General features: G+C 43.7%; 4 protein-coding genes across 4 annotated transcripts in view; 2 read left to right on the forward strand and 2 right to left on the reverse strand.

The window, feature by feature from the left end:
* The window catches only part of emc2 (ER membrane protein complex subunit 2), a 25,752-nt gene extending 2,861 nt beyond the window's left edge, over positions 1-22,891 (reverse strand). Inside the window, exons 1-10 of the mRNA XM_083760775.1 lie at positions 22,833-22,891; positions 22,019-22,132; positions 18,395-18,459; positions 17,198-17,283; positions 15,253-15,310; positions 10,314-10,399; positions 9,966-10,025; positions 6,151-6,232; positions 5,775-5,885; positions 3,812-3,916 (exon numbers count right to left, since the gene is read on the reverse strand). Coding sequence (XP_083616901.1) covers positions 3,812-3,916; positions 5,775-5,885; positions 6,151-6,232; positions 9,966-10,025; positions 10,314-10,399; positions 15,253-15,310; positions 17,198-17,283; positions 18,395-18,459; positions 22,019-22,132; positions 22,833-22,872 — 807 coding nt within the window. The 5' untranslated portion in view covers positions 22,873-22,891. The remainder of the gene's footprint in view (positions 1-3,811; positions 3,917-5,774; positions 5,886-6,150; positions 6,233-9,965; positions 10,026-10,313; positions 10,400-15,252; positions 15,311-17,197; positions 17,284-18,394; positions 18,460-22,018; positions 22,133-22,832) is intronic.
* Positions 22,892-31,302: 8,411 nt separating this feature from the next.
* eif3ea (eukaryotic translation initiation factor 3, subunit E, a) lies at positions 31,303-85,112 on the forward strand. Its single transcript, XM_083760526.1, has 13 exons — positions 31,303-31,431; positions 32,663-32,780; positions 33,104-33,221; positions 37,406-37,448; positions 38,813-38,917; positions 47,973-48,098; positions 51,914-52,038; positions 56,661-56,787; positions 59,575-59,676; positions 76,406-76,515; positions 82,992-83,094; positions 83,564-83,707; positions 84,904-85,112. Exons 1-13 carry the CDS (start codon positions 31,342-31,344, stop codon positions 84,937-84,939), a joined length of 1,347 nt encoding a protein of 448 aa, XP_083616652.1. The 5' UTR covers positions 31,303-31,341; the 3' UTR covers positions 84,940-85,112.
* LOC310855978 (ATP-dependent zinc metalloprotease YME1L1-like) lies at positions 65,645-67,882 on the reverse strand (the record flags this gene model as incomplete). The annotated part of the gene is made up of 1 exon (XM_083761194.1): positions 65,645-67,882. One exon carries the CDS (start codon positions 67,880-67,882, stop codon positions 65,645-65,647), a length of 2,238 nt encoding a protein of 745 aa, XP_083617320.1.
* Positions 85,113-87,826: 2,714 nt separating the features above from the next.
* rspo2 (R-spondin 2) lies at positions 87,827-154,820 on the forward strand. The gene is made up of 6 exons (XM_083760527.1): positions 87,827-88,397; positions 88,648-88,956; positions 117,736-117,924; positions 128,762-128,905; positions 130,040-130,228; positions 153,108-154,820. Exons 2-6 carry the CDS (start codon positions 88,854-88,856, stop codon positions 153,227-153,229), a joined length of 747 nt encoding a protein of 248 aa, XP_083616653.1. The 5' UTR covers positions 87,827-88,397; positions 88,648-88,853; the 3' UTR covers positions 153,230-154,820.
* The last annotated feature ends 87,286 nt before the right edge of the window (positions 154,821-242,106 follow it).

Consider the following 242,106-nt stretch of genomic DNA (forward strand, 5'->3'; position numbering starts at 1 on the left):
GCAGAGCAAGGATCGTGGGCCCCTTTCAATTAAATCATTATGAAAACACCATTACCCTGACTCAAACACAGGCAGGGGATAATGTTTCAGCGGCATGGCACTGCTGGCTCTGGACGGAGGAGCACATTCTGCATGTCCTCTGAGGTGAGAGATGAGCCCCTTGAGAGAAGAGTATACACACACACACACGCGCGCACGCTTGCACAGACAGCAGCAGGCGTCCGCACGCGCACTTACACAGCAGTACCACACGCATGCACGCATGCATGGACGCACGCACGCACACACGCACACACAAAATGGCTGAAATGATTCCAGCCTGCTGCCCACACTGAGACCATCCTCACTTCTTTTCCAAAACCGCACATCTACATTCTACAAGCTTGCGGAATAACAAAGAAAAGTAGAGGACTCCTTAATCCTGTGTTCAAGGTAAAGCAATGGTTTTCATAGGCATTTATTCACTGTTAAACCAAGCTCCTGCTTGAGCTTACACAGGCACGCATGCATGCACACATACACGCACACACCTAGGATATGCAGCCACTGACTATTAACCTCGCCTGTGCTGTATTTCCATGGCAAAACCTTTTCCCTATTTTTTTTGCCAAACTGCATCTTAGAGAGGGCATTTGGCTAAGGTGGACCATTAGCCAAGTAATTTCCGAGTGTGACTCATCCATCCAGATTTAGCGGTGCGAGTGGGCATGTTCGTGCATGCATGCGACGACGTGCGTGTGTACGTGGGTCCGCGTGTGTGTCTGCGTCTGGGTGTGTGAGTCCGTGTGTGAGTTACGATGATCAGTGTGTTACGCAGTGCTGGCTAATGTGCCATTACGCCAAGCCTTGCTAGTCAATTATCTCCTCGGCCTGAGGTATGACCGCTGCATTAACTCACACCCGCTCTGCAACAGACGGACAGCTCCGGGTCTATTTAGGCTCTGATAACAGATGCATGACGACGTGGGAGCCGGTCGGCCGTGACGGGAGAAGCTAATCAGGGAATCTGGTCACCGGCGTTAGGAGCTATAGGACAGTAGGGCCGCTTTACAGTCCCCATCACCAATTACACGTACTGTACATGTCCAGGCTCCTTTACACGCTAACGGGGGCACCCCAATGTGGCAATTACATTACAGCCCCCCTCCCTTTTTCTTCAACAGGACCCTGTTAGTCTTGACCTCTCGCTGACGTCTGCTCCCAATTGCACTCACCTGCCTACCTTTTCTCACACCGCGGTATGACAATCACCAGGTACGAGGGCTTAATAAAAGTGGACGACTGACACGAGCTACGCTTTAAAGGGCCCATCAATCAGCCAGCACAAGCTCCGCAGCAGCCTGCAGCTGTCTGAAAGAGGCCCACACCGTCGCTGCCTTTCAAAGGACAAGCAGGCCAATTTACAAGAGGTAGGGAGAGCGGGACAAACACCAAAAACTATTGAAGGCGACCTTGCACCTTGTCATTTTGAGACTTCTTTCACACGCAGGGCAAATACACAATACAATATACAATCTACAGTACAGCATGTTCACGTGTGCTTTACACACACACGCACGCACGCATGCACACACACACAGGCACGCAAGCATGCCCCGAGAGCAGAGGTGAGGTTCCAGTACAACCCCTGCTATTAACAGACAACTTAAACAAACACAAAGGGTTTGGGAGCGGTGCAGAAGCACAGGGGCGGGCCCGCAGGTCACATCCTGTTGCCTGGTAGATAGAGGCGTGACGGGCTGAACGTGTCATCGTCGTCAATCGGGGGCTATTTTACACAAACAAAAAATCACTCCAGACGCTTTTTTTTTCTCCACACACGCCTCAGAAAAAGGAGAATGTGTGGCAAAGAAAGGCGGGAACGAACGGTGTCCACCCTGGTCTCTCCAGGAGGGGAAGAGAGCACAGAGTGCGGTGAGACGCAGGCTTTAATGGCTCAGCGGGGAGCCCCCTCTCTCAACGGAGCCCGCACATGCCGAGTAAGGAACCGCTTAATATGCGTTTAACTGTCAATGCCCAAGTAAGCAATGCATATTGCCCTTATGGCGGTAAAGATTTCTGTTAAATAGGCATTTATGCTCGAGTTGCCGTGGCAACACCATAAACTGTTTTAGTGATACCATCTGAGCTGTGCCTCACTTTTTCCCTCCTACGTGCTCATTTATACACACACTCACATCTCCCCTTCCTCTCTTTACCTTTTCACCCCTTCTCTACCCTCTCTTTCTCTCCATTCGTTTAATCCCTCCATCTCAACCAGATCTTAGACGCGTCTTTTGCTCCGCTCTAGTCGTGTGCAGTTCCTTCGCTGGGAGTATCGGAACAGACAGCCCTGAAGTTCTGACTTCAGAACTCAGAGAAGCTCATGTGTGAACCCAAAACTCAATGCGGGCCTTGTGGGCTTAAGTCAACACATTAGCAGTAAATGAACCCAAACAAACTTTGAGAGTCTTGGATCTCGTCTCTGTAGATGAATGGCGGAGACACTGGGGTTCTTCTTACAGGGCTGCCAGTCAAAGGCATCCATCAGGCACAAGTTGGGCATCAGGGGACACTTTGCGGTGGAGATTCCTTGTCATGGCATAAGTCATAGGCGGTGGGTAATAGCAGCTACGGCAGGCTAAGCTTTCCCTACATTTTCCACACAAGATCTGTCTAGCCTATATTGCAGATATTGGTAACGTCGATGCAATAAACCTTGAATTCAACTTGTGCTCGGTTGGCCATTTTAATCAATGATATATTTGAGCTGGCTAAGACGTTTCACACATGCCTGTGGCTCTCCCAGAATAGCCTACGATGGTATTATCGCAGCCAGAGTCAGTGGTATTTCAACTTGCATTTCATTAATGCAAAACAGAAATAGTGAAATTACATGACGGCTCAAAACTCAAATCGAGAAAATAACAGGGAAAAACATCTGCAGATGGCATACAAATACCACCATTTTCTGATGTTATTCTATCCCTTATACTGACTAGTACAATTGATATTTTTCATATTGGTCATTAATGTGGTCCACACACCCGAGTTCCACCGCAGTTTAGAACGGGAACGTTCTAAACATCTCTGCATTAGGGCTGACCCAAAAAAGAAATTCATTAATCGACGTTCGTTCGATTATTCTATACGAAAATAAAGCGGCCCCATGCTTGCGCCGCAGTGCCTCGCAACGTGTCCTCTTTCCCCCGTGTTAACAACAAGGAAGTCAACTGAACAAATGCAGCTGCAGTCCCAGGAACAATAAATCAAAACGTGTGGTTGCATTTTAAAATACCGTATTTGAATAAAGGTTGTACACGAGAGTGAAAATAACTGCTGGGAAAATCCCTAATTGAGAGTGTAGGCAAGCGCACCACAGTAGTATATTCTCAACTATAAATTTGGTAACTGATGTATGCTTTTTAAAACATTTTATGAATTGGCATGGATTTGGGATTTATTTGCGGTGGTTAAAAAAAAAAGAATGTTTAAATATGTTCATGAATTGGCATGGATTTGTTTGCTGTGGTTAAAAAAAAATTGTTAAAATATGTTTCAAACATTGTGGATTTGTGAAGCAAGAAGATTATGTTATTGAGTCATAAGGCTTTGTTTGCTGAAGTTGAGAAGAATGTATTATGTATTATGTTATTGACCACTAATATAAGCCTTTGTTTGCTACATAGCTTATTGTTTTATATAATTGAGTTGGCCTAACAAAATTATGTCATCACAGTAACACTAAACTATAGGGACCAAATGAGAACAAGAAGGTAAAATGCAGGTGAGGTACACTTGTAAATCACCTCCAAAGCATGTAATGACTCACCTTATAGGCTTTGTTTATTTGATTGGAGGCCCAGGCAGCATACTTAATGTTGTCCTTCTTCACCTTGGCACCGACTTTAGGACTGGCAGCAATATGGCTCGCAGACTAGAGGAGAGGAGAGGAGAGAAGAGGAGAGAGGCTGCTACATCAAAACTTGGTGAAAGTGCAATAAAAGCGTAATTGAGATGAATGTTCAACCACCCAACCAATCTACCACTCCACCAGTCATTGCGGTATAGGATTGAGAAGGAGAAGAGAGAAAGAAAAAAAAAGTTTGGCCTGATGACACAGGAGAAATTGTTTATGAGGAGGAAAAAGTGAGTGTTTTAAGGCCCCATACGTAAAAACCTCCCTTCGTCAGTGTGAAGCTTCACTTAATATTCCTTAACTTCTCCAACACCAGCGATTCGAGGGTGATGAAAGGACCTCGCCATGTCTTCGAAAAAGCCCGCGTGCAGCTTTCGGGAGCGCCATGTGAATCATGCGCTCCGCCTGCCCTCGACAGCTCCCCTCGGGAACCACAAATCCCATGTCTTTCCCATGTTCCTGCCATCATCTCCACACTGCAAAACCCCAGAGCGCTTACCCCGGCCGGCACTTCAAAGGCCTCCCTGCCGACGTGCTGAAATTTTAACTACACACCAATCAACCTGGCCCTGTTTTTCTATAAAACAGTTTGGCTTCTGGATTATTACTTTTTTTGGTAAGCATTTTCTTCTTTTTCTGAAAACTTGAGGAAAACCTCAGTATGTCAACCAAGACGATGGGCTGTCCCTGAACACAAACTGCACGTGCCATTGTGAAGGGGAATCCCTGCAAGTGTTGTAGCTACTAGCTAACCCGCATCCCAACTGTGGTCAGTGATGCCAGGTGGCTGTTAGACAGCAAGGAGCTGAGCATACAGTACAGTAATAGCTCTCTGTCTGAAGAGCTGGGAACATCACTGCCGGCCGTCAGGAGGACACCTCGGAAGGGTTTCCTGCCCCACCGCTGAACTCCCGCACCTGCGGAAGCTCTTGACCGCTGAGACTAGCTGACAAATCTGCAATAATGTACTCACACGCAGCTGTGAGTGATGGAGATCAAACCTCCACCTGAATGCTTCCATTAGGGAGTCGAGTGTCAGCGGACGACTTGTCAGGAAACGCCACGGCGCCTGCACTGTGTCCCAAAGAACTTTGAGAGGGAACAGAGCTGAAATGTCTATTTGACCCCGCCCAGATCCTCCTGCACGACACAGAAGACACAGGGCCCTCTCCTGCTATGAGGTGTTTGGACTACCTGAGGAACCCCAGTGCACGACGGGGCGGGCGGAGGAAACACTGGGGCTCTCTGTGTTGGACCCACTTCCCCTCGGGCCGTCTCTCCGCCACACCCTTCATTCCCCGCCTCGCTCCGTTTGTGTTCTTATGTCAGGACTCACTTACATATGATGCATTGGCGCTAATGGACAACATCCTGTTTAAACAAACACACAGATGAAAGGACCGTCGCCGGGCGCTGACGAGAGGGAAAAAGGGAAAAAGGATCGAAAACGACAACCGGCTGGTTCGCTCGTTGCTGAAAGTAGGCTCGCGGCACTAGAGTCCCTTTCTCTGTCTCGCACCCTTTTGCTCCGTGCTCTACTTTATTTATTTTACTCATAAACATAGAAAAGGTCCCTACCAAAGGGGTATTATTACTAGAAAATACAGAGTTCCAAGGGGCAGACTTTTCCGAGACTGGGGATCACCGCCTGAGTCAGCAGTGAGTTGACCTGTCTGCGAGCCCCTTCTCTTCACTCTCTCTGTCTCACACACAGTCCTACTGTATAGGCTCAGTCCACACACACTCAGTAGCAGGCCTCAACATTGACAAACCACAGAACGAAGGGGAAAAAAGGCTCCACTGTGGTGTCACCACTTTCTCTCTCTAATCCCCCCCCCCCCCCTCTCTCTCTCTTTTCATGCGAGGCGATACTCACCATGTACAGACCAAACAACGCCCTCATGTTTCTGTTGTTCAGCCTCAACGCCTGGGCGAAATACTTCCTGGACAGGTCCAGGTTCTCCAGCCCCCCCTGGGTGTACTTCACCTGCGTGACACACAAGCATCAAACACACGGCAGAGTGAACACGGTATACCGAGGGGACCACAGCATGGCATCCTGAGAGTACGCATGACAAGTCGTGTAAACCTTTCCCCCGCCCGTGAGCTGGCGTTCAGTGACGTCAAGCACGGGGTCATTGCTCCTGGGTCAAAGCAAGGGGAACTGTCCACACAGAGGTATCACTTATTCCATCGTAACCCCCCCCCCCATCCCGTCCCGCCTGATGACAGACGTGCAGACAGGCACCTACCTCAGCATACTGCTCACAGTACAGATGATTGTGAGGATTGGACATCATCAGCTCCTCCAGGCAAAACGCGGCTTTTCCATAGCTGCAGAAATCACGAGAAAGAACACTGTGTGAATTGATATGTGTGTGTGTGTGTGACGTGGATGTGTCATCTTTGAGCTACAGCATGGTATAAAAGCAATTGTGTTCCAACTGTGAAGCAGAAGGTCAACGTGCAAGAATAATGATGTAGGTTACAATTTTGAGCGGTGAGCTATGGCATTTGTGGTATCGGTTTGTAAATGGGCCTACAGATCTGTGACGATCCGCTGTGTAACATTAAGCACATTTACAGGCTTATGGTAAGGTTCCACGGTTCAGACAGTTGGCATGAGGAAACGGCCCATGGAGCATGGTGAATGCCTCTCCTTTGGGGACGTTGGGGAGGGAGTCGGGACAGCCCAGGAGCAGACAGTCAGGATCAATCTTGTCTGTCTGTGTGTTGTTCAGCCTTTAATGTGTAGTTAACTACCTTCCTGAGGTCAGCACTACAGCAAGAGCTGGCACACTTTGCCCAATACTCAATGATGAGATCACTTCTCAGCAGACTGCTGAGCTGTTGACCTCACGCTAATCCACTGCCACTCAGCTTCTAATACACGCTTTCCCCATCGGGGTACCAGTCCAAGATACATCACTAAGTAACACGATGTCATGGACTTCTGTATACCTAACAAACTGAGCATGCAGGAAGACACAGGCTGATGCAGCAAAGCCGGACCCGCACAACTGAGGAAGTCACTTTCTACCAAAAGGTCTAAGCACATCGTTGAGAGCGTTCCCCACAACAGCGGTTTTCAAACTTTTTGTCCACAGAATGCCAAAGGAAAAGTCAAATCTCAAGGCACACCTGTATTATAAATAATCTCTATAGCACGTGGTATCACTCGTGGTATCACTGTAAAATGTATTTGTTTTTACTAATCCAAATATAAAGCGTTAACCACTTTGGCTCCGTTTCCTATGTTCACAAAACTCTTTTTTTTGAGGGGCGCTAGCCAAATATGACGTAAATTTGTAGCAACACAAACATTAAATGCCATTGACAATTAAAGTAATTGTAGACGAGCAAATGGGCTAACCAATCACATAAATTCAGTTGTTCATGAGATGATGTATGATGATAAGAGCGCCCCTCACTTCACACGGGTGCCAGGTTAATAAGGGCATTTCATTTGACCTCTATATTCACAAATGTGCATTACGTATTGATATATACCGGTAGTAGTAAATTAAAATAACTATTCATAGCGTTTTGTATAGTTGCATATTGTCCAATAATAATGCGTGGTTGTCACACCTGGACCAGTTTGGGAGCCACTGCTATGCAACCAAACCTCCCACCACTTTAGTCAGCAGCACTTTTGTAAGTTTAAGCGATTATGTCTCAAACATTGCAGCTGTGCGAGACCGTACGTGATCCTGCACTAACTTTATCAGTAAAAGAAAAACCAAAAGCGGCGCTTGTGGCAGCAGGCTTCTGAACTACAGTAGATAGGGATGCTAATCTGTAGTAATTTCACTGGCTGCGAGGGAAGGGGAGGAAATGCTATGACGCAAGCGGGATGTTTTCGCGAGTGGACCAAATACAGCCTTGACATGATATGAGAGTGACTTTTAACCTTTTTTTAAGACATTGATGGCATTGGAAGGTGAATGAGAGAGAGAGAGAGAGAGAGAGAGAGAGAGAGAGAGAGAGAGAGAGAGAATTAAAAGAGAGGGTGGGTGGACGGGGCGACGGAGATCAGGGCATTCGGTTGGGAGCTGCTTACAATTACCACTTCCTCCCCATAAAGACTTTCAGATGTGCTTGTGTGATGGCCCCAGCCCAGCAGCCAAAGAGTCCTTCACCAGGACCAGAACCCTACCTACCACCAAGCCCCTCTTATATAACCCCACTAATCTCTGGGCATCCTCCTTGCATCTACTACAGTGGGTCTCAAAACAAATTGGACCCTTCTTAACATTTAATTTCAAGGTTTTCCCCACACTTCCCCTATTATTATTAGTAGTAGTAGTAGCATCATTAGTATTAGATGTATGTATGTATGTATGTATGTATGTATTTGGTTAAAATGGGTAGGGTTTAAAAAAAGGCAAGAGCTTGCTCTGGTGCACTGGCCTAAAAGTGGGTCCTTAAAAACTGCTAAAACTTCTGAAATGTATGTATGTATGTATGCATGTATGTATGTATGATTTGTTTTTCTTAAGTGTGAATAGACGATATCTTGAACCATTTTAAAACATTTTCCCACAGACCACTAGTGGCCCATGGACCACTGGTTGAGAAACAGTGGTCTATCCAACACCAATGCCAATGCTAGCTAGCTGATGTTCACGTCAGACAGCAAACAATCACTTTTGTTTCTTTTGGAGTCCAGTGAAGCCGTCAGTAGCGGCTTTCCTTATTTCAATAACCACATTCGGACAATTTGAGGCAGAAATGGCTTCAAAATGGGCAAACGTGCATATGAACAGAATTATGACTATTTATTCTGCAATCTTGAATGACCAGTCCAATTTACTGGAATAGACACATAAACCCAAGTTCGTGAATAAACGATTTCAGACCCATGCGTCTCAGCGAGTCGACACAATGACGAAAGAGAGACAAAAACAATCTCCGGGATGACTAAACACCGCTGGCGTGAGGATTATTTTAAAAGTGTCGACTTAGAGGCTATTAATTACAGTCATATTGTGTTAGCACCGATGCCTGCCGCAGCTCCAACAATGGCTGCCCAGAAAAAGAGCGGTTTGTTTATTTTTAGCTCCCAGGGCGCTGCGCAGGCAGGGAGGAGAGTTTATTTCTCCTCTCTCTCCATCAGCCTCTATTTTCTCTAAGGGGGTGGGTGGGGGGGGAGGAGAAAAAGTGCCACCACCTTCTCCTGGGAATTCTTCAGGAGCCTCTCTCTCTCCGTTTCCCTCTCGAACATGGAAAAAAAAAAGGTGATAATGCCATGCTCTCCGGAAGAGGAGGAGGAGGGGAAAGGGAGTTTGCAACCCAAAATAAAGAAAAGAAAGAAAAGGAATTGACACGCCTGTAGATAAGGCGCTGTGGGAGTGAATGGTGTGATATTAGAAGCACAGACTAAGCTGGGAGATAATCCGCTCACCCCTGGATTTCCTCTGGCTACTACAGCAATAAAGCCTTTCAGACAAAAGCGAGAAATATCCAATAAGTAGCCTTCTCTCCGCTCTAAACATTCCTGCTGCTACTGCCCCTGTACTGTGGTGACCATAGAGCAAGCATGCACGTGCGTGCGTGCGCACACACACACACACACACACACACACACACAGAACCACGGCTGCGCTAAAGATGCCGCTCTACTGAGCTCTAAGCTCCAGACAATTAAGGGGAGATAAAAAGGTGACACAAACAAACTTATTATTATTTTCTTTCTTACAATGTTCTCATCTGGCTGACGATTCTCCCAGGCAACAGAGATATCAGTGGGAGGGGGAAAGTCTTTTCTCTCTACCCCGTAGGAGACGGAGGCTTAGGGCCGAAATCCTATTATAACTACTCTCTATGTAACAAACATGGACAGGGCTCCATTCAGAAACCTGGCGGAGTTAGGGCACTGCACCACCTTCCATTGTGGCCAGCAAAACAGCCCTCTGGAGATCAAGCCATCAGCCTGATTCAGGCCCGTTAAAACTGACGGATACCTCTGAGAATATGGTGATGCCTTTTTTTTTTTTTTATCTTTTAAAATCTGTCATCGGCAAATAGGATGATGTGTGACTTAAATAGTACAAAGTGTGATTACTCATGCTCGTTGATGTACAGTTCTGACAGCTCGTGCCAAGCTTCCTGGTCCCCAACAAACCTGCAAAAGACAAAAGCACAGTTTGGCTTTTGAACACAGTACAAAATGCATGGTATAGTAGTTAAAAGTGCTATTATATTAGTTTAAAACATCAGACAAAAGAAAAGATATTGGCATAACTGATGGTACTCTGTGCTATAACTGATTACCACTGAAGGTGGGAAAGAATGAATGCTGGCTTTTGGGACAGGTTGTCCCGGCTCAATTGAATGCAAACCCTCTTTTAATTAAAATAGCCATGGGAGGCGATGAGGAGGAGGTTCCCAAAGCCCCATGTAAAACACTCACTGCTCCAGATACTCGTTGAGCTCTCGGATGGCTTCGGCGCTCTTCCCCTGGGCCTTCAGAATGGAGATCTTGCGCTTCCTCGCCGCCTGCGGAGCAGTATCAACAGAGGATTAGTCTCAGCTCCTCAAGTGTTTGTCTTGTTTGGGGGGTGGGGGTGGGGTGGTGAGAGGGTAGGGGCTACTGGATTTGCGGAGGGTTCAGGTGGAATTTGGAAATGTGGAGGATGCTGGAGGACTTTCACAGCCACTGGCCTGGCCTTCCCCCCCCTTGACCAGGCATGGGTACGAAACCGCAAAAACATTTATAAAAACATAACGGGATTAATCTGCACTTTTGCTGATGAGCTCAAACGTGAACGCCGTCAGTGACATCCAGTTTATTGTTATTGACTTTGGGGGGCTTAAATGCGTACATGACGACGAGCACGTCATTATAGATCGTTAATGGTCACTTCCAGCAGGAGCGCCGCAAAGAGATGGACACGTATGAGTCAGTGTAGGGGAGTCGCTCGCAAGCGAGCTAAGATAAAGTGGTGAGTCATCGCTCATCTAAGTGGGGAAAATAACGTACTACACCAAACCCCTATGCCTGCCTGCCTGCCTGCCTGCCCGGCATGTATGTTAAGTAGCACACAAGCCCAACTTACATCAGCTTAAAATGGCTTTCCGTTTCGTTTTGATGTCGAAGTGACCTTAAAGTGGATTAGATTCTCATCAATCTGAAGCAGAAAGTATTACGCCTGCTCCTTCGACTTTTCCAGGCTTTTCCTCATTTGTCTTTTTTTCAGGCTTCTCTCCCCCCGGTAGGGAGTGAAGAACCTAGGAGAGGATGCGGCTGCTCCATTAGCACAGTGCACTGCCCCTGCCACAGCCCATCTTATTTATGGACTGGCACTTGATTGAGTGGGGCTTCCTCTCTCCCACACTCATAACCAAAGCCACCGAGGGCTGCGCCATGAGTCACGTCTGGGGGGCTGTAAATCCGGGACTCCTCTGACACCGCCGTCACAAGAAATCCACTTATCCATCACGCTGGGACAGCGACCTGCAGCAGCACTGCGGCCTGGCCACATCACAACACTGAGGAGGGGGGGTTGGGGGGCAATGCAACACGTACGCACTTTACTGGGAAACTACTTGCGCAAGCGGATGAAGCAAACATTATGCTAATGCTAACGGGATTTCTAACATTAACCCATTTTGGGCGGGAACCCCTTTTGGTGTTTTTAAACACCGAGTGTCACGCTACGAGCTTGTAGGTCTGCTATTTTTGAAAAAATCGTGAAAATATTTATTTCAGAAAACTGGAGGATTTAGAAGATTTTTTTTAAATGTTGAGGTCAGGCCTAAATGGGTTAACAATTACCACGCTGTGCCTTATTCCAAAATAAACAGAATCTGTAGTTAAGAAACTGGTGTGGTGTCGCGTATATATTCTGGTGTCAGGGTGGGCTACAACACACGCAATGCAACAGATGCCATTTCAGAAGACATTCAAAATGTTATGAATCTCACAAAGCACTGGGGAGCAGCAGGAGGTCAAACCGTTATTTCCTCTTTTCTCTCGCCTGCTTATGAAAACATAAGGTCTCCTTCAGAAGATCGCACCGTTTTACATGGGAGCGTATCCCGCCGGGACTTGACGCTGTATGAGATTCTGGAATTTATACTCAGTATTTTTCTAAATTACAAGCATGTGGGGTTCTTTCCTCATCCAATACCAAAACGGGGGAGGTAAAAGGTTTAGACAAGCACTGCAGCAGTGTTCAATGGAAGTCTTGTGCACACCCCCACCCACCTCTCTCTCCCGACCATTTTTTTTTGTTCCAGATAAAGAACCACTTGGGGCTCAAAGGAACATATGGAAGTTGGTAGCCTGGAGAGTCATACGGCACTTTATTAAACGAGGAGCAATTCCAAACCGCTCCTCTCGCACTCTCCCTCCCCTCTCTCTCTCTCCTCCTTTCTCTAACTAATGATCCAGAAAAACCTGGCAGTGGGTCTGATCCCTCTGTTGTCATGATTCTTTTTTAATTAGCGTTCAGAGGAGCCCTCAAGAGTGAGGACTGGATTATTTACATCACCCCTGGCTCTCTGCTGCGACCTACCGCAACCTGGCTTTAAAGCACGACCCATCGTAACCAGGCCCATGACCGAGACACCTAGCACACTGGGACCTACCGCAACCTGGCTTTAAAGTTTAAAGCACGACCCATCGTAACCAGGCCCACGACCGAGACACCTAGCACACTGGGACCTACCGCAACCTGGCTTTAAAGTTTAAAGCACGACCCATCGTAACCAGGCCCACGACCGAGACACCTAGCACACTGGGACCTACCGCAACCTGGCTTTAAAGTTTAAAGCACGACCCATCGTAACCAGGCCCACGACCGAGAGAGAGAGTCAAGACCACGGTAAAGAGACAAAGAGATGCAGAGATAGAAGTGGACAGAGAGAGAGAGAGAGAGAGAGAGAGAGAGAGAGAGAAGATTTTTTTCAGATGTCTTTGGTGTTTTGGAATCATTGCCATATTACTCAATATGCTCACCACTGCATGATGCATGAAACAATCTAATATAGCAGTCTACAGAGGATCTAGTGTTGCGATGAAATCCGAGTGCACTTGACCTCTGCAAACACTATCTTGTCCTGAAACTGCAACAGGCTATAATTGTAGGTCAACCTCAGGATTCTATGCACGACCTCAATGGCTTCTTCTAGAAATACTTGCTTTTTATATAAACCAATTAGGATGAAATGAGGGGGTTAGAATGATGCACACTGGGTGATGGAGTCAGAAGCATGCTAAATAAATAATCTGCTACCCCCTTGTATGCAAATGTTGTGGACACCACATAATCCACAATACTCAAAAATAAGTCATAAACTGGGGGGAAAAAATGCGTTTACGCAAGCAGATGAGAATTTAGCCAGATCATTGCTGTAGGTATTGGAACATAGTGAGAGATGGAAGGGCTAAGAGTTCGAAACATTTTTTGGACACCGCCATGGCAGAGAAACCTTGAGCAATTTTTGTTGATTCAACAATTTTGGTTAATGGGTACCACATCTATTCCACAGCCTGCAATTACAACAGCTCAGTTTCCAATCTCTGCTCCGCATGCTGGGATGCCTCGCAAGTCCTCCCCGTGGTCGGCCAATTTTCCGCCATTTCTCAGGCCCATCCTCACCCCGCAATCTGAAGAACATGGTGGAGAACATGCTGGGGTGGAGATAGGCCTCACTCAAGTCTCAGACAGGTGACCTAGATGATGTCACCCTCTGCCTAGTGCCACACCCTCTCTGCCTTGCCACATCCATGCAGGCCAGGATGGGGATTGTGGGAAAAGTAAAAAGTTGTTGAGTTGACACCGCAGGGATAGAGGACCCATTTGTCTATTTTTGTTCCGTTCCCACCCCTGAGGTTTGACTGACAGGCCCCATGGTCTCATCATGGGCAACAGTGGTAGGTAGCGTTCAACAGGAAATGGACCCGTCCCTTTTCCGTGACATCCCATAGGATTTGTGCCATGGGCTGGGTGGTGCCCTTCATTCCCATAGGGTGGAGGATCAAATACCATATGATTTGTGCCATGGGCTGGGTGGTGCCCTTCATTCCCATAGGGTGGAGGATCAAATACCATATGATTTGTGCCATGGGCTGGGTGGTGCCCTTCATTCCCATAGGGTGGAGGATCAAATACCATAGGATTCTTCACTGCCGATTCAATTTAACGAATTAAATTAACTTGGTTTTTGAGTTTCATTGGATTGGTTGTATCGGGCTTAAATTAATCGGGCTTAAATGTGATCAATTACCACCCCATGGGTGTGATTACTGTGTCACTTAAGGACCTTTGGAGAAAATAAAATCCACTAATGAACACCTGAGGGACTCTGCTATCAAGCACATGAAAAATAAATAATAATACAAAAATAAAAACTATATCCCTTGTTTTAAAGACTGAATGACGAATAGGACTGGTCAGTTCAAACAGCAACCAGGAGGCAAAAACTAAACAGATGCACACAAGACAAAGTGAAGGTGAGAGTGAGACCTTGTGGGAAATTGCGGGGCAGCAGCTGTTGCTCCCAAGAGGGCAAGCAACTGAAGCAAGATAAAGACTGTGTGTTTGGGGGTGGGGGGGGGGGGGCGGGGTCTTTCACGCTGCATCATAGTGAAATAAATCTGTGTTTATTGATTTTGTCATCAGAGAACAATGCCTATCCCTATAGTAGCATTTTGCCAACAAGAGAAAATGTTTAGTCTAAAATGTTTAGCATAGCAAGTCCATGTGTAAAACTAGATCAACTTAAAATAAATAGCTTCATGGTTTCTTTTGAAAAACACTTTAAAAACATGTATTTTCTTGCGAGGCCACATGTCCTTATGGAAACAATTAACAGCAGGTACTGTACGTTATGTTTCTGGGTCGGTAGCGTGTGCTTGCATAGACATGCTTCTGGAAGACATCAAATAGAAGTCGAGAAGCGATAGGGCAGTTTCTATGTAGAAGGGCCACATCCACAAGGCTGTTTCACCTGCTTAATGCAAAGTAGGCTTTGCACCTCAAGTCAGTAATAGAGGAGGCAGGACAGGAGCATGGCCCTGCTCATTTAGAAAGGGTGCGGGTGGGGGTATGAATCACGGTCTTCAAAGGCCAGACTCTTATTTATGCTTTAGCTCCACCAAACATGTCTACCGCTCACTAAATCCATGAATCACCCCCCCCTCCCCTGAACACTTGTCAGTGGTGTGGGTGAGAGACTGATCAGCAGTGTGGTTGAGGTCAGAGAAGGCCAAGGGGAGTTTAACTTAGCAAACTCACACCGCTAACACCAAAGTGCCTCAGCAGATTTAGAGCCCCCTCCAAAAAACCTTGAGACCACAAAGTGAAACAAAGTAGGAACCTAAGAACTTCTCCTCTCCTCCTTACCGTATTGGTGGGGTCGTCCTGTAGGATTGCGTCATAGTACTTGTTGGCCTCGTCGTACCTTCAGAGACAGACAAAAAAGGGGGGTGGGGAAGTTAAGAAAGAAAACAGAGTTTGTTTTGTTTTTTTTAACGACTCACACGATCTCATGAGTCGGGTAAAATTAGGTGGTGGGGAAATCAAACGAGAGTTCAAGGCAATCAAGTTTCTGTATACAGCGTGGCAGGTTTCTGTGATTACATTACGGAGAGGCCATACGGAAATCAGCAGTGATGTGAAGGATGGAATAAACAGTCGTTAAAGTCAGCGTTGCCGGTCAAACAGTCGAACTATAAGAGAGGGGCTTATATCACTTCACAGTGAGTCATGAAATCAATACAAACAAAGCACCCCGATTCGGAGATTGTACTTCCATTTGATTGCATCCAATTTGATTCACCTTTTAAACAAATCAAATTGCTGCTTTTACATCTATCCAGCACCGCAGCTCAAGTTGTTGGTTCAGTTGCCTTTATACTCTTGGTCGATATGGAACCACCGCCCCCACATATGAACCTGATAAGCAGCTACATCCAACGTGCGCCCCGGCCCAAACTGTGTGGGAGAGCCCACATGGATTCTGTTTAAAGAGGAACGTTATGAGCTGTAAATATCAAATCATACGGTAAAGAAATATGGGAAATAAGAGGCATGTGCACTTCACTTGTCATGTCAAATCAGGAGCTGATGGATGATTTTTTTTTATTGGGGGGGTCGGGGGGGGCAATCTGCAACGCTGACACTTTAGCAGCCAAAGCCAGGGTTCCATGATCAAAACCTGTCCCGCCCACAACCTACAACAGACAGAAGCAACTCTGGTTCCGATTAGCGCTGAACAGCCCCACTTCCAGCACCACTCCGTCCCTCACTTCCACTTTATTACTCAGCCACACTCTGGGAGATTTCAGATGGCACCAGGCAACCACTCAATGAGCCACTTTGATTTGCTTTATTTACTTAGGGACCATGGTAGATGTGCATGCATGCGTTTGTCTGTGTGTGTGTGTGTGTGTGTGTGTGTGTGTGTGTGTGTGTGTGTGTGTGTGTGTGTGTGTGTGTGTCGGTGTGTCTGAGCGTGTGTCTGTGTGTGTGTGTGTGTGTGTGTGTGTGTGTGTGTGTGTGTGTGTGTGTGTGTGTGTGTGTGAGCGCTAGAGTGGGAGGAATAGGCCAGCTTTAGTTGTTTGAAGCTTCGTCATTCAAGTGTAGCTTTGCCTGCTGCCAATTAGGTCCCAGCATGCCGTTTATTTAATCTGACGGTGCCGGAGCAATCGCTCTCAATTATCGCATAAACTCTGACATAACCGATAAACCAGTCAACGTGATCAGGCAGAGGAACGTGAGAGAGGTGGTAAACAGATTAAATTACCCTGACTTCAGCTTGGTAAAGTTAAAAAATACCCGCTGTTTTTCCTTTCTCTGCCTTTCTTTTTTATGAAGTTGAAAATAAAATGGTCCAGAGAGAGAGAGATGTTGATATTGCGGTGACATGTCAATGTTTACAGGGCACACAAGACCTACTCAGACAAAAATAAAACACAACAGGAGAAAGATTGAGAGTAATAAAGCCAGAGACAGAGAGAGAGAGAGATAGAAACCAGAGCAGATTGAGGGACCCCCAGAATAACAGTGGGATTCAACCACTTCCTTCCCGGGAATCCCTCTCCCAGGCTAAAGGGCCACAGGGCTACCCAGCATTGAACTCTTCCTCGCTCCTCTCCCCTCGTCTCCAGGAACGGTGGGTGAGCCAACATAAACACACTCCACCGCACATGCACACAGACACACAGACCACCATACCACTTAGGATCTACAAGCAGTCCCTCCCCCTATACCCCCCGAAGTCCAATACGTTACATATTGAGCTGCCGTTGTTTTTTTGTGCGCTTTTTTTGTCATTACCATTGCTTACCTTTCCAAAGCCTCTAGCCGCATGCCCGATAATCGCTTCACTCTGTGGCTATCTTGAAACTGCTTCCTCAGTTCCTGTAGACAGGTCTGTAAGGATGTGGGCAGAGAAAAGAGCAGTTATGGTTGGCAGTAACTTACCTGGCGTTATGATCCATTAATAACACTTCTCTCTGAGGGAGAGACCCTTAGCAATTAACACAAACAAATCACATACTGTATAGATTCCCAAACAAGGGAGTTGCAAACAAAAACTAAGGCTAAAATTGGATCATCAAGTCAGCACAAAACAGCAAAAGAAAGGGAAAATAACAAAAAACTAAACCGGCAGTGTTTTCCGTTCATGGGACGCATCATAAAAAAAGTCAACAACGCTGTACTATGCAAAGGATGTAAAAATCGGCAGTTACCACGTTACGCATGTGGGCACCCACAATTCCACCCATACTACTATAAAAAGGCGAGGGAGGATGCTTTCTCCTGCAAGTGTTTTTTATTTTTTTTCCATTTCCCCTCTTCAACAAGGAACTGGAGGCTGTTGTTATACACACTCGTGAGAGAAGTGAGGAATGGTTTATCGTCACATTCAGTGTTATCCTGAACGAGATGGAAAGTCTGCACTGTGGTCCGAATCTTTCGCCCTATCCAGCAGCTTATGTCTGGCTCTCCTGTTTTCTCTGGTATGGCAGAAAGGCTGGCAGCCAGGCAAAAAGACATTTAACTCTAATGTCATCTGTACTCAGTGACCCCATGATTTCAGTTAGGGGAATTATCAAACACGTGATAAACCACGCAGAATTACAATTTCAATTTTCACAGTGCTTTTTTTCTATGTAGACCTGACCATTTTCAGACGGACAAACATTCCTAAATGTGATGTCAAAAACATCCCATAAAACTCTGGGATGGCAAATGAATCCCTGGGGGGGAAAAAGGCAGTTGAACTTCATAAACGAGGGCCAAGCTAAGCTAACACTTGAGGCGTGCTTCAACAGTCATTTTGTACACCCTCTTATTCCAACACTCAGCAGATTGTTTTTCCAAAGTACAGACAGAGTAATACTTTTTGGCCAAATAAAAATCATATTCGCACATTTGGCACGATGGGCTGCAAAGTAGCAATGGACCAATGGTTACGAGAAAGTGAGCGATGGCTTTTCGGGCTGTAGGGTGTGGGAGGCAGATGTTAGCAGGAACTCACCAAAGCCAAATCATCCCGACTGCAGTCCAGCGCAGCAATCATCACCTGCTCATAAATAATCCATACTGGGCAAAACAGACAGAGACAAAGAGGTTTTAGAGAGAGACACTTTAATACCCTTCCCACTCAAGAGCTGGTATAGCACTGAAAAATGATAAATTGACTTGTACTGTCTTAAGCCGTGACTCAAACATCAGCACAGCATGTTAGCTTCTCCCACACTGAACTCACAAGTGATTTATTGAAACGGCAGCTACACTACACATCTACCATACGTCAGGAGTGTACTCTTCAACGATACATACATATTTCTTAGGCTATACATTATTTATGTTTCGCTTGAGATAAGCATTATCTGGCTAGAAAATATGCTTAGAACTTGATAATATGATAACTAGAACTCTATAAAGGAACATGCTTAGATTGGACTATTGTGAGGGCTGTGCCAGAGTATTTGAAGAAATGTTGAAGTGTGTCGTCATCAACTTAAAAGAAATCTGTCAAGAGACATTTGGTTGAAAATGGTGATATGTTTAAAACACTATGGGTTCAATGGAACCAAAAACCAGAGCAAATTGCGAATTGCAGCATTGCAGATTTTTCCAGTCCATTGCACAGGTTAGCGGCTGTGTAAACAGTTACGCTATTTTACATACCAGAGCAAGCTTGGTCAGCTAATTATGGATGGTGGTTTTAATAAAAAATGAATGTTGCAACTGATGTCAAAATATATGTCTGAAGTTATTTAAGTGGCATGATCTTACCAGTACTGGAAAATAACCGAACAATGTGAATGATCCTAATAATTCTATATTGACACATGATATTTTTAAATGTTTTTTTTTCAAGTACTACTTCTACTTTAAACTAGATCCCATGGACAGTCATGCAAGTGTGGCTCCTGACAGTGAGAAAGAACAAATTGAGCAAATTGACAAAGAGAGATATAGCTACAGTAACAGTGTTGATTTAATTGTGTAATTAAAGTTAAAGCCCCTTTAGGTAGAATGTCATAATATTATGAAGACATAATATATTTTGTTCATATTCACCACAATAAACCTTTGCAATAAATCTTTCCTACACAGAGCTAATACTAGCCATATCTTCGTCTGAAAGTGTTTTCAAACCGTGTTTGGAATTAACAGTGCATATTCACTTCTGAAATGTGCATCTGAGGAGTGAGGAATTACATGGGTAAGAAGGTCAGTGTCTCGTTACTTTGGCACAAAATTGTGATATTGATTTGTGAATTTTGTTACCCAGTTGTAGCTGGTCATATCAGATTCTGGCCATAACCGATTTCTCAATATATATTTATGTCTGCATCATGATGCATATTTTGACTTTTTTGTGTCACAACACATTATAGAGAAATTTGTCTAGCCTAACATTAAAAAAGAAAACTCCCAACACGTCTTTGCAGCGTGTTTTTGGTTTGTTTTCAGTTGTGTAGCAAGCCATAGTGAGACCCTCCATTGAACATCTGCATCGCTCCTGTAACTCCTGTTTCACGTTGTGGTTAGCAGTAAAAGATTCAATGTTTACTAAAATGTTTATTCACAATATAACAAATCACTAATAGCTTTGGCTGCTGAAGACAATTAATGAGATTAATACTAAATGTCAGAAGTCCATTTCAACAAGCACGCCACGGCCACACACACCTCTGCCAAATGGACACCCAATACTAATTGAAAAAGAACAATAAAATCCCACTCCAAAAACAAACTGATAGCCTCTGCTAAAACAAACAAATGCCTGGAGTTTTCTTTTGCCTTTTTATGATTCCAGCTCTTGTTTTGATAATTGCAATCTTGTTTCACAGCCAATTTAAGAGCTGGTTTCAATAAAAAACCATGGTGTGTTACTGTGTTAAATGTTTATCCTCCAGTTTAAGGACTGTATGAATCATAATGTCTGGGGGAAAAGGAGTTTCACTGCGTAATTCAGCAGTACTATAAAGGAAACCTAAACCTTTGATATGTTTATGGTAGGTAAACTGAATCTAAATTGCTACAAAAAATTAGAATTGAGTCAGAAGTATTCTGCAAAACAGGCAAAGGGCTTTATAGGGTACTTTATGACTTTCAATCCGGTGGTTTTGCTGTCTTAACCAATAGATAAAAAAAAAAAATTATCCGCACAGTGTGTTTATTTTTATTCCTTTTCAAACCATCAGATTTATGAACACTGATAAGGGGCTTACGTTGTTTCAAATGACTGTTTATTTATTTATGGTGAAACTGCATTTGCACTGTACAGGTGGTAACCAAACCCAGAGAAATTATGTTGCACTCAAAACCACATTTGAAACTGTGGAAAACGGGAGTCAATGAAAGCAGGAGATTAACCTCATAAGCCCTATTTTATACTTTATTGTCATAAGGTGTTGTGCAAGGATAAATAGTCATCCTACAAGCTCACAACAATGATTCACAAAGCGACAAGTTGTGAGTTTGTAGATTGCCTATTTTCACTATTAAAGTCTTTGGATCATTTATTCAATCCCTTTTGTCTGTCTTCTCAAGAAGTGGTTGTATTTGACACCCCCTGGGGAATATACTAAAAATCTAATAAAACGAATTTGAAAACATTTGCGAAAAGGTTTCCATGCCCAAAATAAGAACGTATGAGTTGGTGTGGTTAAAGAGGCTTTACAAACGTTAAGTTATGAATTTTGCCTAGCGCTGTGTAAACCTATATGAAAACATTTCAGGAGTAATAACATGAGTCAGACTGAAGAGATGCCTACTCACACATACATGGATACACACACGTATAATCATCCACTCCACTTGCACCTTGTCTTTGTTTCCATTCCTTGTTTTCCAAGTTCCAACCATGATCATTTTACCTCGCGTCACGTAATTATATGTTATGTTATGTCCATGTCTGAATTACGTTTGCAAACGCTGTGTTTCTTTCTATCCATGTCTTTGACAGAAAAACATAACAAAAGGGACTCTATGTTACTTACGAATTATTTGTAATAAAATAATAATAATAACCCAGAGGCTCCGTCTTAAGAAAAACAAGTTAATGACAGATAAAAATCCAATGTGCTTTTATTTAAGTAGGGCAACCACGAACTGAAAAGCCAAGCACCGTTACTGGGGTTTATCCAACAAAAAGAACAGCAAGATCGAATGCATCTGGGCCCACAGTGGATAACATTGGCCTGTTCTTCTAAGCTTTCCAAAAAGAATATTCAGTGCTGCTGAACTTATTAGATTAGATTGTGAACATAAGTGAGGGCTATGTTGTTCTTCATTAATATGATGATGTGCCATCATATTTTCATCAAAGAGACAGCGAGAAGCCTAACTCGTGGACCAGCGACCAAACCAAATAGAATGTTTTCCATGGCATTTAGAGGGGCTTGTGCGGTATCTACATCAGGTTTGTGAAGAAAACGCACCTCTTCATAATTTCCTGTATTTTTTAACATTTTGTCTGTATTGGCAGTGATGTACTGTGCATGTCGGTGGAACAGAATGTAACAAAACAGAGAGCAAGTATGAATCTGGGTATTCAGACTTTTGAAACTATCATTTTCTGTGGTCATTTGAAATGGCAGCTATCTGACAATCTGACAGGTTGATATCCTTTAGCCACACTTACTGTCATCCCCAAGTTTAGATCCATGTTCACCGATCAGCTCCTCGCCAACTTCCACAATCTGCTCACTATTTCTGCAGTTATCTTCTCTCCACTTCCGCAGCTTGTCTCTCATCTCTGTCAACAAAACAATTAAGCGATAAGAGCAGCTTATTATTAGTATTATTGGGTTAATGTGTGTTGCAGTAGGCTAATCGACATTCTATTCTTTATCTTCCATGTGTTTGAGCAATGCTTTCGTGTCTAGACCTTTTCACTGCATTATTTAAACAATCTCATGATGAGATGCAGAGATGAGATGTGATGCGAGTGATTTGAAAGTTCCATTGAAAAACAAATGAACAGAACGTGTCAGTGTAGTTTTCAAGCCAACGTTTAGCGGGTTGGCTGGATCGTAACGTTAGATGTATAAAGAAAATTATTACAGTTCCGAGGTCTTTCTTTGACGAGACCAGACGGCGCTGCAAAAAGCCAAGGTCCCATTTATATTGCTAAAACTAACGCGATCGCGTTATAATCTCACATGTCGACAGAAGTCAGATGGGTATTTTTTCGGTCGGACACACAGAATCAACCTAAATATTCACATTTAAAACTCGGTAGTTGATGATAAGGTAACGTTAGCTTAGCCTTATCCCCCCACTAGCTAAAGCTTTGCTAGCTTGTCTAGCTAATAATGTCAGTCAGAGATGTTTAGCCATGGCATTTCACACAAGTCAAACACCCGGACGACATTCAGTTAGACGCGGATTTTCGGTGACATAAATGAGAAAAGCACGCTGTGCTGTCAGTTATTTTAAGGGTTTTTTTTGTTTACCTTCCCAGCCCACATCGTACATTTCTGATACCGACGCCATCTTTCTTTCTCATTGACAACACACACACAGGCGATACGTCATCGTCGACGATGTAACTCTGTGGGTGTGGCCTGTTAGACAAGTCATCTTAAAGGCACTGGCAGGATGGTAGACAGAATCAGAATTTGCTTTATAATTATTACAGTTTAACAGGTAAAAAAAAAGTTGGTGCCCCAATAAAACAAAGAAAAGGAAGAAGAGGGGGTGAGGTAATCATGAGATCAAGGTAGGAAAATAAATACATTTTTGAGGGCTTTTACCACAAATAGAACAGGTAAAGGGTTTTCTTCTGTGTGATTCTGTGAATTTTAGATATTTACAAGCTTTTGCCACAAGTTCACAACTGGTGCAAACTAAAAGGTGTCTTAGCTTATTTTCAAGCTTGCTACAACTTTACAGCTATAAAAGTGTTTTTGTACGTCTCTAAATGTTCTGATGAATTGAAAAGGGTAGACCCTATTGTAAACAAGTGTAAAGGGTCCATTTGGTTCCAAACTATCATTTAGCTGGGTACCCCCTGGAACTCCCTCAAGGACCCCTGGGGGTCCCCGGACCCCACTTTGGGAACCACTGCCATAGACACATACAAAACAGAGTACAAAAAAATCACGGCACTTCATCTTTCACATTGTTGTTACTGTTGCAGCTACCAGTACCCATTCTGGGCAGGAAGTTAGGAACCCCTTTTGGTGTTCTAACCCTTCTGGACGGGAACCCCTCTTGGGGTTCTGTACAGTATGTACAGTATTCAAAAATGTTAATATTTTGATGCTGCTATATAAATATTTGAGGTTTTTCAGAAAACTTAGGTCAGGATTTAGAAGCGTTTTTAGAATCGGCCTCAGTCCAAAATGGGTTAATGACTTTTATCAATTTGAATGTTACAAGTCTAGATCATATGCTGTGCAGTGTCAAGGTCAGTGAACAGATGTGAGGCACTGAAGCTATATGGTTCCAGCAGCATATACGATGAATCATAATAAATCTGTCATAGCCTATACCCATAGCGCTCTCCATGGACATAATGGTCTGTAGGCTGCCCCTTCAGGGAAACCATTTACAAGGCCAGATGCTGTCACTCTGATGCTCCATAACATTCTCAAATCATTGCCTGCGAAAGGATCGATTAGGACAGTCAACTGACCCTAGAATATTTCAACTGTCCTCCAATATTAACGTGATGAAATGTGCTTCCCATTTTCTTCCCGTTTTGCCTCAGAGCATTTAACAGATTTAATCTCCCCTCTGTGTTTATTATAAGCTTCTCTCTCACTACATTACCCACTTGTTGAGGTGTGACATCGGTCATTGCGCTGTAGCCCAGAGCCATCTAATAGAAGAGTTGCGATGTTGAAGGCCGGGGGCAGAAAACAGCCCGGTCATGTGGTTCATGTATTTGCGCGAGCCCATAGACTCCAATGCATTTTGTAAACTTCCCGGTTGTCCCCATTGGTTGTCCCCATTCAATAGAAGTCTACAGTATGTAGAAGAGCATTGGACTGGTCCCATGAAGTGAACGGAGTTTGCGTAACTCTGTCTTACTCTATGGCTCTGCTGTAGCCTAACTAGTGTATTTTTATATACTTTGTTTATTGAAGACTTTATAGCTGAATCATTAGTGCTTTAACATTATCACTGTAACTATGCAGCTACTTTTTTGTTTAGTTTACTATTTACTATTGTTGTCACAGTTCAACATGGCTGTGATTTTGTGGATTACACATGATCATTGTTGGGCAAGTGCAAGGGGATTCTAAAATGTCATTGTCAAATAAAAACACTTTGTGTTGTTTTGTTTAATATACTTTCAGCTGAAGGATCGCATAGACTTGTAATTTTCAAGTCTGCACATGGCAGTCGGTTGATATGTGGTTGGGGATTTTTCTGGAAACCCAAATACTAAAGGAGCCATGTAAGAACAAGTGAACACTGTCCTTTGGGGTAAAGGGCATAACTCAACTGTCCCTGCCAGGGTGCTAGTGAAAGGCTACAGGCCCAGATCATGACCTGAATTAAAGAACAGACAGTGGGGCCTGACTCATAGGATGATATGGCATAATTGTAAAAGCCCTCTGTGCACAGCTTAAAGTATTTGTCTATACTATAGGATTACGCGGTGTGAGATGACCAGGACGTACTGAAGAAAAAAAAAACTTTTGGACATAAGGTGCCTGTTTACCTTGGACATTTCTCTCTCGCAAAGAAATGTCACAATAAGGGAGATCAATTGTAACCATCTGAAAAGCCAAATTGTACTACTTGACTGGTGCTTACGTAGGTTTCCGTGCTCTGGAAGCCCCACATGTGGCACATGGGACAAGCATATATTTTCCCTTTCAGTGTGCATGCATTAAAAAAGAAATATTCCAGTAGAAACACTTCACAGACATATTTTGATTTGTGACAGAAGCAATCAGTGTTGGCAATCTCTAAAATGAACAGTTATGAACTGAAAATTGAGGTAAGGTTGAGGTGCTTTCTGTGGTTTTGAAACAGCTCCTGTTCCATCTGAATTTCTTTCTCGTTGGTGTCGCACTGTGAGTTGCGGAAAATGAAGACAGATGCAATTAGCAACAATGTTTGGACTCAGCCCTTTGGAGCCAGCAGTGCTGTGTTTACTTTGAAATCTGATTAGGTCCCCTGTCCGACCAAGTTGCATTCACCTCTCTGTGAATCACTCTCTACACATGACTCCAGCACACTTTGCCTCTGATGGTCTCCCTCCATTGCACCTTTGACCTCACCCATATCCTGAGGGAGAGGCCCTGAGCGGGAAATTATGGCACCACAATTAGGCTTCCTCACTCTCTCTCCTCTCTCCTCTCTCCCTGGGTTTCAGTGCCAAGAACAATATTCAGCCCCATGTCAGACCAGCTCCGTGCTGGTAATTGACGTTACTCACCCAGTACGAAGCTTAGGATGTATAGCTCCCAAGACACCTTGTGTAGCAATGCGATTGCTCATTGTGGAGTGGAGTATTACCACATGCACTATATTATGTGTTGCTGGATTGGTTTTAATAGCCAATCCTTCTTGCTCATTAAATTCAATTCAAACATGGGTTTAACATCACCACGCGCACGATTATTTCCAAAAGACTTTAGCACACTGTGTGTGTTCAGCCACATCTGAACGATGTGTCAAGACAATTAGATGCATGTTCCATCATGAGACGGGGTGGGAATTTACAAACCAACAACCCCATCTGTGCAACCTTTGAAGTTACAATAAATTGATTTTTGTACACATAAAAGTATATTCTGCCTGGTCTTGGTTACATTAACAGAGGAAAAACAAAATCAACATGAAGTAAGTATGTTTTTATTTTGTTATTTGTCTTTGAGTATACTCTAAATTAGCTGACGGAGCAGGGCTACTACAGAATTAGTTTGACCCTTAAACCTGTGTTCATGAGTACACTTTGCCAATAATGCAATATCTCTGGAGGCCTGTAAACCAAATATTACAGATTTTGCTCCCTGGAAACCACAAGACACATTATTTTCCCCTCGGTTTGAAATTACACACATTAGAGGTGCAATGACTGGTGAGGGTCATTGATTCCCTAGCATTTGTGCTATTTTTCCAGCCTGAAATGCAGAGCACTTCTACATCCCCTCAGGGGGGCTTACTTGAGGTTTGCCGTTGAGGAGAAGTCGTGGCCCTTGCTCACTCTCCTTAATTGCTTTCTCCCAATTGTTCTGAGGGTTTTCTTCTGAGGCCTCATCTAAGTTACACAAATACATGCAACAGCCGTTATTCCAGAATCTAGACGAATAATCAAATCCCATACCCTCTACAATGAAAGCCCATAGCTAAACAACATGATCTGGAGTTATCAGGTTTCACTCGTCTTTTCTTCTTCTTTTTTCTTTTTCAGAAGAATTTTCATGACCACAAATTTGGAGATAGCAACACATTCCCTGTAATGTAATGTTTTCAGAGAAAATTGCAGAGGAAAAGTGAAGTTATGCATATCATGGAGAGTGAGTCTGGGAAAGGGTTTGTGAAGGAAGATGAGGGGGGTCAAATATTGTTCAGCTGCCCTTTTGTGCCTCAGGAGATATTGTATATATAAGTGTATAATCCACGATTATGGCATAACAAACTTTTACATGCTAACAGCCAGTGTGTTTGTTTTGTAAGCATGTGGCATATGGCCATGCGAGGACATGCTAAAGTTAGAAGAGTACATGATAATGCACTCTGTGTAAAGTTGACATGTGCTGTACAGATGTTCTGCCATGCTTGGTGCCACTGGCTGTTTGCTGGGAGTTTGTATCTCTTTTTGGCCCCTATAGGCTTGGTGGATAAACTTGGTCCCATCGAGTATGACAGTGCTGAAGTCAGCATTGGGCAAAGGCTCAGGAATGTAGGCTACTGATTTATAACCTGACACACACTAGGAGCGAGGTAATGTATATCAAAAAAAGTCTACAAAAAAAGTCTATTCTTAAATTACCATTCACTGAGGGATGCTTAGATGCAGCAGAAGCATACATCTTCTGATCTTATTGATTTATTTTTTGATAGATAATAGAGAGGGGCCGGTGGTTGGTGTCTTTGGCAGTGTCATCTCCTCTCCCTGTCTTGGATTCATCTGTTGACCGAGAAAGTGTTCTCTTTCGGGGAAGTGAAGTTCTGAGGTTTTCCATGGAATCTTTGACCCATCACTTTAGCGTTTAGCCCTTGAAGGAGTATTTTCTACAAGACTGACAGATGATTAATAACTGTTTTGCATGCTGAAATGTGTTCATGTTTCTGACAACATCCCTATATTGGATGGCGATAAACAGAACCTTAGATCATGTGTGGTCAAAAGCAAGTCTCTTGCTACAAAAGCACACATTTTGATTTACAGCAACAGACATGATATATGACTGTTTATACTGTAGTTACTTTGTTTTCTGAGCTTTTCATAAGCCCCCATCATGGAACTCTTCAGTAATTATAATTATGATATGATGTGAACGGGGAACTAAAGCTTAATTTATATTGTTACTTGCTGAAAATAACAGATTTAAGATGAATTTGAATTTAAGCTATAGTCCCTCTAGCTTGATTGGGTTGACCACAGAAGCATCTTGGCACCTATTTGACACTGCCCAGACATTGTTATTTTTTGAGACCACTGTGTATTGTATCCCTACCAAGTTTGAGTTTGACAAACAGCAATGGAAGTGAATTTAGATTTAGGTTCACATGGGGAATATACTAGTGCCATTTCACAGACCAATGTTGTGCTTACCCTACCAGCATATTTTCATTTTGGTTTGTGATAATCAGTTCTCCGCAACCCAGCTCCCACATTTCATTACCTACTTTTGACTACCGCTCACTATCAAATTTATTACGTCTTGAATTTCCGCACTTTGAATTATTATTTTTGAAGGTTTATTATACTGCTTATGTATTATCTGATTAATGTACCTAATACACAACATATCATTACAGTGCCCAGAATCCCGTTATATTTTTACTATATGACTTGGCCAATTTGCAACTCAGTTTTGATTTGTGGGGATGGATGAGCGTGCAATTGAATAATTTCATCCACCCTTTTATAAAACATGAGTTGAGTATAGTTTAGGACTACATAATGTTCAGTTCTCTGGTTATGAAACAATCAGAAAGACCAATAGGATGGGTGCTGGATCCATCTTAAATACCCTACATAAATCCATGTGACATAACACCCCTGTTGCTCAGTTACATTGTAGAAAACACATGCATTTGAATTATTGCTACACAGACTTCTATATAGATACTGTACATACTAACAAAAGGTATAAAGAGAATCACTGCATATATACAATTCAGGAGGAAACCGTAGATACTGAATCCCTTTATTCTAATGTCCCCTTTGATGGGATACTGCCTGTTGCCAAATGCTTCTTGGTTCAAAGACTATAGTACCTGTATCTTGGATCGTATTAAGGATGTCACACCAACATTTTGCAGCGTACCCTAACCTGAACATGCTTGTGAGAGCAGACCTTCCTTGTCCATCACCTTCACATTATTTCCTTTGCTCTGTCCCCTCTGAAAATGATGTGGTCATTGCCAACAATTTCAGAGCATATATACCTATTATCTATGCCATTTCTCACATAAGACCTCAAGAACGTTAAAAACTTGAATCGCTGAACACTGCAGTAGTACAGTACTATCAGGAACTATGTAACATCTAGTCCTCCTGTACACTTTGCCAAGGCGAAACACAACACTTCAACTGCAGAAATTTGGGAATTGAGTTAATAAAACCTCTACACAGTGGGGGAGTTATAAACTCTATGCTCCTAAAACATGAACTCTTCATGCAGTGGGCACTTGGATGAGGATTTGGATCTTAGACCATTCCTGTGAATGAATTCCCTGGGTCATGTCTCTAGTACACTGCTGTCTTATACTTTATTTAATGCGTTCTTTATTTTGGAGTGTTCATTTTTGCATATGGTGATACATTTTCCCTATTTCAAAATACCAGGAACTTTTATAAATAGACAGAGGCGCCTAATGGGTATATAATGATCCTTTTGGAGTACAAACTATTGAGAAATATGATTTTCTTTATGTACCCTTTGTAGCCCCTATATACTGTACGTAAATGTACTGTATGTAAAATATGAAATACATTGTTTGCTACAATTTGATTAATGGCAATGTAAAATGTGTGCTATATGTTACACGTTATGGAATCCTGTATGTAACAGAAGTCTGAGTAAGAGCTGTGTCTTCAAATGTCCCTTACTTAGTACTTACGTACTTACTTACGCCTACTACCCCTTCTGGTTTCCAGGTCATCTTCATGGTGCAAAACGTCACAACAGCAGAAAACAAAATATATTTTAATTGGAGCTATTCAACTTCACAGGATTATCTTCTTAGGCATAATCTGATCATTACTAAAAAACATATAAGGATGGTTGTACACAAATTTGATGACTCACATACTGTATTCGTATTCCTTCAAAGAAGATTATGTCACATGTACTTTCTAAGGGGGGGTATTTATCTATTCTATAACAAAATTCTGAATCATAGCTGTTGTTCTGGAGTGAATTGATGAGAGTGTAGAAACAACACACTCGAACAAAGTAAGAAAAAAACATAGGGTTGAAAGAGAATAAACTTGTGCAATTTAGTAGTCAAGACTCATACATATAAGTTTGAATTGTTATTTGGTGTTTATCCAATTTGAAAAATACTAAGATCTGTTGCCTCATATAAGTATTTTACTGCCTTGTGAGTACTTGGGAGGCTCTTTGTTTATCGTTTTGAACAGAACTCACAAAGGTGGCTTCAGAAGAAGGGTCTGTATATTTTTCTCCGTCCTTCTTGTTTTTTTTTAAAAAGAGTGCTGACATTAAGCCAGAGCTGGCTGTCCCAGAAGCACCTAGTAAAACAGCATTGGCCACGGTGTATGCTGTCTATTTATGACTCATTTCTACCTGCTGTCAGAGGGGAGGGAGAAGGAGAGAAAGAGGGGGAGAAATAAGCTCCACAGTAACAAGGACAGAATTGTGTGAGGATTAGTGCCGTGTGGTTGTCAAGCAAACAAGGTAACAGTGAAACCTATTAAAGAAGATGGGCCATTTTGTATAGCTGATATTGGCTCTTCTCTTCTGGGTATATATGGTCAGCACATGGAGCAGCTGCTGAATTGAAATGAGGGGCGCTCTTGTTATCGTACATCAATTTATGTTAGCGGACATTTGCTGCTACTGTGCTAGCCCCTCCTATGCCCAACTTTGTGTGTTTGTGTGTACGCCATAGCGATGATTTGATTGGCTGAGCAGTATGTATAGGATAAAAAGTGAGGACAGAAAATTGAAGACCGAAAAGTGAGGAAGCAAATTGTGATTGCCCGGAATAAGATGATGTATGACGATGTGTGATGATTAAGAGCGCCCCTCACTTCACACGGATGTGATTTTTTTAATAACTTATTTGCCTCACATATTAGGAGGGCAGTATGAGTCACCAGAAAATAATTTGGGCGTTTTGATGAATCTATCATGGTTAAAATGGAGTTTGAAGATACAATGCATGGGTTTGTATAGAAGGGGGCAGCTAAAATTAATATCAAATATCTAAATACTGAATGGAGCAACTTCAACTTTCTGGGGTGTTAAAGCCTGAGTAGACGATAACATAATATAACATAACATAATAAAAATCGACATGCCATTTTAATGTATCAATATTATTATTCATCTCATTATCTGTGAATTGGTAGGCTGTAATTGTAGCTCTGTAACGTCATTTTGTCCTGAAATAATATCATATTGCTGTGAATATATCTGTTTGAGAACACTGTAATAACAATCCTGAAACATCCGCATCTTTTGGCACCCCTTTCTGTTTCTTCTTGGAGGATGCTGAGGCTGTCGCTGATTGGTTGGTCACGGTCACTATGGACACCGCGGCTCCGCTCCATCCGCTTCCTATTGCTATCTCGCGGTAAAGATGGCGGATTACGATCTCACTACCAAAATTGCCCATTTTTTGGACCGGCATCTTGTATTCCCCTTGCTGGAATTTCTTTCTGTCAAAGAGGTTTGTTGGATTTATTCTTAAGCAGACGATACGTACGTTCGACAAACGTAGGTGGCATTTTAAAGTTCTAAATAAACGCCACGTGCGCGGTTGTAGTAGTGCAGCCTGGAGCTGTTTTTAGCTGATTATTATGAGCAGCATTCGTTTCAGCACACGGAGTATGGCCCGGGTACAGTTTCATGGGCAGTGTTACCTTTATGCACTTTAGTGTTTCCTAGGACAGTAACGTGCCCGCCCAAGTGGAGCACTCAGAGTCTTAAAACATACGCAATACCGACAGTTGCTATGCTAACAGCATTGCTAATATCTAAGCTTAGCTAATACTCTTGTAGATAGCCGCGCTTGGACAAGCTGCGCGACACAATTTATAGATGGTCATGGTCGACTAGTGTCTCCCAGTTACAAGCAGTGAAATAAATTATACCGTTACATAATCGAATAATTAACTTGCTAGTTGACTTGAGCTATTGCTAACGCTAACATAATATGATACATAATATCAACAAAGAGTTAGAGTTGCCTATTAGCCTAGGCTAGTAATTTAAAGCTAGCTAACTAACAAGCTGCCATGCATCAGCATCATTCACTGATCAGGACAGGTTCACTAATCTAACAGCTAAACAATATATTAATTAAACCTTTCAAACATGCCGTGTTGAATGTCGTGCAAACGATCCAACAGCAACACAGATAATGTTGATGTGAGTTTTACAGTCGCAACACACTGAGCAGGACACAATAATTCAATTATAATTTCATTCTTATTTTGCCGTTCCACCCTAATTTGTATTCATGTTATTCAGATAGGTGTAATACTAGATGGACTTTAGCAGTTCATAACAATAAGTTAACTTTACTGAGAGATAATTAACAGATAATAATAACTAGTAACATGATAAAAAACTATCATGGTAGCTATTTAAATGGTTTTGATTGATTTATTAACAGTTTGCAGAATTACAGTACATTCAAGTACAACTCAATACAAAAACCGTTAACTGTGAGTGGACGACACCATAAAGCATTACACTTGTTTACAATAGGGCCCACCACGGTCACGTTATTAATAGTAATAGAAATAATAATAGTAAGTGTTAATAAATAATAAAGTAATAGTAATACCAATTATATTAGAAACCTTTACTGAAAAATAGCAGATCTACAAGCTCGCTATGAGCTTGTATGTCTGCTATTTTTCCTCATTTGCTTTCTGTTATGCCTCTCTTTATAGATCTACGATGAACAGGAGCTGCTTCATGGAAAGCTGGACCTGCTCAGTGAGACAAACATGGTGGACTTCGCAATGGACGTGCACAAGAACCTCTTCCCCGATAAGGAGATCCCCCAGAGTATGTGACTGTTCATACCGTCTGTACTGCTATACACTAGAACACTCGTAATATTAGCGAGCTGCCGAGAACTATGTTGCCCCTATATGCCCCTGATTCTGATTCCCCTCACAACACACACGCACACAGCCACACACACACACACACACACATCGATACCACCATCACCTCCATATTACGGTGACGACTGTTACTGGTGTCATTGTAACTTGTTGTTGTTGCTATACACAGCATATCTATTAGTTATATATTTTCGTTATTGATCATGAACTTGATTTATGGTGCCAGTGTATAGAAACGCTACCCCCCCTGTCATTATTCAGCTCTGCGGGAGAAGAGGATATCCGTAGTGGCTCAATTAAAGCAGCTCCAGTCAGAGACGGAACCCATCGTGAAGATGTTTGAGGACCCAGAGACCACTAAGCAGATGCAGTCCACCAGGTTAGTCTGTGTGAGCTACTGCAGTGTTCAGTGTGATTTCACCCTGCAATTCTTAACCAAAAGCACAGTGACATAGAGCATAGAGAGTGTGTTTTTTGCCAAACATATCCGCAAAAGAGGTTTTATGCAAGACATGGTAGTGAGGTTGCGGACCGCGGTTGACATTTATTAGTGGTCGTGTTCTTGTGATTCCAGGATGAGTAAAAACAAAGTGTTATTTAATACAGTAGATGGCACAACAACACCACGAGGGAATTTTGTATTTGAACTTTTGAAGAAGTGATGGGAATGCATCAAATGAAAGAATTCTCTCATTCTTTTAAGGGTCTCGTTGAGCAAACTCAGCAAACACAGGGAGTTAAGAGACAGACACAAGATCCTGTGGTTAACTTTATTAAAGCTATTTTGTCGTCTGCAGTGAAAATATTTTGGGTCCAATTCAGTCTATCCTTTCTTTTTGCCTCTTGGCGAGAGTGAGTGCAGTTAATCAAAAGCATTTTTTGTTTTTATCCATTTTCCAGTTTGGTCTTCTCTCGTTATTTCTTTTGTTGAAATATAGACATTTGTTTATTAAAGCCAACATTTCACAGGGGTTATAATTGAACGGTAATGTGAGAGTTGAAGGCTGTGCTTAGATCTTAGCTATTTGTATGTTTTTGTGTCAATTTGCAGTTTTGGTAAATGTCTTTTTTGGACATCATTTTGCTGTTTCTGTCTTTTGTTATTCTTATATTATTTTTGATAACCGTTGGATTTGTAAAACAATGGGAAAGTTGTCTGGGGAAACTGAAGAATTCTGTCTTAAGCCAAAAGACAAGCAAAAGACATATTTAGCTATTGTGGCCTAGATTTACACAGAGGATCATGTTACTGAAGATGACAAAACTGTCCTTAGATAATATTTAAATCCATTAGTTCTGTCTTCTTGGGTTAATACAGCCATGAAATGCAAACGATAATACAGTATTGAAAAGCCTGTTGTACTTAAAGCTCTTATTCAACAGAGTTTGCCAATTATCTCATACCAGACTTTTTTCAGACAGCTGAAGCCAGAAATGTAATAGGCCAAACCTAATCATCATGGTCAATCTCATTATGGCTTAATCTTTAAACAGTCAGTCATTATTAGACACACTTGCAGGATTACAGTCACCATTAGGCTCTAAGCTATGTTCTCATTTGTTTGGATTTGTTGAGGCAATGAAAACCACTTTTGGGGTTTATGTTTGTGCAAACTGCCTCTGTTTCCTTGACTTGTTTTAGTGCAACCAGAGGCAGTAATACAGTGCAAACGTAGGGTAGTTACTGGTTGTACCAGCATATTTTTTTATGCTTTTTTTTAAAGCCGATCATAACATTCATGACATTAACCACATAAACCCTAATATATTTATTTCAGTTGACTGAGGTCCCCCAGGGGTCTATACTTTATCCTCGACTTTTTCCCTATAGTCTACACAATATCTCTCCACCAAAAATAAGTAATCTATAAGCTTAAAGCTTATAACGTGTTGCAATGATGCAACAAGCTGTGAGTTTGTAGATCAGCTATTTTCACTTTCAGCAAACCCATTATGACATACCCAGAATAGGGAGGCTAGGGTTCATTCATGTGGTAAAAAAAAAGGATACTGCTGTCAAGGATGCTTTGTTTCCCACCACTAGATACAGGTGTGAACTCAATTCTGCATAATATACATTTTATTTCTATATAAAAAGCATTAAATGGCATTGTTTTGACAAGCTGGTAAGAGTATATGTTTATTACCTCTGACAGTAACTAAATACTTAGTTAGTAGTCCATATTTTGTTGAAACCTGCATTCGGTATCCACCTTTCTTTTTTTTCTTTGTCATGGGCGGAGCTCAGCAGACATGTTTGAGGGGTGACAAAGATGGTAACAGGTTGTCGATCACACACAATTCACAGCATAAAACGGATTGTGTACGTGAATTAACCGCAGTATGTTTTATTTTCTAATTTTCTAAGTAGTCAGCCAAAGGGCCGTATTTGGCCCCTGGGCCGTGTAATGTCCAGGCCTGCCTTATCCCATTTTGAGCGGGAACCCCCTTTGGTTTTAGCATGATGTTATGCTTTAGCTATTGAAAAATAGCAGATCTACAAGCTCATAGCCATTCTTCTGTGCGTTAGAATCTGATCTCAGGTCAGAATGGTTTAAAGGATGGTATGGCCAATGGCCATACAGTGATACATCAGGTCCTATGTTCCCGCCAGACACCGCAGGCTAACATTTCCGTCACAGGGAACATGGTAACCTTGGAGCTCATACTGTCCTTCATTAGTCTCTAGGCAGGGGGTAGCAAGAAGATGGCAGATAGATGCCTACCACGGATTGTGCCACTTGTGTGCATACGTGTGCACAAATGCACTCCCTTTTGGGGCAGCCGTGGCTCAGGAGGGAGAGCAGTAGCTTGGAAATCAGAAGGTTCTCGGGTTTTATCCCAGGTTCCCCTTGGGTTAGTGTCGAATTGTCCTTGAGCAAGACACTTAACCCCTAACTGTTGCCGACGAGCAGGTTAATTGGTGCCTTGCATGGTTACCTCTGCCATTGGTGTGTGAATGTTAAATGGTGCCTTTTATATAAATGGTAAGTGGTGCATTTATAATATATATAGCGCTTTTATGTGCTTTACATAGATTGTGCATTACATTCACCCATTCACACACACGCATTCATACATCGATGGTGGAGGAAACCATTCAAGCCACCAACCTGCACATCTGGAGCACTGGGATATATCATAGAGTTCTAAATAAAAGGATCGAGGGCGGACTGCCCCACCCCCTGCTATTCATTTAGATGGAAGTAGCTCAGTGGCGTTTTGAAGCACCCGGAAGAATGGTATACTTCCGCATTTTTTCGATTTGGTGCCCAAATTGCGGAAGTGCGCACAGGGTTTCCTCATCATAATTCCACCGGTTCGCCTGCAGTCCCACTCCTGACCAGTAGGGCCGAGCGCTTCAACATTGGAGAGCCTCCCTGGGGACTTGGGCTATATGCACACAGAATAACTCTTCCTACTAACGGGCCGCTTCCCTACTTCCTTCAGAGGTGTTACCGATGATACTAATTAAGGCTCTGTTTGCAGTGGTTCTGAAACGTTTGAATTTCAAGGACCCCCATATCTCTGGGAGCGTACAAATGGAACCAAATGGAACCAAATGGATTTGTGCACTGTCCATGTTACACACCCGTACGGGGCCATTTGGAACTCACTCAAGGACACTGGTGTAGCAGAGTGTTCCCAGTGAGCCAACACTCACAATAGCAGCACCCTGACCCTGACCCTGTTTGACCAGAATGGAACAGAGCCTTCATTAGTAACAGAGCTTTCATCAGTATCAACGGTAACACCTATGAATGGGCCCAAGTTCTTTCCAAAATGGCGTGTGTCCATATAGCCCATTAGGGGTTCAGTGTCTTGCTCAAGGACGCTTCAAAACTAACTTTGGGGGAGCACGGGATCGAACCGGGAACCTCACGGTTTTCCCATCCGTCCGTTCTAACATGAATGCAGAATGTACCGTTTACCTTTTTGTCTGTGCGAGTCCCTGTCTGGATCACATCTCCGACCTCTACTATTAGGCCTAGGATAATCACATTTGCTGTAGGTTACATCTAGGAAAGGCACTGTGTTTCTATGTACCAAACGTAGGGTCAATGTGACCTTAAAATCAGAACCACTGCTTCGTCGACTGGGGAACTATATATTTCCCAGCAATACAACATTCCTTGTTTATTGACTTTATTATTTTCATTTTGAGATGAATTGTTTGAGATCAGTTCTGCTTTTTGCCACTTCAAAAGAAATACAAATATATAAATATTATATCTGTAACAGAACAACTGGATGGAACAATGTGGGCATAATTTACCATAGCCTCAAAATCTGTATACAGAATTTAGGACTGATTTGGTTCATGTCTGCATGAGATGTTGTAATTTGTTAGACACGGAGGTATAATGGCCAAAGCAAATGTTACAAACAGCCCATCAACCTGATTTAAAAATGAAATGGATTTATTTGCCTACAGCTTGTGACGTACACCAGACATGGAAAAATACACCTGAGTGACTCTCCGGAGAAAGGGATGTCAGCCAACTGGCGACTCCTGTTAAACGGCTTCTAACCACGGCGCTGTCTTGCTTTCTTTTTTTTCAGGGATGGACGAGCGCTCTTTGATTATCTAGCGGAGAAACACAACGTAAGTTTTCATTACTGTGTTTCCCATGACTGCTGTGTGAACTCATGACTGTTTAGGGGTGCAGTGTGGGAGGGGAAGCTGAAGCAAGGGAGATGCAAAATTACTTCCCAAAAACCTTAACTCATTTTCGGGGTTTGTATGGCTTGCAAAAATTCTGTGGACATTTACATTCTGTGGTGAATTGTTAAGAATAAACGGAACGGTTCGGGACTCGTGGATGTAGCCGCAAGAATGCCGGAGGTTCTATATTTGGCACGTTGTTTGGCTTCTTCCCCTCCCCTCTGTCGGTCCCCTCCCACTCCGGTATCCCGCTGACCTGCACCCTGTCCTCAGTGCAACTCCCAGGCTCAGGCTCAGGCACGGCCCAGGCTCGACGGGGCCCCTCGGCCGGGTGTGGGAAAGGCTTGGAGCACCCGCTGTCTGTCTGTCAGAGGCATTGAATGGCCTCAGTTCACACTGACGTCAGAACAACAACTGCTCTGAGGTGCTGGACAGCAGGAAGGATGTTCAAATATAAGCATATAATGTAGAACCCAAATTATATCCTTGTTAGACACACTTCAGTTCATATGACCACTATGTTGTGAACTGACCACTATGTTGTATTTTTCACACAACAAGTGGAATGTGTTTGTTTTCTAGAAGTTTTTATGTGCTTGACTGCCCATTTCTTTTTATAAACAGCCTCTGTATGACCGTGTCACAGTTTAACCACATTCAACCTGTCATCCCTGTTTTGGTTCATTATAGGGGAAATTGTCAAATTGTGAATATAGCAGATCTATCTACAAGCTCACAATGCATTGTGACGTGATGTGAGCTTGTAAATTGGCTATGTCCTCTTTTCATCTTACAGTATGAGGCATAACCACTTAAACCCTACATACTACACTGACCAGGGTATCCTGGGGGTCTGTACTTGGCCCCCTCCTTTTTATCCCTGTACACCAAATGTTTTGGCTGAAAAACTCGATGCGACACATTGTGAGCTTGTAGATATAGATTTGTTTGCCTATTACATGCGCAGAATCAGGACGCTAGGCGTTAAGTGGTTAAATCTGATACTGAAAGAAGGGGTTTTATGCACATCCCCACAGTTTTCTTTAAACTCAGTGTTGGACCCAAAAAGAATCAAGTGGAAAAAAAGGGAATGTCCACTCTGCACATGATAGACTGCTATGATAGACTCCTTTTCTATTATTTTAACCAAACAATGTTTCACCCATGCAGGGCTTCATCAAGTTCAATCTGATAATACTGTAAAGAAATGTTTTTATTGTTCTTTTGTATGATTTATGGCAGAAACTGTTGTCCGTCGAATGTACGTGTTAATGGTTGATCATTGTTTTGTGTTTCCGTTGAAGTTCCGTCAGGAGTACTTGGACACCCTGTATCGATATGCCAAGTTCCAATATGAGTGTGGAAACTATTCTGGAGCTGCTGAATACCTCTACTTCTTCCGAGTCTTGGTGAGTTCTCAACCGTTGTCAGACGCCCACACACTAAAGCCCCATTGATACTCCACACCACTGGTACTCAAAGTGGGGTCTGGGGACCGCCAGGGGTCCTTGAGGGGTCTGCAATTCTGAGATCTTAGTTTGTACTCTCTCTGAGTTAGGGTTTTATAAGATTCGAGTCCCAGAGATGTTTTTTAATCAAATGGGGGTACTTAACATGAATATTAAACCTTGAAATAAAACAGTTTGAGAAACTCTTCTCCACACACACATCATCACGACTGTGTCGCTCACCGGAAATCTGTCATTTCTGGCGAGAAGTTAAGCTAAATATTAAAGAAAAGTCTAATAATGTGGAACTCGGTATCCAAAAGGAAACACTGGCTCCAATGTGGAACAGCCTGTGGTGTCAGTATGATGTATGACTCCAATTTTGGGTGAGGTTTCAGCCCGATCAGAGCCCCATTGACTTTATTTTTAAAAGTATTATTATTGTTACTTGTGCAAGTTGTGCAAGCAGAGCGCATGTAACTACAGTATGTATGTATGTCGGTGTTCTCTCTTGTTTACATTTGACCACCATTCTTGGTGACGTAACTATGGTACGTTTCAAGGTTGATATAATGATTTAGAACAGCAGTTGTATTAGACATTAGTTAGTAGCACTCAAAGTAGAATTACAATACAAAGCGGTGATGCCAGTGGTGAGCGCACCTCATGGCGCGCTCTGCTTGTGCACAAGTAGGCCATACATGGCCTACTTGTGTGCAAGGCGCAAGTTCGCATTTCGACAGAGTGCATTTCAATTTATTTTTTGCGCTCAAAATAAAATAAGCCATGTGTCTTTGAGATTGACAGGTGTTGTGGCGGGGTGGCCTTGTGGACCACCTCCAGGTAAAACACTTGGCGTGTGAGTGACTCAACATGCATGTGTGGTGTGTCAGCAAACTGTTCAGAATTAAGTTAGTGAATAAATGTAGTCGGTCAAACCAGTGGAATATGTGTGTGTGTGTATGTGTGCGTGTGCGTCAGTGGAATTGCTGTGTGCGTGCGTGCGTGTCTCCCCACTGAGCAAACTCATGGGCTAATGACAGGATTGTCATTTGAAGGTCATATGAAGTTAACTAGTTAAATGTTATCACACACTTTTTTCTTTACAGACCTCTTCAAGATGTCTACTTGCCTTTTTTACATTCATTTAACAATGTGGTTTTGCTACTGCACGGTTCTCTCTGAGCTACTGCCCCCAACCATCCCCACGATGAAATATTGAAATGGCACACCACTTCTTTTATTGTGTTTGCCAGATTACTTTAATTTCTCTAAAGGCCAGCGCTTGCGCAGAGGAGGAAAAGAACACTTATCGGTAATTGAATGTGAAAAGCTTACGTCATTCCCTCTTCAATTCCCTGCACGTCGTCTGTATTAGGGGAAGGCTGCTGTTCAAGGACTCTAGTAGGATCTTTTACTGGGCCAAGTGTTCAGCAGCAGACTTCATAATGTGTCTTTAGTCCTCTCGCTGGGCGGGCCTCAGACGAGAGCTTATTGATTTGAGCATTGTAGCCAGATCGTGATTCCTGGGATTTGGTGTATTTCAGTTATGCATAGCATCCCCTTTGAACCTCAAGAGGGCTACATGTAACCTATTATGCTTTATCGTCCCAGCTTGTTATCGAGAGAATTTGTGGCAATTTTGCAAGGGGGAAATTATTTCAAATTCACTTGATTGAAGGCTATATTTTTTTTCTTTCCCACCCACGCTACACTCTGCGTGTGAACCAACGTGAAAATAATAACAAAAGGGTGACAAAGTCAGAGGTATGCACAGAGCTAGATTAAATAATTTCCAACAGTTGAAATATTTTGGAAATCAGATAATACCAAAGTAGGTTTTGCGGGGGAAGATAATTACAGTTCACAGAGAGTACTGGCAGTATCTTCGTTACACATGCGTACTTCTTATTTCCTCTATAAACAAAGGACTCATTGCCTGGGCTCTGGTGTTAGTGGCGTCTATCCCACTGCCCTCAGAATTGAGTGAAAGATGAACTACACAGTGAACAGGCGAGGTGCAGCAGCATTCTGAGGGAGCCGTACCTCCTCAGAGGGCGGCAAAGCCCTTCAGGGACCTTGGTCGCAAACTGAGTGAGGGGAGAGGGGAGTTTGGGTCACAATGGAGTGTTGTAACTTGTAACATTAGCTAGCCCCAAGTCTTGGGAATGGTCAGCCTGTGACCTCTTTGCTCCACAGAAGTTTCCACCACAATGTTACAGATGTCTTTGTTAGTTTCTTGGGGACTGGTGAGTCCTGGTTTTGTTTGCTTTTTTGTGTCACTCCCACTTAGACCCTAGTACTTGGTTAACTGCGGTCCCCTGCCTAGGGCTCTATACTAGGTCTGCAAGTATTTCCTTCTACACCAAATGTCTTTTGCCAAAAATAGCCTATTTACAAGCTTGTAATGTGTTGTGACATTCTGTGACCTGTTGAGCTAGTGCAGGGGTTTTCAACTGATTTTGACCCAGGGACCACCATCCTGACTAAGAGCAACCTGGGGACCACCACTATTGTGCATGGCGGGTCTATGATGGACCCCACACAATAGTGGTGGGGGGTTCATGCACCACAGGGAGCTGGAGAAAATAGCTATAATATCAATATAATAATAATATCTAATAAAATACAGTGATTTTGTTTGAATATGATGGAATATGATTAAGGATTACTGTGATTATGGTAAGTTCACATTTCATATCACACACACCATACAGTAAGAACCCCTGTAAGTTATTAAAAGTAAAGTAAACTTATTTTTGAGTGGTGCAACCACTCCTACATCCAGCAATGTCCGTGTACCTAGGTATGTAGGTACCTGTATGTGTACCTGTATGTATAAGTGAGCACGAGTATGTTACTTATTTATACCAGTAGGGGGCACCAGAGTACAGAGAAGAAATTGGAACGATACAGAGAAGAATTTGGAACGATACAAATTGGAACAATACAGAGAACCAATAGACGGGAGTTGCACCACTCGGTTCACACTGGTGTGATTTTTTTAAATGCATGGCCAGGGACTACCTGCAATACCTCCGCGGACCACCTGTGGTCCGCAGACCACCGGTTGAAAACCCCTGAGCTAGTAGATATGCAAATATATATTTTTTAAATGCCCCAGAATAGGGGTTTATGGGTATTCATTTTATGAAATTTCACCCTTTTATATTCATTCTGGAAGCAGGGACTCAGCTCCTGCTGTGGTGTCATATAGTAGCCAGTGTTAACAAGTTCATCCCAACAGCATGTATGTCCTGTATTGACCGGCCTGGTTCTAACCAGGCTACCCAGCCAGTGGTTTCCAAGTGTCACTCACTTGTCTTATTGTTTTTGTTTGTCCTTGGTTCTGCACGAGCTTTGTGGTGAAGTATAAGGGCTTGCGCCAAAGCCAATCCTGAAAGAATGGGCAAGAATCGAATCAACATTTTGTCCATTCGTTAGTGAAAAAACGATATATATCAAGACCATCCATCTTCTGTTCCGATTCTAATTGGCATTTGATACTCGACTGTACTGCCTCTTGTCTAGTGGATGTCAGTGACTCTGGCGAGTCATGCACACTGATGGTGCTGGAGTGTCCTCTACTGAAAGGTTTGGCAGGGACTCTGAACCATGATGAGCCCTCTCTGCTATAAACAAGGCTCTTAACCCAAAGCAGTTGGGTACTTCATTTGATGGCTTGTCTCAGTGATGTTACTCGCCTCTACAGAAAGAAAGGCTCATCCCAGAGACGAGATGAGTTAGAAATGAAAAACAAAGAAACAAAAAATTCAAAAGAAAGGAATCATGCCCCCACATCCCAACAACAGTTGTTTATGGCTCCGCAATTCTGTCTAAATACACCAAAATTGCTCTAATTGAGTTATGATGTTCTTGGTCCAGCAATGACTTTTCTTCCCCCCGCCCCCCCCTTTTCGTTTGCCCCTCAAATCATTAGACCCTTCATTTTATGTTCCAGCCAGAACAGGCTCTGTAACTAGATATCTGTTGCTTACGGTTGACAATGCAAGAGGCTTTTTAGAAAGAGAGAGTGTGTGTTTGGGGGGAAATGGATTTCATCAGTGGCAGTCTTTATACTGCTCTCCCCTCATCTCTTTTCTGTGTTTCTGTGGACCTCCCATCCACATAGGCCCCCCATCTTCCTCCCCCTTATGGGAGGTGAGGCTCCGTAAGTCATTTAACGTGGGAAACCCAGTCAATTAAATGAAGGAAGCCAGCCTTGCAAAATCCAGGCCTCAGGTCCTGTTACAGTGTGGCCTAGCGCGAAAAGAGCAAGTTATTCATATCATCGCTTAATGCAGGGATTGGATGTTGAGAATAAAGATTGAGTGTCCCGACAGATCCGCAGCACAGTAAATTTATTGTTGCTGGTCAGTCAGCGAAAATGTGCCCATTTCGCAAACCAATGGAAACTCAAGGTAACTGCTGGAAAAACCCAGGTATTGAAACTTTTCTAGCGTGGCCACCAGTGAATGCCGAGCAGTGTGTGTAGAAAGCTGCCATAATGACCTGGAGGTCAGCCAAACGTAGCAGTCAGGAACTTCCAAGAGAGAGGGAGAAAAAAACAAACAAAACAAAACACTTGGAGAGATGAAACATTGACCTTTTCTATTGGCACTCATGCTGCCAATTTCTTCTCCCACGGCTACAGTAATCATCTTTATTATGACTTCTGTTCTGTATTTAAAACGTTAGCCAGAACAGTCTTAAGGTGCGTTCCATGATCAAAGGCCTCAGTTTTTCTGACTGTATGGACTGGACAAGTACATCCCTGGGTGTTCTCCTGTGCTGGTGGATTGTACAGCCACTGGAATTCTTGTCAGTGATTTTCCTGTTAACACATTTATCGCCAAAGTTTTCGATAAGATCACCCGATCGTGAACGTAGCTCAGTTTCATGAAAGTCTGCCTTAACTCATTCGGCACCACAGCGCCATCTGGTGGCTGAACGCCACATGCATTTTCAACGGCGAGCACCATTAGTTTGAAAGCCGGACGCTGAGAGTCAGGAAGTAAATCTGCTATGTAACATGTCCCACGATTGTCATTTATTCCACCCAAAACATACTTTTTGTAAGCTAAGATCATAACATTTAGAGTGAGGAGCCGCAAATCAGGCTTGTTTTGGGTCTAAAAAGAAGAATCCGAGATATTAGCGTTCTATGAATCTGCGTCCCCATAGACGGCATTTTCTTTATTTGTGTTATGAAAGCACACAGGACAAAATTGATCACTGTAATCAATTGATAATATAAAAGGCGTGAAAGGGCAATTTCGGTGCCGAGTGCCATTAGAAAACAGACGTGAAAAGGCGATTTCTGCGATAATGTCCGATAAATTAATTTAAATAGTGCGATCGTTTGTCATAAAGTTTGCGATCGTAAACAAGGAAGAAGAACGGAGCCACCTGGACGCTGCCATGATTTCCATAGGATTGCATTGGCACTCAATTACCCAGCAGCCCTGAGAAGCGAGTTTTCTTCCGGTCATGTGATCTAAACGTGTGACGTATCACGTGACGTGACGATTGTCAGCGGAAAACCTTGTATGTCTTAATTTTCCCCCTCCTACCTGCCATCCTGTCCTATAACTAACTGTAGTTCATTCACATATCTGAGTCTAAATTCCCCCTGTCTGAGGAGGGGAAAGAGTATACTCTAATACTCTTCTTTCCCAATTACTGGGATTCCAACGGAAACCTGATCTTTTTTTGGTGTTTCCCCTAGTTGTGGATCTGTCATGTCTCACAGTCCACTCCACTGGCTGTCCGATGGAGAAAGGGGGTGTGTGGTTTGCGTCTAGGTTTCTCTGGCCGCACACCAGACACCCGCCCTGACTTCCTGCTTGACTCATGTCACTGCGTCTGGTGTTTGGTGTTATCATGGGCTACTGTTGGCCAGAGTTTCCCATGAGCCTGAGGGTGTAGCCCGGCGTCCACTATGCAATGATTGCCATGCCGAAGTTCAGAGGAATTTCTCAACCTGAGTTTGATTACCTGATTATTTTTGTGTTTGTTTTAAGCCTTTTATTATAATCAGAAACGGTAGCCTACAACCTTTGTGAGGGAGAATATCCGTGCCGAGGTTGTTGGGGTCAGTTCATATTTCAACCTAATTATGTTATCATAATAAGAGTTGTCTTGAGACTTTTGTAACATAATTCCACAGGGGTAATGATTGGAGATTATTACAATCACCATGTTATTTGGAAATTGTTTGAAAGTTTCCAGGGCTGGCTTAACTTTTTTTACTTCAGCATATAGCATTTTATTTGAAAGAAAACCTCAATTGACGTTCTCTTACATGCATTATACTGTATCAGGCTATTTATTTTTTAAAGGTATATTCAGTGATTTCACTTCATTCAAATATCACTTCTTTTTTTGTTTTGTTGTGATAATCCTCCTTACTATAGTGTGTGCTGACCATATAAGGAGTTCCTCCCTGTCACCATGTAACCCCTGGGGTCAAAAATCGTAGGTTTCATTTTTAGCTAGGTAGATAGATATGGGCCTAACGCCAATCATGATCGAGCGCGGGCGAGCCTTGGTGTTGCGTGCTATTGGCCTGTTGCGTGTCCCCCCACTGTATTGTGTGCATGTGCACATCTTGTTACCGGGGCAAACCGGGGAGTTTTCCAAATCACCTATGGCTATGGTCATCTTTGGTTAGTGAGGGCGACCTTTAATTAATTAATTGACAGCCAGCAAACGATGTATTCCCCCCCCCCCCCCACACGATCAAGCAGGTAAATTGTGTAAGATATAAAATCTCACCCGTGTGAAGTTATAACTTATCACATACATCACATTCTGTGCTCAGCCAATCAGCTGAGCACATTCCGTGCTCATACAGACACACAAAGCTGTGCATAGCCGCTCAAAAATCAGGCCGTACTGAATAGCCTCCACCTCTATCTGACTCTCTCTCTCTCTCTCTGTGTGAGTCAGTCTCTGAGTCGGTCTCTTTCTCAGTCTCTTACCTCCCTCTCCCCTTCTAGCCTCGTTGATCAAAGCCCCCAGACATGTGTTCCCCAAACCCGTAGTAGCAGCAGCAGTGGTACACTTCATTATAGACCCCTCAGAGTGTTTTCACAAGGGATTTGTCCTGAGGTCAATGCAAAGTCAAAGGAACAGGGGATGCCAACCCCCCCCCCCCACACACACACACACACACACACACACACACACACACGCACACCACCCATCCCCTTGAGATGCTAGGTGTGCCTGCATGTGCCTGCCCTCCCCATCCATACCCTTCAGCTTGATTGTTGTTCTTCCAGATTGGTAGCGTAGCTCATTTTTCACTTAATTGCAGTTGATGAAACAATTTCAATTTCGTTTTTGTTCCAGGTATGGCGGGTAGCAGAAACCAAAGGTTTAATCTAGAGGCGTGGCTGGCCACAACAGTGATACACATCTAAACACAGACCAGTCAGCTCTTTTATACTGATTAGAGGGTATATCTGACCCGTGCACAAGTGTGGTATTACAATGTCACAGACAGCCCCGACCCTTGGCCTCATGACCCTGTCTCAATAACATTTGAACCCTGAAGCTCGCTGAAAAGTGTTCGTGACCAAATGGGCAGCTTGACCTGCCTCGAGTTGGGTTAAATGATCGTTAATCCACTTGAAAAAGGACAAATTGCCTGTGAAATAAAAGGTTCATCAAATGTTCCCATTTGCACATTTTTAAGATGTTAGAATTGGCTTCCTTAAGTAAACAAGGCACCGACCTAATATTTCAGCTGTCTAATTGTATAGAAAGCAGTTACACACATGCTTCAAATATGGCTCCATTTACTGTGGTGATCTGAAAGTACCGTTCAGCATGGCCATCTGCAATGCAGTGGTTGTTGTATCTCAAAGTACAGCAAATTAGGTTTTTAATAAAAAGCTAAACAGTCTTTCATGATCCATTTCTCTTTTTCTGTCATGCCCCATTCCCGCCGGATGACATAATTTAATTCATTTATCTAGTATAAATAAGAAAAGTGACTGCACCAAACGGCAGTGCCACGGAAGCCAAGCAAGTGGTAGCAAACAGCCTGCGCTCACTGTCCAAGGATGCAGATGTTATTGAACACTCTCAGTCAGCCCACTTGAAGAAGAAACTTTTAATCAGGGTTCTGGTCTGCCAAGTAATGTGGAAAAATGTTGTTTCATGTGTTCTGCCTATAAGCCCCCAGTAAGGCTATCATCCAACGTTGAAGCTGCCACTACCTACTAGGCATGTAACGATTCACTCAACTCACGATACGATTCGTATCACGATATGACGTTCACGATACGATTTTCACAATAAAAAAATAAAAATTAAAGAAGAATTCGTTTTTTTAATTTTATATAATTTATCTTCCCCCCTGAGATTTGACAGTGCAGAAACATAATTGCCTTCCTTGATGAGCATCAACGACCATCATCACCTGGGCACAGTCACAGACACACACAGCTCCCCTCTACAGTGCTCTACTACTGAAAGTGACTATAATTTCTCTCCAAAAGCACTTGAATATGATGGAATATGACTAAAGCTCACATTTCACATCACACACTAGCCCCCCTTAAAAAAAAGAAAAAAAAAAAGTTTATCTTTTTATTTTATTTTTTATATTTCAATAAATCGATTCATATCGTCGGGATTAATATCGATATATATCGATATACGATATATCGTTACATGCCTACTGGCGAATGGGGGCTATAATGCTCCGGTTCGGTCTCTATCCTTTTATCACTTTATGGTTCTACCTGCTGTTTATTTTTTAACAGGTTTTAACCCAATTATGGGTGGGAACCCCTTTTGGCATTATGTTATGCTTTAGCTATTGAAAAATAGCAGATCTACAAGCTCATAGCGCGCCACCGAGTGGCGCGCTACGAGCTTGTAGGTCTGCTATTTTTGAAGAACGACTGAAACACAGCTTTTTCAGAAAACTGTCAGGATGTAGAAGACATTTTTAGAATCTGATCTGAGGTCAAAGTGTTACCATGTCTCTGTCCCCCTGCAGGTCCCGGCCACGGACAGGAATGCCCTGAGCTCTCTGTGGGGCAAGCTGGCCTCTGAGATCCTGATGCAGAACTGGGACGCTGCCATGGAAGACCTCACTCGCCTGAGAGAGACTATCGATAACAACGTAAATGCCCCACCTCTCAGAATTTGATAGCTCATTTAGATTGCCTTACATAGAGTCTACATATTGACCGCTTTACTTTTCAGTGCAGCTGCCCTGTGTTTTTTTTTGTTTTGTTCTTTTTTACCACATTCCGCCTAAAGCACAAGCACTGATCTGACTACTTAATAACTATTTTAGATTTTCAGCCCCGACTGGTGGCAGGCTCAAATTATATCAATGTGCTTCCTTCCATCACTCGTTGTTCCCAAACAAGATATTTAGAGTAATTCTGGATGGGTTGCCAGGGAATTTGCGTCACCACCGTGTCTCTCCTCTCTGGAATAATCCTTATGCTTTCTTTCTGTGCTGTAAAGAAAATCACACACGTGTGAACTGAGTGGTGCAATTCCCCCCCCCCCCCCCCCCCCCTCTCTCTCTCTCTCTCTATCTCTCTCTCTCATTAGAGTCACTACCTCTCTCACTCTCTCTCATTAGAGTCACTACCCCTCTCACTGTTTCTGGCGCCCCCTACTGCTATTTTTAAGTCACATACTCATGCTCACACGGACACACAAACAAGTACGAGACAGACACACACACAGACACACACACAAACACGTACGAGGACATTGCAAGCTGGTTGTAGGAGTGGTTGCACCACTCAAAAAGGAGTCCATGTTGCAGAACTGGTGATTTAATTGTCCCCACCAGGCCGAAGGCATGTGGGGAGAGTATGTTTTGCACTCCGTCCGTCTGTGTGTCCGTCCGTGTGTCCGTCCCTCCGTCCGTGTGTCCGTGAGCAGCTAATCTCGGCCACCGTTAACCCGGTCCATGCCACATTTTGCACACACACTCCCTGGATGCCAACGATGAACCTCTGCCCCAAACTTTCCAGAACGGCCTGTTATAGCGCCACCAGGAGGCCGCTTTGTGCAAAACAAGTTTTTGCACAGTACACCTACAGATTTTGTCCAAACATCACGCAAATTGGTACACAGTCTCTCTAGAGCCATTCAACGAAACCGGTCTTTCAGATTTCTCAGACTCCATCCTGATTGGTTAAGATTGGCTTCCAAAGTTCACAGGAGTGCTCAGTTTCAAACAAAATGCTGCAAATCATGAACACATCGCGTGATTTCCGTGAAATTGTGCACCCACATTCCCACTAGGCCGAGGACGAAATGCCACATGAACAATTTCAACTCAGACTCAAGGTGGCGCTATAACTGGCCGAAAAGTGTTTTTACCTCTAACTGCACGGATCTGTGGATAACTTTGTATGCCAACCCCCTAGAGGCCAAGGAAAAACCTTTGCCTGGAATTTTTCACATCTGCTCTTTATAGCGCCACCAGGAGGCCGACATATGTAAAACACATTTTCTATTATTACTCCTTCAGATTTTATCCAAATTTCACGCAAATCGGTATACACTATCTCCATAGTCATGTGATCAACACGGAGCGCCACCATTTCCCATCTTCCATCCTGATTGGCTAAGATTGGCTTCCAAAGCTCACACGATTCGTCCATTTCGAAAAAAGGCCACAAATCACAAACACAGTGTGCAATTTCCGTTAAATTATACACGCACATTTTCACTAGGCCGAGGACGACATGCCACAATTTTTTCCTCAAAATCAGCCTCACGGTGGCGCTATAACAGGCCAATTCCTGTTTTTAGCTATAACTGCATCGATCTGTATACAACTTATGTATGCACACATGGAAAAACATTGTACCTGCATCCCTCCAACACGAACCTCTGGCCCAAATCTTCCTCAACAGCCTGTTATAGCGCCACCATGAGGCCACAACCTGACCTGCCCTGGTGGAGACCTGTGCCGATTGGCACTTTGTCTAGTTTAAAATATATTTTTTCAAAAGGACAAACGTGATCAGCCAGGGTTCTAATTCTTTATCCAATCGCCGTAGTGAACAAACAAAGTAATATCTCTCTTCCTCTCAATAATGCGACCGCTTCCCTGCACACCAGAACCGAAAGTAAACACAAGATATCCCATAATACTCCTCGTCCGAGCCTCAGCCCGCCAACACAGTTAAAGGAACAATCCCCCTGTATATACCGTAGGGTTACAACCTGTCATGTCCATGCTTCCCAGAGAAAGAACCCTACTGATTTGGGTGATCCCATGGCCTTTCCTCTAGCCCCGCCTTTAGGCCAAAATTTCCACTTGCACACAGTTGCTCAAAATCTAATGAGCAGATTACCCTGAAACTTGTAGATTGTATTCATGCTCCCCGGGGGATGAATCATAATAATTTGAGAGAGATCCCATGGCCTTTCCTATATATCCCCACCTTAATAATCTTTCTCCCAGGTCCGTACTGTATATATACGTACCCCGCCGCTAGAGGACATTATTTGCTAGGTCCGTATATATACAGAGCCCAACGTATACTCTGTGTATATAATGGTTGAGCCCCACGGCAGCATTTAACATTGATCCGGTTGCTAAGGCAACGCCTCCGTCACCAGCTATGGGACGTTAAATCTGATCTCTGTTTTCCTCGGTTACGAGCAGGATTTTCAAACCTCCATAAGTCGGAATTCAGCAGAGTTGTCCATGGTGGATCTTGTATCAGCCATACAAATTTCGATTGTAATCTGTGACTATGTACTGCGTCGCTCCCGACATGTAAATGCTTCTGGCAAGAGGTAAACAGTGTGTGGTTGTGCTAATGATACTCAAGTGTGTGTACTGAGTGTATTATACTTAGACCCTTAGGGCTCCATTTTTGTCTCATCTTTCTAAAGCCACTATTTGGGGATTTAGGAGTGGGGAAAGGGTGTTCCCCCACTAAAGTTGGTATTTTGGTTACCTGTCTAAATCCCTTAAACACCTCCGTTACCCGTTATATTATGCATAGGTGTGGTTTGGGCCAAATTTAACCAATCACCAGTCCATGTGCCATTGCCTTTAAGAGATCCCTTATGCGTTGCCCGTTAGTGCTATATTGCTTCATAGCCTCAGCCCGTTGCTGCCTTGAAGTCTCACTTGTGCTGCACCCCCCTCCCCCCTCGTGCCGTTTTTTTTTTCCTCCACCCCGCACAGAGCCAAGAACACTCGTCTTTTCATTGAATCACAACTCGCTCAAATGTCGCTCATCTTTATAAGTTCTATGTAAACTAGGAAATTAGGGCTTTCATTTAGTATATAGAGCGTGCGTGTAGGCCGTCTCTACGGAACGGTATGAAGCGAAAAGGAAAGTTCGGATTTAGACATCGATTAAACCCAATTTGTTGCTATGGGGTGATGAACTGAATGAGCAAATGGAATCACGCACGCCTGGCACAAATAACTTCCTTGACTATACAATTATATAAACACAATGGACACAAGGAAGTGGCAGGTACTCACTTCTGCTGATTATAGGAAAAGTACAAAGAGATGCATAGGAGAATAAGGAGAGATGACGCAGCCTGCCCTGCACTGCGCGGACATCTCCATTGAGGCGCGGTGCGCGCCGCTCTTTACCAAACTAATTTGGCATACGGTTTACGGGTGCTTTTAATCGCTTTTAATCGCTTTCCCAAATGTGTTTGACCAAAATAGCAATTTAGGGGAAAGCGTGCCAGCACGCCCATGACCACACCTCTAGGCGCAAATACCGGTGTCGGCAAAAAAGATAGCGGGTGACGCTGGACGAAAATACCTTAAGGGACAGAGAAAGCTCCTATATTCGTAATTTTCGAGCAGCGGCTGAATTGCGGGCCGCGCTGCGGGTAAAGTCTGGGACGAAATTGGAGCCCTTAATGTTTTATTAACTCTTTCTGGCTGTCTCCTTCCTTTCCTTCTGCTTCTCTCCATTTCAGTCTGTAAGCTCCCCTCTTCAGTGTCTGCAACAGAGGACATGGCTCATTCATTGGTCACTGTTTGTCTTCTTCAACCATCCCAAAGGCAGAGACAACATTGTCGAACTCTTCCTGTATCAGCCTCAGTAAGCATAAGTCTACAGTACACATATTTCATAAAGCACTATTTCCAAGACCTGACCAATGTAATTTTTGTCCATTTGCCCAGAAATTCAAACTGCTTATATATGTACAAATGGAACCAAATGGACCCTTACGTTTCCATTTGTACTTAGGGTTGAGTACCGAATTCGATACGTGATTGGGTACCGACCGACCCAATCACGTCGGTGACCACATCCTTGGTCGGTTGCATCCGTTACAGTTTGGCTGACAGTCTGACATTTTAACGACCGTGTTAGTATACTTGTTACGTTATGTAAAAATAGCCGACCGACAACTTCGGAGAATTAGATGTTTATTATGATCCGATCTACTCTCACACTAGCCTCGTCTGTGTGGTCACTGATCCCCCCCCCCCCCCCCCCTCCACTTGCTGTGCAGAGCAGCAGTCTCCCTCCGTGTTGAATGTGAAAGCGCTGAAAAATCCCTTCTCGGTATGATTCAAACAAGGGAAATGTAGTCCCTACATGTGTCTGTAGTTCCGACCACCTGGGAACCGTAATTGATCGGTTGAAACAAACTTTTTAAGCATGTTTTAGTTAGCCAGCCAGCGTGCCTCCGGCTGAGACGGGAACGCTCAGCGATCATGTACGTTCAACATGGATTCAAGAATTAAGTGCTTACGTAAGGTTTAGGTGACAATAATAAGAATAAGAATAACTAAGATAAGTAAGTGTTATTAATAATAATAATACTCCTTCAACAGTATCCATAGCTCTAGCTGTATATTCTATAGCAGACAAACACTGTGATAGTAGTCACATCAGCAAGATGCCTATTGTTGACTTGTAAGATGATGTTGAGCTGTCTTAGAGTAGACCAATGGTTCTCAAAGTGGGGTCCTTAAGGGGGGGTCCCCAGCTAATTGTGTTGACACCCTTTGTGTACACGTCCTCTCAATAAAAACCGCGGGGTGCTGAGGACGCGTATGGGCGTCTTTAGGTCATTTTTAATGATATAAAACGGGATCGCTGTAATCCATTTTTTGACAGCTCCCGTTGCTAGGCAACGCCTTGTGCAGCGCTCCTGGACATGCAGTTTTGCGCTGCATGCGGCCATGCGCGCAGCCATTCACTTCCTTGTTTACGAGCCGACAAAACAACAAGCCGACAAAACTATCGATTATCTCTGAATCTCTGTCGCTGTCCACGGTTTTGATCAGAACAGCAATGTTCTGTCCTAATTTCTGACTTAGCCAAGCATCTTGTTTGGAATATTAACGCTTCTCAAGAGAGATGAGACTTGACAGCACGAGGTAGTAATAGAAGATTATACCTCCCTATTTTTGTCGGGGAAATGGGTAAAATCTGCCCTTCTGCTTGGCACTCTAGCGCCTTTATTTTGACAAACTCTGGCAGCATCAGAAGAAGTGTTTTAATACAGCATCAACATCACTTTAACCACTTCAACTCTATACATTGGCTATTTGAAAATAGCAGATGGACAGTACAAATAAATGCTATTTTCAAAACAGATCTTGACAAAATATGACACGTTTTGAATATTTCTTGTATGGGGGTCTCTGGCACAAGATATTTTAAAATACGGAAAAAGGACAATAATAATGATGAAATAAAATAAAAAGTACCGAAAACTATACCGAAAGAGGTACCGTACCGATTTCCAGGTATGGCATACCGTATCCGTATCCACCCCTACTCTTACTGTGTGTATACTTGGATCATCCAAGAGTACTCCTGAACATCGGCAGGCCCATTGGACTCTCCCAGCACCAGCAAAGGACAAATACCCACAAGAGAAATGGAAAACAAAGAGCTGCACCTTAGCTGAACCTTGGCTCCTGGGGGGTTTTGGCCCAGTAAGGTGGACCCGAATGGGCATAGAGCAGCTCGGCTGGCAGACTTTCCCCTCCATTCTGTGAGATCTGGAGGGAAAAGTTGGACATATTTTATTAGAGTAACTCAATTTCGAGAAAACGATTTGCTATTATAACGTTGTTTGGGGGGGGAGGGGGCTTCTTCATGAACCCTGCTGGTATTTTTAAAGTGGTTACAGTCGGTGTGTTTTTGTGTGGTCTGTTTACTCTCCAAGTTGAGAAGAATGCCATGTGTACAGCAGAGCGGAAACTTGATACAGTGTGTTAAAATTTACACACCACCTATTTTGATGTTTTTCTCCCCTCCTCCCCCTGCTCTGATTGTAGGTTTCTGTAATTGAACAGATGATTGCGCTCCACAGACAGAATGACAGGCCACCACAACACAGCACATTGGGCCTGCCTGGTTTTTTGAATTTTGCTTTGGTTTTTAATTTTATTGTGGATGATTAAGGATGGCTGCCCAATAATTAGTCATGAAAAGGCTCTCCTCCAGGAGCCATCTGTGTGCATAAACGGAGGCAGTTTGTACGCTTTGCAGTCTCACAGTCGAGAAACCTCATGTTTCCCCACTGAGGCTTGGCATTTGTCCCCCATCACTTGACCATTACTTCCTTTGGCTGAAGTCGGTGACCAGTGGCTGGCCTTCAGCTCCACATTTGACCTCCCTTACCTCTGGAGTCAGCAGATGTTGTTCCAAAGTGTTGTTTGTGTACTAATGGCAGCCCACACCGAGTTCAAGGCCATCTGTGTAAGAAGGGAACGATGCCCAACAACAACTGTGATGCAGGTGCAAACTGGACAAATAATACTGTGGTAATGCAATACGAGCACTCACTTGATTGTCTGTATCACTCGTTCTACATCATTGTCTTCTCCAGATGGGCCATGAAATCCCCTGTCTCTCGCCTGCTTTCTCATAGCCCTCCCCCATCAGCACCACCATGACTCTCTCCCCATCCATCCCGCCACTGATATAGCCCTGTCCCTCGTCGTGTTGAAAATGTTTTGAACAGGGGAAATTTGAACTCTCCACGGCTCCTTGGCTGCATGGCGCAGAAGCCTCTTCCGTCGCTGGTACAGCAGTGTCGTTGCCCCAAACTCCAAAATGATTAACCCATTTAGGCCTTAAAAATGTATTTTTTTTTTCTAAAAAAACTCATGTTTCTATATCAGTGGCTCTCAATATTTCATGTCAAGGACCCCCAAAAATATATTAAATTGGCCACTGACCCCCATCTGAATATGTGTTGTTTCAGGGACCACCTCCCAGAAGCAAAGATTTGAGTTAAAAATGTTCGCTCTGGCCCAGGCCGTGGCGTAACGGTCTGGGCACCTGACTGGTAATCCAGTCGCAGTGTGCCGCGGGTTCGACTCCCGAGCCCGACACGGCCTTTACTGCATGTCATCCCCCCATCTCTCTCCCGTTTCCTGTCAGCCTACTGTCTGTCCCTTCAAAAATCAATAAAAGGCGTAAGCCGCAAAAAAATATCTTAAAAAAAAAAAAAAAAAATGTTCGCTCTGAAAGAGTATATATTCAAAGCATGTTCATGATTTTTCAAAAATAGCAGACCTAGAAGCTCGTAGCGCGCCAGTCGGTGGCGCGCTATGAGCTTGTAGATCTGCTATTTTTCAATAGCTAAATTATAACATAATGTTTAAAACACCAAAAGGGGTTTCCGCCGAAAATGGGTTAAATCCCATAAGTGGGGTCGGGTGAATGTTACCGCTCTTTTCTTTCCCCAATCCCCTCACAAATCCCAGATATGGCACAGTGACTCATGCTAGGATTGCTCGCTATTGGAGCCCCCCTGGAGAGAGAGTAGGTGTAAGCTAATCAGGAACACAGCACGGAGTGTTGCGGTCGGCCACGGAGTCAAGCAACTACAAAGGGAGAGGAGATGGGCTTCTCTAAGCCGGGCTGACGATCGCCTGGCCTGCACAGCCCCGCTGCTGTTTTTAGACGCAACATCATAACTGCCACAGGCCACTTGTCCCTTTAATTGTTTCAGCTAATTAAACCGTAGCTTGATGCTCTCCCTCTCTCGTTCTGTCTCCTTCTCCCCCTCTGTTCCTCTGGCCAAATCTATTGGAGAGCTGAACGGGGCCCACTCTCTGCGGTAGGGGGAAAACTCCACTTCCTCTGTTCACATTTAATTTGGCCAGAAGGGGTTGAGTGGAGGGCGAAGTTCAAATATAGATGCATGGATAAGGATAAGGAGCGGTCCCGATATAATGGATGCAGATTGCTCGTGCATCTTGACATGGCAGGCGTTGTGCATGCGTAGGCCCTACATGTTTTTGTTTTTTTTACAGAAACTCTGTCTCAAGAGTCCAAATGTTGTCTGGGGTTAGAATCAGCCTCTTAACAAGGCCTACTCTCTCGTGCTCAGCCCTCAGCCAGTTGACCTGTGGTTGAAACACAAGGCCTTGATGGATAGGGTTTCAGCTACTGGGCAGGTCCCTGCTGCTCAGTGATCTGTATCTACTACCCAGGGTGAGTTCTCCCTCCCTCCCCTGCACAGGACACTAATGAAAGAGAAGGCTTAAAGCCGGGACCCGCATCCCCACACACACTGCCCCGGTAGGACTCTTATCTGTTTAGCTAGAAAAGGCTACTTCTCCATCCTAAATGCCACGAGCCTCGCAAGCGGCCAAAAATGTCCCATTGTGTGTCCCTCTAAAGATCACATTCCTCCTTAACTCTGGTTTGGTGAGTGATGTTGACCTTTAATTTTCTTGCTCCAGATACCTCAACGCCATCCAGACCATGTGCCCCCACATCTTGCGTTACCTCACCACAGCAGTCATCACAAACAAGGACGTCCGCAAGCGGCGGCAGGTTCTGAAAGATCTGGTCAAGGTCATACAGCAGGTAAAATCAGAATCAAACTTTATTGTCACATTACATCACATTACAAGTAACATGGGTGAAATTCTTGTTTGTGCAGGCTCATCATTGCAGTTAAAAGAAAGACATAAAGTGCATAGTACATGACTACCGGTAATCTACATGGTACAATATGTATGCATATAAAAATAAATAAATAATAGTGATGTAGCCTATGTGTATAAAGTAGTCTCTACTAAAAGGAGACCAATTCAGTTTAGTCTGTGAGGCCAGTCCTAGTTCTTGTTCAGCAGTCTAATTGTTGACCAGTAGAAACTGTTCAAGAGTCTGGAGGTGCTGCTCTTGATGCTCATGTAGCGTTTGCCCGGCCGTGGGCGCAGAAGTGGCTTGAACAGGCTATGGCTGGGGTGATGGATGTCCTTGATAATGTTTTCAGCCTAAAGGCTCATGCATAGTCTGGATTTTCGGTGGTTAGGTGACCACCGAACTACAACATGACGTCACAAGCCACGGTGAAGACCAAACTACCGCCACCGCTCCAGCCCTTCTCTCTGTTTTTACTCCGCTCAACGTTATTTCAGCTCCGGTGGTCAGCTCACCACCGGAGCGGTGGTCACCTCACCACCGAAAATCCAGACTATGAATAGGCCTTTAGCCACACAACGTCTCTCGTGTGTTTCCTGGAGTGGGGAAAGCTCCCCTCCCACGATGCGCTGTGCTGTTCGCACTACTCTCTGCAGTGCTTTCCGTTCTTCAGCGGTGCCGTTCCCGAACCAGGCAGTGGTGCCGCTCGTCAGAACACTCTCGATGGTGCTCTTATAGAATGCTCTCAGGATGCGGGGGCTCACTCTGAACTTCTTCAGGCGCCTCAGGCAGTAGAGCCGTTGTTGGGCTTTTTTCACCACTTTGGTTGTGTGTGTGGCCCACTTTCCGGTTCCTCGAGATGTGTATCCCGAGGAACTTGAAGTGGCTGACCTGCTCCACTGCAGCACCATTGATGACAATGGGTGCGTGCTCTCTCTCTCTGGCCTCCTGAAGTCCACGATCAGCTCCTTGGTTTTGCTGACGTTTAGAGCCAGGCTGTTCTCGTGGCACCACTGTGTCAGCGTTCGAACCGTCTCGTCATCGTCGTCGATCAGGCCCGTCACTGTTGTGTCGTCCGCGTATTTGATTTGATTTGATTTAAAACTCTCCCCTTACACCCTTTTGTTATATTAAAAGTACAGATCGTTAAGGGTTCATTACTTACTGGTCTGGGAATCCATTCAGGCAGGCGTCAATGAGTGTGTAACTGACCATGTACTGTATACCACATCGACACAGTGGCCATTTTGCTTTTACATCATACTCTGCGTGCATGCTAAATAAGTAAGTAAGTCTGCGTGCATGCTTATGAGTATGAAGAGCAAAATGGCCACCGTGTGAATATGGCCAATAGCCTTTGTGGTACTTCCCTTCTCAGAGTAGAATGAGTTGGCGCCCCAGCTGGAGAGGTCTTGAACCCATTAGGTTTGATGAATGGCAGTGCACTGTCTGATTGTAGTGTATCCGATGCTTTCCCCACCAATGACAGTAGCTTCTTCAGACATCAATGGCTCTGAAATCCAAATAAGCGCCGTCTCGGTGGGTTCTGGGTAATCACTAAAACATGTGCTTGGTGCTCCGTGTTAAGGCCCTAAGTCCTTTTGGGACTCGTCCTCCAGCGAGGCTTGGAACTGCTTATGAGAGTTTTAGTGTGTGTTTTTACTCAAGTTCTTGTAACGTGTGGTGTTCATTTAGCAAAATCCCAAAGCCCATACCGCTTGTGCAAGGACACACTGTGATTGGCCGGTAGCCACTTTGAGTGGCAGTTTGGGCAAACAATCACCCCAAAACATGATTTACGATTCTGTGCCTATCGGGACGTAACTCGAATGGAGCGGAGTCGGCTCAGGCAAACTTCGCAACGTTCGGCACAGCGACTACCTCGCTTTAGCTCGCTTGGCGGTGCCTCTCGTGGCTCAAGTTCGCTTGAGATGGTGCGCCATAGTCGTCGTGGTCAAAACCTATACTTTAGGCGGCACTTCCGCGTTGGCCACAGAAGCGCGGAATGGTTATAAGCACAAGAGGTTTAGGCTTTGGTATGTCGCGTTATTTCCAGGTGTAATCTTCTTTGGAGGTTCTGGGTTCGTGGGTTGACATGTTGCGTAAGAGCGCCCTCTATCGTAAACACTGAAGACACCAATATACGTCAAGGGCGGTCTGCGTTGGATTGACATCCGCCAATGGCAGTCAATGACTTGACGACCTGATGAGTCTGAAGAACTACCGACTGAAACGTTTTTATTCCAATTACAAGTATTTAAAAATGATAATTGTATTTATCATTTTATATTTTATATCATGTGCAGGAGTATTGCTTCTACACTGGTCGACCCTTGGTCTTCTCTGACACACCTGTGCAAGAGTTTTGCTCGTTTAGGTTCTAAAATATCATTTTCTTCTAATCATTCTGAATCTGAAATAAACAGTATTACTATTAATAATCCAAAATGGCTGCGTATATTAGTAGTACCAGAGATGGAGGCATACTAAGCTATACATGTCCTTGCAACTATGTTAACATTTATTTGCAATAATGAAAGGTTAATATTACCACCGATAAGCAGAACCGTAAATTGATTATCTTTTCTGGATACTCTGTACCTTTTTTGTTTTCATGAATACATTTTGAATTCAGTTGGAACTTGGAACTGAATTTTGGTGCTCAACACCTAAAAAAAACCTCACACATGCATACCTAATACATTTCTCATATTGTTTTGTTTGCAGGAGTCTTACACCTACAAAGACCCAATTACAGAGTTTGTGGAGTGCCTGTACGTGAACTTTGACTTTGACAGTGCTCAGAAGAAGCTAAGGGAGTGTGAGTCGGTAAGTAAGCACTTTCACCACCACCAGTCATTAACTCATCTCATCTGCTGGCGATCATCACTTTTGTCCTATTGTAGGGGGTAGGAGAAAGGATTTCACACCCAATGCTGGTTTATTGGGCCTCTCCACGTATCGGAGTCGGTCATTGGACGATGCAAAAATGTTGGTCCACGCCTTTGTCTTTTCTCGGCTTGACTATTGCAATGCACTGTAAAAATATATATTTTACTTGTTTATAAAGCTCTCAATGGTCTCGCACTTTCCTATCCTACCTACATGACTGCCTGCCTAGATATGTCCCAAACCGCCCCCTAGGTCCTCCACTGCTGGCCTGCTCAATGTGCCTAAATAATGGCAACTAAAAAACATGTTGAAGCAGCTTTCTGCTTCTACAGGCCCACGGTGTGAAACAAACTCTCACTTTACCTTCTGACAGGCAGCCTCTGTAGACATTTTTAAAGCACAGCTCAAGACCTACTTCTACACTCTAGCTTTTAGTTGATCTTTTAAATTCTTTGTTGTTATTCATGTCCTCACTGTATTGCATTACTGCTATTATTTTTTATGTTTTTTTTTTTCATTGCTCTGTAAAGTACTTTGAGGCAAGCTGCATTTCATGTCATGAAAGGTGCTATAAAAATCACGTTTTATTATTATGTATTATCTTTTTATTGAGGTGATCAATCCTCATTTTACAGGTCAGCCCGCTGAACTTTCAGACACAGTAGCTGTGTTGTAAACGGGGTGCATTCTTAGTTTAGACTAGTCATTGGTTAGACATGGGTTAAGGTTAGGTTTAGGTGTGCTGCCCCTTGGGAGGTTAGGTTTAGGGTGAGGGTTTGAGATAGGTTGTAGTTGTAGGACTAATGACTGGTCTAACCAATGACTAGTCTAAACCTAAAACTGTCTAAACTAAGTACTGCACCCGTTTTAGCAATCATGTGACTCTCTGACTGTACCGTCTTTCCAAACACCTTTTGTATTTGATGGAGATCTGTGTGGAATCCAGGGCAGACTTATATCATACCGGGGTGATACAGAGGTTCTCTTGGAAACCCTATGACTCACGTTTTCGGTCAGATTTTTACTATGGCCTGTAATTGTCCATCAGGCTAGTAGTTAACAGTAAAAGCTTTATAAGCAAAGGTCTTTGCAGAGGCGTGCAGACACTCATTTTAAGAGGGAGGTCTGTCACAGAGAATCCATTTAAAGCATTTATTTCCATTTTGGTTTGTAATGGCTCAATGGATTATACCATAACAATTCCAAGTGTAGTGCTTGAGCTAAGAATGGAATATGAGTAGCACACTGTAAAAAGCCCTCTGTGTGTTCGCTATACAACAGTGCTGAAATCCACAGTGATGGATGTGGATTACATTGTGTTTTGATAACATAGGCCATTTTGGACCATTCTGAAATAGCCCAGAGAAGACCAGAAGACCCAACAGATTCAAAGAATTGGGCCTCAATTGCACCTGTCAGCATGAGTGTGTTGCTACTTTTGTCCACACAGTGCATCGGGCACTTACCAACTGTCCACACCGAGCACTATAACTAAAACTATAGTATATAGTTGTGGTGTGGACTGTGCGATTCACTTTAGTTCCAATGATTTTTTTAATAATATCTTTATAGGCCCAGGCCGTAGCGTAACGGTCTGGGCACCGGACTGGTAATCCAGTCGCAGTGTGCCGCGGGTTCGACTCCCGGACCCGACACGGCCTTTACTGCATGTCATCCCCCCATCTCTCTCCCGTTTCCTGTCAGCCTACTGTCTGTCCCTTCAAAAATCAATAAAAGGCGTAAGCCGCAAAAACAATATCTTTAAAAAAATATATATATATCTTTATAGTATATCGTTTAACCCATTTTGGGCGGGAACCCCTTTTGGTGTCAGCATTATGTTAAGCTATTGAAAAATAGCAGATCTACAAGCTCATAGCGCACCACCGAGTGGCGCACTACGAGCTTGTAGGTCTGCTATTTTTGAAAAATCGAAAACTGTCAGGATGTAGAAGACATTTTTTAGAATCTGAACTGGGGTCAGAATGTGTTAATATACAGTATATATCTTTATAGTGCTTGGTGTGGACGGCCCTTGAGGTTCATGACTGACGGTAAAGTCACACAACTTCTGGCAATTCGAGAATGTTTGACGTCAGACCACAGTTTAGCTAAGTGGCAGTGTGAGATGTTCTACACTCTGTTCCCTGAAGAGGTGTCACTTACTCTGTGATGCCCAGCTAAGGACACACTGTAGGTGGCATTGTCTAGAGTTTCTGGCTCGGCTAGAACAATCTGCCCACACAAAGAATACTGAGCATAATGCATACACTTGTAATGATATAACTTGATACTCATCATGATTTGAGCAGTGTACTACCTTTTAACCCTGCTGGCTGGGCTCTTCAGGCGTGATCATATTTGCGATGTGGGTCTGTCCTTCTGTCCACAACATACAGCATAGGGTATGTTGAAAACCAATGTTTCGACTGGATTGCTATGGAATTCGCCGATGAGGACGAACCCCATCTGAATTTAGTGATCATGGCCTTTCCTAGTGCTACCCTTAGGCTAACATTTCCACTTGCACACGAGATATGTTTAAAATGTGATGGACAGTTGTCTTGAAACTGAGCGCATTCATGCTTGATGGAAAGGCGGTTAAATTGCGGGTTTGATTCTTGAGCCAGACGGCCTTTGTTGCATGCCACTCCTTGCATGTCCCTCTCCCTGGTTCCTGTCACACTCTACTGAACTATCTGAATAAAGGTAGAAAAGACCCACAAATATCTTTTCAAAAATCCATTCACTGCCAAAGTATAAATACATAATCCACCCACTGCCAGCTTTTAGTAGTACATTTTTAGATGGACAGAATTTTAACACACAACAAAGAAACAAAAACAAACATACAACTTTTTATGTATGTGATGTATTGCCATGATTTTTGTTCTTGCCTAATGTAAATCGCTCTGGAATAAGAGCATCTGCTAAATGCCTAAATTGTATACAAGGAATACATTGTATACAATACAATACGAATAGAAAAGCATACAAATACAGAGACAAAACATCTGTAAAACAGTACATGTCCATGTCACATCCATAATAATAAACAGCACAGCAGACCAATTCAAATCAACACTCCAGCAGACTTCACGTATCCTCAAGCAGGGAAGGATTCAATTTCTGGACGAATTGACAGAATGGAGCCCATTTAATGAGAATCTAATCTTTTCCAATTTCAGACAGTACAAGATGTCCCTTATCCAGTGACAGTTGGAAGTGGGTGATTTCCAATTAGTCAAGATTAGTTTCCTAGCCAATAGAGTGACGAAAGCCAAAGCATGCACACACAGATTAGACACACCAACGGACCGACATGCGGAAACAACGGTCGGACATGAGGTCGGAGATGAGGTCGAACATGCGCTGCTGTTTGCGGTTAGGATTAGGTTAGGTTTTGAGGTAGGTTAGGATTAGGTTTGAGGTAGGATTAGGTTAGGGTTTGAGGTAGGATTAGGTTAGGCTTTGAGGTAGGTTAGGATTAGGTTAGGGTTTGAGGTAGGTTGTTAGTATGTCTAAACTAAAGCCTGTACCCAAAACATCGTTCTCTGATTTAGAGAGTGAGGGGAAAAGCCCAAAAAACCCTCAAAGGGGTTGCTTTTTTGTTTGTTTTTTTTACTTCTCTTTTAATTAGTTGCAGGATATTTATCTACTATGAATGATCCCCCGGCCGTTCCCTAGTTAAGGCCCATTGAAAATACTATGATGGTAGACGCGGAAGAGGGACGACACAGAAGCGGGGATAAAGACGTTTTTTTTAAAGTGCTGTATCTAGGCAGCAGTTTTTTTTTTTTTTTTTACAATAACATGATTTCCTGGTTCCTGGCTTCAATGAGACTCAAACGGTGACTCATTAGCGAAGGCGAAGAGTGCATTTTAGGATAAAAATCACACATTCAAAATAGCAGCTCGGGGTGCCGCGCAGATATGGCAGCTTTTACTCTGAAAGCCCCCCCCCCTTCCGTTCCGTACAAAAACGGGAGGAATAATGTTGCTTGCTTTCCTTGCTATGATTGCGATAAAGTCGCTGAATAATCCCTCACGTTCATATTTTGAACGAGAGGCGTGTTGAAGTTAGAAATGAAGAGCTTAGTATATCCATCTGGTCAAAACCACGGAGAGCTCCCTAGATTAGAATAATACATTCTTTCTGAGCCGTAAACAGGGAAGTGAACGGCAACGCGCATGCGCGAATGGAGTATGGTGCAGAAGGAGAGGCCAACCCCCCAAAAAAAGAAAAATCTGAATATCTTTCTCTCTTCTATCAATGAAAATGCGCTAGGACGTCTGTGCACGTCCTCGCAATCCATCGGTTGGATTAGCCATGACGTTTCCACACGTCCTACGGTCTAAATGGGCTAACAATAAAGAGACAATATGACGTAATGAGGCACATTATGATGTACATTTTCCCTTCATTGTCAATGGCGTATTGGCGTTTACAAAACAAACATTGAACTAAAGACAAACATTAAAAGTCATCTTGGGTTTTGGAAAAAAGAATCGTTCAATGTCATCTTTGGCAGTGAAAATGATTTGTGATCCCATGACCTTTCCTCTAGCACCACCTGAAGGCCAATGTTTCAACTTGCCCATAAGATCTCATAATCTAATAGAAATAGCCTTTTGGTGAATGCATAAAGAAAATAATTTAATAATGATTACAATTGATTTTCTTTTTAATCTTAAGTGCCAACAGTTACAGTGATCACACTGAATTTACACCTGCAGCGGTTCTATTATTATCTTTTATCCCAAAATGCAATGAAATGGGCATGTCCAAGGTATGTATGAGTGACACCCTTACAGTATACATAAGCGAGCTGTGATCCAAAATTATGTTGCTATACTGTACATAGCAACAAGAACCCCAAATTGGGTTCCCCTCCTGAAGGGAGGGGAGGGTGCAACTATACATTTATTGTTATAGTTACTGTACTGTGGTCTGTATACTGTATTGCAGTGCACTGTCTACTGTACTGCCACTTTACTCTGTGCTGTACTCTACTGGCCACTTTAGGTGGTGCCGCTTTCCATGCTTGGACATACATACAGACATACAGACACACAGCTCCGTAATGGGGCGGAGACACCGCTCAAAAACACCAAAAGGGGTTCACGCCCTGAATGCGTTAATCACACAAAATGTCTTTTGGGTGGTGACATGATTGGTTTCCATAGCATTAGTTGAGCATTTGTTAGCGCGTGTTCTCGCCACCATTCTAAAAAGAATATTCGTAGGTTCTTTCGATGGCACGAAATTCGAACATTTAGAACTATTTTAATCAAAATAGCTGATCTACAAGCCCACAACGCGTTGCAGCATGACGTGTTGAGAGCTTGTAGATCTGCTACCCTTCAAAGCCATGTGCTTGAGCTCCATGATTCATGAATGACGGACTCATTATTTAATCCCCCCGTGCAGCGTCGCCGAAGCTTCGAATTTGGTTTGTTTTTAGGGCTAAAAGCTTCGACTTCAAAATAAAAGATCGATGGTCGGCACTACTAAGAACTACCTTGCACTTAGAACCACCCAGACGATTGGTAGGTGGAGAACTCCGATCATATGGTTGGCGTAAGTCATGACGCCACACTGAGTACTGATGTACTCAGTAAGGAGTAACATAGCCTATATGGGGCTGGTATCTGGTTGGTGTCAGACAGAATTTCAGAACAGGTCAGCTCTATATATGGAGATCTAAGGGTTTGAGGTCAGATGTAGAGTTGCTGGCCGGCTCCATATATGCAGATCTAGGTGATGATCCAGTCTTCTCCATGTATGGTTATCCAGGGTTAGATGAGGTTCAGTATCGTGATCTTCATCTTTCAGTCTGTGTGAAAATGAATGAATGAACAAGAATGAACAAGACCTCGAAAAGGATGCCGTCGGCTGCCGAGTCTAGGGGGAGCGCGGCAAATTTCCGTCCAGCAACAACTTGATCTGTTTCGTATCTAGAGTTTCGTAAGTTAGCAGGGCTTCAGCTAGAATCTTGTGCTCCTTACTGTATGTCTGCAAGATGCATTTAGCTCGCTCGTACGAGTCCTGCAGCATTGTACTGACTTCCTGCTCGATGGCGGCTTGCCTCCCGGGGCTCTGCCTGTTCTGGTTGGGGTAAGTCATGACGCCAAGCTTGTCACTCATTCCAGCTCTGGTCACCATCCTCTCTGCAATTTGTGTCGCACTGTCAAGGTCACTCCCCGCCCCGGTGGAGACGTAGTCATATCCAAAAGTAAGCTCTTCAGCCACGCGACCTCCCATGAAGACGTCCATGTCAGCCAACAGCTGGGCTCGTGTCCGGTGCCAGCAGTCGTCCTCTGGGAGCAGAGACACATGACCGAGAGTCAGGCCTCGAGGCATAATGGTGACTTTATGGATGGGCGTTGCATCCTTGGTGTAGAGGGCGACGATGGTGTGGCCAGACTCATGGTAGGCTGTGATGGTCTTGTTCTTCTTGTCAATCTGTGCACTCTTCCTCTCAGGACCCATGAGAATCTTGTCCTTGGCGAACTCCAGATATTCCATCGTAACCGCCAGCTTATTGTCCATGGCTGCCTTCAGGGCAGCCTGGTTGACCAGGTTCGCCAGAGAGGCACCAGAGAAGCCCATGGTCCCCCGAGCGATGATCTGTGCGTCCACCGCAGGGTCTGCTTTGACCTTGGACAGGTACCAGTTAAGAATGTCAGTGCGGCCTTTCACGTCGGGCATGGGGACCATCACCTGCACATCAAATCTCCCAGGCCTTACCAGAGCTTTATCTAAAAGCTCTGCCATGTTTGTTGCACCGATAACAATGACACCTTCATTTGGTATGAACCCATCCATCTCTGCAAGCAGCTGGTTTATGGTTTGTCTGTGTCCGGTCTGTAAGTCTGTCCTAATGCCCCCGACACTGTCCAACTCGTCAATGAAAATTACACAAGGAGATTGATTTTTTGCCCTATTAAAGAGTTCCCTGACGCGGCTAGCGCCAACACCCTCATATACCTCATCAAACGCTGATCCAGAGGCATAGTAGAAAGGCACGCCGGCCTCCCCCGCCACAGCTCGAGCCAAGAGGGTCTTCCCCGTACCAGGGGGGCCATACAGGAGGATCCCTTTAGGGAGTTTTCCACCTAGAAAACTGAATTTTTGGGGATTCTTGAGAAACTCCACGACAACTTGAAGTTCATTCTTTGCTTCATCCACTCCTTTGACATGTTCAAATTTCACATCTGGGATCTGGACGGTCATATGTTGGATCTGGACGGTCTCAGAATCCATGAGGATCTTCTCCTTGGCGAACTCCAGATCCTTCATTGTAACTGCAAGCTCATTGTCTGCGGCTGCCTTCAGGGCAGCCTGGTTTACCAAGTTCTCAAGAGAGGCGCCAGAGAAGCCCTCGGTGCCCCGGGCGATGATCTGTGCGTCTACCGCAGGGTCTGCTTTGACCTTGGATAGGTACCAGTTGAGAATGTCAGTGCGACCTTTCACATCAGGCATGGGGACCGTCACCTGTACATCAAATCTCCCAGGCCTTACCAGAGCTTCATCTAAAAGCTCTGCCGTGTTTGTAGCACCGATAACAATGACACCTTCATTTGGTATGAACCCATCCATCTGTGCCAGCAGCTGGTTGATGGTTTGTCTGGAGTGTCCAGTCTGTGAATCTGTCCTATTGCCCCCGAAGCTGTCCAAATCGTCAATGAAAATTATACAGGGAACTTTAGCTTTTGCCTTTTGGAAGAGTTTCTTGATGTTTATATCATCAAACTCTGATCCAGAGGCGTAATGGAAAGGCACGCCGGCCTCCCCTGCTACGGCTTGAGCCAGGAGAGTCTTCCCTGTACCTGGGGGGCCGACCAGGAGGATCCCTTTAGGAAGTTTTCCACCTACTACACTAATTTTTTGGGGATTCCTGAGACACTCCACGACATGTTGAAGTTCTTTCCTTGCTTCATCCACTCCTTTCACATGATCAAATGACACATTTGGTATCTGGTTGGTGTCTACCTCATAGTCGTTAAAGTATTTAGCCAAAGTACCGTCCGTCCACAAACTGTGGATGATACCCACAAGCAAGATGGATATCAATGCCACAATGATTCGGCTCTTGTGTTTCATCACTTGGTCCAGTGACCCGTTCTCTGGTAGCTTCATGAAGGTTCGAGTGTGAATACCTACTGGGCCATCACAACTAGAGCCCAATCGTCTGATCCTGGATGACAACAGCGTCTTGAATCCACAATGCTGGATCCATACAGGAGAGCTCTGTAGTTCTGAGCAGACAGCACTCGGTTGACTGTGGTATTGTCTGTAGAATGTCGGCGAGCTAAATAAACCCAATGATCCGAGCGAAAAGCCATGTTTGTTCTGCAAGAAGGTGTCTGCTGAGACATGGGTGGACCGCCACGCTGCTGGGATGCGACAGGGTTCCTTTGCGCTCAGTGTTGGCATCAACCTGCTGACCAGCTGCACAAGCTGAGCGCTTCTCAGTTCTGACAATCCCAGCTCCTCAAGCGAAGTTCTTCCCAGCTCCCTTGGGCTCACACTGGCTGTTTGGCGCGAGGGCTTGTGTTGGGCATGGCAGTATTTCGGCAGGGCAGTATGTCTGGCCACATATTTCAAGGAATGGAAGGCATTAGAGAGCTGGCTCAGAGGCAGCACCACCTGCTGACACCGGAATGAAATCATTATATAATAGAGCGCTGTATCTCTCTGATTTAGTCTTTTGAATAACACCATTTAGTTTTAGTCCAATTTAGTCATGTGAAATTGTTAAGTCTTAATCTGGTTTTATTCGACTAAATATCAAAAATCTTAGTCTTATTTTAGTCGGTTTCAACAAAATTAACGCTAGCCGGCAACTGATGACGCCTTGCACAAAATATCAAGCCTTTGAACCAAAAGAGTAATTTCATCATATATGTCATAAATTGACTGATATCGCCCAAGTTTGAAGTCATACCATGATGACATCATAGACTGGCCCATCTAAAAGGAAATGTTTGAGGTCATGAAGGTGAAAGAATGCTTTATTACAGCGATGTTCAACTGTCAGCCTGCGGGAGCAGGTACCCGACGTGGCCCGCAGGCCGAAAGGATTCTGGCAGGATCCTAGACGGGTATCTTGTGGCTCCCGGAACGCATTCCATTTTCCATTCTCAGAACAAATGTTTTTAGAAAAGCATTATTGGATGGTTGGTCGTACACAGAGATGAGTTGTCAGCTTATGTGCATAGCTTGACAATGGCCAGTGACATTGATATGCTAACAGACAGACAAACCAAAGAGATATGTTATGTCTGTGGCCGGTGTAAAGGGCCCTGATTTAGTCATGGCTGTGTTTTGGCCGAGGAAGAACCAGTCCGGTTCAATCTAAATCAGTTCCACTGAATGTTGTCAAGCTGACAGAAGTTACGTACATTATGCAACAGGTAGTTCCGACAAAGAAATCTGATTGGTTGAAATAGCTTTCTACCCGTGCTTCAAACGTGCACCTAATCAAAATATAATATGCTCAGCCGATCAAATCATCGCTAGTATGCGGTGATCAGCCAATCAAATCATCGCTAAAATCCACACAAACAAACAAAGCTGGCCATCAAAAATTAGCTGGGCTGATCAGACAGAGTCTCGTAGTACAGGCAGGTCACACATGGACTATTGATATGTGTCTAGGCTCATTCCAATGTTAATGCACCCTGGTGTGACACTCGGCAGTCGGCAGCCTTTGTAAACTTTGTTGAGGTGTGAAATGAAGGGTTGTTTTTAAACGATGCGTGTCCATGCACGTGCTCCTGAAAAATCTTCGGGGTGACACCATGGTACTGCATGCAATGACCAATGCAACACTGGTTGCATGGTTGTAAACCGGATATTTTCAGGTGGCTAATCAGACCATATTTTCAAATCTCTCATTTTAAGTGGTGCTAGCCTCTCCAACACTTGACTATGTAACTGGTTGCTGTGTCATATTACCTCATCCCCTTGTCTATATTAACCCCTGTATCAAAGGCACCGCTCACTTCATTACTGAGGGTCCTCCAACGTCTTGCTTTCCCCCGTGACATGTGGCAGCCAAGTCTATGGACTTTTTTTGTTTGTCTTATTCATGCCCTCCATGATGTCATGTGGCAGCCAAGTCTATGGACTTTGTGCATGCCCCCAAAGGGACCCCTTACTTCACACGATTGTGATTCATAACTGGCTAATTCTCAATTCACCTCAGCAGTGGCTTTTGTCCACTAAATGAGTTTTCTCAATAGAGGATAGAGAATTGGTCCACTAAATGGGTGTGTACAAAACATCTGAAATACCCACGTCACCTTCGTTTGAACGCAGCTCATGTCTATTTCAGACCCCTACTTGGGTGTCACTATCTCCCCACACTGCAGCAGTGGCTACGTTTATTTTCTCTACTTTGCTTGCTGGCTCTGTCCACCTGCTGCAGGGGAGAAAGCAGTGGTTGCTCCCTGTCATAAACGATGCATTGAACCTTGCTAATAAAACAAACCTGACCCTACCAATCATTACTGAGATTGTTCGCCTTCCACTAGGGATGTTGAAAAAAGTTGAAAATCGACTCGATTATCGACTCATGCCTCCCGCGACTCAAAACGTATGAGTCGAAAAATCGTTTTTATTTGTATTTTTTTTTTTTCAGTCAGTCAGTGCCGCTCGTTGCATGCAAGTTTACTTTGAGCAGAGCGCTGTGGACCCCATCGTCCAAGGGTGTGTGCGTGTGTGTGTGGTGGGGGGTGGTATCTTAGCAACACTGAATGATCTGTCCCATTGGTCGTGTGCTCGTATCATGAGCCAATGGCTGCAGCTCTGAGCTTCCCAGACCCAGCTCGTCTACACATGCCGTAAAGTGAGCTGACAGCCACAGGTCTGCTCTGTTCTGAGCGGTGAGCGCTCTTCTCTTCTCGTGAAGAAAGCAGGATAGAGTTGTCAAATAAATCCCGCCGTCATTTATACTGTATTTATTATCCGACCCGACATTAAAATACGGAACAACGTGCGTCTCGTATCAGTTCATTACTCGTGACAGGCTGCAGACACTTGAGAGTTGGGACTAGCGGCTAGCCGATAGCGCCGCTGCTCCTTCAGTTTCGTTGTTTACAAAATAAAGTTTATTTTTTATTATTGGGATTTGATCATTGTGCAAATTCTAAACATATGGATGCAGCTGCAGAAGTTGTGTTGCTTAAAGGAATGCATAGTTGCGTTCTCCTCAACTGCTGCGCAGCAACAAAAAAATATAAAAATAATGAAGAAAAAAAAGGAAAAAAGTCGTTCGACACGTCGATTTTTGGCCTCGATTCGTCGATTGGCCAAATATGAGTCGTTTGGCATCCCTACCTTCCACGCTGTTGCCATCTTGACGGTACAAACCGTAAACTCGTTCAAAAGTTTCGTTGTTTTCACAGCTAAGCAAATGGGCCATGGTAGCAGAGAGGGGCTCTTGATAGCATAACATGTTTAAATCTTTAGTGTCTAGGACATGGCCCGAAAATATCATATATATATACTGTATACTCCTGTACATCACGTAGCCTAGCATTCGCTACTAGGCTTAGTAGGCTAGCAGTTTGCATGTGGTCGTACTGGCTAAATATGGCATTAAAAAAATCACACCCGTGTGAAGTGAGGGGTGCTCTTATCATACATCATCTCATTCTGGCCAATCACAATTTGCGTCCTCACTTTTGTCATCAATGTGTGTGTTTACACAATTTTGTGTTGCACAAACCCTCTGTAGCATATTAAGCATAACAATGTTTGTTTATCACAAACCCTCAATGCTAGACATAGGAAGGGATAGCGTCCCTCAAAAATCACTCTTGTGTGAAGTGAGGGGCGCTCTTATCATACATCATCACATTCCGTGGATGATGTATGAAATATGATATACAAAAAATGGATTGAGCAAATCATTAAAAAAAATCACACCCGTGTGAAGTGAGGAGCGCTCTTGTCGTCGTAGTCTACCATATTGCCGAATTTCATGAAAAATGATAGCTCACAACACAAACATTGATGACGAAGGTGAGGACGCAAATTGTGATTGGCCTGAATGAGATGATGTATGATGATGATAAGAGCGCCCCTCACTTCATACGGGTGTGATTTATTTTAACTGTATGTAGCCTATATATGTTTTATGTAATTGTTTTTCTATGGACCTTGAGTCTGCAATAAAGACATTCATGCATTCAGCCATTCATTCAATAATAATAATTATTGAACAATCCTATTATTGTACAACATTCATATACAAATCAAAACATAAAATATCATTGAACATCGCTAATGGATCTCACTTAAAATCAATAGGGCCTAAACATAAAAAACATTGCATTTATTTAACTATTTAGTCTAGTATAAATTCAAAAGCCCAGATTCAATACATACATTCATATATTCAGTGAATCCAAAAACAAGATCTGACTGCAAGCTATATGCTATAGGTAGCATAGGCAAAGCGTAACCATGGCATTGTTGTACATTTTACACCAGGCACTGACTGTAAAGGCATGTCTTTGTGACCGCATGAATCGAGGAACGTCAGCTTTGCGTCTACACAGAACTTAGAAGTAAATTGCAGATGATTGTGTCATGCCAATCTGACCATGAGACCGGCCCAACCAGGCCAGAGGAAATGTTTTCCTTTCAGTGGGGTGCTGTGACGTTACTCCCCCTAACCTCCTCCTATTTCCACCGCCCCCCGTTGGATCACCTTCAGTAGCTGTGATTGGAAGAATTGAAAATGGAAACAATCATCTAATCAAAGACCCTTTCAGTCCTCAATATTCTTTGATATTGCAGCTTACCAAAATGTTCTAGCCCATATTCTTTCAATGTTGTCATTGATTTTGGTTTATTGTTTATCCTCCTGTGCCAAAATGAGATGATGAGATTTAATTAAAGAGCATTAATCCAGCTTTAAAAAGAATATATTTTTAAATCTATTTTACTCGCATGGTAGAAACAGCCTACATCCGAATCCGACGTGCACATGGCCGCGTGTGCGGTTATTAGTCGACAAAGTATGATGTTTGGGATCTTCTAAAACATTAATCCAAGCTCACGCCGATCATAACAATCCCCTTGGCGATCCACAGCCTAGACTAGAGAGAGGCTACACTGCAGCTGTGGAGGGCTACACTTCCTGATTGGCCATAAGGAAGCTCTGAGAAGGAAGAGAAGTGGTCATGTGACTTGGCTGCGCCATGACACTTTCATGGACACTTTCATGGGAGTCAAACTCACACCGGAAGTGCAATGAATACATTGCAGTGAATGGAGCTGGCTGGACCAAATCAGTTCAGGAATATAAAAAGACATATCACATGTTGTTTTCTAATCACTTACTTTTCGATGTGCACAGAGTGCACGTGTAAATAATTTTATCTGAGTATCTAAACAGCAGCAGGTGTCGTTTCTGGCTCCGAAGTATCGCGAGATTTGGCTGCCAGACAGGAAACGGTGGGAAGTCTTGTGATACTTGATACGTTCAGAAAGGTACTTTGTGCTCTTTAGATACCATACCTCTATAAAAATTACACAGTGTACACATCGAAAAGCAACACAGCAGACAATGATGATGTGTTTACATGTCTTCTGTTATTTTCCAGAAGTGATTACTTTACAAAAGGTCTCAGTCATTCATAAATAATGTGTGTTCATGAGCTGGTCACTGAGCTCTCATTGACTCCATTCTGCCAAACCTCCGGGTAGTTTGGCTCCCATGAAAGCGTCCATGAAAGCGTAATGGCGCAGCCCAGTCACGTGACCACTTCTCTTCCTTCTCAGAGCCTCCTCATAGAGTATAAAGAAGGATAGAGACCGAACTGGAGCGTTAGTTTATCAGTTTGAGTTACACTATAATCATGAGAGAAACAGAGGTATTCATTCATGTATGGCAAATCACGTGTTATTGATTGACTAAGCCCAGGAGATGGGTAATTTAGGCCCTCTAGTGGGTTTGGGGGGGGGGGGGGGGTTCAGGAGGCCCAGTCATTGGCTAGCAATCAGATTTAGAGGCACAGCAGGTGTGCTAATTGGTTCTGTGTTCTATGTTTGACTGAAACCTGATCCCCCAGTTCATTCTTTGCATATGGACTGTAATTTAGATTTCCCAAATGATTTGGTAATTTGGACCTACTGAAGAGTACTAAGGACTAAACTTGGGGTTGTTTGGGCCCTTTTTCATCTTTTGCTTCTTGACGATAAATGTCCACAATGAAAAACATCTGGCCTGATCAAATGGCTCTTTCACTGTAGTAAATGTTTATAAATCATGTCAGTGGTTTACTGAAGGTTCCGTTTCGTTCTAATCTATGTTTAAGCTAATACAAAGAGTCTGCCCCTTTCCAAATCACCATTTAACAAATAAGAAGCCTATAAACAAACTAATTTGGGTGGATTTGTTTTTACTTCATAATATCCTTACAAAATGTGTACTTGGACAGAAAGAATTCCAAGCATGGCCTCTGAGAAAATGAGATTTTTCCTGTGCAATTGCCTCCAGGGACCATCTTCAAATGATGACATGTACTTTCAACAATATTAGAAGTGTATCCCATTTCAGCTCAGACATGACACACAACCTCAATCTTCGACCTTGTTAAACACTTGCACGCACTTTTGCAGAACTCTCTGGGTCGGTCCTGACCTCGCTCCGCAGGGATGTTTTTACAAAGACTCTGTCTTCCCCTGCTACCATGCAGGTCAACCCAAGTTATTCCAGGTGCTTTTAGCACTGGCCTGGGAAGAGGTACCTGTCATTATCAGAGCTTACACAGTACATTGAAAAGCCCTCGTCAAAACTTGTTTTGTCCACACATAGTTGTAACAAGGTGGGTGGTTACGCTAAGGGTTTGACTGCAGCTTCAATGCATTACCTGTGATGGTCTGCAACCATTTTCCTACCTACTGTTTTAAAAGCGATAACAGTAAGGTTTAACCCATTTTGGGCGGGAACCCCTTTTGGTGTTTTAAGTATTATGTTATACTTTAGCTATTGAAAAATAGCAGATCTACAAGCTCATAGCGCGGGACCGAGTGCCACACTACGAGCTTGGAGGTCTGCTATTTTTGAAATTTTGTGAAAATGTGACGCGAAAACGTGAAAGAAACAGAGTGGCCACTGGTGCGCGAGAAATTCAAGATGGCGCGCTCCATCAGCTAGCAACCCAATGCTAATGCGAGTAGCATCTCGACGTGATCGATCAAAAGCTCTATAAAAGACCAATTAACGTTAATCCCTGCAAATTAAGATTAATCCAAATGACGTGGATTCACGCAAATGGCAGGGAAATGGTTAAAAGTGGGGAGTATATCTTGGTTTGAATTGTCTTGTTTAGGGTGTTCATGTTGGTGTTGTTTTTCCACCCTCTCAGTTCCCATCTGGAATCACTGTCAGATGTTTTATTCTTGCATGTCCAAGAAGGAAAAGTATAGCCTACCTATAGTTCACATTGTCCATAAAAGGCCTCTCGAAGCCCCTTTCAGACCTTGTTTAAGCTTTGTGGTCTGAATCCCAGATGACAGTAATTAGAGCACTTAGCTGTTCAAAGTTTATCAGCCTAAGATAAGCGTTGTCATAGCTGAAATGTGCGTTGCCTGATAGCGCCATGTAGTTGGGATTTATTCAAGCAGAACTCTTGTTAGATAGCAGCTTTCTAAGCTTAAGCAAACAAAAGAGCTGGCAATTCTTGGAGAAGTGTTTGAAGACGGAGTTCAGTGATGTGAAGTGGTACTCAAAGGATAGTTTGAGCACAGCAACAACTGTGGAATGTGAGCATTTCATTCAACGGTACCTCTGGGGGCACAGCTGGGTCATGAGCGTTCACCATCTAGATAGATGAATTGTCTGATTGCTCCTTTTGGCTAACATCAAAAGTCCAAGCAAGGCCATATTTCTCTCTGTAGCTGGCCACAGGTGATACATGAACTGCAGAAGAGTCTAGGTCTCATCTGTGGGTGTATGCAGAGTGGAGGTGCTCATGTGTCTTATTGTGACCGTAATGCCCTTTTGAGACTATGATGGTGTGTAAATTGGAGGTCCTGCACTGTAGAGTTGACACGGCAACACCAGAGGAGATGAAGGGTGATAAGTCACAGCCACTGTGGTCAGTTCAGTGGCTGGCTCCATTCTTGCATTCTTGTTTCATGTGGAGACCGTGGAATTCAAAGATTTGTGGTTGATTTGGAGCACCCTGAGTGGCCTGGGATGTAGTTTTTTTTAACAGATGGGGCTTTCTCCTTTTAGACTTGTGCCAAAGCAAACCGCGCTGTAACTTAAATGTGGCCAAAATGGACTTCCCTAAACCCATTCACTGTGCCCGTATCTCAAAACTGTGATTTAGTTTTCCCTGTTCTGTTTTAATTTGACTTGGGTTTCAGTGAATTGACTTTACCCACAATTGAATCAGACTTGAATCCCCCAAAAAGGAAAAAGAAGGAAACCTGTAATGCTGCACTTAGAGTGCATATATGGTTCTCAGGGACTGTTCAGCCAGAAGGCCTCAGCGAGTCTCTGAAAAACTCTGAAGTCTGTCCTCATTTCACTGTCTTGACCTTCCAGAAACCGTAGTTTCAGCTAGCCTATACACCGACTGAAATAACTCTTAGTATAATATTTACAGTAACGTTAACCTGTTCTCTCTCTCCTAGGTTCTCGTGAACGACTTCTTTCTGGTCGCTTGCCTGGAGGACTTCATTGAGAACGCCCGGCTCTTCATCTTTGAGACGTTCTGCAGAATACATCAGTGTATCAGCATCAGGTTGGTCAGTGTTGCCACTTGCCACTAAAGTGTAGTTGCTTATTTTGGGCTTGTTTCAAACAATGTTGTTTTAAACCAGTGATTCTCACACATTTTCATGTCAAGGACCTCCAGATTAATGTATTTGTCCAACTATGGACCCTCCATCTAAACATATTTTGTGCCAGGAACCCCCATTGTTGTTGTTGAAATGTTTCAAAGAATATTCCACATTTTGTCACTTTTCTTCTGTGATTGCTTTGAAAATAGCAGCTCTACAAGCTCACAACGCATTGCATTGTGACGCGCTGTGAGCTTTTCAATCGGCTATTTTCAAATAGCCCAGTCAATGCTTCTTTAGGGCTTGTTTTCATGGACCTGGTTGCTTATTTATCTCACACAATCTGGCAACACTGATTACAGAGTGACATCTGACATCTCACTGTTAGTATTGCTGGAAGGTGGAATACCGTATTGGTTTTGTTAATCCAGCAGAACCCCTGGAGACCATGAGGAAGTGCCCTCTGCTGTGTGCTATTGCTAGGCTTGTTTAGTGCAAGAAGTACAACAGTCTTGTGATTTAGTGGAATGTCCCAAACAGATATGTGTTTATTGCCCTATCCTCCCTAGACGAAAAGACACGCACAGTTACACACACACACACACACACACACACACACACACTCACTCGCGCATGCACTTGCACACATGCATGTACACACACGCGCACACACACACACACACACACACACACACACACACACACAACACGCACACATACGTGGGAGCACACACACACATGCCATACATGCATGCACGCACGCATGCTGATCACACACTTAGAGATTAGGCATTTGGAAGTTTAAGTGCTACCAGGTCTCCAGCGGCCATTCTGCTCACTAGACATTAAAGACCACCTGGGTGAGCCCAAACCAGAGACAGGTTTCTCCCAGGAAGAGGTCAGAGTTTGGAGATGGCTTCAGACGTTCCCAACCACTGTGCCTTTTTCAAGCCCTCTTCCGCTGGGTTGTATTGGGTCAGGGGGTTCTGAGGGGATCTACTGACCCCAGTTCAAAACACAGTGTTGTGACATGAAAAATAAATTAACCTTGGATGTCCACCAAAACCAAGAAATTTAGTCAATGCTAATTATAGTGAGCATTAGAGGGGGAAATGGAGATTATAGTAATTGTATGCAATTAAGAGAGATTATATGATTGGGCTGCCTCTTTACATAAATTTTTCGAAAATGACAAAATACAAAGATGTGTTTTCAGAGCATCCACCCTTCCAGACTATTAGCCTCTGTGTTTGCATGCCTGGATTTTCCTATGCCATGCCTTAGATCTCTGATATCATGTTAACTCGTACATAAGTAGGTGTCTTGTTTAATCATGATTACCTCACTGTTGTAGCCCTATGCGTATAATGGCCCTATGCGTTGAGAAAGCCATGTTCACATTTGTTGCCCCTCAGGCATATTTGGTATGTTACTATGTTCAAACACTGAAGGCAGGCTTGCATTTCAAAATATGCTACCCTGAACATATGATGCTCAGTGAAAAGAAGGGAATGAATTACTTCTCTTGACACGAAAATGATTGCATTGACTGTTATATAGAGCTGTGGAGGTCTGTAGTCAAGGTTGAACCATGGAACATGATCGCACTCTGTCGAAATCTCCAGTTGCAGATTGTCTGGAATTGATTAGGAGTCCTGGCTCTTTTTGGCAGTCTTACTGCAATTGGATCCATTTACTTGTTAAAGACCACAAAGGTTAGTGGTAACATCGAAATAGGAAGTTGAACGGTGATTTTTCTACTTTTCACCTTTTTTCCAGTATTTTCAGGTTTGTTTGTTGAGGTTTCTGCAGCAGGAGGATACGTTGTGGGCAGCGCCAGGGATTTCCCTGTTTATTTTCGGTGTTATGACAGCATGTGTCTATTTCTGACAAACGCCCAAATTCCAAGTCATTAGTCCTCTAGCCCAGAAGCCCTTTGCACCCAAGCATGGACCCGAATGAATTTGATGCCTGTTTTTAATGAGGCCATTTTTACGGCCTGCTGGCCGTGATACTTTCACAGATATTTGCTCGCTCTTTGCCCATGGCATGGGACACAGAAGTAGACCAGAATTTGGCGTAATTTAGTTATTTTATGCAGTAACTAGGCTTATGTAAAACTTACTGTAGGCAGTGAAAATGTGACCCTGCAATTCAAGCCTGCACTCATAATTGCGCACACACATCCTTTTGTCTAGACTTTTTGAATGTCCCAGTGTGTGCATTTCCTCTTTAATTGTTTTTATTGTGTGATTTACTGGGATAAATCCCTTCTAACATTGATTTGTTGCTTGCAAGGCCCTTCATCGACCTCAAATGGCACACTTGTTCTTTGACGTTTTAAGTAAGTGCCAGAGATGATTGTTTAGCCCTTGCTTCGCTGGAAATGGTGTGAGTGGACAGTCTTTTCCCATTGCCGCATTGTATTTTTGTTCACTGGCAAGTGTTGTGTATTTGGACCTAAAATGGAGGATCTTTCCACCTCACAATTGAGTCATTAGAAAGACCACACGGTCATTTCGGTTTTCCCGAAAAATCAATTTTACCCCAAGCCGAAAACAGGGCTGCTCCAAATGGCTTGGAATCTCCAAATGCTATCATATGGTAGTGTTTAACAATGCATTCATTTTAGCCCAGCCATGTTAAGAAGGGGGCTACTTTTTAAGAAGAACCCCTTCCCTCCTCCTCCTCCTCCTCTCTAACCCATTTATACCCCTATGTCTGACCCTTCTACCTTAGTGTGAGGTTGGTATTGAGACACAGAGGAGTCCTGTAGCCTGAAGTCGAAAGCTCAGGAGCCAGAGTGAGTAAGGGGTCGAAATGAAAGTGATCCCCTCTCCCCCAAGGAACAGGGGCATGGTTGTGTAAAACAAAACCAGTCATGGAAGCTGTCTGCTTGGTTTAAGGGCCAAAGGATGTCAATAGTTTGGGTTGTGTAAGTCCGGCACTCACTCTTCCCCTCTCACATCTCCTCACATTGCTACCCCTGTCTCCCCCTGCAACTTGCTCTTATTTGCTCTCCAGGGTCTATGTAAGCCTTGTTGAGAAGGACCTACCTCAGAAAGACAGCAAGATAAAGGCTGCCCCTCTCTGACACACAAATGCCCTTCCTATGAGGAAAGCATGACCTGATTTTCCTTTTATAAATTAGATTAGAGATCTTTGGCTGCTGCAGGCCAGAACCCAGCGCTTTTTGGGGGTTCTGTGCACTATGGAGGATAGATTACGTTCAGGGGTTCTTTGACGGTTAAACTCGATTGTGTTTGTTTTGATGTTCATATCTCACTTGGGGCTTGGACTGACATGTGCCCCCACTTTACTAAACTGCCAAACAAAATACCCAACACCCCTGTGCAGCAATCACTTAATCACTGCATGGGATAAGCCAAAACCAAAACAACACTTCTTTGTATTTGGCCTTTATTGGTGTATACGTGTGAATGCGTCAGAAGTAGGCTAGACTTGACAATTTAGGGATTTGCTGTTTTCCTTACAGTTTTTCACCGGTTTTCTACTGGTGAGCAAGGTCATGACAGATTATTGTGTTCTGTTCAGCTATCCTCAGATTACCTTTAACAAATTGGCCTTTGGCTGTGAATATGCACTGTGATTATCCCTCAATGAGCCATTTGCTATGCATGGGCAGCCATCAGGCATACGGGCTGCCTCATTCAGACAGGAGGCCCATGCGTTGGCCTCTCTGGTGTTAACGGTGTCACTTTGTGATGGCAGACATGTGTTAGCCATCACCATCCCAACGCACGTCACTTGACAGCCAACACTTTCCACACTTGCTAGGTCCCAACTCCCAAATAATATCCATAAGAGCGATTTCTTTGCCAAGCATCATTTTCCACAGGTTTTGCTGAGCCTAAAGCATAATCGTCCGTCCGGCAAAGCTTAGCGGGTCGAATCATGTCTCTCTGAGTGACAGGTTGATCAGCCTCCCTCCATGCTTCTGTTACTCCTCTGGCCTGTTGAGGTTCACATGAATCAGTGTTTTCTGTCCTGCTGTCCACCTCCTCCATCCTCTTTTCTGTGGTGAAAGTGCTGATAGATCATGCACTGTCATTGGGAGACCACACTCTATTTCGTCTTATTATGCTGAGGTAATGCTATTTATTTGTTGTTGATGTCTTAACGACCCTTCCAGACACTGATGTCATTGCAGCCCCCTCCTGTATGTGGTTTTTGCTACAATTTGAAAAAGGAAAGGAAAAAAAAGAAACCTTAGTGGGTTTGGATGATTTTCCTTTTTCTTCTGTTCGAGCCCTTGAGGTAAGGCAAACATTATCGTAAATGAGATTACTTTCAAGGGGGGCATTTACAAGGAAGTAGGTCTCCCGGTCATAGAGCGACAGTTCAAATCGTCCTGCTGGCATTAGCGGTTGTGGGGATGCGTCTGTGTGGACCCATAGCGTGAGAAGTGGTTTGGTCTGGCCAGGTTCTAGCTTACTCACTGGTCTGTTCCGCTGAATGAGGCTCGCAAAATGTGATTAATGGACCAGGAAGTGATAATTAGTGGGGTAAATTGTTTTTATACAGACCTCATAACCCCTGTTATTTTGCACACACACACTCACACACACACACACACACACACACACACACACAGTAAGTACACTCAGGCCGCTTGCACTCAAATTAGTAACCTATTTTCCAAGCATGTGTGTTAATAAGGTTTGTTCAAACGTGTGTGTGTGTGTGTGTGTGTGTGTGTGTGTGTGTGTGTGTGTGTGTGTGTGTGTGTGTGTGAGAGAGGTGTCTTTCCTTTGAGATGAGGAGTAGGGTAGCTGTAGTAATTGTGGGCAGTGTGGCGGGCAGAGGGGGCAGGGATATTTATAGGCCCCTTATATGAAATGGGGGGGGGGGGGGGGGGCAGGAAACGTGGGGAGGGGGTCTAGATGGCGGTATCAAGGGGGTCTAGTTATTTCGAAAGCCACAAGGGAGGCCAGCTGCACTCTTTGGATCAAAGAGGAACGGCCACCCCCCCCCCCCACCTCCCTTCCTCTGTTGTGACACATCCACGTCCCGCTGTATGAAGCAGCGGCACGGGCTGCAACCTGGCTTTCATTTGGAGGGACAGTAGCTGGTCCTGGGTCTGCTGGTCCTGGGCTGCTGTAGGGACCAGGTGGACAGTAGCTGGTCCTGGGTCTGCTGCTGTGTCACACACGGTAGGGACCAGGTGGAGAGACACGGCATGTCCAGGAGCGAGGGAGGGATCAAAGAGGAAGGAGAGAAACAGACTCAGAACAGGGGGGGTGGGGGGGGGTTTACTGCCTCTAATTGAGTTGGCTTCAGGAGTCTCTAAATCAAGTGTTTCCCAAGATTTGGGTCATGGACATGTTTGTTATGGGTCGTAGATATGGGGTGATAGCCCCTCCTATGTCCAGCTTTTGGTGCATGTGCACACACTTTGTCCTGACCTACACAAATATTAAATCCCATTGACAATGAATGGACAATTTTGAGTGTTTGTGTAAACACAAACTCTCTAAATCAGGCATTTTCCCCATTTCATATTATATACACCTGATTTAAAGAAGGAATGCCAGCACTCATTTAATGTCCTTTTTCACATGTTTATTTACCTCTGATGAGCCAACGTACGTATGCGTTTCAGCCAGATGGGCCTTCCTCATCGCTGTGACAACGCTGAAAAAGGACATTCAATGCTGAGTGCTGACGTTCCTTCTTTTAATTGAGTATCTTTGAGCCTTGCACCTACAATAATTCACCCTTCTAAATGTGTGTGTTGCAGGTTTTGTTTTGCTTTGTTTCTCTCTATTATAAACCCGTCTTGCTGCCCTAAGTACAGCCACTGTCGCTCGCTCATTAACACTGTTGCTTTAATAGCAGCTGGTATTAATGTTGTCACTTAATTGGCTACACCACATAATGCACAACATCCATCATGTTGATGTGTAGCATAAAGTTATGGACTTAATACATTAAGCCACATTAAAATCATGTTAATTTAAATCTTGAGTAAAAGTAACTGAGTAGTTTACTGCATAGGATCTTTGCAAGCTCACATAGTTTAACCCAATCCCGTTATACTCTTATGATCAGTACTTTATTTTAGATTTTTTACAAACACATAAAACATAAAACCTACAATACAAACACAAGCAACAACAGCAGAGTACGTATTCATGGATAGACAATTAAGATAGATAAGATAAACAAATAAAAATAAAGGAAAAAAAAGGGAAAAATCAAATTAAAATGTGAAAAAATTATTTACACGACCAAACGCAGCATCATCAACCGTATCATAATGTGTGGTCTATCCGGCTTCCTCAACAGTAAGCACATACCCATATTGCATGTTCATGGGAATCTGCCCTGACACCGTCTTGCCCCTACAGTAGCTATACCCCACTAGCGTTTTCCTGTCTTCCTACCTGATCGTGTGTCTGCTTCCTTTCCACAGCATGCTGGCAGACAAGTTGAACATGACGCCCGACGAGGCTGAGAGATGGATCGTCAACCTTATCCGCAACGCCAGGCTAGATGCCAAGATTGACTCCAAGCTGGTAAGACGCCCCCTGTCTGCCTCCTCAATCAATCAGTCCAGGACTTGATTGATTGATCAAAGATTCCCCAACAGACACCCCCCACCACCACCCCCCTTTCTTTAAACTGGGGGCCGTTTGTTCTACATACTGTTAGGTGTGACCGTTGTGGGAATATGACTAAAATGTACCTTTATGTATGTCCTGATTTAAATTGAAGGGTATATTGTGAGGACGTTGTGACCCACCTCTTTGGCCTTGCATGTTTTGGAATAAGCATCACAGCACAGGCTCTCTGTAATCAGCAAATCATACCCCAACTCCGCTGGAATGACATAGAATTATCTAGATGATGTGAATGCGACCTATTCCACTACTAGGTCGGTGTTCATGGCTTTTTTTTGTGGGTGTGTCTTGCAAGACCAAATGTGATGTGATGTCATATTTGTCCTGACCGTGTGTCTGTTACCACCCTCCTGTGTTCCTATAGGGTCATGTGGTTATGGGGAACAACGCTGTGTCGCCGTACCAGCAGGTGATTGAGAAGACCAAGAGCCTCTCCTTCCGCAGCCAAATGTTGGCCATGAACATTGAGAAGAAGCAGGAGAAGCAGGCCCACAGCGCCAAGAGCGAGGTGAGCATGACGCACCTGCACAAACCCATAGATGAACCCTCGTCCCTTAGCCAGAGGCCACCAACCCTTCCTTGACTGATCACATGGCTGGAAGGGGGACATGAGCACAGAGCAGTTCAAAGCCTCTCAAATGATCAGCTCGGGAGAGCTGGGCCCAAGAATGTTGATGAACAACCATCAACAAAAGCTCTCTTTACACGAAATAAACCAGTAAGAGCAAGTTTAACAGAGCTAACGCTTTCATCCTTCCATTGCCCTTCAAAGGCCTAATGACAAGGTAGATTCCAATACAGCCGTAAAACGAGGCCCAAGCTCTGTGACTCAGCTCTGCAACGTAAATAAGGTGGACTCACACTCAAACTGGCTCTTGGTGAACATTACTCAAAGCCCTGGAGTTCCCTGCACTTAGGAGCTCCCGCAGATGTTTGGCTGTGGATGCTGTCATCCCAGTGCGTGTGTTTTGATGTTGACCTTGCGCGGATGAGTGGCATGTTAGGCCGTTGAAACTACTACAACTACCCAGAATGTCATAATCACACATCCTCTGACCTAGCCCTCCCAACCTGCCCTCAGCTCCTTGAAGTTGGTAAAGAGAGGCATGTCAGTAAAAGCGGATTGATGCATTAGCCCCCCACAGCACTGTCCTTCAGTCTACACACGCAAGGGCCAAGGCCGTGGAATTACAACAGTGCACATTAAATGTTCACTTTTAAACTGAGCAAAGGGTATCGTTTGATGTGCGCAATTACCCTCCTCCTTATTGTTTGAATATCTGCAGCGGGAGAGCTGCTATAACCCTGTCCTGTAAAAAGCATAGACCCCCCTTCATTAAGGAGTTTTTGTAATTAGACAAAAGAGGCTGCAAACAACTCACAGCACCATTACATCCTGCTGTCCTCGGGGCTACAAATCACTTACATATAGAGTGCATTTACTGCCTGCCATCTGGGTAGGCTGCTGAGGGTCCCTGTCAACTCTCACAACCACCCCTTGTGTAACAATAGAACACACACACGCACACATGAAGTTAGACATCTACAAGAAGGAACACGTCACGTTAAATGCTTGCACGTGTATCTTGTTTCTTTTACATTTTCTCTTCTCACAATTACTCACAAAGTGTTTGTATCGATCATTCTTGGTGATCAAAACTAACTCCTCAAATGTTGATCTTTATCTTTATCTTTATGTTTCAGACTCCAAACTGGGCAGGTCAAGAATCTGGATTTTAGAAGTACATAGAAGACGGATAAAGATCTTTCTTTTCGTCCCGGTTCTCCATGCATCATCTCTGCTACATCTTTCTTTTTCTTTTTTTCCTACTTGTCCCCCAAGAAGCAGAGTACTTTTTCACTGATTCAATAAAAAAAAGAAAGACCTAAAACCATTTTCACCCATGATTGCCTTATTTCTGGACATTACAAATGGTGGTTTAGGTTTCAGTGGTCGGGCTTTTTGTATTGGTAATACTTGATGAAGTTTTAATGTGCGTATTGAGTCACTTGAGTGGGACGGCTAAGACTGTTCTGTGCGATGCAGCCCATGTATGCGCTGTAATGATGAATGGGTGTTTAGTCTGTCGGTTTTATGGTGTTTTTAGTGGTAGGTTCACCGTAGCGGGCAGTCTCACTGTGAGATGAAGGGGGCAAGCGGAGGTGATGTACAGTTACTAGTGGTCATACTCTCTGCCAGTCATCCTTCCCATCTGAGGACATGAGGGAGCCATAAAGAACCATTAGCCAGACAGACACAATCATTTTAATGTCCTGCTCCCCCTGTTCTCTACTTTCTTCTCTCTCCCCCTTCCTCCCGCTATCACAACAGCTTACAGCCCCAGCCTTTCATCCCCTTTCTCTTCCTACTCGATAACTAGTCATTTAATGTGCCCTGTCTGCTCAAAGCCTATAGTTTAGACGTAGGATGCGGTTGTATGTTGTAATAAAAAAATATGGCTTAACCCTATTCTCCTCTTTCTCACATTGAACACCTTTTTGATTGTCAGTGCTGACATGACCGTGGCCAGTGAGGACCAAGTGTCTCGTCAAAGGGCTGACAGGTTGACTGCTCTGTCTTTGTGGAGGAGAAGGAGAGCAGCTCCCATCCTCGCTGCTGTGGCACCCGGGGCTCGGAGCCAGCCAGACCATTCATAAGCTGACGTCACCTCGGCTCCCGTGGACTGCAAAGGGCTGCTGCTGGTCAAGATGGAGGAGGAGGGGGGAGAGAAAAAGAAAAGGATGAAGTGAACAAAGTGATTGGTTTACCGGTACACCCCCCCCCCCCCCCCCCCCAATGACACATGAAAATAAAAGTCCTCTAGGCTTAAATTATTGCATTCACCTTACCAGTGCACTCTTAGATGTTGTTTTAGAGAGACGTCCAGACCAACACCAGGCCTGTGGCTAACAGTCCTCCCGACCACAATGTCTGTCACTGCACTCTGAATAAATAAATAAACAAAGTCAGGAGAAAGGTCACTATCGGTTTTGGCAAGGAAATGTCCAGGGTTCTTTTTTTACATATTGTTAGAGGTTTTCCCCCCACAAAAAGGCTTTTGCGAGCAGTTCCAGTGATGAAATGGAAACTTGCATTGTGTGTGTCTGTGTGTGTGTGTGAGCATGTGTGTATCCCTTTCTCTGGTGTCCCAAGTAAGACCAGTGTTAACAAGATGTGTTAATGAAATGTTTGACTAAATAACAATGTGTTTATAGTGGACATGGAAGACCTCTGCGGGTTGTACCTATCTCAATCTACCGTCCAACTTCTATCTAAAATCATCAATTTTCAATTGATTTAAAAAACCTTCTTTCTTTGATTTTCAGGACGTACGAACGGCTGAATGTACAGTACATGCTGTATATACTGAGTTAGAAATGCGCACACACAAGCCTTGAAATATCCCATCCACATAAAAAAATATTTCCCAGAATAAATAAAAGATTAAGTGCCACACCTAGTGGTTGAAATGGGTAGAGCATTTACAAGTGCTATTACAATCAGGACATGAAGCATTTTGCTGACTATGATGATTGTGGGGCGGTAAATGTTCCCAAAATAGTCAAATATAGTAACAACCCCTCGTTGTTTTGTGCATGCATCCCAGACCTCCCCTTTCTTAACATCGCTGACGCATTTAATCCATGCTTTTTTTGTATTTGCTCGTAATCATTCCCCCTAGGCGATTTGCAGGCGAGTTGACCTACAGCCAAATGTTGAATATCATTGTGGAGTGGATGGATGCCAAACCCCATGACTTTCCCTCAAGGTAGGTTGGGTCTAACCCCGGGTTTGATTCCTGCAATCTCAGTTTCAGTAAATGAGAAGGGGGATTCTAATGAGGATCATTACCAAACAGGTTTTCGGTTTTAGGCCAATATAGTAAAGACCACTGAACCGCCTCAGTTGTCCTCAGTTGTTTATGGGGTCACGCAGGTCAGCACGTATAGTCTTCATTCGGCCTTGAGAATCGTAAATAATTGAATAATATATATCCTTTCACCACAATTGCAGCCTCTCCAACAATTAGACCACTAATTTTGGTGTGGCCAAGTCCAAGATGTAGGCTACAATAAAAGGGGGTGTGACAAGCCCACCTCATTACTCGCATCATGCAGATATTTGCTTCTTGGCCAACATTTAATTATTCAAAAGGCGAATCATGAACAAAATGAGGAAAAGGGATACTTATTCCGATAACCAGTCTTTAAGGGTTAGTGAGCTTTCTTCCAAGTACACAGTAAAATAATCTGTGTAGTTCATTTTAACTCTGAAAGAATATACAAAAAAGAAACACTAAAGTGTCCATTTGTACCCACACTCAGACTCCTGAGTTAAATTAACACCCAGGGTTTTACAGTGTGTAGCTGGGGTGATAAACACCCACCCGGTGGTCGCCTTTATAATTTCAACCTTAAAAAATATATAACTATTCCAGTGCTGTTGGGGTTTCGTGTGTTAGCCTGCACATCTGCACTAGGACCCTGCGGGGCAATCTCGGGGCTATAGTCAGACTCGGACTGGGGTGGGGGAGGGAGGGGGGGGATGTCATCTTCACAATCATAAGTAAGGAGGAAAAAAACAGCCCCGCTCTCCTCTGGCCAGCCAAGGGGAGTTCTTCACAGATGGAGAACCCAACACGTGACATACGCACACGCGCGGCGTTATAGCAGCTATATGAGAAAGCAGAAGCGAAGCATCAGGACCAGTTGGAGTCTCTCTCTGCCACACTATCTCTGCACAGCAGCAGCAGCGCGCGCAGACACATGCACGGCACGCACACAATCCACAGGAGAATTGACCGGCTCTCGTTCGTTCTCTCCCTCCTACATCATCATCATCATCATCCTCCTCAAAGCACACATATACGTTATTATTACATTAACAAGTTTGCCAGTTTCCACTAAAACTGTTCGGCTGGACACGTCCGGAAAACACTATCCAGGTATAAAATGGAATAAGAAGCATTCACTGATCAGCGCGTGTGGGAGAGAGAGGGAGAGAGTCAGAGAGAGAGAGAGGGAGAGAAAGCGCGAGGAAGAAACCCCCCCTTCTTGTTGTTCCTCTTCGGACCTCTGACTGTTCTGTGAAGAATAAGTTTTCATACAAGAAGGGATGCTGTATGTTCCCAGCCCGCACTTACACTCAGAGGGAACCTAAAAGTTGACCGGAGCGGATTTACTCGTATTTAATGCAGGTATGATGCCATTACCGTTACATGGAGCACGGAGCATCTTGAGACCATTACGCGTGGTGGTTGCTCTCATTTTTGGGTGTCATGTTTTGAGAGCGTAAAAGAAAATGTGCATGTGAGCCGAACGCATTGCCTTAATACTTCTGCTATTGTTAAAGAACATTAACCTTGTTTATTTTTGCCATTATTTTGGGTAGGTGTTGATCTTGTTAAAACTGTTATCATATAACCTCCTTTGTCGTTCTTTCCGCAGCACTCAAAGGGTCCCACTTGTGACTTAAGGACCAGCGCGCTTCAGAAAATGATTCTAATCGGCGGTGTGATACTATATCGCCTCTCGTTTGATGTTTGACACTTTGGGATCAAGCAAGACGCTGGAGGACACTGCATCGGAGAATCCATCCCAAGCCCCCGCTGGCACTTTTTATTCAAGTCGGAACAACAGATAAAGTCGTCCAGATGCAGTTTCGGCTGTTCTCATTTGCCCTAATCGTATTGAACTGTATGGAGTACAGCAACTGTCAGGCGCCGTCGTCGCATCGCTGGAGGCGAAACAAAAGAGGTAGGAAGGATGCATCCTGTGGGTTTAGTTCGTATGACAACGAGTAGCTATAGCGGGGACGACTCTGGACTCTGTTATCCATCATTCAATGACGACTAATAATCACATATCGTATAGTCACATATTCACAGCACTTGTAGGCTATAAGTTGACTGAAGTTGAATGAGTTCTGTAGTTGCGATGCTTCAGCTTACATAGCTACAACCACTGGCAACACAGCACTGTAAAGCATGTGTTAATTGAATTCTGAGGAGTGTTTCACACTCTTGAGTGACAAATGGACATATGTAAGCCTATATAGCTATACTTAAGTGTGCGTGCTAATGGAATGCTTGCCTATATTGGCAGTAGACGACTCCTCCAGTCTCCACTATTTAACTTGGATAGCCTACTTGACTGACAACACTGACTTGTTCTGTGAGTCGCCTGGGAGATATTTCAGAATTTAGGAAATTTTGTATTATTAGCCTACCTTCGAAAAGGTATCTGGTGTTTAGCCTGGTGATTCCAAACAGTGCGTAATTTGCAATATGTAGTGTGTTTGCTCACAATAATTAAAATTGCAGTGCAGTCGAATTGAGGACGTGGTGTATAGTATATAGGCTATAGCCTTATGGTTTATACTGATGAAACACGTTCACTTTCCTTGTCGCCTCAACCTGTCCGCCAATAATTGCGCGCGGTTATCAAGGAACGCGCCATGTGTTTATTAGATGTGATTGAAACTGTTTCAAATAATGTGTAAGCTTAATGTCCTTCTTGGTCCATATAATGCGATGACACGTGGGTGTTCTTTCGGAATCCCCTTCCAGTGTCTTATGTCCATTTTAGCAGCCATTTACAACTACGACTCCTAAAGCTGGTTTTAATTGATCTCATAACCACTTTGAACTGTTGGTAGGCAACCCGTATAACAATCGCCTTGGGGAAGCGCAGGACCATTCAGCCCCTTAGTAAATACTAGCCTATACTACTCGGGAATGAATGAGTAGACAGCGGAATTAAACTGCCGGCTGTTGCAAAGCCCCTTTGTGGGCTACCAGTGGCAGTGACATAATCAAAGTCCTTGGTGCGATGACGAAAGTGCCAGTCGATCTGAATTGCGCACTGGGCTATACACACTATAGTTAGTAATACTCCAACTCCACACAGCAGTTGAGTATACAGTCGGTCAACGCGTCTAAATTCTCATTTTTGGTTTGCTTGTAAAATGTAAGGCAATCACAGATTTAATCATATGCACTGCGTGCCAAGGGAACCTCCACACTCTGCAAGCCATCCACTGCCCATCTGCAAATAATCAGGCAATCACTGCGGGGTACTGGCACACACACGTTTTTCTGCTCCTCTATTTCTCTCAAAGGATTGTATATGATTTCAGATGGTAATACTAATATAAATTTGTTTGTGATATATTTTTCTTCTCACTCAAACTGGTTAAGTTGAGGGTTTTAGGCCTGGCAGACACTGACACAGTCGTTTATATATGGGTCCACAGTATATAGTTTTTGCAATCCTTTCCCTGGTGGGTTTGGGTGTGCTGGGTATAGATGTGGAGATGAGATCAAGAGGTTAATTTACATATTTGACCTATAAAGAAGAGCTCTAGACTGAGCATTACACATTTTTAGCAGATTGAAGGACTCTTTCTTAAACTGTGCATTTCACTTGTCAAGCTAAATCCTGCAGGAACAACAATGTACAGTCTTGTGGCCTGATAACTAATGTTGGACGATGGGGTGTGAGCCAGGTGGAACACAACACTGGGGCCAAAAGTGGCATTTTAGAAAGTGCATGGTGGCAGTCGGCCAAGCGCTAGTTTTTTGTGTTGGCTTCCTTCCTTTATTTATCATGGTTTGTGTTGAGAAAAGCGTGTGTGAGAGCGATCACTGTTCAATACGTTCTGAATATTTTTCTTGCCCTCAAGGTTCCTGTGACAGCTTTATATACAGTCTGTCTGGCACGCATACGGGCCTATCCAAATCATTCAGGAGTGTTGAGTCCCAGACATTCTGAAACTAAATTTGAATTTGGCCACGCTCTGCTCCCCAGGCTATACCTATTTTATGCATAGCAAAACACGCCCTGCATGATTTAACAAATGGCTTTACCTTATAGGTATAGGGTGGCTGACTAAACATAGTTTTTTGTGTCATTGATATAGGCGGCTGGATTTCACGTGAGGTGTAAGGGAACGTATACTTCCATTATAATGAGGGGATGTCAGGAGAGAAGAAACAGCTAGTGCAAATAACTAGAAGCCACTTAGACCATATGAGGGAAGCCTATAGATTGGGATCACTGTGGTTTTCTGGGCTGATCTTGTCTTACAAGCTAACATAATACTGCATGGCATGACCCTCTGTTGGTCCTCTGTTCTTCTGTGGTTAATGTTTTTGAATGGTTTTCTATTTTTTTTTAGTCTGCAAATAAAACAGATGAAAAAACATATTAAATTTACACCTCCTAACCCCCTGGCCCGCAACAGTAAAAACGAGGAAATCATGCCAACGAGCCCTGCTATGATATCATTGGTAGACTCAGGAGTATTACTTTTCATTTTTATTCTCTGGCTAATGATGCCACCTGCTGACTACATAAAATCAGGCTGGGAGTACCAACGTTGCCTGAAGGAACAGAGAGATACACTGTGAGGCCATGCTGTCAAAGCCAGTAATGATTAGGTAATAGACTAATAGTACTCAACCTGGCAAACAACCATGCAATCCTATTAACCCTTCACTTTCTTTTGTCAAATGATTCTCTGCATACTTAAGCTAAAGAGCAATACAAAAAAACACTGGCATGTGGTACATACATTTTTATGAATCTGTTTTTAAGTTATTACAGTATGTCTATCTTTTCTGAATATTTTGACTGTCAGGTAGATCGTTAACTGCATTAGAGTTAACTTGTGTGTGAAGAAACTGCATGGATACATAGCAGGCATTTTCTTTCAATTTATTTTCAAATACAAACCGACACTAGTCTGACTTTACAGATAAAAGAACCATTTGGTTATCATATAAGTTCACTATACGGTCAGTGTGTGGGTTTTATGTTTATGGCCAGATTGTACAGCTGATGCAGTTCGTTTCACTTGCTAGAAAAGGAGTTGCCATATTTCATATTTTGAGGTTATCACAATAAATGATGTCAACATTATACATTTTTTTTATTTACCCAGATGATTGTCTGTTACAAGATTAAAGTTCATGTTAATATTAAACAAAATTAGTTTAGCAAAAGAGTTGGAAAGAAACTTTAGCTTGAGGCCTTTTACATGACTTTGTGATGTGTTTGGATTGTGATGAAGGAGTGGCAAAAATGCACGTGGCAATTCTGACAAATTTGCGTTCATAGTCGAATGAATATCTATGGTTTTGTGAGCCCACATATTGCATTTGACAGAATCTCAGGAGCACAGGGAGGACCTGTGCCCCTCTCCTCCCGCTCTCGTTTCTCTCCATAAGCGATAGACATCAGGCCTTTATACGGAATGTGCTGAAAGCTTTCACAAGGTCCCAGGTTTGTCGGTTTAAGTGTTAATGTTGGATTCTGTTACTCTAGCGCAATGTAATATGTTGATTAAGTGCCTGACAGGAAAAGAGAATGCTCCAATAAGCCTGTGTTAAACCACCCTTGCCACTCATGCCTTTGGAAAAAGTGAAAAAGCGCTGCAGATGGCATGTCTTTTAACAAGGCTTTTGCACATGATGCCACTCTAATCCGCAGGATAGGAGCTCTGTGTGTGTGTGTGTGTGTGTGTGTGTGTGTGTGTGTGTGTGTGTGTGTGTGTGTGTGTGTGTGTGTGCGCACATGCACGTGCACGTGCCTCACGACCAAAAAAAAGCAGTGTGACTTTTTTCTTTTATTCCACAGTGCTTTTCTGGCCGGTTCTGAGAAACCCGGTACAGTGTGCATCAGGTCGTCATGGTGCCAGCCGGGCCCATGTGATGATCGTTTTACGGAAATGCTGAAAAGTGATCCGAGGTCCGCGGTGTGGAATAGCAGTAGTCCTTGGAGCTTGTGCTGCTAGTGGTGAAGGGGGGCTTTTAGGGATGAGAGTGAGTGCGGGCGGAGTGGTGGTGGTGTGGAGGGGGGGGGGGGGGGGGGGGGGGGGCATATTTAAGCAGATCAGCTGGAAGTGGCTGAATGTGAACAGCATCACCTGAGAGGGATTACCACTAGCCAAGGCCTGACCTGAGAACAGGCTACAGTGTCAATGAACAGAGGTCTTTCTTTCTCTCCCAGGCCCCATCATCAGATCAGCCGAGCTTCTTTACGTGCATGCACAGGTCTCCGTGGTGTGTGTGTGTGTGTGTGTGTGTGTGTGTGTGTGTGTGTGTGTGTGTGTGTGTGTGTGTGTGTGTGTGTGTGTGTGTGTGTGTGTGTGTGTGTGTGTGGGTGGGTATGTGTGAGAGACAGAGGCAATGAACACATGAAAGGTATATAGATTAGATGGACAGGTAGCCTTATCCACATGACCCATAATGTCTCTATTCCTGGTCATAATAGGCGTATAGTCTCTCCAGACAGACGGTTGACTCACACCATTTCCAAATGTGAAGAGGGCGCTGCTTTTCCTTTCTCTCGCCGATGGGTTCCCTTCCCAGATTGTAATTGGCGATATATGGAGATCCCTGATGTCATCAATATTAAGCCCATATATGGAGATCCCTGATGTCATCAATATTTGCCAGAAACTCTATATCTGACCTCAAACCTCAAACCCTTAGATCTCCATATATGGAGCTGACCTGTTCTGACATTCCATATGTTGATCCTTCCCCATCCATTCTTCCTCTTTGATGTCTCCCTTTTGAAACATACCAGATCTACAAGCTCATAGCGCAGCACCACCCTACGAGCTTGTAGATCTGCTATTTATTTTAAATCGTGAAAATGTGGTGGATATCTTTGAATATATTCTTTCAGAGCGAACGTTTTTAACTCTGGGGGGGGGGGGGGGGGGGGGGGGTGTCCGTGGAACAACATATGTTGTGGCCAATTACATTACAATTTTGGGGTCCTTGACATGAAATATTGAGCACCGCTGATATAGAAACATAGGTATTTCAGAAAACTGTCAGGATTTAGAAGACATGTTTTTCATTTCGACGTCAGGTCTAAATAGTGTAATATATAGCATATGTACATGTCTGTGCTGTATTTGGCATATCACATATTACTGTAGGTCTGATTCAGCTTCTGAACTGCCTGGAAAGACTACTATAGTACCCTGTTTGACCTACTAACCCATGCATGTCAGTGCGGCCTGTAGCGGAGCTCCCTGCTCTAAGTCACAGCAGTATCAGATGAAGCCAGTGAAAGGCCCCTTCAGTGCGCCGATGCCACGCAACGCTGGCGAGAAAAACCCAGCAGAGGAATGAACATGCAGTGGCATGAACTCTCTAGTCTATAGGGAGCCAGGATTCTCCAGGATACCACGTGACAAACTGCGGGTTATCTGTCTCTATTTTTCATTGTCTTCCCCCTCGCCCACAACAACTGTTGTCTGTTCACCCCTCTCTCTCTCTCTCTCTCTCTCTCTCTCTCTCTCTCGACTCTCTCTCCCGCACCCAATAAACTCAATTAAGTCTAATTCGTTTATATTTGCCCCAAAGATTCTTCATTCTATGCCAAGACACTGGATTTGTGAGTTGAGTGAAGAGCGGTTCCTGTTTTCTGCTCTTAAGGGGCGATGTTTAGGGTGAGATTGGAGACTGCGGAGGATCCATTTCACAAGAAGGCTAGTTTGGTAACACTTCTGCGCCTTTCCATTTATCACGTCACAGCGGAGAAACATTCGCTGTGTGTGGATTTGTTCCCTTTTTCTTTAATACACAAGGGGATCTTCTCTTCCACCCTCAATCATTGTCATCAGAGGATCCCATGTGCTGGCAACGCTAAATGCCAAACAGATGTTTTTCTTTCAGGCTACATTTTTTACCATACTGTAAAAGTTCATTTTCGGAAATGTGAAATAAAAAAGGACTTATTACACAAATCTCATAATACGCTCCATATTTCCCCATGGTGATTGGAAACTCCAGAGTAGCAGACAAAAGGTCCAGTGTCCCTTCCGAGTGGGAGGGAGGTTTGGTAAGCCTCACCTACGCTATTCTCTCAATAGCACACTTGCAGAGAGCAATTACACCTTAATATGTTTTCTTATAAAGCTACTAAATATGGCCAACCAATTTGGTTCGATTTTCTCAAGTTTATTGGGCTGTAATAAATCTAATATGTTAATCATTTCTAAGTGGTAAATGAAGACAAAAAATCAACAACACAAAAGAAGCATATATATATTATTATTATTATACCTGTATAAAATAAAATCACAGGTGGGAGAGCTGCCCATGGCCAGAAAGGCTGCCCCCTAGACTCACACTTCAGAAAGAGTCTAAAGAACTATGTATGGTAACTCAGAGAGTGTAAAAATGGACCTTTACTGATTTGTATTAATCGAATGGACCCTGACTCATTTGCTTGGTGAGTGTTATATTGTTGAGTTAAATGTTGACTGAGGAGTTGTTGCTGCAGATGCGGGTTAGCCAGGAACATTCGCCAGAAACAGCTGATCTACAAGCATGGCGAGGAGATTTGGTGTAGAAGGAAACAAGTGCACATTACTCACATTACTCGGCCTCCCTGGGAAAGTTTATGCCAAGGTACTAGAAAGGATGGTCGGGCCGATAGTCAAACCTCAGATTCAGGAGGAGCGATGTGGATTCCGTCCTGGCCGTGGAACAGCTGACCAGATCTATACTCTTGCAGGGATCCTGGAGAAGGCCTGGGAGTATGCATATCCGGTCTACGTGTTTATGTCTATGTGTTTTGTGGATTTGGAGAAGGCATATGACCGAGTCCCCCGGGAGGTCCTGTGGGAGGTGCTGCGGGAGTATGGGGTGAGGGGGACCTTGTTGAGGGCCATCCAATCTCTACACCCAAAGCGAGAGCTGTGTCCGTGTGCTCGGGAGTAAGCCAGGTGGGGGTTGGCCTCCTCCAGGGCTGCGCATTCTCACCTATCCTGTTTGTGATTTTCATGGACAGGATCTCGAGGCAAAGTCGTGGCGGAGAGGGTATTCGACTTGGTGAGCTAAGGATTGCATCACTGCTTTTTGCAGATGATGTGGTCCTGATGGCACCATCGGTCCAAGACCTTCAACTCTCACTGGATTGGTTCGCAGCCGAGTGTACGGCGGCTGGGATGAGGATCAGCGTCTCCAAATCTGAGGCTATGGTTCTCAGCAGGAAACCGGTGGATTGTGCAGTCCGGGTAGGGAATGAGGCATTACCCCAGGTGAAGGAGTTTAAGTATCTTGGGGTCTTGTTCACGAGTGAGGGGAGGACGGAGAAGGAGATCAGCCGGAGAATCGGAGAGGCAGGGGCGGTATTGCGGTCGCTGTACCGCACTGTTGTGACGAAAAGAGAGTTGAGCCAGAAGGCAAAGCTCTCTGTCTACCGAGCAATCTTCGTTCCTACTCTCACCTATGGTCATGAAGTGTGGGTCATGACCGAAAGAATAAGGTCGCGAATACAAGCGGCCGAAATGAGTTTTCTCCGACAGGTGGCTGGCATCTTAGAGATAGGGTGAGCCACTGCTCCTTCGCCTGGAAAGGAGCCAGTTTAGGTGGTTCGGGCATCGGGTTAGGATGCCTCTCGAGCGTCTCTGTAGGGAGTTACTTGATGCACGTCTCACTGGGAGGAGACCCCGGGGCAGACCAAGGTGCAGATGGAGGGATTACATCGACTCACTGGCCTTGGAACGTCTCGGGATCCCCCAGGAGGAAGTCACTAATGTTGCTCTGGAGAGGGAAGTCTGGAGCTCTCTAGTGGAGCTGTTGCCCCCGCGACCCGACTACGGATAAGCGGTTGAAGATGCATTGATGGATGGAAACAAGTGCAGACCAAGTTCAGAGCCAGCTCAGGTCCGTTTGACTAAGTAAGAGGGTTTAAGTGGTTAGGAGACGGAGGGCAGTCAGGGAAGATGCTTTAGGGGCTAGTGTTGTGTTACTGCAAAAGGCCACATATCTGCTCCTTGTTTTCCATGTCAGTGTGTGTTCGCTGCGCAGAGCCTGGTACCTACTTTGGATCGATCTGCGAGGCCTGGTAACTTGAAACCAGGAGCCCTCTTGAGAAAATACACAACTCTGTGTAGAAGCAACAAACACACGCACGCATAACGCGCGCACACACACACACAGCGGCAGCGCACACACAGACACACACACGCACGCACGTGCTCGCGCACGCACACACATGCACACACACACACACACACACACACACACACACACACGCACATACATACGCACACGCACATACATAAACACACGCACACACACAGGCACGCACACAGGCACGCACGCAGACGCACACACACACACACACACACACACACACACACACACACAGGTCCTCAATTGCCATTAAGGGGTATCTGCATCCGTGCCTGTTGGAATGGCTGCTGCCATAGCAACGGGGGTGCTGTGATCCAGAACATGAAGCTCTAACCCCCCCCCCCCCTCACCACCACACACACGCACCCCCAGCCCCCCCAACTCCTTAACACTCGACAGATGGACATGCCTCCCTTTTTCCCCCCTCTCTCCGCTTTTATGGGACCTCTAATTATGCTTACACGCCACATCAAAATAAGGCTCAGCATGCAATGCCTTCGGTATGGAGAGGAAGTGAGCTGGTCAGATGCAATAAAGAGTCTCTCTGGGGTGTGCGTCTGTAATTTGGGGGTCCCACTGTGGAGTTTGGGAGAGGTAAAGGTGATCCAACATGCTCGCCCTGCTGCCCGGCCGGCCGGCCGACACCACCGACTCCCACCCGTCGACTCGACGGTAAGTCTTGAGGAATGATGAGCACACTGGGAGAAATAAACAGAGAAGGAAGCCTGGCGTGCTAAAGGCGTAGAGGCAACGAATACATTTGGAAACACTTGGAAAAACCAGAGGAGCGCTTGATTGATCCTGTCTCTCTGTAGGCGATTTATCCGTAATGTGTTTGACGTGATAAATCAAGTATACGCCCCACCTTAAGTATATAGTGTTCATATATCTCAAAACCTTTTTTTCTTCTTCACATGAGCCCTCTATGAGGCTGAGTCTGCAGTCGGTGAGGCTTTGTTATGGTTTTGGCTGAGGCCCGGACTGGTAATTGGGCACACTTGGACTAAATAAGGACTGGCCTTTGGATTTAGCCTTGGACTAGAGCTCTGAGTGCTACAATGCCTAGGGCTTACGTGGGATTTAGAAGCGTGGAATCGTGTTGAGATCGGGGCCGTGCTTCTATCTCTTGGCTCTCGGGCCTTGTGGTGTGAGGAGGGGAAGGCCTCATGGCTGCCTGCGGAGTGCAGAAGCACCCAGTGTGTTTTTAATCAGGCCCGGGGCTGGTAGTCATTAGTGGGCCCCGATTCTGAGCTCATTGTCTCTCTGACTCCCTCTGCGGAGGGAGTGAGAGAGAGAGAGAGAGAGAGAGAGAGAGAGAGAGAGAGAGAGAGAGAGAGGAAGAGAGTGAGAGAAAAAATGAGAGGGAGAGATAGCGTGCATGTCAGATGTAAAGAGGTCTTAGAGGGTCATCCCCTTTAGATTTATGTGGTCAAAGCAGAGGGGAGTAGAGAGGAAGAAAGCGATGGGAGAGGGAAAGAGAGAGAGAGAGAGGATGCAGCATACGGTCGGAAGAATGATTGAATGAGACATACAGTACATCCGTCTTTTATCAGGATAAAGCAATAAGATGGAACATCAATCATGTAATTAATATCGCAACTGGAACAACCATCCTGTCTGCCTCCGTCAGGAACTGCCTCCCATCCCTCCAGACCGGTGGACGTGGATGGGATTACCTTGACCTGGTTGTGCGCAGCTGTCACTGCATGGGGGGGCGTTGTGTGATCAGCTCTAGGTTCGTCTCTAACGGTCCATGATGCTTTCTCTGAGGATTGCAGTCATTAGGGTGCAGTCTGACAACATTCTTATTGAACTGAGCTGCTCTCTCTCTCTCTCTCTCTCTCTCTCTCTCTCTCTCTCAGGGCCCTAGCCCTAGTATTGGGCCCAGCCCTGTTCACTGTAATATTGTGCATGACTGGCTCAGTCGTGTGGTTGCAGCCTTTGTTGTTGTTTGTCTTGCTGTTGTCTATGTTGACTCAAGGCCATGCACATTTTATGCACTTGGTTCTGGTTGCATGCCAAAGAGAGCCTTAGACGCACGCACGCACGCACGCACGCACGCACGCACGCACGCACGCACGCACGCACGCACGCACGCACGCACGCACACACACACACACACACACACACACACACACACACACACACACACACACACACACACACACTGTACATAAAAAGAGAGCACTCCTCTGTCCTCGTTTGGGATCTGTTAAGTATAATTTGTCGGGGGAATTTGCAAGCTGTATTATGATTTTAACATAACACATCTTTAGGTTCTGCCTCGTCACAGACAACCTCAATTGTGGTGAGCCTTTTGCATTCCCTGCCCCATTAGGGTTTTCTTGCTAACCTTGTTTTAAGGTCCAAACAATGAAACAAGACTGCGGTAAAGATGAATGCTAAAGAAAAAGTAAAAACTCGTGGAAGAAAATAGTCCATTAACATTTCTCACATTCCTTTGCCCTTTTTTTTTTCTCCCTACGGTTATGCACTTGTATTACATCTTGGCTGGCTTCTCCTTAACTGGATATTATTTTATTTGAACCCGAGCCAGGTTTCAGGAGCACCGTCCTTAGCTGTGTAAACAACTGTCACCGGCAGGAGTCATAACTAATAGTTCTCTGCAGGCAGGGGTCACATGTAGTTTACATGTTTACCAGCTAATGGCTTCAGAGATGGTACTGCCTGGGTGCCGTAATGGACAGTAGCCAAATTTCATCTGCGGCTGGTTATCATCATCAATGGACAAAAGCACACATACACGCACGCACAGTCGTGCACATAGGTATACGTGAACAATAATATTATCGTCACTGTTCGGTAGAAACCTTGTCTTTCCTTTTAGTATATATTCATGAATTAATGCCATATTTTTGCACTTAAAATAGTCAATCTACAAGCTCACAACGCGGTGATGCAACGACATATCATGAAATGTGCTTCTCACCTAGAAATTAATTCCAAAAATAGGGATGCCAGATTGAAAGTGGTTGTTTTCTGTGCCTGTCTTTGGGTTTTATGAATATTGAAACAATTAAAAGCATTAACAAGTGCTAAATAATAACCACAGCGGATACTTTATAGTTCTTGACAAGTAACGGTTTTGGGCATATACAGTACAAGGGTTCCGCCCGACAGTGACAATATCCTTAGAAACAACGGTTATTAACATGGGTCGTCTCACAGAGGAATCCATCAGCTGTTAGAAAACACACGGATGATCATTTTGTAAAATGATGGCTGGCACTCCTTATTGGGAATGTCTGACTGTTCAATGAAAACGTCTTCCCTGGTTGAATTGTTATCACACAACTCTCTAACGGGGCTTTGCTTTAACCCATTTTAGGCGTGAACCTCTTTTGGTGTTAGCATTACGTTATGCTTTAGCTATTTAAAAATAGCAGATCTACAAGCTCACGAGCTTGTAGGTCTGCTATTTTTGAAAAATCTAAGAACGACTGACAGAAACATAGCTTTTTCAGAAAACTGTCATTTTCAAACAGACATTTTTAGAATCTGATCTCAGGTCAGAATGGGTGAACAGCAGCTACGTGAAAACCCTATTTGTTGCTGGTGCCGCGGCATGTAGGCACCTGTGAGGCAGAGGCTAATGCATCCTAGTTTGAGACTCTGACTGCTGTGTCTCTTGTAATCATACACTTAGGCATTTCATGCCACCCAAGGCTTTGGATGGAAGCCTGAGTCCTAATTCAAAAAGTCCCTGTATCACAATATCCAACGCCCTCATTTCTAGTTCTCTCATGTACTGTACCTGAGCTCACTTCATGTTATCCTGCCTATAATAGAATAGCACCTTTACACGTTTCCAAATCCAGAAGCATTTAGCAGTAAGTGCACATTAATAGAGGGATGCTAACTGTACACACATGACAGTCATCAATATGTTTTACTTTTGTTATGCTCTGTTATTTTCTCAGTTTCTTTGGCCTGCAAAATATGAAAGCATTGATCCTTTGCCACCACATAGTTATACAAAAAAAAGAGAGGTTTTATCCCAAATGACTCCTTCGGAAGCTCATTGAGGATGTGGTATGTCTGTGTACTGTATGCATGATGTCTGCATGTCTGCACAAAATCACATTACAGCTTTCAGAACTGTGACGTTTTACATTTAAAGAGCTGGATTAGTTATTTCCCATTTAATCCCTACTGTAGGTCTAATACGTACATAGTAGTTATTCTCAACCTTTTTACTTGCACAAGCAGAGCGCACAAGTAAGGTGGTTTATCTGGCGCTTTGAAGCGTATGCCGTCGTACATATACTGATTTCGAGAGTGACGTAATGAAGATATGTATCAATGCCGGGTGGATTAAAGGTAATGCCTCTATGTATACATGTATGTAATCTGAAACCTATATATTACGTCACCATCGAAAGCCGGTTATATCCCGTCATTGACCGTAATTCTACGTCACCATTGACGGCCAGTTATAACCCGACTTTAGTATTTCATTTCAATGTTTTACAGAGAGGCTGAGATTTGAAACTTCGTAGCGGTCGACAGTAATTGTGCGCTCTGCTTGCACACTAGTAGGCCATTTATTCCCTACTAACCCGGGCTCGCCCAGAGTTAGTGTCGAAGTGTCCTTGAGCAAGACTCTGAACCCCTAATTGCTCCCGATGTGGAGGTTGGTGTCTTGCATTTCCTCTGCCATTGGTGTGTGAATGTGTGTGTGAATGGGTGACTGTAATGCACAATCTATAAAGTGCCTTCGATAAAGGCGCTATATAAATGCACCATTTACCATTTACATACCTGTAAGCATCCATTTGGTTCCCATAATATTAATCATTTAGCTGGGGACTTAATTGAACCCCTTCAAGGACCCCTGGGTTCTCAACCTGTGGGCCAGGACCACTAGGGAGGTCCCCATATGTTTTTTGGGAGGTCCCCAGATGACACTGAAGGGACAATTTGAGGAGTTTTAAGGCCTTTTAATTGCAAATAAGAAAGAAAAAGAAGAAAGACCATTACTGCATCAAAAGTAATCAACAATGAACAACACAACTTTAAAAACTGGTCAAACATTGGCCAAATTGTCAAATAATATATAAGAAAGAGGCAAATATTGTGAAACACAGGGTGTTGTGAGCTTGTAGATCGGCTATTTTCACTATATTTATCTATAAGTCAAACAAAAAGGAATGCCCCACAGTCCTACAATTCCAAGTGCTTGTCAGGGTGTGTGGGTCCAGAGTTCAAATATGATTATTTTGGGGGGGTCGTGATCTGAAAAGTTGAGAACCACTGGTCTAGAGTGTGTGTTTGGACCTCTGCTTTTACAAGCCGTGCGTGCAAGAAACTAAGATTATTCATTGTGTCCTAAAACGATTCCCACTAATCCTTCCATCTTAATTGGACCAGAATCAGCCCCGGCTTGTTCTGACCGAGTCGTGATTGACATCGAGCCGCTGCCTGACCCAGATGTGTGGCTGCAGAACATCTACGCCAAATGATCCGCATACACGCTCCATGTATTTAATGCCTTAATCGCCCCAATCGTCCGCTAATGGCCTGCCCCATTATTCACATAAGAAACAGGTTCCAGTTAAGCGAGGGGAAGTAAAGCAGTGCTGTGCAGGTTTCCCGTGAAGCATCTAGTGTAGATCTTGGACTCGGCCCAGGGAGGGGTGTGTGTGTGTGTCTGGTGGGAGGGGGGGCTAAATGCTTTGATGTTTGGTTTTCATGGGCAGGCACCATGTGTGAAAAAGGGAGACCGTGTCTCATCTCTCCCCCCGCGGAGCAATCCACTTTTGACCCTGGCGATCACCTCAGATCTCCCCCTGGGCCTCCGGGGGCCGAGCAGGGGTGTGAGGTTGTATCTTGTTAAAGGGTCAATGAGGTAGAACTGTGCGTGGCGCGGTTCATGTTCGCCCCACTCCCTGGCAGGAGGGAGAGAGACAGAGAGAGAGAGAGACAGAGAGAGAGAGAGAGAGAGAGAGAGAGAGGGGGCTGCAGCGGGGGTGGGTGGGTATACTCATCTCGACTCTTGTCAGAGTCCCGGCGTGGGAGTATTTGTTTGGATGTGACTTCGTTTGTATTGTGATGCATCAAACGGACTTCCCATCTGGATTCTAGAGGCTTGTTGCTGCTGCACCCCAAAAATTCAGAGTGTTCATTTAACTCTTGGGTGTAAAAAAAAAAAAAATCACCTTTGAGGGTCCAATTGAACAGTTTCAGAGTTAAATTAAGACTGGGGATTCCGTTGCGTATAGGCTCTCTCTGGCAGCCGTGGGACGCCACATCCATCATCTCCGTGTGTTTTTTAGGTGTGTGAGCTGAAGGCTGGAATGGGTTTAGCTGAGGTGACGGGGGGGAATGGAGGGAGCCGTGCTACATGGGGTGCAAATATTCCAAGCATGCCTGCACGCCTTGTCCAACTGATCCTCACTGGTGACGTCCACTGAGAGAACCTATGGCCAAGCCCCACTTTAACACCCTCTCTATACACTTGTGCACGTGTGTGTGTATGTGTGTGTGTGTGTGTGTGTGTGTGTGTGTGTGTGTGTGTGTGCGTGTGTGTGTGTGTGTGTGTGTGAGTCAATTGTGTGTGTGTGTGTGTGAGTCAATTACTAGACTTCCAGCACATTGAGCTACAGGTGTGAAAATTAGGTGTGAGGTTTATGTGTGATAAATTACGAACAGGTGTGCTAATTTGAGCCACCCCACCTTTTCCTCGGCTCACCTCTCCCTCACTCTTCTGACGGAAAGACACATTTCTGGCCCAGCGTGGGAGAGGAATTCGGGGGATGTATATCCAGCGATGTACTGTTAACATTGTCCCATGTTTTTCTTTATCCAAAACCGAACAGCGACCAGGTCTCTTTCATTATGGTTTGGAATGTTCTATGCACTTACAATAAGAACGAAATATTTTTTGTTTTAGATGCTATAAATGTCAATGTGCAATTGTAGTGTGTCATTGTTAAAAGTATTACTATAATGGATTATTTTAGGAGTTTCTTCTACAGTAAATTGATGAACTACAGCTTGCCAAGAATGTAGCTGCTGTCAGCATGGTGTTTTGATTTGCCGTTTAGATTTAAGGAGATGTATAACGGAGCCATTATGATATCAAAGCACACTGTTCTGTATTAGGGAACATAATATGGAACGTGTGTCTACCAGAGGAATGGTACGTGGAAAATTAGTTTCAACAATAACAGCAACATTTTCCTTAAAAAAATAAGAAGATGGAATTGGGGTTGGGGGCTGCATGGTGGTGGGAAGGGGGTGTTGTAGACTAGAGGGGGCTGGGCAGAAACATAAACCACATGTTTGTCTTGCCCAGAGAGTGATAAAGTCCATCCTTATGAGTCATAGATTAACTCCCACTGTGATTCCATTCCCGAGTGCCATAAACTCCATAACACCTGCACCGACTGACTAGAGCGCATAAACTGGACATTATCACGAAGAGGATTGGAGGCAGATGTTGGCTGAGCATCTGTGCCACTCGGTAATGGCTGGTGGAGCATCTTTGTTATTGATTGTAACGAAGCACATGCTTGGGTTACAGTGTTACTTACAGTGTATGTATATGGTATGTATAATGTCATGGAATGGAACCCCAGTTTGTTATCCATTAGGCCACGGACCCCTATATCGACATGGGTTTTATTATATCTGGGAGCTCAATCTACAGTGCAAAATCCTCCATGTTAATTCTACTCTGTGTCTCTAAGAGTCCATTTGGTTCTGAATTCTCAGTCGTTTAGCTGGGCACCCCTAGAACCCACCCCAAAGACTCCTTGGGTCACCAAGTCACCATGTTGTGAAACAGTGCAGTTTGGCACAACTAAATGAAATAAAACATCAAATTAAACCAATTAGTGAAGAAAACGCAATCGATCCACTTTTGCATTTCTTCACTTTGTCTTTTTGCGCAACGTTTAACTAATTTAAGCTGTCGTCATCATGAACACTAAGACCTTTGTTTTTGGAATCTGTGCTACACTGTAAAACATTTTACAGGAACTCAACCCGTGGAGCAGAGGTCAGCCCATGGCTTGACCGCTGCATTAGGGTCATTCCTGGCAGTTGGTATTCCATACATTAGACTTATTTTGGTCTGTGTGAGGACACAGAGATGTTTAGCCCCGATTACAGGTCTATTCAAGCCATCAAGGTCATTCTCACTTCGAATGGCCATCAACTTGATGGAACGTGGGAAACGACCGAAGCGCGCAAACGTGCACTTCGGTCAGTCACCTTTTTCATTTTCTCAAGGTCTCTCTCACATCAGGGAATCCACATGTGGGATTTGACCTGGTACACGAGACTTATAAGTCAAAATCCACCATAAAGATATTAATAAGGAAGAATTGAACCAACCTGAGTTGTTCTTGGATGGAGTGCAGTGGTGAGAACCGTAAAGAAAGGCAGGGCTAGATGTACCCAGAGTGTTTCCAGATTGACTTGAAATAGACGTCTCTGTCTGTAAAGATGGAGACGAGATGGCACACACAGACAGTGACCATAAAGATCATTATCCGTGCAGTCAGGTGATGTCTTTGTCATTCATGCCATTGTTTCAGTGAACGGGCTGGTCATGTGTTGGTATTTGTCTTAATATTGTGCAATCAATCATCTCGTAAGAGTTCATGGGCTCTTGATCATTTTGAAACAAACCTTCTGGTTTTAAAATGAGACAAAAGACCGAGCAGCATCTTTATCTAGAGACCTATTATCTGATCATGAGCCGACCTCATAACTTCTTATATTGAATATTTTGACCTGCATGTGACTCAGTCTGTTGAATGGCAGCCAGGTCATTAACTTTAAGGGATTTTCTTTTTTCTTTTTCATTCAGCTGAACACCTTTTTCATGTGGGCCTCATTTCGCTGCCACCTTGTTTTAATGAACCAGGTCATTTCCGAAACTGGGCCTGTTTTACCCATTGGCTGCAATACAGACCTCTCCACCCTTATCCCATTTTGAACTGAAGTCGATAAAAAAAAGGCTTCTAAATCCTAATTTCTTTTCTGAAAAACCCATGTTTCTATGTCAGTGGTGCTCAACCTTTTTCATGTCAAGGACCCCCAGAATTATCTGTATTTGGCCGCAGACCCCCATCTGAAAATATGTTGTTCCAGGGACCTCCCAGAAGCCAATATTTTGGCCAAAATGTTCGTTCTTAAATATATATTCAAAGATTTGAATATCTTTCACAACTTTTCAAAAATAGAACATAATGCTTAAAACACCAACAGGGGTTCCCGCCCAAAATGGGTTATACATGATGCAGTAACCACTTTCAACCTGGCGACCCTATTGTCATTGGCATTATAGGCGAAAATAAAAAATCTAAAACAAAAGATCTCACATTGTGTCATGTAGAACAAATATAGATTTATTTTTTGAAGATTTCACGCTATTTTCACCTTGCCTGCTGGGTCTGTGCTGCAGGCCACCCTGTGGTCATAAGACACATTTTGCACACTCGGGGCAGGGCAATAGCAACACAAGTGACATTCTTCAAAAGTTCTTGGCCTGTGGTGACATCTTCCTCGTTATCCACAGTGCTTCTCTGTCTCCCCCACAGGTCAATACACAGTCCAATCCTTTGGGCCCTGTTTGACAGACCTGTAGCGCAACTTAGTGCCTGGTGGTACGTCTTAACTTGCGCCGTGGGGGTGTGACCCAGTGCTATCTCCCGCCAAGATCAACAACGGCAAATCACCGGTGCTAGATGCTATATGGCTATATTATGCACAGTAATCAAACCAATAATCAAACCAATCAATGCCATTTATATGTGCACACTGGGAGTGCATCCAACAATTCCATTTCAAGCTATATCAGTTGATTGAGTTGTAACCGAATCATAATTGATAAACCGAATTAACAGCTATACCTTTTCTGATTACGAACTTTGAATTATAGCAGTCGTTTGGGAATTTCACACAGATGGATGGTGTGAGGACCGAACACAGAGCCACAACTTACATTATAAAACATTGTTGTTCATTAGCCTCACTGGTGATACAAACACAATTGACACAATTGGTTGATTGATTGATTCAGTACTTTATTGAAAATGTATTCAAAAGATCACACTCGTGCGAAGTGAGGGGCACTCTTATCATCGTACTTCCGTGCTCAGCCAATCAGCTGAGCACATTCCGTGCTGAAATGGACAGACAGACATACAGACAGACATACACATACACACAAAGCTGTGCATAGGAGGGGCTAGCGCCCCTCAAAAACACAAGAAAGCCTGAAGGCTTGTTTCCATTGTGGTCCACCGGGAATTGCAGTCACACGCATTGCAGGAACATTTGAATCGCAGTCACGTAATTCAGAAGTGCCAGTGACTAGGTGTACATGTGTTGTGTAGCCGCCTGCCCCCTCGGCAGTGTACAACTATAAACCCTTGCATTTTGCAGATAAGAGGAGCTCCAAGGTCTGTGGGGAAGGCTTAGCACTCTGATCGCAGGACACCATGCCTTCAACGCACAAAGTTGGTGCACAGCACTGTAGCATGAAGAGGCAGACAATCTTAATCCATTTTGGGGCGTGAACCCCTTTTGGTGTTAGCATTATGCTATGCTTTAGCTATTGAAAAATAGCAGTTCTACAAGCTCATAGCGCGCCACCGAGGGGCGCGCTACGAGCTTGTAGGTCTGCTATTTTTGAAAAATCGAAGAACGACTGACATAGAAACATAGCTTTTTCAGAAAACTGTCAGGATGTAGAAGACATTTTTAGAATCTGATCTCAGGTCAGAATGAAAACTGTCAGGATGTAGAAGACATTTTTAGAATCTGATCTCAGGTCAAAATGGGTTAAGCACAAAGCAGTCGCGCATGGGGAAGTTATAACAGCCGGCGCAAGCCGACATAATAAGTAATAGAGGATATAGCAATGGCCACAACGAGCCCTCTGTGTTAATTTTACTCCGTGAGTGTTCAAATGAAACCGAGTGAACTCGTATAAGGGTCCATTTTCTTTCATTTTTACACTCACAGAATTAGAAATGGATACATTGTCTTGTGTTGAGTGAAACCAGATTCCACTGTTATTGCCCTATTTATGGAAGTGGTCACTGTTCCATCTGAGACGCAAAACAACAAGACATTTCATATAGTCGAGTGTATAGTGTATACAATTCTGATTTTATTCATTAATTGTATTGTTTTGTCAAGACGAGTCACGTAGGGTAAACAGTAGTCGGATGCAGCTAGTGGACGTAGTGGTCTAGTAGTGTAAAGCCTCCATGAGCTAATAAGTCTGAAATCAAATGTGTTAGTTCAGACTTTGGCTGCAAAATCATTATAAGCAGCAGGACGGTCCTAAATTGTAAACATGTGCTTATAGTGTGATCAGTTAAAGTAAACTGGAAAAAAAAAATGCAGATCCTAAAACTTGACTATTTCCAGCTGGGAAGGAGGCGGATGCAAGGCCAACATATTTTCTGCTAAATTGGAACAGAAATGTGCCTTCATGTGCTCATTGCTGCTGTGCCCTCATCCATACCCGCCCGCTTTTTTTTTGTTTCCCTTACAGAAATGTTTTGAGCGAAGTGTGACTTCCAGATCTGCGACAAATTAAGTCATACTGGGCTCAGAATGCGGGTGGTTTGATGTTGCTTTTCCATGTACCAACTTTAACAAGCTAGAACAGTGTCGAACCGTTCCAGGGGGCTGGTGAACATTGTGTGGACGGCCCGAGACGTTTACAGCGCGGACTTGGCTCCTCAGCCGGTTACGGCTACGGCGCATAAGCCTAGAGGGTTCCGTGGTTTGAACAGAGATCCAAGGAGCGGTCGGGTCTCAGTTCGATTTGAGGCCAGACTGCTGGTGGTACAGTGTAGCCGCTACAGTATGCTGTGGCACATGTCTGTCTTTGCCTCAGTGCTTCTTCACAATATATTGCTTTCTCTCTCTCTCTCACCTGTGGGTACTGCTGTATACAGTATAGGCACAGAAGGGTGCAACAGTGGGGCGCGCACGCTTATCTGACACACCAAAGGTCCGTCACCCGTCGCTCCCGACATGCGTTGGTCCGACATGCGTTGCGTCGTGCTTGCGGTTAGGGTTAGGTTGTCGGTCTAATGACTGATGGTGTAAAAGTATTGGAATTTGGAAATCCTCAAGTAAAGTACAAATTTCCACCATTGACTGAATGTAATTTTTTTAAACAATGAACAGTATATAGCCAATGGCTAGCTGCCATCATAGTAGTAATGAACAGTATATAGCCAATGGCTAGCTGCCATCATAGTAGTAATGAACAGTATCTAGCCAATGGCTAGCTGCCATCATAGTAGTAACTAGAAAAAGTGCCCTTCCGGGCACAGGTCTCCACCAGGATTTCTTCCTCAGCCTAGTGGGAATATGCTTGCACAGTTTCATCGCAATCGGACGCTGCGTTGAGGAGTTGTGGCGATTTGTACAAAGCGGGCTACTACTGTAGGAGCCAATCGTGGCCAATCAGGATGGAATATGAGAAATCAAACAAACCTGCCTTGATCACATGACTATGGAGATCATGTGTACCGATTTGCGTGAAATTTGGATAAAATCTGAAGGAGTAATAATAGAAAATGTGTTTTACATATGTCGGCCTCCTGGTGGCGCTATAAAGAGCAGATGTGAAAAATTCCAGGCAATGTTTTTTCCTTGGCCTCTAGGGAGTTGGCATACAAAGTTATCCACAGATCCATGCAGTTAGAGGTAAAAACACTTTTCGGCCAGTTATAGCGCCACCTTGAGGCTGAGTTGAAATTGTTGATGTGGCATTTTGTCCTCGGCCTAGTGGGAATGTGGGTGCACAATTTCACGGAAATCACGCGATGTGTTCATGATTTGCAGCATTTTTTTTTAAACTGAGCACTCCTGTGAACTTTGGAAGCCAATCTTAACCAATCAGGATGGAGTGTGAGAAATCTGAAAGACCGGTTTCGTTGAATGGCTCTAGAGAGACTGTGTACCAATCTGCGTGATGTTTGGACAAAATCTGTAGGTGTACTGTGCAAAAACTTGTTTTGCACAAAGCGGCCTCCTGGTGGCGCTATAACAGGCCGTTCTGGAAAGTTTGGGGCAGAGGTTCATCGTTGGCATCCAGGGAGTGTGTGTGCAAAATTTGGCATCGACCGGGTTAACGGTGGCCGAGATTAGCTGTTCACGGACACACGGACGGACACACACACGGACGGACGGACGGACACACGGACGGACGGAGTGCAAAACATACTCTCCCCACATGCCTTCGGCCTGGTGGAGACAATGAACAGTATCTAGCCAATGGCTAGCTGCCATCATAGTAGTAATGAACAGTATCTAGCCAATGGCTAGCTGCCATCATAGTAGTAGTCTGTGTTATTCAATTTACATCCCAGGGGACCTTGGACACATGAAGAGAAATGAAACATAACTCTGTTAGTCTAGATTAGCTAATAAAAGCTCTTGTAGTCGATCCTGTGTTACTTCTTTCGTAGTTTTGTAGTCTCACCGTGAGCCTGTTTGTCTATACCATAGAGTTATAAAGGATAGAGTGAGCCTGTTTGTCTATACCATAGAGTTATAAAGGATAGAGTGAGCCTGTTTGTCTATACCATAGAGTTATAAAGGATAGAGTGAGCCTGTTTGTCTATACCATAGAGTTATAAAGGATAGAGTGCGGACCGGGAGCGACAGCCTCGTCCCTGCTATTAAGGCGTTGCTCAGTGGCTTTGTCTGCTCCTTTTTCCCCGTCAAATAGCCGATCTACAAGCTCACATGTTGTGTTGTGACGTGTCATGAGTATATCTGTATATATCTTGTATCTGCTATTTTCGGCCAGGATAGTGACACTACAGTCCATGAGGTTAAAGTCAGGTGGGATGGGTGACTGTGTTTATCGTAATTTGTTGTTCACCAATAAAACAGTGGTACTACTATAATGGTTAGATTATCGACTGGTGACTGGAAGATCCATCAGAAATGGCAATCAATATATTAGTCAACGTGGAACCAGAACTTAAAATAACCAGCGCAAAAAAATTATAAAGGAAACAATGCATTTAATCCTTACTCCCCCAGGCCATTACTCTGCATTAAGATTTGTTTCGAGTCTGAGAATGTGCTCTTGTTCTAACTGTTAAGTAAGGTTTGAAAAAAACAAAAGAACAAAAAAATTATGTGTAATTTGCCTTTTTATGGTTTCACGTTGCAGAAAGTAGTAATGAGTAATGTGGATGATTTCATGGGGAGTGGTGGCTGGCTGCGTGAGAGGCAGGAGGCTTGGCTTGGCCAGCCAGGGGTTGCAACCTCTGTTTGTGGGGGCTTTTTGGCAACAGTGGCTGACGCCTGTCACGCTTCCTTTGGAATTGTAAAAAAACCTACCTGAGACAGAGAACGGTTCTGCTGGATCTCACTGTGGCTCTAATTGGCCTTGAGCTGCGTTCAAAACAAACCTCCCAGCAACGCCGCCGCCGCTGAATGAAAACTGCCATGCTCCAAACATGAAGTCATACTCCGTTTTATGAGCTCCAGTGTGTTTTGCATGAATGAAAGACCAACACGTCACCTGCGACTGCACCAGGAAGTAATGGGACAAACTCAAATATCGCGTCATGTTTCACCGAATACCTCGATATTGATATGACGATGGACGAGTGACGATTTTACTAAATATTTACACAATGAGTTTGTTTTTATCAGTAATAATAAGTAATGCCTATTTAATAACTACGTCATTTAAATCAAATTATAGCTAGAACAGTCAGGGTCAATTCAGAAAATGACATCACTTTACTCTAGTGTCTAAAGTCTTTAAAAGCAGGATATCACAATACAATTCAAAATACTAGCTGATATCTAATCTCATCATAACGCGCTATTAATATAATATTGATATATTGCCCAGCCCTACCAGGGGTGCTCAGTGAGTGTGTTCTGAACAGGGCGTATCACCTTGCAAAATTAAGTAAGTGGAGAGTATTGCCTAATCTATGTTCCTTCATACATTGGTGTCGCAAAACGAGACTCGCCAATCTATAATCTCACAACGTGCTGCATCCGCGATGCAGAGTGAAGATATAGATAATCTATATTCAGAGTACGGATGATTGATTACCAAAGACCCAGCTGGTCCCAAATCTATGCATTTTTAGAACCACTCTCACAAGCTATAGCTAGAAACTACTGCAAATTCGGCTCGACAGTTTAAGGGTGAGATGTTTCTCGGAAGGCCTCATTATGTGGTTACTACCCGAAAGCAGTGCTTTGTGTGCACCATACCATACGTCCCTATAGAAATGTTGCACATCACTTGGCCTGTAATATCTGTCCTCCATGCTTGTCGGGCCTCTGCACTCAAGAGTGGTTGTAGTGTCTTCTCTGGTGATGTTCAAAGGGGCCCTGGCTTTTGTAAATACAATACTTGCGGCTTAGAGGGATGATTAGTCGGCCGTCAGAAGTGGGGACTGTGGAGATGTTTCGTTTTAAGTAATATTTATTCTGTGGTTGAAACTGTAAACTGTGTTGGTTTATCACGGGTATAGGGAGTGGCACTTTTCTATGGTGTGTACTGTGCACTTATTTTCCCCCTTAAAAAAAAAAAAACATTCATGGTGAACTGTGCTATCCATAATCTTACAATGACCATCTTCTTCTTCTCCATGTTTTTGGCATTTTTGTTTTAACTGAAAAGGCCTGACAAACTGACAAAAAATGACAAAAAGACCTTAACCGCTGCAAGCAGAGAGAGAAAAAGAAAGAAAGCTGGCAAGCATGTGTCAAAGTATGGTTAACATTTGGATGGGTTGGTTTTTGAATGTATCTACTGTTTGTAGTAAAAAAAAAAAGAAGGAAAAAAAAAGCGAATAAGCCAGAGCCGTAACTCAGAACACTGCACTCTATCACTGTGTGTTTAAAGCACAGTTTGGTGCCAAATTAGGTTAAGATGCTGTAATTTGGAGAAATCCCAGAACTTCCGCCAGAACCGACGCACTTTGATCGTGTCCTCTGTAGTGTGACTTAAAATCATGGCTGTGGACGGTGTTTACACATCTGAGCCGCATACTGTTCACTGTTTCTTGGAGAAGTATACACAGTCAAAATCCTTAGCGTTAACTTAACTCTGAGATTGTGAAAATGCAACCGAATGGACCCATTGTAGCCACATTTGTAAACATGGACCACGGTTCATGGCTCATTTATTTAGTCGAGGACCCCATGCTAACACTCTCAAGGACCCCTGCTGGGGGTTCCAGGACCTCCACTGTGAAAATCACTGACTTTTAGAGTAAATGGTTCAAAGTGTGATGTGGGAGAAATTTCGGCTTCTGTTACTCCTTCCTTAATACGTCTCTGCACAAACTGCACTTTCGACTCTCACGCTATAAGAGAGAAGGCTGTTGCAATTGTTTTTCTCCTTACCTTGATTCAAATTGAGCTCATGTTGGATGAGTGTTTTATTGATGACTGACTGAAAGCAGTTGGCAGTTAACAGATTGATGTAGAGAGAGTGCTAGACGTCGTCCCGGTGGTGTAGGACGTGAGTTGGACGGCGCGCTCCTCCAGACATTGTAAATTGTGGCCGCCCCGCTGACATACCTGTGGGCTGAACGTTAAGGAAGGGGAAAAAAGCCCTCCACAGACAGACACGGACAGGCAAGAAGGCAGACACGCACATGTACAACCTGATCCAAATGTCTCCCTAGATCAGCACCAAAAATGCTTCACTCAACCGTAGAGGACTTCCTTCCTTCTCTCTCTCTCTCTCTCTCTCTCTCTCTCTCTCTCTCTCTGTCATATGGTAATTGTCGGATGTGGGATCCGCTGGATCCAAACTGTGCATGCTGCTGTTGGCCTCAATCAGCATATGTGCTGCGAGATACGGCAACCACCAGCAAAACAAAATGTTCAGCAAAGTCAAACAAAGTGCGGACAGCACCAACAGCCAGCCAGGGCTTTTCACTGACTGTTAATCCCACTGCTGACTGATCAGCTAGTGCGCTCAGATGATTGCATGTACAGTATGCATAGTATTTATGTTAGAATGTTAGAATATGATTGAAACTGTCGGAATTGAACTAAAAACACAGTTTGTCAGAGAGAATTCCCTTGATAAAAGCCAAGATCGTGATAGGTGGCATTTCACTGGCTGTAATCCCCTTGTTGATACAGCTATAGTGAGCTGCCTGAAGATGATCACTTGTGTGTACAGTATAGTATTTATGGTAGACTAAACCTCATTGGAGCTGCCGTAATTGAACCAGAAACGGTTTGTAGAGAGAAACCAATGTAACGATGATGATTATTCTTTTGATTATTACCATTTTAATATTTTCCTTTCCTTAACTGGGGAAACAAATGGTAGATTCTTCCCCCAAAATTTGTCAGAGCTGCATTTTACCTATCCTGTCTATTGGAACAGTGTGCAGCTACTATTAGCAGTGCCCAGGGAAGAGTTAAGCAGATGAACTCTAGCGTGTCTATTTTGGGGGTGAACGTTAGGCGGAATTAGCAGATCTGCAATCTCAGAAGTCAGAACGCATCGCAACAAGACCTCTTAGAGATGATATTTTGTGTGGAGGCTGGAGGGAAGAATGGCGTGGGCCTAGTATAGACCCCTGGAGCACTCCGGTCAAGAAAGTAGAGTTTAAGTGGTTAATGGTTTGCCGTCTTGCTCTTTTTTGTTCTTATCAAACAAAAAAAGTAAGAACGCACACCAATAGTGTTGACCACGGGAGACAAACTTGAAAATAGAAAGAGAGGTCGCACAGCTCGTAGTCACGATGCAAAAAATACTGTTTATTGAGTTACCAACAAATTGCCTTCTTCAGGGTATGATTCTATTTTCTTTTTTATTCTTTTGACACAGTGCCAGGAGGAGCTGTAATCGAACCGGGAACCTTTCAATTCCCAAGCGACTGTTCTACCTGAGCCGCTTGCCAACTTTTTACAGTTCTTTGCTTTGGCAAGGTGGTGTTCCATGCACTCTTTTCATTGTTGTGTTAACAGTCGAATTGGGAGAGCGCAGATCCATTTAATGTGATTGTCAGCTTGTCGTAAATATGTAAGAAGTTGTGTATTTTCACTAAGTGGAAAGATAGAAAGATTGACAGTTTGAAGCAGCGGATATATTTGTAGTGAAAGTATAATTACTTTGTGGTGTTTTCTTTGAAACTAAACCCACCAATTTTGTAGATTTTGGGAGCAGCTTCTTGACCAGAAACACGTTTGTTATTAAAAGTTTGATTATTTTATGTATTTCTTAAATGCTCAATCAGTAAGGCAAATGACAGCTCTAAATTCCATGAACTTTAAACACACTTAATTTGAAGTCATGTCATATAGTTAGATTATGCGATTAGTCATTTATCAAGTTTAAAATGTTTTGTGTGGGAGTTGCAGAAGTATAGGGAAAGTCTTTAATATATATAAATAATAATAATTCTCAAACAAACACTACTGTTGCTTAAATCGTGAGTTATCTAAAGGTCATTATCGTGACTTTCTTTGTTTCCTATAGATTTCACTTTTTAGTTCAGTATATTATGGTTACACACAGCATGGCAAGTCTTACTTAACATAATACTTGTAATGCCCACCGTGGAGAATATTTTCTACAGTATTTGATTTGTATATTTTCAGATTATTGTTTTTACAATACATGCTGGCTTGTAGAAATGTCATCACTTGTATTGGTTTATTTGTTTATTTTCAACACAATTGAAAGTCTGAAAAGTACTGCATTAACAAAAACTCGGAAGTCGTGAAGTCTATACATTTAAACTAAAGCTATGATTCCAACAGGGCATCTACAGTATCATTACACTAAGCGCATTGTCTTTCTCCTTGGGGAGGAGTTCATTACATTGAGAGATTTACCTTACTTGGCACAGCTAACATGATTAACGAGAAAAACGTCAATGCTAGACTGACAGTTGAACATTAAATTAAAATCAGTTTTCCATCTAAGAACAGTAGGAAGCCAAAACCGTTAAGAGTTATTTGAGCTTAGTCTCCCAATGTGTCTCTCAGAGTGAGTGATGCTGACTGTAGATGAGCAATCAACAGTGCATGTGATGAATAGACCTGGACCACACTTCCCAGTGCTGGCCATGATGGATGAGGTGTTGCTGTGAGCCTCATCTCTAAAGACCATCAGAGACACATTCTGATTACCACTTAATCTCACTCCATCCACCCCTGCTCCACCAGACTGGGTGGAGTTTGGCAGAGCCATCAGACTGTACTGTACTATACTGTACCTCTCTCTGTAGGCCGGTTCTCTGTATTCCAGCTGAATAAGTACAAAAAAAAAAGAAAATAAATCGGTGAATCCAAGTCAGCCACCGACATCCGCTCGCTGATTTTCGCATGATTACAAACTGATGCTCGCACTGGGCCCACTTAGCGCTTTCTTTTGTCTGAGGCAAATCTGCTCAGAGAAATCTAATACGTGGATCCGTGGCCAATAACACAGGCATGCTCTGCTCTGTCTCCCACGGCTTGTCCAGTTTGCTACACGGTGTTTTATTAAGCGTTGTGGTAGGTCGCCCAGTCGGAGCTGTGCTGTTACCCCCGTCTCCGACTGTGATATTTAAAACTTGGCTCAGATCAATAGAAGTGTCTCTCGTTTTGGAGAGATTGCATGCGCCCAAGGACATTTTCCTGTAAACGGGACGCTAAGGAGTTTACATTAAGAGTCACTTATTGTGGAATGGACTGCCTTTTTTACTGGCTTCTTTGTCTTCCGCAGGCAACTGGAGCTGAGGCCAGAGTCACTGTGGTTTTGGGGGCTTTCATCGGCTGTCTCAACACAATCGTTCAGGGGAGCAGCTCTGACCAGAATTAATGCAATATTCACATTCATAACCAATCAGCGCTCAAACTTTGAGAGGGGAACCAGAGTTTGCATCAATGACAAATTGTTGCAGTGGACATTTCCAATGAATTAGAGAGTATCCCACTGACATATCTATTACGGTTGTTTTGCTTTTACTCGTGTACTCTCGTTGTACTTTCCTTTTCGACTGGTTGGACCCCCTACTTGTTGAACCGACGTTCACCCAGGAGTTCACCCGTGTCCTCATCCTAGGGCCACAGTTAAGGTTGACCACAGTTCTGTCATGCTGTGGTGCTACACAAGGAACACGCTTTAGGCCCACACAACACAAAAAAAAAGAAAGAATCAATTCACCATTTGTATTACGTGTGTGTGTGCACTCTATCCAATCTACGAGGTTTTGTCTACAGTACCAGTTAGATATGGCTGTCGTTGATCAAACTTGGCAGTGGAATATTGTTGACGCGCGGAGGAACGTCACGTCCACGACAATACCTGCAGGGAGTCTCAGCGCTGAATGGAGATGTCGTTATAGCGCCCACACAGAACTCTGAGGAAACAACACAGTCTGGGTATTTGTTCTCCTCAAACTAGTGGCCTCAGAACTCTAGTAACACTCAAGTGTAGCTCAGTGTATATCATTTAACATGGCACCGGGTTTTGCATTTTATTACAGCCCACTAATATTCTTTCCTGTTTTCTCCTCTCTCCTCTCTCTCTGTGTGTGTGTATGTGTGTGTGTGTGTGTGCGTGCGTGTGCGTGTGTGTGTCCTGCAGCTAGTTATGGTGCGTACCCCATGTGTAAGGGCTGTTCGGTGTGCTCCAGGGACAACGGCTGTGTAAACTGCCAGCCCAAGCTCTTCCTGTTCCTGCGGAGGGAGAGGATGAGGCAGTACGGCGAGTGTCTCCACGACTGCCCGTCAGGATACTACGGCATGCGCAGCCCCGACATCAACATGTGCTCCAGTAAGTCTCCCCTTCACGCCAGCCCCGTCGCCCTTGAACCTAACCGCTGTCGTCGCCCCCCTCCCCCCCCCTCCCCGACCCTCCACCCGACCCCCACCCTCTGTCTTCCTACACCACCCCTAACCCCCCACCCACCCCCCGCTCCCCTCCCCCCACACCGCCCCAGTCCCTAGCCTCCTCAACTTCCCCTCTCCCACATCACATGATTTATTGTCTCGTCACATGCTCCTTATCCAGAGGAGATACACATGCCTCAGATTTTTAACGGCTGATCCATTCACACATGAAGCCAGTTCTTGAAAGTGTCTCCTTCCAAGGGGTTAACTCTGGCTCCAAGCAGCTAGGGATCAGTCAGGGGCTGCTATCCATCCATTTTCTAATGGCTAATTCAGGACCGTCGACCAAACGCCCTCAAGCCGTGCCATTCACTCTCTGTAATCTCAAGGCAAATCTGATCAAAGATTAGCATCAGGCCATTAAACTAAATGGGTCATCAAGTGACCACAGGGACTGATGCTGTCGATCCAGGGTTCACCAGGCGGTTTAATTTCTTGGCTTTTGTTTTTTGAAGTGGGGTTGGTCACCTGCCTGGACAGATGATTGACAGCGGCTAGTGTAATTGACCGACCCGACTGACAGATTTAAGCGTTTGGCTGCTGACTAGACTGCCTGACCGGCATTGCTATTCCGTCCTGACACAATGAATAGACTAGATTCATGGGCTGTCTTGGTCAGTGTGTTTTCAACAAACAGTACATTTCATGGAAAAGCTTGTTTTGGTTTCATAACGTGAAACAGACCACACCTCCGGTCACACACTGAATTCGTGTTTTCCGTTTTGAAGACGAGAATAAAAAAGAAAAAGAACAAAGTGTTTTCCTGCACTCTCGTTGAAGAATAACACCCAAAATCCAATTAATGAAACGTCTCGCTCTCCTCTTTATCCTGCGCCCCGATCTCATAACCTTATTTTAACATCGGGTTCGAGCCTGAGAGAGACAGCCTTTATAGGTTTACATGGAGCCTGAGGTGTTGGCTGAGTGTTTCATGTGAAAACAGAGAGGAACTTGAACCCATTGGGTTTCCGTGAGCCAAGCTCCTGACAGACACGCTGAAATGAGGCCCCAGAGGAGAGTGTCAGGACCTTTAGGCCCAATAATCCAGGCACGCAGCAACCAAAGGAAAGAAATAAGTTATGTTCTGCTTACCCAATCACTGCCTAGTCTCCATGCACTGCACATACATCTACTTGGCTCCAGTCAAATATGGCAAGTAGATACCAAGAGAACACACCCTCTCGTAGTAAGCTGCTGGTATCAATGGGTTGCCCCCTTCCAAACACATACTTCCTCTGTGTGCTTGTATACACAATTACACGTTCATGTCCACTCCCCACAATAAAGTCAAAGACACGCGGGCCTGAAGTAATTCCTATTCCTATCTTTGTAAGTCAGGGAAAATTGAAAGAGAAAGACATCTTGTTTGCTGTCTTTTTTTTTAAACATTTTTTACCATTCCCCCCACCGCCTCAACCCGCTGACTCCCTATGCTGCTACACTTTTTGAGTTTAACTACTACTGATGTGTGGCAAGTTAATCTGAATCCCTCTCCGAGCAAGCTGCCCCCAGAACAAAATCTTGCATTGTCACGGAGCATCAGATCTCCGAGAGAGGCTCACTTTGATGTGATCGCCATTTCAGTCATGACTCTCTAATCCAGCTTCCCATTTGACCTTCCTCCTTATAGTTGGGATCTATGTGTCACTTTCACTGAGCAGCTCGTGTCTGTCCCCCTGTAACGGCCTGTTCTTTCAGGTTGCCTCAAAAGCTAATGGTCAGTGAGGGGCAGGGAGAATTTCAATTGTTTGGCTGGAGGCTCAAAAGGCACACCGGTCAGCGGAGGCTCAAAGGCACACCGGCCAGAGGAGGCCAGAGCTCCTGTTTTACAAACAGGCCTGGCTGGAACGTGCCATTATGTCTCTTGTTATCATGAGCTTTAAAAACAGACTCTGAAATCACTTAGGGAGACAGCTGCTTATTATTACACCAGAGTTTGTCTGTGTGATCTTATCTCATTCAAGAATGTTTTGTGGACTCCCTGGGTAAGGAAAACCAGAGCCGGGCAAACAAGAGACTTTTGCGTATACACTCAACCACACTCTCACACTATAGAATCTCAGGACACGTTCCATGCTCTCTAAAAATGATCAACGCCCCATGTGACACGAAGACATGAACACACTTTAACCCATGTGCTGGTGCAACACTGACCAAGTTAACCACTTTCAACCTGGCATTCCTATTTTCGGCATGGCATTAAATGTGACAATGATCAAAACGTGAAAGGTTTTTGTCACATGGCAACACATTGTGAGCTTGTAGATTGTCCCTTTCCTTTTTTCGTCATACAATGAAGTATATTGAGGTCGAGCCAAAGATGCTGTAGACAATGTCGAGTTGGGATCGGTTTTGAATAGAAATCACGCAGTTATGAAACATTTTCCATGAGCACTCTAGTCTACAGTCACAAAACTCTTCACATACAGAATATGTCACACATTCAAATGGGGACCATTGTCACATGGGTCCATTTAGTTAAAATTATACTGTTTGTTGTTCAGGAACTGTGTAGGTTTAAACTCGCACGCGCGCACGCACACACAAAAACACACAAAACACACACACACACACACACACACACACACACACACACACACACACACACACACACACACACACACACACACACACACACGTACTCATAATATAAAGGGCTCTCTTATATCCCTAGATTCCCTGCCCTCATGTGTCCATTTCTTGTCTGAGCCTCCTTTCAGCGGCTCAGGGGTGGTATGATATGAGCCATAGCTCCAGCTGTGTCCATGGAGGATCTTATCAGGCCCCTAGAGCACGACCTTTCATCAGCATCTGTGGGTGTCGTCATTCGTCAACCAACCCACGGCTCCACTCGGGAGGATTCGTAACGGCTGTATGTGAGTTCACGTTCAGCCAAATCTGTCTGAATGTGGCACCGTTGCGCTCTGTCTCGCTTTCTCTACAGCAGTGGTTCCCAAAGTGGGGTCCGGGGACCCCCAGGGGTCCCTGAGGGCTAAATGATAGTATGGAACACACTGAGTGTACACACTCAGAGTTAAATTAACATTGATTGTACAATATAAATTGAGGGTTCCAGAGATAGAAATGCCATTAAACTGGGGGTTCTTGAAATTAAATGGGTTGAGAATCACTGTTAGAGCCGTAAAAATCTTCTCTTATGGTGGTCCCTGGCATATCTTTTTAAATGGGGGATGATGATTCGCTCAGCGCGGCGCTGCAAAATATGACACTAGTGATTTGTATCATCCTATTAATAATTTAGCGGACTGTCTGTCAGTCAGTCAGAGTACTTCCTTAGCATAGAGCAAGACAGCTGCTTGCTTTCTGCGCCATCTCACAACGCCACGACGCACGGACCGCCTCACAACGCCACGACGCACGGACCGCCTCACAACGCCACGACGCACAGACCGCCTCACAACGCCACGACGCACGGACCGCCTCACAACGCCACGACGCACAGACCGCCTCACAACGCCACGACGCACAGACCGCCTCACAACGCCACGACTCACGGACCGCCTCACAACGCCACGACGCACAGACCGCCTCACAACGCCACGACGCACAGACCGCCTCACAACGCCACGACGCACAGACCGCCTCACAACGCCACGACGCACAGACCGCCTCACAACGCCACGACGCACAGACCGCCTCACAACGCCACGACGCACAGACCGCCTCACAACGCCACGACTCACAGACCGCCTCACAACGCCACGACTCACGGACCGCCTCACAACGCCACGACGCACAGACCGCCTCACAACGCCACGACTCACGGACCGCCTCACAACGCCACGACGCACAGACCGCCTCACAACGCCACGACGCACAGACCGCCTCACAACGCCACGACGCACAGACCGCCTCACGGAACCTAGCGCCGCACAGCCCTGTCCGCCAACCTCAATCTGCCCTGCATTACACACGCCAAACATTCTAACAATCATCTTAATTAAATCACATGTCACCAGTGTCACCTGTGAAATGCATGTTGGGACGGACACAGATTAATACTGGGACACACTTTTCCGCGCAACAGACCCACACAGGTAAACAATTCCCCACATTACCCACACTGAACATCATTTGCTGTTCATATATTCAGAACGGGTAAGGACTAGTCTTAATAAATAAGCATAAACAAACTGCATCACAAGAACAAAAGTATTTGTTGAGAAATATATATTTTATATTTACAGATGAACGACTAAAGAGAGACAAACATATAGCGGTAAAGGTCTATTTCCTGGTGATTTGCTCTGATGGATGGAGAGATAGAGGTTTCCCCCTTTTAACCCAGGGGGAGAAATGTGAAATACAACTATCTAAAGATTATTGTGAAAAGATGTGAACATTGATTTTTGGTATCATACATTTTAGCCCGATATGGCTACTTGATACCTCATATATTAAAATTGGCTTAAGGGAGGACCGGCCGACCGGTGGCACGCGGGCATCGTCACGGTAATGTGACTATGACTCAGACCTGACCATATAAGGACTTAATGCAGCTACAACCATATATGGAGTGTGTTGTCTAACCTCAATGTCTCGTCATGGCAAGAGGCGGCAAACAAATCAGTCAACTCCATATACAGCATGGGGACAAAAAGGCCCATGCTCATATTTGGGAATAAAAGGGACAAGCCCGAACCACTAGCTCAGAACGTTTCATTGAAATCTTTGACCATTTTTCAAACATTTCCGCCTATAATGACATGCCCAAAATAGAGACGTCAGGTTGTAAGTGGTTACGGCCCCGGGCAATGGAGCTGTTCATGGACCAGGCTTCTAATCAAAGCCAATCGCACGCACGCACGCACACACACACACACACACACACACACACACACACACACACACACACACACACACACACACACACACACACACACACACACACACACACACACACACACACACACACACGTCCCACTTAGTTACCCCTAGCCCCCTGCAGCATGCATTAAAGCCTTAAGCTCTGTTCCCTAGCAGTCAGCATGGAAAGCCAGTCTATCATGATTGCCAATATCCTGGATGGATGTGTGGTTCAAATATCACAACTCATCCAGTGCCCGGTACGATGTGCCACTGGAGGGCTTTCTTTCATTTTCCTTTTTTTTTTTACAATCCCAGTTGCAATTTCTGTTTTATTTCCTTCCTAGTGTTGAGACAGTGCTAAATACCGCCTTGTCATATTTGATTAAGGCTGGAAGTTTATGGACAGTTCGGTTATACTTGTCCTTAATGTCGTTCATTGCTTTAAGGTGAATTGTGTGAAGTCAGTGGGCAGTGGTGGAGAGTAACTAAGTACAATTACATTGTACATTTTGAGTATTGTTGCTTTTTTGGGGGGTTAGGGATTGATGATTTAAAATAGAAATATTGTACTTTTGATTCCAGTGTATTTTTAGAAAGGGTACTTGCTACTCAAACTTACAAAAATAGGATATTATGAAGTAACAACTAAGGCTCTATGTCGAGTAGTCTATAGTGAAAATAGCCGATCTATATTATCACACCGCGTCACACTGCAAGTTGATTTCAAATAACAATCCATTGATATTAAAAAGAAAGATGTACTTTGTAAGTTCAGTTGTACTTTTGAATGCTTGTGTTTAAAATTATTATTTCTGAGAGCGCCGGGAAATACACCATACTGAGCTTGGTTGTTAACTTGTTATCACTGGCAAACTGGCAACCTTTCTTTCTCTCTCTCCCTCCCTCTTTCTCCAGCTACAGTACCTCTCTCTCTCCTTCTTTCTCTCTCTCGAGTCTCGCTGTATATAATCCTGTGCTTGTGGGTATTAATTCCATTGCACAACTAACCAGTGAAAAAGACCAGTTGCTTTTGGCCTTTGAGCTTTACCAAGGGACATTTAATCATCACAGCTTTAATAACCACACTTTCAGATTTGCCAGACAATGCAATAATAATAGACACACCAACCCCTCACTAGTCTGCTCCCAGAACACTACAACCAGACATGGAGCTCAATAGGGCTAGTTTGAGTGAATCTGAAGTCCAAGGCTGTCTGTGTGTGTGTATGCATCTGTGCATGGTGCACGCATACTGTACATGCGTGCCGTGCGTGTGCGTGTGCGTGTGCGTGTACACATGTGCGTGCGTGGGTGCGCCGCGTGCATGTGCTTGTGGAACTGGTGAGGCAGAATCGGGGTCAGATTCTTGATATCCTGTCTTCTCGGTTCCTTGGCGTGGAGAGGATCGCTGACACGCGTGTCGTCTCCGCTCTGCGTACGACGACATCCTGACTGACAGGAACAGCACCTCTGCTGCGCCCGGCTCAGTGTCGGCGCGCGGGACGAGACGGGACGAGACGGGACGAGCGCCCAAGTGGAAAGGAACGGAGCGGAGCGGAGGAGGAGGGAGCGCAGCCGGGTGCGCATGCAGGGAGACATGGCAGCCCCGTGGCCTTTGCCCGCGAACCCCTTCTGCCATCCGCAGTTCCACACGACACGGCTGGGTGGCAGCGACCACGCCAAAGCTTCCGTGTCGGGGCCAAAAACCTGTGGCCTAGAGAGTAGGTTGTTGGGCTCGGCTCCACTCGTTGCAGCTTGGAGAGGAAAGGATGGAAAAAACGGGGGCTTGTTTTCCCCTCTCGTCGTGCCAGGCCTTTCTTTTTTCTTTTTTTTTTCTTTTTTTTTTTTCAGCGCGGACACTCCCGCTGTGCGACATCAGGTCTGGTTAGCATTCTGCAGCAAAGAGAGGCTCTGTTTGCGGGCCGACGCGCAGTTTGACAACCTGCCACCGGCCCCAGATAACATGAAAGACCCATTCCGGGACACGCATTCGTTTTCATCAGTCTTTGGGAACGGTGATTTAACACTCTTTCGCAATGAATATTCACGCAAATATATCAAGTGATTACATATGGCACTGTCACTCCGCTGAGGCGCAGTGTGTGACTGAATCTGACAGGAAGCTTTGAATGTCCATGATACAAAAAAACAAAAAAAAGAACGGGTTCTCCATCCAGACCACAGCAGAGGGACCGGCTCCTGCCAAGCATGTGCGATTAGATCACGAGCGACACTCGGTGACTCATTGCTAAACTTCAGATGCACTTGACTAGGAAACCACACAATGACAAAACACATGCGTGAAAGTGGGGGGAAAAAAAGAGAAAGTGTTACAGCGATATATATGCTGGACGCGATGCTGATTCCGTGGCTTCAGAAGGGGTGACCCCCGGCCACTGTATTGGGAGGCTTTGAGATTCCTCTCGTAGCACAAACATAGATTTTCCACAATATTACTCGCGCTCCAGATCCTGGCCAGAGAGATAATGACGATAATGCGTTTAAGTCTCAGGAACATCGGTGCCTTCTGTGGGATCCGATGACCTCATTATTTCTCATTAGTCTCCCAGAGGCACCTCGTTGACGACTTTTAAGGTGGTCCAGAGGTTAATCTCATAGGGAGGATGAGCCTCCCCCCCCCCCATATCTGTGTGTGGAGCCTCTGGCCGCCGGACAAGCTCCCCTGCCCGCTTGCTGACTCAGCCAGCCGGGCTATAGCTGGTTATTGGAGTGGCCAGATCCCACAACGTCCAACCTGCCCCCTCACAGATAGCGTCCATACGGCCCTATAGATAGCGTGCGGCCTGATAATCTGACTGACAGGGATGGATGTCTGTCATGAAGTTCCCTTCTGACCCACCTCTCTCTCACCCTGATGCCCTTTGACCTTGAAGGCCTTACCACCCAAGATTCCAACTCCTATGCAGTTTAACACATGAACCTAGTTTGAGTCCCTATTATGGGCGTATCACAATAAAAATGAACATTTGTTAATAAAAGGAAACATGTTGTGACAATCTATAAGCTCACAAACCCGTCGCTTTTGCGATGCACTGTGAGCTTGTAGATCGGCAATTTCTTTGCTATTTGATGTACAATGAAGTGTATAAAGGGTATACGTGGTTAACTGACTTGTCATCTGAGTCATCAGATGTGGTGTCAGCGAGTTATGGCATAATGTTGTGGCACTTCTTGTAAAATGAATCGTCCTTTCACCATCCTAGTGTGTCAAGTATTGACATCACAAAGTTTCAATCAGAATAGTGTAAGCTGAACACGAGCAGCGCTTGCAAGGATACTTAGCACATCTGGGCTGTTCCTATTTGTTGTCAATATCTTAAGGTTGCACAACAAGCCAGTGCTTGAGAGTGCTGCCAGATGTTCTAGAGCCCCCCACCCTCTCTCTTCTCCTTTTCTTCCCCTTTTCTTTTTTTGTCTGTGAGCTAAAAGTCACTCAGGTGATGACAGGCCTGGGAAGTGTGAGGGGCAGAAGAGAGCTTTGGTGCTTTCCAATTAGCTCTGTGATTTATTAGCGAGCTCTCTGTCTTGGTTGCTTTGCCGCATCTCCAAACCGAGCCCTGCGGAGATCCAGTTTCAACGTCAGGGCACACAGGAGGTAGAAGGCAGCGTTTCTACAGCTAGGGGAGGCAAAGCGCATCCTGCCTTTGTGTGGCCTTACCTCCCCTAATCTTACACATTCCATGCTAAGATCTCCATACAGCGCTGTGTAACCCTACCAGCAAACCATGTTTATCAAACACAAGATAAGTGTGTGAGATATGATGGAGCAGAGTATAGAGTTAGTGTGTCAAGGAGATGGCGTGAGTGTCTATACACAGTGTGTTGAATGCAGTTAGTTTTCTATCCGCTTATTCCAGTGGAATTGATTTATTTCTGTTCTAGCTCATTAACGTTAATAATCCTTAATTAGGAGTTTGAATACTTTTTCATCTACGGTTCATATACGGTTTCATCTTTGGTACATGTACCTGTCTACAAGAGCCAAATATCTGGACATGAACAGTGAAATCTCCAGCCATATCAGATTAGTGGGCTCTGTGAGTGTGCGTGTGTGTGTGTGTGTGTGTGTGTGTGTGTGTGTGTATCCGTGGTGGGTTTGTTTAGACTGGTCGGGAGCAGCGTGAGACCAGAGTGAGTGGGCAGAGGCCATACTTTAGGGTTCAAAGTGATGTGGGGAAGGACCCCCTCGTTTTGGAGGAATGTGGAGGAGGAGGCCTGATGGTTAGCTGGAGATGGTGTAATTAAGGGGCGTGATTGTGAGAACGTTCCCTTCCCTGCACAGCACAATTCTCAGTGTTAATTTAACTTCGAAAAGCGTGCAAATGGAACCAAATCGACCCACAATAATGGTCCATTTGACTGTGCAGGCCCTGCAACGTTCATAGATAAAAAAGGGCATCCCTCTGCCTCCGTTGCTGTCACTTGTGGTAAATCACTGTGAAGTTTGTTGCGCGTGCGGCGCGGCACGCGCACACTTATGCGCGGTTAGGCTCCCCTGTTCAAAGACACAGTCGCAGGGCCAGCTGCCGCCCTACCTGGGAAGCCCTAGTCTATAGGGCTGAGGGAGATGGCGGTTGTCGGTTATAGATTGTGGTTACCCAACACTGGAAGCCTATTGGGCAATCAGTGTCGCTAACAGCTTCTAAGGAGCGTCATAAATCAGACAGCTCTGGGAGGCTCCTTTTAATCATTCGGGCCAGAGCGTCGCCCCGTTGGTGTGGCTCGTGTAATTTAGTCCCTGCCTTGACGTGCTATTTGCAGAGTTACAGCTTGATGACACATCAGGCTTGCCCCGCAGCGGGCCGCTGTGTGTCATGCGCACTCGCAGGGTGGGGCCGTGGGAGTGATAACGATCGAAGAGCATTGGTCGATCTGCAAGCTCACGGCACGTCGCGGATGCAACACGTTGTGAGCTTGTAGATCTGCTGTTTGCGGCGTGTGTGACACTGTCGTATATATGACAGAACATAAATCAGGCTTAAGTGTGCCGTGGCGTTCCTCAATAAATGCACCGGTATCTGTTTGGCAGAGGAGAACATTCGGGAGTGTGTTTTTCCTCTCCCAACACCCTGTCCGCCCCGCCGTTTCCCATTTCAAATCGGGGTCAGAATGATTCTGTCTATTCTCAACGTTCTTGTGCACTCGCCAACTTGGATCGATTTAGCAGAATGTCATCGCAAAGGACGCCAAAGTTCAGAGATGTACAGGGATTAATATGACAGCGCAATGCGATCGATCGCATTTTTGTAAAGGTTGCAATGGGACCGGTTCTTAACAGTCGCGGAAAACCATGTGTAAAATAAAATAAACTAACATGTGAACTCATGGTGCTGTAGACTCTACAGCACCATGAGTTCCCATGTTCGTTTTTTATTTCTACAGTGTAGAGGATGTGTAGACTGTTGAATGTCAGAAGAATTTGTTTTCCTGCCCGCGTTGAAAGGGGTCAGCGTGAGGTAATCCTTCACCAACCAACCCTCTGTTGTGATTTCACACTGTTCATCGGTTCCCTCTGAACATGTACAAGACTCACACACAACACACAGAAAAAAAAGAGAGAATGTCTGTCAGGCAAAACAAGTTTGCTGAAATGCTGTGGAGCCCGGAGAGACATGATTCACAGGGCATCAATGACTCTTTCTGTTTTTTGGGGGGGGGGGGGTGTGTGTGTGTGTGTGTGTGTGTGGGGGGGGGGGGGGTGTATAATCCTTTCAAGAACCCCTTCCCCAAACCTCTTAGCTCTCGATCAACTCCAGATGAGACGGGTGTACTGTATGTATATTGTGCTGGATCTTGAACACTGATCATCCTCTCTCTCTCTCTCTCTCTCTCTCTCTCTCTCTCTCTCTCTCTCTCTCTCTCTTCCCTAGGGTGCAGGATAGAGAACTGCGAGTCCTGCTTCAGTAAAGATTTTTGCACCAAGTGCAAGTCAGGTTTTTACCTGCACAAAGGGCGCTGTTTTGACAAGTGTCCCGAGGGCTTCGCCCCGCTAGAAGACACTATGGAGTGTGGAGGTAGGTGCAACGATGCAGAACGTATCGAAATCAGGAGATAGACTGAAAACTTTGTCAGCTTTATAGAATCTTTAAAAGTGATATTCAGCCAGTCATGCAGTTTTACCTTTCTACGTAATTCAGTGCACAACTAAATCGTAAATAAGTAGTACGTACAGCACTATAGCTCCTCTGCAGTGATTGGAGGTGGTCTCAGACTCAAATCTAGACCCTGGTGCTGGCTAGGACTAGGGGGGGACGGGGGGGGACGGACGATACAGGTACCTCATGACACGATATCTGAGGCGATATTAGGCCCTCAATAACGATAATGTCACGATATTCCATATATTGCGATATACAATATATTGTAAGAGATTTCATCAATGATATATCACGATATCTGTAACTGAAAAGGCTAAAATCCGGAATGACTGTATATATTTATTCCAAAATCTTACAAGATTATTTGTGTCACAAACTGGCCAATAAATGAATCTTGCCTCCTCCAAACAGTAAAACACTGACTGTAACTTTGCAACTTGTCCCCAACTTGTCTGTGCACAACAATTTGTGCACTAACTATTAACTAACTAATGACTAAAATATGTAGTGAAAATGTAATTGACAAGAAACAAATAAAATAAGATGGACACATTAAAGTGCTGAGCATAGCATGCAACGAACCTGGACTGATTTCAGGTTTTCATCACCAACTTGTTTTATGTATTGTAAAAGTTGGGCCCATTTTAATTCATCAACGATATATCACGATATCTGTAACATTGTATTGATTATTTATCACGGGAGGGCATATAGCTTTAGTGGTAAAAATATCTCCCTTGTTCAAATCTCAGGACATGAACGTTATGGATTGCAGCTTTAATTAAACGAAAGTGTTAAAAAGTGTGTCAGCCTTGTTGTTTCTCCTCCCCGAAGAAACACAGACCTCACACATCCTATAGCTCTTTTCACACTGCAGTAAAGCTCAGCCTAGGGTCTCCGGGTCACCCACCCCCCTATCCCCAGGTGGCTGCTCTGCTGCAGTTTCCCTGACGCCTCTTCTCCCTCTCCTCTCTCTCTCTCTCTCTCTCTCTCTCTCTCTCTCTCTCTCTCTCTCTCTCTCTCTCTCTCCCCCCCCCCCCGTCGCCACAGAGGGCTGTGAGGTGGGCTCGTGGAGCGAGTGGGGCACCTGCACCAGGAGGAACAAAACGTGTGGCTTCAAGTGGGGTCTGGAGACCCGGACGCGGCACATCGTAAAGAAGCCCCCCAAGGACACGATACCCTGTCCCACCATCGCCGAGTCCCGGAGGTGCAAAATGGCCATGAGGCACTGCAGGAGAGGTAGGAAGAGCCCCTCCTCCTATTTTCAGCTATTGGTGTATGTTCTTCGTCCTACACAAACATTAACCCATTTTGACCTGGGATCAGATTCTAAAAATGTCTTCTAAATCCTGACGGTTTTCTGAAAAAGCTATGTTTCTATGTCAGTCGTTCTTCGATTTTTCGAAAATAGCAGACCTACAAGCTCGTTCGAGCAAATAGGCATACTGTAGTGTCTATTTTCCGTCATGATGATGTACGATGATAAAGAACGCCCCTCACTTCACGCGGGAGTGATCTTTATACATGCATCCACACATACAGGAGTAAAGTGTCTTCTCTATAGCAACCAGTCCCTTTGCTGAGTGGGTAGAGAGAGAGGCTGTCTGGGAATCAAGACCCATTTTGCTCATTATATATATAGCCATCTGAGTAGTCATGATCAGCTGGGTCAAACTGTGAAAGCTATTTTCCCGATGGGAGTAAGTATATATGCCAACCCCCTCTACTCTTAGTAACGCACCTGCCCCATGTCAGACATGGAGCTCCTCTCCCCTACCCCCACACTGACCCACACCGCACGGCATACGTGCCCCTTAAACACAAGCCGGCCACTTTTATCCATCAGACCGCTCTCCAGGGGCACAGTGGCGTTTTCATGGATGAAATATAGCAGTGTTTTTCCATGGCGGGTGTTTTTCAAGCCAAAGTTTTCCCGGGGTATATTTTTCTATCTCCTCTCCTCACCTCACCTCAGTGGAATTCTTCACCGTACGAACTGCAGGTTTCCTCAATGGCCGCCTCTGTTTCCTCCCGTCAATTTGAAAGTTATTTGCGGTACACGCAGCATGTATGTCGGGCCGTTAAGCGAGACGTCCCGAATATGGAAATATTTTTTGTGTAAATACAGCTAGAGAAATATTTTTTCATAAGGCAATCCATTTCTCCTCTGATGATCCAAACACACCATTTAGGGGTGATGGCTTCGTTCCGTAGTGCTTTTTGACATGCCGTCCTTTTCCTTGAACACTCTTTTTACTCCCCTCATAAACGTTGGATTAGCAAAACAGGCCCACTGTTTGAAATATTTTAATTTGCCAAATGAGGAAGCAATTACACTGGCAGATGTCCTTCGACCTCTCTGAGAAAAAAAGAAGAGGGCTCGAAAAGACCTTTGAAAAAGAGCAACAACATTGTTTTACAGAAGGAGGAAAAATGTTCAAACCTTGAGGATTTTCCTCCATTTTCTTGGCCATGCGTGTTGAATCGGAGTGTCATTTAGTGAGGTGGTGAGAGAGTAAATAAACTTGAAATAAGCCATGATAGCGTCTCATGTTTCAGCAGGACACTGACAGTGTACTGCACTCCTGGTTGGAAACTGTGATTCTATGGCACATTCAGCCCCCTAAAACCCCTGTCCTGTTCCCTTGTCAGGGTAATTCTGTCTTACCCCCCTCCCTCCTCTCAACACCCCTCCTTCCCGAATTTGATGTGCCTGCTTGACCTTTTCCATGAAATTTTACGGTCGTCTTTAATTAAAATCTGGCGTTGTTTCGCATGGTTACTGGCACCAATTATCTCCAGCATGAGGTCAGTCATGGGGAATTATTGTGAAGTCTTAATTGAATGCATAGCAGAGCCGCTCTTCCGCCAGCCTTTAGAAACGGCCTGTGGACTCCCCGTGTCCACACCTTGCTTATAGCTCCTGGTGCCGTTGTTATTGTAAAGCTCTTAGTCCCGTCTCGCCATGGTTCCCGGTCCAAACGGCTGCCTTATATAGTGTCTTTGTGGAAGATCTCAGCTGTAAAAGCTGTGTGTAAAGTGTCGGTGTGCATGCAAGCGAGCCCCCTCCATGCTTAGGACTCTCAAAGGCTTATGAAGTGCGGTGGTGGCCTATTTAATAAAGTTAGGTTTTATACTTAAAGCAAGAACTGTAAACTCCCCGTGCTGCTCAATCCAGCTGCAAAAAAAAAAAAAAAAAAAAAACCTGCCCAGCGAAGGGCTGTGAAATGCTACACTCGTCCATGTCAAGCTGTTTAAATAAATACAATGTAAAAATGTAAGCCATTTAAATTGAGCAGAATAAGAGGGGCCAAGAAACCGAGAAGAAACACTCCATAGATCCAGTGCAGCTATAGTCGCATGGGAGTCAGGCTGACTGACATTGTAAAATAATCACTTCCCGCGAGTGATAACAAAGCAATCCAATGAGAGGACAAGCTGCCTTTTTTGGAATGCAGGTGACCAGGAAGTGGTCAAAAGCCTGCGGATGAAAATCAAGAGGTTCATGGAAGGGCCTCATTATGGCGGGGTTCACGGTGAAATACCTCGCTGGATGGCCTTTTAAATTACTACAGATTCCTGGGATCCTTGCAAGGCCAGTGGCCCCAGCGCTATCTAATATAGACGGCTTTGAAACTTTAATAGAATACATTTTCAGGAGACAAATAGGATTATCATTAGTCTAAAAACACAAGGCATGTTTTTATTAAAGTCAATTTGATAGAATACATTTCCCAAGGAATGCGTGTTTTGAATCTAACATGTAGCTTTGTCTGCGTCCACTGAAACGCGAGCCTCTTTTTTTCAAGCCCATGCAGCAGATCCTGCTGGACACCAGACACCATGTATTTGGGATAAGTATTGGATTATGTAACTGCAGACCGTAAAGATTGCTATGGATTAAACGGATACAGGAAATAAGGGAAAGAAATCGGGTGAGGAAGAGAAAAAAAAAAGAAAGAAAAAAAAAGAAAAAAACGCCATGGTTCGTAGAGACACTATTTATGGCAATGTCTATCTAATCACCCCCGGCTTGCATTTCTATGTATTTAAATGACACCAGAGGTCACGCAGAGATCCCTCCTGTCTCCCAGCTTAACCCTGACGCACACAGGGCAACGTACATGATCTTTCTCCTCCGCTGTCTGTCTGCCAAGAGAAGACATAATCCCCCACGATAAAAAATTTACATGAAGCGAGAGCATAAAGCCCAGATCACGTCACATATAAAGAAAGCATGGCGTTTTTCACAGTCAACGTGAAGGACGACTGTGAGTCGCTTAGACACCGTGTCTGATGCGTTTCAACTTGTGCAACTTGTCGATCGGCATAAACACAGCGTATCCCGTTCCCACTGCTGGGATTCATTTGCTGTTCTCGGGGCCGGTGTTGACATAAGCGCCGTATTCTGATAACACACACCGCGAGCTCACGGTCTCTGGAGGGATCAGGAAGTTGGGGGTTGGCTGTTCTCGTTGCCTCCGCTGTGGAGCTGGCATGGACGCCAGGCATGTGTTGTCCCTTGGGGCAGGTAAAATGCTGTTAAACTATAAGCTATGAAGAGGCTTTATTAATAGCCGCGCCAACATTATCAGCATTGACAGACTGAGGGGAAGAGGAGGGGAGAGGAGAGGAGAGCAGGAGGAGAGGAGAGTGATAACACACACTAGTGTGTACTAGACCACCAGCTTGTTCAATATTGATGCCATTAAGCCTTTGTCCCTATGGAGACTTCCCAGCAGCCCCTGTCATCAGATTCACTGGTGTATAAACAGACATGTGACAAGTTCCTCGCCTCCCCTCCCCTCCTGCTCGCCTCCTCTCTCTCTCTCTTTCTTCTCTTTTCCTTCTATCTCTCCTTCAGTACGCTGCGCTGCTCTCATGCCCATCTGGCTGCTTATCTCCTATAATCTCATATTTCAAATAAAATTAGATGGAAAGAAGTTATTTTCATCTCTTTCCCTCTCCGTCTTGTTTCATTACTGTCATCATCTTGCTGTCTCTTCTCTTTCTGTCTCCTCTCTCTCTCTCTCTCTCTCTCTCTCTCTCTCTCTCCCCCCCTCTCGCTCTCTCTCTTGCTCCATGCCACCCATACTCACTCACTCACTCACTCACTCACTCACTCACTCACTCACACAAAAATACTAATTCTTTATTTTCTTCAAAATTGGTGGAATTGTTGCTTAACAAAAGCTCACTACTCAACAACTGTTTTGCTATTCTTCATACCACGGAGTTTAGGGCTTACGGGTTTAGCAACTACTTACAACCTTAACATGGTGAAGCTCTCAAAAGTCCCACTTGATGTTATTGTAACGCCTTATTTGGGATTTAAAGCAGAGTGCAGGTCCAACACAAACACCCCGTTGAAACCCATCGGTTAATTTAGTGCTGGCCGCAAATTGGCTTTCCCAGATTCTCATGCAGCGGAAAAGAAAATCTCTCTGTTAGAACTGTGTTAAATTAACACTCCGTATTTTTTCTGTGTTGAAAGATGTAGAGAAATGTAAAAAAGGGTGTGTGTGTGTGTGTGTGTGTGTGTGTGTGTGTGTTTGTGTGTGTGCGTGCGTGTGCGTGTGCGTGGGCGTGGGCGTGGGCGTGGGCGTGTGCGTGTGTGTGTGTGTGTGTGTGTGTGAACGAGAGAAAGGGCGAGACAAGGGGAACAGAGAGTATAATGATTATCCGTGGTCATTGGATTATGTACCTGTGCTGGGAGAGCGCGAGGCCTGCGTGGGAGCATCGATCTCCCATGTGTGTAACCAGAGAAAGCCACTCTGCTGTAGAGCTCATCTGAGGCCAAGCTCTCCGTCCCATCATCAATCTTACACTTATCCGTCTCAGCAGCACAAGCCCAGGCCTTGAGCACTTGGCTGAAGCCGCCGCTAATGCCTCGTAATTACTCTGTGTGTGTGTGTGTGCGTCTGTGCGTGCGTGCGTGCATGCGTGCGTTCGCATGTGAAGAACGTGTATAGGTGTGGGGGTAATTTTGCGTGTGTTTGAGTTCTGTATGTTTGTGTTTGTCCACAGCATGGCGTGTTCGCCCCTATATAGTTTAGAAAAATACGGCTACCGGTTTAAACCCAAATTCTTTGTGGCTTGGAGAGCTGACATATAGACACAGCCAGCTCTTTAATGCTCTGGTGAGCTGACACCTGCATGACTGTCTGTCACGCCGAGAGGTCCAGGCTCGTGGTGTCCAGAGCCATGGAGTATAGACAGAGTTACGACAACTCCGTTCGTTCACCTCATGGGGCCAGTCCAATGGCGGGGGCTCTTCTACATAGACTTCTGTTGGCAAATAGGGACACCGGAAGGTTACGGAATGCAATTGGAGTCTATGGGCTCGAATCACGTGACCGGCCTGTTTTCTGCCTCCCCTCAATGTCGCAACTCTGTCTATACTGTATGGCTCTGGTGTGGTGTCTAGCCCGCGTACCGATCCCACCAGTCTGGAATCGGGGGGGCCTGAAATGATCCCAGATCTACCCATGCAGGATCCAACCGGGCCGGAGGATTGAGGGGATGTGGGCCAGGTTCCGTCTGAAGCCCCGTCTGGTTCTGTGGTGAACCCACCTCCTGGTCCTCTGCGCCTGGGAGCCATCTGCTCCGACAGGCCCCTTGTTCCTGTAAAATGATGCACAGAGAATGGTGATTGCCTCGAATCCAGTCTGGAGGGAACTCAACCACTCCATCTGACACACGCACGCACGTGCACACATGCACAGTCGCGCGTGTGCGCGCACACACATGTGTTGGCGAACGTGTGCACGCACTGTTCGTGACACCAACAAACTTTGGGTTTGGCTCCTTTACGTGTGTGTGTGTGTGGGGGGGGGGGGGGGGGGGGGTGAGAGAGAGAGAGAGAGAGAGGGGGGGGGGGGGGAGTGCGCAACACCAAACGTTGGTGTTTATGGCCATTGAGCCAAGAGGTTTAGGCTCTGGCATTGCTTGTTGTTCCCTTCTGAGCATCACAATTACACACTCAGCACGGATCACATCTGACGCTGGCCTGTGTTGGGCTTGAAAACGCCAACTGGATGTGTTTGCATCAGACACGGCCCTCTGCTCTTCTTCCATCACATGCAATTATTTTTCTTCTTCTTTCTAAGACAGTGGTTTTCAACCAGTGGTCCGTGGACCACCAGTAGTCCTCGAGGAGGTTCCAAGTGGTCCCCTGCTAAATGGATAGTTGGTTGGTAACTTTATGGTAACCAAATGAACCCTTATAGATCTTTAACTCTTGAGAGCGTAAAATGAAACCAAATGGTTTCAGTTTACGGTCTCAAGAGTTAAATTATTGTTAAACATCATCAGTTAATTTAGTCAACGTTCAACGTTTGCCTGTTATCTCTCCTATGGTACCACATCAATAGTAATAATAGGCCTACAGTGGGCTGTATTTTGCGTGTCTTAAGTACCAGGTCTTATTACCTAACTTGAGTAAACTAAAGACCTGGAGGCGTGATCAATGCCATTTTGGCCAAAGAGCATTGATCACGCCTCCAGGTCTTTAGTTTACTCAAGTTAGGTAATAAGACCTGGTACTTAAGACACGCAAAATACAGCCCTGTGTGTATATGGAATTGTGGGCAAAGTCTTATCGAACGACAACAAAATATTCTAAGTTTTGGATCTGAGAGGCAAAATCTCATCAAATGGTGGTCCGTGGCTCAAATGCCGAATAAATAATGGAACTTGATGTGAAAAAGGTTGAAAACCACTGCTCTAAGACATGGGCTTATCGTTGCAACTGGAAGATGCACCACCACCACCACCATGCCATATGAGGGATATGGCATGGTGGAACAGAGCGTTCTCTCCTGGTCTCCGCAGACGAGTTCATGGCAGAGCACGTCTTGAAGCCAAACTGTGAGCTAACACTGACTGCACTAGTCGTGCCACCGCTCTGAACACGAACCCAAAACCTCTCTGTAACAGACACTCGTAGTAGGACTGCTCTTTGATGTAAAGCTGCAGCCAAAGCCATAGAATAAGACAGAGTTATAGGACATTGAGGGGGCAGAAAACAGCCCGGTCACGTGGTTCATGTAACTCGCTTGTCACTATAAAGCCCATATAGACTCCAATGCATTCCGTAAACTTGGTTTGCGAGATGGCAACTCCTATATGAGTTCTGATTTCCGCCAGAGCGGAATGACGTACGGCTAGTGATTAGCGGCGATTCCTCTCGGCCTGGGTAATATCGCTGGACAATCCGGCTCAGTTCCTCCCGACCAGCGGGAGCGGAGCGAGGAGCGTTTTCCCAGGACAGAAGGAGAGGACTAATTGGCTTCTGCCCTGTCAAAGTGATTATATGAGGCCCCACACTGCAGCCTGTTGTGACTGGGGGAGCCGTGGCCTAATCTTCATTTAATAAGGCCACACCGTAGGGGCCGACTCAGTAGCCGCTAAGGGGCCTCCGAAGTAGTATGTCTCCCCAATACCTGACTGGACGGATGGATGGGTGGGCTTGGCCACGATCTGGACACTTTATTACGCTTCGTGCACATCCACCCCTCTTCACGAGCTGGTGACATGGTGTAGATAATGCATGTGGATATGACTATAAGATAGAATTCCACCCCTAAACTGTGGTAAAACAGATTTATTTTGGTAAAATGTGCAAATATAAACCTGTTGATTACTCTTTTGTAAAATAATGTGTGTACTAATAATCTATTGTACGAAATGACAGAGCTGCAAATGACAAAAACGGGGCTTTGGAGGTATTCATGTGCAGGCTATGCCGAGTCAGAATGAATGAGAGGTAATGGATAATGTGGACAGTGGAGGGGGGCAGGCACATCAACCTGTCATTGACTTGGCCAGGCCCTAAAGTTTACCCGGGGCCAATGGCAGTTATGGTCACCACTGCGGTCTCAGTCACAAATTAACACAACTTCTGTTTCGGCTATCCCCTGTCCTCGTAGATCCCTTCCACATATTCCGTTTGTTTTATGCTTCCCGTCCCCTAACCAGAACGAAAATTGATTGTCTAAGCTCACGTCTGGACAGGCAGTCAACACTTGCTTCAAAGTTCACGCCAACGGTCTGTGACAAAAACGCTTGGCTTTATTTTTCTGCCTCTCCTGCATTTTAACGGCGTTAAATCTTCCACCGGAGGAGAAAGTCATTACCAGTAGTCTCTGGGACGTCTCTGCCCTGGGTAACATTCCTTAACTTGGGGAGGGGGGAGATTGGAAGCTGGAAGTGGATTGGGGGGAGGGTAGGTCTGATTAACTCCCCACTAAGTGCCCCCGCTCCCTGACCAAAATAAATATGGCTGCTGTCATTTTGTCAGCAACTGTCTTCAGAGAGCAATATTTGAAACACCCCATGATCCCGCTGGCTTTTATATGGAGAATCCATCGTCATACCACAGGCATGAGCCATAAACATGTGGACGCCTTTCAAAGACCAGTGCGGGTGGGGGGGAAGGAGGGATGGAGGGGGTGGTGGGGGGGAGCAGGGGGCCAGCGCTGCTCGCTGGGCCTCCATACTCCACATTATTGTCATCTGGTCTTTTCTATAAGCAGGAAGAAAGAGGAGGAGTGTCAACTGAAGTTTTTTTTTTCTCTCTCTTCTCACTTCTTGGCCTGGTTTGAGTTGTGGTTTTTTGCTGAACTGCCTTTGGTAGACTCGTGTAGTCACATTAGATATGTCCGTCCTCCTATTTGTTTGGCTCGCTTTGTTGTGAATTGCACATAATCATAATAAGACGCGGTTCTGTTGTGAGCGAGCTATTAAATGCGCTCGTTTTGTTTTGGAATGTTTTTTTTTCTCGCAATTCTGACCTCGTTACTGTAACGCTTCGCGAGTGACGGCCTGAAATGTACGCTCATCATGGCCCTGCTGTCACACACATTGTCGCGAGCGACGCGTGACCTCGTGTAATACGCAGCGAGGCTCGGGGAGGAGAGGAGGGGGAGGGAAGGAAGGCTTCCGCCGTCATCGCCTTCCAGCGGGGAGGAAATGAGACATATGGACAAACATCAACAGCCCCATCAAAAACAGACTATACTGTACAAACAAACAAAGTGGCAGCAAACAGGAGGGGGTGTGTGTGTGTGTGTGTGGGGGGGGGGGGGGGACTGAATGGGGACGCAGTAGTGGAATGTTTATTCACGCTTCACAAAACACACACACACACACACATACATACATTCATTGTATAGTGAATGAGCCCTTGACACCGTCTGGGCTGTGAAGTTGGGTCCTCCACTGAAGGTTCACGACATTTGCCAGTTTCTTCTGGCCTTCTTATATATAGATTTTCTTTCTTTCTTTCTTTCTTTCTTTCTTTCTTTCTTTCTTTCTTTCTTTCTTTCCATGGGGATGTGAGAGGGAACAAAATAGGAGTGAGCCTGTTGTTGAGCCGTCTGGGTATTCCCACCTCACATTATTTAGATAGCCTTGAGCGTCTCGGAGGCCTCCATCGGATCCCCAGTGCGGCCCCACCGTGTGTCCGTGCTGCATCCCTGCCTCTCGGCGTGCATTCTCGTCTGCCAAACCTCCAGTCCAGCGCTACTGCCAGCTTTCCTACTGTGGGACGCACATGCTTTCGTCTCTGACTAGGATCTGTGCGGACATGCGTGCGCACACACACACACACACACACGTGCAGACACATGTACTCTATACATGGACGTGCAGATGCTTTCGCACAAACAAGAGTGCGAAAAGGCAAACACACGCTTATACGAACAATAAAACAGACCTCACAAGCAGAACAAGTCGCCGCATTTTTCTCCTATACTGTATTCCTCGTTTACATACTTGAGAGAGGGGTGTCGTGACACCCCTCTCTCACTCTGGCGTCACATTGACAGTGCATGCGGGCCCTGGTCGTGTGAGTGTCAATGTGCACGCCACACAGGAGGATGTGTTCGCGTGGCGCATATTGCTCAGAGCAGTGGTTCCCAAAGTGGGGTCCGGGGACCCCCCGGGGTCCTTGAGGGAGTTCCAGGGGGTTCCCAGCTAAATGACAGTTTGAAACCAAATGGACCCTTATGGGTCTGTAACTCTGAGAGTGTACAAATGGAACCAAATGGACCCTAACGGGTCAACGAGTTAAATTAACTTTGATTTTACCATATACATTGGGGTCCCAGAGATAGAATTGCCATGTCAAACCGGGGGTCCTTGAAATGAAACGGGTTGAGAATCACTGCTAGAGCTGTAAAAATTCTCTCATGGGGGTCCCAGGCATACCTTTTCAAATGGGGGTCCGCGGGGCTATAATTAGTGTCAATTCGGGGGTCCTTGGAATGAAATAGTTTTGGGAACCACTGGTTCAGAGGAGGTGGTATGGCACGACTGCGTCCGCCCTTCTCCAGAGAGTTCTGGCTGGAAGTGGAAAAGGCAGGAGCAGAGGAGGAGAGCAGCAACAAGGGGAGCCTGACAACATCTGGTACGCAGTTGCACTGGCCCAGCCACCAGAAGCCCCTCTCCTCTTCCTCTCTCTCTCTCTCTCTCTTGCGCACGTACACACGCACACACGCGCAATATCGGGCGGGCGTCTTTATAGAGACATCACAGCTTTTAATTAGAGCCTGATGACTCAGAGAGAGAGGCTGTGGCTTCTGACCCACTCATGTCCATAAGCATGGACCCAGAGAACAGACATGCAGACACAACAAAACGGCAAGTATAGGCCCGTTGGACCCTGGCCGCTCGCGCTCGAGTCTGTGTGTGTGTGTGTGTGTGTGTGTGTGTGTGTGTGTGTGTGTGTGTGTGTGTGTGTGTGCGCATGTGTGCGTGCGCGTGCGTGCGTGTGCGTGAGTGTGAGAGAGAGCGAGAAAGAAAGATTGAGACAAATACAGACTGCCGGCTAACAGTAGAGCATTTATTCTGGTCTAAGTAGAGGCTAGAGTCAACCTGTGAAGGTTGTACTGTACTCTTTTGCATCAACATGCACAGGCACTGTCACGTGGTGATGTCACCAGCCGGGAATGTCAACTTTAAAAGAAATTTGCAGTGCATTATCTAACGTCTTGTGTAAATTTGCTCTCCAATGACAGGGTCACAGGCAGCTTCTCTGACCGTTTTGTTGTCATCAAACACTCAGGACAGGATTGTCATATTCCTTCAACAGTTAGTGGTACAGTATATACAGTAGGCTATGCGTGACCATAGCTATAGGTGCCGTATCGTTGACATTGTACATTAAAACCGGGAAAGCACCTGTGTTATTTTAGAATTTAGATGTTTGCGTTGGCTATTCAAAAATAGCAGATGTATAAGGTCACATTTTTGGGGAAAATCTTGAAACTGTAAGAACTACCGATTTAGTAGCTATTGTTTTTAATGGGCCTCAGGTCTTAGTGGGTTAAACATGGAGCCTCTTATCCTGATGGGTGGCCATGCAGGTACAGAACCAGAACTACAACCGGGCCTTGACGCACTTTGATTCAATTGCCTCTCCTTCTGTTACCTTGCTTCAGCTCTGATTGATGTATCTGCTTGTCTGCTCGGTACAAAAGCCTCCCCTTGTCGAGGTGAGACCCTGAAATGACCAATGAAATTGCACTGTAATCAAACACAGCTAAAAACAACAAGAAAATGTCTGCCATATGCCGGCAAAGCCCTCTGTTTGTGTTTGAGTGAGTGGTGAGGGGCAGGGATTATTGACAGGACTGGATGAGTGGTTCCTGGTTAGAGAGTCAGAGAGGAGCCGGTGCGCTGTTTGAGCGGCGGTGACTCTTGTGTCTCGTGTCTGCGATGGGATCTGTCAAAGCCAATCAGCTGTCTGTCTCCCCCCGGCGTTTGACAGGCGTTTGATGAAACGCAGGCCTTAGAGAGGATCAGGCCCATCCTGGCTCAGCTCTAGACCCTCCCACCCCCACTGGTCCCACCACGCGCAACAGGAGCTCCACAAAAACTACATCCAACGTGGCGCCTCCCCCACACCTACAGCTCTGTGAAGTAGTGAACTATTTTCATCAAAAGATGTGCCGTTCGTTAGGCTTCATGAGTGTATTATCCTCTGAGGGGATCGAGCGACAGTGGCATTCCTGAGTTAGAAAAACAGAATCAACGAAGACACACACACACACACAAAAAGAGGCCGGCTAGTGGCTATACGCTTGATTCCCCCATCAACAGACATTGCGCAGGGATTGCGGCATGATCCGGACGGCCCCTGTCTCTGGCTTTAGAAGCTAAGCCCCGTCTGACTTAGCTTGGCTCCCTGCTCGTTAGGGCCCGGGTGGTGTTTTTCTAGGACGGTCGCTAGCTAGCGCTCCGTGTCCGGACATGAGAGGGATTTCCTCACAGGGTTTCCCAGCAGAGAGAGGAGGGATGAAAGGCCTTGCAGAGAAATGAAATAATAAAGAACCAATCATGCTGGACAATTTCCTCCTAAACACCAGCCCGTCCGCTCCTCCCGAGACCCTCGGAGAACACGGGGCTGTAGATCAGAGGGTGTTAGCAGGCTGCTACCCCCCCCCCCCCCCCTCCCCCCACGACACCCAGACGGACCGTGTCAGACCGTGTCGCCTTGATGTGTCCCTCCTGTGACACGCAGCGCTCAGTATAGCCATGATGTAATGAGGGTACACTGTTGACATAGTCTTAGTATTTCCACGTGCGTGATGCACTCGCATGCCTTTACGCATACTCCGGTCCACGCTTACACGGTTATAAAGCTACTAGGCTCAGTGTATGCTATGCATAGGATGTTAGTGGCTCATAGCCAATAACAGATTGTTTATGTGCGTGCGATGGAGGGCCTCGCGGACAGCACCCTGGATGCTTGCTTGTACAAACCCTCCGGCGGGTCCCAAGAGTTTTACCTCTTATTGCTTGCCCCGCTCATGGCTGTGTTAACAGACTTTTTACTCCTCTCTGTAAAATGGGGTGGGTTATCGTTAATGCGGCAGGATTGTTTCAGCAGGAGGAGGAGGGGATCGAGACAGGTTAAATCCCCCAAGCTGGATGGGTGCTCCGTTGGGGGTTGACGCCCACCGCCCCGAGGTCCAAGCTTAAGACCCGGTCCAAGTCAACACCACCAGCAGGCTCTGGAAATGCAGATTCACCTCACCCCAAATGAGAAACAAATGTTCCATCCAACAAGCTGTTTAACAGCGGTGTGAAGAGGTCACCTCCTTGGCGGGATCCGATTTTTTTTGGCAGGATCCGTTCTCAGTGTGAGCGTGCTTTTTAAAAAGTGTACAGTTAAGCCCAGCGAGGTGGTGTTTTTATGCGTCGTAAGGGAGATGGATGTGGTCCTCTGGAGTGAGGGAGCGCTTCGTTCTCTAAGTCGAAGGATGCCAAAGATTGTTTAAAAAAGGAAAAGGTGGAGCATGTGAACGAACGCTCGCTGTCTTTAGTTGCAATGCCAATTCCCATTTTCATTAGCCTTCACTTTAATAGCATGGCGAAGATAATGAATCACAGAGGCCGTCGCTGTTGATCCAGTCTAGACAAAGAGAGCGCTAACGGTACAGTCGTACCAGAGTGAAAAATATACACTATATTGTCAACAGTGTCTTTGGAAAGAATTCATTTTATTATGAAAATACTATGTTTGAAACTGAGATGAACGGCTAATCACAGCTACTCCCTAAAGGCATTTAGATCACGTTGTGCGGGAAGTATAAAAATCCATCAAAGCTTTTTTTTTTTGTTTAGTTTAGTTCTTTTCGAATCAGATCTAATTTTGATATTCAAGTTGCCAAAATGAAAGCTTGTGTTGTGCTGTGGCCCATATCTCCTCCGTTTGAGCAAAAAAAACCCAAACCCAGCTGACATCTGTAATAACTTCCCTCGCTAGAAGGATGAATTTGTTACATCCCCGTGTTCTCTTTCTTGATCTTCTAAATTGGAACCCTGGTTCAATCTTGCGCCACTCCTCCTCATCGTCGAGTGGAGATATAACCCATTCTGACCGGGCACCCATTTTGGTGTTGGCATCATGTTATGCTTTAGCTATTGAAAAATAGCAGATCTACAAGCTCATAGCGCGCCACCGAGTGGCGCGCTACGAGCTTGTAGGTCTGCTATTTTTGAAAAAATCGAAGAACGACTGACATTTTTTAGATTCTGATCTCAGGTCAGAATGGGTTCATCAGACCAGTGTGTGTCCGGCGGAAACCTCGTATGAATCTGATCTCAGGTCAGAATGGGATAATGTGCAGCGAGGACAGAAAACAAACACAGGCGGCCGGTCTCCAGAAACATCGGCGCGCGGTTCCCCTTTGATGAACGCCAGAGCTTTACATTTCACTCATCAGAAACAAAACACAACATTAAGCCATTCATTAAAGTCAACTAAGGCTAATTATCCCTCATTTACCCCGTTTGCCCGTGGGGCAGGAGGAGAGCTCCATATATTTAGGCCCAGATGTGTGCAGGGTGAGTCAGTCGGTAGAGATAGCAGACCACAGATGAGGTTGTGCCGCTCTCTCTCTCTCTGCGGGCCGTATGTGGTCTCCACCAGGCGCATCAGACGCGGCGGGCCAGTCATCGCGCCTTGCCTCACCGCCTGGCCTGCTGACGTTCGCCCTGCCTGGTGACACCATCGGTTAAGTGAAGCCAGTGTGGTGGAGGGAGGTTCCGATTTAAATTAGATAAAAAATAGTTGGTAATGTGTGACTTGCCTGGCAGTTTTGTTGTTTTGATTCCTAAATTAGTCCCTCCAGGGCTTTCTTGCTATGCTATATATGGAGCTAAATGGACCTGTATGTACAGTATGGTTACATGACAGCTGGTTCTATACATGGAGATAAATGGACCTGTATGTATGGTTACATGACCGGGTTCTAAATGGACCTGTATGTATGGTTACATGACAGGGTTCGATTTAGTGGGGGGTTTTCTTCTCGGTTCTTTCTCAAAGTTAAATTACCACTGAGGATTTCACGGTGTGGCTAGTATTGTAGTTGAAACAGTGCAGTGATTTAGGAGTCAGACTGTCTTGGCTAAATATTTACAGGTAAAGTACAGAACCTCTCATTAGTGCACTCATAACAGCAACGTATGTCAGGGCTGGCCGAGGAGATAAGAGGCCTGATGTTTATTAAGGTCTTTGCAGCTGTAGTATAGCAGTATACCAATCTAGTCTTTTCTCTCTCAAATGAGATGGTTGGTGGAGGCTTGGTCATTGATTGCACGGCAGTCTCTTAGCTCTCTGGTATAGCGGTGGAAAGTCTGGTGATGGGAGGTTAAGTCTCTGGCTGAAGATTGATAGACTTGAACCCAGAAGCTAAGTGTAGGGTTTCATGGTCTGTACTGTACTATTCCCTCATCCCTCCTGGACAGGTTGTGGGCACCGTCTGGTGTGACTGTCTCCAGAGGGGGAAAAAAACACGCTGTCCGCGTTGACCATTGGGCATATTAATCACTGTGTCATTCATGCATGCTTCACCGGGGCTTCTCCGCTTAGAGACGCTAATCTCCGAGTTGGGTTTTCACCTCTACTTATTGTCAGAGAAAGAGAGCTTCAAAGGGTAAAGCGGTGAGCTAACCTGCTTTTTTAATCTCGGGCAGATCCTCCACCGGGCCATAGATGAGAAAATAATGACCCACGTCACCCACCTAATCCCGACATTAGCTTTTTAAACCGGGAATGCATATGTTTTAAATCATTCTTACTAAGCAGCTCTGTGAATGCGAGCAGAGCATGAGGGAAGAGAGAGAGAGAGAGAGAGAGAGAGAGAGAGAGAGAGAGAGAGAGAGAGAGAGAGAGAGAGAGAGAGAGAGAGAGAGAGAGAGAGAGAGAGAGAGAGAGAGAGAGAGAGAGAGAGCAGAAGATACTGTATGATCCAGAGTAATCTTGTTAGGACTAAATGACACTGTACAGTTTCTTGTCAGCTGGATGGCAAAATGAGCTTCTTATAAAAAGATTGTCCTTTGTACGTAATGGCCCACATTTTCAGACATAATAAATCTCTTCCATTATTTCCCAGTATTTTTTCCTTTTCAAAAATTCCCCGTCTCTCAGTTAAATCCTCGTCATTTCCATTTCATCACCATCTTCATCTTTGATTTATGTTCTGTTCTAACTCAACACTTGTTGAGTTTTGTTACAGTTTTGTTAACTTGATTTAATAACTTTTTTTTTCCCGGCATGGAGACAGCTGAAGAAAGAACTGAAATTAGAGAATGACAAGTCACCGTGCATTTTCCAGCATAGTGTGGAATGAGAGCAGCCACATACTGTATACACGCCACATTGATTGTGTTAAATCTAATCCACTGATTCTCAATATGGGGTACGAGGACCCCCAGGGGTCTTGACGGGTTCCAGGAGGCACCCAGTTACAATAAATGATTGATATATATTTAGGGTCTAAATTGACCCTTCTGTAAATCTAAAAGTGTACAAATGGAACCACACAGACCTGTCTATTTGGTTCCAAATGTATTTAACACAGATTTCACTGTATATTGTAGTCCTAGAGATTGGGGGGGAAAAACCTATAATATATACCAAACTGGGGGTGCTAAGTAATCCATATGTGATACAAAGTTATGCAATGCGATCGTGAAGTATAAATTAGCTTTCAGTAATGCAGGCTGTGCATTAATGTTGCCAATTAAGGCCTACATCTGTATACGAACCATGGGTCACGTTGGGTCCTGCCTGTCTGAACAACTTATAAAACAAAACACACAACTAAATTAAAGCAGTATAGGACAGTGTTAAAGGAGTCTATCTGTTTTCAGACCGAAGAGAGAGAGAGAGAGAGAGAGTGTGTGTGTGTGTGTGTGTGTGTGTGTGTGTGTGTGTGTGTGCGTGTGTGTGTGTGTGTGTGTGTGTGTGTGTGTGTGTGTGTGTGTGCGTGCGTGCGTGTGAGTGAGGAGAGCGCTGGCTGGCTGCAGATCCGTTCCCCTTCACGGCATTATAAATGTATGTGTGAGGAGGCCCTTAATGGCTGCTAATCCAATTTCTGCCACTGAAATCAAATCTCACTGGCGCCAGTAGTTCTCTCCTTCCCTCGCAAATAATGGCCTCTGCTTTGGCCTGTTTGTGAAAAAGACGAGCCACCGAAAAATTCCAGCTTTACCGTATACTAAGTCCATCAGAATGATCTCCAGAATTGTTTTGATTCTCCCCTTCCCCCTTTCTTACGAGAGGCTATGGATCGGTCTTGAGGTCGTCAGAGTCCAAAGGAGGGATAGGGAGAGGACGAGAGGTTTTTGTCAGGAGCATCGGAGCCCATTTACCGTATGTCTTAATGCCTTCTCGAGGTCGGCCATCGATCTCTCCTCAAACCGCAAGCAGTGGAGATAAGATTAGGCCTTCGATTCCTGCTCTGCCGCCGGGGGCAGTTGGTGGATGAAATCATGCACTTGGCTCGGCCAGTAGACTCTGTGCATTGCTCTTTTTATTAGGTCATGGCCTCTGTGATTATAGGTTTGCATGTACACATACACCCCAGAAATAGCAGCATGCAGGCCAGTCCAATCACACAGGAAATCTGCCTTTTCTCGTCTTTTGCTGGGCAGTGTGTGTGTGTGTGTGTGTGTGTGTGTGTGTGTGTGTGTGTGCGTGCGTGTGTGTGTGTGTGTGTGTGTGTGTTGGGGGGTGGGGGTGGGGTTGGGGGGGGGGGGGGTATTTACTTCAGCTAGGGTCTCCTTTTCCAAAACAAAGATATTATGTTTGAAACAGACGAGCCGAGTTTTGGCTTTGGATTCCTTCCCCCTTGGATATAGATTTGATTGATTATCTGTTAGCCCATCAGTTAGACATACACGTCAGTCGCATTGACTTTCCACAAAGAGATACGTATGCTGGAGCATTTAATAATACGATACATCGAATAAGACTTATCTCCTCGCTGGATATCCAGCTGCATGAAGTCATTATCGCTGAAGGCCTCGAATATCAGCAGAGGGGTACAGAAGGGTACGGCGGGACAGTGAGTGATGGGGTGGGATAGGGCGCTGAGTTTTAGATGAAAAGACTGCAAAATGAAAAAGTGGCGGATCCCACTCGCACTGGTTCTGGAATGTCCGGTCGCGAAAGGTCAGAGTGGAACTTCCACCCGAGTACAACGTAGGGAAGGTTAATCTTCCTTTGCCAGGTGCGTCGGCAGCTGATACGATTGCAAGTGACACTGGAAGTATTTCCCACGGACACGTGTAGTTGATATGAAAGTTTATAGCACATGCTTGTGGATGTGGGGCACATGCATGCACAGACACACATACACAAAAAGCACACACGAATGTGCACGCACGCACGCACGCACGCACGCACGCACGCACGCACGCACGCACGCACGCACGCACACACACACACACACACACACACACACACACACACACACACACACATATAGGTCATCTTTGTAAACAACCATCCCACGATTGTCTGCTTCTGATTCAGAAATTCCAAACATTTAGATTGCTTATGCGATTACTGTTTATTTGTTTTACTTACTTTCAATGCAAACTCAAACACAAAAGTCTTGCTGGCAGAAGAGGATTTTTTATCTACAAAGAGAAACCAAACATTGTGAAATTAAGGTTTGCTGAAGTGACACTAAATCCAGCCAAATTGAAAAACATTGCATATCTGTGATAAAAGAACTACTCTGTCTTTGGCAGCCCAACCTAATTCTTACAGTGCCAGTTATGACTTTGAAAGAAGACAGAAAATGATTTCAGACATGCTGTGCCTTCCAAGACAAAATTATCTTTACGTGCTCTAAGATTTATGAATTTGTTCCTGGTCTTTGCAAGCAACTGAGATGACTTAATCATTTCTTTCCGGATAAATTAAACAGTTTCTTCTGTGAACCCTGGTAATCAGTTTAAGTGATTACATCGGTTGTAAATATGAGATGATGAAAGCTTGGTGTTCAGAGAGCATTGTGCCCTAAAGGAAAGTCCTTGATATGATACTCCATCTCACTTGCATTGTATCAGAAGCGTTGGAGCCTTGGTGTTGGTTGCCCTCTAGCTGTCATCACCGAGAACTTGGGTTTATGAAATATAGTCCCACGGCTGTGTGTGCAGGAGACTTTTTTTTTAACCGATACAATCGTTGGCCCAGGTTTTGTCTTGCAGTTCTATCACCACAGATTTCTTTCTTGGCTTGCAGGATTGTAAATAGGACAATGTCTGTAAGCGGATATTAGTACACCAATAAAAAGAGAAACAACCCTATTACTGCCAGATCCCAAACTCAACAGCTCATAGTCTTAAACCAAAGCTGTTGAATTGGTTTCTTTCCTGTCGCTTAGGTATGAAACCGAAGGGCATTGCCACTGCAATCTTGTACGTGTTGTAAGTGGTGTTACAGAGTTCGTAAAAGCGGTTTGGATTACAGATCTCCTGAACTAGCCAGGAAAGCTACAGTAGGCTTTTAACTTAACTCTCGCGCATTTATTTGTGCTTCAACGCAATTGCCGTAAATGCTGCCTTTTCTTCTGTGTAAATGTAGCCTTGTGTCCCAGGAATGGCCCATGTGGGCTTTGCCTTGTTACAGTGGGAGTTTAATACTGTACCATGCACTTTATTGCTGTCAAACGTAATTCATGTTGAGCTGGTTGCATTGAAGGCCATGTTTATGCAGCACATAGCAACACTGTTTTGAATGAAAATGACCTCTTTAAATGGCAATTAGGAAAGGAAACCTATAGGCCAAATGCCTTTGAGTCTTGTGTCTGTAATAGCAGCCGTAATCATACTCTAACTCACCCAAAAAATCTAAAGAGACATTTACTAAACAAGCATAACAAGTGCTCTGTTAATGTTCCTCAATTTGAAGGCATGGGATTCTTTATCAAACAGATGTGAGATACCTTATTTTACGAGAAAGCCTCTGATTCGGAGAGTAGTGCATTTCCAGTAAGACATTTTCAACGTTGGCGTTGTGTACATGCAGGGAACATGAATACCTTGGCTTAGGGCGGCAACGTGACTCAAATGAGCTAGATTAAATTAATGGCAGGAAATGGCTCTGAAAAGGTTTGTTTGCCGTTTCAATTAACAGCCCCATAAATTGTTTTGTCTCACATGTCTCTTTCAAAATAGAATGCTATTCAAATGCATTTGACAGTGAGTTCTTGAGATACTAGTGTACAGCTGGGCCTGGCTTTATGCAGTGTGGCCAAAGACCGCCCGTCTGGCAATTACAATTTACAATTTAGGCATTTAGCAGACGCTCTTAATCCAGAGCGATTTACATTAAGCAGTAACAAAAAGCATGGCATACATCACATATATAAAAGTAGTTATCATGAAACATGCGTAAGCTAAGGCAATGAGATGGTTGCTGCATGGTATGCCGCCTGGTGTCCCTGAAGAAGAAGAAGCTTCCCTGGCACTATAATAACCACTGAAACCCGCTATTCTTAGTAAAACTGACCTGAGTTACAACCGGAGAAATAGCCAATCTTAAATCTTCCTCACAACACGTCATGTTGTCGATCTGCTATCCCATCCCCCAGTGGTTAGTAGTGCCCAGTGCCCACTACTCCTAATATTTAGGATGGGTAAATGCAGAGGACACATTTCACATAATGTGCAAAATCTGCAAGTGTAAAGCGACACACACCCCAACAACCCTAAAGGCTGCTACTTTATAATTATGTGCAGTGTGTCTGAAATTATGTCCCCATACAATTTGACCAATCACAATTCACTGCATGGCAAAACTAATTCAGTGAATTATGTTGCTGAGTGAATTATGGTGTTTTAGACAAGTGTTGGGTTTGATGTTTACCTGGTATCCTAGTTACTTTGTAGCACTTAATGGATTTCTTGGAACTCTATTGACTGTATTTGTCCATTCAGTTGTTTGTCAGGGTTCGTGCCACTTACTCGGATCTTGTTAAATGCGTAAATTGTAGACACACCAAGATTGGACAGGGAAGCCACATCGTTATTAGAATCTATGGCCCCTATTTGGCCAATAGCTACGCAGTAGTTAGTGGCTCGCAGTTTTATTTCATGCAGGCACTAACATCCTTTAAGTGCCAAGATTCTCAAGTATTGTGAGGCTAAACCATCAGCGTGGTGTTGCTGATCTGGGTGTGTCCGCAATATTCCACCGACAATGTGCAAGATTGTGGCCGCCAGGGGTGGGTGGGCTGGTTGGGGTGGGGGGTGAGAAATTGGAAGGAGAGACAAACAAAATAAAATCATAAGATATATGAGAAAATGTAATTTAAAATCTGAACAAGTTCATTAGATTATTGTGCCTGTTTAACCACTTTCAACCTAGCGCCCCTATTTTGAGCACGTCATTGTTGTCAAAAGGGTCCACAAAAGAGCTCACAACACGTTGCATCGAAATGCGTTGTGAGCTTGTTGTAGACCATCTATTTCTAAAAACATTTCGCAATGGGGGGCTGTAGCCAGAGCAGGCTATTTAGGGGATCATGGAAAGGTTTTGCGACCCCTAGACTAACTCATTATCATCCATGGCAGCCATAAAATGCGTACAAATATTACGTCCCACTTCCCCTTTACTCTACTCTTTTCCTATTTGTTAATACTGTATATATTTTCACTATTTCTATCTTACTGACTTACTGACTTACTGACTGACTTAATTACTTACTTACTTACTTACTTACATTTTTGCTATTGTTCCAAAGAATTGTACTCTCATGTATTTGTGTATCAGATGTAACAAATACAAATCTTGAATCTTGAATTGGAGAACCACTTCAACTGGATAGCGTGCACAGTCCGATAATAAAATAGTGATACAAAATGCAATAAAAGCCTCTGTTCATGTGCTGAATTTTCCCTTTCTCATTAGGCTTACATTTTTTCGTCCGTTAAACACGATAACTCGATAAACATTAACACTTGCTGCCCTCAAAGTACATGTCTATGTCTTGTTTGGAGGTGTTCATTACTGTTCAAAGTGTCCCTATTTAGCCAGCCCAATTAGAGAGGCATTAGAGATAATGCCCACGTATTAAACACATAACTTTCCTTACAGAAATAGGTTCAAACTAATAAAGCCCCTGCTTGAAACAAAATGTTTTTGTAGCATTTTGCTGTGTTTCAGTGAACCGTGACATGGCTTGTTTCTTTGTGTTCCACATCAGGGTCCAGATACTATCTAATCATCCAAGCCTTACTTCACTTTCCCCCGCATCAAATTTTCTTTTCCCTTAAATTCCCTCACACTCACTCGCCCTCACGCACGCACACACGCACACGCACACGCACACGCACGCGCGCACACACACACACACACACACACACGCACACACGCACACATGCACACACACACACGCACGCACGCACGCACGCACGCACGCACGCACGCATGCACACACACACACACACACACACACACACACACACACACACACACACACACACACACACACACACACACACACACACTCATCTCATATTCACACATCTCCTTATCTTATTTGTGGACTTTGGCAGCCAGATGGCTGTCCTGTGGTTCAGTAGCCGGTCTGTCATAGATAGCCCTCCTTACAAGAACCTCTACCACACAAGGTTCCATGAGCACATGGGAACTTGGTTCCCCACAGTGGGGGAAAGTAACTAAGTATATGTATTCAAATGATGTATACCATTTTTTTTTAGGTATTATTTGTATATACTTTTGAGGGCCCCTCCTATATACAGGTTTAAGGTTTGTTTTTAGTTCAATTTTAACAGTTTTAAAAACGCCATGAAGAGAAATTAATGATTGTTTTGTCCCTAACACAAACAATCCCATTAACAATAAAGATAATTACATTTTTTGTTTTGTCTCAATGTTTGTTTTACATCATCATGTTGTAAGATCATAAGAGCGCCCCTCACTTCACACGGGTGTGATTTTTTAACTTTACTTGAGTATTTCCATTGGTACTCTCAGAGTCAAATATTGTACTTTTTACTTGACTACAGTATTTCTATGTTAACTTATAAAATAAAATATTGGTATACTTCTTATTGGTTCCCCGGGCATGCCTTGCCTGCCCCAATGAAACCTGGGATGCATTAACCCTGGACTGGAAGACCTTTCCAACTTGGAATGAGTTATGCAACTTACCGTACCAACATCTCTCCCCACTGTATTCCCCAGCAGTGACAGTGAAAAGGCTGGGTTGAATAAAAGTACAGCATTGACACGGGCAGAAACCATTTATCAGAATAATAAAACAAGTTTTCCCTCTCTTTCTAGGAGGATCAGGCAAGCACCGATCCAAAGAACCAAAGAAGAAGAACAACAAGCAGAGGCTCCGGTTTCGGGCTCAGAACCAACACAGCGACCACCTGGCTTCCGTGCGCTCCGTGAGCCAATGAGGACTGTGGCTCCCCCGCGGAAACAAGGAACCGACGCAAAGCTGCTAGCTGCTGCTCCACAAACACCCTGACCAACGACTCCCGTCCCACCCACCCACCCACCCACCCATCCATCCATCCAACCAACACCCACCCCCCAACTACCAACTCTGCCCCGGCGCACGGTTCAAACCCAACTCAACCCGTCACACCATGGCGCTACAGTACAGTCGCAGTATCGATAGTAAACATAACGCTCGGTCTCGCTGCCTCCCGCTGCTCCCCCAAACACCCAACCCCACCAACACCCCCGTGATGTAACAGCGACCAGTCGACCTCAGCAACGCCCCACCTTTGCCCCCCGGCCCGTGCCCCTTACACAGTGTAGAACTCGTAGAAGACTCGTTTCCCTTCGTGCACATGTCATTAACCATCCGAGTTGATGGAAAACCAGAGGGGGCACCACAGACTGAGGAGTTCAGAGAGCAAGGAGAGTGAAGTGGACATTGTTATTAGAGGTATTAGTAAAGGGAGTGGGCAAGCTAATTGTGTCTGGGGGAAGGGAGGGGGGGACGATGGAGGATCCTGACAGAGGAGAAGGAAGGAGGGATGAGGGAGAGGATCCTGACAGAGGAGAAGAAAGGTGGGATGAGGGAGGGGGGACAATGGAGGATCCTGACGGAGGAGAAGAAAGGAGGGATGAGGGCGTGAGGGAGAAGAAGAAGTAGAAGAAGAAGGGGCGCGAAGATAAGAAGAAGTTTGGCTTAAGCAAATGACGCTGATGGACATGTAACTGACATCTTGAACTAAAAGACATTTTTTCCTGTATTTATGTCAAAGCTACCCTTAACGCTCCCTCTGACGGAGACAGAGTGTCCCACGTATGGCCTTTATGTTATGTACATTTTTTGAGAGTAATGTTAAGAAATGCCATGCATAGTTGCAACGTATTTTATTCTCAGCACAAACTGTTTACGTTCAGACCGCTTTATGCTCTAACTGTATAGTGTGGATAAAAAAAAAAAGAAGAAATTTAGTTGTTTGACTAGCATGGCAACGAACTCATGTGTACATAGTGGGTGAGTTTATCTAATTATGAAAAAAAAACCTATTACTGTATTTTCAGTATTGAGACGTTCACAGTTGTAAATGTTTTAGAGATGAAAAAGGTTGTAATACCAAGCTACAGAATTAAACAGATTAAAAACGAAATAATAAACATAGCCACCACCTAGCTATTACATTTATATGGTATATATTTGATTTATTTATTAATTCTATTTTGTACTTTTGTGTTCGGTGAGATTTTTTTTTGCCTCATACTGTTGTTACTCTTATGTGCTGAAATATTCTTTAAAATCCTTATACCAATACACATTATCTTTAAAAAGTGGAAAAAGGTTTTCTGTCTGGTATGTCGAGCAAAGTGCCGAATCACATCCATTTGACCTCATCTACTGATTTAAATGCTTTGAGGATTAAAAAAAAAAAAAAGTATGCATCGTTTGACATATTCTAGATTTAATATTTCAGGATCCAGCAAAAATATATGGTCATAGGACTGCATATGTGTACATTGTGTTTTATTAAAAATACATTTCATGTGACTCTGTGATGAAGCTGTTCAGTATTGTCTGTAGGCTACTGCACTGGTTCCAAACGTGGGCTTCTGGGACCGGCACTCGGGTTCCTGAGGATTTTGACGGTGTAGAATAAATTGGGGTTCCAGATATAAAAAATGGTACTGTATGCCTAATAATTAGGGATGTCCCGATACACTTTTTTCGATTCCGATCCGATCCCGATTTCTGTGTTAGCCGATACCGAATACCGATACCAGTGTCGTGATCTCATGTTGAATGTTTATAGCTATCTAGCTATATATCTTGTGTATGTTGTGTTTATAGCAGACTCCTCACTCAAATGTGCACTTGCAGTTTGGGCAACTCCAAAGCCAACTCCACATGCCCCAACATTTACCTGCCATAGTGTCAACCCCTTACCCCTGTGTTGGATCTGTGGTTAGACTGATATTCACAGATACCGATATGACCCGATATGACAAATAAGGGCCCATCCGATACTTTTCCCGATACCGATAGAGTATTGGGACATCTCTACTAATAATGCATCTTCAAACGGGGGGGCCCCTAGAAATTCAAAACTTTGAGAATCACAGGCTACTGTTCATGACATGACGCTAAACTAAACTCCCGCTGCTGTCATCTCACTCCACTATTATTAATCCATTATGCATTAATTATTGAAACACTCGTGAAATCAATCACGTCGCACAGCGTGAGACAGAAGTGCTTACTTCAAGCTACCTAATTAAAGGTTTGGATTTGGTCAATTGGGCAACAGCGTGACGACAGCGCCGAGGCCTTGTAAGAAGGTATGACGTGTCCTCGTTGACGGTGCCTGGCGAGGATGTCATCGGTGGCCCGTAGCTTTCCAACCTCATCATGTAATGCACTGACTGACGTACTTGTCTTCCGTCACACACACACACACACACACACACACACACACACACACACACACACACACACACACACACACACACACACACACACACACACACCCATTCATCCACCTCTTTATGAGAAACACGTCACACTCTCAGTCATTTTCATGGCCCACGGAACATTGCGTGAAGATATATAAAAGTCCCCTTCAGACTAATGCTGCCTGGTATATGCCAAAGGCGCAATGTTTTAGTGCACGTCACGGCCAATTAAGCCAGAGATCCATACTGTATAATCATTGCCCGTTAAAAAATGTGAGGCCAAATCTGCCAGACAGCTTATGGACGCACAGTAGCAAATGAATCATGTTGTGTCATATATATCATTCTGAGAGACACAGACCACAGGCTTCCTGCCCCTGCTAACCCTCTGAAGTCACACATGATATTTCCATAGGGAGGCTGATCAGTGTTGAGATATCCCACTCACTGTGCTGCCTATACTACAGTACGCATGCTGCCTGCAACACACTGTGAGCTTGTAGATCTTCCATTTTTGGTGTGTGACACCGACACACCACCAAGGTTTAAATCAAGCCAGACTCCGCAAGCTTGACGGGTATCTGAACATCTTTCACAGGTGTCCACACACTGGCCCCTTCATGGTCTATTTCACTGGGACATTTACTGACTTTCAACATATAATCATAATCCACAGCACTGCACAGCGCTGCAGCCAAATCATATTCAGATCTCATCGTTGACATAAAATTGAACATTCCTCGCAAATAACACTATAATGCGCAAGTGAGGTTGACAAGCCACTGGGTGCAGCCAGCCTGCAAGTGAACGACAAAACAAAGACAAAAAGCACTGTTGCACTGAATGAAATAAAGAGTAGATGTAGTGAGTTGTGTTAAGAAGACATCTGCTGCTAGTTACAAGTTAATGAACGATTCACAGATGTCATCCCCTGGGCCAGACTGTCACTGCTCCAGACTGGGGGGATTAAACCTAAAGGCTTAAGGAGAGGAACTGCACTGAAGTGGATTCATTAAGCAGAAGACCACCAGCACCACTAAAACACACACACATTACGACGTCTGCAGTGGAAAGAAATAAAGGCACCTCGGAGGATTTCTGTTGCACATTTTAAACAGTGAATGGATCTCTTGTTTCCCCTCAACTGTGTCCCCACTGATACCAGCACGGCAGTTAATGTGGCGACCCTTGTGACCTCTAATTGTGTTGTGTGGAAGGGCTGGACGTCGATGGCGGTCTGACTGTTGTGTCGTCGTAGAACACATACAGTAGGATCGGAATTCGGCGCGTTCTTAACAAACATCTGTAAAGGAATGTTCCTGTCCCTGTTCCCGACTTCTGTAAACCACTTCTGTAAAGTCTGAGGTAGCTTTAAAGGATATTGTGTATGCGTGCGTAATCGTATGCGTGTGTTTGTGTGCATGCGTGTCTGTCTGTCTGTCTGAGTCTGTGTGCATGCACACGCGTGCGTGCATGTTCGTGTGAGTGTTTTACGTCTGTACCGTATGTGGTTAGGTGGCTGAGACTGAAGCTCCCTTTTAATCTGACAGAGAGCATTTTCATTAGTTCTGTTGGGTCCTATTATTAAATCCTGCTTCAAAGGACCAACAAGTGAAACCACTGACAGGAAATGGCCCGGTGGGCTCTAAACAGTATAGATCACTGATATCCATCTATAGGCTATGCTTTAAAAGCAGGATGTTATGCATAAGCACTGTATCCTACCCTTACAGGTAATGTAATAAAGGCAAAGGCCTTGAGAGCCATGCTGTACATTTGGAGAAAGAGAGACCCTCTGTTGTTTGTCATACGCTTTTCTGCTAATGTGTTCATGGTGGGTCTAAGCCAAGGGTTCAAAACTCAGGCCCTTACAAACAAGGGGCATTATAAGTATGACAGGTGACCGGTAATGGCAGGCTACACCGTAAAACCCTCAGTGTAAATTTTTATTGTGAGACTGTACATGTTTGTTCACTCTTTGAGTTAAACATGGAGTGTATTTATTTTAACTACTTGGTTGTGTTTTATTGTATTCTATTTTTGTGTTCTGCCCTGTGAAGCACTTTGAGCTGCATTTATGTATGAAAGGTGCTATATAAATAAAGTTTATTATTATTATTATTATTATTATTATTATTATTATAGGCCTACACATTTGCTAAAAATAAATCCTATTGATGCGAGTTGCAGCGAGTAATGTGTGAAGCCGGGGTGACATTATCACCACTTTGAATCTATCTATTGTTGGGTTTTTTATCAAAAGGATAAAAAACCATTACAAATACTTGGTTGAAATCAATAATTTCAAATACTAAAAATAGTCTTTCTTATTATGAGAAAAGGTATGATTGATTTCAGTTTACACATCAGGAGCCCATTTCTGAAGTAGCCTACTTTGATTTTGATACTGTGTTGCACCATTTCGGAGGGTGAAGGAAATGCTTTCTCACTTTTATTTTGGGAGACTTTTGGAAACATGTTGAGGACCCAACTACCCATGGTCTTATGCACTGTGAAGTATGTTGCCAGATCTGCTTATTATAAGTGACTGGACTAGTTATCCTGTAACATAGCTTGATATTCATAGTAATTTAGTTTGGGCTTGGTTCTGAAGTGTAGTTGCTTTATTTGGGCTTGCTTTCACGATTATTTTTGAAAATAGCTGATGTAATAGGCCTCAAGTCGTGAAACCGGTTGCTTCTTTTCGGCTTGTTTTCATAGACCAGGTCGTTTGTTTCACTCACATAATCTGGCAACCTCTCTGTATCCCACAATGAAAACAAACAAACACTGGTAGCATTTTTTCAATTAGCTTTGCTTTGGACTTGATCAATTTAATTGGTACAGGAATTGAGAGTTGAGATTGAGATCTGGAATCTAGTTCACATTACACCTGTAGTCAGCCCTGAAACATGACGAGCAGCCTAGAGATTCACTCTACAGTACACTACAGTGGAGTACATTACCCCCTCTCATCACTACAACATGGATAGTGACGGCTCCCGATGTCTGCAACCATCGAACATGCTCAGTTCTTCATCAATGGGTTCCGACCTTAGAGTCTGTGCTGTCTGGAGCTGCCTTTAAACTTTTTGGGTGCCAAAGACGAGAAAGCCGAGATTTTGTGTTTTCGGTGAGGGCGCTTGAATGAAAATCTCCACTTGCCCTAGTGCTTTTTTGTTTTTGTGTTTTTGGTCTAAACAAGCTTTTTTCCACAGCCCCTAACTCCTGAACTGATGGTCACGGTCGATTTTGTTGTGTGTGTGAAAAGTGAGACATGCATCTGACTCCCACATGTAGCTTTGTTTACATCCTGGACACATGAGCCTGCAGTGACTCTTCAACAAAAAAGGTAAAAACACTGAGAACACGTGGTACTGGCTGATGAATTAAAGAATGAATACCCATTTGGTTAGTACATTTGTACACTCCCTGAGTTAATGCAAATGGATACACTGAGGATACTGTGTGAGGGAAAATAAAACAACAGGGAATCCGTGCTAAACCATTAAGAGCTTAATTTGCATACAAGCAGAGAGACTTTAAAATCCATTCTAAAAGATACAGGGAGCCAGTGAGGCGTAGCTAAAACAAGAGTTATAATTATGGCTGCTCTCTTGCTTATTGTCATTAAAAGTCTAGCAGCAAAGTTTCAAATTAGCTGTAGTTGTAGCTGTAGCTCAATTTACTTTTTTAAGAGCAGCCTGCTTCCCCTGGATTGGATTCAGCAGGGCAAGTAACTTAATTGGGACAAACTGATTGGTAAGGATTAGTCATTTAAGCCTCCTGTCGTTAAGTTCATGTTGTAATGAGTTTGTATAATGGTAGCACCAAATTTGCCTGGACTGCCACTGGGCAAAGTGACACATTTTGGTCAAATGTAGATGGCAGAAGTGGAAGTTATGACATCGGCTGGGCTAATAACATTTCCGTGGACAATAAACGTTGTAATAATTTGCTGGTTTTAATAACTGTATATAATGGGGCAATGGTTGAGGGAAATTTGGAAACATTAACATTCAAATGGGCTTGAGTGTTTGCCATTGATGTACACAGCAACGAGTAGGGACACACTCTTATATCACAGGCCAAACAAAATACATACGTAGAACTAATTTACCATATGGAAATCATGCACAAAGTGGAGACATATATACAAACGTGTGCATTTTTATTCCCAAATTAAGACAGATTCTGTCCAGATTGCAAATTGTATCCGCAGTCCATTTCATCTGAACACAAAATGGCTTCACAGGGGGAAAAAGTGGCTGGCTAACACATTTATTGCATAAATAAATATATCAATAAAAAGTAATCGCCTGTTAAAGTCATTTGCTGCAGCGAGATTATCATTAGTTATGGAAATCCATAGCTAATGCTCTGTCTGAATGACACGGGGCAGCAGCTGGACACAAGCGTCTACACATATAGTCAATTAGTCACCTAACCCCATTATATGTTCCTCACCTGCTGCACAGGAAGGGACAGGAGTCAAGTTCACTCTGGAGATTCATGCTCCGTATTAATATCACTGTGCCGTTATTTTATTATTTCCAAATATCTAAACTTGGATGACAAATGGGGAAATATTTATGAGTCGTTTACTTGCACTGGTGGTGCTGTTTCTTGGGTACCAGCTTCATAACGTCAGGTGCAGAGTGAGCTCATGGGATCCATATCGCTGTCCATTACCGAGAACAGACATTTCTAAACTGTCCTGGAATGGAGTTTCCGTTGGGCACTGTTAGTTGTGTTGGAGTTGATTTAACCCCACAATATTATTTAATCCCCCTGTCCCCTCAAACGCCTAGTTTTTTCCTAACGGGGAACGCAGAACCAGCACCATGGCGGAATCCTGCAGTAAATGTACACGGCGACTCTCAAACAAAAACACACAGGCATTGTCCCCTTGTCCACCTGAGGGGAAGGAGGGAAAGCAAATCTGTCCTTCCATTCAGGATGTGACATGCGAGTTCTTTATGACCTGAGCTGAATCATACTGTGCAGCTAAAACACATTAGTGATTACCGGCGGAGCAAACAGTTCCCCTTACTGGTGTGCTGAGAGCCATGGCACGGCCGTTGTGTTGGACTCAGGAGCCAGCTGGTGAGGACAAGTCCTCAAGGATTCCTATTTTCCCCACTCCCAGTTCCTTGGCAGCCCCTCTCAGTTCGTAGAATTTTTATATGTGCCTAGTAGCCGTGTTACTACCGGTTTCAAGGGAGAATTAATCCAAAGCAGGTCTTATTAAAGCATATTAAGACCGGTGAATTGGATATAATGTGACCAGTAAAGGCCCAGAAGGGTCGTATCTCCTCCATAGCTGACACTAGTGGCCCTTTAGGAGCAGGGCTGTGCTACCCTGTAGTGGCACTGAACAGGTTCCTGGGGGGCTATTCGGGCAATTGAGCCAAGAGTGCGCGGCATTGTGGGTAAGCAGGTTTTAGAGGGGTATATGTGCACTGTACAGTAGGGGGTAAAGGAGAGTCTCATTGTCCAGGAATGTTTACCCCCATTTCCTTCATTCAGGAGCGGATTTATGCAGCGCCATGCTCCGGAGGCAACCTTTGCCTCCACTTGGAGGGTCTATGTGGGGAATATTCATTCATACCGATGAATACACCCACACAACAGACCATATCTCGGTAATAAGTGGGCTGGTTGATTGCTCCCCCCCCCCCCCCCCCCCCCAAGCAATGCTGCGAAGGTGAGAGTGAGTGTGGGGTCCTATACTTCCGTCTCTCCCGTTCCTTCCGCTCTGTTGTCTGGGACGTCTGGAGCCGCTGATGCTCCCCTCCAAGTAACAGTGCAGCCGTCAGCCGGCCTCTTAGCACAGCACGTTTTTATTAGGCAGCGTTGGCGTTGTGTGGGTTTTGCAAAAATGTGTTTAATCAGCCCAGCAACAGGGGAGGTCTTGACCTCATGTCAATAGTTCCCCGCCTTGATTAGGCTTGCGTGTTTGTCACTAACTATGTGTGTTTGTGTGTGTGTAAGTGTTTGTGTGCGTGCGTGCGTGCGTCGTGCATATGTGCGTGTGTGTGTGTGTGTGCCGTGTGTGCCGTGCGTGTCTGCCGTGCGCGCGTGTGTCATTGCATTGAATGTGCTTGCATCTGTGTGTATGTGTGTGTGCTATATGGTGTGTGACCTCATGTCAATGGTTCCCAGCCCTTGCTGTGGAGTGTGACCTGCGGTGGTGCCTCTGGTTCACACTCTGGTTTCAATGATTAACTGTAGAAAGAAAGTGATGACTAATATGTTGTTGGTAAAGCGGTTGAAAGTATTGGGATTTCAGAAAGCACATTCTTGCTTAATCACAAAATTATCTAAACAAACAGCGAGGGAAACCCGTGTTTACAGTGTGTGACATGGACATTTTGAGTTTAGTTTACAAATTCAGTTTATAATTTAAATAGTATAATTATATTATGGGTCTTATTTTACATGGCCTGGATGGATGCTGTATTCTGATTGGACAGTCGTAGCATTCAGTGGTCTGTTATTTATTTTCTTTAAAAAAAGATTATCCCACGATTTTGTTACCCATTTTTTCACCCAGTGTCAATTATCTAATGTAATCCTGGGCTCTATACTACCTCTGCCAACCTGGGGAGAGCAACAGACTGACATCATGCTTCCTTCAATGCATGAGTGTCCAAGCCGGTCTGTTATTTCTTGATAGCAGACCGCTGCTACGAAGAGCATGAACCGAACGTTGAAGAACAGACAATTGCTATGGACGTAGAGCTCTGATTAATAGACCAGCCACCTGGATCACATCAATTCGCAGTCGTTGTGTTTTTTTGCAACATGGCAGACAAGTAAACAATGTCATTTTAAATCTAAACAGTGCACTAAAGAATGTTTCCGAAAACATTTGAAGCTAAAAATAGGAATTGTAGTAATCCTGATTCATTTTGATCAGCACAGTCAGGGTGTATTTCTCAATGATCACTGCCTCGCTGTTCATTATCCCTTACATACTCATAGTCCATGTAGAATATAGTTTTATTCCACAATTCATATAGTTGACTTAGTTTTGGGGACAATTCACCCCCCATCTGCAAAGTGCAATATCAATATGATTCGTACTGTTACTGTATATATCCTGTAATATATTATTACCAATGTTTTAAGTTGCCTACTGAAGTTACCATTAATACTAGTATCATTAAATGTTCTCATTTTGTTCTTTCAATCAAAGAGAGTGTCACTTTTTTTAATATGAATGAGCAACTATGCCCAGCTTTGTGTGTTTGTGTGTACCCCGCCCATAGTGATGATTTGATTGGCTGAGCACCCCATAGTGATGATTTGATTGTCTGAGCACCCCATAGCAATGATTTGATTGGCTGAGCACCCCATGGCGATAATTTGATTGGCTGAGCATCACCATAGCGATAATTTGATTGGCTGAGTAATGTACGTATTGAGGATAAAAGGTGAGGACATAAATGTGAGTTTGTGATTGGCTGGAATGAGATGATGTAGGATGATAAGAGCACCCCTCACTTCACACAGGTGTGATTGTTTTTTAAATGGACATGCATTTTTGAGGGTTTGTGTAAGCACAAACACTGAAGACATTCCCATAGACAATTTGAGGGTTTGTGTGAACACAAACATGTGTAAACACGAACATTGAAGACAAAAGTGAGGACGCAAATTGTGATTGGCCAGAATGAGATGATGTGTGATGAGTTGTGATGATAGAGCGCCCCTCAATTCACACAGGTGTGATTTGTATTGGCCATTCACCAAATACTGATACACAGTAAACATAGCGCTACACAGCAAACTCCTGAGTATAAATGTAACTCTGATAAAAAGCAGCATACCTTTACAGGACCCGGTTGTCTCTGTCTGTGTCCAGTGGAGCTTTAAAATTAGCAGCCTGCTGGAGACCTGACATGGTCTGTAATTATTTCTTGACGTCCCTGGAAGACTAAACAATGTGGGGACCCTCAGGTGTCATTGGAGATGGTTCTGTAACTCAGAGAGTGTACACATGGAATCACATTTGTTTACAGGTCCATTTGATTCCATTTGTACAGTCTCAGAGTTAAGTTAACACTGAGGTAGATTATTGCGGTCCCAAAGGTAAAAATAAAATAAAACTAGACAAAGTGCCAATCGGCACAGGTCTCCACCAGGGCAGGTCAGGTTGTGGCCTCATGGTGGCGCTATAACAGGCTGTTGAGGAAGATTTGGGCCGGAGGTTCGTGTTGGAGGGATGCAGGTACAAAGTTTTTCCATGTGTGCATACATAAGTTGTATACAGATCGATGCAGTTATAGCAAAAAACAGGAATTGGCCTGTTATAGCGCCACCGTGAGGCTGATTTTGAGGAAGAAATTGTGGCATGTCGTCCTCGGCCTAGTGAAAATGTGTGTGTATAATTTAACGGACATTGCACACTGTGTTTGTGATTTGTGGCCTTTTTTCGAAATGGACGAATCGTGTGAGCTTTGGAAGCCAATCTTAGCCAATCAGGATGGAAGATGGGAAATGGTGCCGCTCCGTGTTGATCACATGACTATGGAGATAGTGTATAGCGATTTGCGTGAAATTTGGATAAAATGTGAAGGAGTAATAATATAAAATGTGTTTAAGGCAAAGGTTTTTCTTTGGCCTCTAGGGAGTTGGCATACAAAGTTATCCACAGATCCGTGCAGTTAGAGGTAAAAACACTTTTCGGCCAGTTATAGCGCCACCTTGAGTCTGAGTTGAAATTGTTCATGTGGCATTTCGTCCTCGGCCTAGTGGGAATGTGGGTGCACAATTTCAGGGAAATGATTTGCAGCATTTTGTTTGAAACTGAGCACTCCTGTGAACTTTGGAAGCCAATCTTAACCAATCAGGATGGAGTGTGAGAAATCTGAAAGACCGGTTTCGTTGAATGGCTCTAGAGAGACTGTGTACCAATTTGCGTGATGTTTGGAGAAAATCTGTAGGTGTACTGTGCAAAAACTTGTTTTGCACAAAGCGGTCTCCTGGTGGCGCTATAACAGGCCGTTCTGGAAAGTTTGGGGCAGAGGTTCATCGTTGGCATCCAGGGAGTGTGTGTGCAAAATTTGGCATCGAGCGGGTTAACGGTGGCCGAGATTAGCTGCTCACGGACACACGGACGGACGGACGGACACACGGACGGACACACACACGGACGGACACACGGACGGACGGAGTGCAAAACATACTCTCCCCACATGCCTTCGGCCTGGTGGAGACAATAAAAAAACGGGATCAAATGAGTGTCTGTGACCGAATCCATATCAAACTGCCTTGAAATGTAAACGTTGAGAATCACTGTGTGTAATCCACACATTTGTCTTGTGCATTTACAAAATTGTTGAGGAATGTGGAACGTGTTGGTTGGAGCAGAACAGGGTACTTACAGTAAACTCAGGCTACAATGTGAAAGTGATGCAGTGAAGAGTGTCTGCTAATCACATGAGTAATGCAGTAATTGCAGCATCTTGTGAGATCCTCAGCGTATACCACCCCAGTGCTGAGACCGGTGCACTCGGGGGAAAAAAAACGCTCACATGCACATTTATAGACAGCAATGCTGCAGTGCACCAATAAGCAGGGCCCTAATTGCTGCCTGCATTGTGTTTTTGTCTTTGTGTGTGTGTGTGTGTGTGTGTGTGTGTGTGTGTGAGAGAGAGAGTGCGCGTGCGTGTGTATTTATGTGAATGCGTGCGAGATAAAATAAACCACATGGTGTGTGTTTGTGGTGTGCATGCGTGCGTGCGTGCGTGCGTGCGTGTGTGTGTGTGTGTGTGTGTGTGTGTGTGTGTGTGTGTGTGTGTGTGTGTGTGTGTGTGTCTGTGTGTGTGTGTGTGTGTGTGTGTGTGTGTGACTGTGCGTGCATGTGTGTGAGGAAGCTGGACAGAACACTCAGCTCTCATTTACTATCTCGCTGTGTGGTTTGGCAGCAGCTCTGTTGGTATACGGGGGCGTGCAGCGGGCATCCGTCTGGGCGTGAGGCAGGCATGGCAGCGCGCTCAGCCCCCCCGCAACACTGCATGCGGGTGGGATCAGAGCAGGCTCCAGACTGGCAGTCTGTGGATGTATGAGTGAGTGCATGTGTGTGTGTGTGTCTGTTTGTTGGGGCAATAAACATCTCAATCAGAAATCTAGAGACCATACATGTAGGTACAGACACACACACACACACACACACACTCACACACTCACACACACAAACACACACACACTCGCACACGCACACGCACACACACACACTCTCTTGTGATCTCAAGGGCCACAGCATTGTGACCCTGATGTGAGACACACATCAGGGTTTTTGACCAATATAAGCACCTTTGTTTGACCTTTGACCCGGCGACAGGACACCTGACGCTTCTCCGGCTCAAACAAAAGGCATCACGTGACGTTGATCCCCTTCACCTATTCGCTCACACTAGGACATGACGTACAGCTCAGTATGTGTAGGCAAAATAATTAAGTACTTTCAGAACATTATACTTACCCTATAAGTTGACCCTAGTTTAACTCCACAGCTCACATCTTGCACCGCTAACAAGCCAGATCACGATATCTGTGTGTTCCGTAATCATTTCTCATTGAATTAACACTGTACCATTTATTTGACATTTGTGGTCATTATAATTGCGAGGTGCGATCCAACTGCTCTGAATGTGATACAATAGCATGCGCGCCACCTTGGACAGCCGCCATCCATCCATCCCCACATGTGCCTCTCTGTTGGCTAACAAGCCAAGCACAGTGGAACTGGGCTGGGCTTGCTTAACACTTGGACAGCAGACCACCCTTTGGAAAATAAAGTTGCCGCTGGAAGTTGTGTTTGTTAGACGCCAGTAGAGGACGTTATTTGATATGGGATCGCAGCGTGTGGGCCTGTGTGAGCTCGTGTGCAGATTTTATGTTCTGTGCTAAGTCAAGATGGCGTTAATATGTCAAGCGGTCTCCTTCCAAACACCAGATAATGTGTTTCTTTGATTTGAAATGACGTCCTGGCAAGAGACTGCAGATCTTAATAGAGTTGAAAGACTCTGAGCAGTGTAAATTGTAGGCTAGTTATAGTTGGGTTCTACCAAACCCTGCCATGATTCCTCAAGCCGTGTGCACACATAATAACTCATACAAGACAGCACAGTGAAGGTGCACAATGGTTGTTGCATCCAAGGAAACATTTTCTTCCATCATTTACTGTGTTCTGCCATATTAACCACTTGAAACCCTACAGCAGGGTCGACAAGTACGTGTGTAATCGAATGTTATGGTGCAGATAGAAATGCGTGGGGTACTAAAAATATCCCCTTTGTACAACATTCAAGGATGAGCTTGAATGTTGTACAAAGGAGATATTTAGTTTATTAGAAGCTTCAAAAAGAACATCTGGGGACGGACAGACTCCCTTTCAAATGGAGATAAACAAGCTCTTTCATAGTATAGGAGCCCAAGGTCTCTTCTTAGATATGGAGAGAAACTATGTAACAGCTATCTATATTCACTCTGAAAATGGATAAAGGAATTCTTCAGGTACTGTAGGGGTAGATTCTCTATTTGGACATTATAGCCCAGGAGTTCTCAGGGCAGATTCACACTTAGCAGATGTTGTGGTAGTGTGAATGCTGTGTACCTAGGCATACCATATTCTGAATTACCAAAAAGAGGACACATGCACGCATGCGTGTGCGTGTGCACGTGTGCATGCACGTCTTGCATGTGTCAAATGGAACCAAATTGACCCTTTTATAACTTGATACTCTGATACTGTACAAATGGAAATATGGAATCAAATGGGACTCTTATGGGTCCATTTGGTTTTACTCTGAGTTATGGGGGTCCTTGAAATTAAAAAGTCTGAGAACCTGTATGAAATTGCTTATCTCTTCTAAAAAGAGAGACCAGTCTATTATCCAAACCATCATATCTTATGCTTTGCTAGGTTATACAAAATAATATTGGGTTTAATAATTTAATTTAATTTGCAAAAGGACTCACACAGCTGCCTTGTCTGTGTTGTTGACATGACATGGGCTTGCAGGACAGAACTTTTATTTGTGACAGACAGATCCTTTGCAGACACTGCAATACAATCTGCTTCCCATTGGTCAGTCACAAAGCTAAGAAAACAGTAGCCTACTTTTTCTGCATGTCATGAGATAGTTCTTTGGCATTTCAAGCTTTCCTCACGGAGAGCAGACAACACAACAGTCTATCTGCAGACAGAAGAGCAGCCATGGAGCCTTTCTCTGATCTGCGGTCGGGACCAGTGCTGTCAGCGCGCAGCGCATGCAGAGTTATGAATAATACACATTCCGGGGTTCGGGCTGAAAGTCCACCTCTCACAGTGTTTTTCCACCACGAACCATTGAACGTGCATTGTAATACACATTGGTCTGAATGGTCTGTGAGCGTAGCGATACACTACAGGCGATACGTGTAAAACCCCGGACATTTAAAGAAATTTATAAAACCCTCCCGGACTGCCCGGACAGCCCCCCAAAAGAGGACTTGTCCGGGCAAAAGAGGACGTATGGTAAGCCTAATACCGTTCCCGGGAGCTGATCACGCAACCATTTCCGGGACCACATGGAGGTAGTCTTGGAACCGATTGAAGTGTACTCAGATACGGATCGATGCAATGTGAAAGCATTGAATACAGTTGAATGAAGTGTACTCGAGTGCAGATGAATCAAGGCCAATGTGAATCATCGTCAGCGGGGACCAGGCAATCCTTTTTGGGAACAGTTTGAATCAAACATGTATAGACTCAGTGTGAATCTGCCCTCAAACCTTTTAAATTCAAGGAAGCCCATGCAGTTTGATATGGAAATGTAGGTCATGGACCCCCAGAACTGAGTGTACATTCTTGTACACTCTGTAACTACAAGAGTGTCAATTTGTACACTCTTATGACCTTTTACGATCAATTATTTTCCAAACTATCAGTGATTTAGCTGGTGACCCTCTTGAAGCCTTCCAAGGAACGCTGGGGGCCCCAACTCCCCAAGCCCCACTTTGAGTATACTAGCCTAGTCAGACTGTCACATATTGTAAACTATTTACTAAATGATTTGCCGGGCCAGAGATGGCCCACGCCACGGGCTGCCTGTTGCCTAACATACAATATAATTGACTGGGGTCCCCCAGTCAACCCTCTGAAAACGCAAAAACAAAACCTCTTTGCTGAAAATAGCCAATCTACAACCTGCATGCTAGAGCTTACAGATCTGCTATTTTCGCAGAAGGTTTATGTCAGAATAGGGACAGGGGTTCATGTGGTAAGGCCTGATCTACACTGCTTCGTACATCGTACGAGTATTAATGAGAAGTAGTGGCCTCCTCCCGCCCTTTTGTTTCCGTGCACGCACGGCAGTTGGCACCGCAGCCCCCCCAAAAAAAGCAAGACTTAGTGACACAATACTGGGAACGTTGCCAAAGCATCTGTAACACAGGAAGAAAAATCCAAATGGGAGACCATTGTAATTAGTCCAATAAATGTTTTAATGTGAATGTATTGGAAACAAAGCGGCGCTTATTGCGGCGCGCATGGCTTTTATTGTGAGACCTTGTAAGCGGATGATGTCTTCTGCACAGAGTCAAAGGGCTCTCTCATTCTGTAGCAATGAAAACATTTAAAAGGATGCCTTACACCAACAAAACCTGTATTCTGCTACTGAGGAAGCAGAAACGTCTAACTGCTTCCCTGTTTGCAAAAAACGAGGATGTAATAAAAAAAAAAAGCATAAATGGATTTAGCTTTAATTCGAGTAGTTTTTTTTATGATCACTCTAGCCCTGATAAAAGATATGAGAGAGTAGATGTAAAGCCAGATACCACTGCAAGAACCATGCTGGTTTCATTTGTTTTCATTATGTGCTTTGTATCATGGATGCTTGCTTAATATACATTAAAAGAGCAATGTAAATCTATTTAAATGGCACTGCAGAGCTACTGAAATTGTTATGTGTTTTAATACAGTAAAGTAGGCTGCCGTGCTCATTACTGAATAGGCGGCTAGGGTAGTTAGAAGATATATCGTATATGCCTGGAACAACTTTTTGGAACCTGCAATACACGCACGCACGCATGCAGGCATGCAGGCATGCACGCACAAACAGACAGACACACACTCCAGACTGCCCAGCTTTAATGGGCCGGGGCTTCTGAGTCAAGGCCCCGCGATAGATGTGGCTTTCTAGAGGGTGTTGGGGGGGCTGGGGGGCAGAGAGGGGGTCAGGCACGTTCACCACTGGGTGTCGGCCAACCAAATTGCTGCCACATGAATGGCTTGTGCACTTGTGATTAGGAAAATAGAGGGATAGGAAGGTGGAAGAGGGTTACCATGGTTTCAAAGAGATCCGGATAGGTAGGAACACCAACTGAAGGGGTAAACAGAGTGTAAACATCAGCATCTGTATTAGGGCAACGGGCTGTTGAGTGATGTGAGAGGGCCATTGGCGTTCCATCCATCGCGGTCACCATATGGAGAAGCCAGTCAAAGGGGTCCCATCAGCCATCAGCCTCTAATTTTCTATGACTGTGTCCTGTGCTGGTTAATTAACCCACAAGTTAGCCGGTCAGACTCAACAGTTTGTCTTTGCTTCCTTCCCTCCAACAGGCAATATATTTAGCCGTCTCGTGTGGAGTGGCGACGGGGTGGTTGTTTGGAGGTGACATGGCTGCCGGTCGTGGCCTGCTCAGTCACAGGCTGCCACGGCTGTAAAAATGTTTGTGAAGTGAAAAACCCCAAAAGCTGTGGTCTCGTGCCAAAAAAGGGTCTTCGTTCACACTCGGAGCATATAATGACAGAGCAACTATAGACGTTCATCGACAGTGCTTTAAGCAAAGAGCCCATGAAGGGCAGTGACTGCATGAGGCCCTAAAACTGTGGGCTGTGAAGTCCCCGGGTCGCTGTGCTCTGCTGTGAAGGCCTGTCTTTCGCAATCATTCTTCAAATTCTTCAGTTTTCACAATGACAAAAACGAGTAAACAAACATTCTTTACCATGTTTGTTTTGTTTTTTACCATACCCATCCGATGCGTAACAGCGTAAGTCTTGTTAAGCATACCCAGACTGCAATTAGCCTGGAATCTTAATTTGCCTGCAACGTTAATTAATCCATATAACTTGCACAACAGTCTCGTAAAGACCCATGCTGGTATAGCTGCGATACATTAAGACTGTGCAATGGAAATGCTTAGGCCCACTCTTCCAACCATGCACTCAGCAGCATTTAGTAAGCAAAATCGCCTTTTTCAACACCACATTCTGTCGCCCACCACTTCTTCCAAGCGGGCGGTCCAGAATGAGGCACATTGGAAACCGTTCTGATTTTATCCATGTTGTCTCGCACCCAGCATAACGTGGCAGGCATTACACGATGAGGGACTAATGATATATTTTCTCAGCTGGAACGTGGGAATCGCACCGCGGACCCAGAGCAGTGTCGAGTCTCAGTAAACTAGTGCGTGCTGCTAAGTGAAAAGTGAAGCGCTTGCCAGAGTGGTATTGGCTCGGGACCCAGGGGGAACCCGCGATACCACATCATGACGGGAGAGATACAGAACCTATGGGGAGAGGAAAAGCTCCATGCCAGCGAGACACTCTCAGAAACCCAGACTTCACCCCTCTGACTGCTCGGAAATATCCATTTTAATAAGGGGGAAAAGTGGATTTGGCCAGACAACTTCTATCTTCGCATGGAAACTCATCTGTCCTAGTGTGAGGCGACACCCTCTGTGACTTTTAACCAAAACTTTTGTGAGGATGGCAGGCTTCTGCAGTATACTGGGCATGACAGAATGTGTCAGCAGCTTTTGGGGGGTTTCTCTGAGAAGGGATTATCTTAATTGTCATTAAGTTCATAGTCACAGTTGGAATTCATAAACGTATGTGTGTGTGTGTGTGTGTGTGTGTACTGCATACTGTACATTACAGACATACATGCACACACACTTGCGTGTTTGTCTGTTTGTGTGGCAGGTCAGGTCTGCATGGACATTCGAGTGACGGTTGGGGAGAGGGAGAGTGAGAGGAGGAGAGAGGGAGGGACAAGGGAGAAAATGAGAGGGAGAGAGAGAGCCTATTTCACCTACACACATGCCTTTTAGATTTTTTTTTAAGCTTTTTGCCTTTATTGATAGATTTTACAGTAGTTAGACAGGATCGGAGAGAGATGGGGGAAGACCCCAGCAAAGGTTGTCGAGATCGGGACTCGAACCGGCGACGCGCTGTCAGGCTGGATTACCAGCCTAGGTGTTTCTGCTCGGCCGGCCCAGGCCTCACCTACACTATTTTTTTTTTTTTAAGATATTTTTTTGCGGCTTACGCCTTTATTGATTTTTTAAGGGATAGAAAGTAGGCTGACAGGAAACGGGAGAGAGATGGGGGGATGACATGCGGTAAAGGCCGTGTCGGGTCCGGGAGTCGAACCCGCGGCACACCGCGACTGGATCACCAGTCCGGTGCCCAGACCGTTACGCTACGGCCTGGGCCCTCACCTACACTATTGACCTTATGCACACCACGTCCATCTTGCCAGCAAGGTGCTACCGTAACTAGGTGCAATTTCCCATTGACAGCCCATTCATCCAAACAGAAAAGTCCTGTCTGATTGTATTAAATAGCGTCAAACTCGCAACTGTACGAAAAGCTTGAATCATCCTCTTTCTATCTGCAAAGTGTTTCTTTCATAAAAATCCACTGTAGACATATGTTATGAGCTACGTACTTCCTGTCAAGAAATTCCTTGCAGGTGATTTTGTGTGTGTGTTTGGAAGTGCTCGTTGAATATCATGCGTACTGCAGTACCTGTTTTGAATTTGCACATAATGCAGGAGGCAGCAGGAGGTCGCTTCACTGATAAGAACTCAGTGCTTCCAAACTCTGGCACTTACTCTGTCAAATATTTCTTGACAGGAAGTAGTGGATTTTTATGAAACAAACAATTTGCAGATAGAAAGAGGATATAGTTCAAGCCTTTTGTACAGCTGCAATGCTGATGAGTTTGACGTTGTTTAATACAATCAAATTATTGCACTTATAGTTACCACCTTGCTGGAAAGATGGACGCGGTGTGCATAAGGTCAATACACTGTAACCTGGCCAACGCTGAGTACTGGAAACTGAACATGCTGATTGATAATGGTGAGGGTTGCGAACTTGCGACACAAGACACATTGTAATGCAAGCTGAACTTCTGCTTACACTACATGCAAGGACAGCCGGTACGTGTCTGTGGGTCTCTGTGGCAGGCGTCCAAATATATGCCATATACATTGGATATGCCTATTGGCTTTGTTGTATGGCAGTAGGCGGCGGCAACAGGCATCCCGCAGGCCAGAACCGTCCCTACAGCAATAATAATATCGGGCCCGTGCCTGTGTGCAACCAAACAGACCATTTGACACTTCCAATGTGAACAAGTGGCCAGAAATGTATTTTTGATCCATTATCTGCATCTCTCACAAATGTATGTCTTATAAGGCAGTCGATGTGAGAGTTCCATGCAGTAACATTAGCCTTTTTGAATGTGTCCTGGCTGAGAAAAAAGTTACCCCAAGGCCAAACTTACGTACTGACCTGCCCTATATGGACATGCAGCTGACACATGAAAAGTACACAGATCGTTTTTATGTTGTGAGATTAAACCAGAGCATGATCAGGGAGAGATAGAGACAGAGTGAGGGAGAAAGGTATAGAAGGGAAAGGAGAGGGAGTCTAATACCACCTACTATTAAAAACCCAGCCAATGAGGCCTGAATATGCTGATCAACATGTTGCTTTGCGATGCATTGTCAGTGCAAATACCCCGGAAACTCAAGGCAAGCTGATAGTTAGTTAGTCAGTCAGTCAGTCGTCACATTAGCATATCTTTCACCAGCTCTATACACACAAAGGGTCCTTCTTCTGAAAGAGCCATTCAAGTTGGTTATGAATGATAGCCCTGGCAAAATGATATGATTACGGTACTACCGATAGCATTTCTTTCTTTTTTTTTGTTCTATTTACCCCCTACAGTTATTCAATTACGAACTAGAATAATGCTCACAAATGCATGAACTCTGCATTGGGTAACTTATATTTAAATGTTTTAAGAGGGCTACATTACCTTTTTATGATTTTGATTATAATGGCTCCTTATTCAAAACACATGGACGTAGTAATATTCAGCAGCTGCACAACGCAGCCTCCAGGGCATTCTTTGTTTCAGCGAGGAGGAAGAAAAGACCAAAAGAAAAAAAAGAGAAAAGGGGAAAGGAAAAGAAAAACTTCCACATGCTAACATTTACACAGTGATTTCTTTTAATTGCACTCTACTTTTTAATTTGCCCTGGACTAATGCTTTTAAAAGCAGGCTGGAGGTATTTTATTGAAGTTGTGCCTAGCACTGGACAAAGTTTCCCTGATTGCTGTGGCCTCGTAGCATGCCTCCATCCTATCTGACAACCTGTGTTATCCTTTCACTTGCAATGTCAAACATGCCACAAAGCATTTGGACTTGGACGGCAAAGGGGGGTGCAGTACTTAGTTCAGACAGTACTTGGTTTAGACTAGTCATTGGTTAGACCAGTCATTAGTCCTACAACTACAACCTATCTCAAACCCTCACCCTAACCTCCCACAGGGCAGCACACATAAACCTAACCTTAACACTCTGTCTGTCTGTCTGTCTGTCTGTCTGTCTGTCTGTCTGTCTGTCTGTCTGTCTGTCTGTCTGTCTGTCTGTCTGTCTGTCTGTCTGTCTGTCTGTCTGTCTGTCTGTCTGTCTGTCTGTCTGTCTGTCTGTCTGTCTGTCTGTCTGTCTGTCTGTCTGTCTGTCTGTCTGTCTGTCTGTCTGTCTGTCTGTCTGTCTTTCTGTCTGTCTGTCTGTCTGTCTGTCTGTCTGTCTGTCTGTCTGTCTGTCTGTCTGTCTGTCTGTCTGTCTGTCTGTCTGTCTGTCTGTCTGTCTGTCTGTCTGTCTGTCTGTCTGTCTGTCTGTCTGTCTGTCTGTCTGTCTACATGACTGACTGACTGACTGACTGACTGAGAGAGATTCTTTCTGCTCCCTGCTTCAAAGTATTAGCTGAATAAAATGAACACGTGGTATTGTCTGAAAGAAAGAATGTGTGGTGTCGCTATTGGGCGTGATAATGGTATGAGCTTTATTATAGCACTCCATACATAGAAATGCAGCTCAAAGTGATGTACAATACAGCAAACAGATGAAAAACAATGCAACAAAAGTCAAAACAGCAGCAACATCAAGTTGCTGAGCAATAGGTCCTTGGCGCAGTCAGTAGTGCTGTCGCCTCACAGCGAGAAGGTCCTAGGTTTGATTCCCGCTGGGGATGCTGTGGGCGCTGGGGGCGTGTTCCCTCCTTCACTCAGTGCCCATACCCTAGGTGGTTTTGGCAAAAGGGGCCGGGGCGCCTGATGGAGGGGAAAATAACTGGTCGGAATAACGTGTTCCTTCCATGCGCTACGTCCGGCTGGGGAAACTCTCCCCTGTCAGGTGAAAAGAAGCAGCTCATGCCTCATGCATAGAAGGAAGCATGAGGTCAGTCCGCTGCCCCCCCTCAGGTTGGCAGAGGACGTGTAGCGCCCAGGATGACACTGGGTGAAAAAAATGGGTTGCGAAATCATGGGATAAAAATGTATAAAAAATGTTGAAGATGTTCTTTTTGCCACCGTCCGTAGGTCGCAGTTTACTACGCAGTTTACTCGGTCGGTCGGTGGTCAGTTGGTCACGCCTCCATATATGGTCACACCGCCCCACCCGTCCTTCCTCTTCGATGTCTCCCTTTTGACTGATACCTGTCCATTCAAGCTCTAGACGGGCCTGCCCCAAAGCTATTAGTGCATCCGCGCCCGGCAGCCGGTGAAAACAAGAGTTCTCAACAGGCCCGGAAATTAAGGCCCGGTTCTACCTGGGCCCTCATCAAACCCTGTACACTCAAGACACTGCCCCTGCTGCCACCCTTAGATCTCCATATATATATATATATATCTCCTATATGGAGCTGACCTGTTCTGACATTCCATTATGTTGATCTGACCCCCCCATGCCAAAGCGCCAGCGCTCGCCCAGCAGTCTGCTGCTTCTCGCCCCTCAGGGCGTCGTACTGGTTTTAATAGTGAATATAGCAGATCTACCAGCTCTCAATGCAATGTTCAACAAAGTAAAAAACAGTGCTTAAAGGTGCAATCTGTGACTTTCATGTCCTAGTATCTAGAATTTTAATCTTGTTCCCCCGGCCGCACGAGTATGGAAGCCTGTTGAGCTGTAACACACAGCACATTTAGGAAGTCTATTTATTTCCATTTGGGTTTCATGCAATACCTCTTGTCTTCTTTGATATATCGATATTAACCTACTCTTACTCCATACAGATTGCTTAAAATACAGTATTATTCACTAAAATAAGTTATGGGTTGCAGCTTTACTGTTAGTAAATCATGGTTGACAAACAGGGGAGCAGTACATTCTGAAAGAATTGCATTTTAAAAGCAGGGTTGACTTCCTCTCTCTCTCTCGTTGTTGGACTGCAAACGCAGATGGCTCTAATAGATGTATGTTGCTGTTTAGGGGAAGGGAAAGGGAAGCAGAATGTTTTACAGATCCTAAGAAGCCAGAGGGTAAGTAATATTTAGCTAAAGACTTCCAGTCAAAACAAAGCGTCTGTCAAATGGGTGAAAATAGACCACTGGCTGATGATCAGGAACAATATATTTCAGCCCCTCTGACAGCTTGGATGACACAATTGTGCCGCGGGCCGGACACATCCTATTATAACACTTATCACACTATGTCAAAGCAATGTGACGACTGATCCAGTCAGCTCAGGGCTTAATGTCCTGTACGAACAAGATGTGACGTGAGACGTCTCTGTCCTCATCATGGAAAGCCGTGCTTTCCCATGATGAGAAAAACAACAGAGTAAATATCCTCTCCTGATATTTATGATTATGAGCTTCCAGTCCCTTTGGCTGCTCGGAGGTCTTATATCTCCTCCGTCTGACAGTAGTAGCAGTATCGGTTTCAGTAGCAGTAGCAGTTTGTGCACCGTGAAAAAAAGAAAAAGAAAGAATCACGCCCATGGGCCTGGCCTGTAATGGATGATGGCTGCTTGTGTCTTGTGTCTGTCTCTGTCTAGTCTAGTCTCTGTCTAGTCTAGTCTCTGTCTGTCTCTGTCTAGTCTAGTCTCTGTCTGTCTCTGTCTAGTCTAGTCTCTGTCTGTCTCTGTCTAGTCTAGTCACTGTCTGTCTCTGTCTAGTCTAGTCTCTGTCTGTCTCTGTCTAGCCTAGTCTTTGTCTGTCTCTGTCTAGTCTCTGTCTGTCTCTGTCTAGTCTAGTCTCTGTCTGTCTCTGTCTAGTCTAGTCACTGTCTGTCTCTGTCTAGTCTAGTCTCTGTCTGTCTCTGTCTAGCCTAGTCTTGTGTCTGTCTCTGTCTAGTCTAGTCTCTGTCTGTCTCTGTCTAGTCTAGTCTGTCCGTCTCTGTCTAGTCTAGTCTCTGTCTGTCTCTGTCTCTGTCTAGTCTGTCCGTCTCTGTCTAGTCTAGTCTCTGTCTGTCTCTGTCTAGTCTAGTCTCTGTCTGTCTCTCGAGACAGGGCTGTTGACTGGCATCAAATTCAAGGAAAAGAGGGCACTGTTGTTCTCTTATTTTTTTGACGATGGGTTCTCAAATTGGTCTCTGTCTGGCGTTACACAGTAGAATCCTCAGTGTTCATTTAACCAAGAGAATGTCATGTGCAAATGTGGCCAAATGGACCCGCAAGGATCATTCGCACATTCTCTGAGTTACAAACGGAGAAATTAACACATACACACAAGACCAAACCAAGCAAAATGGAGACACATCAAGGATGTTAATGAGGTGGAAAATAGGTGGGGGGAAAAAAGTGTGTTGAGGAGTTATAGCTGAGGTTTGACCCCTGTGTGACCCTCTGAACCACTAGCTGCTACTGTATCTTATCCTGCTCGCTGTAAAAACCTCAGTTTTATGGTCTCAATTTCCCATGTGAAAAATATGCAGCCGTCCCAGCCAGCAGATGTGCTGTTTTAGGCTGAAGAGAAGAACTCTTTTCACACCATCTGTGTGTGTGCGTGTGCGTGTGTGCGTGCGTGCGCTCGCGTGTGCGCTCGAGCGCGCGTGTGTGTGTGTGCGCATTGAGTGTGTGTCTGCGTGCGTGTGTGTGTGCAAGTGAGTACGTGTGTGTGTGAGGAAAAGACGTGTGTGTGTGTGTGCGTGCATGCGTGTGTGTCTGCGTGCGTGTGCGTGTGTGTGTGTGCGTGTGTGTGAGGAAAGGACACTTGCACCTTGTAAACACATTCGCTCGCATGCATGCACACGCACACACGCACGCACACACAGTGGGGCAGAGGTGAGGTGAGAAGTGTCAAGTGGTTAAATGCTCACTTGCTGACATCCTCCATAACAGTGTGACCATAATAATCCCCATCACATCTTAATCACATGAAACATTGTGACAGGGTTTAAGGACATGCTGTTTTCCTGATGAATTGGACACTTCATCAGCAACAGCAACACTTCATTAGAGGCTAAATGGAAAAGTGAGTGTTTATGATCTCAATTGACACCTATGCTTTAGTGCCGGCTTTAATCACAGCCATGTCCCTCTCTCTCACTCACATGCATGCACTATTCTGCTTTTTATAACGTTGGCCTACTGTCCAATTTTGGTCTGTTGCTGGCTTGAATTTGTCTAGGGCATTGTTTTGAAATGCCGCCTGTACATACTGTAATGATTGTTTGCAAATGTCTGTTTGCTCGTTGCGAAAAATTCAAATGATGTGGAACATTTCCCTCGTCTGATTCCAGATCCAATATAATAGTTTTTTTAACCACTTTAAGATATGCGATGCAACGCATTGTGAGTATATGTACGTATAGATCTGTTTGCAAATAAATCTCTTTTCGCGTATAATGACCAAAAAAATATGGACGCTGTGGGGCTAATGTGGTTAAATATTAAAAAATATAGAGAGAGAAAAATAGAGCTTTCTTTATTCAGCCCTGAGTAGACCATTGAACACGCGCACGCGCATGCACGGACACACACACACACACACACACACACACACACACACACACACACACACACACACACACACACACACACACACACACACACACACACAGACAAACTATAGTGGCACACAACCTTTGGCCATGATGATCGTCATTATAGTTAATCACCGTTCATTTCCAGTTTCACAAGAACCGCAGGATCAAACATTGGAGTATATGTTGGAGCTTTCCAATGGCACGGTAGGCCTACGTCTGTTTGGAGAAATTGAAACAATTTGCACCGTATCAACACTCACGGTTACTGAACCATCACCTGCAGCTTTCAGGTATTGTGATGAAAAGGTGAAGTTGTTTTCTCTTTGTTGTGGCCACCAGAGTCAGCTTCGTCCACTATACAGAACAACAGCAACTCCATCTTGTGGACACAATAGGTACATTTGCTCTTGAAGTTATGATTCTGTTGGGGTTAGTCACTCAGTACAGTAGATCCTGTGGTGCATAGCAGACAGTGTTTCTTAACCCATTTAGGCCTGGGAAAAAAAAGGCTTCTAAATCCTGAAAGTTTTCTGAAATACACCTATGTTTCTAGGCCTATATCACTCAATATTTCATGTCAAGGACCCCAAAAATGATCTGTAATTGGCCTCCGACCCCCATCTGAAAATATGTTGTTCCAGGGACCTCCCCAGAAGCAAATATTTGAGTTAAAAACGTTTGTTCTGAAAAAATATATTCCAAATTTGAGGCACATTTTCACGATGTTTCAAAAATAGCAGACCTACAAGCTCGTAGCGCGCCGAGCTTGTAGATCTGCTATTTTTAAATAGCTAAAGCATAACGTAATGCTAACACCAAAACGGGTTCCCGCCTAAAATGCGTTAAACCCCCAGAAATAAATCAATAATCAGTTCCAATCTTTCGCTAAAGGCTATACAATCTTAGTCTGAGGTCGCCTCAGAATTGACATGAAGATGTTTGTGTCAAAGACCTCAAAGCCCTCATATTTGGGCACAGCAGGAACATGACTGAATCAGTCAAAGAACCGCAACAATACATTAACTACTGACATCCCCCTCTATTATGGTCGCCGTTTGATTTGTGGTCCTTGTGTCGAAGACAACATTTCCCGGACTTGATATATTTTCAGTTTTTAGTATGTTTCATATTTAACTTTTGTGCATTCCTTTTCATGTAGTGCACGCCAGCGATGGCGGCTGGACTGTTCTATGGTGAGATGCGACAGTTCAAACACACTGCGGTTCATTAAAGACATCCTGTTGGGTTTCAGAGGGGAAAAGATCCCGAGCGGCTCCCAGTGCTGCTGCACTGGGCTGCCCTCTAAACCCACGCTGGTTCAACCACATCAGGACCAGAGCTAGGAATCACAGAGCGGCCGTGGTCGACCATACACACTACACCATTTCCATTTTGTCATTTTTCCTTCCTGCATAGTGTTCAATAACTGTTGCCGTATTGAGTGTCGCTTCCTTCCAACCGCACAATACCGGTAAGCTGAACGGATGGGGGTTCTGTAAAGCTTAATGTCAAGTTTTATAGTGACAGGACTATTAGTCGCTATCGGTTGAAGGACGCCGTTGTCACAGCAGCCTAACAAGTACTGATGAATTGAACCCAATCTCCCTACTACTTTACACAATGCCGTATTTCTGTTTTACGAGACAGATAGCATTCAAAGAGAATCTAATAAGAGAGAGCAGCCAGTGGGCACAAACCGAGACACAGCAGCACTAATGGCATTCAGAGACAGAGGACGCAGATGAATGTCACTGGTACTATTATGTACACTAGAAAGTACTGCAGGGCTTTGGTTTTACAAGGTCATATTTTTGTAATGAGCAATAAGAAGCCTGAAGAACTGACACATGATATGAATCGATAACTGTGGTTGGAACACATAGTGCTAGGCGGCATCGTAAAACAAACAAACAAAAACAAAAATACTTAATGATAACAGTGCCCAGACCTTTGGGTACCATATACAGTATGGCTGTTTTGTGACATGATTTCCCAGTCTATACGTGAGTTTAGATTTGTAATCAATGCCTGATAATGGCTGGAGAAGAAATCCTCTTTGTCGAATCCAGAACTTTTACGACAGAACAAGTGTGTGTGTATGTGTATTTTTTTGTACGTTTGTATTTGACTGCATATTTATGTGTTAATTCTGTATGGTACATGTTTGTGTGAGTATGTGTGTCGTGTGCGTGCGTGCGTGCGTGTGTGTGTGTGTGTGTGTGTGCAAGCATACGTGTGTGATACAGTAGCTGTGTACCCAGGGCTCTCATCCAAACAGCTGGTACCCATCTGTTGGTGCTGCTGCCCCTGTGGCCTGCGGCTCCCAGAGTGAGGTGCACTGGCACGCGCTTGTCAGGGTCTGGACCAGCAGTGGGGAGGTATGTAGGAGCGTGTGTGTTTGTCTGTGCATATGTGGTTTTGGTTGTGCGTGCGTGCGTGCGTGCGCATGCACATTTTGCATGCGTGTTGTGATTTTGTTTGTAATTAATAATCCCATAACGTACACCATGTTGATTTTGCAGACACATTCTTGCGAAGCTCAGAATCATGGTGCTCTGCTGCCCTCCAGGGCTGAGATCCTCACTGCCTGCCGTGCATACAGTCTACTACACTCTGTTATCGTACAATCTGCTCCAAAACAGTGAGTCATTGTGGGGATGATGCGTTCACTCTTTCCATTCATTGTTTATGTAAATCATATAGACTGAATTCAACATGTTCCCCATCTTTCCAGATATTTCCAACCTAATGTAAGCTTAGGGCTGTCTGATGAAATGATGCCTTTCTGAAAATATGTGTGTGCCATGACTGCCATCATCACAGAAACATAAAATTGAAACGCTTGTGATGTCTTAAACAGAGAAAGCGTCGACACAGTGGCTAGAGGTGGCATTTCCTTTGGTGGAAAAGCAGATGCCTGGTGTGTTGAGTGGATTAAAAAGGATGAGATTTTAATAACGCAGGAATGTTTAGGTCTGGGGCTTCGAGGATGGTTCAAAATGTCTTCACCCTGCATGGCTTACTGGCTCATTCAGACAAGGAATGTTTTAAATGTCCCACAACCTTCCATAACCCTAATCCCAGTTCTGATGGAATGCAACAACTTCTGCACGACCAAAATGTATCCTTTATTTCAGCAGAGTACAGTAGCCTACTGTGTATGCATTATTATGAGCTGTAATCTCCAAAAAATATTTATATCAAGAGGTTTTGGTTTGATTAACCTCATTCAATCCTAGTGACTGATGTGTTGTGAGCTTGTAGAGCGTCCATTTTTAGCAAAGAAGATTTGGTGTTGAGCAAAAAAGGAGCTGACATAGAATACAGCCCTAGGCCAGTGTTCTCATCCTGTGAGTCGGGGGTCCCCAGATGACAGTCAAGTGCCAATTTAAGGACTTTTAACACCTAAAATAGACCAAAACTTTTACTGCATCAAAAGTCATCAACAAAATATATAAAAACTGGTCAAACATTGGCCAAATTGTGAAATAATATAAGAAAGATGCGAACATTGTGAAAATAGCAGATGTACTGTACAAGCTCACAACGCCTCGTGTTTCAGGCGTTGTGGTCTTGTAGATCTGCTACTTTGGTACCAAGTCAAACTGAAATATAATGCCTCAACTCCTACAATTCCAAGTATTTGTCAGGGCTGAGGGTCCCCAGTTCAAATTTGTGGGGTCACGGCCTGAAAGGTTTGAGAACTACTGCCCTGCATGGGGGACCCTGCAGGTCAACAAAGTTTATAAGGTTTAAATTGTTGCGGGACAAAGATACATGATTTCCTTGGAACTATAGTTGATGGATTCTGCACTCCATGCAGTATATGTATCCTTAACCCATTTTGGGCGGAAATCCCTTTTGGTGTTAGCATTATGTTATGCTTTAGCTATTGAAAAATAGCAGATCTACAAACTCATACGAGCTTGAAAAATCGTGAAAATTATTACAGAGTGAACATTTTAACTCAAATCTTTGCTTCTGGGGAGGTCCCTGGAACAACATAAATTTCAGATGGGGGGCGGAGGCATATTACATATAATTTTTGGGGTCCTAATAATATTGAAATATTGAGCACCACTGATACAGAAACATGAGTTTTTTCAGAAAACTGTCAGGATTTTGAAAATATTTGTTAAATTTCGACGTCAGGCCTAAATGGGTTAAACAGTGCACACTGTCTTGTAATAGCCTGCTTGGCTGAATATAGAAAAAGAAAACATTGTGGTGGTATCACTGAGATGTTGTCGGAAAGACAGGAGATTTGATGACATTCCGACCGTCCGCAATAATGTGAAAGTAGACCTCAATCACCACGGTTGGAGATTTACAGCATCGCTTCTGGCAGGAATGTTTGGGCAATTACATTTCAATTAGGGGAGACTGCTTTGAATGGGACAGTTAATAATAATTTAATGTATGATGACATGATGTTCTTCTAAATAGAGCCTAAACTGGGTCTACTTCTACGACACAATTCATGTACTAACATTGTCCAGTGGAGGGCAGTATTGGTTTTATAATGACATAACTTCATTTGGTGTGTGTGTGTGTGTGTGTGTGTGTGTGTGTGTGTGTGTGTGTGTGTGTGTGTGTGTGTGTGTGTGTGTGTGTGTGTGTGTGTGTGTGTGTGTGTGTGTGTGTGTGTGTGTGTGTGTGTGTGTGTGTGTGTGTGTGTGTGTGTGTGTGTGTGTGTGTGTGTGTGTGTGTGTGCGCGTGCGTGTGTTCCAAATAATAAATTTTTCACTTACAGTAGGCCTACTGTAGTACCACCTGGTATGGATGCTTGTTTGTTGACCCATCTCTTGGAGCGGTGAGCCACAGCCATGCATGCTCAGGAATTATTTGTAGTTGATCTAACCCCCCAATCCAACCCTTAATGCTGAGTGAGTGCCAAGGAGGGAGGCATGGAGTCCCATTTTTACAGTCTTTGCTATGACCCGGGCCAGGGATCGAACCCTGACCTCCCAGTTTCAGGGCAGACGCGGGAGTCTAACCACAAGGCCACTGAGCTGATTCAGTAACTATATTCACATAACAGCATCCCAAGATTAGCAGGGAATATCACCTCATACTGGCCATGTTCTGTGCAGAGAGTATAGGTATAGGTTGCTGCAATGTGTGTGTGTGTGTGTGTGTGTGTGTGTGTGTGTGTGTGTGTGTGTGTGTGTGTGTGTGTGTGTTGTGTGTGTGTGTGTGTGTGTGTGTGTGTGTGTGTGTGTGTGTGTGTGTGTGTGTGTGCATGTGTGCACGTTTTTTCTGTTATGTCAAATGTGTGTACACTAGTATGTGTTGCTAGTCTCTCTAGACAGATTGTTGAATCAAATTCAAAGGAAAAGAGGGCATTGTTTTTACATTCCTTTTGGACGCTGGGTTCTCAGATGTATGTGTTGCATACAAGGCTGCTGGGTCTCAAGACAAATTTCAGTTAAATTGTTCCAGCCACTGAGGAGAAGGGGGCAGGTTGTGAGGAAGGGATTCGTTGTTATAGTACTGCCACCCTTGCCTTGACCCAGTCCTGTTGGCAGCTCTCCTAGCATTCCTTGTCCACATTGTCCAGTGGTTTATGATGAGTCAGCTTCATGAGCCCATGGGGTGGTGGGACCACTCAGCTATTTCTGGATTGATCATCTCATCTGAATGGATTGACAATATTATATATGCAAATTGAGGGACCAGCAGAGGATGTGTGTGTGTGTGTGTGTGTGTGTGTGTGTGTGTGTGTGTGTGTGTGTGTGTGTGTGTGTGTGTGTGTGTGTGCGCGTGCGCGCGCGGCATAGCTTTGGCAGGATGGATTGCTGCAGTGCCCCCAGAGATACAAACAGGAGGCTAGCAGACAAACCCCAACAGAGTTTATTTTGTCCCCACACATTAAACCTCATTTATACTTTGTCACGCAATGAATGAAAAAAGAAAACAGATTGGTTGGACAACATGGGGCTAGAATACAGAGTGAGGAGATCTGAATGGTAACTAGGTTACAACACAAAGGGAGTGAGAACATGGGACACATGCATCAATGCAACAAGGTATCAGAATGCAAAATACTGCTCTTAAATGGTTTTCAGTTCTGTTATATCCATGTAAAGTTTGACATTCTGGTTTCAGAACCAAACTGTTACCTGCACTGGCTATATGCACATTTCAACTTCTTATAGGGTATATGCAGTTTAAATAACATGAAGCCTTTATTTAACTCTACATTCACGATCAAGGACCACCCCACCAAATAAAGAAGTTTAACAGCATTTACAACATGCATGAAACGATAAACGGAACGAATAATGAACAGAAACGAAGATGACCCACGACGGGTCATCTGGCCTTCCAGCTGCATCGGGTATAGCCTATAGGTGAGGAGGCCTCGTGGGTCCACTGTGGCTCCCGGGCACGAGAACAGAGGGAGAACCGTGGGTTGGATGGGCTTTTATATATGGGTGGAGGTGACCCGATTGGAGGTGGCTTGATAGGAGGTGGAAGTAGCTGGATTGGAGGTGTGGTCCTGCTCCTGAACTTCAGCTATGAGCTCCATCTAAAAGCTGGGCCAATGTTTCATTCAAAACAGTCATCGCCAAATACACTGACTATATGTTTTGAAATGAGAAATACACAGAGCGGGCCGGGGTAACGGATGCTGTTAACTGAAAGCAAGCGAAGGAGCTCCTTTGGACTTACTGTACTTACTGTAATTTCTTACTGTACATTATTGTTTTGTTTTCATGTTCAGCCCTTTGGGACATTTGTGATACTGTGCTGTAATAAAATTTGACTTGTCTGTAATAAAATTTGGCGTACATCACCTGGGTGTGGATTCCCATATCTTGGTTGTAAAAGCTGCAGCAGGTGTCAGTTAATATGAATGGTTTGGTTAGAGGCTTTGACTGTCCAGGGAGGAGTGCTGCATGGATAATGCAGAGCAGTCTGAAATGTTTGTTTGTTGATTGATTGATTGAATGAATCAGTACAACAATACAGGTATAGTACAGTCAAAGGTTAAAAAGGATGCAATGTATTCATCAGTAATACACGTAACATAATTAAATACAATAGGCCTACAAATATAATACAATGCAATACAATATAATCATAAGGTACATTTACAGAGAGAGGAGGGGTGGAGGTGGTGGGTGGAGCATTCCACTATCAAGATGCACGCACGTGCACACACACACACACACACACACACACACACACACACACACACACACACACACACACACACACACACACACACACACACACACACACACACACAGTGCAGTATATTCACAATTTCTAAAGCACAATACAGTAGCCTATCTTACAACTAACATAAGTCTGTATCAGTGGTGTAAATATTTAAGTGCAAGGTCAAAAAAAAAAAGACTAATTAAAAACAAATGAATGAAGCAAAATGCTGACTTTGCACAATAGTTTGATTATAATCTTAAATCAGTGTCTAGACCTAGATATTTTTCCATTAGTCTACGTACATACCGTAGCACTGTGGCAGTGTATAGTATTATGATGAATGCACTGTAAATGCCCAGGGGTTGAGGCCAAGGAATACCTCCAACTCCCAATACCAATAACTCCATGTGTCCATGGCAAATAAATCAATATACCCCTTGTTGTTAAATCTTCCAATGTCATTCTATTAAACAATATAGTATAGGCTACTCGTTTAGTTTCACAAGGGTTGAATAATACATCATTGTTGGCTATAAATAACTAACTAATGAACTAACTAACTAACTAACGAACTAACTAACTAACTAACTAACTAACTAGATTATGTGTGTGTGTGTGTGTGTGTGTGTGTGTGTGTGTGTGTGTGTGTGTGTGTGTGTGTGTGTGTGTGTGTGTGTGTGTGTGTGTGTGTGTGTGTTCATATATTGTTTCCATTTGATTATTATCCTGTCTGTGTGTGAACTCCAGCAATTATAGCATTTGTCTACTATTTTGTTGATGTTTGGCAACACATACTGTAATGTCCAATTGTTTGTCTTATTGCTTTCTGTATGTCTTTGTCTATTCTTGTTCATGAAAAATTGAATACATTTTAAGTTGAAAAAAAAAATATTTTTGACAAATTTTCTCCTAATTTAGAGTTGTTCCCAAAAATGCATATGTCAGCATAACAAAAGGAGTGGATTCCATCCTTAAATGTATGGCGCAACATCCTCTTCCTCTGCACCTACAGTATGCATGCACCGGCTCTCTCTCTCCTCAGGACCACCAGGGCGACTAATCGAACAATGATTCGTGGTTTCACCGCATTAAAGACTCTGAGCAGACCAAGGAAGCTGGTGGTAATTACTTTGGAGGGTCAGCGCCGGTGTTGACCAGCGCAATGACGTCTGCTCCCCCGGCCCGCTCCCTCCCTGCATGCCATGGTGAAAATGGATAGATAATTTACAGATTCAGCGTTAATGAATAATCGCCCGCTCGTTCCGTCTAGATTGAATGACGAAGCGGAGACGTGTGGACAACTGCGCCGCGGCAACAACACGTACAGATGACTGCGGTGGATTGTGCTAATCGGATCGTATCTCCCAAACCCTGCCTCCTGGAAAGGAGTGGCTATTGAAACATTTCACGCGCCGGTTACGCATGCTAAACTCCTCAGGGTTTCAGCAAGTTGATTTGTTTTGGTTGTCATTGACTTGCAAGATCCTTCCAGACCGACGCGGGACACGGCGCTACTTCATGGCTATTTGACTGAAGCGCCGAGGCACTTGTGTACATAACCTATAAGGTAGGCTACTGTAAGAAACTCCATGCTTTTGTTTTGTTGTTGTTCTAATATGTCACTTTCTTGTCTATGTCTATTTGAAGACACAATGATTTAGTACATTGTGGTACAGTAGCCTATATTGCATGATGAATGAAATCAATTTGCTGGCGATGCACCAGACCAGGCTACTGCTGTGCTGTTATACCCCACACACAGCAAGGCTGGCCATTTCTCCATCACAGTGTGCAGTGCACCTCCTCTTAACTGTGATGAATGTGTTGTTTTGGTCTGCTGTACTGAGGCAAGCTGATACTGGACAATGGACAGAATATTAAGCTTCAGTACAGAAAAGGCTGGTGCAGAGGAATTCCCTCAGCATACCATATACTGTAACTGTACATGGACGACAGTTGTGGGAGTCCAAACTATTCTGTGCCAAGGTGAAGCAGTAAACCGTTGCACCATATACGTCCAATGCCATAGTGAGGACAAACTAAATATAGGGCAATGCCCTATTTAGTTTGTAGTTGCACTCACCTATGCAGGACTACAATACAGGTAGACTATGTCTATGTGCAATTTGTGCATGAACAAAGCTCTTTGCATATAACGCTATACGTAAAATACCCAATGCTGTATTCACTCATTCTAGATAGCACAATCCAAAATAACATGTCACGTGAGAATAAATAATGACCTGCTAATTGATGCTTCTGGAGTCACTCAGTACCATGCCACACATTTACATCTCTAACTGGACTTTACTGTACCTAGACCGTTCTCTGGCTTATTTATTTGTCACAATCGGTGTTACAATGTTGGTAGACTTATAATTCTTTCTTTTTGCAACTCAAATGTGTCACAATATCAAATGTACTGTATATCTCCACATTGTGTTACTGAAACTGCAGGTGAATATAATGTAACCCAAAGTCATGTGTCATTATCACAGATATTACAATATTTATGAGAGTGACTATATTGCAACTATATATTTAGGCCTTTTCTAATGACTACATGTGACTGGAGTGCAAGTTTAGATTGCAGTATAGCCTACCGTTTTCAAAGTGCGAGAATTTCACTGGCTGTTGCATGTGTTGTGCTGTTGTGCATGTGACAAATGTGTTAGTTAGTTGCAGTTGTCATTGTATAGGTATACCCTTTACCCTGTACGTGGTATACTGTACACAAATGATACATATTGTGTGTACAGTACATGTGTATGGTGGCGGGTGTGCGTGATATCCCGAGGAGGCTTGCTGACTGGGTATATACAGTATGAATGATGTAATTTGTGTAGCGAGGTGTACACATTTCTGTCTCAAGGATCTCTACTCTATCCTGCTCTGTCACTGTGCCAGGAGCCGATGCACACCACTGGCAAATATGAAACTGAAAGCCAAGGGTCAAGGAGTGAACAAGTTTGCGAAACAAAACCCTTTAAGATACGTTATTGCCATATAGTAAGTGTGTAATCGTAGCCATCACTGGCGTTGCAGTGTTGGCAGGTGATACACGGTCAGCACAGTCCATGCCAAGAGTGTGCCATTTTGCATTTACAGTAGCTAGCTAGCAAGGCCTACTGTGCTGGTGTTTCACACTCTTTGCACTGTATATTATGTATATTATGTCCTTACTGTATTTGCCCCAGTGTTGTTATTGCATAGAAATAAACAATAGAATGTCTGTTATTCTTTACCGCTACAATCCTGTATTATAACCTGCCATGAGTGTCCCCAGTATAGTTTACACCAGACGGAACAAACAGCCTCCATTACAGACTGTAAGAACTCTTCAAGCTACAGTAATTCAGCTGAATCGGTGGTGAAATCTACCAAAGATACCCATCGCTGTTTATTATGCTGTAAATCATTGCTACAGCTGCAGTGTCACATTCTAGTGTCAATCCATCACAGTGACAGCTCTTTAAAGATTTGAACTTTGCAGAGTCGAGAACATACTGTGCACTTATATCAATGTAATGGATTATCGTTAAATGTGTTTCGTTTTCCAGTATGCCCAGATTCATTTAATTCATTATGTCATTCACAATTTTCCAAAGTTTCTAGTGCTATACTATTTATAGTACTGCAAGACTAGATGGACTGTGCTCATGTACAGGAAAGCTTTTGTTTTGCATTCAGGTCTGTAGGCATAGACTGCTCTCATCTCTTGTAACTTGTTATTTCACTAAGAACACTATTTAAAGTACTGCAAGACTAGATGGACTGTGCTCATGTACAGGAAAGCTTTTGTTTTGCATTCAGGTCTGTAGGCATAGACTGCTCTCATCTCTTGTAACTTGTTATTTCACTAAGAACACTATTTAAAGTACTGCAAGACAAGATGGACTGTGCTCAGAGCCTCATGTACAGGAAAGCTTTTGTTTTGCATTCAAGTCTGTAGGCATCTGCTCTGACATCTCTTGTAACTTGTTATTTCACTAAGAACACTCAGGGCCTATGCCTGCAGTTTGCATTTTATCGCAATTCTACTGCACATGGAAAACCCTCTTGCTGTTATCTGTGTCATACAGGTAAATGACTAGTTAATCATCGACAGCGAGAATGAGGTCATACATGCTGGAGAAAGAGAAACCCTGGCACTTCAGTTAAATGACTTGGTTGTTTGACACCAGATGGGTCAAACACCCTGACCCTCTTTTACACCCTCTGCCTCTGGGTGGCTCGACACCCTTCTATTGGAGCATACTGTGTATACTGTAAATTATCACGAGACGAGTTAGATTACACTGTTGAGTAGCCTACTGTACTTGGATGGATATTTTTGTGGCTAACTGTTGACAGACATCTATTGTAGTAGATGTCACATGAGTGAAATGCCCTAGGTTAAGTTCTTTCTTTCTTTCTTTCTACTTTAATGGAAGATAACAAATAAAACGGAATCAATAGTGAAACGATATCTGAATAATTATAACCTTAGAATTATTTTATTTGCTGGTGTGTGTGTGTGTGTGTGTGTGTGTGTGTGTGTGTGTGTGTGTGTGTGTGTGTGTGTGTGTGTGTGTGTGTGTGTGTGTGTATGTGGTCTGTACAAACATGCACGAAACATGTGCGAAATGCAAATGCGGTTTGCAATACTGTGCTAAAAGTACAACAATAATAACAATTATAAAGATAAAGATACAATCATATCAGATAAAGATAGAGATAATAAACATAAAGCTCCGTGAGGAATTTCTATAGCAGCAATAGGGAAATGTGTAAGTGTGGACGAATGCGCTTGCATGCGTGCGTGGTGTGCGTGCAGCCGTGCATGCAGTATTTGCAGACATGTACACTTTGTACAGTATGCATATTTAAACCCTATTGCCGCCGTGGGCGCCAGTGTATCATTCACCGTTGTCTTTCCCCTCCTTCAGGTGATGGCGAGCCGCAAAGACAGGCGCCGGGACAGGCCGTCGTTGGAGCACAGCTATGGAGAGAAGGACAGCGTTCCTTCCTGCCCGGGAGACACCCTGCCTTGGAACCTCTCCAAACTCCAGAGGGTCAAACGGTCCAAATCGGCCCCGGTGGAGGTCCTGGACCCAGCAGACAGAGCAGTCATACGTATTGCAGGTGAGCGTGCCACAGACCATCTCTGATGTTCCACATGCCGATGCATAGTGAGACTGTGCAATGTGTGCATGCTGGTTAAACAGTAAAATCCTCTGTTCATTTATCTCTATGATGTGTATACAAATTTAACCAAACAGTACAAATGATACATTAACACAGGATTTTTGTGGAGATATTTAGCGTGGTGAAAGCTGTTAACAGAAAGGTCAAAATATGTATTTACTGCAAGTAAACTTTACCTTTGCTGTGGAGATAATTTTGACAGTGATGGTGACAGGTTTTGCCTACTGAACAGGATATACTGTAAATACCCAGGGCCTCATATAGCATAATGAGGCATATTGTCTGCAAGCTGAGAGGTGTGGTTCTTGCTATACCGCTCAAACAATAGATTGGTATCCTGTTCAGTTTAAAAGCAGGGATTGTGGAAACTATATATTAACTGTACGGGTCTGTAATACCACTACGGTCATTGTCTGAGAGTGGCTGCTATTGCAATATTCATGAACAGTTTGCCTGCTGTCCAACGAGCTAATATCATTTTATAATTCCGACTCTGTAAGAGAGAATGAGAAAGAGAGAATGTGAGAGAGTGAAAAAGCAAGACAGAAATGAATGAGAATGCTGATGAATGCAAATTAATTAATGCCTATTCAAAGTTTGCATTTTCAATCAATCGCTGTAGGGCCACCCTTTGACCAATGGTTGTGTGGCTTCGTGTCTAAGCAGGCTAGGGTGACATAGACCTCTACCATATTGTTGCATTTCGTAAAAAACGACTGCACGTTTTTGCCTTGAGCGTAGACAGAATAAATTATCCATAATTGAAAATAGTGTGTGATCTAAAGGTCACGCATATGTGTATTTAATTGTATTCCTGACGGTCAAACAGTTCATGAGCTGTGCGTGTTCAAAGCATATTCAATTGAGTGTTATTGCTCCTGCCTTTGGCCATTTCGCGAAAATCTGGCAGAAATAAGCTAAGGCAAATAACGCGTATCCTCATTACTTAATCATGATAATGAAGAAGTTTGAGGTGTGATCTTCATTTTATTGATGCTTGATATTGATGATATAAAAAAGCAAGCTCTGTAGTAGCAAACAAAGGTTTTTAGTATTCACATATTTTGTTCAACAAGATAATCTCTATAATTTTTTAACCACACACAAGGTTACAAAAAGCACATATACAGTAATGGTCTCAAAATTTATGGTTGTAATATTAATGGCTGTAACATACGTGAAATTCTCGTAGGCTGTATTATTCACAAAGGCTATACGCCGAAACGCATACGTTGTGCTGTCTGCTCTGCAGCATACTGTGCAAATATTAAATAATAAAAAGTGCCTTAAACCAAATGACATCCGTGAGTGCTGGTATTCTCTCCTTAGAGAATTTCTTGTAATAGAATTTCTAGGAGTCGTGTGGGCGTCCTTGCTTTAATAATGTATTATTCACAGACCTGCATACAATCGAATAACTCGTTAAAAAAAGATCTGTCGAGGGAACCCAACCCACTGCATGCTCACTTGCAGGTTTTAGGACTACAAAGAGTTGCACTCTGCTGCTACTCTTGATCGTCACAATGAGTCTTTTGAAGGACTTGTTTTGGAATACCGTGTTCCTTGTCAGGATGAACGGAAGTTTACTTCAGCAGCAAAACCTACTGTACAATACGTCCTGTACTGCCTTTCCTCTGTCCATCTGAGGGCCAGATCAGGCTGCGTCAGCAGCACTAACAAACATGGGGAGATTGAGCCTTTGTTCTGGGGCTCTGCCCGCCGACTGCCTACTGTAGCTGTTACAGGATTCCTGACTACAGGGGGAACCGTATAGATTAGTACGCCTGCACTGACAGTGGTATGTGATTAACTGATGGTTTTCAATGGACGTGGTGGTACTGTAGTGGGTTGTAGTGTGTCTGATGCTGAGGTGTGTTATCTCTCTGGTGCTAACTTTCGCAATTTGATCAATGATCATTGATCAGTGTACGTTTTCCTGCAACTGATGTTAGAGTGTGTGTGTGTGTGTGTGTGTGTGTGTGTGTGTGTTGCAGGCACATGCAAATGGCTAAAATGCATAATTTTGATAGCACATTATGTATTATGTAGACAATAGCATTCTATAGTGGTAAATGGTGCATTTATATAGCGCCTTTATCCAAGGCGCTTTACATAGATTGTGCATTACATACACCCATTCATTCACACGCACATTCACACACCGATGGCGGCGGAAACCATGCAAGGCACCAACCAGCACATCAGGAGCAATTAGGGGTTCAGAGGCTTGCTCAAGGACACTTCGACACACACACACAGTGTGTGTGTGTGTGTGTGTGTGTGTGTGTGTGTGTGTGTGTGTGTGTGCGTGCGTGTGCCTGCGTGCGTGCGTGCGTGCGTGGAGAGAGAAAGAGAGACATACAATGACAGTCTTCTGCTAACATCTGGATCTTTAAAGGAGCCTTCAGTGATTTAGGCAATTTAGAAAAAACCCTGGTCTGCCCGTGTAACAAGATGTGCACATGCACACTCTACAGTGGGGGGGACACGCGACAGGCCAACAACACACACACCAAGGCCCGCCCCCGCTCGATCATGATTGGCGGAAGGCTGGGCCACCTAGCCAAAAACGAAACCTAAGGTTTTTTGACCCCCAGGGGTTAACTGGGGACAGGGTCGAACTCATTATGGTCAGCAGCACACTCTATAGTAGGAAAAAAAAAATTGAATTAAGTGAAATCACTGAAATATAAGTTTTGAAGTTATGATACAGTTGCTGCAGGGCAGGCATTAACAGGTTTTGAAGGTGGTTGAAACTGAAGTGTGGTGTGACATGAAATACTTTTGACCTATGGCTACTATGAGGAGCAGAGGCCATGGCATAAACAATATTACATTTATCACGTCCCGCTACTTGTGACAGCTAGTACAGTATAATTTATATATATTGGTATATTTATACATAGGTGCCTACTGTCTGCCTATTTTACCACCCACTCTATTAATTGTAGCACGAAGGACACTAGGTTCAAGGTATTAAGGTAGGGTTACTGTTCTAATGGTTACCACTATATCTCATTCACATACCAGTGAATACCAGGAAACTGAGATGAGCTCACAGGACATTCAGCCACTTAGCAGAGAGAGCGTGGAGGGTGTTTATGGTGAAGCTCATGGATCTGGGTTCAATGCGGATCAAAGGAAGAGGTTAGAGGTTGTCTCTCTGACCAAATGTTTTGAATCCTCAACCTTTCCCTCAAACCAGCCCCTCCTCTCACACGTCAGTTTGTACGTACATGCTTGATTCTTTTCCTGTCCTCGAGTCTTAGTCACTCCCACCTGAGTGGAGGAGGTTAGGACCAGACATAAGGAGAGCGGAGGAGTCGAGGCAGCAGGCATTTATCAACATGTTAAAGCAACATCAATTAAATATGACAAGTGCTGTGGAACAGCTGCGTCCTCTGTACATTTTGTTGTTGTTACAGCCTACTGCTGTATTTCATGATCTTCGTCAGAGCAGCATAACCATTGTTTTTTTAAAGATTTGTCTTGGGGTTTTTTATGGCTTTATTGATAGACTGATAGTGAACAGTAGACAGACAGGAAAGGGGGAATTAAAAAACTTCAGTGCACTGTGCCTACACATGTTGCGACCCAAGTCGCAACATGTGTAGGCACAATGCAAGGAATAAATGCATTCGCCATGTATCTGAAGGAAGTCTGATCCAATCATTTTTAGATTTCTCCAGTTTAATCCTGAGTTTAAGTTTTTGTTGTGTTCAAGATCTGATTTTAGGCATGTTTAAGCCTCCAGGAAAATCCGTGTTGAGGTTCTTAATCCACTGTTTTTCATTAAAACGTCTTTGTCCTACTGTCCAGTTGGGATTGTGTTGAAGTCCAGCGCATTTTAGAGCTTCAATGCCGTGAGCCATGAAATGTTGCACAAACCTTGTGGTTGTCTTTTTTCCATTGTTAATATTGTATCTGTATCTGAGACATGCGGCAAAGGACGTCCGGCCGGCTTGGCAGCCCATGTGCCCAGATGGTTGAGTGTCCCTGTAAGAAATGAGAAAGAAAATATATACTGAACTTTTGGAGTGACATTTGTAGACTACATAATGGACAATTTGTTCTGAATGCAAGATAATGTTCTTGTTAAAATTATTTGATGTTAGCAGCTGTTTACACTTGTAAACATCATGTCATAATTCTACCAGTTGAATTGGGTGTAGTAGCTAGCCTACATTAAATGATAAAGTAGTCAAAAAGGACTGCGTTTAAAACAGCGCCTTATGAAATGTTACACTAACGTGTAACATTTAATGTAACTTAGTGTAACTGTAATTGTGCATTTAATGATCATGTGAATAACATCACTTGTCGATAGGAGCACTTACACACCCCGCCACAGTTTATAAGACTTGCATCCTCGATTCCTCTGTCATACTCTAGCTCCCCTGGCAAGACTCCTCTCCATTTGAGATGTTTTTCAGGAATTTAATTAAGATGTCTTTAACATGGTGTACTTGATTGAGATTGATTTCCAGGTCAGTCAGATGGACAGAGGAGAGAGATGATGAGTTGACATGAAATAGAGTAATGAGAAGAGGCCCAGCATTCCAGGTCAGGGACAACTTCAACTTGCACTAAAAGTCAAAGGGCAGCATGGCTACAGAATGGGACATACTCAGCCCTGACACCTTGTGGTGGACTTGAGCCTTAGTACTACTAAACTCTTAAAGAAAAGGTTAGGAAACTTAACTGCAGTCGATTCTTTATTCCTTTCAATAATACCTATCGGTATTGTATTTTATATTGTTGTTATCATAGATTAGTCACCTAAAGCCCAAATCACACCAAAGAGTCGGGTCGGGACAATGCAACTCAATGAGTTGCATTGGTGTGGTCCCAACCTGACCCTTTGGTGTGGTTTGGGCTGTGGTAAGACTCACCTTTACAACGAGGTATACAGTAACTTGTATAAAGGATCGTACAATCATGGAATGAGCAACACAGCTACAGTAAATGTGTGGGATTGTGCCTCATTCTTTTGCCAAAATGGTAAAAATGCTATGTTTCTGTTGGTATTCAATCTCATTTTGAGCGACCTGCCAGGTGACCTTTGACCTGAACATGGTTCCTGCATATTTGTTGAGTTTGTGTTAGCGACGTGTTACCCATGTTTAGCTGTGTTGCTCATTCCACGGTTGCACGATCCTTATAAGTTATACCTCGTTGTAAAGGTGACCAATCAACTAAAACAATATAAAATACAATCAAATTTGGTATTATTGAAGGGAAGAAATAATCAACCAAATTTAAGTTTCCAAAAAAAAATTCTAGGGATGTGCCGATGAGACATTTTGGCCGATATCGATATCCGATATAATTAATTGCTGTTATGGTCGATATATGATCTCATTCTATATTAAAACATTATAATAATTTTGTCCATTCTGAAAAATACATGTAACAGGGTGTCTGCACTGCAGGCTTAGGCGAGTCTAACTTTAATACCTTTTATATTTAAATGTTGTGAGCTTGTAGATCTGTTCAAGCTGTTAATTTGTTTAAGCTGTGGCTTAGGAGGTAGAGCAGGTCGTCCAATGATCTGTCTACATGTCAAAGTGTCCTTGGGCAAGACACTGAACCCCACATTGCCTCCAATGAGTCGGTTGGTGTGTTCGCCACTTCACCTCCCAATGAATGAATGAATGAACCATTGTAAAGCACATGGAGTGTTTCTGATAATGGTTTACTGCTCCTTTTCTTCTCTGTTGGCTGCATGGTGTGTGTGTCTCAGTGAAAGCCCTCCCAAAGGGCCTGAGCATTAACTTAACCTTCTAACAGGCCTCTGAAAGGTTCCTCAATTATTCATAACAGAGCTGGCCTGATATGCCCAATGTCCACGCATGCACACGCATATTGCACATGCATGCACACACACACGCAGGCAGGCAGGCATGCAGGCAGGCAGGCACACACACACACACACACACACACACACACACACACACACACACACACACACACACACACACACACAATCACACATGCATGTCAATCAAAGATTTACAGTGGGAAAAATCTTTTCAGATTAATTGGCCACTAAGTGATTCACAGATTCAGTGATTCACTAAGTTTCGCTAAGTCTGACTGGGAAACTGTGTGAGTCATACAGTATTGTATTGTATGTCTACAGTATGTCTTCAGTTCCTGTGTTCCCATGTGAACTCTCTTCAGAAGCTTAATTCTCCTCCACACGAAGGCAGTTTATTTTCTATTTAACAGTTTCTTTATGTAAGGCTTGGGGAAAAGGACAGTATGAAATGGAGTTCTATATTGTACACCTACGGTATGCAATGATGTCAATTCCTATAAGTTCATGTGGGCAAAGCATCTTTGGTGCATGACGCAACGATAAAAGGAATGACTCTATAGAGACAGTGATAATTATTGCTAGAGGCGACGTTTTGCAATTCAGCACTGAGTTGCATTTGGGCATTTCTATTTTATTTTTCATCAGCATCAGAGCTTGGCATTGGCATTTCAGTACAATATTTTTTACCATTTTAAGTGTGAATTAAAGGACCACTTCACCACTTTTCAACCTATCTTCATATAATAGATCCTCACTAATAATCATGATAAAATGTCACGTTTTTTTTCTACTCAGTCTGTGTCATATCATAGGAGGGCTGTGGGCAGTTTAGAAACCGTCTTCCAGTGAAGTCATCATTAGGCAGATTCTTTTTTTAAACAAGATTTTTTTAACAAAAATGTTTAGATTTCCATTATCGTGAGAACTATGGCTTCCATTTTTGCATTGCAACTTTTCAGAACTAGAAAGCCTGCAGTTTCTATTAGCTTGTATTCCCCATCGATGATGTCACTGGAAGACGGTTTCTGAACTGCCCACAGCCCTCCTATGAGACACAGACCGAGTAGAAAAAAATTGCGGTTATTAGTGAGGACCTATTATGAAAAAAAAAAGTGGTGAAGTAGTCTCTACTTCTGCAATTGATATAGCTTTGAGAAACCTATTCAACTAAAAACTGAGCTGTTGTCAATGTTAGTTTAGTTTAATGCTATCTTATCAAAAAGCAATAGAAAATAGATGAAGATATAACTTCATAAAGATTGATGAAGAGTGGCCCACCACCAGACTGCAGTAACCCCAGTGTCCACCAGATGCCACTCTTACTGAGAAAGTCACTCAGCTTAAAAAGTAAGTCGTCCTGGAAACCCATTACAGCCACTGGAAAATGTGTCTCATTCCCAACCACTAGTACAGTACAGTACATAGTATATTCCTTTTGCTACTGATGTTTTTGGCACACTATATAGCCCCTTATTTCCACAGAGTATAGTTTTCCTGCTCATTGAAAGTTGAGACAGACTAGTTCTATTTTCTGCCACACGTTTATGTGAATACATGACCATTTTGGTCTCACCGTTAGACTCTGCCCCAGTGAGGGATTGCTTAACCACATCACTAGTGTGCAAGTTGAAATTTAAGCATAAGACATATGGACTCGAGGAGGGGATCTGTGTGTAAAGGATCTATATAGTCATAGAGGAAACAATAAAGCTACAGTACTTAGTTATTCAAGGACCACACCACCAAATAAAGAAGTTTAACAACATTTATTAACAAAGAAGAATGCGTGAAACGATTAACGAAACTAATAATGAACAGAAACGAAGATGACCCACGACGGGTCATCTGGCCATCCAGCTGGTCATCGGGTAATTTAAGCCAAGGTGGGGATGCTTCAGGGATCCAACGTGGCTCCCGGGCACGACGAACCCCCCTTAGGGAGAGGTTAGACTTAGAGAGGGAGTAGGATGAGAATTAGGGTGGGGGGGGGGGGGGGGGGGGACGAAAGTGAGAACAGAGGGAGAACCGTGTGTTGGATGGGCTTTATATACGTAGGTGACCCGATTGGAGGTGGCTTGATAGGAGGTGGAGGTAGCTGGATTGGAGGTGCTCCTGAACTTCAGCTATGAGCTCCACTAAAAATAGTCACAATCTTGTGAATATCCAAAATATGGTGCCAACTTAGCACATCATTTGCCACGCTGCCTACAGTATATTGTCACCATTACAGATCATTGCACACATCGCTGTGGCCCCAGCTGTCTGGCAGTGAACTTAGTATAGCTGTTCCCAATCCTGACTGGAGCTGATTAACATACACATAATGCTGCTGCTAGAGGTACTATTGGTCAAAGAAACTAAGAGAGGAGAAAGAGAAATTTATGGTAGGTAAGAAATGGGGCCCCTCGGGGCTTGGCAGAGACAGCTGGGTGGAAGGCTACTTTAAGCAACTTCTTCTCACTGCAGAGAATAATAATGGCTGGTCTGACGGTGCAATAAGTTGCCTTGGAAACCAACGATTACAGAGCCATGCATCCCATAGAGTGGAGGATCTTGGAGGATATGTCACGCTAATTCGTCTAAAAGCACCACATTTTGCACATGGATGTAGCCCAGGGCATGCTCTAATGATTTAGCTAGGGCGCCCGAGCCGGCGCCACACAACAATATGAGGCAAAAATGTCTAAATTTCATTATGCTTTTAGTCGGATGTGACGGGTTTTTCATGATTCTGAGTCCATTCCAAGCATTCCAAGCACACATGTGATGAGGTCACCACATTTGGGCACATTTGGGCAAGTGAATTTAGCCCAAGGAGTGTATTTCTGGCAGTTTAATTGATTCAGAATCATGAAAAACCCCTAGTTTGCTCACATGCCACTTAAAGCATAATGACATTTTGAAAATAGGTTGTTAATGGTGGCCATATGGATTTGACTGCTGTGGCGACCCCAAAGGTCACCGGCTTGGGCGCCCTAGCTAAATCATTATAAGTGCATGCCCTGGGCTACATCTGTGCAAAATTTGGCGCTTTTAGACGAATTAGCGTGAAATCACCCTTATCTCTCCCTGAACTCCCCGGCTAATAGCGTGAGGCAGCTTGATGTACAAGTACACCCCCTGGACATGACGTACAAGTGCGCCCCCCCCCGGATATGATCTACAAGTACACCAGCTCAGTGGCCTTGGTTAGAGTGTCCGCCCTGAGACGGGAGCTCAGGGTTTGACCCACCACGACCGGGTCATACTAAACATTTCAAAAATGGGACCCCATACAGTACCGAAGTCCTGACATCACTTGCTCATCCTTTTAGTTAGAATCATCTTAGTTAGAATCATCTCATATAAGAATTGATACAGCTCTATCCGAGTCAATAACATCTGTTGCCATACATACTTACACATCCTATGATGTGTAAGTGTGTGTGTGTGTGTGTGTGTGTGTGTGTGTGTGTGTGTGTGTGTGTGTGTGTGTGGTTGCATTATTTCAAGTTTGCGTGCATACTTGCATGCTTGTCTGTGCACATGCCCGCAAGCATCCGTGTCCCCCAATTTCTCTTTTGTAGTAGTGTCAAGCTGTGCCTCACTAGTCACTAATCCTCCTGGCAGTTGCTGTGATGTACTTTGAGGAATGACATCTCATTCTAACAGCACACAGCAATGGGGCAAACATGAATTATTTAGAGGAAATCTCAACCCATCCCTGCTGAAAGATCAAACGGACTGGAAAAAAATCACTGATGGAGAAGATGGAAATATGTTTTCCCTGGGACATTTGCATAGGAAGTCTCACATGCTTTCAAACTTGCAATCCAATGGCGTTATGAGATTCAGTCAGCTTGTTACTACATTTTATCTGGAGATGCAATGTTTTAGTGACAACTGTCAAAGACCAATGTGGTCTTGGTTAGCTGTAGGGTCTGAGGTGTTACATGGCGATTAGAGAAAGGCAGAATCAGGAAGAATCAAATAATTTATTGTAGAGTCGCAAGATGGCACAACCCAGAGCAGAGTGGACGTGGTTTTAATGTTAGGTTTAGGCATTATATTCTGTGACGTTAGGGTTATGCATAGTGTTTGTGAGGTTAGGGTTATGGTTATGGTTATGCATAGTGATTGTGAGGTTAGTGTTAGGGTTAGGCATAGTGTTTGTGAGGTTAAGGTTAGGTTTAGTTTTTGTGAAGTGAAAGGTTAGTGTCACCTGGGCAAGACTCCAAAGAAAGACGGAGTCCCTTCAACTCATGACAGAGGCTCTCTCACTCTAGTAAGTGTGGGGATGACTCATTTATCCTGTTGTACACATCATGCCCCCAGAACCACGATAGAACAGTGAAGCTGCCATCGCCTGGTGGTCAAATTGGGATTGCAATACTTCCGCATTTAATACGCAACTACTAGGCATGCTTCTACCGTTTGAAACCCTAGTGCGCCTGCTCGGGGCTCAATTCTTTGGTATTTATGCGGAAGAGGAGGGTACTTCTGGGTGCTTTGTGCGCTAGGTGAGCAACTTCATTGAAATGAATAGGTGGGGGAAGTCCGTTCTCTATATATTATAACTCTATAGTTGTACATTGATCTAATCACTGCACAACAGGTGTACAGTCACTCCCATCTCACAGCCCAATTCACCATATTCACACGGCGGCCATTTTGCTATTATGACATGACAGAAAAATGCCTGCTGTGTGAATATAGTCAATTTATTTGGACTCAGGCCAAAATCACCAGCTCAGTGGCCTTGTAGTGTCCGCCCTGAAACTGTGAGGTCAGGGTTCAATCCGCGGCCAAGTCATACCAAAAACGCTGAAAAATGGGACCCAGTGCCTCCCTGCTTGGCACTCAGCATCAAGGTTGGATTGGGGGTCCCTGTAACATACTAGCGTCATGTCCAGGGGTTGTACTTGTACACCAAGCTGCCTCACGCTACAGAAACAGGACATGGGCTCCTGGCCTCCTGACCTCCTGCCCTATGGGCCTCATGGCTTGGTAAGGCTTATAGGCCAGCTAGCCTGTGATGGCCAGACTTGTCATTTATTATTGTCTCCACCAGGCCGAAGGCATGGGGGGAGAGTATGTTTTGCACTCCGTCCGTCCGTCCGTCCGTCCGTCCGTCCGTGTGTCCGTCCGTGTGTGTGTCCGTGAGCAGCTAATCTCCGGCACCGTTAACCCGGTCGATGCCAAATTTTGCACACACACTCCCTGGATGCCAACGATGAACCTCTGCCCCAAAATTTCCAGAACGGCCTGTTATAGCGCCACCAGGAGGCCGCTTTGTGCAAAACAAGTTTTTGCACAGTACACCTACAGATTTTGTCCAAACATCGCGCAAATTGGTACACAGTCTCTCTAGAGCCATTCAACGAAACAGGTCTTTCAGATTTCTCAGACTCCATCCTGATTGGTTAAGATTGGCTTCCAAAGTTCACAGGAGTGCTCAGTTTCAAACAAAATGCTGCAAATCATGAACACATCGCGTGAAATTGTGCATGCACATTCCCACTAGGCCGAGGAAGAAATGCCACATGAACAATTTCAACTCAGCCTCAAGGTGGCGCTATAACTGGCCGAAAAGTGTTTTTACCTCTAACTGCAGATTTTGTCCAAACATCGCGCAAATTGGTACACAGTCTCTCTAGAGCCATTCAACCAAACGAGTCTTTCAGATTTCTCAGACTCCATCCTGATTGGTTAAGATTGGCTTCCAAAGTTCACAGGAGTGCTCAGTTTCAAACAAAATGCTGCAAATCATGAACACATCGCGTGATTTCCGTGAAATTGTGCACGCACATTCCCACTAGGCCGAGGAAGAAATGCCACATAAACAATTTCAACTCAGCCTCAAGTTGGCGCTATAACTGGCCGAAAAGTGTTTTTACCTCTAACTGCACGGATCTGTGGATAATTTACTTTTGTTGCCCTTTTATCCAACCACCAGATGAAGGCAAGCTGCATTGTCCTACATTCCTATCCTGGTGGAGACCTGTGCCCAGAAGGGCACTTTTTCTAGTTATAATTGTTTTGTACTGGCAGATTCGTCTGATTTCCAGGCTATAAATTAGCCACGTGTGTTGCGTTGCATGTTGTGTGTTTACAGTACATGTTCATAGTTCACACATACATCCACACATACACACAGAGTGTTGGACTTCACTGTGTCATATTCAAATGGTCTAATGTGGAAAGCTTGTGTGAGTAATCTAAGCCTCACACAGAAAACGGTCTTGCCCACACACACACACACACACACACACACACACACACACACACACACACACACCTGTTCAGTATTTCGGAATGATGTCTGGGAAACCCTATGTATACACGCAGACACACACTCGCACACACACAGACGCACAATCGCACATACAGACAAAGTTGATACATTTATTAATGGTTACACTAGTGTCACACTAGACTTAGTCACACATTTTCATTCCATCTGTAATCAACTTTCATGTCACTGAGAGCAGCGCGGTGAGCCTGTGAGGGGTCACAGTTGTCACGCAGGTGTCATCGAGCTGGATTTCGCTGTGGGAATAGCAAACATATCGAAACCTCAGTGAGAAATGTAAATATTTCGGATGTTCCGGGTCCCTGCTCAAACTCAACGTTCTTAGTGCTGGGAGGTCTGGCCGTTAGGAATGAATGGAGGCAATGTACTGTATGTTTGCCTTTGTATGTTCATGTGATCCAGTGTTCAGGCATGTTTAGTCTTTAATCTCTCCATTGGATAGTGGAGAAGAGAAGTGTGTGTGACTATTAAAGAATCTGAAAATGTGTTGGCGAATATGCATCAAGCTATTCATTCTTTAGAGAAAACACAAATGGAGACAACATTAAAATGATGCACATTTCATAAGAGAGTCCATATTATTTTGTATGCTTTATTGAAAATCATTAAAAGACTTTGATGACAAAAAAAAGAGAGTCCATAACAGAGTCCATAACTCGTCGTAACTAGATAAATTAAAACCAGTGACATATTTAGGAATTTGTCTCTTAAGTCATTAATTTTGGATTCAAATTCAAAAGCATTTAGTCAACTTAATTGACTGAGTTTTAAGTCATTCTGCAATATATTCCATGACAAGAGTACAGATTTGCAGAATACCCAAAAGCGTATTTTCCAGTTTTCATACTGACATTTGGGACAGAAAGCATAAAGGAGTCCTGAAAGTATTGTATTCTCGCTCTACATGTTAAAGACACATACATGCAGCTAGTATGCCAGCAGAGTCAGCAGACCAAGGTAGCCAAAACAGACCATCTTGTCCCAGAGTTTAACCTACAATGGTGGGTCATAGCTTTACAATTGATATTACTGAATGAATTGCAAATTGAGTTTTGAGTTATGAATACTACAGCGATGCCCTTTTGAACGATGCCCGTTGGGAAGGCATGCCTCTCCATTTATTGTACATATTGTCAGACTGTCTATGTAACTGTTATGATTATCTGTATCGAGCTCTTTAACTGTCTGTCAGACAGACAGACAGACAGACAGACAGACAGACCGACAGACAGACAGATACAGAGATTTTGTATTTTGTATTCTGGAAATCCACTGCTCTGACAGAAATCCCACTCGCGCACAGATTTGGTTAATTTATAGATACTGTAGAATTGGAGAGACATATTGTTTTTGCGCCAGTGAAATGGGTTTCCATTTTCCTGAGAGAGTGGGTTGTAAAACAATACACGTACGCACACACACACACACGCGCGGGACTGCTCCTCCAACACAGACGGCCAGGCAGCAGCACATGTTGCTGCAGCGTTCGGACTTATCATGTTTCCTCTCAGGAAAGCCTCCCGTCCTGGCTGATGTCACATTGGCCTTGGCCATGAGAAACCCCTGATAGTCGGACTAGAGCCAGAGAGCATTTTCCTTTTCCTACATTATCCACTGCCACCATTGTACTTCCACCGGGCCCCTATGTAAACCAGCAAAGGTTCGAAGCTATTGTTTGAATTATCATTTTAACCACTTTTTAGACCCTTTATGCTTCATTGACTGTGGTCTATACTGGGGCCCCCTCATTTCTTCCCTCTACACAAAATGTTTTTTTTTGCTGAAAATAGCTGATCTAAAAGCGCACAATGCTTTGCAACAAAATGCCTTGTGAGCTTGTAGATCGGCTGGTATTGACGGATGTTTCCCTATTTTATCATGTGCCCAGAAGGGACTCTATGATTCATGTGGTTAATGAGGTTTACTTTACTCTCATTAATACATATTACATATTTTGTCTCTGAACTCATGGATGCCTGTAAGTAAGTAATGATCATGTCATGTTCATCTCTGTTATTATTAAGGACATGAAAACCATACCAGATAGGGGCTCAGTATTGTCTTGTCTTGACACACAAGTGTATCTTCCAAATTGATTATCTTTTCCTCTCCTCGTCTTGGGGGTCTGTTGAATATTCAGTGTAGCTCTAACATTAGATGTCAAGGGCATATCTGCACTGCAGTCACCAGTAAATATATTCTTCATTCATAGTCAGCTAGGAATGTGCATCATAAAACAGTACTATGCCATACCCGGGGAAGCGTGATCTCATTGCCGGGGGCAGAAATGGAAGCTTAAAACTGTGAAAAGAGAAAATGTCAGCCCCTGCAAATGCCAACGATCAATTCCCCATGTGCAATTTCAGATCGATTGGTCAACCCTTTGAGGAGAAAACATGATTGAGATGGACCGATAGAGTTGTCTTCATTTTATACTAGAATAACAGAACAGTAACCGACTGCAATTCAGTGGCACAACCCAACACTACCTACAACCCAACAAGAGATTGGGTCGTGAGTTGTAGTTGGGTTGTTCTAATTAGATATTCCGGTCCAGTGCGTTGTCTTTCTGTTTAAGTTTAAGATTCATTAAATTAGGGTATACCGAAGAGAAACGAAAAAAGAAAAGAAAAAATATATACTTCGCCAAGCCGCCACTAGCTACTGTAGCATCTTTCTTAATTGTTTTATCTCTCTGTGTGCCTGGTGAATATTCCCAGAGCTTTTTTGGTAACTTAATTTAAAGTATGTCCTTGGGTTATTATGACACACTTTAGGAACTCTCTCTCTCTCTTTGAGATGTTAGTCTTATCAGTTACTGGCATATGGTGAGTGAGTGTGTAGGATTTGAGGCTACAAAGTAAAATCCTCAGTGTTAATTTAACCACTTGTTAACTTAGAGAGTGTGCAAATGGAACCAAAAACCATTAGGTTCCATTCGTACACTCTCAGAGTTAAGTTAACATTCTGATTAAGTACGGTTTATACTCCTTCTAGATCACTGCGGTCTGAGGGCCAGCTAAACCTCAGGGTCACAAAGAAGACCCGCTTAAAGTCCAGAGGCGACCGAGCCTTTTCTGTTGTAGCCCCCAAACTATGGAACGCACTCCCCTCCCACGTCAAATTGGCCCCCTCCATCGAGACCTTTAAATCCCGCCTAAAGACCCACCTCTTTACCTTGGCTTTTTAACCCTGCTTGAGTTCCTTTGGTCCTTTTATATATGTTTTGTCTCACTGTGATGCTGTTGCTTTTTCTGTTGTTTTCTGTAATGTGTCTCAGTTGTTGTCACTGTTTGTACTTTGTTTTCTCGCTGTTGTTTTTCTGTGTGGTAGCTTTAGTGCACTTGTTTTATTTTATTTTTTCTCCTGTACAGCACTTTGTAAACTCTGAGTTTTAAAACGTGCTATATAAATAAAGTGGATTGGATTGGATTGGATGGAGGATTTTACATGTGTGTAATCATCTTATACAGAATACTCTGCCCATCTATGCTCTGCTGCTGCGAGTCCACTATGTACTGTATGTCTTTAAGAGGAGGGGCCTCCCTGACATTCCCATTAGTATCTCTGAGTCAGGCTGAGGGAGGTTAGGGAGGGGAGGTGTGGCGCGGCGCAGGGCTGTGTGGAAAGAAGTTGGGAGCTCATTCACAGCTGAGAGAAGCAAGAGGAGGACGGCAGAGGTTGTCTCACCCACACAAAAAATACTGAGAAACAGACACAACTCGAGGAGTGAGGAAGACGAGAGAAGGAGGAGAGAAAGTTGAAGAACGAAGAGGAAATAGAAGAGGGGGAGAAGAGGGTGACAGAGCTGTCATGGCCATGTATGAACCCAACTACCTGCCCCCCAACGCAGAGGAGCAGGACTTCATCCAGCCTACGAAAATGTCAGAGAGAAATACAAAGGTGAGCTCACTCACGTGGAGGTGGAGGGGGTGTGTGTAGGAGGGGGGGGGGGGTTGACGTTAGTGATGGTGATGACGGCCACAAGCGTGTGTGATGGAGGAAGGAGGGGTGTGTGTGATGGGAGTGTGCGATAGAGCGGGGTCGAGGCCGCATGCTTTGTTTGCATACATTTGCTGGTCAAACACGCGTGTTCCCGAACGTGCACACGATGACTGTGATTGTGGTTCATGTGTGTTACTGTGTACTGCATAGTGCATATACGCGGCATACGTCTCTGTCTGTGTGTTTGAGTTTCGTCTGTGCAACACACTGTCGGCCTACTATAGGCTAGGCTGCATCACTTTCAGTGCTGAGTGCTGTATTGATTGGCACACATGTTCACTGTCATTCTGCCAGTCTCTCTCTCTCTCTCTCTCTCTCTCTCTCTCTCTCTCTCTCTCTCTCTGTGAGTGTTGAGGTTGTGAAAGTCCAGGGTGGATTTACTGGAGCGCTTTACTTTGATATGTGACCAATAGCTGTGCTGACCTTCGACCTTGATGAAACTGAGACGCATAGGGGGCTTACGTTTAGTCTGGGTGGGCTCTGCTCTGCTGTAATTGTGTTATCATGTAGCACGGCTACAGCAGAGGACATTAACAGGTGACACTGTTTGCCAACAGTAAACTTCTTTAACACGCAGAAGGACGTTTGGGATTTCGTGTTAGTTCATCCTTCTGTTCAGCAGAGTGGGATGTTCTTTGAAGCACGCCACTGTAGCCCAACATTGTCCGCATGCCTTCACAGATGGTTTATCTGACGTGCTTTCCCTTCAATACATTCCTTTTAAGGAAATGCTTATTTGGGCTGAGATATTAATCGGAGGAACTGGCGATGGGGTATGCAGGATCGCTACCGAAATGTCTTTCTCCACAGCCCTTCGTAACGCTGTTCGATCCAGAGTTTTAATTGTTGTTTTTGCAGTGGATCTGCCTCATCTGCAGGCCGCTCCAGCTCCCCCTAGGGCCTTTTCACTTTCATCTTAATGTGCCCCATATATAGGATGTTTTCTGGTGGAGTTATCTATCCCCACACTTCTCTTCCGCCACTTTGCCTTCGCTCAATTCGTTCCGTTTCCTCCATCCATTCGTAAGCTCCCCGTGTCCTCTATAATCTTCTTCGTCCAGATTTCTCACCTCCCTCTATGGTCTTGCCTCCTTCTGTCCTCTCCCTACTGCTTACCCTTCGTGTTGCATCCCTTCCATTCCAGAACAGCATAGGTAAGACAGAGCTAGGGCTCCTCTATAAATATCGCCCCAGTTAGAATTCCTCCCTTTCTCATGATGCGTTATAGGGAAGATCTGTGCTCTGAGTCACTTTCTGTCCCCCTTTTTATCCTCCTGTGTATCAGCACATGTGCAGTACCTGTACAGTACCTTTCTCTGCCTGCTTATTAGTATGCATGTCATCTTGTGTTTTCGCCAGGAGGGGTGTGTGAGTGTGTGTGTGTGTGTGTGTGTGTGTGTGTGTATGTGTCTTCGTCTGTGTCTTCGTCTGTGTCTTCGTCTGTGTGTGTGTGTGTGTGTGTGTGTGTGTGTGTGTGTGTGTGTGTGTGTCTGTGTCTGTGTCTGTGTCTGTGTCTGTGTCTTCGTGTGTGTGTGTGTGTGTGTGTGTGTGTGTGTGTGTCTGTGTCTTCGTCTGTGTGTGTGTGTGTGTGTGTGTGTGTGTGTGTGTGTGTGTGTGTGTGTGTGTGTGTGTGTGTGTCTGTGTGTGTGTGTGTGTGTGTGCGTGCGTGTGCGTGCTGGTGTACCAGGGGTAATGGGAAACAGAAGCATAGTTGGTGGCAGGTGTTTATGTTCCAGTCGTTCCTCTTTGCTCCTCGTTTCACAGTGTGTCTGCTGGCCTTATTAAGGCACATCCCAGAGCCAATGAGAACATCGTCTGATGATGTCTTCTTCTCTCTCTCTCTCTCTCTCTCTCTCTCTCTCAGTCACTGCCACCCAATTCAGACCTTTTTGTATGCAATCGTTCAGCATCGTTTGTAACAAGCACAAGACACATGTATTACATGGTGCCAAGTTCTGCCAACAAATATTTAATGTGGCATCCACTTGTTTAACATCTGCTCTGCTTCTGCATGAGTTCCTCTGTATAGACGCTGTGTGTTTGTAATTATGTGTGTGAGCATGCATGTGCAGGTGTGTGTGTGTGTGTGTGTGTGTGTGTGTGTGTGTGTGTGTGTGTGTGTGTGTGTGTGTGTGTGTGTGTGTGTGTGTGTGTGTGTGTGTGTGTGTGTGTGCGTGTGTGCGTGTGTGCTTACGTGCCACTGATGCTTGGTAATGGAAAGTATTTGGTCTGTGTTCTGTCAGGGTGGTAATGTGCATGTGTCTTTGTGTTGCACGCAGACACATCTTTACCTCTGACAAAGGAATTTATGCAATTACTCTAGGCATACAGAACATCCATGGTAGCATCCATGGTAGCTATAGCCAATGGCTATGTCTTTTTTGTACTCTTCGTCAAAGCATCATTCATGGACAATTTGAATAGATAGTTTTTCTTGCATATACTGTTTGGCTGAAATGCGAGAGAACTGTCATTGAGCCTTGGATACGTGGCACTCTAACACACTCAGCCAGCATTGTCAAACAACGGGGAGCTAACTGTGAGGCAGCTGTCAACAGTTGACGAGGGATGTCATGCAAAACCTAGGATGTATATTTGAAAGCTGTCTCGTGGTATCTTCCAGACGGCGCTATGCAAATAACGTATTTACATGTTCCCTGGATACAGAAGTGTTGCTTGGTACTGCTTGGATAAGAGAAACACACAAGGACAGAATATAGAACAATATTGTATTCTCTCTCTCTCTCTCTCTCTCTCTAGGTCATCCTTAGACAATATTGTATTGTTTAATTATTTAATCTTGCATGCATTTTGGCTGTTAGACACTCATTCCCGATTTAAACTTGGTGTTGTGCAACCAAGTACCGGTAATCAATCCGGCATCAGTCACTCAGTCTGTATAGTCATACTGCCATCAATAGACATCAGTTGATTGTGATTCTCATCCTAATGATTAAAACCGCAATACTATGAATATATTTTATTCATACAATACATTATAGTTACTACTATTGTAATCTCTGCTCTGTTGTTGTTCCTTCTGTACTCCTGGCAGTAGTATAGTATGGTGTCTGTCTGCTACACCTTTTGACCACTGGGGGCGCCACTGAGTCAATTAATGCATAAATTATGCAAATGAGTAATTAATTTATGCATTCAATTATTTACATTCCTTGAATTCCATACATTCCATAAATCATAAATCATATTGTATATATATATCATAAATATCATAAATATAATTAGCATAGTGTTATTATTAAATAATGAAAGCTAATCGCACATTTTCCATGACAGTGTGTGTACAGTGTGTGTGTGTGTGTGTGTGTGTGCGTGTGTGTGTTCCCTCCCTTCCTCCATGCATCTCCCTGTGACATGTCCCTGCCTTGCCGGCAACCGGGGCCAGGTGCAGAGATTCCGCATACAGGTGTGAAAAGGAAACAATAGGGCTCTCCATTCCTTTGAACTGACATCTGGCAGTTTTCAAAGGGTGTTGTGTAAACAAGGGTGGGGGCTCTCTCCACTCCTTTCAAGTGCCAGGTGGCTATTGAGAATCCGTTTCAAGTGCCAGGTGGACATCAGAATGTGTTAATTAGATTTTAAAAAACAGGGGTGTTGTGTAAACAAGGGTGGGGGCTCTCTCCACTCCTTTCAAGTGCCAGGTGGCTATTGAGAATCCCTTTCAAGTGCCAGGTGGAGATCGGAATGTGTTAATTAGATTTTAAAAAACAGGGGTGTTGTGTAAACAAGGGTGGGGGCTCTCTCCACTCCTTTCAAGTGCCAGGTGGCTATTGAGAATCCGTTTCAAGTGCCAGGTGGACATCAGAATGTGTTAATTAGATTTTAAAAAAACCAGGGGTGGGGGTCCTTATCTTTGATGTGGCTTGTATGCATAATACATGAGGGGGACACAGGGATGGGGGGTCCCTTATCTTTTGAAATTTGCATGTGCCATGTGACAGGTGACAGGTGACAGTTGACAGGTGACAGATGACAGCTGACAGCTGACAACAGCTGATAGTTGACAGGGAAAACACATGGCTTTTGTTATGTGTCATCATCATCATTTATTTAACTCACAACCATGATCACATGGTTTGGAGCACAGATTCATAAAAAGTATACAATCGAAAGTATACAATACATTACAGATTACACGATATACATATACATATCGTAAGGCTTTCCCTATTTATACAGTGGGAGAACATTTTTCATATGGCTGTCCGTATGGCTGGTTCGGAGGGTACACTCTAGCCAGACTTTTGTTTATTTCTTGGGTAAGTCATGGATACCCCCACCTAGTGGTCAATTTCTATATATATATATAAATTACACTGCAGTACCAACTATGCCCTGATGTGATTTTAATGGTTCGTGTTTTGTTTTGTGACTGGAGAAGGTAAGTGTGGTTCTAATATTGGTGGTTAACGTAGGTATTGTATTATTTTTGGGTTTTGTGTTGTGTTTTTAGAATTTTGTAGGTTTCATGTTGTCCTAATGTTTTGGTCAGCGTAGGTCTTGTATTATTTTTGGTATTTTGTGTTCTGTTTATAGAATTCTGCAGGCTTCATGCTGTCCTAATGTTTTGTTCAACGTAGATCTTTTATTATTTTTGTGGTTTGTGTTGTGTTTTGTGAATTTTGCAGGCTTCATGTTTGTCTTAATGTTTTGTTCAACGTAGGTCTTGTATTATTTTTGTGTTGTGTTTTGTGAATTTTGCAGGATTCATGTGTCCTAATGTTTTGTTCAACGTAGGTCTTGTATTATTTTTGTGTTTTGTGAATTTTGCAGGCTTCATGCTGTCCTAATGTTGGTGGTTAACGTAGGTCTTGTATTATTTTGGTGGGTGGAGTGGTGTTTTGTGAATTTTGCAGGCTTCATGTTTGTCCTAATGTTGGTGGTTAACGTAGATCTTGTATTATTTTGGTGGGTGGGGTGGTGTTTTTGTGAATTTTGCAGGCTTCATGTTTTTCCTAATGTTGGTGGTTAAAGTAGGTCTTGTATTATTTTTGTGTTTTGTGTTGTGTTTTGTGAATTTTACAGGCTTCATGTTTGTCCTAATGTTTTGTTCAACGTAGATCTTGTATTATTTTTGTGGGTCGGATGGTGTTTTGTGAATTTTGCAGGCTTCATGTTTTTTCCTAATGTTTGTGGTTAAAGTAGGTCTTGTATTATTTTTGTGTTTTGTGTTGTGTTTTGTGAATTTTGCAGGCTTCATGCTGTCCTAATGTTGGTGGTTAACGTAGATCTTGTATTATTTTGGGGTTTTGTGTTGTGTTTTTAGAATTTTGTAGGTTTCATGTTGTCCTAATGTTTTGGTCATCGTAGGTCTTGTATTATTTTTGTGTTTTGTGTTGTGTTTTGTGAATTTTGCAGGCTTCATGCTGTCCTAATGTTGGTGGTTGACGTAGGTCTTGTATTATTTTGGTGTGTGGGGTGGTGTTTTGTGAATTCTGCAGGCTGCATGTTTTTCCTAATGTTTGTGGTTAAAGTAGGTCTTGTATTATTTTTGTGTTTTGTGTTGTGTTTTGTGAATTGTGCAGGCTTCATGTGTCCTAATGCTGGTGGTTAACGTAGGTCTTGTATTATTTTTTTGTTTTGTGTTGTGTTTTGTGAATTTTGCGGGCTTCATGTTTGTCCTAATGTTTTGTTCAACGTAGATCTTGTATTATTTTTGTGTTTTGTGTTGTGTTTGTGAATTTTGCAGGCTTCATGTTTGTCTTAATGTTTTGTTCAACGTAGATCTTGTATTATTTTGGTGTGTTGGGTGGTGTTTTGTGAATTTTACAGGATTCATGTGTCCTAATGTTTTGCTCAACGTAGGTCTTGTATTATTTTTGTGTTTTGTGCTGTGTTTTGTGAATTTTGCAGGCTTCATGCTGTCCTAATGTTGGTGGTTAAAGTAGGTCTTGTATTATTTTTGTGTTTTTGTGTTGTGTTTTGTGAATTGTGCAGGCTTCATGTGTCCTAATGTTGGTGGTTAACGTAGGTCTTGTATTATTTTTGTGTTTTGTGTTGTGTTTTGTGAATTTTGCATGCTTCATGTTTGTCCTAATGTTTTGTTCAACGTAGATCTTGTATTATTTTTGTGTTTTGTGTTGTGTTTTGTGAATTTTGCAGGCTTCATGTTTGTCTTAATGTTTTGCTCAACGTAGATCTTGTATTATTTTGGTGTGTTGGGTGGTGTTTTGTGAATTTTACAGGATTCATGTGTCCTAATGTTTTGTTCAACGTAGGTCTTGTATTATTTTTGTGTTTTGTGTTGTGTTTTGTGAATTTTGCAGGCTTCATGCTGTCCTAATGTTGGTGGTTAACGTAGGTCTTGTATTATTTTGGTGTGTGGGGTGGTGTTTTGTGAATTCTGCAGGCTTCATGTTTTTCCTAATGTTTGTGGTTAAAGTAGGTCTTGTATTATTTTTGTGTTTTGTGTTGTGTTTTGTGAATTGTGCAGGCTTCATGTGTCCTAATGTTTTGGTCAATGTGGGACTTGTATTATTTTTGGGGTTTTGTGTTGTGTTTTAGAATTTTGCAGGTTTCATGTCGTCCTAATGTTTGTAGTTAACGTAGGTCTTGTATTATTTTCGGTGTTTTGGGTTGTGTTTCTAGAATTTTGTAGGTTTCATGTAGTCCTAATGTTTGTGGTCAATGTAGGACTTGTATTATTTTTAGTGTGTTGGGTGATGTTTTGGGAATTTTGCAGGTTTCATGTTGTCCTAATGTTGGTGGTTAACGTAGGTCTTGTATTATTTTTGGTGTTTTGTGTTGTGTTTTTAGAATTTTGTAGGTTTCATGTTGTCCTAATGTTTTGGTCAATGTGGGACTTGTATTATTTTTGGTGTGTTGGGTGGTGTTTTAGAATTTTACAGGATTCATGTTTTTCCTAATGTTTGTGGTTAAAGTAGGTCTTGTATTATTTTTGTGTTTTGTGCTGTGTTTTGTGAATTTTGCAGGCTTCATGCTGTCCTAATGTTGGTGGTTAACGTAGGTCTTGTATTATTTTTAGCGGGTTGGGTGGTGTCTTGTGAATTTTGCAGGCTTCATGTTTTTTCCTAATGTTTGTGGTTAAAGTAGGTCTTGTATTATTTTTGTGTTTTGTGTTATGTTTTGTGAATTTTGCAGGCTTCATGTTTTCCTAAGGTTTTGTTCAACGTAGATCTTGTATTATTTTTGTGTTTTGTGTTGTGTTTTGTGAATTTTACAGGCTTCATGTTTGTCCTAATGTTTGTGGTTAACGTAGGTCTTGTATTATTTTGGGGTGTTGGGTGGTGTTTTGTGAATTTTACAGGCTTCATGTTTGTCCTAATGTTTGTGGTTAACGTAGGTCTTGTATTATTTTTGTTTTTTGTGTTGTGTTTTGTGAATTTTGCAGGCTTCATGCTGTCCTAATGTTGGTGGTTAACGGAGGTCTTGTATTATTTTGGGGTTTTGTGTTGTGTTTTTAGAATTTTGTAGGTTTCATGTTGTCCTAATGTTTTGGTCAATGTGGGACTTGTATTATTTTTGGTGTGTTGGGTGGTGTTTTAGAATTTTACAGGATTCATGTTTTTCCTAATGTTTGTGGTTAAAGTAGGTCTTGTATTATTTTTGTGTTTTGTGCTGTGTTTTGTGAATTTTGCAGGCTTCATGCTGTCCTAATGTTGGTGGTTAACGTAGGTCTTGTATTATTTTTAGCGGGTTGGGTGGTGTCTTGTGAATTTTGCAGGCTTCATGTTTTTTCCTAATGTTTGTGGTTAAAGTAGGTCTTGTATTATTTTTGTGTTTTGTGTTATGTTTTGTGAATTTTGCAGGCTTCATGTTTTCCTAAGGTTTTGTTCAACGTAGATCTTGTATTATTTTTGTGTTTTGTGTTGTGTTTTGTGAATTTTACAGGCTTCATGTTTGTCCTAATGTTTGTGGTTAACGTAGGTCTTGTATTATTTTGGGGTGTTGGGTGGTGTTTTGTGAATTTTACAGGCTTCATGTTTGTCCTAATGTTTGTGGTTAACGTAGGTCTTGTATTATTTTTGTTTTTTGTGTTGTGTTTTGTGAATTTTGCAGGCTTCATGCTGTCCTAATGTTGGTGGTTAACGGAGGTCTTGTATTATTTTGGGGTTTTGTGTTGTGTTTTTAGAATTTTGTAGGTTTCATGTTGTCCTAATGTTTTGGTCAGCGTAGGTCTTGTATTATTTTTGGTATTTTGTGTTGTGTTTCTAGAATTTTGCAGGCTTCATGCTGTCCTAATGTTGGTGGTTAACGTAGGGCTTGTATTATTTTGGTGTGTGGGGATGGTGTTTTGTGAATTCTGCAGGCTTCATGTTTTTCCTAATGTTTGTGGTTAAAGTAGGTCTTGTATTATTTTTGTGTTTTGTGTTGTGTTTTGTGAATTTTGCAGGCTTCATGTTTTTCCTAATGTTTGTGGTTAAAGTAGGTCTTGTATTATTTTTGTCTTTTGTGTTGTGTTTTGTGAATTTTGCAGGCTTCATGTTTGTCCTAATGTTTTGTTCAACGTAGATCTTGTATTATTTTTGTGTTTTGTGTTATGTTTTGTGAATTTTGCAGGCTTCATGTTTGTCTTAATGTTTTGTTCAACGTAGATCTTGTATTATTTTGGTGTGTTGGGTGGTGTTTTGTGAATTTTACAGGATTCATGTGTCCTAATGTTTTGTTCAACGTAGGTCTTGTATTATTTTTGTGTATTGGGTTGTGTTTGAGTTTTTGCAGGCTGCATGTTGGCCTAATGTTGGTGGTTAACGTAGGTCTTGTATTATTTTTGGTGGGTTGTGTAGTGTTTGAGTTTTGCAGGCTTCATGTTGGCCTAATGTTTGTGGTTAACGTAGGTCTTGTATTATTTTGGTGTGTTTGGTGGTGTTTTGTGAATTTTGCAGGCTTCATGTTTTCCTAATGTTGGTGGTTAACGTATGTCTTGTATTATTTTTGTGTTTTGTGTTGTGTTTTGTGAATTTTGCAGGCTTCATGTTTGTCCTAATGTTTTGTTCAACGTAGATCTTGTATTATTTTGGTGTGTTGGGTGGTGTTTTGTGAATTTTACAGGATTCATGTGTCCTAATGTTTTGTTCAACGTAGGTCTTGTATTATTTTTGTGTTTTTTGTTGTGTTCTGTGAATTTTGCAGACTTCATGCTGTCCTAATGTTGGTGGTTAACGTAGGTCTTGTATTATTTTTGTGTTTTGTGTTGTGTTTTGTAGAATTATTATTATTATTTTGGGGTATGAGAGAGAATATTATATTATTACAACGTTGTAATAATATAATATTCTCTCTCATACCCCAAAATAATACAAGACATACGTTATACAAAAACATTAGGCCAACATGAATCCTACAAGATTCACAAAACCCCACACAACACAAAAATAATACAATACCTACGTTGAACAAAACATTAGGACACCATGAATCCTATAAAATTCTACAAAACACAACACAAAACACAAAAATAATACAAGACCTACGTTAACCACCAACATTAGGACAGCATGAAGTCTGCAAAATTCACAGAACACAACAAAAAACACAAAAATAATACAAGACCTACGTTGAACAAAACATTAGGACACATGAATCCTGTAAAATTCACAAAACACCACCCAACACACCAAAATAATACAAGATCTACGTTGAACAAAACATTAGGACAAACATGAAGCCTGCAAAATTCACAAAACACAACACAAAACACAAAAATAATACAAGACATACGTTAACCACCAACATTAGGAAAACATGAAGCCTGCAAAATTCACAAAACACCACCAAACACACCAAAATAATACAAGACCTACGTTAACCACAAACATTAGGCCAACATGAAGCCTGCAAAACTCAAACACTACACAACCCACCAAAAATAATACAAGACCTACGTTAACCACCAACATTAGGCCAACATGCAGCCTGCAAAAACTCAAACACAACCCAATACACAAAAATAATACAAGACCTACGTTGAACAAAACATTAGGACACATGAATCCTGTAAAATTCACAAAACACCACCCAACACACCAAAATAATACAAGATCTACGTTGAACAAAACATTAAGACAAACATGAAGCCTGCAAAATTCACAAAACATAACACAAAACACAAAAATAATACAAGATCTACGTTGAACAAAACATTAGGACAAACATGAAGCCTGCAAAATTCACAAAACACAACACAAAAGACAAAAATAATACAAGACCTACTTTAACCACAAACATTAGGAAAAACATGAAGCCTGCAAAATTCACAAAACACAACACAAAACACAAAAATAATACAAGACCTACTTTAACCACAAACATTAGGAAAAACATGAAGCCTGCAGAATTCACAAAACACCATCCCCACACACCAAAATAATACAAGCCCTACGTTAACCACCAACATTAGGACAGCATGAAGCCTGCAAAATTCTAGAAACACAACACAAAATACCAAAAATAATACAAGACCTACGCTGACCAAAACATTAGGACAACATGAAACCTACAAAATTCTAAAAACACAACACAAAACCCCAAAATAATACAAGACCTCCGTTAACCACCAACATTAGGACAGCATGAAGCCTGCAAAATTCACAAAACACAACACAAAAAACAAAAATAATACAAGACCTACGTTAACCACAAACATTAGGACAAACATGAAGCCTGTAAAATTCACAAAACACCACCCAACACCCCAAAATAATACAAGACCTACGTTAACCACAAACATTAGGACAAACATGAAGCCTGTAAAATTCACAAAACACAACACAAAACACAAAAATAATACAAGATCTACGTTGAACAAAACCTTAGGAAAACATGAAGCCTGCAAAATTCCCAAAACATAACACAAAACACAAAAATAATACAAGACCTACTTTAACCACAAACATTAGGAAAAAACATGAAGCCTGCAAAATTCACAAGACACCACCCAACCCGCTAAAAATAATACAAGACCTACGTTAACCACCAACATTAGGACAGCATGAAGCCTGCAAAATTCACAAAACACAGCACAAAACACAAAAATAATACAAGACCTACTTTAACCACAAACATTAGGAAAAACATGAATCCTGTAAAATTCTAAAACACCACCCAACACACCAAAAATAATACAAGTCCCACATTGACCAAAACATTAGGACAACATGAAACCTACAAAATTCTAAAAACACAACACAAAACCCCAAAATAATACAAGACCTCCGTTAACCACCAACATTAGGACAGCATGAAGCCTGCAAAATTCACAAAACACAACACAAAAAACAAAAATAATACAAGACCTACGTTAACCACAAACATTAGGACAAACATGAAGCCTGTAAAATTCACAAAACACCACCCAACACCCCAAAATAATACAAGACCTACGTTAACCACAAACATTAGGACAAACATGAAGCCTGTAAAATTCACAAAACACAACACAAAACACAAAAATAATACAAGATCTACGTTGAACAAAACCTTAGGAAAACATGAAGCCTGCAAAATTCACAAAACATAACACAAAACACAAAAATAATACAAGACCTACTTTAACCACAAACATTAGGAAAAAACATGAAGCCTGCAAAATTCACAAGACACCACCCAACCCGCTAAAAATAATACAAGACCTACGTTAACCACCAACATTAGGACAGCATGAAGCCTGCAAAATTCACAAAACACAGCACAAAACACAAAAATAATACAAGACCTACTTTAACCACAAACATTAGGAAAAACATGAATCCTGTAAAATTCTAAAACACCACCCAACACACCAAAAATAATACAAGTCCCACATTGACCAAAACATTAGGACAACATGAAACCTACAAAATTCTAAAAACACAACACAAAACACCAAAAATAATACAAGACCTACGTTAACCACCAACATTAGGACAACATGAAACCTGCAAAATTCCCAAAACATCACCCAACACACTAAAAATAATACAAGTCCTACATTGACCACAAACATTAGGACTACATGAAACCTACAAAATTCTAGAAACACAACCCAAAACACCGAAAATAATACAAGACCTACGTTAACTACAAACATTAGGACGACATGAAACCTGCAAAATTCTAAAACACAACACAAAACCCCAAAAATAATACAAGTCCCACATTGACCAAAACATTAGGACACATGAAGCCTGCACAATTCACAAAACACAACACAAAACACAAAAATAATACAAGACCTACTTTAACCACAAACATTAGGAAAAACATGAAGCCTGCAGAATTCACAAAACACCACCCCACACACCAAAATAATACAAGACCTACGTTAACCACCAACATTAGGACAGCATGAAGCCTGCAAAATTCACAAAACACAACACAAAACACAAAAATAATACAAGACCTACGTTGAACAAAACATTAGGACACATGAATCCTGTAAAATTCACAAAACACCACCCAACACACCAAAATAATACAAGATCTACGTTGAGCAAAACATTAAGACAAACATGAAGCCTGCAAAATTCACAAAACACAACACAAAACACAAAAATAATACAAGATCTACGTTGAACAAAACATTAGGACAAACATGAAGCATGCAAAATTCACAAAACACAACACAAAACACAAAAATAATACAAGACCTACGTTAACCACCAACATTAGGACACATGAAGCCTGCACAATTCACAAAACACAACACAAAAACACAAAAATAATACAAGACCTACTTTAACCACCAACATTAGGACAGCATGAAGCCTGCAAAATTCACAAAACACAGCACAAAACACAAAAATAATACAAGACCTACGTTGAGCAAAACATTAGGACACATGAATCCTGTAAAATTCACAAAACACCACCCAACACACCAAAATAATACAAGATCTACGTTGAACAAAACATTAAGACAAACATGAAGCCTGCAAAATTCACAAACACAACACAAAACACAAAAATAATACAAGATCTACGTTGAACAAAACATTAGGACAAACATGAAGCCCGCAAAATTCACAAAACACAACACAAAACAAAAAAATAATACAAGACCTACGTTAACCACCAGCATTAGGACACATGAAGCCTGCACAATTCACAAAACACAACACAAAACACAAAAATAATACAAGACCTACTTTAACCACAAACATTAGGAAAAACATGCAGCCTGCAGAATTCACAAAACACCACCCCACACACCAAAATAATACAAGACCTACGTCAACCACCAACATTAGGACAGCATGAAGCCTGCAAAATTCACAAAACACAACACAAAACACAAAAATAATACAAGACCTACGATGACCAAAACATTAGGACAACATGAAACCTACAAAATTCTAAAAACACAACACAAAACCCCAAAATAATACAAGATCTACGTTAACCACCAACATTAGGACAGCATGAAGCCTGCAAAATTCACAAAACACAACACAAAACACAAAAATAATACAAGACCTACTTTAACCACAAACATTAGGAAAAAACATGAAGCCTGCAAAATTCACAAAACACCATCCGACCCACAAAAATAATACAAGATCTACGTTGAACAAAACATTAGGACAAACATGAAGCCTGTAAAATTCACAAAACACAACACAAAACACAAAAATAATACAAGACCTACTTTAACCACCAACATTAGGAAAAACATGAAGCCTGCAAAATTCACAAAAACACCACCCCACCCACCAAAATAATACAAGATCTACGTTAACCACCAACATTAGGACAAACATGAAGCCTGCAAAATTCACAAAACACCACTCCACCCACCAAAATAATACAAGACCTACGTTAACCACCAACATTAGGACAGCATGAAGCCTGCAAAATTCACAAAACACAAAAATAATACAAGACCTACGTTGAACAAAACATTAGGACACATGAATCCTGCAAAATTCACAAAACACAACACAAAAATAATACAAGACCTACGTTGAACAAAACATTAAGACAAACATGAAGCCTGCAAAATTCACAAAACACAACACAAACCACAAAAATAATAAAAGATCTACGTTGAACAAAACATTAGGACAGCATGAAGCCTGCAGAATTCTATAAACAGAACACAAAATACCAAAAATAATACAAGACCTACGCTGACCAAAACATTAGGACAACATGAAACCTACAAAATTCTAAAAACACAACACAAAACCCAAAAATAATACAATACCTACGTTAACCACCAATATTAGAACCACACTTACCTTCTCCAGTCACAAAACAAAACACGAACCATTAAAATCACATCAGGGCATAGTTGGTACTGCAGTGTAATTTATATATATATATAGAAATTGACCACTAGGTGGGGGTATCCATGACTTACCCAAGAAATAAACAAAAGTCTGGCTAGAGTGTACCCTCCGAACCAGCCATACGGACAGCCATATGAAAAATGTTCTCCCACTGTATAAATAGGGAAAGCCTTACGATATGTATATGTATATCGTGTAATCTGTAATGTATTGTATACTTTCGATTGTATACTTTTTATGAATCTGTGCTCCAAACCATGTGATCATGGTTGTGAGTTAAATAAATGATGATGATGACACATAACAAAAGCCATGTGTTTTCCCTGTCAACTATCAGCTGTTGTCAGCTGTCAGCTGTCATCTGTCACCTGTCAACTGTCACCTGTCACCTGTCACATGGCACATGCAAATTTCAAAAGATAAGGGACCCCCCATCCCTGTGTCCCCCTCATGTATTATGCATACAAGCCACATCAAAGATAAGGACCCCCACCCCTGGTTTTTTTAAAATCTAATTAACACATTCTGATGTCCACCTGGCACTTGAAACGGATTCTCAATAGCCACCTGGCACTTGAAAGGAGTGGAGAGAGCCCCCACCCTTGTTTACACAACACCCCTGTTTTTTAAAATCTAATTAACACATTCCGATCTCCACCTGGCACTTGAAAGGGATTCTCAATAGCCACCTGGCACTTGAAAGGAGTGGAGAGAGCCCCCACCCTTGTTTACACAACACCCCTGTTTTTTAAAATCTAATTAACACATTCTGATGTCCACCTGGCACTTGAAACGGATTCTCAATAGCCACCTGGCACTTGAAAGGAGTGGAGAGAGCCCCCACCCTTGTTTACACAACACCCTTTGAAAACTGCCAGATGTCAGTTCAAAGGAATGGAGAGCCCTATTGTTTCCTTTTCACACCTGTATGCGGAATCTCTGCACCTGGCCCCGGTTGCCGGCAAGGCAGGGACATGTCACAGGGAGATGCATGGAGGAAGGGAGGGAACACACACACGCACACACACACACACACACACACACTGTACACACACTGTCATGGAAAATGTGCGATTAGCTTTCATTATTTAATAATAACACTATGCTAATTATATTTATGATATTTATGATATATATATACAATATGATTTATGATTTATGGAATGTATGGAATTCAAGGAATGTAAATAATTGAATGCATAAATTAATTACTCATTTGCATAATTTATGCATTAATTGACTCAGTGGCGCCCCCAGTGGTCAAAAGGTGTAGCAGACAGACACCATACTATACTACTCCTGGCAAAAAAGGAGCCAGGGGATTCATACACAAATAAACAAGAGAGCATCATGAGCATGACACTTAGGTAACATGAATAGCTGATAGACATAGTAACTCTGTGTAAATAGAATATTGGCCAGTCGGCCAGGCTGACGTTCCTCTGTGCTGTCTCACTGTCTCCACCCTCAGCATGCCCTGGCTCAGTGGTTCCCACAGTGGGGGTCCTTGAGGGAGTTCCAGGGGGTCCACAGCTAAATGATAGTTAGGAACCAAATGGTCTGTAACTCTGAGAGTGTACAAATGGGACCAAATGGATCCGTTAGGGTCCATTTCCATTTGTACACTCTCAGAGTTAAATTTACATTGATTTTACAATATAAATTGGGGGTCCCAGAGATAGAAATGCAATCAAATGGGGGTTCGTAGCCTAATGCAGGTCAAACTGGGGGGTCCTTGAAATTAAAACGGGGTTGAGAATCACTGCTAGAGCTGTCAAAATCTTCTCTTATGGCATGTCCCTGGCATATCTTTTCAAATGGGGGTCCGCGGGGCTAATTAGTGTTAATTTGGGGGTCCCTTACATGAATGTTGAGTACTGGTGTTGTTGTTTTGTTCTGTATCTGTTCTGTAATTGTTGTCATGTATCTGTTGTCTGTCCTGTCTTATGTGCAAACTTCAATAGAAATACTTGAATAATATAATAATTTGGGGGTCCTTGACATGAAAAAGTTTGGGAACCACTGACTTAGATAATATGAATAGATGATAGACATAGTAACTCTGTGTAAATAGAATATTGGCCAGTCGGTCAGGCGGACGTTCCTCTGTGCTGTCTCACCGTCTCCACCCTCGGCATGCTCTAGCTGGCTGTCTTCCGTGCGTCCTCTAATACAGCAGGTGATATGGGCGTCACTGGGCGGCCAGGGAGGGGGATTGCCTCGTGCAGGATGTGGGTGTCCACGGCAGGCATTCTGCCCCGCTGTGAGCTCCGACCGTGAGGCCCTGTGGCTGTCCTATGCCCCGCAGGGCTTTAAATAACCCCTAAATATAGCCACAGCCTTGTTCGGGCAGCCAATTATCCCATTCTGACCTGAGATCAGATTCATACGAAGTTTCCGCCGGACACACACTGGTCTGATGAACCCATTCTGACCTGAGATCAGATTCTTCGATTTTTCAAAAATAGCAGACATACAAGCTCGTATCGCGCCACTCGGTGGCGCGATATGAGCTTGTAGATCTGCTATTTTTAAATAGCTAAAGCATAACGTGATGCTGACACCAAAATGGGTGCCCGGTCAGAATGGGTTATACAGTTGGCTAACGTGATTGTCTGCTTGTGGTCATTTGAATTTCAAAATCATTACTGGGTGATGAAACACTGTTTCTTGCCTTTCAGTTTAATAATAAATAAAAGTTGTTCATGCTAAGATCTGACACAGAACTATTGTCAACTATATCTTATATCTGTGTTAGAAAATGTAAAGGTACACTGGAAATTCACATTTCCAAGCTTATCTTCATATTTTCTCATTGTTTCTCACTGATGCTCATTATAAGATGGCACCATTTCTGTCTACTCACTCAGAGTCAGAGGTGGTATTTGGAAAGTTCAGAAGCCATGGGGAAGCTTGTCTTTACTGGGAAAACACTGGATTAGAAGTCATTGTTCTCGCATCTGTAATAAAACCACACCTGTGTGAACTGAGCGGTGCAGGCTGCTCAACAACACCGCTGGCTGGCTGCAGTTATAGTTATAGTGCTCATGCAGTGTAAAGGGCCCTTTAGGCTGCTCAACAGTGCCACTTTAGGTCACCCTGTGGTATTGCAGCTGTCCATACTCTAAAACAGACATACATGTACCTACATTACAGACATACACACGCGGCCAGTCATTGGAGAGGTTATAGGCACTGCTCAAAAATGAAAACTTACTTGAAATGACCAAACCTGTCTACTGATAATATCACTGGTAGACTAGGCAGGTTTCTGAACTGCCTACAGCCCACCTCTGAGACACAGAGCACAGAAATGATACCATCTTATACATTAGTGAGGACTATTTATATGAAGATGAGGTTGAGAAATGGGTGAACTGCTCCTTTAGAAGCCTAAATTGAGCTATAAAGCACTTTAAAAAAGCACCCGAGATGACTAATTGCATCATTTTCTTCTTCTCAGTACCGTACTGTAGCTGCATGGCCGACAGTGTTAATGCACATCTTTATGAATGACCATAGACACTCTTAGCCTATTTGCGGACGGTACAACTACTGTTGTGCACTGTGTGTGTGTGTGTGTGTGTGTGGGGTGTGTGTGTGTGTGTGAGTGTGAGGGTGTGTGTGTGTGTGTGTGTGTGTGTGTGTGTGTGTGTGTGAGAGAGAGTTATATGAGTTGCCTGGCAGGTCAGGTTTCTCCACTGGCCACACTTGTGAGTAATGAGTGCGCGGCGGTGCTGATGGCTGTAATGTTTCCTGTTCCCGATGGGATAAAACGATAGCGATATAGAGATCGTGTAGCGTCGTCGGGACTCGGGATCAGTGTCAGGAACCTTGAAGAATTGTGAATGGCGTCATTTCCCCCGGCGTCCCCTACCTCCCTTCTCCTCACATCTCTGAATCACACCCCTTCTTCTCACACTCCATTTAGCTGTCACAGTAACAACATGTTCCAATCGTTTGTTTTGTATGGAAATAAGGAGCATGTTGTGGTCTGTAATGTTTCCTGTTCCCGATGGGATAAAACGATAGCGATATAGAGATCGTGTAGCGTCGTCGGGACTCGGGATCAGTGTCAGGAACCTTGAAGAATTGTGAATGGCGTCATTTCCCCCGGCGTCCCCTACCTCCCTTCTCCTCACATCTCTGAATCACACCCCTTCTTCTCACACTCCATTTAGCTGTCACAGTAACAACATGTTCCAATCGTTTGTTTTGTATGGAAATAAGGAGCATGTTGTGGTCATACTTACTGTACAATGTAATTAAAAAAGCGATTCCTTAAACCTGCTATAAGCAATAATATGTCAAAATTTGAATGACCCTTTTATTTTTTGTATTCAGACAGCCAGCAATGGGTAGAACGCTCCCCAAAAAAATGTAGTCTCTGTGACACATCTAGGGGCCACAATCTGCATTCAAAGATGTTCCTAGAAGCTTTGGTCATTGGTCGAAAAAATCCCGGTCGCAATGACTAACAAATCAGGAAGCAGACAGGCAAATCGACCAATGACAAAGCTTCTAGGAAAATCTTTGAATGCAGATTGCGGCCCCCAAATGTGTCACAGAGACTACATTTTTGGGGGGAGCATTTTGTCTGCCTGTACCGTTCACTCCTGTGGTATGCTATATCACTCTGGAGTTGGACATAAAGGTCTGAGGTATGCTATATCACTCTGGAGCTGGACATAAAGGTCTGAGGGTACGACATTTTGTGCTGACAACATGATTGGTCCGTGATGTTCTACATGAGTGTGTGTGTGTTCTCATAAATTGTATACCTCTGTGGTTGTACCTCTGTGGTATAAGCCATGGATTTACTGTAGCTTCTCTAGTCCAGCATTAATGGACAAAGTGCTGAGGTCGGCAGGTGAAACGTCTGGTGGAAAATAGACCGTTTTGACCGTTAGTAGAAATATTTGTGGATTTGTGGCATGTTAGAACCGTTGGGGTGTGTGTGTGTGTGTGTGTGCGTGCGTGTGTGTGGGTTGCCAAACGGTGCCCCTTTTAAAGCTGGTAGTTCCCCCACAGTGAAAACCAAAAGGGAATATCTGAGTAATGGAACTGCTGTTAACCTACCACCACGCTTCTGTCAAATACTGCAGTGGAAATGAAGCAGTCTGGTGTCTATATAGTACAGTACACTGCAAAACCCACGGTTAGATTGACACCCAGAATGCTGCAGTGTGCTTGTATTGTGTCTTTATGTGTGTGTTGGTGTGTTTGCCCATCTGTCCAAGCCAAGGCAAGTGTGTGAGGCAGAAAGTGCTTTGCTTTGTTCCTTTTTAGACACACTGCTGTGTTGTGAGTTGAGTCAGATCCGTGCTGCCAGAAAGACAGCATGTTGTCCCTTTTTTCATCTAGGTTTTCTTTATTTCTTTTTAAAGGCAGTGATTACGGTATGTCGTGTCGGCATCCTGTGGGCGTACAAGGCCTTCTGGGAGAGATCAGAACTGACAGCGCACAAAGCTGGGGTCCTCGGGTCATGCGGTGTCAGGGGTTGATAAGGGCAGGCTTTGCCAAAATTCCTAGAAGGGCCTTTTAGGGAGCGAGAGGCCGCTCCAGAGACATCAACTCCCACAATATTCTGGGCTGGCCCGAACGCTCGACTCTTTCATAGAACAGAAGTCATTGTTCTTTTATGGTCCGACCTCCTGTGATTTACGAGTGTTAGTGTGCGAGTGTCTCGTGCACCCCTGTGCATGGACAGTAGCGGAGGGTTCGAGAGGTGGAGACGTTCCGAAGACAAACGCCAGAGTCAATGAGTGTTTTGGAAGGTGGATTATATTGCACAGATACTAGTGATACGTATAGAAAAACTAAATATATACTGTAAAAGTGGAGGCTTTACAAATGTAATCACATCGTGGCCTAATTTGTCATACAATAATACCTTGCAAAACATATCAGATGTACAAGTAAAAGTGGTTAAGTGTGTCTGTGGGTTTTATAAATATTGAACCAATGAAAAGTATTAGCAAGAGCTTATGACTAAATAATAACTATAGTGGAACCCCACCCCATTTCCTGAAAGTAATGATTTTGGACCACTGCCTGACAGTGACGAAATGAATGAATGAAGACGTACTAGACATGAACACATTGACATATATACAGCGAGTTTGCAGTCAGTGTACTAATTCTACTGCCCATACCATATTATTGCAGTACAGAAAGCCAACTCAAAAAGTAAAGTGGAACCCATTGTCCTTATCAAACCTCCGTCTCTGTATCCGTGAAGTTGCTGAGTCAGACAGACGGACACGTTCTGCTTTGTCACAGTCCAGCACCACTCTCAGCGGGCCAGCCTGCAGGACACGATGACCTCATGTCCCCGCCGGACGCTGTGCTGTAATAGACCGACTCTCCGTCTTACCTGATGTGACGCCTCGTCAAGGTTGGCACGAGGCCCACAGGAGTGATTGACAGAATTATTGACGGAGTGATTGATGACTCTCGTCACATCAGATCTCAATCTGTCGCCTCCTCTGGAATGCGTGCGCCCGGATGGACACATGCTTTCGACATTAGACGGTGCCCTTTTAACAGAAACCAGGAGCAGCACTGTACGGTACTTTAGCGTTTGAGTTCCACCCTGATTTTAACGAGGGTTGAAGCGTGGGCTTTTGTGTTAAAAAAAAAGAAGAAAAGAAAGAAAGAAAGGTATGGAAAACACATTTAAAGAGAGTGTGATGAATGCACCTGGGTTGTGTTGGACACAATGGCTGTCTGTCCTCTGCTCTGCTTTATTAACCAGGCTGTTTGTCTGAGACCACGGGGCTCCAGTGACCAATGAAACGGAGCACAACCTCACAGCCATGCCCAACAAAGCACACACATGCATGTGATTGTACATGGGCCTTATAGGCTGTGAGTGTACATGTGCATGTATACTTTGACCCATAACACACGTATGCTTTTACATACAAACATACAGTACACACATGTATACTACACATGTACTGTATACTATACACATACTGTATACACATACAGTACACGTTCACACGCTTTCAACAAGGTTTCATTTCAAATCATTGCTGTGATTTTGGTCGACCACCCAAGAGGCCAGTCTGGTCATAGTCTCCATCTAACATGGGTTTGTGGGTGATGATTCAGTTGAGACGCGTGCACACACAGTGTCAGAGACACCAAGTAGCATTGCATGACACATTCTAGTGTATTACAGACACACAGAGAAATATATACAGTATTGAACAGTGGATACATGGATGTGCCTAGAAGATATGATAGTAGACTGCAACAACAACAACAACAACAACCTGACACTGCCTTAGAAATTGCAGACGTTTCAATATCCTGAGTGAAATATCCCAACCCAGTCCCAGAGCCAGGACTGTACAACAAACAGTACTATTCTTTCCGTTTCTGTTTATTTCTTTAACATCCTTATGTTACATTGAAAAATGCAATTAATTGGTGGTTAAAATAATAATTATATTATTATTAATAATAAGAATTACTCTATAAATATAGAGGGTATGCGCATGCATAAAGTGAATGCCAGATCGAGTGGCAAAGCGAGTGGCAATGTGTGTGACAAAGTGAATTTAATGTTGTTTAAAGTCATTTAATGGAATCAAATAGGACTTTTCTGTTTGGATGTATGAGCTGTCGAGGCCAGAAAGTAGTTTTTTGCCACTCAGTAGGCATTCCTGCATAACTTCTGGGTATGATGATGATGTCACACGCATAACCTCTATAGCGCCTTTCATGAGACAAAAGGACGCTAAAAAGAACTAGAAGTAAATAAACAAACTAGCTGCCAAAAGTCTGTGTGAACAAGTGTCTCTTCAGTGGGGATTTATAAAGAGTCCAGTGCCTGGCTAATGTCCATGATGGTAATGTACTACTGTCCCACACAGATATCATGGAAGCTCAGACCTGTCCCTATGGGAGCTCATTTCCACTGGCTCCGACATACAGTATATTATTTGAACCCTGGATTTCAGTCACAGACATACAAGATTGTACCCACGACGTACTGTCAAATAGGCATACTGCATGTGTGCACAGTCACACTTATCCCATTTACATACAGTAGCACATGCACATTTTACAGTAGCACATGCACGCACGCACCCGCATGCACTCACGCAGTGGGCTACTTCGTGGAAGGAATGGTCTATTAAAGCGGTCCATAAGACTAAGAGTCATCACCTCTGAAGCAGGGAGAACATTCCCTCCCCCTCATTTCCCAACCGTCCTTCCTCACTTGGTGGGCCATTAGAACCACATTAAGTAAGGTGTGTGTGGGCGTGTTTTTCCATCAGTTTTGTTTTCCGTCAGTATTGTCGTTTTTGTGTTTAGTATTGCTGCCTATGATTGCTGCTCATAAATGTAGGGTAATATTAAACTTTGATGCGCTTTGGATATTTCATATGGAAATACCTCATAATAGTGCTGCACAATTAATCAAAAAAGTATCACAATCTAGATTCAGACACCTATGCAAAGAATCGTGCAGCACTACTGTCCAATTCATTTTAGACTCTTATGTGTTTGCTACAGGAGAGAGACTTTAAGAGAGGTTTAAGTCTAGCTTTGGGGTTGTCTGTTTAAACCACAGTAGTTTGCTCCAGGTGCCACATTTTTAAGTGGTGCAACCACTTCTACATCCAGCAATGTCCGCCTGTATCATGTATCTTGTATCATGTATCATGAGCACGAGTGGTGTGCGCATGCGTGAAATTGGAACGAGAGAAGTATGTGACATGGCTGCCACCTGCTGGACGCAAACGATACAGAGAAGAAATTGGAACGATACAAATTGGAACGATACAGAGAACCAATAGACGGGAGTTGCACCACTTGGTTCACACTGGTGTGATTTTTAATGTAATGTTCAGTAAATACAGACTAATAACAATAAATAATTTCATGGAAACAATTTGAATCGTATAAGAATCATGATCTGCAGTTATTGCGGACGAAAATCGAGATTCACATTAGAGCAAGAACCGTGCAGCACTATGACGCAATTAAATACTGTACACGACGTGGATGCAATGTGACACCCTCACACCACCATACACACAGAAAAAAGAGAGAAAACGGAATGGTGTCAACGTGCTGTTTACCATACTGTTAACTTGTTAAGTGATGAAGAGCCGTCTGAGCCTCTGTTGCTGTAATTAGTTCTCAGATGAATGGTCTGTGTCCACTCTGAAGGAGCACTCTGTTGAAGGAAGACAGGACTTGTTTGATAGCCTGTATAATGTAATTCCTGTTGAGCACAAATTCTTCTGGAGAGAAGAGTAAGTGAGGGATTGGAAGTGTTTCTGTTCTGTCTGGATCTGGGATTTAAAGGACCATACTGATGTAAATAGGTTTTCAATGTACTGAGTCCCGGGATGCAGGGATGGTCTTTTAGAAATGAGTCCCAGGGACATTTTATGAGTCCCACTTCAACGACGTTAGGAGTCATATTTTGTACTTTTACTTTTTTACAAATTGCAGCATTTAACTCCCATTTCATATGGTTATAATGTGGTTATATTCATGTAGAAAACAGAAGAAGAAACGATTATTATAACTAAAGCTAGCAAAATAAACTAGAATAAAAAACAGTACAGTAGTGCATCCCGTGGATACAGAGGTCATTGTTTTATTGCGTCCCTTAACTATAAACTGCATTTTGGGATGCAAAATGCACCCTATTTTAATATCCTTCTTAGTTATTCAGATAATTGCCTATTCATGATTGTTATTGATGTCTGATGCCTTATAAAACTTTAAATAACCATGCCCTGGTTCTGCCTGGTTCACGGAAGTAATGGGGTCATCTTAAAATCGTTTCATGTAAGCATTGTGGTCCAAAAATACACAAGCTGTCTCTGCGTTATTGTCAGGGAGGTGTCTCTGTACCGTTTGCGACAGTCAGTCACTTATATATGATACAGTCTGTTTCTAGTGGAAATGTTCTAATTCTGCAGGAGTAACAATAGCGTTTTCTCTCAGTCAGTTGATTCTTCATATCCATATGAGTGAAACTCATTTTTCAAATACAGTTCTTATTTGAGGCGATCTAAAATCCCCCTATGGGGATTACAATGCAAATAAAAAGTACATCTACCGATATTGACGTGTACTTCGTTGCTCTAGAGCCTGCCTGCTTGCTCAGGGGATAAATTGAATCTTGACTATTAGGGCACATGGCCGTTGACACGATCTACATATCTCAATAGAAGACAAAATACAACCACCCCACTTGTATAAGTTATATTGTATTAATATAGCCTACCATACAGTGACACAAGATGAACCACAAAAACCGCTGGCATTAATTATCCCTTTTTAAATATAGACCATTGGATTGAGTGAGTAACCCTGGTGAATAATCTTTGATATGAGATTATTCTTCTGAGACTATGACTCATCAGGTAATAATGATGTGTGCCTGTTCGTCTGTTGTCATTGGCCAACATTGAGAGCTTACAGCAGGGGTGGGCAACTGGCGGCCCAGGGGCCAAATGTGGCCCCATACCTTCACTTTATGTGGCCCTCAGGTTAATGTCAGAATACTGATATAATATTGGTTTCAGCTGTTACAATTCCACCACATGCAAACATGACCCGCTTTAATTACTTGCAAATTAGTAGCTCAACATTCAAGTATAATGAAAGGCATTTGAAATTACATAAAAATTTAAATTTTCAGGATTCCAATTCAAAAATAGCAAAAAATTATTCAAGATTTCAATCTGAATATAGATCTACAAGCTCTAAATGCTCAAAACGCGCCGCAGCGTGACGCGTTTTGAGCTTGTAGATCTGCTATTTTTGCTACGACAGCAATGTGGCCCTCTGGGGTGAGTGTGGAAATATAGTGGCCTCTCTCCATCGTCAAAGTTGCCCACCCCTGGGCTTACAGTAATACGGTTGGCCCGCGGCACGCATGAAGAGCAACTGGAGCCGGTGTGACAGAGTCACCACAGGGGAGCGGAATGTCACGACAGGTCACCCGTCACAGCTGACAATGGGGAGAATGTACCCCACACGCCATGCATTAACATACTGTACACACACACATGAAGCCACATGCACACTGGCACCTCTCTCTCTCTCTCTCTCTCTCTGTTAATAACACATGGGAACATACCCTTGGTCCTTGGATGCTATAAAGTTGCCACGAGGCATCACTTGTTACATTCTACTCTGTTAGCAGGGTACTGGGTATGTTCTACAGAGCTTAGAAAAGTGATAGATGGCAGCAGAGATCATTCTAGATTTCCCCTTTGCTTTGATAGAACTTCCAGAACCAACATTGAAGACTGATGACTCTCAACACCCATAATGTGGCTGTCAGGTGAAAACCATGTATCATCTTGCAAATTAGTATATTCAAAACGTGAATATACTGTTTGTTATTATTATTATTTATTATAATTTATTTTCATCTATGAATAAACATTTTATGTAAACATTTAATGTTTATTCATAGATGAATGCCCTATACTCACACACAAAAGTAGAAAAAATAATAAACGTGACTCTGAAGAAAACAAATAATAAAAAGGAGCAAAAATAGCCGATTTACAAGCTCAAACTTGTCGCGATGTGCTGTGAGCATGTAGATCAGATATTTCTTTTTTAACAATGTGACATTTTTTATGTGATTTATCAGTCTAATACACTGTGAAAAGTACCAAATTGAGTTACACAAGGTGCTACTGCTGCACAAATTCCTCTAGTTCCTCTGATAAGAACCAAACTCATCCCATGACGATCAGATACTGTATATGAACCCACGCCCCTGGTTCTTCTGGCGTTCCCTATGGCCTCTTGGGCTCATGCTGGGTGTGCCCTTTGGTTTGGTCACGCTGGGGGGGAAAAAAAGCTTGCTCCTGTTTGTTTTGTTATCGCCGTTCAAATCACAGCTAGCTAATTCAGGCCTTCCTGTAGTAGCGGCAGCACTTTGGCATGGTTGAAGCGTGTTGTGTCAGAGAAACAAAGGCTTGTGACAGTATAGGAAGTGGCTACTCAAGCTGCCAGTGACCTTAATTATTTTGCAGAAAATCCGGCCAAGGTTTTCCTCGTAATGTTTAAAGGTACTCCTGTGTTTACACTATGAAACGATGCATTAGGTCATAGTTTTCTTGTTTCCAATCTCTGTAAAAAAAAATATATATATATATATATATATATATATATATATACACACACACACACAGTATCCCTCGAAAGGTCACATGCAGAAAGCAATTTGGACTATGTTTTCCCTCTATTGTCTCATTGATGCATAGAGTAGTGCATCAATATGATGTGTATATGTTGTGGTAGTTTGTCAGTTTACAATACATGAGTGCTGTACTTGGAAACAAAACAATAGAACGTCAGCGTGATGGGAGTTTCTAATAAGCTAAACATAGAGGATATTCTCTCGCCAAGAGTTTAGAATGGGGGTCAATGGAGCCTGATCTTGGATCAGATTTCCCAGAGGACCCTGTAGACTGAGAGTGTAGAAGACCATGTGAGGCAGGAAGACATGTGTTAATTCTGGCCACGCTGAGATGTCTGCGGAAGAATCAATACAACTCGGGGCAGACATCTGGGACGGAGCCCATCAATGGAGCCCATCAGACCTAACAGAACACAGTAGCACCGTAGCCTGGCTGGCGCCTCCAGCGGGACTCCCCAACCCGCCACACATACCATGGACAGAAAAAGATGTTCAGAGAGAGAGAGAGAAAGAAGGAGAGAGAGGTGGATTGATGCTTCACGCAGAGGAGGGAAAAATGATAGGGAAGGAAAAGGGGTAGATAAAGAAGGTGGAAATGGCCTGGGGGGCGGCGGTGGGGGTATATTCTCACTTAGCATTGATCGTCTCTTACAGGGTTGACATGTTGTTTAGATCGAGGGGCATGTTGTAAGGCGAGAGGACAAGTCTCGTGTTCATGGTGGACCTGCCTGCTACTTTGTCTGAGAGGGTTTTCATGTTTGGCCACAAAACTGCTGTTTCTGCTGATTCAAGGACATGATACTGTGTCGGACAACACTGTCCGACATACTGAAACAAGCGCACGTACAGTATGCACTCAACGTACAGTATGCACGCGCGCACACACGCACACACACACACGCACGCACACGCACACATACAGTACACACACACGCAGGCAAACATTACTACCATGGACTATATACTTTACTTGCCCCCACCACTTGGAGACATCCCTTGGTGAGGGGAATATATTTGCAGTGGTATGCAAGCATAGCATACAGTCTGGACAGCAGTTCATCTGTCCCAGGAGGGCTCTGATTCTCCCTCTGAAAGAACGGGGGCTTAGTCAGTAATATCCATGCAGGGACTGAGGGGGAATGTGTTGAATTTGCATACCACTTAGCTAGCATCCATAATTTATTCATTGTCCTGTGATTGAACTTACTGTAACTTACTGAGTGTTAATTCATGCGGCCCAAGCTAGCTGAAAAGGCGTGTTTTTAATTAGTTCTTAGTGCATTGATGCCAACCAAGGGGGATGATTGCCTTATACTACTGTTGTTGTGTTTGTACATTTAGCTTCCTGAAATAAGTAAATAACATTATTTTGTTTGCTTGGTCTTATGCTCTGATTTAGGTTTTACAGTGTAAGCACAGCCTCTAGTGGATAATTACTATAATTACAGCAGGCATCACCATTGGAAATCCAGAAGATATAGAAAGTAGTGAAAATACATAATATTGAAATCAAATTCTGAACAGACGGCTTAATAATAATAATAATAATACATTTTATTTATATGGCGCCTTTCAGGTCACTCAAGGTCGCCTAACAAAACAGAAAAATACAAAACAATAGGCTTAGAACAGAATACAAGGACAAGTACTTAAACTAATTCACACAACTCTCACAATGGTAAAGGATCGCAGGTGATAATACAGTGGTAGTATCAGATACATGCATTTCATTTCACCTTGAAAGCTCCATGTGCGTCACACACACACACACACACACACACACACACACACACACACACACACACCAACACACAGACACGGGGCTAACATTATCCCACAACTCAAGCATGTCTCATCTTCTTCAGTAACTGGGCTCCATGTCTAAAAAAAGCTCAAATGACCGCATCTCTCTGGGACGGTGTTGGTCCAGCTCCAGAGTCCTCTGAGGATGACTTATGAGACCCATGAGTCAGAGCCAGGGCTGTGGGACCTCTGGGCCCTGCGTGGAGCCTTGCTCCCTGCGGGACCTACAGTAGGATGAGGCCCATGCTGCAGAACGACAACCAACATTAAACCTTGCCCTCATTTTACTACCCGTCCACAAATAGGACATGAGTGGGGAGAGCAGCACACTCTAGTTTTCACCCTGTTGATTTCAGTGATGGTGGTGAGGTTAGTTCTCGGAATGGGAGTGTACAAAAGCAGATTTGACAGGACACTGTTTTGAATAGAATGGTCCCCAGGGAACCCATCGTTCACTCATCGTCTTAGGGTTGAACGAGGAGGAGACCGCCACTAGGGGTCAGTCACTCTGTGCAATGTTACCCTGCACTTCCATTCCCAGAATTCCTTTGCAGTTCTATGTTCTGGAAAGGAAATTCAGCTCCCCCGAGCGGACCTTTTAAACAGCTGTATGCTGTTTCCCTGTCAACATAGGAAAGTGTTTTCTAGAACTGCTTGTACGTGTCCTTTCAGAATTATACAAACATTTCACCAGGGTTGCGATTGGAAGGAATTGTATAGTATTGAATTCAACAGAGAAGTTGCAATTCATCTTGTCCTTTTTGCTTTGTAAATGCTTATAGAATCATTAGACAATTAATGTAACTATTATTAAATCAAGTCAGAATAGCAATTTGTGTGTGTGTGTGTGTGTGTGTGTGTGTGTGTGTGTGTGTGTGTGTGTGTGTGTGTGTGTGTGTGTGTGTGTGTGTGTGTGTGTGTGTGTGTGTGTGTGTGTGTGTGTGTGTGTGTGTGTGTGTGTGTGTGCGTGCGTGCGTGCGTGCGTGCGTGCGTGCGTGCGTGCGTGCGTGCGTGCGTGCGCGCGCGCGTTTACAAATCGCTTTTTTGGCCCCCCTACCTTCGATAATCTTTACCCAAGATTGAAGTGAAATACTACAGTCTGATGTGAACACAGAGTCATGCATATGTCAGTGCAGTGGGCATGCGGGATGTATGCTGACTACTGTCCTGTGCTCTAAGCTGTTACATTGAGACAGAGATTTGTGCAACTGGGTGACCTCAGGCAAATGGAATGTTTTGTCTGGATGTCCACAGCGGGGCTACCGGTCCGAGCTGGACAGAGCTGGACAGAGGGGCTTCATACACAAGGCCGAGAGACAACAGAAACAGTCTGACGTGGATTTTATTGGGGCTAGAGTCTTTGTGGCAGTGTTTAATATGGTCGTTACTCTGTCATCTCTGTTGATCTTGGTCAAACAGTCTTTTCTGCGGTGTGAATTTGCAAACCAATTCTTTCCGTGAACCAAATACAGGAGAATGTTATAAACATTAGCTTTACGACTGTGTCTGTTATGTCGACAAGAATCTAGTCAGAGGAGCAACATGCAATGTCGCAAATAAAGCCATCAAATAGACAGGGAAAAACATCCTCTGAGCATTGCAGAGACTGAAGGAAGATTCTATACAGCAGGCGTTGACACTTCAGCATCAGCACTTTGCAGCCTCCCTGGCTGCTAATAAACCCTTGTGTGGATGGACGGGGCTCCCGTTATAAGTCTGCACTGACTTATAAACTGCAGACAAGCAAATTGCTCCACCCGAGGCTGGGCTGGCATGACAAAAGCCAAGCCTCTCATAACTCCCATTCCTCCTGGAACCGACATCAGTTACAAAACATTGCTAGTGGTTCAAAGTTCCATATTAACCATGGACTTCTAAACTGTCAGGGTGTTTGACATGAAGCTGATAGAATGCATGAGTAAGAGTAGCTTTACCAACACTGCATTAAGACAACAGACAATAATGTCACATTAAACAGTAAATAGCTGTTCACAGTCATAGATGATAGTATTCATATTTATATGAAATAGATCAATAATCAATAAACAAATTAAGAAAATGTGTATTCATAATTGATTCAGGTATTGTGTGATGATGCAGAGTCTAGACTACATCATGGGACTGTGTCTGAAGCGTTGACTGTGTCTGCAGTTGACAACGTGGAGCAGTACTATTTGCTGCACATTTTTAGATTACATTTAATGTTCCTTCTTACAATGGGCTTTACAGATCACAAAATAAAAGACCCTTTCTAATACACAGTGATCCTGGTGAAATCTGCCACTAAACCTCATCCTGGCTTCATCTCAAACATCACTGACTCACAGGTTGTTATTTTTTTTTTTGAACTTTGTTTTTATTCAAAAGTTTTTTTTTTTTTTTTTTTTTTACACCAAATAATAAGAATAATCAAACACAATTAAAACATACGAATCAATGAAAACAAAAAAAAACTGAAGAAAGAAACAAAAAACATACATAAAAAAGAACAGAAAAGAAAAACAGCTTGACATAACTACTATAGTACAGCATTTCCAAGTTGAGTTAGGCAGGAGAGGAACTGGGGACATGGCTCACAGTACACTTCAGAATCGATTATAAAAAAAAAAAAAAAAAAAGCATTTTTGTTTTTTTGACACAACCACATTTTTACAGATCCAACAACCTCTACACATATATTGATACACCCAAATACAATATCACAGAAGTCCATTTAAGTATGAAACTGTCCATTTTTAATTGTAACCTTGCGGTCATTTCTTCCATTATATAAACCTGCTTCAGTCTCTGCTTCCATTGGGTTATTGTAGGTGGCTTTATTTCCTTCCAATTTACTGTTATCATCTTCTTAGCAATCAGTAAAAGTATCCTTAATATGTAACTCCATGCACGCGCCTCCTCTGGTATAATACCAAGCAAACATAACTCAGGACCAAAAGGAATATTCAACCCTAAACATTTTTCGATTTCCTTATTAACCTTTTTCCAAAACCCTGAAATTATTGGACAGTCCCAAAAAATGTGTGTATGGTCCCCTATTTCCCCACAATTTCTCCAACACAATTCTATGGATGGTGTTTTCACATATGAGGAGATGACCAGAGGAGTATTGAAAAACCTAGTTATGAGTTTCCAATCGAATTCCTTCCACATCTGGCTATTTATTCCCTTGTGGCAGCCTTCACACCTATCCTCCCAGGTTTTGTCTTCAATAATTATATTTAGTTCCAATTCCCATTTATCCTTAATATACCATGTGTTTTGAGAAACGTCATCCAGTGCTTTATATAAGTTGGAAACATGTTTTTTAGTCGGGAAATTTTTTTCTGCAATACCAATGAAGTACATCTCAATATCATTTGGAGTCTTACTAACCAGCTCTCTCTCTCTATGGTCTGTGATATAATGTCTTATCTGGAAGTACCTGAACAAATCACTTGAAGGGAGTTTAAATTGCGTCTGGAGTTGAGCAAAAGATTTAAAGATCGTTCCGTCAAATAACTGGTTTATGGTTTTAAGCCCCTTATCAGCCCAGCGACTGAATCCAGTATCGCTTATGGATGGCAAGAAATCAATATTACCCACTATTGGCATTGCCCTTGAAACTGACCCTGGTCCCCACAATGTTTTCTTAACTGCTTCCCACACCTTTAACGTATGCTTTATCCATTCATTTCCTATTTTAATTTTGTTTTTATCCATTGTTTTTTTATCAAGGAAGGGTAATGTTGACAGAGACACCCCTTTAATTGTGCTCTGTTCTATTTGGTTCCAAACTGTCTCTTCATCATTACTTATCCATGCTACAATTGCAGTCAACTGAGCCGCCCAATAGTAGTGCTTTAGATTGGGAAGGCCTAGGCCTCCCCTATTTTTTGGCAAAAGAAGTGTTTTGAGCCTTATTCTGGGCTTTTTATTTTGCCAAATAAATTTAGAAATCATTCGGTCCAGCGCCTTGAAGGTGGAGATGAGAACTCTGACAGGCAAGGACTGAAACAAGAACAGAAGTCTAGGCAATACGTTCATTTTCACCGTTTCAACTCTACCCAATAAGGAGAGAGGAAGAACATCCCATCTCCCCAGGTCATTTTTAATGGCTCTAATTAATTTTGTATAGTTTGCCTCAAATAATTGTGTAGGATTTGGTGTAATTACAATTCCCAAGTATCTAAACCCTTGTTTAGACCAACGAAATGTTACATCATTGTTTAGTTGTGTAGGCCAGGACCCAGAAATCATCATTGCCTCTGATTTGCTTTCGTTAATTTTATAACCTGAGACGGAACCATAACTTTGCAGGCATTTCATGAGTGGGGGAATAGAGAGAATTGGATTTTTTATAAAGAGCAAAACATCATCGGCGAACAGCGCCACCTTGTGGACAAACCCTCCATCATCTGGAATGCCTTGGATCTGAGTATTTCGGCGTATAGCTTCAGCTAAACATTCTATGCTGATTGCGTAGAGAATCGGGGATAATGAGTCCCCCTGTTTTACGCCCCTCTCAACCCTGAAAAAATCTGAACAGTGACCATTAACTCTGATTCTTGATTTAGAATTATTATATAGCAAATTAATCCAAGAAACAAATTCTTCTCTGAAACCCATTTCCTTTAAAGTCTCTTCTAAGAAGAGCCAATCTAATCTATCGAATGCTTTGACACCGTCAAGGCTAAGAAGCATCGATGGGTCTTTATCCCTTGCAGCTAGTGACTGTATGTTTAATGCTCTCCTGATATTATTTGTCCCCTGTCTTTTCCATATGAAGCCCGTTTGCTGGGGAGATATTAATCGTTTAATGTACTTTTGAATTCTATTTGCTAATATAGAGGTTAGTATCTTGTAGTCCACGCACAGAAGACTGATTGGGCGATAACTAGAACACTGTATGGGGTCTTTTCCTTCCTTATGTAATACCGTTATGATGGCCTCTGACCATGATTTTGGGGGATCCCCTGTTGATAATACAGAATTATATAATTTGCATAGCCTGGGAGAAAGTTCGTTTGCAAAAACCTTGTAGTATTCCCCTGAAAAACCGTCTGCTCCTGGAGATTTATTATTTTTTAAGTTGGAAATTGTTTCCCTTATTTCCTCCTCAGTGATGCGTTTTATTAGTTTGGATGCTTCCCCCTCTGCCAATTTATTTAATTCAAGGGGTCTCAAGAATTCAATGATCTTTTCTCTTTTAAATTCTTGTTCTTGCCCCTTGTATAATTGTTCGTAAAATTTTGCAAAGGCATCCGAGATCTGCTTAGGCTGCGTTTCAACCAGGTTGGTTTCGGGGTGTCTGATCTTAGCCACAGCGCGACCAGACTGGGCCTTCCGGAGTTGAAAGGCCAACAACCTGCTCGCCCTATTCCCCATCTCATAATATTTTCTATTAATATACCTAAGTGCCCCCTCGGCCTTGTGTGTTAATAGCTCATCTAATTGTTCTCTGGTTTCTTTTAATTCTTCCAGTGTTTTCCCATTCCCAAACTGTTTGTGTTCTTTTTCTAGTCCTTTTATTTTGTTTTCCAATTCTTGTTGTTTTGCAAGCCTTTGCTTTTTTATTCTCGCTCCTATAGAAATAATCTTCCCTCTGATTGTGGCTTTACCTGCATCCCAGACTACTGAGGGTGAAACAATCCCATCATCATTTATAGCAAAGTACTCCAGAATGGCACCCGTTATTTCCTCCTTAATACTAGCATCTGATAATAATGAGGTATTAAGCCGCCAGTACTTTAAGTGGTTAACTGACTCAAAGCCAACTTTCATAGAAACTGGGGCATGGTCTGAAATAGTGATCTGTCCAATAGTGCATTCTCTGATACGAAAAAGATCCTTCTTTGACACACAAAAGTAATCCAACCTAGAATAACTGCCATATACTTGGGACATAAATGAAAAATCCCTTTCATTTGGGTGGAGATGTCTCCATGCATCTACCAAGCCTAACTCCCTCATCACGTTTGTTAAACCCATGGCCTTTTTGGATAGAGTTTTTGTTGATGACGGTAGTTTATCCCACTTATTACTCAAAGTACAATTCTGATCTCCTCCCATGATTATAAACCCCTCTCCTTTATCTGCAATTAATGCAGCAATCTTTTTACTAAACAGAGGGCAATCTTCGTTCGGGGCATACACATTCAAAATGGTGACCTTTATGCCTCCTAGTGTCCCAACCACCATTATATACCTGCCCTCTTTATCCTGGAAGGTTTGCTCATTGCTATAATATACCGATTTACTGAATAAAATAGCCACCCCTCTCTTCTTACCACCCGCATACGACGCTCCGTACACTTGATCTACCCACTCTCTTTTAAGTTTTGAGTGTTCAATCTCAGACAAATGAGTTTCCTGTATCAAAGCCACTGAGCACTGCATTTTCTTCAATTGACTAAGTATCTTTTTCCTTTTTATAGGGTTGTTGAGACCCTTTATATTATAGCTAATAAAATTTAAACCTGCCATATTCTTTGCTTTTCATTTTTACATGCCTCCCCTCCTCACCACACAAGCCCAACTCTGCACCATAAACACACACAATGAATTCAAGCTGTATAAACACTGAAAAATAAAAACAACAATCAAAAATCCCCGTAG

The sequence above is a fragment of the Protomyctophum parallelum genome, assembly GCF_964188405.1.
Source record: "Protomyctophum parallelum genome assembly, chromosome: 3".
NCBI lineage: Eukaryota > Metazoa > Chordata > Actinopteri > Myctophiformes > Myctophidae > Protomyctophum > Protomyctophum parallelum.

Bases quoted from the DNA above. Each gene is read 5' to 3' on its own strand.
- eif3ea (XM_083760526.1), top strand. From the start codon at position 31,342: ATGGCGGATTACGATCTCACTACCAAAATTGCCCATTTTTTGGACCGG. The intron at 52,039-56,660 runs GTAAGCATAAGT...TTCTTGCTCCAG, and splicing joins CTCTTCCTGTATCAGCCTCA to ATACCTCAACGCCATCCAGA. The intron at 83,095-83,563 runs GTAAGACGCCCC...GTGTTCCTATAG, and splicing joins CCAAGATTGACTCCAAGCTG to GGTCATGTGGTTATGGGGAA.
- rspo2 (XM_083760527.1), top strand. From the start codon at position 88,854: ATGCAGTTTCGGCTGTTCTCATTTGCCCTAATCGTATTGAACTGTATG. The intron at 88,957-117,735 runs GTAGGAAGGATG...TGTGTCCTGCAG, and splicing joins CTGGAGGCGAAACAAAAGAG to CTAGTTATGGTGCGTACCCC. The intron at 128,906-130,039 runs GTAGGTGCAACG...CCGTCGCCACAG, and splicing joins AGACACTATGGAGTGTGGAG to AGGGCTGTGAGGTGGGCTCG.